The following is a 288,358-nucleotide window of genomic DNA, read 5'->3' as shown; positions in this document are numbered from 1 at the left end:
TTGTTACAGAATCACTGCTTTTAAGCGTGCTTAAGCAGTTGCATAGGCGCCTATGTTTTGCTTGTGCCTAGAGCTGGCCTATTTATTAGGTGCCTCCAAACTAGGTGTCGCTCTGTGTGATTCACTAAACAGCACCCAAGTGTGCTTGAATCGTGGTGGATGGTGCCTAAATCAGTGCCTAAATTTTAGGCGCTTCGTATAGAATTTTCCCCTCAATCTCTTTGTTGTGATGTTGACCATTAGGCACTATCTGGTAAATTCTATATAGCCCTCCTAAAGTTAGGCACCTACATCAGTGCATTTACCGATGTAAGCATCTAACGTAATTGAATAATAGGCTTAATCGACACCAATAATTGACACTTAACACCTCCAATTGGCTTTAATTAGACTTAACTGAAAGTTAGGTGCCTAACTCGGAAAACAAGATTCTATAAAAAGTAGGCACCTAATCCAAAGTACTTACCTAAACGTGGGCATAATTAGGGGGCATGGGTGTGTTTTTGAGTTGGGCTTCTCTTTGTGAATTAAGCACCATTAGGTGCTTGATTTAGGTGCAGGTATTTAGGCGAAGAAAACCCTGGCATAAATATGGTGCACCTAAATTTAGGATGCCTAGCAACACCTAAACATGCTTAGGTGACACTAAGCATGATTCTATAAAGTGTGCCTAACTTTTATGGAATCACACTTAGCACTGCACTAGTTGGTGCCTAAATTTTAGATGCACTTTATAAAACTGGGCCCACCCAATGGCGGTACCACACTTTTCTCTCTCCCTTTCTTCCACTGGAGGCCTGGTGTCTGCCCCCTGTCTCTGATCACCCTTTCCAGGATACCTCAGAGGTAGCTGCAGTGATTCATTTTTGTAGGCTTTCCTCTGCCATGACCCTTGGTGAGATTGCTTCCTATTTCCTTACAGGCAGGGCGCTGCAAAGAGAAGCCTACTACCGGACTGGTACCGACAGTGAAAAGTACCAAGAGCGGATAGAAAGAGACAAGGGGAATTGCAAGTGATCAATGCCTGCATGAGACGATGGTGCGAAGAGGAAGGCTTTGACCTCGTGCGCAACTGGATGGCATTCTGGGGAAAAAGCAAGTACAGGAAGGAGCAAGAGTATTGGCAGGCAACATGAAGAGGGCCATCGAGAAGGCTTTAAACTAAAAGACAGGGGAAAGCCGACAGTCGACCACCAGTCGATGGCCCAGGTGACAGGATGCCCCGAAGAAGGAACTACAGACAACTACTCAGACACGGGAGGGGACAACCACAAAGCAAATAAAGGAGACAACGCAGGAGCAGAAAAGGATACCATGAAAGAAACAGTAGAGACTGCTAAGCTTAGAAAGTCCAAGAAGGTAACACAAAGGGAACTCAAATGTATGTATACGAATGCTAGAAGTCTGAGAAACAAAATGGGAGAATTAGAGACAATAGCAAGACACGATGAACTGGAAATCATTTGCATAAATGGGAAGTTCTCAGACTGGGAGAAAGTGACTAGTTGTGTGCCCCAGGACTCGGTACTTGGGCCCATCTTATTTAATATTTTCATCAATGACCTAGAAGAAGGAACATCCAGTGAGATCATCAAGTTTGCAGATGACACAAAGCTATGCCGGGCAATCAGATCGCAGAAGGATAGCGAGGAACTCCAGAGTGACTTGTGTCAGTTAGAGAAATGGGCGGAGAAATGGCAGATGAAGTTTAATGTGGAAAAGTGCAAAGTAATGCATTTAGGCAGAAAGAACAAGGAACACGAGTATAGAATGTCAGGTGCAACTCTGGGTAAGAACGAACAAAAAAAGGACCTGAGTGTACTGATAGATAGGACCCTGAAACCATTGGCACAATGTGTGGCAGCGGTAAAGAAAGCAAATAGAATGTTAGGCATGATAAAGAAAGGAATCACGAGTAGATCGGAGAAAGTTATAATGCCACTTTAAAGGGCAATGATCAGACCACACTTAGAATACTGTGTCCAACATTGGTCTCCCAACCTAAAGAAGGATATAAAACTGCTGGAGAGGGTGCAGAGATGAGCAACAAAGCTAATAAAAGGTATGGAGAACTTGGAATATGAGGAACGACTTAAGAGACTGGGATTGTTCTCCCTTGAGAAAAGGAGACTGCAAGGGGATATGATCAAGACTTTCAAAATACTGAAAGGAATCGACAAAATAGAACAGGGGAAAAAACTATTTACAATGTCCAATGTGACATGGACAAGAGGACATGGACTGAAACTAAGGGGAAACAAGTCCAGGACAAATATCAGGAAGTTCTGCTTCACGCAACGAGTGGTGGACACCTGGAATGCTCTCCCAGAGGAGGTTATTGCGGAATCCACCGTTCTAGGATTTAAAAGCAAACTAGATGCACATCTCCTTACGAGAGGCATAGAGGGATATGGGTGACTAAAATTACGCCAGGTGTACACCTGGCTGGATCTCCGTGTGTGCGGATCGCCGGACTTGATGGACCGAACGTCTGATCCGGAGATGGCAGTTCTTATGTTCTTATGTTATGAATGCTGCAGCTGTCTCTGAGGTATACTAGGGAGAGTGCTCAGAGATGGGGAGGGGTCGGGGGATGCAGGTCCACAGGCAGGGGATTGGGAAGAGAGGAAGAGATTATGGAACCCTGCAGGGTTGAGATTGTGACTCCACCTGCTCTGAAATTGAAGAACTGGTATGGAGTCCTGGAAATGGAGGAGATGATAGCATCCCAGGGAGAGGAAGATCCAAAGTATGAAATCCCAAAAATTACTGAATCCATGACCATTAGGAGGAGTAAGGTAGTGATGACTGGTGATTCCCTTCTGAGAGGTACAGAGGCATCCATCTGCAGACCAGACATGATGTCTCAGGAGGTATGCTATCAGCCTAGTGCCAAAATCAAAGATGTTATAGAGAGCTTGTCAAGACTCATCAAGCCTAATGACTTTTATCCGATGCTGATCACACATGTTGGCACTAATGATACTGCTAGGTACCCCTCTGAAATTATCAAAAATGACTTTGTAGCCCTGGGAGAGAAGGTGAAGCAGTTTGGTAAACAGGTGATATTCTCATCAATACTATTTGTCAAGGGTAAAGGCCAGGGCAGAGAAACTCGTATCCTGGAGATGAATGCGTTGCTGCATGGATGGTGTTGTCAAGAGCGTTTTCACTTCCTGGACTATGGAATGATTTTCCAACTGCTGCTGAGCAGGGATGGTGTGCATCTATCAAAGAAGGGAAGAAGTGTCTTCAGCAGTACCCTGGCTAGCCTAATGTACGATGGCCTACTTGCCAAGCAGGCAGCGAAACTTGACTACCCACTATCCAATCTACTGATCACGAAACCAGACTACAAAACTTTCAGAAAAGAAATAAAAACACTGCTATCCAAGAAATCCATCAAGATAAACTAACTCCGCAGGAAGCATCTCAATCCCCCGAAGTAACCCGCTCAACTATGTAACTCTTCTGGAAATGTCCAGATAACCTCTTATGTAATCCGCCTTGAACCGCAAGGTAATGGCGGAATAAAAATCACTAATGTAATGTTGGATGCGGGGAGTGCGGGGGAGAGAAGCTGAGGGGAAGAGTAACCCCCACCCTCCCTATTTTATATATCTATGAGGAGAGTGTGGGGAAGGGCCCATCCAAATTACTAGGTCTGGCTACAGCACAGATTTTCAGGATCTAAAAGAAAGATTACTGTATATAGTAACAATCGGCTTGTATTACTTCTCTTCTTTTAATATTTTTGTTAGGAGTGAAGGTGCAGAGAAAGTATACTGGCTTTTCATGCAAATATACTCCTTTCCTGGTACACTAGGAAACTCTCACCGTGATTCTGGCCCTCAGGAGTAATTCTCTTTCCTTGCAGTAAGATTATGGTTTTAAAAAGATGACTTTTAAACCTCTTACTGAATGTTTTAATGGATTAAATTCATCATGTCACCAGCTGCTGTGCAGCTAATAGAGCCATAAAACACTGTATTAAAGGATTACCCAAGCAAAATTTCTTCTTGCACTAATGTGAATTTTAATACTTTTAACATTTAGTTGAGGTGGGAATGTCCAAGAACAGCTTGTTCAATAGGTTGTTCTATAAAATTGAGCTCCTTAGCTCATCAGAAATGCCAGGACCCCATTAACGTTAAAATTTCCTGGCTAAGACGATTCACGGTCTACTATTTGCAGTAAAGAAGACATCTGCCTCTCCATTAGAATACTATTTAAAAGAAAAGAAGCAGAACCGGTGAGAGTTCCATAAATTTCTGGGGGAGCTGGGCTGAAAAGGCAAGAGTTATAACTCCAAATTGACTGCAGGTCAAATAAGAGCTTCATGCAAGGGTAAGATAGATACCTGAGTTATATTAGCAAGTAGACCAAAGCTATCAAAATAAATGTTCCCCTACAATATATCATAACACAGAACCCAACTCTTTATATGGCTGATTTAGAGTTACCACTATACAGTATATAAAAGAACTCGGATCTAATTCACAGCGTACTACAATCACCCTAACAAATATTGGCTTCATTTACTATGGCATAATCGGACAGTGCTGGGGATATCTAGGGATAGAGATTTGGGGTGGACACGGAAGTTATGCAGGCACTGGAGATATTTAATGCTGATGACTGCATACCTAATTGGGTAGCTAGGACTGCATTGAATACCAGATGGCACCCACATAATCTCTGCATCCGCCACAGACCTGGATAGTCAGTGCTGTTACCTGAACATAGCCTGCATTGAAATCAGAATCTAATTCAACCCTCAGCTTTCATTGTGCGTGTTTTTTTTTAAACCACTTACCACTGCAGGCTGAATACCACCCGGAACATTTACCTAGCTGCAGGGGTGTTGGAATGGATGAGGCCACAGGGGCCATGGCCTCCCCCAAAATTGGAAGTCAGAGGAATCAGTCATGGGCGGTTCTACTGCCCCCCACCTCCTCCCAGTCACTGTCATTTTAAGTCTTTGGGCAGCTCCCGTGCAGCATCAACAAGCGCCACTGCAGAATGAACGCTTCCGGGGCAGGACTGCTCTTTCATGGTGTGCGGTGCGCTGCCCGAAAACTTAAAATTACAGCGACCGGGAGGAGGTAGGTGGGTGGGTGAGTTGGGAGGGAGAGGTTGTGTTGCAGGATCCTGCTGGGCAGAGCTTTTGGGCTCCCCCTCCAAACAAAAAAGCATTCTGCTGCCTATGCCCAGTTGCTTCACTTTGTTTCTAACTCTAAATGATAGGAAATAATCCATTTTAAATTAGAAAACAATGCACCTAATTTAAGACTGACTAAGGGATGTTTGCCCTACTTGACTAGATGACGGAATTTTTATTCAAACCAAAACCAATAAAAAATATATAAAATATATAATGACAAAAATGGTTCTTGGTTAAAAAGGGTGCGGGCCTGACACGGTCCGTGTTTTGAAAAACACTTCTTCCTCAGGCGTCCGTGATCCTCAGGTTATTAGCATACAGGAACCATATGGATACAGCAATAAAGCAAAAAAAAAAAAAAAACTTCTGAAAAAGGCGGCAAAAATCTCCTGATTGATTTCAATAAAAATTCCATCAGCTTGTACATTTTCTGCAGTTCTTTTTTTTTTTTGTTTGTTTTGTTCTGCCTGCTGTTTTTTCACTGCAGATTTGTTGGTTTCTTTTTGTTTTGTCTTGTGCACTACTTGACTATTCATACAAAAATTGTACATATCTAAATCACTTCTTCTTAGTGTTCAAGGACGATCGGAGGTCAGATACTCTAATGAAAGCATTTGATTTACTGCCTCACCTCAACTTCTTCATAAGAACATAAGAACTGCCACTGCTGGGTCAGACCAGTGGTCCATTGCGCCCAGCAGTCTGCTCCCGCGGCGGTCCCCAGGTCAAAGACCAGAGTCCTAACTGAGATCAACCCTACCTGCATACGTTCCGGTTCAGCAGGAACTTGTGCAACCTTGTCTTGAATCACTGGAGGGTGTTTTCCCCTATAACAACCTCCGGAAGAGTGTTCCAGTTTTCTAATAACTGTTGAATATATATTCATATCCACTTGCATAAACCATGTATTAATAATTTGGTCTCAGGTCAAAAGCGCGCCGGGACAAAGGCGCGCGCAGACAACTGAGTGCAATGCGGAGCTGCGCGCCGAAGAAAATGACTGTTTTAAAGGGCTCCGATGGGAAACCCCCCCACTTTACTTTATACAGATCGTGCTGCGTTGTGGGGGGTTTGGGGGGGTTGTAACCCCCCAAATTTTACTGAAAACTTCACTTTTTCCCTAAAAAACAGGGAAACAGTTAAGTTTCCAGTATAATGAGGGGGGTTGTGTTCCCTCTAAGCTGAGCAGGAGTCCTCCACCCACAGTCTCACCAATAGAGGGTGCTGTTTTACTGTCACATTTTTCAATTGTGAGGGACAGGCAAGTTCTGCAGGACTCCAGGGAACATACCTGTCCTTAGCGACTGAAAATATTCCACCCCCTAGTGGTAGCAATGCAGCTGGAGGACACCTGCTCAGCTTAGAGGGACAACCCCCCACAACACCGCCGCGATCTGTATTAAGTAAAGTGGGGGGGTTCCCCAACAAAAACCCCCGTCGGAGCCCCTAAAAACATTCTTTTTCTTCAGCGCTTCCGTCTTGCGCTCAGTTGTTGGCACGCGCCTTTGTCTTCGGCGGTTTTGTCTATGAACCAATAATTTAATTGTACTATAAAATTATTCAGCTTCTACTATGACTCAATCTTATTTAAACCTTAAAGAGAGCTAAACACTTATCTTAATCGCATTGGGGAAAATGTGGAGCTGCCGACACAAATTCATGTTTTGCCTTCACAGGGCTGTTTTCAAGGTGATTCCTCCTGAAAAAAATAACAATTTAACATGTTCGAAAAACTACTTCCAACTCACATATTCATCCATGCAATCTTCTTTATCGATCCCTCAAAAAGTATTCGTCCTTATTCAAACATATCTAAGGGCTCCTTTTACAAAGGCGCGTTAGGGCCTTAATGCGCAGCATAGCGCACGCTAAAATGCCACGCACGCTAGCCGCTACCGTCTCCTCTTGAGCAGGCGGTAGTTTTTCGGCTAGCGCGTGCTATAGCGTGCGCTAATCCGGTGCGTGCGCTAAAAACGCTAGCGCACCTTCGTAAAAGGAACGCTAAGTTTCAAGTTTATTAATTACTTGATATGCTGTCTATCACAAAATATCTAAATGGTTTACACTAAGGCCCTCTTCTATTAAACTGCGCTAGCAGTTTTTAGTGCAGTGAGCTGCACTGAATGGCCCGCACTGCTCCCAATGCTCATAGAGTTCCTATGAGCATCGGGAGCAGCGCAGGCCATTCAGCACGGCTCTCTACGCTATAAACTGTTAGTGCAGTTTAATAGAAGAGGGGGGGTAAGCTTGATAGTAAAATAAAACTAAAAATAGTTCAGGATAAAAAATGAAATGGGGGTTTATGAATTAATAAAGACTGACACAACACTGACAATGAATCGCATGGATTAAATTAAATGGCTTATTTTAGAAACTGTAGAAAGAAGGTGGTTGGGAGGTGATAGGCAAAAAAAGTTAAATTGTAGAGAACAATATTGGATTTTAAAATTAAATATTGTTGAACCCTATGGTCTAAATAAAGAAATCAAATGAATGATGCTTGTCTAAGCCGTACAAAATGATTGGGGCACATAACTGTGATGCCGGGAGATGAGAAAAGACCTGCATCCAAGGCACTGACATCCTTTCTTAGTTTTGGGTATAAAGATTTATACCAGGTATAAACCCAGATATACAAGCTGATTAGAGAATGACACAGGGACAAATTTTTCTCCGTCCCCGCAGGAACTCGTATTCCCGTCCCGGTGAGTTCTTTTCCTGTCCCTGCCCATTTCCTGCAAACTCCGTCGTCATCTGCACAAGCCTCAAACACTTTAAGATCATAAGTAGCAACATTCTAGAGCTCAGACTGTGATGTCATAATGCCTCATTCCACCAATGCCTAAGCTCCGTCCTCATCTGCACAAGGCTCAAACACTTTAAAATCATAAGTAACAACATTCTAGAGCTCAGACTGTGATGTCATAATGCCTCATTCCACCAATGCCTAAGCTCCGTCCTCCTCTGCACAAGGCTCAAACACTTTAAAATCATAAGTAACAACATTCTAGAGCTCAGACTGTGATGTCATAATGCCTCATTCCACCAATGCCTAAGCTCCGTCCTCATCTGCACAAGCCTCAAACACTTTAAAATCATAAGTGTTCAAGGCTTGTGCAGTTAAGGCAGAGCTTACAGGAATGGGGCAGGGACAGCAACAAAACTCACGGGGATGGGGAAACTGAGTTCCTGCGAGGACGTGGACAAATTCGTTCCCATGTCGTTCTCTAGTGCAGAACCACACGATTCTATAACACTGTGCACATTTTAAGAGAATGCCCTGACCTACCCATGTCCTTCTCATCGTTACGTCCCCTTTGCAGGTCAGTAGGGAAACACATAGGCACTATTCTCTAAATGAGCGTGCAAGTGTGTCTTTTCCACGTTTTGGTGCCTTACATCCACTATAATGCTTTTACACGCCGAAAACTCAGCCCAGAAGTAGCAGCTAGTATTAGGCATGCATAGAATTCCCACCATCTATGGCAGAATGAACCAGCCCAAGTAAAGGTACAAATTGACTAACTGTTATCTAAATAAAAAAATGATAGAACTTGGATAAATTTGAATGCTCACACTATTTATTCCTTATTTATTTGCAATATTTGTTATACTATCTTTCAATGTTATGAGGCAGTGTACAGTACAGCATATGAAACAGAATATATAAAATAATATTTATCAGACACAGACTTTAAAACCAATAATAAACAAACCTTCCAGGGAGACACAAGAAATAGGGTAATGCATGGCACAACAACATTTAATCAGAAGACTTTAATATAAAAGTTACCTAAGTCATCTTTCACAGTCAACCTCATCTATCTCTTCCTGCTTAAATAAAAAAATTGTTTGAATAACCAGATCTTAAGGCCTGCTTTAAATTTCTTACATGAGCCTTCCTGTCTCGTTCCGTTGGAAGTAAATATACGAGGGTATTACACAGCTAACCCCCCCTTTTTACAAAGCTGCACAGCAATGATACCGAAGCCCATTAGTTTCCAATGGGCTAAGTTGCGATTACTGTGGGATGCTGTGATAATTGGTTTAATAAAAGTGGACCTAAATGCTTTATGCAGAAGCGGCTCTAGGCAACCTATTGCCTGAGGCGAGGGATGAGATGGCACCCCCCTCCCGATTCTTCTGATACAGTATATTTATGAGTTAAATATAAACATGGACTACATCCCCCAACCAACTAGTACAGATCATAAGTAGGACATTTCTCCATGGAAGTCGATACAAAATTTTTTTTATTCTCATGTCATCTGAGCAATAGCAGCCTAGATCCTTCTATCACCAAGCATGTAATACAAAACTTAGAAGAAATCCTAACAGCATACATTTAGCAAACATGTCATACAACAGTAGCACTAATGCTATGATTCAACAAAAACAATCCAGACACAGAATAAATGCTAGAGTAACTGAGTAAATTCATGTAAACTGTTCTGAGCTCTCCTGGGAGAATGGATAGAAAATTGAATAAATAAATAATAATTCTAAATATTACTCCTGGAGAAATTCCACTCAAAATGAAAATATCTGTGTAAACGTTTTGGAAATTCTGTGCACAATATATGGAAATACTGCATTCTTTTCTTTACTTGTAATTTTTTTGTCTAACATCTATCCTCTCCCCCTTCCTTCCATCATGACTCCTCAAAGCCAACATGCCTCCCTCCCTTCCACTCCCTGTCCAACGTCTCTCCTTTCATCCCTCTTTTTCTTCTACCCATGGAATCTACCATCTCTCCTTCCCTCCCTTCTGCCAACCACATCTCCAACATTTCTTCCTCCATCCTGTCCCCAAACCATCTCTCCTTTCTCTCTTCCCTCCTTCCTGTCCTCCCAGGGTCAACATGTCTCCCTCCTTCCTTCCAATCCCCCAGACCAGCATCTCTCCTTCCTTCCCTCCCCTCCTTCCTGTCCAAATATATCTCTATTCTTCCCTTCTTTCTATCCCCTCCAAGTCAAACATCTCTTCCTCCTTTTCATTCCCCCAACAACTCCATTTCTTTTCTGTCCTCCCCGCCCAACATCTCTCCCTTCTGCACTGATTGAGGTCATCATCTCTTCCTCCCTCCCTCCCTTCCATTCCCCCAGTCCAACAACTCTCCTTCCTTCCCCACCTCCCTTCAGTCCAATATCTCTCTTTCCTTTCACTCCACAAGTAGAATATTACTTTGTCCATGAATCCTCCTGCTATCCTCCAATTGTCCCTCCTGTTGAATGACATCACTTTCTCTCAACACTCTCAACACATTCTTCCTCTGCCCATGATCTGGCATCATTCCTTTCCCCTCCCTTCTCCATGGTCTATTTTCACTTGTCCTGCTGTCTAAAGAATGCTAGCAGCAATTCACATGTGCTGCTAGCCACCATCCCCAGCATCCAAGGGCGTAGCCAGGATCTGAACCAGGGAGGTGGGTGCAAATAGTCTTAGACTGAGAGAAATACACTGGAAAATTCTTGGCAGCTACTACTGCTGCTTTGTTCCACTGATTTGAGGCATGGTTTTTACAAGCTTTGTGCATGACTTGGTAGCACCTGAATGGCTTAATGATGAAGGATCCCAAGACACCTCACACTGATGCACAAGCAGGAGGAAAAGTAACGCAGTACAAGAACAGTGCTCCTTTTGAGATGATTTGAATATGCAAGCCAAAAAGCATAAGTCTTCAGCCACTCATGTCTAAATTTTCTTTTCGACTGGATAACATCTTCTGAAAAATTGTAATTTTCATCAGATGTCCAACAACGTTTTAATATTTCCATCTTTAGACTCATGGTCATTAGTGACCATGCCCTACCTATATTCCCAAATCATGGTTGCAACATCTCTCGCTGGAGTCATTACTATGTGATGACATCGTAGGACGCATGGCTTGATCTAGAGCAGTAGAAGAAGCACTTGTCTTCATGTCATATTCACTCTTGCCTTCATCAATGCTTTTTTCATTGCTGAATTAAAAAATAACAAAATTAATTATCCATTTGAGCTCAGTGAACTCACTTCATTCATTTCAATTAGGCCTAAATAAAATCTAATATGTTTCAAAGCTATCTAAAAATGATGCTACAGACAGTCACAAGTTTTAAAAACTTATCTCCCCAAAATTTTCTTATATCTATCATTTCACTTACAACACCAAAAACCAAGAAATTACTCTAAACTGCTGCAAGTCACGTCACAAAGTTAGTTTTAGACCGACTGACTGAATGAAATTGAATAACAACAGCAGAGAGCACTAAATTTATATACATTTCCGAGTGTAGAAACATCCATGTCCCCCTCATCCTACCACCTCTGGGTCATTTAATTCCTCCCCCCACTTTCCTTCTCCAACATCCATCTCTATCTTCTCTCCTTCCCTCCACCCTGTGGGCACACCATCCATGTCCCCTCTTCTCCCTCCCAATTGTGGTCCAGCATTTGTCCCCTCCCCCTCCCCTCCTCCTTCTGAGGGTCTTCCCTCTCTCACTCTCCGACTACCCCTCTGTGGCATCTCCCTACCATTCTGCTCCTGATCTGACAACCCCCTCCCCCCCATTCAGGTCTGGCCTCCAATTGACCCCCTCCCCATGTGGAGCCAGTATGTCTTACTCGCAGGCCTTCCCAAAGCAGCAGCGGTGGCTGGGCAACAGAGGAAATGCTTTAAATAGACTGCCTGCTGCCAACCCTGCCAGGGCCTTTCCTCTGCTTTGTTGGAAGTGACACAGCCGAGGAAAGGCCCTGATGGGAGCTAGCTGCAAGCATTTAGCATTGCATTCATTTTTGGTTGGTTAGGAGGGGGTGCAACTGCACCCCGCTGGCTATGCCCATGCCAGCATCTTCTCTACTGGGGCCACAATTTTGGAGACAGGAAGTTATACCAAAGAGAGTGAGCCATAGTAGAAAGAAGAAAGATTTCTATGCTGTTCATCTGCAGTTCATCTAAATCTCAAGGGGACATTTTAGAGGCATGGTGTGGGTGGGCCTAGGGCAGGCTTATGACATGGACATCCTCCTGCCATATTGATCTTAAAGGAATATGTCCAGGGCACAGTTTGGATGTCTGGGGCTACGGAGACAAGTACTCTGGAAGTGTACACCAAATGATTTGCAACAAAGTCACCTCCAAAAACAAACCACTGTGATGGTAAATAAACTGCTTAATGCCAAGCCTCAGAGAACTTGTATTCACGCAGCGAACTGCTGAATACACATTCAGGTCAGAGTCTCAATCACTGGCTAATGGCATGTACTTCATCGTACATATTTTTTGCCTGCATATCCCTATACAGTTACACTAACAGCAAATGTAATTCCCAAACCTGCTCCGGGGTAACCCCAGTCAGTCATGCTTTCTAGATATCCACAATGAATATGCATGAGATAGATTTGCATACCAAGGAGGCAGTATATATAAATCATAGATAATCATAATTTGGAAATTACTCCAGGTATGGCACTTTTAGTCAGAGAAAGGGATCATCCTAGTTCAACTAAATAAGCTGTATTATGGAGAAGCATAAGTATCCTATCTATGCTATTTGAACGTGCTTAATAGGTGCCAACATTGTATTATATCTCTCTTATTTGAATTTCAGTGCTGTTATAAGTATATTTTTGAAACTGTTTCATGGTAGTCCTATTAAATTTCAATTTGCTGATTATGAATTTACTTCACTCATTGTACTGTATTTGTGTATGTTTGGTCTTTTTTATTACTGTCATGCTGTTAAAATTGGAACCATCTTTCAATATTTATAGTATATATAAAGAGAATCTCACTCTTTACACCAAAACAGTTCACTCCAACTTAGATAATATAGTAGCGCTAGATCAGGGGTGCCCACACTTTATGGGCTTGCGAGCTACTTTTATAATGACTAAGTCAAAATGATCTACCAACAATAAAATTTAAAAAAAAACACAAAGCACACTGAAAGGCAGAGAAAATGTTAATTATTTATATTCCGGGTTTTTTTCAAAGAGGTCATGGCAGATGACTCTATGCAATGTCACCTCAGTAACAAAATACAAAAATAGACAAATATACCCCCTCCCTTTTTACTAAACCACGATAGTAGGTTTTAGCACAGGGAGTTATGCTGAATGCCTCACACTGCTCTCAATGCTCATAGGCTCCCTGCGCTAAAAAACGTTATTGCGGTTTAGTAAAAGGGAGCCATAGTGCAAAATATAGACAGCAGATATAAATTCTCAAAACAGACACATTTTGATCACTAAATTGAAAATAAAATCATTTTTCCTTTGTTGTTTGGTGATTTCATGAGTCTCTGGTTGCACTTTCTTCTTCTGACTGTGCATCCAATCTTTCTTCCTTTCTTTCAGCCTCCTGTATGTTTCCTCTCCTCCAGACCTCATTCTCTCCTCCAACTTTTTCTTTCTGTCTCTCTGTTCCCCCTTCTTTCTGTCTCCCTGTTCCCCCTTCTTTCTGTCTCCCTGTCTGCCCCCTTTCTTTCTTTATCCGTGCCCTCCCCCAAGCTACTCGGTTTGCTGCCACCACCATCGTGGAACAGCCCCCAAGCCACCGCCGTCCCAAGCTTTCCCTGCAGAAGCGTCGCGCTGACCAGCATTCCGCTCCCTGATGTCAATTCTGACGTAGGAGAGGAAGTTCCGGGCCAACAAGGCATTTCTCCCCATTCCATCCAGCCTGAGCCCCATCTCTCCTTGATCCAGCATTTCCCTTCTGTGTCTGTCAGAATTACCATTCCACCTATTTTCCAGCATCACCCTTCTTTGTGTCCATCTCACCTATATCCCTATCTCACCACTTTTTCAGAATCTTCATTTGTCTCTGTCTTTGTCTTTACCCCATGTTCACCATTTGCCCTTTCAATGTCTTTATCTCCCCCCCCCACACACACTTTTCCAGCATTACTTCTATGTCTCTATTTCACCTCCTCTTCATGTCCCCTCTGTATCTCTATCCTTATTCAGTAGGTCCTGCTTACCCTTTCTCTTCTTTGTGTCACTATCTCCATTTTCAGCTTTCCCCCCTTTTCCTTTGTTAATGCACCCTGTAGCCAGAATCTTTCCACCCTCCCTCCACTCCGGCCCAGTCCAGTATGAAATATTTCCTTTTGTTTCCCTCCCCTCTCTCTTTCTCTCTCTCTTCTGTTCCCTCACCCACGAGTCCTGCATCTGGCCCTCTCCCTTCTACCTGCACCCGGCAACACCCCCTGCTCCGCAGCTCTCTTCAGCAACTCGTCAGCAGCGGTGATCAAGACAGGCTGCCGACATCGAGGCCTTTCCTCTACGAGTCCCGCCTTTGTGGAAAAAGGAAGTTGAAACAAGCGGGACTCGCAGAGGGTAGGCCCCGACGTCAGAAGCTTGTGTCGATCGCTGCTGCTGAGTTGCCAAAGAGAGCCGTGAAGCAGAGGGTGTGGCTGGAAGCAGGTAGAAGGGAGAGGGAGACAGGAAGGCTGCTCAAAGAGGTAGACGTTCCGGAGCACAACACCGACCCGGGTCAGGATGATTTCTTTTTCAGGCTGCTGCTGCCGCCGCCACGTCCCCCCCCCCCCGAAATGACAAAAAAACAGCCTAAAGTGGATGCCCGGCGTCGGCATCTTTGACGTCGGGGAGAGGAAGACTGATAGGCCCAGTAGATCGGGATGGCAACACGAGTCTATCACGGAGCCCGGAATGGGCTCTGCAATCGACTCACGTTGCCTTCCTGAGCTACCAGTCGATCGCGATCAACATATTGGGCACCCCTGCGCTAGATAATATATGAGAAGGGGAACGGACTTTGAATAAGCTAAATCTATTATTTATTATATTTATATAAAATAATTGAAATAAGTAAATAGTTGGGAAATAGTACTTGGAATCATGAAGAATCCCACCACCTGTATCTATTGATAAGGGTGGATATCTGAATTCCTAAGATGTATTGTTGTAAAGAAACTGGACTAAGAAAGAATTTATAAAACATTGATATATTATCTAGCGCTACTATACTATCTAAGTTGGAGTTAAAATTGGAAGTCATACCATATATACTCAAATATAAACCGAGATTTTTGGGCCCAAAAATGGGCCCAAAAAATGGGGATCTCAATTTATATTTGAGCCACCATCCAACCGCTGGTGCGGCTGTCCTCCATTCAACTCCCGATAACAACCAGGGCTGTAATCTTCAATAGAACGATCAATTCCCCCCGCTCTTCCTGCTGAAGACATGCCCCCCCCTGTGATGAATCTCATAGCCGCTATCCTCTGTGCACACAGACCCCTGCTGCTACCGCCACCCTTTTCCATGCACGCCCCACTCCACGACATCATGCTTACCATTAGCACTGGAAACCTGCAGCTGTCATCAATGCTGTATACTGATCCAGTGTGGAGCTTTGAGCTCAAAGCTTGCCAGCTCCCGCCCCTCCAAAATTCTCAGAGAAGGCGGGAGCATGCAGGCCTTGAGCTTGCGCAGATGCTGAAGGTCCCACACTGGATCAGAATACAGCATTGACAGCGGCAGCAGGTTTCCAGTGCTAATGGTAAGCGTGGTGTTGGGGAGTGGGGCATGCATGGAGGAGAGTGGCAGTGGGGGTTGGGTTGCAAGGAGGATAGCAGCTTCAAGTTTCATCACAGGGGGTATCACGTCAGAGGAAAAGTGTTGGAGCAGCCACATCAGGGGCCCTCTGAAAGTGAAAACTGGTTTTGAAAAGCACCGCAAAGGTGAAGGTGAGGGAGGGAAATGGCTTGACAAGGGGAAGAGGTTGAGTAGTGCTTCAGGCTTATTGTGTGGAGAAATTGAGGGGAGGGAGGGGGACAGATACTGGATGGAAGACAGGGGGAGTGAGATGTTGAATGGAAATGGAGAAAAGGGGGAGTAGACATAATGGAATTGGGGAGTACAGAGAGAGGGGAGCAGTTGCTGGAAGGAAGTAGAGAGGGGGAGTAGATGCTGGATGGAAGTAGGAAGGAAAGAGAGGGGGAGAAGGGGAAAAGATGCTGGATGGAAGTGGGGAGGAAAGAGAGGGTAGCAGACGATGGAAGGAAGTGGAGAAGAGAGAGAGAGAGAGCACATACTGGATGGAAGGAGGGGATAAAGATAAAATAATACATGCTGGATTGTGGGAAGAGGCTAGAGTTAGTGAGATACTGGAAAGGATGAGGAAAATAGGTGGCAAGCTGTAGGTAGACACAATAAAAAGAGGGAAATTGAGGACTAGATAGTAAGAGAGAATTTAATCTAGACAGAGACAGAAAATAAATTGAGAAGGAAGACCAGGGAAGAAAAGGAAAAGGGGGAGGAGATAGAAATGTTAGACCATGGGGGGAGGGGGAGGAGACCAGATCTGAGGGGAAAAAAGAAGGAGAGAGATGCTAAAAACCACCTGGGGAGGGAGGTAGAAATGGAAGGGAAGAAAATAGAGATGCCAGACCATTGGGGGGAGCAGAGGGAAGAAGATGGATGCCAGACCAATGGGAGGGGGGCGGGGGGGGGATGGGAGGGAGAGGCAGACAGACAGTTTCTGGAAGAGGAATAGAAAGAGAGCAAATGCCATATGGAAGAGGCAGAGAGAGGGCAGACAGTGGATGAAAGGAAGATAATGACCAGAAAATGAGGAAAGCAGAAACCAGACAACAAAGGTAGAAAAAAAAAATTCTATTTCTATTTCTATTTTTATATTTTTGCTTCAAGATAAAGTAGTATTGTAGCTGTGTTGATAAAGGTTTATAAATTGAAAATGGAAATAAGGTGATCCTTTTTATTTGACTAATTTTAATACATGAAAAGGGACATCAGATCTTGTTGCCTATTCTCTTAATTAGGAACATAAGAGTTGCCATACTGGGACAGACTGAAGGGCTATCAAGCCCAGTATCCTGTTTCCAGCAGTGGCCAATCCAAGTCACAATTATCTGGAAATATCCCCCCCAAATAAAACAGATTTTAGGCTGCTTATCCTAGAAAAAAGCAATGGATATTCTCAAGTTTTTGTAGACTTGTTCACCAGGATCACCTAAATTTCTAATCCCGGTTTATACTCGAGTCATCCTTTTTTCCTTCTTTTTTGTGGGGGGGAAGTCACCTCAGTTTATATTCGGATCAGTTTATATTCAAGCATATACAGTATGTTGAATTGTACTTGCTGTACACCACCTTTGGTTAATCTGTTCATAAAGGCGGTCAATAAATCCATATAAATCCATAAACTAGCACCCCATATAAAGCCAGTATCTCCATTAACCAGAATTATATTTATAAAAGGCACCAAATATGTGGCTCAAGATGAACACTCTCTAAAAATACAGGGAATATGGGGAAAGGCCCACTGAGTGCAAGTTTCACAGTGCTTAGTAATTTTAGAAGCTGTGCAACAGTACAGGGCAAGAGAGAGCTCTGTAATTCTCTTAGGATAGATAAACAAAACAAGTTTATCTGCTGTAATTTATTTAAATGGAGCACACAGGTGATCACTTTAAATGCACATAGCCTAAGCCACCATTCTCTGCCCCAGCTAAATTGCTTTCTAGCCCATACTCCGTGCTCAGTGCGTTTTACAGTTCCAGGAGCCCGTCATTCCTTACCAGAATGAGAAAGGCTAAAGAGATAATATTTCAATAACATACTGGCCTGATCATAAAATAACTCAATGGAAATGTGTAAGTGCCTCAGGCAGCACAGCAGGATAGTCAGCAGTCAGATCATTTGTATCCTTTTTGGGTTTTTTTAATGGTTATAGTATGTTTTATCAGATATACCCTCAAGTCTTGGTTATGCTTTTATTTAAAGGGAAGAATCGCAACATAAGGACCTACAAAACTTATTATGATATATTACTCTAACATGAAAAATGCAAGTACCCCTCTAGCATATTGATAAGGCCAGACCTTTGACATTAATTGACCTTTCACTCCTTTAGGAGGGCTCTGGCCTAAGCATCCTAGTTGCTAGGCAACAAGGTCACTGTTTCCAATTTTTAAATGTCTGACCTAGATAGAAAAAAAAAAAAATTAGATCTTATGAAGGAAAGAAGATGTTTGGCAGGGAGAAAATAATCCAATATTTTTTTAACCTTTCATGCTGACAGCTTGGAATGATACTTTTTTATTGAGAAAAAATATCCAAAAGGATCCAAAAGACAGAGACATAACTTCTACCGATCAGTCCAATGGTGCTGTGAAGCGCACTGGATGTTGTCTTTTTATCAGTGGAAGCATCATGAAACGTTTACGGTGAATGAAATGCGCCAATTAATTCTGTCAGGATTTTATCAGATGTGAGCTGAACTGTTTTTTTTAAATTTATAAGCTTGAGCACAATAACTTCTCTGGGTCAACTGAAGCATAAGAACATAACAATTGCTGCTGCTGGGTCAGACCAGTGGTCAATTGTGCCCAGCAATCCGCTCCTAGGGCAGACCTTAGGTCAAAGACCAGTGCCCTAATTGAGTCTAGCCTCACCTGCGTACGTTGCGTTCTGGTTTAGCAGAAACTTGTCTAACTTTGTCTTGAATCTCTGGAGGGTGTTTTCCTCTATAACAGCTTCTGGAAGAAAGTTCCAGTTTTCTACCACTCTCTGGGTGAAGAACTTCCTTACGTTTGAACGGAATCTATTCCCTTTTAACTTTAGAGAGTGCCCTCTCGTTCTGTCTACCTTTGAGAGGGTGAACAACCTGTCTTTATCTACTAAGTCTATTCCCTTCATTATCTTGAATGTTTCGATCATGTCCCCTCTCAGTCTCCTCTTTTCAAGGGAGAAGAGGCCTATTTTCTCTAATCTCTCACTGTATGGCAATTCCTCCAGCCCCTTAACCATTTTAGTCGCTCTTCTCTGGACCCTTTCGAGTAGTACAATGTCCTTCTTCATGTACGGCGACCAGTGCTGGATGCAGTATTCCAGGTGGGGGCGTACCATGGCCCGGTACAGCGGCATGATAACCATCTCCGATCTGTTTGTGATCCCCTTCTTAATCATTTCTAACATTCTGTTTGCCCTTTTCGCCGCCGCTGCGCATTGCACAGGCGGCTTCATTGACTTGTCTACCAATACTCCCAAGTCTCTTTCCTGGGGGGGGGGGGGTCTCTCCGAGTACTGCGCCGGACATCATAGAAACATAGAAATTGACCGCAGAAAAAGGCCATAGCCCATCGAGTCTGCCCATACCAATGACCCACTCCCTGATTCTTACTCCTCTATAGATCCCACATGAATATCCCATTTTCTCTTAAAATCTGACACGCTGTTGGCCTCAATCACCTGCTGAGGCAGCTTGTTCCAATGATCGACCACCCTTTCGGTGAAGAAGTACTTCCTAGCATCACCTTGAAATTTCCCTCCCCTGATTTTCAGCGAGTGTCCTCTGGTTACCGTGGGCCCTGTAAGACTGAAGATATCATCTTTCACCTCTATACGCCCCGTGATATATTTAAAGGTCTCAATCATGTCCCCCCTCTCTCTTCGCTCCTCCAGTGAGTACATCCGCAGTTTTTTTAACCTTTCTTCATACGTGAGATCCCTGAGCCCCAAGACCATCCTGGTAGCCATTCGCTGAACCGACTCAACTCTCAACACATCTTTCCGATAGTGTGGTCTCCAGAATTGAACACAATACTCGAAATGAGGTCTCACCATGGATCTGTACAGTGGCATTATAACTTCAGGTTTTCTGTTGACAAAACCCCTATGGATGCAGCCCATCATTTGTCTTGCCTTGGATGAAGCCTTCTCCACATGATTGGCAGCCTTCATATCATTGCTAATGATCACTCCTAAATCACGTTCCACCGTGGTCCTGGACAAGGTTTCACCATTTAGTGTGTAAGTTATGTGTGGATTTTTTTTGCCTAGGTGCATTACTTTACATTTTTTAGCATTGAAGCCTAACTGCCAAGTTGATGACCACTGTTCTAGCTGCCGTAGGTCCTGCGTCATAAAGTCAGGCACACTGCTTTTGTCTACTATGTTGCATAGTTTGGCGTCCCTGAAGAAAATAATTAGCAATTTTTTTTTTTCTGTTTTGGAATTCTATTTATGTAAAATGACAAGAGGAAATGGGTGGGTACCTTTAAAAACTGGTACCCATGAGAAGAAGCAGAATAACTTGTCATTATCCACAACAATGTCTCTGCACTTCTACAGAATTCCATTCATTGATGTTGGAATTACTCATTTTCCTTTTTGTATTTTGAACTCAAGAACACTTGTAGACCTCTCTTATTTGGAAGTCTAAACATGGGCAATTCCATTAAACTGCAGCATTTCTAGGTATACAGTATATGAAGCCTGATTTTTCTATAAGCAACACATAAAGACTCCAAAAAAACGACTGCCAGAGGAACTTCAAAAGACACAAACGTAAAGGCAATAAATAAGTCAATAGGTTCTGAGAGTGGTGTTCTGAAGATTAGAAAATTGTGTGGACACAAGGCAATAAATAAAATATTTTATATATATATAAAATTTTTTGTGAAACGGGATATCCTCAGTGTGAGAGGTCAGCGAAGGAGGAGAACCTCCAGCGCTTTGAACAGCAAGGCAAAGGCTAAACAAACCCCTACCAGCACACCATCATCGGATACCTCACGTGTGCTTTAACAGAAATAGTGAAGAACAGTGTAAGAAATAATTATAATAATCACACAAGTAAAATCAAGAATCTAGGTCAGGAAAAAAAATGCTTAGGTCTGTGCTTTGCCATTTTCAGGGTACAGACCATAGAAGTCTGCCCGGTACAAGCTTTGTTCTTCATCTACTGATACTGAAATTGTGATCAAAGCTCCTAGTCCAGCCCATCCAGATCTGTCCTGCCATGATCAGGGCACAGACCATAGAAGTCTGTCCAGCATTGGCTTTATTTCCTAATTACTGGAGTTGCCATCTAAGCTAAGATTGTTTGTTTGTTTGGTTCCATTCTCTCCATACAGGATTCCTTTGTGTTTGTCCCATGCATTTTTTAATTCTGTCATTGTTTTCATCTCCACCACCTCCTTCCTGCTAGAGGGCATTCCAGGTATCTACCATCCTCTCTATGAAAAAGTATTTCTTGGCATTATTCCTGAGTTGGCCCCCCTGCAACCTCAATTCATGTCAATTATTTCTACTGCCTTCTGCCTCCATGCTAGTATGGGATTTCATGTCATAAGGGGTAGTTCTATAAGAGGCATTTCTTTTTTTTTTGGCAAGCATACTGACTGAATGAACCGAAAAACTGGTTTAGGCTCAACTCTCCAATCACTGAAAAATCTAGAATACAATATTCCTGACAATGTGGCTTTAGGCCAAGTCACAGCTCTATCAGTACTGTTCTTTTAAGTGAGGGCCAGAGTATACTTAACAGTGGTCAGGCTGCACTTTCCATATCTTTAGATCTCTCAGCTGCATTTGATCTGGGATCACTCTTTGCTCCTTGACAAGCTTACCAGGGGACTAACCAATTATATCCTTCAATGGTTTTCATCTATTTTGTCTAGAAACTGTTTTAATTTTAAATTATTTCAAGGGTCATTCCTGAAGAGTTTATTACTCGTTCATGTTTTTTTATCCTGCAAACTTACTCGAAGGCAGGACCAAAACTCCACATTGATGCTTTACTTTTTTAAGGCAGTCCTTTTTAAAATAATCAGCCAAAATGTTTAGGTCTTTAAATCAGTTATGGATGTTGTTTAAAAATACTATCTTAGAAGCCCAGATCAGATGTATTCCATGTATTAACAAAGGTGGAAAGAAGAATAAATGGCAGTAATTAGAAAAAGCATCCAAATGAAGAAAATAAGAAGCAACAATAAGCACTGGCAAGTTAGATGTAAAGCATTGATAAAGAAGGCTAAGACAAAATATGAAGAGAAACTTGTTACAGAGGCAAAAACTCACAGTATCAATGTTATCAGGTACATCAGAAGCAGAAACCCTGTGAGGGAATCTGTGGGACCATAGGGTCATCAAGGAGAAAAAGGAACACTGAGGGAGGACAAGGCCATAATGGAGAGACTAAATGAATTCTTTGCTTTGGTCTTTACAGAAGAAGATGTAAGAGATCTTCCTGTAGTAGAAATGGTTTTCAAGGGTGACAATGCGGAGGAACTGAAAAAAAAATCCCAGAGAACCTAGAAGACGTACTGAGCCACACTGACAAGTTAAAGAGTGATAAATCTCTTAGTCCAGATGGTACACTCCCCACGGTACTGAAAGAACTCAAACATGAAATTGCTGATCTGCTGTTAGTGATCTGTAACCTGCCATTAAAATTGTCTATAGTAACAGAAGATTGGAGGGTGGCCAATGTAATGCCAATTTTTAAAAAGCGTTCCAGGGATAATCTGGGAAATTACAGACTGGTAAGCCTGACTTCAGTTCTGGGCAAGATAGTGGCAACTATTATAAAGAATAAAATTATGGAACATGTAGACAAATATGGTTTAATGGGTCAGAGTCAGCATGGGTTCAACCAACAAAAGTGTTGAGTCACCAATTTGCTTTATTTTTTTGAAGGTGTGAATAAACACGTGGATAAAGGTGAACCAGTTGATGTAGTGTATCTAGACTTGCAGAAAGCTTTTGACAAAGTTCCTCATGAGAGACTCCTGAGAAAATTAAAAGTCATGCGATAGGAGGCAATGTTCTGTTGTGGACTAGGAATTGGTTATTGGACAGAAAACCGAGGGTAGGGTTAAATGGCCATTTTTCTCAATGGAGGAGGGTGAATAATGAAGTACCACAGGGATCTTTACTGGGACTAATGTTATTTAACATATTTATAAATGATCTGAAAACTGGAATGACAAGTTAGGTGATTACATACGTAGATGACACTGAACCATTCAAAGATGTTAAAACACATGTGGACTGTGAAAAATTGCAAGAAGACCATAGGAAATTGGAAAACTGGGCATCCAAATGGCAGATGAAATTTGAGGTGGACACATGCAAATTGATGCATGTGAAGAATGCATGGGAAGAATAATCCAATCTACAGTTACCAGGTGCTAAGGTGTAACTTAGGAGTCAGCATCCCCAAAAAAGATCTAGAAAATGCTGAAACCTTCCACTCAATGGGTGGCCACAGCCAAAAAAGCAAACGGGATGCTAAGAATTATTAGGAAAGGGATGGTAAATAAGACCAAGAATATTATAATGTCTCTGTATTGCTCCATATTATGACCTCACCTTGAGTACTGAGTTCAGTTCTGGTTGCCATATCTAAAAAAAAGATATAGAAGAATTAGAAAAGGTTCAAAGAAGAGTGACCAAAATAATAAAAGAGGTGGAACTCCTCCCATATGAGGAAAGACTAAAGAGGTTAGGGCTCTTCAGCTGGGAAATGAGACAGCTGAGAGGAGATATGATTGAGATCTACAAAATCCTGAGTAGTGTAAAAAATCAATTCTCTTTTACCCATTCTACTCTATCAAAAATGACAAAGACTAGGGGATGCTCAATGAAGTTACATGGAAATACATTTAAAACCAATAGGAGGAAATATTTTTTCACTCATAGAATAGTTAAGCTCTGGAACTCATTGCCAAAGAATGTGGTAAAAGTGGTTAGCATATCTGGATTTAAAAAAGGTTTGGACAAGTTTCTGGAGGAAAACTCCTTAATCTGCCATTGAGACAGACACGGGGGAAGCCACTGCTTGCCTTGAATATGTGGCATGGAATACTGCTACTAGTTAGGCTTTTTGGATTTGCCTCTGTGAAAACAGGATACTGGGCTGGTTGGACCATTGGTCTGATCCAATAGGGCTGTTCTTATGTTCTAAAATATTTGAACTGTCCTTGTCTTACATGGCAGCACTTATGTGGAACTCTGTTCCTGATGTAATCAGAAATATTGATTCTTATAGTTTTACAAAAATCTGAAGACTTTGTACATTAAAAGTATTTAATCTTATATTTATTTTTATAATTATAATTTTTTATGTTTTTTTTCGCCTTTTCTTGTGTTGTCACTGACTGTGTAAACTAGTTTGAGACCTTGTATTGGGCTAGAAGTGGTATATAAGAACAACGAAAAGAATAGAATAGATGCTCATTTGTCATCTCCTCTAGCACCATTCTGTCCTCTCTATGTCCTTATACTTTAGACTTACTATATGGATGATATCCTGCTGCTTTCCTACCCTAATCTTTTTTCTCCAGACTGACTTGATATTCAGAGATCCCTTGATGTAGTTGCCTTTTGACTTAGGGATCATTACCTTTCCTGAATCTAGCTAAGATGATGGCATCATGGATCACTGGAGACTTTCTCACCCTTCCTACCCTCCTTCTATTCTTGGTTTCCTGATTAATCTGGTAGATTTGTTTAAATATCTTAGGGCCACTTTTGCAAAGCCACGGTAGCAGGATGGGGTCATACTGGACTTAGTGCTCACAAAAGGGGAAAGTGTTTCTGATGTTACAGTGGGTGATCGTCTGGCTCCAGTGATTACTGCATGGTATGGTTTAATATTGAGATGGTATAGAAAGAGCTCATTCAAAAGTAAAGGTTCTAGACTTTAAAAAAAATGAACATTGTTCAGATGGTGGATTACATCAAAGAATTGTCTGGATGAGAACATCTGGAAGGTGTAGAAATATAGTGGGCAAAACTGAAAGGAGTTATTGTAAGGGAGCAGACCTTTTTGTGAGACAAGTCAGTAAAAGAAAGAGGAAAAGAAGGCTGAGAAGTAGTAGCCGAGAAGGTAAGGAATAAGAGGTTAGCTTTCATAAACTACAAAAGATTACAGAAAAAGGAAGGCAGGAAAAATATCTGGAAAAGTTGAGAGGCTGGTTGAGTAGTCAGGAAAACAAAGATACAAATGGAAGAAAAAATAGCTGATACGGTAAAACAGGGAGACAAAACATTTTTTAGATATATCAGTGATAGAAAGAAATGCAAAAGTGGCATTGTGAGACTCAAAAGTGTAGGAAGAGAAATATGTAGAAGCTGATAAAGAAAAGGCTGAATTGCTTAACAAATATTTCTGTTCTATGTTCATGGCTGAAGCACCGGGAGCGGGACCACAGAAGACAAACATGAATAGGGATGGAGTAGTGGTAGACCCTGATAGATTTTCAGAGGATTGTGTTCGTGAGGAGCTAGTTAAATTAAAGGTAGACAAAATGATAGGGCTGGATGGTGTACATCCAAGGGTGCTGAAGGAATTTAGGGAAGTTCTGGTGATTTTGCTGACTGACCTTTTCAATGCTTCTCTAGAGTTGGGAGTGGTACTGGAGGCCTGGAGAAGGGTGGATGTGGTCGCTCTACAGAAAAGTGGAAATAAGGAAGAAGTAGGGAATTACAGGCCAGTAAATCTGACTTCTGTGGTAAGCATATTAATGGAAATACTTTTAAAACAGAGAATGGTAAAGTTTTTGGAATCTAGTGGATTACAGGACTGAAGGCAACGTGGATTCACTAGAGGTAGGTCTTGTCAGACAAATCTGATCAGTTTCTTTGACTGGGTGACCAAAGAATTGGAAAGAGTGCACTAGATGTGGTGTATTTAGATTTTAGCAAAGCCTTTGACAGTGTTCCACACAGATGTCTAATAAATAAACTGAGTGCTCTTGGGATGGGTCCCAAAGTGACAAGCTGGGTCAGAAACTGGTTGAGTGGTTGGTGGAGATCGCTCTGAAGAAAGGGATGTTACCAGTGGTGTGCCTCAAAGTTCTGTTCTTAGGCCTCTTCTTAGGCCTGGGATAGGAATATGGAATCTCATGGAGAGAGAAAGAGATAATGGTTACTGCGGATGGGCAGACTAGATGGGCCATTTGGCCTTTATCTGCCATCATGTTTCTATGTTTCTATGATATTGCTTAAGGGCTGTCAGGTAAGATTTGCCTCTTTACAGATGATACCAAAATCTGCAATAGAGTAGACAACCTGAATAATGTGAATAACATGAAGAAAGACCTGGCGAAGCTTGAACAATGGTCTAAAATTTGGCAGCTAAAATTTAATGCTAAGAAGTGCAAGGTTAAGTATTTGGGCTGCCTAAACCCAAAGGAACGGTACAGTTCAGGGGGTGAAGAACTTATGTGTACAACAGAAGAGCAGAACTTGGCTGTGAATGTATGTGATGATCTAAGGTAGCCAAACAGGTTGAAAAGGTGACGGTGAAAGCTAGAAGGATGCTAGGATGCATAGAAAGAGGTATAGCCAGTAGGAAAAAGGAGGTATTGATGCCCCTGAATAAGACTCTGGTGAGACCTCATCTAGAATATTGTCTGGAGACCGCACCTTCAAAAAGATAAAAAAAGGATGGAGTCGGTCCAGAGGAAGGCTACTAAAATAGTGTGTGGTCTTTATCATAGGGCGTATGGGGACAGACTTAAAGATCCCAATATGTAGACTTTGGAGGAAAGGCGCGAAAGGGAATCTTTTTAAAAAGATTATTCTACAATTAACTACTTCAAGTCCATAATACTGTAGCGATGTTTAAATATCTATGCACCGTAAATGTGCATGAGTCAAGTTTCTTTCATTTGAATGGAAGCTCTGGAATGAGAGGGCATATGATGAAGTTATGAGGTGATAGGCTCAGGAGTAATCTAAGGAAATACTTTTTTTTACTGAAAAGGTGGTAGATGCATGGAACAGTCTCCCAGAACACAGTTCTTCAACTGCCGGTCCGCGGACCAGGGCCGGGCCGGAAAAAAATGTTGCCGGTCTGCGAAGGATTCGGGTCCCCGCTGCAGCAAAAAGTGCCGGCGTCAGCTGATGTGCAACTTCCTGTTGCTGTCGCTATGCCGGCACTCCTGCCTTCCACCTCCTACTCCTGCCGCATATGTCTCCGCACCCCCAGACAAGCAGGGGCAGCTCTGTGTGCTTTTAACTTCGGCACACAGCTGCCCCTAAGCAGTATTTTAGCCGCGGTTTCATGAGGCAGCCTCGAGGCCTTTGGTAGGCCGGCCCACATGGCATCATCGAAGCGGGCCAGCCTACCAAAGGCCTCGAGGCTGCCTTATGAAACCGCGGCTAAAATACAGCTTAGGGGCAGCTGTGTGCCGAAGTTAAAAGCACACAGAGCTGCCGCTAGCCTACATAGAGGAAACATTTGCTGGAGAGGGAAGGAGGGAAGGGAGTAGGGGTGCTCTTGGACAAGGGAGGGGAAAGGGCTACTGCTGACAGGGGAGAAGGGAAAGGGAAGGGACGAGAATTACTGTTGGATAAGGGGAGGAGGAAAGGGAGAAGGGGTACTCCTGGACAAAGGAGGGGAAAGGGCTACTGCTGACAGGGGAGAAGGGAAAGGGAAGGGACGAGAATTACTGTTGGATAAGGGGAGGAGGAAAGGGAGAAGGGGTACTCCTGGAGAAGGGAGGGGAAGGGGCTACTGCTGACAGGGGAGAAGGGAAAGGGAAGGAACGAGAGTTACTGTTGGATAAGAGGAGGAGGAAAGGGAGAAGGGGTACTCCTAGACAAGGGAGGGGAAGGGGCTACTGCTGACAGGGGAGGAGGAACATTGGAAGGAAACAGCTGGCAGGGAGATTAGAGGAGGGGAAGGAGTCAGGATGGAATGGAGAGATCAGATGAGGGAAAGGGGAGAGACAGAGGAATGACAAAGTAGAAAGAGATTGATGCTGGGAAGGGGGATCAGATGAAAAATAAGGAAAGAGGGACAAAGATGCTGGATCTGGTGTAGGAGAGAGGGGCATAGAAAGAACGCAGATACCATATGGAAGGGGGATGGGTAGAGGGCAGACAGTGGATGGAAGAGGCAGATGCTGGATTGAAGAGACAGAGGGCAGACGCTGGATGGAAGAGAGTGAAAAGAAGATGAAAGCAGAAACCAGAGACGACAAAAGGTAGAAAAAAATAATTTTATTTCTATCTTGTGATTAGAATATATCAGATTTAAAATATGTATCCTGCTAGAGCTGATGTTAAACATAACTGGGGAGTGCCCAGGCAGTGCGTCTTTAGCTTCCAGCTGGCTTAGGGCTCTCTCTGACCAGGAGGCAGTTGCCCTAGTTCCACTCCCCTAACACCATTCCTGCCATGTGTGAATGTGGTATTCTGTTAGCATGATATTTGTGTAGCATTCTGTAATAATTTGGCTTATTCAGTTTTCTTGATAGTAGAGGGGATATATGTGAAGGGGAGGGGAGACGGGGGGGTTTGTTGATCCTTGCCCTGTATTATTTATATTTATAAATTGACAATTGTACAGAATATTGTTTCTTTTTATACTTTAATAAAATATGTTCAATATAAAATCATAACTATTTGAGGCTTGTGCGGATGGGATCAGATGGTTAACGGGACCGAGCTCGCGGGGATGGGACGGCAATGGGGTTTTTAAAAATTTCAGTCTTATTAGTTTGCCGGTCCACAAAATAATTATTTTATTTCCGCCGGTCAATAGGTGTAAAAAGGTTGAAGAACACAGTCCCAGAAGAGGTGGTGGAGACAGTGTGTCTGAATTCAAGAAAGCATGGGATAGGCACGTGGAATCTCTTAGAGAGAGGAAGAGATAATGGTTACTGCAGATGGGCAGTCTGGATGGGCCATTTGGCCATTATCTGTCATCATGTTTCTCTGTTTCTCTCCTGTCTTGTTTCATTCTTTCACTACATCTGTCATTGATATACTGATCTTTCCTTTTTAGCTCTTCCCACCCTTTTTTCTTTTCTGCCTCTCCATCCACTCAAATTTCACCCTCCTTTTTACTTTTCAGCTACCTGCCAACTTTCCATTTTCTTTCCTCATGCTCTAGCTCTCCCATTTCCCATCTCACTTCTTTCCTAGCCTCCTGTTTCCTTCTGTCTACTCCCCATTACCGCATTTCTACCATTGTACTTGCTTCTTTCACTGTTTTCGCACTCATCTTCTTGTCATCCCCTTTTGACCTTTTCCATATGGCTCCACCATTTCCAGAACCCCCTTCCTCTATTCACTCTCATCAGGCTATATCTTCCTTGTCCCTTTCTCACCATCCCCTAGCATCTTCTTATTCCATTTCTCTTCCCTCCTGCACTCCCATTGATCCATCTCTCCTCTCTTTCCCCTCCATAATCCATGCTCTTCCCTCCCCCTTGATGATGAACAATAGGATGGAGAGGGAAAAAGAGATGCTACATCTCTCTCTTCTTTCCACCCGAGACCTAACATTGCTCCCTCCCTTCCTTCCTTATATCCTCAGGTCCAACTTCTCTTCCTTTCTCTTCCCAACTGCCCTCCCATCCCATATCTCCCTTCCTGGACCACCATCTTCCCCGTTCTCTTCCCAACCACTTTACCCTCTCATCGTATATCTTTTCCTTCCTCCTCCAGGTCCACCATCTCTCCCATTCTCTTCCCCAGTATCTCTTTCTCCCTCTGTTCTCACCACCCCTAGTCCAACTTCTTTCCTTTTCTCTTCTTTCTCTCCAGACCATTGCCCATCATCTTTCTAAATCTCCTCTTTTTCCGGGCTCCTCAAACTCTTCCCCTTCAACTCCCCCCACCTCCAGTCTGGCACTTCTTTAAATCTCTTCCCTGTTCTACTTTTTTTTAAAAAGTCAGCTGGTCCAGAGGGTTTCCTTGGGTTGGAATGCCTTTCCCCTTCTGTCAGCACCGGCCCAATATTGCTCTCATCTTCCCTGTCACACTGAAAAAGGACCATAGCAGCAATTCTGAAGTGCTGTCTGCAGCCTCCTCCATGCTTTCCTTCTGCCGTGGTCCATCTGTAAGGAAACAGGAAGTTGCAGAAGGAAAGCATGGAGGAGGCTCCAGGCAGCGCTTCAGAATCACAGCTGTGGTCAGTTTGTCAGCGGGACAGGGAAGGCGATGTCAGACCGGCGCTAAAAGAAGGAGGAAGGCATGTCAACCCATAAGGGGTCTTCCCAGAGCTGTGGGGCCCGGGGCAGTTGCCCTGTTTGCCTTCCCCCCATGCCAGCCTTGTGGGGAATTAAAGGAGGTCATGCTTATATCTTTCCAGTGATCATCTGGACAGTTTGGCTAACTTTTTGGCATTTATTCGTTGTGATATAAGCCAGATCTAACCCTAAACATCCAAATTGTTCCCTGGACATATTCTAAAATGTTCAATTATGGCAGAAAAACGTCCAAGTCATAAGCCTGCCCTAGTCATGCCCACATCATGCCTCTAACACCCACCTCTCCTTGAGATTTAGACAAAGTGTGGATGAACAGCTTAGAAATCTATCTAGAAAATAGGTTTTGAAAATAGTGAATTGGAAGGGTTTGGCAAGAAAAACATCCATCTGCCCCTTTTGCCACTTTTTGGATGTTTTGCTACTTTTTGGATGTTTTGAAAATGAGCCTTATGGTAGTCATAGGGCACCTTCACAACCACCCAGCTGTAATAAAGCAAAGGTCAATGTAACACTGGAATTTGTGGCTCATCCCTAAATCTTTGTTTCTCAACCCAGTCCTTGGGGTACCCAAACAGGTTCTTCAGGATATCTACAATGAATATGCATGAGATAAATTTGCATACCGTGGAGGCAACATATGCAAATCTGTCTAATCCATATTCATTGTGGATATCCTGAAAACCCAACTGACTGGGTGGGCCCTGCGGACTGGATCGAGATGCACTGCCCTAATCTACTATTATAGATCTCATCTGGATCTCAAAGAAGATATGGTTCAATTTCTAGTTAACAAACTCCAAAACAGGGCACTTATTGTTTACTGCTGTATGAATATGGCAACATCTGCGCCAAATGGACTTTAGTGTTTTTATATCAGTAAATCACTCAGTAAGCAATAAGGCACAACATGGCATGGATAACTGTAATGAGTGCGTATCTCAGTGGCAGTGTGAGACATGAGGCAACAATGGGGGACTAATGGTGTTGTGCTTAATTGCTTGTTGTTAGGGACGTCCAGACCCGGGGCAATGCAGCTGTTGATTGATTGTTTGTTTAACTTTTATTTTAATTATCTGCTCAATTTATTTATTTTCCAATGTTTTCTCAGAATGTGGCATGCAGTGAAAGTGTCTCATTGAAAATGGAAGAAATAATCCCATGATCATTTTATTGTACACTTGGCGAAAGGCTAGCTCTCTGCCTTCTGTTGTGGCTTTCAGGTACACATTCGTGTGCAGTCTATCTTTCTGGACAGAAACGAACCAAAAGCTTTCCTCTGTAATACTGAGTGCTGGAGTGCATTACAAACCCTTGGTTCTCCTCCCAGACAGCACTTTTGGGCTCTTCCGAGGTGTCTGTGGTTCTGTCTGGTAGGCCTCAGCCACAGGTGGGGGGTCATAGAGACTGGTGGTGGAAACAGAGACTGTGTCTGAATTCAAGAGGGCCTGGGATAGGCCCGTGGGATCTATCAGAGAGAGAAAGAGATAATGGTTACTGCGGATGGGCAGCTCTATAACCTCACAATGCAGGTGTAAAGAGCCTTAGCCTATAGGAAGAAGAGATGCAAATGTTAAGAACCTTAACCAATAGGGAGAGGAGGAGATAGTGGATGCTCTGGATGGGCCATTTGGCCTTTATCTGCCGTCATGTTTCTATATATAGTATGAAGAAGAAATCTCAGTAGTTCCCAAACTTGTCCTGGGGCTCCTTGGTTTTATATACTCCTGAAAGTGTGATTGGTCTCGACTGGTCTCCATCTACAGTATTATGGACTTGAACTCATTAGTTAATTGTAGAATAATCTTTTTAAAAGCTCACCTGTTAGCAAAACCAGATATAACAATGATTTCCAAACCTGTCTTGGGGGTTCCCAGCCAGTCAGGTTTTTAGGATATCCAGCATCAATATTTATGAGAGATTTGCATACCCGGTCTCCACTACATGAAAATTTCTCTCATGAATATTCATTGTGAATATCCTGAAATCATGACTGGCTGGGAGCCCCCAAGATAGGTTTGGAAATCAATGTTATATCTGGTTTTGCTAACAGGTGAGCTTTTTAAAAAGATTATTCTACAATTAACTACTTCAAGCCTATAATACTGTAGCTGGAGACCAGTCGAGACCAATCACAGTTTCAGGAGATATAAAACCAAGGAAGGGAAGACACCAGCTGGTCATACTATAGATACAAGAGCAGTGGAAGATCAAAGCAGAGGCAGGTGATATGGACACACAAACCCTTTAATATGCAGCAGAGTCCTCATCAAGGAATTGCTGCAGTGAAAATAATAAAACCTGAAAAAAAAAATAAATGCCATTCTGATTGAATTACATTACTGGGGTAAACAGGTTTGGCTCAAGCATACTGGGGTGATGCCTCCCTGACAGGGTGAAAAGGCAAGAGGCAGGAGGAAAGAAAGGTAGATGCAATATTATTCACAATCAAATTGTACCAAGTATAATAAATGCTCCAAACTCTATCAAGGGCAAATCTGCCCTTAATGAGCACTCGGGAAGGTGACATTGTTCCAAGTGTAAAGGCAGGGTTTGCAGCGAGCCACAAATCACACTTCATTTATCAGGCCCACAGATGACAGGATATCATCTAATCCCTGGAGAGCCATATTCATTAAAAAGAAATCTTAAGTAATTACAACAATTAATTGACTTGAAACAGTTTCGGGTGGAGAAGGTTTACATAATTCATTTGGCAGACAAAACAATTCTATTAAAGTCAGGGCAACCTATAATTTAGGTGAAGAATCTGGCTATTTTTGAATAAAAGGAGCCACATCATAACTCCTCATAGTTTTGTAGCTCTGACAACAAAAATACTCCGGATAGGTGATTATATGTTAAGAAATGAGAATACAAGAAAATGATGACTTGATTTCAGCTTTCCTGTTTTTTTGCTTGAGAGAGAGAGAGAATGAAGAAAACAAATTATCCTGACAAGGATGAAAAAGAGAATAAGAACAGTAATCCGAAAATGATCTCAATCCATTTAATTTGACAACTAGCATAAATTATGTCTGTCTTTTGTGGTCATATTAATTGCAGTGGTGAAATTCCACTGCAGAAATGGACTAGGCATTTTGAAAAATTCTGAGATCGATATATATTCAGTAGGTTTGGTCAGCTTGAAAATGCGTGTTTTATGTTTTCCCATTTCATTTCAGGACATTTCTTTATTTTATTCATTTTCATTTGGCCATTTTGTCAGTTGCTGATAACAGTGCACAAACATTGGAAAATGTGTAGACTGTGGGCCTGATTCAATAAATGGCGCCCAGCTCCTAGGCGCCGCTCGGAGCAGTTGTCAATCAACAACACCAGCTCCAGAGTATCCTGACACGTGATCCACCTCGATTGCTTCGGTCTATTGACCATTTTGATCTGCAAATTCCATCTGTGGTTAATGTCATCCAGGGATAGTATCTTCCATTGCATTGGTCCCAGGGAATGGAACACCCTCCCTGAGTATATTCGTCAACAGCAGAATATACAGAATTTCAAGAAATTACTCAAAAGATGTTCTGTCAGATGAAATAAAGCAGTGGTCTCAAACTCGCGGCCCGCCAGGTACTATTTTGAGGCCCTCAGTATGTTTATCATAATCACAAAAGTAAAATAAAACAGTTTCATGATCATATGTCTCTTTAGCTATAAATTACAATTTATAGGCTTAGCCAAAAGGAAAGATTTATAAACTATAAAGAGTTTTACCTCATGCAAAACTGTCATTTCTTTAATAAAATTATATCATAAATGTCTTACTCAGGTCTCATCAAAGGCAGAGAACCATTCTTTAGTGTTCTTATTCTTAATTGTGTGGATCTTCAGACCACAGCCGGGCACAACGCTACCGGTTGTATCACTCTTCTTCGGTCCAATCTTTATTAATTAACCAGTTTTAAACTTTCTTTCTACTTATTTTTATATCTATTATTTTTATATCAACCGAACAGCACTTAGCCTTTATAGTGTGTCCGTCCTTCACCTCTCTCGACATGCATGTTTCAAAGTGAAACCTTTGTTCAGGGTCGAGGGAAACTAAAATAAAAATAAACAATTCACTGTGCCTTCTTTTCTCATATGCACTCGACATGACTTAACAACAGACTAAGCCTCAACTCTACAATAATATACATTACATAATGTGAAGAAACAGAGAAAGAAGCTTACCAAATTGAGGGAGCCTGTTCAAACTTTTAGCATGGCCGCGGGTTGCAATTAGGGCTATTAAGTACAGCTGGCCCTATGCACACAACAGAACGTATGACATCATCATCTCAGTGCGAGGCACAACCCACATTAGACAAAACCACTAATAGGAACATTCTCATAAGACTGATAACCACTCTATTTCCTCATTTAATCCTACTGGGGCTAGAGATTTAAGTTTGAATATCCATTTTTATTCTTTTGTTCCTATTGTCTAATGTGGGCTATGCCTCGCACTGAGATGATGATGTCATACGCTCTGTTGTGTGCGTAGGGCCAGCTGTACTTAATGGCCCTAATTGCAACCTGTGGCCATGCTAAAAGTTTGAACAGGCTCCCTCAATTTAGTAAGCTTCTTTCTCTGTTTCTTCACATTATGTAATGCATATTATTGTAGAGTTGACGCTTAGTCTGTTAAGTTCTAGGCGGTTCACAACAAGCTGAGCTAGTACATGCAATACAGATGAGATATAACAAATTAGAATGATGGAAAACTTAAAAAAACCCAAAATGCATTTACACTATAATGCAGATAAAATACATCAAAGAGTAAAAGAGAATGCAATTAAAATACCAGCTTAACAGGTGATAAAGATAATGCATATAATACAAATAAAATATCAGCAAAATCTAAACTGGTTAACAGTTTAAAAAGAATATGGTTAAAAAACTAGCCTAACTAGCAAAATTGATACATATAATACCAGTAAAAGTACATCGGAAAAATCTAAAAAGACTTGTTAAGAAATAACAATGCATTAAGATACCAACCTGCCAAACAGTTTTCTAAAATCAAAATAAAACCCTACTCTTCAAAAAGCACATAAAACCTATTTAACATGACCAGTTCCTTCCCTAACTCCACCTACCACACACTCCACCCATATCTAATCTAAAATGTTTCTAATTACCCAACATGTTGCTCCTTAAGTTCTCGACAATTCTTAGGTAATGTTACAATTCTTGTAATCTCCTGACAACTCTTGTATAATCCGCCTTGAACCGCAAAGTAATGGCGGAATAGAAATCACTAATGTAATGTAAAATAGGAAGAGATCTCAAGCATAATTTTTCCAAGCCACGGATTCAGTTTAGTGGCTTGAAATGAGAGAGTTCTCTCATAAGAACATAAGAACATAAGCGTTGCCTCTGCCGGGTCAGACCAGGGGTCCATCGTGCCCGGCAGTCCGCTCCTGCGGCGGCCCCCCAGGTCCATGACCTGAAAGTGTTCCCTACCTAACCTAAAATATCCATACCCTATTCGCTCAATGTCCTGTAAGGTAAACCTCTATCTGTACCCTGTTATCCCCTTCGCTTCCAGGAAGTCATCCAGTCCCTTTTTGAACCCCAGAATTGTACTCTGTCTTATTACCTCTCCGGGAAGCGCGTTCCAGGTGTCCACCACCCTCTGAGTGAAGAAGAATTTCCTTGCATTCGTTATGAATCTGTCTCCTCTCAGTTTTTCTGAATGACTTCTTGTTTTTGTTGTCCCCGCTAGTCTAAAGAATCTGTCCCTCTCCACCTTCTCTATGCCTTTCATGATTTTATAAGTCTCTATCATGTCCCCTCTCAGTCTCCGCTTCTCCAGGGTAAAGAGCCCCAGCCTGTCTAACCGTTCGGCATATGAAAGGTTCTCCATGCCCTTTATCATCCTCGTTGCCCTCCTCTGGACCCTCTCGAGTATTGCCATGTCCTTCTTGAGGTATGGCGACCAGTATTGGACGCAGTATTCCAGATGTGGGCGCACCATTGCTCGATACAGTGGCAGGATAACTTCTTTTGTTCTGGTAGTGATACCTTTTTTGATAATGCCCAACATTCTGTTCGCTTTTTTTGAGGCCGCTGCACATTGTGCCGCCGGCTTCATTGTGTTATCCACCAATACCCCCAGATCTTTTTCTCAAAGAACTTCTTATAACGACAGGATTTTATGGAAGGATATGTAAACAAGTGTACCCCACGTGTGATCTTATTAGCACGACTCGAGGAAAAATGAGGCACAAGATAACCTGGTGACAATCCAGAAATTGATTTGGAACAAATACAAGAAAATTTAAACAAAATTCTAGACTCTATCGGTAACCAATGGAGTTTCAAATAGAAAATGAGGCGTACAGCAGTATTCTGAATCTCTCGCAATTTGTTAAGAATTTTCTTGTAAGCACCTAAATATATAATATTACAGTAATCAAGAATGCTTAAGATAGAAGACTGTACCAATAAACGAAAAGAGAAAGTATGCAGGCACATTCTCTTTCTAAAACTGCTTAATATGCATTTGTTTGGCCTATATACAATTGCCTTCTATACTTAGCCATGGCAATACCTAGAAACATAAGAATAGCCATACTGGGTCATAACAATGGCCCATCTAGCCCAGTATCCTGTTTTCAGCAGTGGCCAATCCAGGTCACAAGTACCTGGCAGAAACCCAAATAGCAGCTTTCCATAATACTGATCACAGGGCAATCAGTGGCTCCCCCCCCACCCCCCCGCCTCCCCCTCTATCCGTCTCAATAGCACTCAATTAACCATTAAAGTCTCTTACCAGCAGATTTGGTATATAGTGCCTTAAGATCTGAATTCAAATCAGTGCTTACAGCCAATTTGCATGCACAACTTGATCACTGATAATTGGCAATTAATCCTTGTAAGTGATGCTAATTGGTACTAATTAAAAGTTATACGCACAACTTGGAATGCACTATTCGATAAAAAGTAGTGCGTTAATTTGAAAAGGGAGCATAGTCAGGGGAAGAGCATGGACTGATCATGGGCATCCGTGAATAATTTAGGCGCCATTTAGGCTCAGTACGATTCTATAAAAGGCATATGCATCTCGTAGAATCACACTAAGTACTGCTCTAGTCGGCACCAATTATTTTGAGCATTATACAAGCAGTCCCCGAGTTAAGAATGAGTTATGTTTTTAAAGCTGTTCTTAAGTCAGATTTGGGTGGCGAGATAATCGCACGCGAGACACCGGCGCGCCGACAATCCAGCACTGACAATTCAGCGCAAGACAGAAGCGCGTCGCCAAAAGCCGCCGAAAAACTTATTTTTAAGAGCTCTGACGGGTATGTGTGTGGGGGAAGCCCCCCCCCCACTTTAATGCATAGTGTTCGTGCTGCCGTTGGGGGTGGGGGGGTGGGGGGGTGCAACCCCCCACATTATAGACAAAATGGAACTTTTCCTCAAAAAAATCGGAAACTGTTCTGTTTTCTCTATAATGTGGGGGGTTGTACCCCCCCACCCCCCCCAATGGCAGCGTGAACACTATGCATCTTATTTTCATCTTATTTTCTTTTTTATGTTTTGTTTTATTTCTATATGGTAGTACCCTTATTTTAGTGTAAATCATTTTGGTTTGATGATAGGGCAATATTTAAATTATTTAAAACAGACTATATAGAGATTTTCTCCCTATTTATATCCCTTTCCTGCTTACTTTAGTCCAGGGATCTCAAAGTCCCTCCTTGAGGGCCGCAATCCAGTTGGGTTTTCAGGATTTCCCCAATGAATATGCATTGAAAGTAGTGCATGCACATAGATCTCATGCATATTCATTGGGGAAATCCTGAAAACCTGACTGGATTGCGGCCCTCAAGGAGGGACTTTGAGACCCCTGCTTTAGTCCAATCATTTCAGCTGCAGTCCTCTACTGCGGATCATGCATAAGGGCTCCTTCCAAAACCTTCCAATAATAGACTATAAATTCATCCAATAGATATCACCATTGGATGATGACTAAAACAATCTCTTTCTCTCTCGGGAAGGGGTATAAATGCTGCTTCTGTGGCATCCTTACATCTGGCTAATCTGGACAATGGGAGAATCGAATCCAGGTCCTTTGCCTGGACACCACACTGAACCTGGTCTCTTAAAAGCATTAAGTCCTAATAAATTTGCAGTGTTGTCAAGTATAGATTACTGTAAAAAGCTATTTGTAGGTTTGCTTGCAAAATGTCGATTGTACTTGTAAACATGTGCAAAATGCTTCAGTTCAATTGTTAAAAAAAAAATCTTCTTATTCATGATCTTGTTTCTCCAGCTTTGGCCTCTCTCCATTGGTTCCCAATTAGGAAGCAATGTATTTTTAAAGCTTTAGTTTTGGCTTTTAAAAGTTTTTCATGATATAATAATGATAATAATAATAATAACAACTTTATTCTTATATACTGCCACACCATATTAGTTCTAGGCGGTTTACATCAAGAGGACTGTTACAAAACAGCGATCATTACATATCATATGATACAGATGTGATATTCGAGTGACAAATCATTTCGGTCAATTAACATTTCACAATATCTATCCGGTAACAAATTTATCAAATAAATAAGTTTTCAATAACCTTATAAAAGAATAGTATGACTGGGTTTGTGGCAACAGATATGATTCCGGGATATACAGTATATTGGAGAAACTTCTAGTCATCTACCTAGTCAAACTACCTAGTCATCCTTTGCAATCAGATATGAAGAGATGTTTTTGCTTTCCTTCTGGGCAATCTCTTCATTCAGAAACTGCTCACAAGTGAGCTCTCACTTTATGACTTAATTGTGGAATCAGATTTCTTCCACTATTAGGTCACTGAATGGGTTTCTAACATAAGGCTGTGAACGCTTATCTTTTTAAAATTCTTGTTATAGAATTGCTTTTTTATGATTTTACTTTGTTTTAAACGTTGAAATATATTGTGAATGTATCTTCTGTAATTCGTTCTGGGCTTTTTGAGATGATGGGTTAAACAACGAAGAAAACAAATAAATAAATTGCTTTGGCACGAGAAAATCAGGTCAGGTGCATTTCCATCAAGCTGAATTCCATGGCATGGAATTTTTCTAGATCATTTGGAAAATGAAGTGTAATTATGGTAGTGTCCGAGCAGGCACGATAGTGATAATGAACAAGAATAACAATAATAGTTCTGAAGATGAAGCTGCATGTTGAGTGGCCATTAACAAAATATGGAAATGGCATTCTTTTCTTAAAAGTGAGTGCAGTGAAGTAGAAAGATGCAAATAATCTAAGGTTGCAGCCTTTTCATTTGTCTCCATTTTTGAAAGGCATGCTTACATGACAGCTGCACAGTCAAATTCATTATTTTATCCTGGTGGGAAGCTCTGTGTGAGCAGGCAAAACAGGTTTTGCTGACCAGAAGGTACTGTACATACAGTGCTGAGAAAGTTTGCGCCCCTCAAGACTAACCATGAGAATTACAAGTTCTTACCACAGTGCCATTGTATAATTGAAATCAGTGTAATTAATTAAATAATTCTGTATTCCTTGAGGCACGGTACAGTATAAAGTAGGAACAATAAGACAAATTCAGAATTGGTGTATGATTCTTTAGCACAATTAAAACAATCAGGTGCTTCAATAATTAGGTAACAAGTAAGCCGCCCTACAGACGTGGAGTCTTTTCTAAAATACAAGCGGCGTGCAAATATACCTCATATTTGCCAGTACATTCAACAGAAGCAGGCATTTTCCATTTTTAAAACATACTAGATAAAATGTACAGCACAAATCCAGGTAATTTCCTTGTGTAAGTGGCACCACTTTCACACATAGTAAATGAAGTGAGGGCAGATAAAGACCCGAATGGTCCACCCAGTCTGCCCAACCATACTCTCTCTTTAAATTTACCTATTTCTAGGCCAGAACCCAAAGCTCTGTCTGGTATTGTGCTTAGGTTTCATCTACTGAAGTCTCCGTTAAAGCTCACTCTAGCCCATCTAAACCATCCCAGCTGTTGAAGCCCTCCCTAGCCCATCTTCAACCAAATGGCCATATTAAGACACAGACCATGCAAGCCTGCCCATTACTGGCCTTAGTTCTTCAATATATACCATTATTTTCTGATTCGAAATCCTCTGTGTTCATTCCACTCTTTTTTGAACTCTGTCACCGTTTTCCTCTCCTTCACCTCTCTTGGGAGTGCATTCGAGGCATCCACCATCCTCTTCATAAAGAAGAATTTCCTTACATTGCTCATGCCTTAAGATCACCCCTCAACCTCAAATTATATCCTTTGGTTTTACCATTTTCCTTTTTCTGGAAAACATTTTGTTCTACGTTAATACCTTTCAAGTATTTGAACGTCTGAATATATCTCCCCTGTCTCTCCTTTCCTTTAGGGCAGTGGTTGGCAAACCACGGCACTTTAGCCACTTAAGTGCAGCTCACGGCTCAACCTTCTTCCCTTTCCCATAAAGAGGATGCCGAAGCGCCAGGCCGACCAACCTTCGACACCTGACATCAATTCTGACGTTGGAGAGGAAGTTCTGGGCCAGACAATCGCTGCCTGGCAGGCCTGGAACTTCCTCTCTGATGTTGGACTTGACGTCGGGTGTCGAAGGTTGGTTGGCCCAGCGCTTTAGCATCCTCTTTATGGGGAAGGGAAGCAGGAAGAGCTGAGAACTTGGTAACGGCCTGTTCCCTGATGGCAGCGGCAGCAGTGGCAGCCTAGTCCCCTGCAACGGTGGCGGCCTGTTCCCCAATGGCGGTAGCTTGGGGGAGGGCAGGGAGAAAGAAAGAAGGGGGGCAGGAAGACAGAAAGAAAGAAGGGAGAGGAGACAGAAAGACAGGGAGACAGACAGAAAGGGGGCATGGAGAGAGAAAGAAAGAAGGGGGCAGGGTGAAAGAAAGAAAAAGTTGGGAGAGGGAATGAGGTCTAGAGAAGAGGAAGCATACAGAAGGCTGAAAGAAGGGAAGAAATATTGGATGCACAGTCAGAAGAATAAAGTGCAACCAGAGACTGATGAAATAACCAGACAACAAAGGTAGGAAAAATGATTTTATTTTCAATTTAGTGATCAAAATGTGTTCATTTTGAGAATTTATATCTGCTGTCTATATTTTCCACTATGGCCCCCTTTTACTAAACTTCAATAGCAGTTTTTAGCGCAGGGAGCCTATGAGCAGTGAAGCTCCCTGAGTTGAAACCCGCTATCGCAGTTTAGTAAAAAGGGAGGGGGTATATTTGTCTATTTTTGTATAGTTGTTACTGAGGTGACATTGCATAAAGTCATCTGCCTTGACCTCTTTGAAAACCTGCAGAATATAAATGATTATTAACATTTTCTCTGCATACAGTGTGCTTTGTGTTTTTTAAAATTTTATTGTTGGTAGACCGTTTTGACTTGGCCACAAAGGTAAGGTGGGGGGGGGGGAAGGAGGGAGGGGAGCTGATGAAAGACATCTAGTAATCACTCTTTGCAAAATTTTGTCAATGGCTCCCAAATCTTCAGAAACTTTTTATAATATCCCTGATGTATGGCCATATTATGTTGCATCTTAAAAACATGACAGAGAGACTCCCATCAAAAGGAATAGTTCAGTCTATCCCAGTTTTTCCAATTCCTTAGAATAAGCTCTATGGCAACCCCTGTCATAATAAATAGAAGTTTATTATTATGGGATGATATTTGGCTTTTAGCTCTCATCATAGTGCCAAATAGCAGTGTCATATGTTAGTGCCACTGGATTTTACATTACTTTGTTTACCTGATCCCAAATGGATCTCCAATTTTTTTTTTCTTGGGGTTTTTTCCTCTACAGGGGTGTGTATCCTATGGTTGGGTGTATCCTATAGAATGAAAAATACAGTACGTCTCCAGGTATACTTTACTAGAGTTACCAGATGTCCAGGATGGACAGACTTTCCAAAACCTGGCAGTTTGTCTGGGTTTTGGAAAGCTCTGGTCACGTCTGGGGGGCCTCTGAGCATGTGCGAATGATGTCACAAGCATCTGCGCATGCTTGGAGGCCCTCAAACATGACCTGGAGGTCAGGGATTAAAAGAAGAGGCTTAGGGGTGGGGCTCAGAGCAGAACGGGGCAGGGCTGGTGGCAGAATGGGACATGGCCATGTGTCTGGGCTTTTTGGACACAAAATCTGGTAACCTTATACTTCACACAAAACAACAAAGGTGACCAATTGGTCAGCGCTGCTGGTTCTCTGAGCAGCAGTCAGCAGTATACACCAGTTCAAAAAGGAGTGGTGTTATCATAGGATGATTGGAAAGATTTTGTGGATTTTGTACGCTTTAACCATCATAATTTATTCACAAGACTCCTGAGGGAGGCCCTTGTGGGCCGAAACACGATCGTGTCGAGTCCATCACAATAAAAGAGCTTGAGAACCAATTGGTCACCTTTGTTGGTTTTTTTGCTGTTAACGTGGCTGATTTTGAGAAAGGAGGCCTCAGGTTAAGAAACAGAGCTGTCAGCAAACGCAAGAACTTTATGTGATGGTGGGCAGATGGCGCTGCTGCCGATGGTGGTGTGTGTGTGTGTATGTATGTGTGGAGGGGAGATACTGCTAGCAGCGCAACACCGGAAGAGGGGAGAGAATGTGTCTGTCTGAAAGGTGGCAGAATAGGTGTGCATGTGCCTGAAGAGTGAGAGTGCACATATGTGTATATCTCAACAAGAGGGTGGGCGGGCGGGAATACAATATTGAACAAACAATAAAAATACTAGGTATAACTCTCAATAAACATCTGACTCTGGAGAAACATGTAGATCTACTGTTTAAGAAATGTATCTCGGTCTTATGGAAGCTCTGCACCATCAAAACATTTTTTGATGAACCTTCTTTCCGTCTGCTGGTGCAGATATCTATCTTGAGTATTTTGGATTACTGTAATATTATTTATTTGGGGGCTTACAAAAAAATACTCAAAAAACTGAGACTGATTCAGAACATTGCGGTTCGCCTCATTTTTGGATTACAAAAACTTTTTACCAAAAACTTCATTGGTTGCCAGTAGAGTCCAGAGTTTTGTTCAAGTTTTCTTGTATTTGTTACAAAGCAGTTTTTGGGATGCTACCAGATTATCTTGCTTCTCAGCTTCCTTTGAACAACTCCAATAGGAGTACACGTAGAATAAATGTATTTAATTATCCTGCTTTAAAATCATTTCAATATAAGAAGTTTTTTGATAGAATTCTAACATTTCAGCCTGCTAGACTGAATACATGGCTTGGAAAAATCTATATTAGAGGCTACTTCTTACTTTGATTTTAGAAAATCCCTAAAGACACGTCTGTTCAACATGCTTACATCTTAATTGTGGTCATTGTTTAACTTTCCATGCTTTTACCTGATGTATTCTTTTATTGATTATTATTATGTATTTTATATTCATTGATTGTATGTATTATTCCCTTGTTGTGAACCGCTTTGAACTTTTGGTATAGTGGTATACAAAAAAATAAATTATTATTATTATTATTTGTGTGCATGTCTGAAAAATGAGATAATGTATTTATAGGGTTACTATATTTGTGAAGATACAAAAAGGACACATGACCCTGCTCACATCCCTGTCCACACACTAGCCATAGCCTTGCCCACACTCCACCCATTTCCTTGGTCCCCTTCTCACCCTTTTAGTGCTTCTCTCTCTCACTCCAGTCCTCCAACCCTCCTCCCACACAGGGTGATTCTCTCTCCTCTTCCAACCCCCTTTCCTGTGTGTGCTTTCGTTCTCTCTCCTTCCAACCTCCTCTTCTGCTTTTTTCTGTCTCTCCCCTCCCATCCAGCACTACCCTACTCCACGCTCTTTTCTCATGCACTATCTCCTTTCCTTAATGCTTCTCCAGCCACCCCTCCCTCCATGCTATTTCTTCAGTCTTCCCTCCCTTCCTCCATGCTGTTTCTCCATCCCCCTCCCTCCTCCGATGCTGCTTCCCCTCATGATCTCTCTATCTTCTGACTCCCGCTCCTACCTCCTCTCCGGCTGGCTGATGTAATTTAATCTTCGGGCAGCTGGTGGCAGTAGCAATGAGGTGAGCCTGCTACCATGGATCTGCCCTGTAATCCGCTTCTCTGCAGAGATTTTCTGTTCCCACTTAGGTGGGGCTTGCAGAGAGGCGGCTGCCCGAGGATTAAATTACAGTGACCAGCTGGGGAGGAGATAGGTGGGGAAGTCACGCATGCCGGCTAAATCTGGTCAGACGCCCCCATTTTTCAAAAACTGTCCAGATACTCAAACAGTCGTTGAAAAAGAGGACATATCTGAGTTTTCCCAATCAGCTGGTAACCCTATGTATCTATGTGTCGGAACAAGCAGAGTGCACACGTGGGTATATGCATCTGAAGAGTAAGAGTGCATGTGTGTGTGCATGTATGAAGAATGAGAGCACATATAGGTGTGTGTCTGAAGAGTAAAAATACGTATATGCATTTACACATGTGTGTAAGTCTGAAAAATGAGAACATGCATGCATGTCTGAAGAATATGAATGCATGCATGTGTGTGTGCATACTTGTTTCTGAAAAGCAAGAGTACATGTATGTGTGAATTTTTCTGTTTTTCTGATACAGATAATCTCATACAAATAGAGTTTCATGTTAACAATTTGGGCTGGAATGGAGAAGTCCATTGGTAAAATCCACCTGTGAGTATACTAAATGAAGAAGGAAAAGTTCTACCCAAGGAACTTACCTGGACAAATTCCTTTGAAAACTGTCCTAATGTTGCCTTTGCTTTGTCTACGTCTTTTCAGATGTACCAAAGAAAACTAAGTATCATTTTCTTTTAGAAACAGAGAAACATAGAAAAATGAAGGCAGATAAAGACGATATGGCCTATCTAGTCTGCCTAACCATGCCGTCTCTATCCCTTCCTCTCCCTTAGAGATACAATGTACTTGTCCAAAGCTTTCTTGAATTCAGATATACTTTTTGTCTCCACCATCTCCACCAACAGGCCATTCCAAGCATTCACCACCCTTTCTGAGAAAAAGTACTTTCTGCGGTTACTTCTGAATTCATCCCCTTTCACCTTCATCCTATGACCCTTCATTCCAGAGTTTCAATTGAAAGAGACTTGCGGCATGTGCATTTATACCATGTAGGTATTTAAATGTCTCTATCATATCTCCCCCTCCTTCCTTTCCTTCAAAGTATACATATTGAGATCTTTAAGTCTGTTCCTATACATTGTATGACAAGATCACTGATCATTTTAGTTGCCATCCTCTGGACCAACTCTATCCTGTTTATATCTTTGAAGGTGCAATCTCCATAATTGTACACAATATTCCAAATGGGGACTCACCAGAGTCTTATACAGGGGCATCATTATCTCCTTTTTCCTACTGACCATTCCTCTCCCTATGCACCCATGCATCCTTCTAGCTTTTTTCATCACCTTTTCAACCTGTTTGGCCACCTTAAGATCATCCCATACTATCACACCCAAGTCTCACAAAAGCTCTTCACTCCCTAAAGTGTACCATTCCCTCTGGGTTTTGCAGCTCAAATGCATGACCTTATCTTTCTTAGCATTAAATATTGGTTGCAAAATTCTGGACTATTTTTCAAGCTTCACTAGGTCCTTCCTAATATTCTCCACACCATCAGGGGTGTCTACCCTATTGCAGGTTTTGGTATCATCTGCAAAAAGGTAAATCTCACTAGACAACCCTTCAGCAATATCGTGTACAAAAAAGTTAAAATGAACAGGCCTAAAAACCAAACACTGAGGCACACCATTGGTAACATCCCTTTCCTCAGAGTGATCTCCATTGACTACTACCCTCTATCAGCTTCCACTTAACCAGTTCCTGACCTACTGCATCACTTTGGGGCCCATATTGAGGACATTCAGCTTATTTATTAGACGCCTATGTGGAACATTGTCCAAAGGTTGTGCTAAAATCTAAATACAACACATCTAGCACACTCCCTCTGTCAAATTCTCTGGTCAACCAGTCAAAAAATTGATCAGATTGATCACATGTTGCCTTGGGTCCTGTAGTTCCAGAAACGTTGTTATTATCTGCTTTAAAAGAGTTTCCATTAATTTACATACCACAGAAGTCAGACTTACCAGCCTGCAGTTCCCTACCTCTTCCTTACTCCCACTTTTTTGGAGAGAGACCACATCTGCCCTTCTCCAATCCTCTGGTACCACTCCTGACTCTGGAGAAGCATTGAAAAGGTCAGCCGGCTGAGCCACCAGAACCTCCCTACGTTCCTTTTAGTTTGCTTCTTCCATTTTCACTCCATGTTCCACTCTGTTCCATGTTTTCACTCTGTATTAAACTAGTATTCTATGCCATTTACAGAATACTAATTTAGCACAGATCTCATGCCTAACTTTGGATCTGTACTGTCCAAGCAGCACTTTAAGCGCACTTTGGCCTCAGATGTTGGCTCTCTCACGAATGCTCAATAGCAACCTTGGTGACTGAAGTGCATCGCCGACTTGAGTGGTGCTGTGGCAGCACAGGTGAGACTCGCAGAGGAGACCTCTTCTGCTTGCGGGGCTTGGCGTCCTCACTATCAAAGGTATGCCTCAGTGTTGTAGTTGTGGTGGTGGGGGAGGGGGGAGGAGAGAATAGCTGGATCCCTCAGTTCACCTTAGGGGGCCCCTCAAAATGTACTTCTAGCTACACCCCTAGAACAAAAATGCATTTACCATTGGATTAGTAAACTGTATGAATATAGCAGCAGATGACTTATTGCTCCGTAGCCTGCATCTATTGTTGTTGAGTTCTGCTCCTACAAGTAAAATCATACTCTGCAGGAGAAAAGGCATTGGCTGTGAACATGATATAGAAAAGGATAATGGTGGCTGTTTCACCAGCTAACCCCCCCCCCCCAGCAGTTGTATGCAAACCCGGTGTAGAGCTTGCTATTTGCATTTGGTTTTATTCCCTGTACTTGCACAGCTAAAGTGATTGTGAATAATACAATAGCATTATGTACAGTACATAAGGTGATTTGACTCTTCTTATCTCATTTCCCAGCTGAGCAGTGTATTGCCAGATAAATCAAATCAGGCTAAACGGCTTCATCTAATAGAAGGAAGGAAGACATATAATGTATGCGCTCAGGTTAGTGCCCTCATTGATTCTCATTTGATATAAGACGTGCTATTTCAGCTCACTATGAGTATTTTCAATATTCTCCTTTCCTTTCATTAAAAGAGGAAGATGGAATGAGTGTTAGATAACGAGGAGTGAAATAGAGAAACCAGTATCTTCAAGCCCCCCCCACAAAAAAAAAAAAGAGAAGAAACCTTAAGTTTTTATGAGCGTTGTGAATATTCCTAGCTCTTGGCTCTCTGCTTTTATCTTGTATGCACAAAGGGAGGCAGAAAATGGAGTTACAATCTCTTCATCTGCATTTTCCGCATAACATTTTAGTGATGTTTGCTAATGTATCATTCATTAACCATCAGCCACTATAAAAAACATAATCTATCTCGCAAAGTGGACATTATTATCGCATTAAATCATTTCACAATATACCTGAACGGCTCCACATGATGGGCCTGGCCTGACTGTACTCAGATGGCCCCAGGGCAGCTCTTCAGCTGTAATGAGATACGAGGTCTGTCTGTGATGAATATGATATTACTCGTGTCAGTGGCTGCGGACGGCACCCGGAATATTTTTCTTTCTACAGGTTTTTTTTTTTTTTCTTTTTTTCCCCCCCTCTTTCATGGCAAAGGAACTCAGGCAAAGCACTATTAACCCAGTAAATGAAGCTCTAAAGATCACAGAGTGTGTCCATTAGTAGACAAGAATGTGACTAATCCAATTTTTCTTGAAGGGAGCGATTCCCGGTGCTTTAGCAACATCTGGGTCTGGCAGGCCCTGCATTACAGATGAGTCTGTATATTTCTCCTTCTCTTTTTTTCCCCTATGATGGCAATTATTATACCACTTATTTCTCAGCTCTCCTTTCCCTTCTCTCCTTCTCCCCATGACCTCTTTGAAGGTGATTAAAATAATGTCCCCGGCTAGCAGAAGAAATGGAAGGTGAGAACGGGGATTGCACAACAAGCTTTAACCATCTAATATTTATCAGAAGACCGGCTTCAAAATATTGATGGATGTATGCAGGCAGTAATATGGATGACATGCATGGAAAATATATAAAGACGTTTGATGGATAGATTTATAACCAGTAATTTCAGGAGTCTGGCTTCCTAAATCTTTGATAAGGAATTCCACGCCTGCTTTTGAAAATTATGATTTTTTTTTTTTTTTAAAAAGGTAGTTACTGTTGTTCAGTTTTATCTTTTACCTACCTGATGTTATAGGGCTTAATGCCAACATGTATTTCAGCTTTAGGTGAATATTGAGTGTCAGAAAACATGCAGAAAACACAATTAGCCTGGTCTTGAAGGTTATAAAAAAACCACAACTGAGCTATCTACTCTTGTGTTAACGATGCTTCACTAGGACATGAATTGATGCAGTATTTCTGCAGATGAATCAGATTAATATTCCATTATGCCAATTTATTTGAACCCGAAAATATACATATGAGCCGAACCTGTAAAACATCTATGGTCATATTAGAATTTATGATAAAGCAACACTTTTTCCCTTAACCTTTTCTCCTTCCCCAGCTCTTTTAATCATCTCCTCACTCAGCTCACCTCTTGTTTCCTGGCTCTCGTCACCTTACTTCTTTTCTCTCTCTGCCTTCTTCTTCCTTTACTCTCTTTCTGTCCCTACTGCTATGTCTCACATCTCAGCCTCCACTATATGCAAATTTATCTCATGCATATTCATTATAGATATTCTGAAAACCTGACTGGCTGTGGTGTCCCCAGGATATCTTTGGAAAGTCCGGCCCTAGATTAAGTTGGTTGTCTTGAACTTTCAAGAGTCTCATTTTTACAATGAATCATCGGCATCTGATCCTAGCAGAACCGCACCATCCCAGCCGATCACTCATTTTTATAATGCTTCTCCACCATCTCTTGGAGGAGCATCTAAGCAGCCAAATTTTCAGGATTTCCATAACAAATATGCATATTTTGGAGACTCCTTCCCCCCAAATTCTATAAGGTGTGCCCTAAAATAAGTGCCTATATCAGCATGCCTAGCTGATGTAGGGCTAGATTCACAAAGCAAACGGATCGTGTACCGATCGTTTTGTGAACCCTTTATGATCAAATTTCCCTACGGCCCCATTCACTAACCTCTCCAGCGATCCGCTTTGAATACGTGCATGCAAATGGGACAGCGACGCGATTCATCAACCAAAAATGTAAAACCGACTGGGCTGGCCGATCAACCCAAGAAGCGACTGCTGAAGACCAGTCGAAAACGTCTTTCCGACTCTCCAGCTCCATAGAAGCCCTGCTCTGCCCCGTGTCTCCTGCCTGCTTGCCCCGAATGCCGCTCTATTCTGCTCTGTGTCTCCTGCCTGCTTGCCCCGAATGCTGCCCTGTTCTGCCCTGTGTCTCCTGCCTGCTTGCCCCGAATGCCGCCCTGTTCTGCCCTGTGCCTCCTGCCTGCTTGCCCCGATCTTCCAGCACCGCTCTCTGCCCGAGCTGTAGGAAGAGGTTTGCAGCACCAGGGAATAAAAACATGCAGCTCCTTTCCCTGCTCTGCTCTCTGCCCGATCTTCCAGCCCTGCTTTCTGTCCCAAGCTCCTACTCTCTGCCGCCTTCCCTGCAGTGCGAGCTCATGGGTTTAAAGCGGGACTGCACGCCGCAGTGTAGCCTCGCTTTAAACCCGCGGGCTTGCACTGCAGGGAAAGCGGCAGAGAGCAGCAGAGTCTGGGCGGCAAGAGCAGGGCTTGGAAGGGGAGAGCAGGAGGGCACGTGCAGTAAAGTTGAAAAAAAAAGTCGCGGCTGGACGGGTGTAGATGCATGCGCAGACCATCTACAGATGGTCTGCGCATGCGTTTGGATCGCAGCCCTGCGATCCGTGCCGGCAAATGGGGATGTTCCTCTGATCGCCCCCATCTGCATATTGAAGTTTTCTGAATTCATCAGACCTGCCTGGATCAGGCCCGATCGGGCAGGTTCGTGAATCTAGCCCGTAGACACCTAACTTATTTGGTTAATCAGCTTAATCAGCACTGATAATTTTTACTTAACACTTCACAATTGCCATTAATTGGACTTCCTTGAAAGTTAGGCATCTAAGTCAAAAAACGCGATTCTATAAAAAGTAGATGCTTAGTCCAAAGCGCGTACCTAAAAGTAGGCGTGGTTAGGGGGCATGTTTTTGAGCTAGGCACCAGTTTTATAGAATCATGCTTAGCGCCGCACTAGTCAGCACTGATGTTTTTAGGTGACCTATAGATGTTTTTAGGTGACCTATAGATGTTTTTAGGTGACCTATAGAAAATCGGGGCCCTTGTATGCAAATCTATCCCATGAATATTCATTGAAGTAATCCTAAAAGCTCAAGTGGCTAGGTGTGTCTATAAGAGAGTGTTGAGAACCACTGCACTAGGGCCCTAGAATCAGTTTGTAAGCACCAGATCTAGTATTGCCCCTTTCCATGTGGATTCTGTTACCAGTTGCCAGAACAGTTCTCCCTACAGGGAATTTAAGATCTCCCTACTAGAGAATGACATGAGGACCGTTTACTGCGGTAAACCATGGTCACCACGGTAAAACCACAGGAATGGAGACATTTGCAACTGGTTTACTGCAGGAATGGGGACATGACCTTTCACCGCCCCACGGGAATGGGGACAAGACCTTTTACCGCCCCGTGGGAGTGGTGAAAAGTCTTGCTCCTGTGGTAAAAAAAAATTGTGCCTATGTCAGACTGGGTATCTCCTCCCCAGCTCCTCTTGCGCCTATTTTACCTTCAGGAGCCAGCCATGCCACAATGAAGACAGAAGGAGCCCAAAACCAAAGCCTGAGATCAATGTTATTTGAAGAATATAATTACCAGAAAACAAAAGGTAGAAAAAAATAAATTTATTTTGTATTTTGTGATTAGAATATTTCAGATTTGAAATATGTATCCTGCCAGAGTTGATATTAGACATAACTGGGAACCGCAAAGCCCAGGCTGTGCTTCTTTAGCTTCCAGCTGGCTTATAGCTCTCTCTCTCTGAGCAGGGGGCAGTTGCCATAGTTGCACTCCCCTAACACTATTTTTGCCCTGTGTGACTAAAGTATTGTGTTAGCTTGATTTCTCTATGTAGCATTCTGTAGTAATTTGGTTTGTTCAGTTTTTAAGACAGTGGAAGGAATATTTGTGAAAGGGAGGGGAGACAGGGGTTTTGTTGATCCTTGCTCTGTATTATTTGTGTTTATAAAGTGACAATTATACAGAATATTGCCTCTTTATATATTTTAATAAAATAAGTTCAGTATAAAATCATAACTATTCGAGGCTTGTGGCGATGGGATCAGTTTGCAGGGTTGGGACAGGGACTAAGCTCGTGGGGATGGGGCAGGGACGGGGACTAAGCTCGCAGGGACAGGGACCGAGCTTGCGGGGACGGTGCAGGGACGGGATGAGCTCACGGGGTTGGGAATGGTGATAAATTTTTTCCCCGTGTTATTCTCTACTCCCTACTTCTAGATGACACCACAGCCAGGATTCTCCTTTCCAAAAATGGTTGCACATTCAACAATTTCACTACGGCTAGATCAACTTCCATTTCCCAGTGGGTGATTGCTAATAACAGATGCGGATTAACTTATCTCAGTGATATATTATTTGCTGTTTGGTATTAACTTTTTTTTTTTTTTTTTAATGCTTTTGCATTTTAAAGGGACCTGTTCTATGTCTTTAACTTCCATGCTCATGGTCTTCCCTGAAGCAGGTAAGGGGCTACCTTCAGACGCTCCAGAGTGAAATAAAATCAGAACCTTGGAATCAGGATCCTTGAGCAGGAGACTTAAGCTTATGGGAACAAGCAAATTTGCATTTTATATGACTGAAGGCTGTTTTAGTATCATTATTATTACTATTATTACTTATGTATACTTTCTAAGATGTTTATTCTTGATTTTATTTGGAGTATTTGGGCCAAATGACTGTGCTGTAACACTCAGTGAACTATATTTTGCATGTGGATAAATTTATAGAGGAAATATCAGTTTATACACATTAGACACATCTTTCTTTATTTCACAATTCTAATAATGTTAACACTAGTAATAATATCCAATACTGTGTTACATGTCAACTGATATATGGCTTACAAAAGGACAAATCTATTTCACAGCAAACACAATAATCATGCTTACCATATAACCCCAGATTCTAACTATTCTAATTTGTATGTTTAAATTTGGGTGCATGTCCAAGATGCACATGCAAATTAATTGATTAACGAGCACTTAACTGGCAATAATTCTAGAGAGGGACACTGGGACAATGATTCCCATTCCCTTCCCTCAACCAAAGATTTTTTTCCTATTCCCACCCCGTCTCTTCATCTGCATTTTTCGTCCCTGTCTCCTCATCGTCCCCGCGAACATACTTTAATTTCCTGCATCTCCCCACTCAAAGCAGAAAGATGATTTCATGCAATTTTATGGACCTAAGGCATTGCAAATAAACATTTTGGCCCAGATTCTGTAAACATCACTGTTATTGGCGGCTGCTTTAAAATTGACTGCCAATCGCGTATCAGTCACATAATGGTGCCATTTACAGAATCGCAGCTATGTGAAAGGTAAGCGTCTAAAATGTAGGCCAGAATTTTAAAGGCCTACGTTTCCAGCACATCCATTTCACAAGAATAGTGCTTATAGAGGTGCCTTACAACACATAGTGCTACTTCCGCCATTAACCACACCTACAGTGGCGTTAGGTATCATAAAGCGCCTCCGTAGGTGGGATAATGGTGGCTTTTTTTGGAGGCAACCTTAGGCACCATCATTTTTAAAAAATTGAGTTTAAATTGGTTTTTAATTGGTGCAGCCAATTAGTGCGGCGATTAAACCAATTAAACCTAATTAAGCGGCGGTAGGACGCCCACTCTTGCCTAACTTTGGGCACCATTTTTAGAATCAGGCCCTTTAAGCCTTTAAATGGGGGATGGTTCTGACTTTTGATTGAAATAACATCAATAAAAGTACTTCAACACTGGAGAAATAAAAATAGAAATGCATTTCCTTTTCTGTGAACCCAAAGCAAAGACATCTGTTGTACACATTTTCCAAAGCAAATGTATTTAAGTAAATAAATTAAAAATAAAATGCTTTTTTTTTTAACCTTTGTTGTCTGGAGATTAATTGTTCCATCAAGTTGGTTCCAGTTTCTCTTTTTTTTTTTCTGTTTTCATAATAATAATAAACTTTGTTCTTATATACCGCCCTACCACAAAGTTCTAGGCGGTTTACAATAAAGAAGACTGAACAATCAGTGAAGAATACATACAATTCATAGGAAAATACAAAAGAAGCTATATCAATTAACAAATTTGTCAAACAAGTAAGTTTTCATTAATTTTCTGAAAGAATAATAGGACTGTGGTCAACCAGGAATTCATTTTACTTGCCTGAAATGCAAGTGTCTTATCAAAAAACCTTATGAAATAATGAGATTTTATTGTCAGATAAGCAAACAGATGATTACATTGAGTTTGCTTAGTCGGTCTATACTACTGGTCTCTAACTCAAACCCTTTGCAGGGCCACATTTTGGATCTGTCGATACTTGGAGGGCCTCAGAAAAAAGGGTTTTATGATTAAAGAAGTGATATTTTTGCATAAGGTAAAACTCTTTATAGTTTATAAATCTTTCCTTTTGGCTAAGCCTTAATAATAATATTGTCATTTATAGCTAAAGAGACATATGATCAAGAAACTGTTTTATTTTACTTTTGTGATTATGATAAAAATACCAAGGTCCTCAAAATAACCTGGCTGGCTGCATGTGGCCCTGGGCCGCGAGTTTGAGATCACTGTCCTTTTCTTCTCTTTCCTGTTTTGTTCCATTTCCTAACTACAACTGCCTCTGACATATTAACCTTTACATTTAGCTATTTCTTCCCTTTTTTCTTTTCTATCTAACTGGGGGGATGCACTAAAGTCAGCAATCGTCCCAAAACTTGTTTTCACAGCTTTAGCTACGATCGCTATTACTGACCCGATGCACAAAATGGCCCACCATTTGTTTTCCCCTCTCGATCGCCCATTTTCTGATCCGGTCATGCAAATTAGCTAAAACCCCATGCAAAATAGCCAAGCGATTGATGCACTAACAATCGCTTGACTATTTTCTATGGGGTTTTAGCGATCGTAAAAAACAATTTTCAATGGCACAGATATTTTGTGCATGTTACATACGTAAAATATCTGTCCCGTTAAAAAAAATTGAAAAACAAGTCCCCCACTACCGCCCCTCCCTAACAATCCCCGTCAAATGCGGGCCCCCTCGAGCCACTGTCTCCCCGAATGCAAAAAAATGGCAGGAGAGATGGCCACTCCCTCCTGCCACTTATGATTTTTGACTGGTCTGCCTCGTTTCTTGTCTCTTTCTGACTGAACATATCCCATTTGAAATTTTGTCATTCCTAGTCTGTTCTGTCATGATTTAAAACAAACAACCAAACAAACTTTATTGAAATTAGAAATCTGTCTGTGTTATAAATAAAGAATTACAAAAAAAAAAAAAGAAAAAGAAATGTGTCTCATCTTTTTCCTGGAACATTATCCATAGATGTTCTTTCTGTATATCAGTGCTGCATATGCCTGGTAGCACTATAGAAATGATAAATAATGGTAGTAGTAGTAATCCAGATTTTAGTGTCAGAGAAGACAGTTCATATTGTAACTACAGGGGTAGGGAACTCCGGTCCTCGAGAGCCATATTCCAGTCGGGTTTTCAGGATTTCCTCAATGAATATGCATGAGATCTATTTGCATGCACTGCTTTCAATGCATATTCATTGGGGAAATCCTGAAAACCCGACTGGAATACGGCTCTCGAGGACCGGAGTTCCCTACCCCTGTTGCAATATTATAGCTGGCTTTGTTGTGGATTCAGATTGTTCCAACTGCTTTATTGACTTGATTGTTATATAAATATTGTCTGTATTATATGCAGTGTTCGCTGTAACATCTTCCCCCTCTTCTACTAAACCGCGCTAGTGATTTTAGTGCAGAGAACCGCACTGAATGGCCTGCGCTGCTCCCGACGCTCATTGAGTTCCTATGAGCATCGGGATCAGCGCGGGCCATTCAGCGCAGCTCTCTGCACTAAAACCGCTAGTGCGGTTTAATAGAAGAAGCCCCTTGTGAGTAGCTGTTGGAACTCTCCCTATGTCCATAATACACAAGGCTTTTACATCTGTTCTGGCTTACCCTAATGTTTTGGATATGCTGTTGCTTTTAATTTACTAAAGTTACAGTAATAATGTATGCTACCAGATTAATGGGGAAAAAAGTGTTAAAGCCTAATTCAGTACAAATAGGCACAAACCAGAAAAGCTGGACAATGAGTAATTTGTCATTCAAATTTAAAGCATATCTTATATTAAATTCTAATAAAATATATATTTAATTTATATTGTGAAAAGTGTTCAGTGTTTAAATGTTTCCTGCAAACTCAAGCTGCTAGGAGAACAAGATCGGGACCATCATATCACTTTTCTTCCCAGTGCCTAGAATTTATTCTCTCAGTTGTTACTACATAGTAGCTGTTAATAGTACAAAAATCAAATAGTGTTTAAAACCACTTATCTTTTCATTGTGTCAGCATAACATATCTCAACCCAAACGGCCTGGCCAGCAAGAACTATTTTTTTTTCTTCCTTTTTTCATTGCTGTGACATGGTGCTCCGTGAATTTTAAAACATGACTAAAGTCATGGACCCAAATACTGAGAATGGTCAACTTTCATTTCATAGGACCAAAAGCAGTCACATTTTGAACTTCTGTACCATTGATTTTTACCTAAAATGATATATTTTAGACTGATGTATTACAATCTTTTAACACAATTCATTAAAACCTTATTTTATTTTATTTTTTAATTTAATTTAATTTTTTTTTGGGGGGGGGGGTTCTAGTAACTTCTGTCATGTTTACCCAATGATGTTCAAATATGGTTGCAAAATAAGTGTGTGTGAATATTCAGTTCAACATAACTGTTAAATATAATATTCTGTTCATTTATTTATTTTAAATGTTGTGTCAGTTAGCTATTATATATTCATTCCACTTGTATACATGAATGTTTTTTAATCATTAGCTCACAAGTTTCAAGTCTATTAAAATTTTATGTGCACGCAATGTCAAATATTTCAAAGCGTATTACAAATTAAAAATAGGGGATAAACCATATGGCAGTTTATTACAACACTAGTCTTATAGCCCGTTACATTAACAGGTGCTAGAATATATGTGTGTGTGTCTGTCTTTATTTATTTTTCTCTCTCTCTCTCTCTCCTTAGCCGCTTTCTGTATTTCTGCCTTTCTTTTTGTCTTTTTTTTTTCTTGGCTGTCTACCACCATCCCTTCCTGCTCCCCCTGTCCATTCTCCCTTCCTTTTACCTCCCCTGTGTCCACCACCACCCCTTCACTGCTCCCCTTATCCAGCAGCAGCCCTTCTCCCTTTGTTTTACCTCCCCCTGTCCTCCCCCTGTCCAGCAGTACGCCTCCCTTCCTTTTTCTGCCCCCCCCCCCGTCCATCAGCACCTCTTCCCCTGTCCATCAGCACCCCTTACCTCCTTTAGCATCTGCCCTCACCAGCGCCTCTCTGCGAAGCCTCGGCAGAAGGGGGAAGGGGCGTGGTGCAGGGGCGGGGTCTCTGCAACCCGGTAGAGCATTTAGCAGCGGCAGGAGGCCCCTGTTCCAGCAGGCAGTCCCCACAGGTAGCTCCTCATTCATTGCCTCTCCCTGTCCCTCCCATATCCTCTCTGTTAGGATCAGGCTCCTCTGGCTATGGGTTTGCCGATTTTAAAGCGATCCTGCACCCTATAAGGGGGGGGGGGCAATTGCATTTCGGGCTGAGCTGCACCCGTGCCTTCTTTGAGCTGTTCATATCGCTGTCTGTGCCTTTGCTTTTATTTTCGGGGTACTGGGCAGTTTCACCCTGAGCGCAGCGGCGGCCACCGCGGCCGGCAATCAGGGGCAGTGAGTATGCGGCTCAGGAGACCGGTAAGGCGTTAGCATCTGCCCTCCGCTGACAGCCGCCTCCACCAACATCCGCCTCAAGCCACTGCGGCCTACAGGCACCGACAGCCTCTGCGGCCTGCACCACTCCCTCCTCGCCATCGCGCGCCGTTCCTCCCCCCCCCGGGGAAGCTTCAAGCGTATCCACCGCTGCTCAGGCAGCCTCTGCGGGCCGGCTGCCCGTCTGTGGCACATATCTGCAGGAGGAGGAGGAGGCTGGGGCTCGCAGGATGGCGGAGAGGCCGGGGTTGCATGGAGCAGCAACGGCAGTAGCTCGGCCGTGCAGCCAGCGCTAGGCAGAGCCTGGGTTGGGCATGGACCTTGTGCCGCCCGGGCCGGCTCCTCACTTCGCTCGTGGAGGCGATCGGAGGCTGGCTGCGGTCCCTGGCCCGCTTTCAAAGTCCAGTTTTTAGTTCAAAGCCGACGCTGCAGCTCCTCTCCCGATCCCCGCCTGGTGCGGTTCAAGAGAGGAGCCGCGGCGGCAGCTTGAGCTAAAAAATGAACTTTATCAGGTAATTGCAAGTATTGAAGCCCACTGAGAGAGAGAGATGGTGGTAAGCGCACATGCGCACTCTTGTGGCCACATCCCGACAGATCAGGACTCAGGGAACACGGAATAAGAGTACGCATGCGCGCTTAGCATTTTATTATTATAGATAATTCATACATACAAAATTCAGTACAGATACAAGAGGAAAGGGGGATGAACTACAATCGTTAAAGCAGAAGGAGAACATTTATGGGTAACGTCGTGGAGGGGGGCAAAAAAAAAAGTGAAAAATAAAGAGTGAAAGAAAAAAAGAGGCAAAAAAAAAAAAAAAATTAAGCCCAATAGATGAGGACTGATTAAAACTGGATGTTAAGATATAAAATATAAGATTTTAAATGTAAGCTGGTTGTCTTGTCTATGCCTCATATGCATCCTTATACAGAAAACTTTTTTAAAGCCTTTGAATTTTTCTAACGAGGTTTCCCCAATGCAAATAATTTGGTAAATTATTCCAGAGCTGAGGAGTTATAACTGAAAAAACAGTAGATCTCCTAGTGCCTATAATTTTTAGGGAGGGGATAGTCAAAAGATGCTATTCTGTTGACCTGAGTGTCCTAAATGGAGTATATGGTATAAGAAGAAGGTCATATTATGTCATTAAGGCCCTAGCACGGCTTTGTTAAAGGAGCCCTAAGGTTTAAGCGGTAGTACTGTGTGCTTCCTTGAAAACAAGGAACAGAAGCAGAGGATGCGCAAGGACTATTTTCCATTCCTGTTGTAAAGTTTTAGACCGATGTTTCACAAACCTCTCCTGGGGGCAGTGGCGTACCAAGGGGGGGGGGGGGGGGGGGGGGGGGAGGTCCGCCCCGGGTACCAAGCCCTGAGGGGGTGCTCCCGGTCCGGTCCAGTTACCCCCCCCCTGCGCCGGGTGTCGCGTCTGGAAACAGCCTGCAGCAAGATCGCGATGCCAGAGATCTTTGCCTGCTTCGACTGTTTCCTCCGCCACGGTCCTGCCCCTCCTCTGATGTCAGAGGAGGGGCGGGACCGCGGCGGAGGAAACAGCCGAAGCAGGCAAAGATCTCTGGCATCGCGCGATCTTGTTGCAGGCTGTTTCCCCAGGGCAGTAGCGTACCAAGGGGGGCGAGGGGGAGGTCCATCCCGGGTGCCGCCTTAGGGGGGGGGTGCACAGCTGGCCCGGTCCCTATCGCGCTCTTACCCTCCCAGCGAAAGCAGCATCGGCGCCATTATCGAAAAAGGTAATGGCGCCAGGCCTTGGAGCACCAAGGCAGACCGCTTCTCCCCTCTCCCAGCCGAAACCCCGCTGACCATCCTATCTCTCTCCCCCCCAAGTGAACCTTTCTGACCCTCCCAGCGAAAGCAGCAAACCTCCCTCCAGTAGCGTCGGCTTTATCCTCCCTCTGCCGCATCACTGATGACGTCATCAGTAACGCGGCAGAGGGAGGAGAAAGCCGCGAAGGAGGTTTGCTGCTCTCGCTGGGAAGGTCGGAAAGGTTCACGGGGGGGGGGGGGGAGATAGGAGGGTCAGCGGGGGTTCGGCTGGGAGGGGGGAGAAGCGGACTGCCTCGGTGCTCCATTACCTTCTTCGGGCAGCAGCAGCGTTTACAATTCGCTGCTGTTGCCGGCTTCAGGCCTTGTTCTCTGCCGGGTCCTGCCTACTTCCAGTTTTCATGAAGACAGGACCCGACAGAGAGGAAGGCCTGAAGCGGGCAACATCAGTGAATTGTGAATGCTGCTGCTGCCCGATGAAGTTCAGGACATCAGGACATCGGGGAAGGAGCAGGGAGAAATCGGCTGCTGGCTTGGGGGTGAGGGTAGGGAAAGAATCGTGGAAGTGGAGAAATCGGCACGATGGCTTTGTGCAGGCTAGGGGGAGAGAGAAAGAAAGGAAAAAATAAAGAGGGGGGGCCAGGGGGAGAGAGAAAGAAAGAGGGGGACCAAGGGGAGAGAAAGAAAGGCAGAAATAAAGAGGGGGACCAAGGGGAGAGAAAGAAAGGCAGAAATAAAGAGGGGGTCAAGGGGGAGAGAAAGAAAGGCAGAAAGAAAGAGGAGGGCCAGGGGGAGAGAGAAAGAAAGGCAGAAAGAAAGAGGGGGACCAAGGGGAGAGAAAGAAAGGCAGAAATAAAGAGGGGGGTCAAGGGGGAGAGAAAGAAAGGCAGAAAGAAAGAGGGGGGCCAGGAGGAGAGAGAAAGAAAGGCAGAAATAAAGAGGGGAGCCAGGGGGAGAGAGAAAGAAGAAGGATCAGAAGAAGGACCAGAGACTCATGAAATCACCAGACAAAAAAGTAGGAAAAATGATTTTATTTTCAACTTAGTGATCAAAATGTGTCCGTTTTGAAAATTTATATCTGCTGTCTATATTTTGCACTATGGCCCCCTTTTACTAAACCGCAATAGAGTTTTTTAGCGCAGGGAGCCTATGAGCGTCGAGAGCAGCGTGGGGCATTCAGCGCAGCTCCCTACGCTAAAAACCGCTATTGCAGTTTAGTAAAAAGGGAGGGGGAATATTTGTCTATTTTTGTATAGTTGTTACTGAGGTGACATTGCATAAAGTCATCTGCCTTGACCTCTTTGAAAACTCGCAGAATATAAATGATAATTAACATTTTCTCTGCGTACAGCGTGCTTTGTGTTTTTAAAATTTTATTGTTGGTAGATCATTTTGACTTGGCCACAAAGGTAAGGGGGAGGGAGGGAGGGGAACTGCTGAAAGACATCTAATAATCCTTGCAGGCTTGACTGCAGGGAATTATTTTTGTAAAATCATGTTTTGTTATGTGACTGGCATTATCTAGACTTTAATTTCTATGAATGAATAGAATGAAAATGATATAAAATTACTTGCTTGTTTTTATGTGCGTGCGCTGAAGGAAAGTGGAGAGAGAGTGGGCTGAGGATGCTGAAGGGAAATGGGGAAGAGAGTGGGGAGAAGACGCTGATTTATAAATTGACAATTGTACAGAATATTGTTTCTTTTTATACTTTAATATAAACAATTCAAGGCTTGTGTGGATGGAATCAGGTGGTTTGCGGGGATGGGGACCGAGCTTACGGGGATTAGTCCAATAAAATTGTATTTTTTTATATCTCATTATTTGTTTTATTTTTATTTGTTAATTTATAAAGTGGTGATTGTTATGTATCAGTTTTTTCAAATTTATATCTACTGTCTTTATATTTTGCACTGTATTAGAGGACATGTGTTACTGTTTTTTGTGGTGTTGCATTGTATCCAGGGTCTGGTTTCTTGGCGGATCAGTTTAACTTTTGTCTACATATTTCTATTTTTAGTTTGTGATTATTCCATTTTGGGCGAGGGTGTATCTCTGTTCTGTGTGTATGAAAAAGACATAGTTTTCAGTTGGCATTGACTACAGGACCAATTGACTGTGCGGGATCTGGCTTGTTTAGTTTTACAATGTATGTGTTGGTGTTCTAGTGCTCACTGCAGTGTTTAAGATGCAGCCTTTTCCTAGGTACACTCTTGTGGTGCGATATGTAGATTGGTACTAAAAATCATATTTTTCATATAGATGGGGGTGTGTCAAAAAATGATGGGCCCTGGGTGCCACATACCCTAAGTACGCCACTGCCTGCAACTACTCCATATGTACTTCTAATGTCATGACAATTTAGACATAATTTATGTTTTGTTATGTTTGGAATAATGGTTACATATATGAGGTTCAATAAAAGAAAATTTTCACTGCCTGTTTCTATTCTGACCATTTATTCCATTTCATGGTTATTGCAAAAAAAAAAAAAAAAAATTTTTTTTACATGGGGGGGGGGGGGGGTGTCAAAAAATGATGGGCCCCGGGTGCCACATACCCTAGGTACGCCACTGCCTGGGGGACCCCCCCAAACTAATATGTTTTTCAGGATATCTGCAATAAATATTCATGAAATATATTTGCATCCTTTGCCTTCATTGCATGCAAATTTCTCTCATGCATGTTCATTTATTGACAATTCCTTCTCTCAAGATCATCAGTACAAGACGACAACTTATTTTTTCCGTTACGGCCCCTCAAGTCTGGAACTCTCTTCCTATCTATTTGAGAGAAGAACGCAACCTCGATAAATTTAAGACTAATTTAAAAACTTTTCTTTTTAAAGACGCTTTTGATTAATAGTTATCCCTCTTGGATTTATTTATTGAGTTGATTATGATTATGGAATTTTACATCCCCTACCTTGTGTTTTTTCCCTGACTATTCTATTTTTTTTATATTTTGTAGTTCAATTCCCTTTTTCCCTTTTTTTTCTTGTCTGTTAAATTTGTTAATAGCCCTGTTTGATCTTAAGTTTATGTTAAATATTGTATTACTCCTTAATACTGTAATTTTATTGTTTATTATTTATGTCCATCGCTTTGAATTGTGATTAAGCGATTAATCAAAAACACTAATAAACTTGAAACTTGAAACTTCATGGTGCAAATCCTGAAAACCTGCTTGGAAACACTGCCTTAGACGTATTTGATCTCTTGTACACCCTCACATTCCCCCTGGCACGGATCTTCTGTGCTTGCCCCATGCTTTCTGCAGTCTCAAGCCATGTTTGCATCTACCACCTGCGTTGGGAATTTCTTGAGAAATCTATTGGGTCATCAAAATAGCTCATGGTTTATTTTTATTATTGCTATTTTTAAAAGAGGTAGGTCAGCAGCTGACACATTCTGAAGCAGATTTGTAGAAATATGTTGAGCAAATTCATGTGGTAGCTCTGTTAGTCACTTTTAAAGGTAATGCATAGAAATAAAACAAAATATATAAAAAAAATTAGATGATACCTTCTTTATTGGACTAACGATACGTTTTAAAAAATTAGCTTTTGAGGGTTACCTTCAAAAGCTAATAAAATAAAATATATTAAGGTAGTCCAGAAATATGTCCACATATTCAGTATAAAACAATTTCCTATTTCAATTTACAAGGATTGGCATATTTCCTTGAATCTTTCTTTTGGGCAGGGGAAGGCTTTTACTAAGATCCATTGGCATCTCAGAAAAATTCCATAAGCTTGGGTGAACTACTTTCAAGCTGAAATGTGTCTGATTTGACTCTGATTGAAATGGTTTCCCTTATCCCTTATCAAACGATTGCTCTTGGTTTTGGTATTACACAGTCAGCGAAGGAAGCACTAGTAAGCAGCATGGAAACATTTAAAACTCAAATTGTCAATTGTTTGAAAAAAAAAAAAAAAAAAGCTTTTTAATGATGCCTATTAGACTCTCTCTCTATTCTTTATATTTTTAATCAAAAGGGGAAACATACATAAGAAGGAAGCATCTTCCATGATCAGTTAAAAGGGAAATGAAACCAAAATCAACACTCTTGGTTTTTGTTTTTAACATTTTGTTCAATAATTTCAACCATAACCTTGGTAATGCATAGGCCATTAGCACTTTTTGCCTAGCACTACAACTATAATTGATACCAAAAGTGCAAAAATAATTAGTAGGACCTATTGTTCATTTGAACAGCTCTGAATTTCAGCAGAACCTGTCAATATGATCATTGATAAAGGAAAAACATCTAACATTGATGTGGAACACCAGGAAACATCTGTACATTTTGCAGATGTTTCTGACTGATACTAAGATCTCAGCTTCATTTTGCTGTCTTTCTGGTTTTGAAAGAAACAGATAGGTACAGTAATTTTTGATTTTCTCTTATTCAGATTTGCATAGATCCTTGGTAAATTCCAGCCCATGTTCTTTTTTTTTAAATTTAATTTTCTATACCATTCTCCCAGGGGAGCTCAGAATGGTTTACATGAATTTATTCAGGTATTCAAGCATTTTTCCCTGTGAAGAGGACCTTGCCAATGTACTGTAATTTATAAGATCTCCCTATAACTGCTTGTCAGATATTCCCTATTCCTCTTAAAAAATAAATGAACGCTGATGATGCATGATAGGGACAATTGCAAACAGAAATGAAAGAAATGTTTATAATTCTGACCTCGATGACATACACTGGCGTACTCCTTTTCTGTTTTAATATTATTTCACAGTTTGTGCTATTAAATCAAAAGGTTATCTATCATACATCCAGCCCTATTAATGCAAAAGAACAAGGGGTATTCAAAAGACATTTATTCATTATTAATATAGATATAATAAAGGATCATTTATGAGGCTCCAGATGAAATTTTCATCATCAGAAGCTTAAAGGGGGAAATTTATTTTAGCCCCAGGAGAAAGAAGAGAAGAGTTGGTAATGTGAAAGGCAAAAGGGAACACAGAAACTATACAAAGGCACTCTTTCCCAAAGAAGGCCAGCACTTTATCATAGCAGATATAAAGAAGACAGGAGCATTTTCTTCAGGAAGTCGCATGCCGTTATAGTTTGTCCTTTACTAGGACAATGCTCAGAAGCTGAACCTAGTGTGGCTGTCGTGTCTGAGACTTGGGTGTGCTGCCTTGTGGAGTCCTGCGGAACAAGGAATGTATCACTGTCTGACGAGCGTCTCCAGCCGGGGAAGAAATACAAGAGAAGCCCAAACTCCTGAATGAAATCCTCAGTCAACACCAGAAACATTCTGGAGGGGTACTGAGTAATGAAGATGAAATGTGCAGTTTTTAAGAATGATGATGTGCTGTTTTGGGTTTTAAAAAAATATTTATTATTACTACTTTTTTTTTTTATATAAATCTTTATTCATTTTTAAAACTCACAATAAGTGTAACATAAGATACAATTATTTTATACTTTAACATCACTTAATATATCATCAAATTCTAACTTGCATTAAATATCCCCATCCCTATAATATCTCATCAAATTCTAACTTGCATTAAATACATCCCTTATATCCAACAATTATTCATAAGCATAAGAAATCATAAAATATTCCCAACCCTCACTCTGGATGTGTATGAACAAAAGGGAAAGAAATAATATTTATTCTATATAGTAATTTGTTAATGGCTCCCAAACATCCCTAAATTTCTTAAAATGCCTCTGCTGTATGGGTATTGCTTGCTCCATTTAAAAAATTCGGCATAATGAATTCCACCAAAAATTGTAATTTAGACGATCCCAATTTTTCCAGTTTTTCATGATTTGTTATATGGCAACTCCTGTCATGATGAGCAATAATTTATTATTATTTGAAGAGATTTGCTTTCATGGAAGTACCGAATAACACAGTGTCATATGATAATGCCACCGGATTTTCCATTAGATTATTCACTTGGCCCCAAATGGATTTTCAAAAACTAAGTATCAATGGACAATAGAATAATAAATGATCTAATGTCCCAGCTTCGAGATGACAGTGCCAGCATTTATCAGACTTAGAGCTTTCTAATTTCTGTAAACGAACTGGGGTCCAAACTGCTCTATGTAACAAAAAAAGCCAAGTTTGTCTCATAGATGCCGATGCCGTACATCTCATCCTCCAAGCCCAAATTCGTGGCCATTGAGACGCAGTAATTTGATGCTTTATCTCAATTCTCCAAATTTCACGCAAACTAGTCTTTGGTTTCTTATTTATAAATCCAGATATTAATTTATAAGAAGTTGCCTCCACTGGTTCAGACCAGAGGTCCATTGCGCCCAGCGGTCCGCACCCGTGGCGGCCCATCAGCCCCATGACCTGTGAAGTGGTTTCTGACTATTCCTATAACCTACCTCTACTGCTATCTGTACCCCTCAATCCATTTATCCTTTAGGAACCTATCTGAGCGGCCTGGTGTCCCAGGAAGTCGACCTGAAAACATAAGAACGGCAAACTATACTGATTACTAAGGGAACCCCACCTGAATGGCCTGCTTTAGTTGCAACCATCTATAATTTGGTGATTTATTAAGACTAAATTTGTGTTGCAATTGTGAAAAATCAAGCAGCTTACCACCAGAAATAACATCATCCAAAGTCTGTATACCTGCCTTCATCCAGTGTTTCCAGATGACCTTAAACCCAATTTGAATCTTGGAGTTCAGCCAGAGAATCTGACACGTGGATTTATGGATTGGAATAGGTGTTAAATTATCGATAAATTTTAAAGTTTGTCACGTGTTTAATAAAATTCTATTGTCCTTATACAGCCTAGACATCTTGATATTTAGAACGTGACCTAATCGCAGTGGAGACATGAGTTGCCATTCCAATCACAACCAGTCTGGGAGATTTTCCATGAGCTCAGGGAGGATCCAGTACATATCCTGACACATAATATAGGCTTGATGGTACCTATAAAAGTTGGGAAAATTTACCCCACCCTCCGCAATTGGCTTTTATAGAGAAACCAAGGCAATTCTTGCTTCTTTCCCCAGCCAAACAAATTTTGTCAGAATACTATTTAATTTCTTATAAAAGGACCCCTGAAAAAACAACGGTAACAGTCCCATTTGGTAACAAACCACAGACAAAATCATCATCTTAACTGTTAGGACTCTCCCCCACCAAGAGAGACCAAGGGTTCCACCAAGGATTCCAATGCTTACACATTTCTGTGACCTTCAGCAATAAAGATTTTTCATTTATTTTCATAGTTTCTTCCAGGGTACTTTTTATCCAAATACCTAAATACTTTATACCCTCTTCCTTCCTAAGAAAAGGGAATGTATCAAATAATCCTTTTGTACAATATACTTTTAGTGGAAGAACCTCTGATTTGCTCCAGTTTATTTTGTAACTAGAGAATGTTCCAAATCTATCAATCAGATCCAGTAAATGCGGAATGATGGTTTCAGGATTCCTCAAATGAAGCAATATGTCATCTGCATAAGCAGAGACCTTATATTCCCGACCTGTATAAGGAATACCCTGTATCTCCCTTGCCTGCTGAATAGCCAATAACAAGGGTTCCAATACAATGTCAAAAAGCAAAGGAGATAATGGACACCCTTGTCTAACTCCCCTTTTAAGACAAAAACGTTCAGAAAAATTATTATCTATGCATAATCTTGCATAAGGGGAATTATACAAGGCTTGAATCATTTGTATAAATCCAGAACCAATACCAAACCAATCTATTGCTTGATATGTAAAGGTCCATTCCATACGATCAAAGGCCTTCTCTGCATCCATAGTTTTTGTTAGATTTAACATGTGAAAAGCCAGTCTGGTGTTGTTTGATGAATGTCTCTGAGCAACGAACCCATTTAGTGCATTCCAATAATATAAGGGAGAACCTTGGCCAAGCGCAAAGCCAATAACTTAGCCAAAAGTTTTCCATCTACATTAATCAAAGAAATAAGCCTGTAATTTGAAACCAATAATAATTTGTATCCACATAGAATATACTGTATTTTTTAAATGTTAACCTTTCTACTTCCCAAATGACTTTTTAAAATTCAGCAGGTTCAGAAAGGGTACAGGCATGAATGCCACTGGCTTACATAAACTGCTGGGTGTGCACATTGATAAACTGTGCCATATGAGTTCTGTCCATTGCTGGCAATACTAAATTTGCTATAACAAGCAAAATATTTGTGACCTTAGATCCACCATGAAATAACATTTTAAATCCCCCAAAAGTGTTTCTGCATATAAATGTTATACTTTTAAAACAGAGTCCGATAAAATATGTTTTCTAGCATCTAGAGAACTACCAGTTGACAAAGACAGGCTTTAAACAATGGCCCTGGTGAATTTCTCCACAGAACAGGAGCTGCTGGGAAACGAAAACAGGAATTATATCTCCGCTCCTCTAGAATTGTAGGATATGCAGAATACAATAAATAAGCAGCATGGGATTTTGTCAGATCTTGACAACTTAGATTTTTAAGAATGCTTTTAATGATGTATAGGCTTTTAAAACCTTTAAAAAATATGATTTGATTGCATGAAGAGCTATATCATATTGTAAATACAGACATCCATCCAAGTTGTGATATGATATGTTGTTTTTGCAGGTTGAATTTCTTTTTATTGTAAATTGCTTTAAAACTTAGAAGGGCATTTTCAAAAAAATGTCTTAAGAAAAAAAATCTATCCTACTCATAATGTCCCCCCCCCCCCCCCCCCGAAAAATGTCCATCTCACAGCTCTAATCAAATAGGAAAAATGTCTAGATTGATTATGGCTGTGAGATGGATGTTTATGGAAAGAGAATGGAATCAAACATACCCCCTCTTTTATGAACTTGTAATGCGGGTTTTAGCATCGGCAGCAACTGCTCCAATGCTTATATAATTCCTATGAACATCGGAGCAGTTACCGCCGCTGCTGGCGCTAAAACCCACACTACACGTTCGTAAAAAACAGGGGATACTTAGCAGGTCTTAGATGACAACTCCAATAATTGGTAAGCAAAGCCAGTGCTGGGCAGACTTCTACAGTCTGTGCCCTGATCATTGCTGGACAGATATGAATTGACTAGAGAGGAGCTTTTGATGACAGCTTCAGTAGCAGGGGAATAAAACCAGTGTCAGGCAGAATTCTATAGTCTGTGCCCTGAAAATGGCAAAGACAAATCATGATCAAGTACCATTGTAGTATTGTGTCATACCTTATTCCAGAGGAAGTGGTAAGAGCAGATAGCGTAGCTGGTTTTAAGTAAGGTTTGGACGAGTTCCTGGAGGAAAAGCCAATAGTCTATTATTGAGAAAGACATGGGGGAAGCCACTGCTTGCCCTTTATTGGTAGCATGGAATATTGTTACACCTTGGGTTTTGGCCAGATACTAGTGACCTGGATTGACCACCGTGAGAACGGGCTACTGGGCTTGATGGACCATTGGTCTGATCCAGTAAGGCTATTCTTATGTTCTTATGAGTTTATCTTGTTGAGTAGACTGGATGGATCATACAACACTTCATCTGAAACCATCTACTAAGTTACTATGGTTATCAGCATCCAATTACAGTATTAATGGTTAGCAGCTTGTTAGCCAATGAAACTGAATACACATCTCGGCAGTATGCTCAAATTTGGGCATCAAATACAATATAGAATCCAAGGTTAAGTGCTTATTGTCCCCTTAAGCTATAAGCCAGGGGTAGGGAACTCCGGTCCTCGAGAGCCGTATTCTAGTCAGGTTTTCAGGATTTCCTCAATGAATATGCATGAGATCTATTTGCATGCACTGCTTTCAATGCATATTCATTGGGGAAATCCTGAAAACCCGACCGGAATACGGCTCTCGAGGACCGGAGTTCCCTACCCTTGCTATAAGCCATTATTAAGATGGACGTGGGGAAATCCACTGCTTATTCCGATGATAAACAGCACATAATCAGGGCTGTTGTCAATATGACGTTTAAATCTGAGTTTAGACCAGACATGGCAACTCTGGTCCGCAAGGGCCGGAATCCAATCGGGTTTTCAGGATTTCCCCAATGAATATGCATGAGATCTATTTGCATGCACTTTTTTCAATACATATTCATTGGGGAAATCCTGAAAACCCGATTGTATTCCATCCCTCGAGGACCGGAGTTGCCTTTGTCTGGTTTAGACGTTTTCAGAAGTGTGCTCAAAATTCAGGTAGAGAAAATGGTCATTTTCAAAACAGCAAAACATCTTTTTTTTTTTTTTTTTTTTTCCAAAAAATGACCATTTCTAGATGTGTTTGCCCTTAGTGTGCCTATCTTTTTAGATCATTTTGGAAAAAACCCCACCCACAAAAAAACAACACACAACCAAATGAAAAATGCATAGAACAAGCGCAGGGATTTCAAAGTCCCTCCTTGAGGGCCGCAATCCAGTCGGGTTTTCAGGATTTGCCCAATGAACATGCACTGAAAGCAGTGCATGCACAAAGATCTCATGCATATTCATTGGGGAAATCCTGAAAACCCGACTGGATTGCGGCCCTCAAGGAGGGACTTTGAGACCCCTGAGCTATTGGGATGTAGGAGGGGCCACCATTTCTAGTTGACTGTCCACACAGGCATCCCATTAGAGCAGTGGGGCACCATAGGGGACATTGCAGTAAACTTCACATAAAAGGTCCCAGGTACACATCTCACCATAACCTCCTTACATGTACGGTAAGCCCTCTAAAACAGTGGTTCTCAACCCTGTCCTGGAGGACCACCAGGCCAATCGGGTTTTCAGGCTAGCCCTAATGAATATGCATGAGAAAGATTTGCATATAATGGAAGTGGCAGGCATGCAAATCTGCTTCATGCATATTCATTAGGGCTCTCCTGAAAACCCGATTGGCCTGGTGGTCCTCCAGGACAGGGTTGGGAACCACTGCTCTAAAACCCACCCAAAACTTACTGTACCCAACTGTACACCACACCAATACTGCAAGGAGGATTCTTGTAACCACTTTAGCATTGCCGTGGTATCTTTGATGTAAGATTTAGCTTGCATAACTTGATCTTTCAAATAAAAATCAATGAAATCAGACAGTGGCTCCAAAAGGGAACCAATACCTGATACTATTGGGCGACCAGGCGGAGATGTTAAACTCTTGTGTATTTTTGGAACAAAATATATAACAGGTATAATAGGATGATCCTGACGTAAAAAACGAAATTCTCTGTCTGTGATGAGACCACTCTCTAGTGCTTGTAATAAAACATGTTGGATAAGTTCAGAAATTTCCACAGTTGGATCAATGGGTAAACGCACATAAAATTGCATGTCATTTAATAGCCGCATGGCTTCGGTGACATATGCTACAGTGTCCATGACCACAATACTCCCAACTTTGTCGGCAGAGCGTATCACAATACTGGTATCCTTTGAAAGCTCATGGATAGCGTGCATAAACTGGATAGGTACATTACGTCTAATACGCCCTGGATTAGCTTCCAATCTTTCAATGTCTTGGTCTATCAGGATTTGAAAGACCTGCAAATGTGGGTCCAAATTACCAGGAGGATTCCAAGTGGAAGGTCTATGAGGCCCCGACGGGGCTTGCATGGCCTCACCATGATTTTGAAAAAATAAGGTCAAATTGCATTTCCTCACCAGTTTATATAAACTGATCTGGGTATCTAAAGGGTTGTAATTTGCAAAAGGCACAAAAGACAACCCCTTAGATAAAATAGCTAACTCCGTGGGAGACAAAGGTCTGTGTGAAAGATGAAATATGTTGGTACTCACTGTCAGGGTTTCGGTGGACGTCTCCCTCTGGTGGTCCGACCTCCTGCCCCTCTGTGAGAGGCACGCCCTTGAAAATTTACTGTAGTAAATCTTGTAGCAATGGGGCACGAAGCCGTGGAGTTGCTAGAGTCACCCGAGCTTTGATCATCCCCCGAGCCGCTAGATGTGCATAGGTAGCTTTTTTCGATTGACGTAGATGCTTGTTCCGGTCCATCCATGGGTATACAAAACCTCTGATGTAATCACCTTCATCTCTCTTAAACTTGCCAATCTTCGTTTTTCTTTTTTTTTATAATTCTTTATTGATTTTTAAACAAGAACAATGTTATATAAATAAAAGAACAGTATATTATTGCATTCAGTCATAACACTAATATCTATATAGATAACAGAACTATCATTCAATAATTACATTATTTTGCATATAGTAATAACATAAGAACCAAGTATATAATATAAAATGAAACCAAGTTACCTAAAATATCATTATCAATATTTCCTCCCAACCCCCCAACCCCCCACTCTCCCTGGATGTGTAAAGATAAATAAACCAAGAAAAAGTAAGACAAAATGCAGTATTATATTTGTACAAATGTAGTCAATGGGCACCAAATTTTGTTGAATATTCCACTAAGTCCCCTACACTCTGCATTAATTCGTTCATATTTGTATATAGTACACACATTCACCCACCAGAAAGTATAATTTATTCTATTATGATTCTTCCAATTACTTGTAATCAATTGAATGGCTATACATGTAAGAATTAAAAATAGACGACTTTTATACTTATCTAAGTGGGTTTAACATGTAAAATTGTTCCACAAATTATAGCCTCATATGTTAATGGAATATTTGAATCTAAAACTAGATTAATTTGTCCCCATATGGATTTCCAAAATATTAATATAAATGGACAAAAATACAACAGATGATCCAAAGTCCCTATGTCAATATGACAATGCCAGCATCTATTAGACTTAGAACTATCTATTTTATGTAATCTAACTGGGGTCCAGAAAATTCTATGTAACAAAAATAACCATGTTTGTCTCATAGATGCTGACGCTGTACATCTTAATCTCCAATTCCAAATTCGTGGCCAACGAGACACAGAAATATACTGTTTGATCTCGAAGCTCCAAATGTCTCTAAGACTATTTTTTGGCTTTTTATTTATTAATCCAGAAATCAATTTGTACCACTGAGCAGCCTGATGTCCTATTAAATCAGTTCGGTAGCAAAGGATTTGCAGGCTAAAATAAGTTTTAAAATTTTTCCATTCAGGGAACCCATGCTGAATAGCCTGCTTCAACTGCAACCACCTATATTGCTGAGATTTTAAAAGTCCAAATGACTGTTGCAGTTGTGAAAAACTAAGCAGATTTCCATTCGAGAAAACATCATCTAATGTCCGAATATTTGCCTGCATCCAATTCTTCCAAGCGATCCCAGCACCGCCTATTTAAATCTTGGAGTTTAGCCATAAGGACTGTAAAGTAGACTTTATCATGGGAACATCTGTTAACTTATCAATAAATTTAATTGTTTTCCAAGTGTCCAATAAAATCACATTATCCTTAGCGTACCAAGGTAATTTAATACTTAATATATGAGACAGTCTCATCGAGATATCTTCGTTTTTCTAATATCGGACAGAAACAATCTCTTATGTTTTGATAGCTATCAGCCCCGGCATTTACGTGAAAATCTGCCAGTGGGACAGTTTTTAAGATTGCGACGTCTATGCAGCACAGTAGAGGAGTACAGATTGCGCTCAAAGGAGATGTGGCAACAGTTTGCAGAGAGGGGGGACCCACCTAGAGTCATCAAGAAAGCTTACAAGCGGGCATTGTTTGCCTAACGAGTTCATCTTTTGGCCAGTTCTGCTGCCTCTGTTGAGCCTCGGATAGTACGCACGCTGCCTTATTCTTATAAATCTTTTGCAATCAAAAAAATAATTAAGTCCCACTGGCACATTTTGCAGACACATGAAGGGTTTGATCAATTTCCTGTTTGTGTATTCCAGGGGAAAGGACCTGCGAGATTGGATAACTTCTCAGTTTTTGAGTATGGTCCCTAGTTCCTCAGTGCCCCCCAGCGGCCACTTCAAGTGTGGCCATTGCAGTATATATCTGTATGCCATGGAAACACAGCAAGTTGTTCACCCTCGCTTGTCTAAGACACATACTTTGAAACAACACACAGATTGTGAGACTCAAGGGGTCGTGTATATGATCTCCTGTCCATGCAATTTATTATATATTGGACACACAATCAGGAGTGTTCGAGTCAGGATCACAGAACACCTCAGTAAGATCTGCAGGGGAGACACTGGGGCTGCACTGGTTCAACATTGGCAGACCAAATCTCATAGGTTGGTAGATCTTAAATTTGTGGTCTTGGAAGTTCCAAGTTTAAAGAGAGGTGGGAACAAGCATGCTTGGCTATGGAAGAGAGAACAGTCATGGATATTTCACTGGCAGACAGTGACCCCTACTGGTTTAAATCGGGAGGTGGAGTGGTGGGTGTTTCTACACTGAAGATTGACACCCAGGCATAGTATTAAAACCGGGGGATCAGCTGCTTCTGATGTCAACAGGAAATGCAATCGGTTTAGAAGTGAAGATTCAGGTATCCAGCCAGCAGCGTCGTGGGTTTGTGAGAGTATATGGGGTTTGAATTCTTACAGTGGTTTGTCTCTGTCTTCTTTCGTTAGGAAGTTGTTGAACTTGATGTTCCATCCAGCATGGGTAAGATGACCATACGTTCCGTTTTGAACGGGACAGTCCCGTTTTCAGACCTCCTGTCCCGTTGTCCTCACAGACAGCTTCGGGGCGCTGAAATGTCCCATTTTCAGGGACAGCGTCCCAAAGCTGTGCTCGGAGATAACAGGACAGGCGATCACTTCCTGTCCCTCCCTGACGCAAAAAAAAAAAAAAAAGAAAAGCCTCCTCATCTTTCCCCGTGTCTGTTGCTCTTACCACCCAGCCGCTACAGCTGCTAAACCCGACAGGAAGTCTTCTTTCCGACGTCAATTCTGACGTCAGAGAGAACGTTCTGGGACAGCCAATCACTGCCTGGCTGGCTCAGAACGTCCTCTCCGACGTCAGAATTGATGTCGGAAAGAAGACTTCCTGTCGGGTTTAGAGCGGCAGGGCAGTAAGAGCAGCAGACAGGGGGAAAGATGGGGAGGCTTTTTTTTTTTTTTTTCGGCAGGGAGGGAAGGAGATAGGTAGGCAGGCAAGCAGGCTGGCTTTGGTCATGGAGGGAGGGAAGGAGAGAGGTAGACAGGTAGGCAGCCTGGCTTTGGCCAGGGAGGGAGGGAGAGGTAGACAGGCAGGCAGGCTGGCTTGGGGGGTGGGGGTGGGACAAAGTGTGGAAGGCAGTGAGAGGGACATAGGAAGGAGGCACTGGGGGCACTAAAGACATGGGAAGGAGGCACTGGGGGCACTAAAGACAGGAAGGGGCACTAAGTACACAGGACAGAGGTACTGGGGGCACTAATGACACAGGATGGAGGCACTGGGGGCACTTAGGACACAGGACAGAGGTACTGGGGGCACCAAGGACATGAGAAGGAGGCTCTGGGGGCACTAAGGACATGGGAAGGAAGGAGGGAAGGAATAGAAAGGGACAATTGTTGGGCCTGAGTGCAGAAAGAAAGAAACAAAAGAAAGGATACACAGACAGAAGGAAACGCAACCAGAGACTCATGAAATCACAAAACAACAAAGGTAGGAAAAATGATTTTATTTTTAATTTAGTGATCAAAACGTGTCAGTTTTGAGAATTTATATCTGCTGTCTATATTTTGCACTATATTTGTCTATTTTTCTTTAGTTACTGAGGTGACATTGCATATTTGAAAGTCATTTGCCTTGACATCTTTGAAAACCCCCCAAAATATAAATGATAATTAACATTTTCTCTGCGTATAGTGTGCTTTGTAGTTTTTTTAAAATTTTATGGTTACCATTATGAATTAATAAGATATGTGTACATGAAAAATGAATGGAAGAAATTGGGGGTGGGATTGGGGCGGGGCTAGGGTGGGATTCGGGGCGGGATTGACAATTAATAGATGTCCCCTTTTGATGAAAAAAATAAATGGTCACGTTAAGCATGGGGGTTCTCTGAAGAAGCCTGTCGGCGAAACGCGTTAGAACCCACCTGTACCTGCTGTAGCAAGTTGGCTTCCTAAACTCTCACAGCTAAGTTTTGCCTATTTTGAGGATCATAGTTTTCACTTAAGTATTGGACACTTCCAAATGGACATTTAATAGAAAAAAGAAAAATAGTATAAAAAGACACTCACCAAAATTTAAATACCTTTCTACCGCTTGAGGATGGTGCTATGATAGATTCTTTGAAAGCCCTTACAAGGGTTGCTGTCCTGGTTTGGTCACTTGCTTACCATGCAATGGTTCTGAGCACCTTCGTGGTTTAAAGGCATTTTCATTTTGGTTTTCGTTCCCTTTTTTGTTTTTGTTAGTTCATAGTCTTTTGGGAACTTTTTCTGTTTGAATTTCACCCAGTTGTTATATTGGGGATCCAGATATTTTAAGCATGGACATATTATACAATATATGACCCCCATAGAGGTGTATTTCGTGTTCAATCTTAAATAAAACCTATGTTGTTGATCACCTCTAATTTGTATGACGTCGGTTAATAACACATGTTGGCAATACACGCACTAGCTGCATGGGGGTTGACTAAGAGCAGGCCCAGCAGCTATGGGGCCATTCTTATAGTTTAACATTTTCCCCAAATTTTGTGATCTTTTAAATGCAAATTTGGGATCTTGTTTCATAGCCTCGTGTACTCCCACTATGGGCCAGTGTTTTTTAATAACTTTCTTCATTATCAAACCCTGAGCTGAATAAAGTAGGACACATGCTAAACCTTATCATTTTTTCGAAGGGGCTAAGATAATAACCAGTTACGTTGACAACATCTGGCCCGTTTCCACGCTTTTTTGATTGCTTTTTTGGAGTAACAACGTTCAGAAAATTTGTCATACAAAATCCCAGCTTGTTTATGAAATTCCTCATCACTGGAGCACAAACGGCACAAATGCCAAGAAAATCTTGGCATAAATAGGAGCTGCCTAAGATTTTGATGTCTACCAGCGGATAAGTCTAATATAGGCCCCGCTAGGTGTGATTCTATAAATAGTACTTAACTGATGAATGACAAGCACTATGCCATTTAGGTGCCATTTAAAGAAACAGGGCCTTAGTGCCCAAATTTTTGGTGCCTAAATTTAGGTGACATTTTGAATTTACCCCACTAGGGATAATTAAGCATAAGGCTAAAACAAAATCCTGGACCTTATCACTCTCTTATCACATTCCTCCCTCTATCCCAGTGTATTGCAAACCGTGTGCCGTGACACACTGCTGTGCCTCCTGAGATTTCAGGTGTGCCGCGGCACACTGGGGAGGAGGAGAGGCACTGGCTGACTGCCTAGAGGATGTGCCTCGCGCAGCAAGAGGCACATCCTGCAGGCAATCAGCGGGCGCCAGCGCCTCTCCTCTCTGGTTCCCTTCCCTGCTGGCCACCCCCCCACTGATGTCTCAGGGCCCATCTGGAGAGCCTTCGTGTCCACAAGGACATCAACGTGATGATGTCATGCATGCGTGTGACATCATCACGGAGACGTCCGCACACTTCTGGGTGCCTTGAGCCAGAGCCACTTACTTTAGCGTGCTGTGGCTCGAGAAAGATTTCGGGACACTGCTCTATCCCATGCCTTACCCTTTATTATAAGGTACTGGATCTTACTACTTGCCACTGGTATAAATAGATAGCAGCCCAACTGCTTTGCTTTCACCTACTGCTTAGTCTTAGGGTTGACCAACACAAGATTTTACTCCTTAGGGTGACCTGTGACAGCTGGATATTCCCAGTTTGAACCTTCTTCCTAGTAGCAAATAAGAGTGAAATCTGTCAGCATAGAAGAATTAATTTACATTGCCCATCATAGGTTAAGCCTGTTTGGAGGACAAAACTGAATATCATTCCATCTTAGTAGAATAATCTTTTAAGCTTCTGTATACATCCATTCCATCTTTGATGACATACTATATAAATATTTATTTTTGTTCTAGATGTCATTTTGGATCATGTCACCTTGAAAAGGAATGTAGAGATTTCCTTTCCTTGACTTTTATTCCACTTTAAATACAGAAATTCTGCCTCATACATTTTAAACATGAACTTTTCTGCCTTTCCTTAGGTCTATTCCTCCTTCCTTTGGTATTATCTCTGGGTCGCTTTTCTGGGTTTCTATCCTACTTTATAACTTTAGCAATGAAACTCAGTTGAATAATTGCAGCAGTGTATCACACCAACACTTTTAAACTCTATGGATATTTATTTTTTAAAATTTATATACCATTTTATTCCAATATATATATTTACTCTGTCAAGTACTGTTCAAATGACTAGATGCTTTTAAAAAAAAAAGTACAAAATAAATGCAATAGGGGTACCTAAAAATGGTGCCTGTTCTAAGCATATTTGATAAAACATAAGAATTGTCATACTGGGACAGAGTGAAGGTCCATCAACCCAGTATTCTGTTTCCATCAGTGGCCAACCCAGGTCCCAAGTACCTAAGTAGATCCCAAGTAGTAAAACAGATTTTATGCTACTTATCCTAGGAATAAGCAGTGGATTTCCCTAAGCCATCTCATTAATGGCCTATGGACTTCTCTTTTTTTAAAAAATATATTTAAATGTTTATTAAAATTTTTGCAAAATATACAAAGTAGAAGAAATACGAGCCAAACAATATCTCACAGCATTGACCAAAACAATAAGAACCAGAACAATCAAGAGCAAAATTCTGACAGAACAATAACAAAGTTTCAACCCCTTATACTGCCCCCATCAACACAGTCTGCTAAAAACGCAGCCTCTCCCATCCCCCCATATGGTGTAGTCTCTCCCCTGAACCCCACCCATCTAAAATGTAATAACCAGGTAAGGTGTGAAAAGAACAGCAATCCCATCTCCCTATTCCCCCCCTCCCCCTTCAAGGAACAGGAAACACACAGCAGCCTTCTCTTTCATAATAGCTCCAGTTTAGTACAAAATACAGTCCAGGTATCCAAGGACTGCATATAATATCCTTTCCGCTTAGCCACTATGGAATTCTCTTTTAGAAAATTATTCAAACCTTTTTTTAAACCCCGCTAAGCTAACTGATTTTACCACATTCTCCAACAACGAATTCCAGAGTTTTAATACATGTTGTGTAAAGAAATATTTTTTTTCCGGTTACTTTTAAATCTACTACTTAGTAGCTTCATCACATGTCCCCTGATCCTAGTATTTTTGGAAAGAATGAACAAGCGATTCACATCTACTCTTTCCACTTTACTCATTATTTTATAGACCTCTATCATATCATCCCTGAGCCATGAAGCAGCCACAATAGTGTGAAAATGCCAATACACATTACACATCACAGTAGGCACGAATATGTGTGTGTACTCTGTGAGCACACGTGTATTTAATGAAGTTTCTGCATATGTAGTAACTCTACCCCAGAAGTACCATCACAATTTACTTTGACTTTTTATCCTGCAGACTGTTGGTGCAGGCATTGGTATTATGTATATTGGACTACTGTAATATTGTTTATGTGGGCGCACCAAAGAAAGTTGTGAGAAAATTAAGAATAGTGCAGAATATGGCTGTTCGCTCGATATTTGGACTGAAGAAAAGCGATCATATCAGTCCTTATTACTGATCATTGCACTGGTTGCCAGTGGAGGCACGAGTAATGTTTAAATTTTCATGCCTCCGTTTTAAGTCAGTTTGGGGATTGGCACCTACCTACCTGCTATCTCATTTCGTGCTATATAACCCCGTGAGGATAACCAGGAATTGTAACCTATTTGCTTACCCGAAGATGTTAGGCTGTAAACCTACGTCCTATTTAGACAGGATGCTTGCATTTCAAGCAAGCAAACAATAGTCCTGGTTGAGTAACTATGTCAGCGGAGCCATGGCGCTTTCAGAAAATAAATTAAGACAGTATTATTTGATAAATTTAGCTCTTAATTCGTGTTTTTATCCTTAACACAATAATTTTACTGTATCAATTTACATTTTAATGTCTTTTTAAATAATAGGTTGTATTCTTATTCTTATTTTGTAATTCACTGATTGTCCAGTTTTTCTCTTTTGTGGAAACTGCCTAGAATTCTTTTGATTCTTTTGATTTTGCCCCAAGACTTCTTAACTGTGGTCTCGTATCAAGAAATCTTTTTCTCTTGGCTGCAGTGGCAGGAGCAAAATCTGGCACAAAGTGTATGCGAGAGTCCTGAAACTTTAAATTCTTATTTTCTTTAGCCAGCCGAACGATATCCAGTACTTGCTGATGTCTTAAGAGCTTGAATATAATTGGACGAGGTCCCCTTTGAGTGTCACTCCTCCTGACTGGTAATCTATGAGCTCTTTCAATTTCTATAGGATATTTCGTGTGTAGAGGGAGGATTTTAGGGAGGAGATTCTCCAGAAAGGAAGTAATATTATTTTTTTTCTGCCCCTTCCGGAATCCCTAATAGTCTTAAATTACTCCTCCTCTCCCTATTACTACAATCTTCCAGCGTTTGTGTAAGTAGATCAATTTTCTTCTGCACCAGCTTCAGTTTAAATAAATCTGTTTCAACTGCCAGCATTCTATCATTAAGATTTACAATCTTATTCTCAACTAACTCTATTTTCCTGTTGAGAATATTAATTTCTGCCTTAACCTCCTTAATATCTTTGGAGTTTTCCAAGACAATCTCTCTAATTGCCTTAAGCTCCCACAAGATTTCAACTGTATCTACAGTTTCCTTCTCAGCCAGTTTTTTCGAAGGGGTCGGAGGCTCAGGTTTGGCTCTCTTAGCGCTTTTATGTTATACCATGGAAAAGCCTATACACAGCACATATATACTGCAGCTACAGGCATTATTGTACTCATATATGCATTTAGTCGCACAGTTTTAAGAAAGTTCCTTTTCCATGTGTAAAAAAAACCCTTTCTAAAATGGCTTCTCATCTAGTCAGCTCATTTTCCGCTTATTGAAAGATTGCATACACCCCTGCAGTCTTTTTCATCCTTTCACTTTCATGTAACTAGGGATCCCCTGTGCTTATGATGAGATACTACAAAACAGAGGTATGAAGTCTAAACTATCATGCAAACTAAAACTGGAAACTTCAATTCACGATTCATTTCTGCGGCTGCTTCTGATTCAATTCTGTCTCTTGTTTTTGTTTTTTTTTACCCCCAGGTAAAAACAAACAGGTCCATTTTCAAACAGCGTGATTGTCAGCGTGCTTGTTTAAACTAGAGAATGACATGGGGACAAATTTGTTCCCGTCCCTGCAGGAACTCAATTTCTCCGTCCCATCCCCGCATGTTTTGTCGCTGTCCCTGCCCCGTTCCTGTAAGCTCTGCCTTAACCGCACAAACCACGGACACTTATGATTTTAAAGTGTTTGAGGCTTGTGCAGATGGGGACGAAGCTTGCAGGGATAGGAAAAGAACTTGCTCGGATGGGAAAATGAGTTCCCACAGGGACGGGAAAAATTTGTCCCCATGCCATTCTCTAGTTTAAACCAAGAGTGGGCAACTTGCAGCCTGCCACTGAATTTTATGTGACCCATGCAACCATGGGAAGCATATACAGTAAATATCATTAACCAGAGTTTGGTGATTTTAAATACTGTAGTTCACAATTATTTTCAGAATAGCTACTCTGACAGTCTGTTTCCATCATTTATAACTAAATTTTACCTTATTTAATCATCACAAAAGGTGAATAGAGCATTACACATTGCTGCTACCCTCCAGGGTCAGTATTGACATTCATGTGGCCCTCTGGGTATAAAAGTTGTCTCCTTTGGTTTAAATGCTAACTGTGGGGTTTTTTTTTACATTTCACTGTAGAAAGTCTTTGAGATGTGTAATTAATTACTAAATATGTTATATATTATTTATTTTTCTTGCATGATGCAGTAATTCTTTTCTTTTTTTTCTAGTGAGGTAGGTTCTTTAAGCTTTTTCTCTGTTTTTTCCCCTCCCCCCTTCTGAATATTCTGCTCTTGGATCCATCTTCTTTTTGAGGTGTATAGTACTTATTGGATTTCCTTATTTGCTTTTGGTATTTCTTCTTATTCTGTTTGTAATGCCTTTAAGGGCTCCTTTTACGAAGCCGCGGTAGCAGCTTTATCGCACGCACCTTTTTAGCGCGCGCTAACCCCCACGAGCCGAAAAACTACCACCTGCTTGAGGAGGCGGTAACGGCTAGCATGGCTGGCAAATTAGCGCACGCTATTATGCGTGTTAAACCGCTAACGCGGCTTCGTAAAAGGAGACCTAAGTGTTTCCATACTAGGGTTGTACTTGATTTTGTATTCTAAATTATAAAATTATAAAAGAACCCCCCCCCCACTGACTGCAGTATTTAAATCTCTTCTATATATGAGGGGCCTCTGATAGTTCTCAGCCCAACCAAGAAGAAAGAATAATGTGGAGACATGAAACTTACAAGTTATTTCACATTTCCCTTGACACGTTTCATTTTAGTGAGGCAAATGTATTTAGTAAATGGGCACAAGTATAGGGAAGCCAAGCCATTGTAACATCACTGATGTGGTTGGCTCTCAGGCATTGGTGGAATGAGGCATTATGACATCACAATACGAGGGACCACTGAAAAGTTCTCAGCCCAACCAAGAAGAGAATGATGTGGAGCCATTAAACTTAAAAGTTATTCCACACTTTTCTTGACACTTTTCATTTCATTTCATATATTTTAAAATTGTGCATGCTAATTTGAGCGTGGGCCTAATTTGTGCGCACAATTTAATTGAGTAACAAAACTATTAGTGCCAATAATCGGGCACTAACAATTGGCAAGAATTTGGATTTACGAGTGTATCATGCTATGTGCTATTCCAGTATATCGCAAACTGTGTGCCGCGACACACTAGTGTGCCCCGAGATGCTGGCAAGAGGCACATCCTGTAGTCAGTCAGCCGGAGCCTAAGCCTCTCCTCCTCGCTGGTGCCTCTGTTCTTTCTCCTCATCTCTCCTTCTGCAGCACCCTCCACTGGCGGTAATAGGAGGCTCAGGGTTGCGGCTGGAGGACATACATGCATTTGTGGATGTCAATGTGATGACATCATGCAGCATATGACATCATCACATCAACATCCACGCATTTCCAGGTGCCCTATAGCCGTGGCCCTGAGATTAGTGTGCCAACAGCTTAAAAAGTTTGTGCTATTCTGTAAAGATGAGTGTGTAAATTACGTGTGCCATTGAAAAAGGGGGCATGGGCATGGCCAAGGGACAGGTGACAGTTCACTAAAAATATGTGAAGTACAGAATGACAAAGGGACAAATTTTTCCATGTCCCCGCGAGAATCCATTTTCCCATTCTGTTCTGGTGAGTTCCTTTTCTATTCCTGCCCCATTCCTGCAAGCTCTGCCTTCATCTGCATAAGCCTCAAACACTTTAAAATCATAAATGTTTGAAGCTTGTGTGGTTAAGGCAGAGCTTACAAGAATGGGGCAGGCACAGGGACAGCGACACAACTCGCAGGGACGGGATGGGGAAATTGAGTTCCTGCAGGACGGGGACAAATTTGTCTCTGTGTCATTCTTTAATGTGAAGTATTCTAGAATTTGGAGGATCCGCGCCTAACTTACATGAAGGAATTTATGCCAGGTTTCACTTGCTATAAATCCTCACCCAACTCATACATAGTGCTGTTTATAGTATCGTGTTCAGCATACATTTTTCTGTGCTCAAATTTGGGCTTCATTTTACTGAATATACTCCTTATTTGGAAAGTGCTGAAGCAGTCTATAAGCATGGAGGAGCGATAGGACGTCTAAGTCTGAGTTTGGATGTTTTGGGAAAGATATTAAAAACCCAGTACAGAAAACATCCATTTTTGAAACAGCAAGATGTCTATCTTTTCTTTTTTTTTTTTTCTCCTGAAAATGACCTATCTAGACATTTTGTCCCTTAGTTCGTCTATCTTTTTTGGCACCAAATGCTTTAAGAGAGTTAACTAATCTTGAGAAATTTAAATCTTTTCTTAAGACATTCCTTTTTAAAGATGCCTTTCAAGTATAAATGTCCTTTTAAGGATTTTAAAATTTATTTTATTTCTTACGAGTCTGCTTGTATTGGACTTATTTGTTTTTAAACCCTTCCTTATGTTTATACCTTTATATCTTACTTTTCTTTAACCATTGTAGTTCTACCCTTTTTTTCCACTCGTACCCGTTTGTCTAGTCTAGTATGTTATTGTTTTGTCGAGTATGTTTTTTTGTTAAAGTTATGTTAATTTGTATTATTTGTTTTTATCCTATTTTAAAATGTATAACCACCTTGAAATAAATTGATAAGGTGTTATATCAAATGTTTAATAAACTTGAAACTTGTCATTTTCAAATACAAAAACGTCCAAATGAAAACCACACAAAAACAAGACATTGGGACGTACAAGCAGCCAGCATTCTTAACAAACTGGCCACACAGGCAACTGAGCAGAGCAGAGGGGCATCCTAGGGAGGTATTGCAGTGAACGTCACATTAAAATATCCAAGGTACATATGTCACTATAACCTGTTTAAATTATATGGTGAGCCCTCTAAAACACACCCAAGACTTACTGTACCCACCTGTATACCACAGATTGGAATTTATTTTACTCAATCTCCAGTCTCTTAAATTTATTTCTACATTTTAATTTTATTCTCTTTATTATTATTATTTGAATTTCACCTTTCCCTCACAGTTCTTGGAATTTTGTTATATCTTTTCTATTTTAATAATTGTTTACTCAGGTACTTTAACTAGATTGTGAGCCTTTGAGACAGATAGGGAAGTTCTAAGTACCTGTATTTTATTGTAAACCGTTAGATCTGTAATATACTTAAGTGGTAAATCAAATGTTAATAAAACATAAACATAAACAATAGTCCTTATGCCTACAGGTATTATCATTATGTAGGTACAGTAGGTTTTGGGAAAGTTTTAGAGGGCTCACCATACAATATAAGCAGGTTATGGTAAAATGTATACCTGGGACTTTTTAATGTGACGTTCACTGCAGTATCCCCTAGAGCAGGGGTCTCAAAGTCCCTCCTTGAGGGCCGCAATCCAGTCAGGTTTTCAGGATTTCCCCAATGAATATGCATGAGATCTATGTGCATGCACTGCTTTCAATGCATATTCATTGGGAAAATCTGAAAACTCGACTGGATTGCGGCCCTCAAGGAGGGACTTTGAGATCCCTGCCCTCTGCTCTGCTGAAATTTTTTGGTGGCCATCTGAAGCTGGGGAGTAAGAGGGGGGAGGAGGTAATGTCTTAATCCCTCGATTGATCATCTGGTCAGTTTGGGCACCTTTTTGGCCCTTATTCATTTCTAATACAGGTCTACAGGTATAGCCCCAAACATTGAAATGGTGCCCAACAAGACATCCAAATTAGAGAATGACACAGGGATAAATTTGTCCTCATCCCCGCAGGAACTCAATTTCCCCGTCCCGTCCCCGCGAGTTTTGTCACTGTCCCTGTCCTTACCCCATTCCTGTAAGCTCTGCCTTAACTGCACAAGCCTCGAACACTTATGATTTTAAAGTGTTTGAGGCTTTGCAGATGAGGACAGAGCTCGCAGGAATGGGACAGGGACAGAAAAAGAACTCATGGTGACGGGACGGGAAAATGAGTTCCCATGGGGACAGGGAAAAATTTGTCCCCGTGTCATTCTCTAATCCAGATCCTAAGTCTGCACAAAAACACACCTCTAACACGCTCACGACCAGAAAGACATCTAGAAAGTCCGTTTCGAAAATGGCCGCTTGGACATTTTGAATAGAAAGACATCCAAGTACCTGTTTATGCTGTCTCTTGAACGTCTATCTTTTTTGTGAAAATGAGCCCCATATTTGACAACACTCTCCAGGTATTGCCTCTGAATATGGAAGAATAGTAGTACACTTATCTGTAGAGTTGTTGTCACTAGAAGACTACGTGGTTTTGAATATCCAGCTCAAGGGGTGGCAAAGAAGTTCTACAATGTTCATAAGTATATCATAGGAATTAGAATTGGGGTAACAATAGAAAACATTCCTTCACAGAGGGGGTTGTGAATCTGTGCAATAGTCTTCCAGTGAAGATGGTTTTGGAAAAAACACTGCAACAGAATTCCTGAAAGTGTAGGTAAATACACTTACAAAAAGGTGGAAGGAGCTGTATGTCTCTGTTGGAGTTCTGTAAAATTTGCGATTTAACTTGTTTTCTTTGAGGCTTGCTAGGAAAACACAGATCAGCTGGAGAACATTTGTAAATATGAAACAGGGCATTGCTCAGTAATCAAAGCTTAATTTGTCTGGGGTTTCATGGTAAATGCTACTATATAAAACATCCATCTTCAAAATGGTGGGCCTTCCCCTCCCCAGTGCATCCCAGGATGTGCCATGGAAGGGCCTAAGGCTCTGATTGGTCCAGATTGCTTAATGCCCTTCCTATGGGATGGGCCTTAAGCAAACTGGGCCAATGAGAGACTTAGGCCCTTCCCCAGGGAGGGGAAGGCCCATCATTTTGAAGAGGTGGGCCTGCTAGCCAGAAGCAGGAGGCATCCCTCTGGCTGGCCTTCGTAAGGTGCAGGGTCATCGGAGGCATGGGGGGGTGGGTTGTCGGGATATGACGGCGGCAGTGGGAAAGCATGGTCCTCTTTCCTGCTGCTGGGAGGTTGCTTGGCAGTGGAAGGGAGTGGGCATCCCTTCCGCTGCTGTGAGAGTATGTCAGGGGGTTTGCTTGAAAGCAGCGGTAGGAGGGAGTGGGCATCCCTCTCATTGCCCCGGGGGGTGGGGGGTTTACTTGACATCGGCTGCAAGAGGGAGTGGGGATCTCTCCTACTAATCTTCAATTTGGGGGTCTTTTTTAATTAATTAATTAATTTTTATTCTGCACATGTGCCGATTGCTATCACCAGCGGTCGGCACATGCAAATTTAGTGACCCTCTGTGACTCTCCGCCAACCTCATTTGCATGCGCGGTTTAAGAATGGCTCGCTTTTTGAAATTGTTATAGTAGCGGCCCGTAGGATTTTACTGCTAACATTTGCAAATCTTCCCCTCATTTCTTTTCTGCTAATCAGCGTGCTGCTCTTTTGGACCTGCTGAACTATAGAGCCCTTTCTGAGCTGTTTGAGGTGTAATGCTAGCACCCATGGCTCTGCCAGCCTGTTAGATCATGAATGGCTGTTTATGTTTGTTAAAGATTTACTTGTCATCTACTCTGGTATGGTTTTGTCCGTAAAGTGCCTCTGGCTTCTGCTTGAAGGGATGTTAAATACACATTTGCTTAATTGTGGGTCTCCTCATTTCTGGACACAGTTAAGTTCTGTTGTGTGATTTTATTTATTTATTTATTCAATTTTCTATACCGTTCTCCCAGGGGAGCTCAGAAAGGTTTACATGCATTTATTCAGGTACTCAAGCAGTTTTCCCTGTCTGTCCCAGTGGGCTCCCAATCAATCTAATGTACCTGGGGCAATGGGGGGATTAAGTGACTTGCCCAGTGTCACAAGGAACAATGTGGGTTTGAACCCTCAACCTCAGGGTGCTGAAGCTGTAGCTTTAACTACTGCGCCACACTGGTGGGTAAGGTTTCTCTATCTGTGAGACTCGCAATGTTAATAAAATATTTTAAACCTTAGTGTGAAAACAAATATGAAAGGATGCAAATGACATTATTAATTCCTAACAAAAGATTTCAGCTGCAATCTTTCTCACTACTATTTGCAATCCAGTGATGCCTTGTAAAGACCCCATTTTAGTATGTAAAACCTGATCTAATGCTTACCATTGCCTTTGTGATCACAGTAATATAGTGAAATGTTGGTAGAAAAGACCATCTAGTCTAGCCCAGTAATTCTGTTCCACAGGGGTCCCTCTTCATTACAACCCTTGTCATACATTATGCTCTTGTAGAATACTGTACTGTAGTTCTTATACAGAATTAGTGGAAGCCAAGTCCCTCTATAACAAGTCTTCTTTGTAACAAATGTGTGTGTGTGTTTTGTTTTTAGCCCTTTTGTTACAAAGAGGAATCCCTATGGGAACTCCCTCCCTCCCTCCCTCCCCCCCATCTTTTTCCAGAAATACCTTTGGCAAGCTGACAGGCTGTCGGTGCGTGCTTGTCTTTTCCGAATGGGAATTTTTGTATTCGATTATCCTAACCAGTTTCTAATAAAAGAAGAGGGTTTTTAAATTAGAAGTTAATTTGGATAATTTGTCGTCGCCTACTGGTTACCCCCCTCTCTCTTTTGTCCCTCCCAGCAATATGTTAATATATCACATGAAGTAATTGCTAGTCCCAGCTGTAGATTATTCCACCATTGAGGAGACAGTCATCTAATTAAAGCGATCACCTCAGCAACATCTGCAGTCACTTCTGTATGCTGATTAGGACACCTATGAGCACGCAATGACAACCTTCAAGCGGCAGGAGGGCATCAGAAAGACAGAAAGCAGCTGGAAAGATTCAAAACAATGCTGGAGATCACTGAGTTGAAGCAGGGCATGACCGGAACTGAGGCTGCACCGAGGAGCAAAACATAATGTACTGCTACAGGGGGGCCAGTGTCATCCCCATCCCAGACTTCTTAGTGATTTATAGCAGCCACCAGAAGGCTTTAAATGAGGTAGGAAGGGAGAAGCAAGAGGGACAGAATCAATATATTAGGCAGATGAGTATTAATGCAGCCAAAAATATAACGATCTGATGGAAAATTCTTTAACTGTTTAAAGAATGCACGCAACCACTTGCGCATGCAAACGTGCAGAAAACTGGTACCCATGTAAGCAGCGCAGCAGCAAATTGAGTGCTATTCTTTAATCAAAACAGTAGTATAAAGAAAAAAAAAAAAAAAAAAGGAAATAAGGTGATACCTTTTTTTTTTGGACTAACTCAATGAATTTTATGATGAGCTTTGGAAGGTAACCAGATCAGAAAAAAGCAAGTGCAAGTGACAAATGTCAGTATATAAATAAGGAAAACATGAAAGCGTTTCAGGGATAGGAAGAGGGAGGGGTGGAGGATGGGTGGGCAGGAGACAGAAAGGGGGCAGAGCAGTTTTAAATGTCTTTATAGTGGGAAAGAAAGCCTAGGTCTCTGTTAAGCCCTGTCTGGTAGGTGCCAAAATATCTTATTGTTTTGATTTGAAAGATTGTACATTCTTGGATTGTTTTAAAGTTCCCTTTTAGTATTCTGACCATAAAATCATTAGTGTAGTGATCAGTTTTTCTAAAGTGTTTCTGACAGAGGTGACATCCTGGTTGGTATTGCAATTCTTGATATGATATCTGTGTAGTTTGATTCAGGTCTTTAACATTTGCCTTGTTTTACCAATGTAACATGCCTCTTTGCACTTTTTGCACTGAATGATGTATACCACATTAGAAGATGAACATGTGAAGGATCCCTTTATGCAGAATGTTTTTCGTATATGAGTGACCGTGGGATCCTTTGAGTTTGCAAGGGTAAGAATGACCATACAAATGCTCCAAGATGACAGAACCAAATTCTTTATTGGTGAGCACAAGTCAAGCTGTGGACCAATAAAGAATTTGGTTCTGTCGTCTTGGAGCATTTGCGTAGTTATTCCCACCCTTTTGTCTTGCTTTGGATTTTTTTTTGTGAGTGTGTATTGGTCCTTCCTCTGCTTCCTGCTTCTCTATTTGCCAAACATTTTGAAAATGAATTCTTTTGAAATTTTGCTATTATCTTCTATTTATCATTTGTAAATCATTCCTTGTTTATTTAATTGCTTTAAACCGAGTCGAGCCTTCTCAGAATGATGACTCGGTATACAAAGTTAAGCTTTAGTTTAGTTTAGTAAAGCCGTATGTGAGTGGCATAGCATGTAAATTCAAGGGGGCATTCACATTGGTAGTATTGCCACTTACTTAATGTTGTACAGGTATTTAAATGCTTGCTGTTGCCAATGGTAGCCATCGTTTCATGATCATGTGATCGCTGCTTCAGGGCTTTGCAAGTGCTTTGTATGAGGGATGCAGTGGGAAGGGGAAGGCCCACTATTTTGAAGAGGAGGGCCTGCCGGTAGGAGGGAGTCGGCATTCTTTCTGTCGATCTTCTGAATAAGGTATGGGAGTAGGGTTGGGGGGCATGGGGGGTCTGGGTGGCCGCTGAGGCAGGGAGGAGTGGGTAATCCTCCTGCTGATCTTCACCGGGGGGGGGGGGGGGTCTGGGTGAGATGGCGAGATATGATATAGGCCTATAAAATACTGAGTGGAGTGGAAAGGGTAATATAAAACACTTGTTTACTCTTTCCGAAAATATTAAGACTAGGGGGCATGCGATGAAGCTACTAAGTCAGGGGTGTCAAACTCAATCATATAAGAGGCTGAAATCTCAAAAATAGGCTAAGTCATGGGCCGAATTTTTTATTAAGACATTTAGGGGTCCTTTTATTAAGGTACGCTAACTGATTTAGCACGTGCTAAATGCGCACCTTAATAAAAGTACCCCTAAGTGACTAAGGCTTAGTCTTAGTAGAAGTACAGGGTTACAACGTCTCCAACCCCAAGCCGTCCCTACTTTTTATTTTTTGCAATCCCAAATCTTTATTTCCACAAAACATAAATGCACAGTGTCCAACAAGTATTTTAAAAAAGAATTAACATGCTACAATAGGTTCAATTCTAGTATAACAATGCCTGCATTTTGGATTTCTGAAAGCTTAAACTATAGGAGACTAATCACAATAGAAAGATAAACATTTAATACAAAGTGTAGTCAGTCATTTCAGCTTGTAACATCCATGTTACACTCCTGGCATAACACGCAGAGCAATGGATCTTTAATACTGGCTTGACTTAAATGGCATCAATATCTATATCCTCATCTTTGTTTGCTGCAAAAATGCGTCCCTACAATAGCCAACATCCACATCATCTGTAGGTTCAAGTGGCCTGCAAAGGATCGCTGGTCGGCTGTAGCGATGCTAGCAGGCCACCGTAGCCTCAGTTGCACGTTCCCTCTGGCGTGGTCCCGCTGATGAACGGGACTGCGCCAGAGGGAACATGCAGCTGAGGCTACGGTGGCCTGCTAGGATCGCTACAGCCGACCAGCGATCCTCTGCAGGCCTCTTGAACCTACAGATGATGCGGCGTTTGTACTGGCAGGCCAGCATTAAGGGAAATTTGAAATTGTCTGGCAGGACAAATTTCAGCACACTGCGGGCCAAATTTGACTCACAGGCTAGAGTTTGACATGCCTGCACTAAGTAGCAGATTTAAAACAAACTGGAGAAAACTCTGGAATTTGTTACCAAAGAATATGGTGAAATCGGTTAGCTTAGCAGGGTTTTAAAAAAGTTTGGATAATCTCCTAAAAGAGAAGTCCATAGGCCATTATTGAGATGGCTTGGGGAAATCTACTGCTTATTCCTTGGATAAGCAGCATAAAATTTGTTTTGCTACTTGGGATCTAGCTAGATACTTGGGACCTGGATTGGCCACTGTGGAAACAGGATACTGGGCTTGATGGACATTCAGTCTGTCCCAGTATGGCAAGTCTTATGCTTTACTAGGAAACAACCTCTTAATTGCACTTATTAGTGAATTAGTACAAGAAAAAAGAATGACCTCTGGCTCTTGGTGATAAGTAGCAAGTGAGTCACTCAGAGATTCTCAGCTCCCCTTCTACATATTTATCATACTTATTAAAAACAGAGGTGCCAAGTTACTCAGTTCCAGGGTGGAGATGTTTGTTTATTTATTTATTTAATTTATTTTCTATCCCGTTATCCCCAATGAGCTCAAAATGGGTTGCAGGTTAACATACATAATATACAGTCAAAATGGGTTACAATCTGTCATGCTTACGATGCAATGTGTTTGCCCTAGTAGGATATGTACAGAGAATCTAGTTCTTTATGGCCAGTGTGGGATTTGTAGTGCCTGATTCTGTCCATTCCAAGCCCTGTTATGCACAAGGATGGGGTGATCAGAAATCCAGGTTTGTCTCAAAATTTCCAGCCTGGAGCTGGGTAACTTACATCGCTATAATAAATGACCTATTTATCTGGCACCGGAGCATCTCCTAAAGAAAAGGTTAAAGATAAATTGGTAAAGGACACACAAATTTGTAATCAAGCTACGTACCTGATTTACTGAGACTTTTCTCATATGGAGAAAAGGACAGTAAAATCAGACCTTCAGTATCTAAAGACAGCAAAGTTCACCTATCCTTTTTGCAGGCCATCTCAGCCATAAGGTGGGACACTCGGGCAGGAAGACTATCAGTTTCTGTTCATGGATGCTTTCCTTTTGGATGCTGATACCCAGTGGCGTACCAAGAGTGGGGCGGGGAGTGCGGACCACCCCGGGTGCCAACCCAAGGGGGGTGCACAGCCGGCTGGGTATGGAACCCCCCGCGCTGCTCTAAATGGCACCTCAGCACGACTGCCTTACTTATTACGGAGCAGAAGCGGCAGCCGTGCTGAAGTGCAGGAAGGTCCCACGATGACTGCGTCTACCGCCTCTGCTCCGGAAGAGGTAAGTGACGTCGGAGGGGGTGGACCGGCAGCCGCAGTCATTGCGGGACCTTGCAACTCCCTGTGTCTGCCTGCCCACCCCCCTCTGATGTCACTTACCTCTTCTGGAGCAGAGGCACCAGAAGCAGTCATCGAGGGACCTTGCTGATTTGGATGGAGAGAGAAAGGAGCATAGCAGGGTGGTGGAAGGAGAAAAAGGGGGTCATGGTGGTATGGAAGGGTGGTGAAAGCTGAGAAGGGAGGGTCAGGGTGGTATGGAAGGGTGATGGAGGGAGAGAAATGGGGCAGATGCTGATGGAAGTGGGGGGAAGGGAGAGAAGAGAATGAAATGCCAGACCATGGGGGTGTGGGAGAGGGAAGGGAAGAAGAGGAGAGAGATGCCAGACCATTGGAGGAGGGAAGATAAGAAGATGGATGCCAGACCAATGGGGGTGAAGGGAGAGATGGAAGGGGAGGCATAAAGTTTCTGGAAGGGAAATAGGAGAGAAGATGTCATATAAAAGAGGCAGAGAGAGGATAGACAGTGGATGAAAGGAAGAGAGTGACAAGAAGATGAGGAAAGCAGAAACCAGAGAAGACAAGGTAGAAAAAAAATTATATTTATTAATTTTTTTGCTTTAGGGGAGATGCATCGCTGTTTCTGTGGTGTTGCATTGTATGCAGAGTCCAGATTCTTGGTGCTTCAGTTTAACCATTGTCTACATATTTCTATTTTATCCCCCCTTTTACAAAACTGTAGAGCTTTTTTTTTTTTAGCGTTGGCCATGGTAGTAACAGCTCTGATGCTCAGAATTCTATGAGCGTCTGAGCTGTTACCACCGTGGCTAAAAACCACACTACAGTTTTGTAAGAGGGGGAGGGGTTAGTTTGTGATTACATATTCCATACTAGGCAAAGGTGTTTGCTGTGTTCAGTGTGTTCGAAAATACATGGTTTTCTCTTTGGATTGACTGTATAGGATTGATCTGTACTAGTTTGGCTTGTTTAGTTTTACAATGGGTGTATTGATGTTGTTCTGCTCACTGCAGTATGTAAGATGCTGCCTTTTCCTAGGTACTCATGTGTGACGTGTGGATTGTTACTAAAAATCATGTTTTTCATACAGATGGGGGGAGGGGGTGTCAAAAAATTATGGGCCCCGGGTGTCACATATGCTAGGTACGCCACTGCTGATACCGAAAAGCTTGTACATTCTTGCATTTTCCATTATCCTTCCTTTCCTTCATCATTACTGTTAATTTATACAGAGACAGCACACTTAATAATAGCTAATTAACACTTATGACTATTAAAATTAAAGGCCTTTAAAGAAATTATTACTGATTAGGAAAACTGACTGGTTTTGTTCATCAATTAAAAAGAAAGTAGGGAAGAGAGAGGGAGATTGTGGGGGTGGGGGGAGGGGGGATTCCTGGCTTAGGAGATGGAGGGGTGATTTTTGTCCCTGCTTCACATAGTAATAAAAATGATAGTGTATAGCCATTCTTCTTTTTTTTTTTTTTTTTTTTACAGATAATTGTACACCATGGACTCATTAAAAAAAAAAAGTCCATAAGAACAACTGATGTAGATAGGCCGCTGTCTAGGCCTACCTCGGTAATGAGACCTCGAACGCTATATACTGGTTTCAATAAGTATATATTTATTTATCCAATCAATAACAGCTTACAGGAATAAATCATTTAGTATATAGCGCAACAGAAGGTGACCTCTAGGCCCAGAGGTCCTCTGATGTCTGTTCTTCCCTCTCCCTTCTAAAGGCCTGGTTTTTATACATTTCTTAGTGGCCAATATCACATGATACATCCTTATTGGTTATTTACTTATGCATTACTGCCTAACTACATTCATTTATTGGTTATTCTCATCTATGTCATGTTATATGTCTACTCTGTTTTCCGTAAAGCCTACCTTTTCCCCGAAATGCCTGTTTCCCCACCATATTAGTATTTCCGAGCACAAGCCCCCCTCCCAACTTTAAACATCTCTGATACTTTCTATTAGATGATATTTCTTATGAATTCTTTCTTCTGAGAATTCTGTCTTCTGAGCATGGTCTGTTTATCTCTTTATGATATCTGGCTGGGTGGGCCTTGGTGTAAAACCACAGCTAGCCCACAGCCTCAGGACCTGTTGCTTTTTCTCTAGTTTTAGTAGCTAATTGAACTCATAAAACAGCGTATTTCTCCATCTTTGCATGCTCTTCAGTTAATGGTGAAATATCTTTCCATAGTTAATCTACTGTTTCTATCATCTGCAGAGATAGATAAGGTAGATGTCAGTTGCAGGGGGTGAGGGCAGTTTTTTCTGTAAAGAGAAAAGTGATCTTTATCTTAATCCCATCCCCCTTCACCTGGCTAATGTCAGGACTTACAGGGATGTATCCATGCTTTATTCTCTCTCACAACATAACGGGGAAATGAACGGCCACAGTGACCAGTGGTAGATGTAAGCAGATAAGATCAGTTGTTCAGAAATTCTTTCATCATTTACGGATGATTCGTTCAACTCGCCAAACTGCTAGACCCCTCTGCACTTAACATCCTCATTCACTCGTTAGTAATTTCTTGTATCGACTACTGTAATGCTTTATACAAAGGCATCACCAAAAAAGAAATTAGGCGCCTGCAAATTAACCTGAATTCTTCCATTCAAATTATAAACAGTAAGAGGAAATTTGATCATGTTACCCCCCCCCCCCCCCGGTATTGATTAACGCCCACTGGCTTCCAGTCAAATACCGTATTACGTATAAAATTATGTTACTGACCTACAAAGTTAGAGCCTCAGGTCAGCTGGACTTCATTAATAGACTTTTAATTCCATACTCGTCACAACGCTGCCTCCATTCTATTAATCTAAATCTGCTTTTGGTCCCATCTTTAAAACACATCAACACTATGCGAATTAACATTTTCTCAGTGACTGCCCGTACGTTATGGAATGCAGCTCCTAATTACCTAAGAGAAAGTACATCACTTACCATCTTCAAATCAAACTTGAAAACATTTCTATTCAAAGACGCCTTTGATTTATGATTTAAGGATGTTATTCCTATTTTTTACTGGCATCAATGCCGACCTTTTGTCTCCCTGCCCCTTCGTTCTTCCCTTCCCTTCTTTATTATCCAAAATACTGTAGTTCTTCTTCTCTTTTGTTCCTGTTTAGTGCATGACTTGCATTTATCTGTATTGTGTTTATTTGTCTTTTAAAATTTTTTTAATGTACGCCCTATTGTTTTAATTATGTTAACTGCCTTGAAACCTGATTTGGCCGGATATCAAATTTTTAATAAACTTAAAAACTTGTATGACCTAAATGCATTGCTGACAGTGGCAGCTATACTGCAGGTGGCAGAGAATGGTCAGAGAGGGTCCCGCAGGAGATACCCCTAGATCAGTGGTCCCCAACCCTGTTCTGGAGGACCACCAGGCCAATCGGGTTTTCAGAATTGCCCTAAATGAATATGCATGGAGCAGATTTGTATGCCTGTCACTTCTATTATATGCAAATCTCTCTCGTGTATATTCATTAGGGCTAGTCTGAAAACCCGATTGGTCTAGTGGTCTTTCAGGACAGGGTTGGGGACCACTGCCCAAGATGAAAGTGTTCAGGTCCCACACCTGCTTCCTGGTCCTCACAGAGCAGGAATGCATAGACGGATAACCACTTTGATGGGACTGCCATAAAGGATCTGTGTGAGCAGCTCAAACCCCCTCCTGCAGACCCACACCCATAGGAGCAATCCCTTACCCATCTACCTCAAGGCCACTACTTCCCTTGCATTTCTGGGCATTGGGAGCATCCAGTCAGTCCTAGCAGTTAACACAGGCCTCAACCTGCCTGCCATTTTCAACTGCTTCACCTGGTTCCTCTAAGCCTTCTTCACCCACGCCTTGGATTCTATTGCCTTCACCGGCTTCTCCCAGGCCCTACAGAACACAGTCAGTGGCATTGCGAGGATAAGAGGCACCTGGGGTAGAGGTATCCCTCCCCCACCCTTGTCTCCTTCTCCAAACCCTCCCTGCCATGCATGCGCCCCCATTCCCTTCCCCTATACCTCTAGTTGGTCACTGCCCACAAGTAACTTCAACGTGCTTCTTGTGATCCTCGGCGGCTCTCCCGCTGATGTCACTTCCTGTGCATGGCAACTGGAAGTGATATCAGGAGGAGACCTGATGTGGTCACGAGGAACATGTTGATGTTGCTTGCGGTGGACGGCAGTGAACAACTAGAGGTACAAGGGAAGGGATGAGGGAGCACGCATGTAGCGAGGGGAGGAGTGGAAAGATCCCCTGTCCCGTTGTCCCCAAGCACAGCTTCGGGATGCTGAAATATCCCATTTTCAGTGACGGTGTCCTGAAGCTGTGTGTGGGGACAATGGGACAGGCGATCGCAGGAGAATGGGCTCTCTCCCTGCTTCCCCGCCCACCACCGCAACAACAGCTGGAAAGGCATGTCCATGCACCAGCCCAGAAGCCTTCTACTCGACGTTAATTCTGACGTCGGAGAGGAAGTTCCGGGCCAGCGAATCGCAGCGGCAATGGACCGTGGGGAGGGGAGCAGAAGAATCAGCGGTAGGCTTTGGAGGAAGGGAGGGAGGCTTTGGAGGGAAGGAGGCAGGCTTCGGAGGGAGGGAGGCAGACAGACAGGCAAGCTGTTGGTTGCTGAGCTTTCTCATATTCGGCATGGCAGGGAGGGAGGGAAGCTGGCTGGCTGGATGGCTTCAAGGGAGGGGGTGTTACAAAGGCTGGAAGGCAGTGAGGGGGATATAGGAAGGAGGGAGGAAGGAAGGAGAGAAAGAGGCAGATAAGGGGGGGGGGGGGGAGTTGTAAGCAGAAGAAAGACTAGAGAGAGAAAGACCTGGACCAAAGGGGAAAGACAGGAGGCAGATACAAGACTATGGGAGGTGCAGACAGAGGGGTAGAGATCCTGAGGAAGAGCAGAGAGAGGCAAGATCATAACAGAGGAGGGACAAAGGAGAACTGACACTGGATCTGGGGACACTAAGGACATGGGAAGGGGCACTTAGGACATAGGAAGGAGGCACTGGGGACACTAAGGACATGGGAAGGGGCACTAAGGACATAGGAAGGAGGCACGGGGGCACTAAGGACATAGAGGGAATAGAAAGGGACAATTGTTGGGGGCCGCCGCGTGAGCGGACTGCTAGGCACAAAGGAATGCTGGTCTGACCTATCAGCGGCAATTCTTATGTTTTTATGTTCTGAGTAAAGAAAGAAAGAAATGAAAGAAAGGATGCACAGTCAGAAGGAAACGCAACCAGAGACTCATGAATTCACCAGACAACAAAGATAGTAAAAATGATTTTATTTTCAATTTAGTGATCAAAATGTGTCAGTTTTGAGAATTTTATCTGCTGTCTATATTTTCCACTATATTTGTCTATTTTTCTATAGTTACTGAGGTGACATTGCATATTTTAAAGTCATCTACCTTGACATCTTTGAAAACCCCCAAATATAAATGATAATTAACATTTTCTCTGTGTATAGTGTGCTTTGTGTTTTTTTTTTAATTTTATGGTTACTATTATGAATTAATAAGATATTATGTGTATATTATGTGTACATGAAAAATGAATGGACTAAATTGGGGATGGGATTGGGGGCGGGGCTAGGGCGGGACTGACAATTAATAGATGTACCGTTTTGATGAAAAAAATAAATGGTCACGTTACTCATGACCCCATCATACACCCCCCAAAATAGGGCAGGGGAGGAGTACAATTGCTGATAGAGGAGCACCAGAGACAACATCGAGCGCACTTAAAAAATATGATCACATAACAACTGCCTTCTTAGACTCTCACTGGCTACCCATACAAGCACGAATCCAATTCAAATTCTACTGCCTGATATTCAAAGCATTACACGGCTCTTCCCCCTCCTATCTAAATAACCGCTTAAACCAAATCTCCACCTCAAGACACAGAAGAACCTCGAACCCTTTCGCCTTCCCCCCACTCAAAGGCACACAACGCAAGAAAATGTTTGACAACCTTCTAGCAACACAAGCAGCAAAAATCAACCATTCCATCTCCAATCTTATGACAATATCAAACAACTTCAAAACATTCAGAAAAGAAATCAAAACCCTGCTTTTCAAAAAATTCATCCAAATATCTTAACCCCTCCTCTTTTACCTCCAGAAGATTCACCTACCTTCAGATAACCTTCCCCCAAATTACCCACCTTAACACCTTCCAATTAAACAAATACCATAAATAGATTGTAACCTACCCTCTCTAACTGCATTCCATATGTATTTTTCATACAGTTCTTCACAGTCAGTTTAATTTCCATCCTATAAATTCACATAGAATTTTTCTTTTTTCAACCATCTTTATTTTCTCTTCTTTATTAATTTCCAGGTACTTTAGTTAGATTGTGAGCCTTCGGGACAGTAAGGGAATTTTTTAAGTACCTTCTTACTTCTCATTTATAATCTTAATGTATATTTTCTTCAAACCGCTTAGAACCTAACGGATGTAGCGGTATATAAGAAATAAATTACATTACATTACATTACATTACTTTTGGTCAAATGAAGAACAGATTCTAGTTTCTGGACTATTCCTGAAAAGGTGACACAAATCTTCATGAAATGCTGCATAACATGGCCCATAGAAGAAGACCCCAGAGTAGCAATAGCAGCCTCTACCGGACCCTGAGGACGAGGAGCCCCCACCACCACAGGGCTGACCAGGGTGCATTTCAGCAGGGGGCGAGGGTCTGAGCCAGACAATGCTTAATATAGACAAATGTCATGTAGTGAACAGTTTTATTTATGTATGACACCTTCTCACAACCCCCCTCCCTCACCGGCACACATCCAACACACCCACCCTTCCCTACACACATATACTCTTCCTCTCCCCCTGTCTCCCTGTCTCCCAGGCATACACCTGCCCTCCCCCAACACACATCTGGGGTACCCACATCTGGGATCCCCTGTTTACTTCTCCCTCCCCCTCCCCTTACCCTTGTCTTTGTCTCAACCCCTCCCTCTCCTGCAACCCCTCTGGGATCTTTCTGAACTCCCCTGTGCCCACTGTCTGAGTCCTTATCTTCTCTTTTGATGCTTTCACTGTGCTGCCCTGCTGAAATCAGGCCATTCCATGGCCCCAGTTGCATAGTAAGGGGAGGGGGGGGGGTCAATACCACACATGCGCACCCATTCCCTTCCCCTGTACCTCTTTAACGTTCTAGGTGTGAGCAGTGATCCCCAACCTGCTCCTCATGCCAACATCGGCTCTTCCTCTGATGTCACTTCCTGGACCCGCACCTAGGAAGTGATGTCAAAGGAAGGGCTGACGTGGGTGCGAGCAGCAGGTTGGGAATTGCTGCTCATGAGTCCTCACATGTTTTGGATGTGTGCAATTTGAGTGCCTGGAAAGCCTCATCGGTCGCTGGTGTAGTAGGCTGAAATTGTCCCCTGACGCATCTCAGCGAAACGGATATTTCCCTATCGGGCAGGAGTGGCTGCGGGGCCGAGCGGGCTGGCACCGTTTGGGTGCTTGGAAGACAGCTTGGACACCTTCTGCAGCTAAGTGATTTTGTTTATCCTGCTTGCCATTGACTGTGCTCGAGACTTTGATGTGTGTTATATGCTGTGTTCACACCTTTGAATGCTTTGAATTTTTGGCGTGCTGAAGTTTTTTGGTGGTTCCTACAAGGGCTACTACCGTGTCTCTCACTGCTGTTTTGATTGATACAATTTGGACCTTACTTGCTTATGGTCTTTAAGTGGAGTTTTTTTGCCAGATGAAGTCGAACTGAGGCTTTTTCTCCACAATTTTTTTTTTTTTTTTCTGGTTGGTGTTTGAGCGAGTGGGTCTGTGTATGAGTGCTGTGAGTGTACCTTGTGGTGTCTCGGTGGGTTCCCCAGGTGTTTCCAATAGGACATACATTTGAGTTTAAGTGGATTATATATGTCCTTTACCTAGATTTGTTTGGGTTGCTGCTCATGCCCAGAATGTTAAAGAGGTGCGGGGGAAGGGGCACACTTGTGCAGCAGGAGGGGGCAGGGAAGGAGGTAGGGAGTGGAGAAGAGGGGGGCACCACCCCCCCGGGCGCATCGCACACTCGCATTGCCACCACATGGCCTTGCTGATGGCTGGCAGGGCACTAGCCCCAGAATCAGCTTGCCTTGCCCGCCCGGTCCCATTTGGCTGGGGGATGGCCCTTAGCAGTTAATGTGGTGCTGGAGGTGGAGATGGGCATTTAGTAGGGGGCTAGGTGGCCTCCACAGCTGCAGTAAGGTCCTACACATTTGTGCATTCTCTCAGCGGCTGGCACCAGATTTGTTTACAGGACTCGTGCAACCCCCTCCCTCGTTTGCTCAGTTGCCTGGAAGAGCTGCTGCTGCAGCTCATTTTGTTGCCTCTAGACTTCTACCCCTAATAAATGAGCTCCAGCTTCTGCTGGTTATAGTCAGCCAGGAACAGACTGTGTCCCAGGAGCTTATTTGCCAGGCGGATAAACCTGTGTCACTGGCATCCTCTCTGGCCAGCTGGCCTAAGAACATAAGAACATAAGAATTTCCGCTGCTGGGTCAGACCAGTGGTCTATCGTGCCCAGCAGTCTGCTCCCGCGGCGGCCCTTAGACCAAAGACCAGTGAACTGAGACTAGCCTTACCTGCGTACTTCTGGTTCAGTACGAGCTTATCTAACTTTGTCTTGAATCCCTGGAGGGTGTTATCCCCTATAACAGCCTCTGGAAGAGCGTTCCAGTTTTCCTAAGGTGACCATACGGCCCGTTTTCAATGGGACAGTCCCGTTTTCGGACTGACCATCCTGTTGTCCCAACCCACCGCTTTGGGACACCGAAATGTCCCGTTTTCAGGGACAGCGTCCCGAAGCTGTGTGCAGGGATACCAGGACGGCCGATTGCTTTTCCTCCCTGCCGCGCCTATTCAAACTCTGGGCCGCCGCTGCTTCTTGCCTTCTTCCCGACGTCAATTTTGACATCAGAAAGGACGTTCCGGCCCAGCCTATCGCTGCCTGGTTGGCCCGAACTTCCTCTCCGACGTCAAAATTGACGTTGTGAAGAAGGCAAGAGGCAGCGGGGCAGCCCAGGATTTGAATCGGCGCGGCAGGGAGGTAGACTGGCAGGCAGCAGCAGTACACGGACAGACGGGCGGGGATTATGAATCCGCGGGGGGGGGGTATTGAATCGCAGGGGGGGTTGAATCCGCGCGGGGAGGTTGAATCAGGCACTGGAGGGAGGGAGGGAAGGAGGTAGGTAGGCAGGCTGGCTTCGGGGGAGGGACAAAGGCAAGGGAAGACATAGGAAGGAGGCACTGGGGGCACTATGGACACAGGAAGGAGGCACTGGGGGCACTAAGGACACAGGACAGAGGCACTGGGGGCACTATGGACACAGGAAGGAGGCACTGGGGGCACTAAGGACACAGGAAGGAGGCACTGGGGGCACTATGGACACAGGAAGGAGGCACTGGGGGCACTAAGGACACAGGACAGAGGCACTGGGGGCACTATGGACATGGGAAGGAGGCACTGGGGGCACTAAAGACACAGGACAGAGGCACTGGGGGCACTATGAACACGGGAAGAAGGTATTGATGGCACTAGGGACACAGGACAGGGGCAGTGGGGGCACTATGGACAAGGGAAGGAGTCACTGGGGGCTAAGGACACAGGACAGAGACACTTGGGGCACTAGGGACACAGGACAGATGCACTGGGGTCACTAAGGACACAGGACAGAGGCACTGGGAGCACTAAGGACACAGGACAGAGACACTGGGGGCACTAAGGACACAGGACAGAGGCACTGGGGGCACTATGGACATGGGAAGGAGGCACTGGGGGCACTAAGGACATAGGAAGGAGTGAGGGAATAGAAAGGGACAATTGTTGTGCCTGAGTGCAGAAAGAAAGAAATGAAAGAAAGGATACAAAGTCAGAAGGAAACACAACCAGAGACTCATGAAATCACCAGACAGCAAAGATAGGAAAAACGATTTTATTTTCAATTTAGTGATCAAAACGTGTCAGTTGTAAGAATTTATATCTGCTGTCTATATGTTGCACTATATTTGTCTATTTTTCTATAGTTACTGAGGTGACTTTGCATATTTTAAAGTCATTTGCCTTGACATCTTTGAAAATTAACCTTTTCTCTGCGTATAGTGTGCTTTGTATTTTTTTATTTTTTAAATTTTAAGGCTACCATTATGAATTCATGTGAAGATATTATGTGTACATGAAAAATGAATGAAAGAAATTGGGGCGGGATTGTGGGTGGGGTTAGGGGAGGGTTGGGGAGGGGCTAGGGCGGGATTAGGGTGGGGCTAGGGTGGGATTGGGGGTGGTACTGACAATTAATAGATGTCCCCTTTTGATGAAAAAAATAAATGGTCACGTTAAGTTTTCCACCATTCTCTGGGTGAAGAAGAACTTCCTTATGTTTGTGCGGAATCTATTCCCTTTTAACATTAGAGAGTGCTCTCTCGTTCTCTCCACCTTGGAGATGGTGAACAATCTCTCTTTCTCTACTAAGTCTATTCCCTTCATTATCTTGAATGTTTGGATCATGTCCCCTCTCAGCCTCCTCTTTTCAAGGGAGAAGAGGCCCAGTTTCTCTTATCTCTCACTGTTCGACACTGGCCTCATATGGCTCCCTGCCTTGATCCAAAAACTTGGGGGGGGTAGGGTTACCAGATTTTACTCTAGTAAAATCCGAACCCCCTAGACCCGCCCACCTAATTCCACCCATCCCCTCCCCGTTACGTCCCAGTCCTGCCCCCAATCCAAACCTAGCGCCCCCCTCCCCCGCATGTTTGAATGCCCTTCTGCCCAACACAATTTCAAAAAGGAGGACATATCCGGGGGGAATCTGAATGTCTGGTAACCCTAGGGGGAGGAGACAAGAGGCTGTGCTGCTTTAGCCGGTTGTCCAACCCCCATGACACCCCGCTGCCTCCTCCTCCTTTGCAGGTGCTCCATAGAGCTTGACCACTACTTTCCAGTTCTGGCTCTGAGCCATCTTCATCTACATGGGGAAAGGGGAGGAGATGTGTTTCTTGGCCGTCTCTCTATACTTCTGCTCCTCCAGGTGCCCTTCCAGTACTCAGCTGAGAAACAGTACCAGTGTCTTGCAGCCCAAGATTTCTGCCCTTACATGTATGCCTGTCAATCCAAGAGTAGGAACAGTATTGCAAAAATGACTCAACACTGCCAGTGTTTTGGCACCAAAAGAGCAGCTTACTCAGGAGTCCAATTCTATGTACTCAGAGTATAAAGATACTTTTAAAGTCCTTGTAGAGAATTGCAGTATATAAGACACTATATTGTATTGTATAAAATAAGAAGACTTGAACTGCATCCAAAAAGAACATCTCTGTAAACACATGTTCTCTTGCAAAGAACAGGAGAAACAGTATTACAGAGATATGCTTTTTGGATGCAGTTCAAGTCTTCTTATTTATAGCTTTTGGATTATAAAAGTGTCTTTATAGTCTGAGTACAGCCCCTAAAGACTGAGTACACATAGATTTGGACTCCTAAGGGAGGTACCAAAACATTGACCTTGTTGAACCATTTTTTGCAATACTGTATTTGAATAAAGTTCCCAATGCAAACAGTGACATAGCAGGGGTACGCGGCACCCGGGTTGATGGCGCCTCTCTCATACCCTCCCTGTTGCATGTGTGTGCCCCTTCTACGTACCTTTTTATCTTCAGCGCGAGCAGCCATAAAACTTGCTGCTTGCATCGGCGCCCAGAAGTGACGTCAGAGAGAGAACCGAAGCTATGGTGTGTATATCCCCCATCTATGAAGAAAAGAAAAAACAGGGGAAAAAACAAAACCACAAAGCAAAATACAAGAAAAACAGGAGTGGAATTGTCCAAATCAGAATGATGTGCACTTAAAAAGTGTCCTCCAGCTCATCTGATGGTACAAAAAATCTTTATTCCTCCAATGATGCAATGATACATTCAATAATTCAATAACTCAATGACTCGACTCGACATGTACATATCCTATCTCCGATGATACAGATGCATGCACCTGCCGCAAGCGTGCCGTCACTAGATAGGACATGCTATTTTTGTGTTTTGGTTGTGCCCCTCTTTGGACCACAGTACATTCTGAATATCATCATTATTGACTTCTAAGACTCCTGAGGCAGGCCTGTGGGCCGAAACATGTACATGTCGAGTCGAGTCATTGAGTTATTGAATTATTGACCAATACTGCTTTATTATTTGACATATCTTATAACTATCTACTGAATAAGGGAGGACACACACCGTAGGATCAAATGAAGCAATTTCAAGGGGTGGAAGAATTTCAACAAGATTTACAGCAACATGAATCACAAATGGAGATATATATGAAGGAACAACGTGGATTTAAAATTAAGAAATTTCACAGGGACGAGAATGATTATACAAAAGGATATGTCTATAGTTGGATGAATAAAAAGGCTAAAATCCGTTAAAAGCAGACAGATGAGCAAGAAAGTGGCGCTTAACATGTCCACGAGTGAATCCTCGAGTGAGGAGGGTTCAGGAGCGGTTAAACAGAAATCAATACAAGCGGATGTTTTAGCGATGTTGCCTTCATCTTTTTTACGGCTAGAACCAACAGACAAGGAAGAACAAGCAGTGTCATGCAAGCCCAAAGAAACCAGGGCAATCAAACCCAAGAAAATGAACACACGCAAATGAACATGGGTGTGTTTTAACTTGTCCTCTCGGTTGTTATCTTATGAGGAGGAACAGGTTTTACTTAAAGGGCTGTCATTTGTCCCTACCAATAGATATGATAGGTTTGATACCCATGTAGCTTTGCATCAGTTCTTCTGTACCCTGCGATTGAGATCATTTTTTCAGAACAAGGAACATCAGCAGGTTGACAATAATGATGTACACACATTATATACAAAATCTAAATGGATCCCTCTGGGACCCCCAGATGTGTCTGTGGCTGCATTTGAATGGTTGGTCATGTCTGATTTACATATTGTGGAGCAACAGTTATCACGTAGTAAGTATAATTTGTCTAAGCAACATCTACAGATCTTATATTCATTGAGAAATGACCAGTCCGTTATTATACATAGAGCGGACAAGAGGGGAGGCATTGTCCTTCAAGATTATACACAATATAAACAGAAGGCTGAGAATCAGTTAGCTAATGAAGATTTCTATTTAAAGTTACAGAGGGATCCGACACAAGAATTAATAACAGTGGACAGTGGCATACCTAGCATATGTGACACCTGGGGCCCATCATTTTTTGGCACCCCCCTCAATCTGTACGAAAAACATGATTTTTAGTAACAAGCCACACATCACATATGAGTACCTAGGAAAAGGCAGCATCTTACTGTCAGCATAGCTATCGCTAGCAATCAGCATTTTCAGTTGTCATAACTTATGTCAGCAAAGGCCTATGGGAAATTATATCAATCTGACTCTGGCATGTGAATGCAGATAGACCCTGAGGGCAGGGAGACTGTTTTAAGTAGCCCTGATTGATATGTTTTAAGTAGCCCTGATTGAATCATGATTAGCTAAAAGGTGTTAATGTGTTAATGTCTGATTAAGAGAGTGCTTAGGACAATGGGTCCAGGTGCACAGATAACTAAAGTTAATCAGAAACTATTGTCAGAGGCATACTGGAAATTACATTTGACCATAGCCTATTCTTCGGCTGTCTAGCACAAGTTTACTAAGGAGGGGAAGATTTAACTTCTATTGAAACTCAATAGTTTTCTATATTCAGAATAAGATTCCAAGCTATAAAAGCCTCCTCTCTGCAACACACAAAAATCTTCTCTCTTCTCTTGGGTCTTGGCTCTCTTCTTCTTTCTTTCTTTCTTTCTCTCTCTCTCTGGCCGATCTCTGGAACCCGAAACTTAGACTATCACCCCATCCCCCTTTCTCTCTCTCTCTCTCTCTGGCTCTCCCTAGAACTTCAGACTCTCTGTCTCTTTGCCTCTGAACTATGTAAGGGAGGGAAACTGCTTTGCTCTATACTTAATTGTAATGCTTAATTGTTGTAATGCCTATGAATACTACTTTCCTGTAAGCCTATTTCTATAATATATTCTTTATGCAACCACCTCTGGCTGTGTTTCTTATTTGATTCTACTCCTGGTGAATCATCTGTGAGGGAACTGAACCTGGGACCTGGCGTTTGTAAGGGCATCTCTCAAGTGACCCCACCAACCATATATTGTGGGGGCCACTAACAAACCTTACACTTACATACTGCAGTGAGCAGTACAACATCAATACACCCATTGTAAAACTAAACAAGCCAGACTAGTACAGATCAATCCTACACCATCAATCCTAACAGAAAACCATGTCTTTCAATCACACAGAACACAGAAAACACCTTCGCCTAATATGGAATATGTCATCACAAACTAACCCCTCCCCCTTTTACAAAACTGTAGTGTGGATTTTAGCCACGGTGTAACAGCTCTGATGCTCAAAGAATTCTGAGCATCAGAGCTGCTACCACCACGTCTGGCGCTAAAAAACGCTCCACAGTTTTGTAAAAGGGGGATAAAATAGAAATACATAGACAAAGGTTAAATTGAACCAGCAAGAAGCTGGACTCTGCATACAATGCAACACCACAGAAACAGTGACACATGTCTCCCAAAGCAATAAATAAATAGAAAATTTTTGTTCTACCTTTGTCTTCTCTGGTTTCTGCTGTCCTCATCTTCTCATTCAATTCCTTCCACCCACTGTCTCCCTTCTCTCTGCATCTTCCATTTGCTCTGTTACTGTGCCTCTCCTTTTCTCCCCCCTTTCAAATTGGTCTGGCACCCATCTTCTTCCCTCTGCTCCCCCCATAATCTGGCATCTCTGTCTTCTTCCCTGCCAGCGTCTTCGCCCCACTCTCTCTTCCCCATGTCCTTTCAGCGTTCTCCCCACTCTGTCTTCCCCATGTGCTTTCAGCGTCCTTCTCCCCTCCATCTTCCCCATGTGCTTTCAGCATCCTTCTCCCCCCTCTGTCTTCCCCATGTGCTTTCAGCGTCCTTCTCCCCCCCTCTGTCTTCCTCATGTGCTTTCAGCATCCTTCTCCCCCCTCTGTCTTCCCCATGTGCTTTCAGCGTCCTTCTCCCCCGTCTTTCCCATGTGCTTTCAGCATCCTTCTTCCACCCCTCTGTCTTCCTCATGTGCTTTCAGTGTCCTTCTTCCCCCTCTGTTTTACCCATTTCCATTCAGCATCTTTTCCTCTCCACCCCACCTTTCCTCCTTTTCTCCCTCCCTGCCCCTTACATTCGTGGCGCTTTCTTCTTCCCCCCCCCCTGGACAACAGGCCCGGTCCGACAAACGTCTCTGCCCTGCGGCCAGCGACGTCTAAACTGCCTTCGTACAGCAGCCGGCTGCATCAGAGATGACCTTTACGGCAGCCACACACAACACCAGCTGCTGTATGAAGGTAATTTAGACTTGCGGCCACGAGGTAAGGGGCAGGGAAGGAGAAAGAGAGCTGTTTCAAATTCACCGCTGAATTTTCCGGACCTGGCCGGCTGTGCACCCCCCCTAAGCCTGAACCCGGGGCGGACCTCCCCCCCCCCTTGGCACGCCACTGACAGTGGAGGGTATATTGACATCCTCAAGGGATAATAATTTGATTAGTGTAAAGGGATATAGGTATCTTAGTAAGTAGCACCCTGTAGCTCCTCTAATTTACTTTATTCCTAAGATACATAAATTTTATATAACCCTCCAGGCCGACCCATTGTGGCTGGTATAGGTTCCATTATGGAGCCCCTTTCTAAATATATTGATGGTTTTCTCAAGAAGTATGTATCTGAAGCTGAATCATATGTCCAGGATTCCTCTCATTTTCTACAGTTAATTGAGGACATGGGTGAGATAGGAGAAAATACAGTGATGGTGACAGCTGATGTGGCTGCATTATTATCTATATATATAAAATCGGAGGTATGTATGTGTGTATGTATGTATGTGCTGCGATCACGCAAAAACGGCTTGACCGATTTGAACGAAACTTGGTATGCAGATCCCTCACTACCTGGGGTGATATGATCTGGGGGTATGATCTCACTGGATGTTCCTTCCTCCAGGTCATTGATATAAATATTAAAAAGGATCGGCCCAAGTACCGAGCCCTGGGGTACACCACTAGTCACTTTCTCCCAGTCGGAGAACTTCCCATTTATGCCCACTCTCTGCTTTCGATTTTCCAGCCATTTGCCTATCCATCTTTGTATATCTCCCTCTATGCCATGGCTTTGTAGTTTCCTGAGAAGTCTTTCGTGTGGAACTTTGTTGAACGCTTTCTGGAAGTCAAAGTATATTATGTCCACTGGCTTCCCACTATCAATTTGCTCGTTCACGGTCTCAAAAAATTGGAGTAAATTCGTCAAATATGATTTCCCTTTCCTGAATCCATGTTGACTGGGTTTCATCAAGTCGTGTGCGTCCAAGTGCCGGACTATGCTATCCTTGATCAGTGCTTCAACCATCTTGCCGGGGACAGACGTAAGACTCACAGGCCTATAGTTGCCCGGTTCCCCTCTCGATCCTTTTTTGAAAATTGGCGTGACGTTCGCTATCCTCCAGTCGTTCGGTATCTGTCCAGTTCTGATTGTCAGGTTTGCAAGTTCTCACAGTAATTCAAAAACGGCTTGACCGATTTGAACGAAACTTGGTATGCAGATCCCTCACTACCTGGGGTGATATGTTCTGGGGGTCTCGCGGCCCACCTGCACACGTGGGCGGAGCTACAAACAGAAAATCAGATTTCACCCATTCATGTCAATGGAAAAAATGTAAAAAGCTGCCTTTCTCACAGTAATTCCAACTACCTGGGGTGATATGTTCTGGGGGTCTCGCAGCCCACCTGCACACGTGGGCGGAGCTACAAACAGAACATCAGATTTCACCCATTCATGTCAATGGAAAAAATGTAAAAAGCTGCCATTCTCTCAGTAATTCAAAAACAGCTTGACCGATTTGAACGCAACTTGGTATGCAGATCCCTCACTACCTGGGGTGATATGTTCTGGGGGTCTCGCTGCCCACCTGCACACGTGGGCGGAGCTACAAACAGAAAATCAGATTTCATCCATTCATGTCAATGGAAAGGATGTAAAAAGCTGCCATTCTCACCGTAATTCCAACTATAAAACACTTCCTATGACACTATAACCACTAGGGACATCGTTTCTATTCTACCATGGACACCATACATATAGAGTTTGTATGTTCTAAATGTGTTTGTAACTGTTTCTTTCATGCACCCCAGTTCATAATGTTATTACATTACATGAGTACTCACATATGCTGAACTAGGAACACAGGTTCCATTCTGAACCGGGAAACAACTGCATGGAGTTTCTTTTCAACCTGAGTTTCCACATATTGAATTGTTTAAATCAATACTGGAACTTTTGGATGCCACTTATTCCAACAGATCTTCCTTTTCAGTTTAAGAGATTGCAAATTCCACTGAGACTTGCATTCTCTATCACAATCAACAAATCACAGGGACAGACTATTACATACTGTGGAAGATCCCCCTGTTTTTCCCATGGACAACTCTATGTTGCTTGCTCAAGGGTGGGTTCACCCAAGAATTTATATGTTCTTGCTCCTGGAGGTGAAACTAAAAATGTTGTTTATAATCAAGTTTTGTGTTAGTTGTATTGTATTCATTTTGTCAAATATTTCACATTATAATTTGAATATTGTACTTTTTATAAAGCTGTTAAAAAATAATTTCATTCACCACTATAAAGTATCTTTATTTGATTCCATTTACAGTGTTATTGCTATAATTAAATACCCGTGCAACGCCGGGGCATCAGCTAGTATACAAATATCCTCTAGCAAGCAGCCATTGAAGTGGCTAGCCACTATCTGGACGTTAGGTATATCTAAGGAGAAAGTAACATTTGTTAAACAGCTATTGGACATCATAATTCAATGTAACTACTTTTGAACAGCAATTCTGTGCTCAAATAAAGGGAGTAGCTATGGGGTCAGCAGCTTCTCCATCAATAGCATGTCTGTATATGACCCAATTTGAAAGAAAGTATGTATACCGGTCTACTTTGTACGAAGGAGTTTCATTATAGAGAAGATACATTGATGACGTGATATTTTTTTGGACGGGATCCCGGAATAATTTACATCTATTTATGGAAGAGTTGAACGGGTTTGACAATAATATTAAATTTTCATTTAATAGTAGTGAAGAATGTATATCTTTTTTAGATCTTAAAGTAATTAAACATCAAGGAGCAATAAAAACTACCCTGTTTAGTAAGCAGTCGGACAGAAACTCTCTGATACAATTTCAAAGTTTCCATCCGAAACCCTTTCGTCAAGGTATACCGGTGGGGCAGTTTCTCCGGTTGCGGAGAATCTGTTCAGAGGACCAGGAATTTCATAGACAAGCTGAAAAAATGTATCAGAGGTTTAAACAGCGAGGATATCCTCATAAAGTAGTTAAGAATGCATGGAAAAGGGCTAGTAATTGTCATCGGGAGTGGTTACTGCAGCCAAATAGGGGAAGAAACGGTAACCCTACGGTGTGTGTCCTCCCTTATTCAGTAGATAGTTATAAGATCTGTCAAATAATAAAGAAGCATTGGTCAGTATTACAGGTCATTCCTGATTTAGTAGACCACTCCCAGGTTTGCTTATCATCGTGGCCGTAATGTAGGGGAGATATTACGGCATAGGAAGAATCCGAGGGAGACCAGAGGGGGAGGTAATGCCGGAAGTGGTCATAGGCCATGTGGCCGATATGTATATTGCAAATATGTTAAACGAGGTCAGGAATTGGAGATTCCAAATGATGATGAAAATGAGAAAAAGTTTAAATTATTCACGAATACTGATTGTTTGTCAGCAGCAGTAGTATATTGTATCATATGCCTTTGTGGCAAACTATATATTGGTCACACTAAAAGAAGTATTAAAATCAGGATCGCCGAACATTTAAGCAATATTCGATATGGCCGTATATCGGCCCCTTTGGTCTCCCATTGGATTGAGATGGGTCATGTAAGTGAAGACTTGTGATATACTGTGCTGCTATATCTGCCAGTATATAGGGGGGATGTCACTCAGAGGTTGATGGAGAAAGAACATTTTATTTATAATTGGCATACATTGAGCCCTAGTGGGCTTAATAGTGAAATCGATTGGTTTTAGATGTAAGAGTACCGTTTCTCCCCCGTACATGGCTGCAAGTATGCTGATTATTAATGAGTCAGAAGGAGGTGTTTGGGCATGTGTTACCGGGCTCCTTATTTAAGGTGTGGTAGGAAGTCAGCGTCTTGATGTCAGATAGTAGCCTGTTCTGTTGGAACAGTTTGGATGGGTTCATTCATGGAGGCTGATTCGAGGTATTTTATGTTTGATAATAATGGATTGATTAATGTACTGAAGTATCTTATATGGAGTATTAGTGTTCATGTATTTTAGTAAGATGTTTAGGTTATAATGTTTGTTTGATTTGATAGATAATCCCTTCCTGAGGAAGCATACGGCGAAACTCGAGTAGAAGGGAGAACTTGTGTTCTTTGGCTTCCAGAAATTATTTATAGCATGCACGAGCACTTTATAACACTGAACTGCCTATCACGTGACCATCAGATGTAAATTAACCACCATAAAAAGATAAGTTAATCTTATAGATAACGAATTTTAGATTGTTAAATGGTGGTACAGACATAAATAGCGCCATGATGGTCTGACGGCAGCCGGTGTTGTGTGTTTTTACACTTGTACACTAATGGTTGTGGGTCTGAGCACTATTTAAATTAATTTAATTAATTTAATTTGTTAATATTGTGATATGAATATAATCATTTAGTTTATTATCACAATTGCATATTATATTGATCCCTATATTTATGTATGTACAACTTGATGACACATGAGTATCATCTCTCTGCTATTGCCAACCTGTAAATCTCATGACCTTGTCAAGATTTGATTATTAAAAACTAATTAACATCTCCCTTATGTCACATGTCCTTCTTTCTAACATGTTGCTGGGAAGCAGATGTTTACACATCTCCTAAAGGCAGCTTTGTAGGTTGGGGCACAGGATGCATGCTGATCAGAGAGCAAACTCTAGTCTATGCACTCTGTTTCCAAATCTGGAGGGTTTGTCTCTCACAGATTGCTAATGCAAGACCACAGACCTTTACATTGTCCATTTCTCCCTCTGTGGGGTGTGACCAGGGAGTGTGACTGCTAGGTATGTGGTTTGAGGGGGGTCTGGACCAGCTTTCTTGAAGCAAGCAGTGGGGGGTTCAGTCAAGGATTGTCATAAGAACATAAGAATAGCCTTACTGTGTCAGACCTACGGTCCATCAAGCCCAGTAGCCCGTTCTCACGGGGGCCAATCCAGGTCCCTAGTACCTGGCCAAAACCCTAGGAGCAGCAACATTCCATGCTACAAATCCAGGGCAAGCAGTGGCTTCTCCCATGTCTTTCTCAATAACAGACTATGGATTTATCCTCCAAGAAAGTGTCCAAACCTTTCTTAAAACCAGCTACGCTATCTGCTCTTTCCACAACCTCTAGCAATGCGTTCCAGAGCTTAACTATTCTCTGACTGAAAAAATATCCAGAGGTTGATAGGTGAGCAACAGCTGGGAATGTGGCTCCCCATCTGGGTCTGGCAGGCCAACATGCTATCTCATCTATGTGACCAGCGAGACCCATGTTTGGACCATGGTTGCAGAACTCAATTGATCTGGGGGAACAGCAGGCAAGCTATATGGCACAGTTACTGTTACACTCCATGCAGATCCATCACCCTCACCTTTCCCTCAATATCTACTGCCTGCATGGGCTGTGGCTTCGGGCCTGAGTGTGCCCCCCCAGGGGCCTGATAGCTACAGAGTGCACTGCTCATATAGGTGGGCGCTCTACCTGACACACTTGCCAGGATGCTGTGTCAGTGATCTATTCTGTAGTTTTAGGTCAAGGTCAGTGACACAACATCAGTGAATATTGTGGTTCTGCAACATTCACCCACACACCCTTCCTCCATTCCTTGGGGGAACACTGAATGGATTGGTGAATGGAGTATAAGCCTTCCGGAGCAGGAGCCAGAGCCCATCCATCAGCCTTACCCTTTCGGGATGTGCAGACATTTGATTCACAGTGGGGACACACGTTAGTAGGCACCGACTGATACGCTTCTTTCCAAGACATCTCAACTTGCCTACGAGTTTTGGATCTTTTGCATGTCATTGTGGCCTATAAAGGAACCATCTGGACCCTTGAGGAAGGAGTGTTTATCAAAACATGGACCTTGCCGCGTCCTTGTTCCCTTGTCATAAAGGTGGACCACATTGAGAAAAACTTCTATGAACTGAGACCAGAAATTGAGCTGATCTAAAGCTAAGTAAATTTATTTTAGCCACTATTTATGAACTATTTAGGTAATTAAACATTAAAATATAAAAAATTATAAAGAATACAAGCACACAAAAAAAGTTTAAGAAAATTAAGAAAATATAAGGATCCGATGACGAGAGGAGGTGTAAAGCCACCTACTATGAAGATTTATTGAATGGGGAGGTGGCCTCGCTGTGGATCATGTGAGAGATTTTGCAATTGAAAAAGGTTTAAGTATATAAGATTTGTAATTCCTTATATATTGAGGCTGTGAATTATTATTGCCTTTTTCTTTAAAAAGTTATATGAGTTGGATTTATTTTTATTTTTTTTAATATTCTTTATTCATTTTCAAAATTACATTAAGTGTAAAATATATTCATTCACAGTAACAATAAATATATCACTTATAAACAATCATTGGTACATTATATAAATTTTTATCCCTTCCCCTTTCCCATCCTTCCCATCCATATCTTCCATTATTATATAATATATGTAATAATAAAAATACCCCCTCCCTATATTCTGAACTGATAATTAAAAGGGAAATAATTTTACTTAATCCTTACAATATTTTGTTAATGGTTTCCACACATCCTGAAACTTCTTAAAGTATCCCCTTTGTAAAACAATAAATCTTTCCATTTTATAGATATGGCATAAAGAATTCCACCAAAAGTTATAATTTAATCTCCTCCAATCCTTCCAATTATATGTAATTTGCAGTCATTATTAGTAGTAATTTATTGTTGCTAGCAGAAATCTGACTTTTTGCTCTCATTTCCATACCAAATATCACAGTATCATAAGATAATGCCACTGGGTTATCTAATAAGTTATTAATTTGGTCCCAAATTGATTTCCAAAAATTCATTATATATGGGCAATGAAACAATAAATGATCTAAAGTTCCTACTTCTAGATGACAATGCCAGCATCTATTAGACAAAGAACTATCTAATTTTTGCAACCTAACAGGGGTCCATAACGCTCTATGTAACAGAAAAAAACAAGTTTGTCTCATAGATGAAGACACTGTACATTTCATCCTCCAAGACCAAATTTGTGGCCATTGAGATGCAGTAATTTCATGCTTAATCTCAATGCTCCAAATATCTCTTAAACCAGTTTTTAATTTCTTTTTAGTAAATCCACTTAATATTTTATACCACTGGGCGGCCTGGTGACCCAAGAAGTCTGTCTGAAAACAAAGAAACTCCATACTATAATGATTATTAAGGTTTTTCCAATCAGGGAACCCCGCCTGAATGGCATGCTTCAGTTGCAACCATCTAAAATTTTCTGATTTATTAAGTCCAAACTTATGCTGCAACTGTGAAAATTCAAGCATAGTACCATTAGAAATAACATCATCCAATATACGTATTCCTGCTATCATCCAATGCTTCCAGACTAGCCTTTCTCCGCCAATTTGAATCTTGGAGTTTACCCATATAGATTGACTTGTAGATTTGTAAATTGGAATAGTTGTTAAATTGCTTACATACCATAAAGTTTTCCATGTATCGGCTAGTATTCTGTTGTCCTTACTGTAGCTAGGCATTTTGATACTGAGCACATGGCACAGACGCAATGGAGACATGAGTTGCCATTCTATCCATAACCAGTCTGGGAGTTTTCCTATGAGTTCTGGGAGGATCCAATACATACCATGGCGCAAAATATAGGCTTGATGATACCTATAAAAATTTGGAAAATTTACCCCTCCCTCTGAAATTGATCTTTGTAAGGATACCAAAGCCACTCTGGAGTTTTACCCAGCCAAATAAATTTTAACAGAATGTTATTTAATTTTTTATAAAAGGACCCTTGAAAATATACCGGTAACATACCCATCTGGTAACAAACCACAGGCAAGATCATCATCTTAATAGTTTGGACTCTCCCCCACCAAGAAAGGTGTAAAGGATTTCATTGCTCACACATTTCCGTAACCTTCTGCAACAACGATTTTTCATTTATTTTCATTGTTTCATCCAATGTATTTTTAATCCATATGCCTAAATATTTTATTCCATCTTCCAAAGAAAAGGAAATGAATCAAACAAACCTTTTGTACAGTGTACATTGAGTGGAAGAATTTCTGATTTAGACCAATTTATCTTATAGCCCGAAAATTTCCCAAAATTCTCAATCATTTTAAGTAAACATGGAATGGTTGTCTCAGGATTCCTTAAATAGAGCAAAATATCATCCACATAAGCCGAGATCTTATATTCTCGATCCTTATGAGGAATACCCTGAATCTCCTCCGCTTGCTGAATAGCTAATAACAAGGTTTCCAAAACAATATCAAAAAGCAAAGGAGATAAGGGACAACCTTGTCTAACTCCCCGTTGCAACCTAAATCCTTCTGAAAAATTATTATTAATATACAATTTAGCAACAGGGGAACTATACAATGCTTGAACCATTTGTATAAATCCTGGGCCAATACCAAACCATGCCAACGTTTGGTACATAAAGGTCCATTCAACACGATCAAAGGCCTTCTCTGCATCAAGAGATACAGAAAAAACCGGATCATTTAAGGCTTTTGACAAATTCAGCATATGACATGCAAGCCTAGTGTTGTTAGAAGAATGCCTTTGAGCAACGAATCCTGTTTGGTGCAATCCAATAATAAAAGGGAGAGCTTTAGCCAAACGTATAGCCAAAATTTTAGCTAACAGTTTTCCATCAACATTAATTAAAGAAATAGGCCTGTAGTTTGAAACCATTGTAGGATCTTTATTTGGCTTAGGCAAAACTATGGTTAACGATTCTGCCATGGTACCTGTAATACAACCTTTATTTAGTTGAGACTGAAATAAATTTAGCAAATATGGCAACAGGGTAATTTGGAATGATTTATAAAACTCAACTGTAAAACCATCACCACCTGGAGTGGATCCAGCTCTAAGGGACTTCAATGCTATCTGCAATTCATTTATCGAAATTGGTTTTTCTAACTTTTCTTTTATATGATCAGGAACCTTCGGTCCTTCAATTAAATTTAAAAATTCGACTCCTTCCTTTTCTTTATCTAAATAAGGCTCAGAAGAATATAGATCTTTATAAAACTTCAAAAATTGTTTTAAAATAGAATCAATTTGAGAATAAGAATTCCCTTTATCATCTTTAATTGCAATTATCTTAGTTTTCCTTTTTTTTTGCTTTCAAATAATTTGCCAATAATCTTCCCGCCTTATTTGAATTTCCATAATACAATGCTTGTTGAGAAAATAGATCTTTTCTAATCATTTTGGAAGAGATCTCATTATACTTTCCTTTCATTTTTAAGAGGTCTTGTAATGTTGAATATTCCCATTTATCTACTAATTTTGATTCTAATATCTTTATTTTTTGTTCCAAATTAGAAAATTGTTTTTTAATTTGTTTTTTAATATAAGCCAAAAATGAAATAATTTGACCTCTCATGGTTGCCTTAAAAGCATCCCATAACGTTTCCATAGAGACATCTTCCGTATTATTAATATGAAAATACTCATTCATTTTCCCTTGCATTTCCTCTATGAAATTTGGTTCCACCAGCAATGTATTATCAAATCTCCATACAGGTCTACTATCCTCTTGGTCACGTATTTTAATTTTAATCCACACTCCCCCATGATCAGACAAAATAATTGGATCTATGGAGGCTTGTGTTACTTGTTGAACTAATGAATCTGAGACAAATATATAATCTATTCTTGAAAAAGATTTATGCACATGGGAACAAAAGGAAAATTCCTGATCATTAAAATGAAAAATTCTCCATATATCTTTCAGATCACAATTTTGTACCAAATTATCTAAGCCTAATGATTTCATAACTCTACTAGGTTTTTTAATCCATAATAGGATCAATAACAGCATTGAAATCCCCAGCCACTACTAAATTCGAAGCAGCCAGTGGTAACAACAATTGTTGTAAAGATTTAAAAAATTCAATTTGGTTCAAATTAGGTGCATATACATTGAAAAGTGCCATGGAAGTATTTCCCAGAGCCATATCTACATGCAACCACCTCCCTAAAGGATCAGCAGCAATTAATTTAAAATTTGCATTACATCTTTTATTTACCAGTATTGCAACGTCTGCTTTTTTCTTAGCAGCTGGAGCATAAAAAACATGTTTAATCCAACTTCCCTTTAGCTTTGAGATTCTAAGGCTGACAAATGAGTCTCTTGAATGAAACAGATATCTATATTTTGATCTTTCAAAAATAAAAATGCTTTCTTCTTTTTAATTGGATGGTTTAAACCATTAACATTTAGTGAAAGTATTTTAAGTTCCATTTATATATGCATCACTTTCATATACGTTTTCTAACAAATATTCCGAACTATTATAATATTCCTTTGTATCAAGCATTTCCCTTAATTTATTATGCATCAAATCCCTCTCCCCCTTATTGTTTTATATAATATAATCATAATACCCCACAAACCCCTCCCAAATCCCACCCTTATCCCACCCTTACTTATTTTGCGATAACTTGAAGTCATAGGAACAGCCCAACAAACCCTCTCACCTCCCCCATAAGTATTATATAGTACTATTTCCTCTAAAAAATGCATATTAAACCATTCATACTTTTAATACATCCCAAACATATATCATATTCTTCTGCCTAACTCCATTCCATTAATATTTAATTTTGTTAAATATTTAGAACCATTGACAAAACATATTAAGAAATTTACCACATCTTTATCTGTAATAAAACCATTTAAAACTAAAAACCATAATAATAAACATAGGATTACATTATAAGAAACAATCTTATGTTTTCTGTTTTTGTTTGTTGAGTCTAATTTATTAATAAATACTTGGCATTCTTTACATTAACTTTGCAGTATTGGGGGGTGTTTTGGTTGTTTGACGTTTACTGCAGCTCCGTTGAATTCTTTTCTTTGTGCCAGTAGGCAGAACACAGACACATATATGTCCACTGTGTTGGCCCCAATATCAACAGGTGAATGAACTCTGGCATCCATGAATTCTGGCAACAGGTGAATGAACTCTGGCAACATGTGGTGACAGCACTTAGTACAGCAAACTTTAAAAGAGTGATACTCCCAGGGCATAATTATTGAACATACTCCCAAGGCAAAATAAAGTGCCTGATGTGGCTGAATTTCACCAATATGGCTGCATAAGGGGCAAACTAGCTGTTGAAATCACACTAAAAACACTAAAGCAGCAAACACAAATGTGCCTGGGTCTCTCAAACTGTACCATGCCTTCTCATTGTTTGGGGTTCTGGGGGTTGCGAGCACACTGAAGGGAAGGTCACTGCACACTGAGGACAGGGAGGGGTGCTGTGTGGGGGGGACAGTTATTTTTTATTTATTTTTTTATTTATTCAATTTTTCTATACCGTTCTCCCAGGGGAGTTCAGAACGGTTTACATGAATTTATTCAGGTACTCAAGCATTTTATGTTTAGCCTGAGATGCTTCTTGACTTCACATAGATGATTGCTTGTTGAGACCTACTGTACACAGCTCCTCACATGGCCTGGGACAAATAGTAACAAGCAGCTTGCAGGGAGGTCGGGGGGAGGGGGGAATGGCAAATACGGTTCAGGTGGATGGTGAGCTGTGGTAAACCTGGGGCCCAACGGTGGCATGGTGGCCTTTGTTTGGAGCATTTACACTGTTGGTGGTGGGTGGGGCTGACCATTGGTGACAGACAGGTGTAGTTTATGGTGGCTTACAGTACATTAGTGAGTTGGCCCCAACATTGCTCTAAATGGGTGTGGGTCAGGAATAGGTAGTGAAGGGGGCTTACATCTCTGGAGCCCCTCTTGTTAGCAGGGCAAAGATGGGACTGGTGGGGAGAACTTGCGAGCTCCTTATGGCTTCTTGTATGGATTGTGCTTTGCACAGTGGTGCTTTCTTCTTTGTTAGGACATGAAGAGTTAGATGTTTTGAAGTCAAACCCTGCCTGTGTATGGTGTTTGCACATGGGTGTTGCTAAGGTCCTGGGAGGCATAGTTTCACACCCACCCGTATAAATTGCTGCAGATAGCTCTCTAGGCCCTCATGGACACACTGAGGGAGCGAGGTGATGGTGATGTTTGAATAAGTGCCTCCTGTAGTGGAGGCACAGGAGTACCAGGGCCTCAATCTCCCAGAGGTAGTAATTAGGCTCCCTCCTAAGGGACATTCTCCATTCCTATGTTGTCCCTTCTCTCTCATGCCTCTATTTACCTCTCTCCTTCTTCCTCTCAATCTCTCTATTCCACCTTGGGACCATGTCGGGAGGGCATCTGTGTGTGAGCAGATGCAATGTGGTGATGCCACACGTATGCACACATGCATGTGATATCACTGTGCCACATCTGCGCATGCCCAGAAGCCCTGCCAATGTCGCTCTGAGCACGAGAAGAGATTAAGAATGGGACAGGGACAGAACGGGGCATGGCTTGGGTGGAATGGGGCGGGGCTGGTTAGAACTGGGCAGACCTGGGGGTGGGGCCATGGCTCTGGATTTCACAATTGTAAAAATCTGGTAGCCCTACTCTCTCTCTCTCTTTCCTTGCTATCTATCTCTATGATTGCTATCCCTAACTACCTCTCCTCGACTCCTCTATCTCATCACTCCCACAAGGAAATGTTTCTCTGCTTATAATATTATTTATACCCATTCAGCACACTGTGGGGAATGTCATTTCACTACTGCGGTGACATGTTGACATAATCGCTGACATCTCTATGCACGGTAATATTGCAGATGTTTTCCGTGGCATATTTTCAACATACGGTGACTTTTATCAGTGAACTGTGATACCACCTTGATGCAAATTTCTTAGATGTTTATCTCACCGATTTTTCAAAACATGCTATATGCTTTTGGTGGTTTTTTGTTTTTTTTTTAAAGTATAGCTGCTGACTTTTGGGTGTTTTCTTGGAGACGATTATTCCCATTCTTGGACGTCATATTGAAAATGCCCATCCATATATTAAGAACATAAGAAGGTGCCTCCGCTGGGACAGACCAGAGGTCCATCCTGCCTAGCGGTCCGCCCACGCGGCGGCCCATCAGGCCTATCGCCTGAACAGTGGTCCCAGACTAATTTTGTAACTTACCTCTAATCCTATCCTTATAACCCATCTCTACTCCTATCTGTACCCCTCAAACCCTTTGTCCTCTAGGTACCTATCCAAACCTTCTTTGAAGCCCTGTAGCGTGCTCCTGCTTATCACTTCTTCTGGTAGTGCGTTCCATGTATCCACCACCCTCTGTGTGAAAAAGAACTTCCTGGCGTTTGTTCTAAACCTATCCCCTTTCAATTTCTCCGAGTGCCCCCTTGTACTTGTAGTTCCCAATAATTTGAAAAATCTGTCCCTATCTACTTTTTCTACACCCTTCATGATTTTGAAGGTTTCTATCATGTCCCCTCTAAGTCTCCGCTTTTGCAGGGAGAAAAGCCCCAGCCTTTTCAGTCTGTCAGTATATGAGAGGTCCTCCATACCCTTTATTAGCTTAGTTGCTCTTCTCTGGACTCTCTCAAGTACCGCCATGTCCTTCTTGAGGTACGGCGACCAGTACTGGACACAGTACTCCAGGTGCGGGTGCATCATTGCACGATACAGTGGCAGGATGACTTCCTTCATCCTGGTCGTGATACCTTTCTTAATGATACCCAACATTTTGTTTGCTTTCTTTGAGGCTGTATTATTCCAGATGACTTGTGCATAGGTAGAAATTATAATGTAATTCACTGGGGACATTTCTGAAACCAATGAGTGATTTAAAAAAAGAATATAAAAGCATTTGTCATAAAATCTTATCATAAAAATGTATTTGTTTCTTACAACAACGAAACATGACAGGTGTATATAAGAAAACTATTGCTGAGAATCACATCATTGCTGGAAGTGAACTCTTTGAGCAGATAATTTGCAGGATAAGGTTCCCTGCTGATTTCTGAAGCCCAGCACTGAGCTTAAAGTTCTCTCTTCAAGATAGTACACATGAGACATAAAGAATGCACTTTAAAATGCTCTCATGGACACACTGTAACTCCATCTAAGTCTAACTAAAAAAAAGTCTTCAGACTTCAGCTCATTCAGAACACCGCAGCCAAGTTGATCTTCACAAAAAGCAAATTTGATCATGTTTCCTACTTATGTCCAAACCTCACTGGCTTACAGTAATTTCCAGGGTTCATTTTAAATGCGCCTGCCTAGCTTTTAAGATCCTACACAGCATCCACCCTCCCCTAATTCCACTATCTTGGAACTCCTTGAGTCCTGATACCACCAGGTCCACCCAAAAACTTAAACTATCCTTCCCCTCGCTATAAGGCATCCTCTATGCGGGAAAATTGGGGAACTCTCTTCTCTTCAGAATCACGGGGCTTTTGAATAATCTTACTGCCCCTTATGGAATCTGGGTTCCTTCCAACTATTCCGAAAGCACCTGAAAACTAGGCTATTCACAAAAATGTAATGCTCTCTTCCCCCCTATACTCTTCCTCCAATCCCATTATGCTGCTCCTTCCTATATTAAGTTCTTGTAAATTGTGCCGAGCTCTATAATCATGGAGAGGATGCGGTATATAAACTTAAGGTTTAGTTTAGTAATGCATATTAAGATTTTATGATGTGCCTGGATCTAATGCCTGCTGAGAGATGTTCTTATAGTTGTTTCAGTCTTATAGGGTTTATTGTCTCACCAGTAGATATCTTCCTTCCCTTCTGGAACAATCAAAGCCAAGCTCTTCTCGACATACCACCAGTGCAGAATCCATTCAGCATTAAGGGGAAATTCTGCAGTTTACTGTGCATTAGTGGCCAGTTTTCGTTGCGTTCTTCACATCGGATCTTCCAGATTGGGAAATCAACTCCACAATGCCAACATCTTATTAACAACCGGACCCTTGAGAAAGGCTTTGTTAGCCGAAACACGGCCCATATCGGGTCCGTTAGTCTCTAATACGTTTGTGTGGATATATTCTTTTATCATTGGTTGAAGATATTTTAAAGAAATAAAGGAAAGTCAAAAACACTGTGTTTTGTCCACAGTTTACCTTTATAGTGTTTTTGCTTGAACTATTTGCACTTCCAAAAGCAGATGAATGTTTTCCAGTCACATACAGTGTAACTCAGGCATACCTAATCAAATTATGTACAGTACAACTCACTTGTGGCAGAAGTTTGAATCCATTTCAAAACTGATTCACAGGTTAAATGAAGGGAGAAGATCATTTGACGATACAGTACATTTATTAAGTAAATGGAGCACAGCTTTAACAGACCTTCCACAGAAACCTTCCACTCTAAAACTAGATTGTAAGAAATTGTACAAGGACTTCAAAAGTCAGATTCTTAGCACCTAAGTGGCTGCATTCCATCTCATTTTCCTGAACAATAAGATGAAGATAAGGGGCCCTTTTACTGAAGTGTAGTAAAATTTTCCATTTATGCCCTGATTCTGTATACTGCCACCAAAGCTGCATGCGCAAATCTCTGCAACTTGGGGGCCTGTTACAAAGGTGCGGTAGCGGTTTAACGCGTGGAATACCACGCATTAAACCGCCTGCTGCGCTAGTACCTAACGCCTCCATTGACGAGGCGTTAGGATTTTAGGCTGCCGCGGGTGGTTAGCGCGTGATGAAATGTCCGACGCGCTAACCCCCGTAGCGCGCCTTGATAAAAGGAGCCCTTAATTGTTTAACAAATGATTATTAAGCCTGACTTCAGTGCTAGGGAAAATAGTGGAAACAATTATAAAAAGTAAAAATGTGGAACACATAGACCAACATTATTTCATGAGACAGAGTCAGCATAGGTTCAGCCAAGGGAGATCTTGCCTCACCAGTTTGCTTGCAGATTGTGAAAAAAAATTGCAGGCAAACCTGAGGAAGTAGGAAGACAGATGAAATTTAATGTGGACAAATGCAAAATGATGCACCTTGGGGAAAAATAACCCAAATCATGATTACCAGACGCTAAGGTCTACCTTGGGGGTCAGCGCCCAAGAAAAAAATTTGGGTGTCATTATGGACAATACGATGACACCTTCTGTGGCGGCAGCCAAAAAAGCAAACAGGATGCTAGGAATTATTTTAAAAGGAATAGTTAACATGACTATTCATTTTATAATGCCTCTGTATCACTCCATGATGCGATCTCACCTTGAGCATTGTGTTGAGTTCTGGTCGCCTTATCTCAAGAAAGATATAGCGGAACTAGAAAAGGTTGAAAGAAGAGCAACCAAGATGATAAAGGGGATGGGACTCTTCTTGTATGAGGAAAGATTAAAAAGGTTAGGGCTCTTCAGCTTAGAAAAGAGAAGGCTGAGGGGAGATATGATTGAAGTCTACAAAATCCGGAGTGGAGTAGAACGGGTACAAATGGATCAATTTTTCACTCCGTCAAAAATGACAAAGACTAGGGGACACTCAATGAAATTGCAGGGGAATACTTTTAAAACCAATAGGAGGAAATGTTTTTTTCACTCAGAGAATAGTTAAGCTCTGGAATGCATTGCCAGAGGTTGTGGTAAGAGGAGATAGCATAACTGGTTTTAAGAAGGGCTTGGACAATTTCCTGGAGGAAGTTCTTAGTCAGTTATTGAGAAAGACAGGGGGAAGCCACTGCTTGCTTTGGATCGGTAGCATGGAATATTGCTACTCCTTGGATTTTAGCCAGGTACTAGGGATCTGGATTGGTTATCGTGATACATTGGTCTGATCCAATAAGGCTATTCTTATGTTCTTATTAATTGGCATAATTGGACTAATTAGAATTTGCATGCTGTAACAAAGTGCCCAGCTCTATATGCTTAATGGGGCTGGACTCTGTTCACTTTTGCCTCCACTCCGACGTGCTTCCTAAAGGTAGGAAGTCCTGCTGGACCCTTCTCCATACAGGGAACAAAAAACAATCCAAAAGAATCAGTTCCTGGTACTCATTCAAACGATTTATTGAGCACTGGCATGTGAGTCTACTTGCATCCAGTTCAGACTCCACACTATCCAATAAGTCCACCAAAACACAAATATGTGGCTGCTACAAAAAGGTATATCACAGCTCACACCTTCATTCAGGTAGTTCAACAATCCTGACAAAAACTCAAAAGTTAATATTGTCCAAGTCAGCAAACGAAAGTCCAAAATATGCCGTTGTCTTTATCATTCACCAGGACAACAAGCTTCCTGATAGCACTCCTTACTGTGCTGAATACAAGCCTATAGATTAGACCGGCTTGATCCCCAATCAGCTCAAATAAGCTGATGGGGGAGGGGAGCAAGTGAATTCACTATTAAACTCTCTGAAAACAGAATGCCAAAACTGGCCCCACTAACCCAACCTAGTTGTTAATGAATTCTCCCCACTTGCTTAACTTCCCTCAGTTACATTCTTCAGCAGAAAAAAATATATAAACTTCATGCTTTCCTGCCTCTTTAAAGTTGAAACACAAAAACGTTTTTTTTTTTTCTTTTCCTTGCTTCAGCATAGCACAGCAGCACCAGACATAAACAATCCCAAACGAACTTGTTTTCAGGAAAAAACAGTCAGAGCAATACTGCTACATTGGTAATCACTCGGCCCAGCTACTTAGCTTAAATCCATGCTGGTATCCTCAGTCAGTTCATCTGGTTGGGAACATTCCATCGGCTCTGGAACTGCTTGCTGGTTGAGCCCCAGGTCAGTATCTGCTTCAAGCATTTCAATATCCTGAGAATGAAGCACTGCCTCAGGTGAGCCCTCTCCTGTAGCTGGCTCAGGGAAGACTAACTTTCTCCTTCTGAGAGCAGCCTCTAAATTGCAGAGCCGCCCACGCCCTGTTCTCACAGGAGGAGGAGTTAGTTGCTCTGCCTGCTTAGGCTTGACAGGTTTCCTGCTTATCACCTTCAGCTGGGGAACAGTAGAGGAAGAGGCATGACTCAGAGGCTGTTCTAAGCTGTTCCTCTCTACACCCTCCACCCCCTGCCGATTGTTTGCTTCAGGGTTAAAGGAGAAGTTCAGCATTTCCCTTCTACTGGGATTAACCTTATCTCCCTGGTTAGCCCTTTGACCCAATGGACTAGCTTTTGCACTAGTAAAGCTTGGCACGAGCCCAGCTCTAGGGCTAGGTTCGTGACAATGCACAACTTTCTAAGCATATTCTATGAAGTGGTGCATGTAAATTCTAGTGCACAAATCTCAAAAGGCCAGAGGAGGAGCAAGAACATTTCTAAAATTTAGGCACACTGTTATCGAATATACCTGATCAACGCACAACGTAGGTGCATGTATTTAAGGTTGGTTTTCATTGACCTAAATGGGTGCACCTTAATATTAGTCACATGTATGGGCACTAAGCCTGATTCTATAAACTGTGTAAAACTTTGGAGGCATTTTATATAATTGCGCTAAGCACCATCCTTTTTAGTGCAGATTTTTTAAGTGTTATAGAATATGGCTCTTAGGGTGCAATTCTACAACGGCATGCTTTCGTTTAGGCACCCAAAGTCTTGGCAGTGGGAACTTGCTCGATAATGGAACCTAAATTCTGTTACAGAATATTAATATAACCCAGTATGAGCACACCTAGCATCTAGGTGCCCACATGTATGCCATCTATAGAGCTGGTGTAAGTGGGAACACCTAAGTGTGGCAGTGATGCTCTTACCTTACAATATTCTGTAAGTTACATGCATGAGTTGGAGCCCCCATCCAAGCACAGCCCATATTGTGTTTTGCATAAACTCTTTTACACTGGTCTTTGACCTAAGGGCCCGCCACATGAGCGGACTGCTGGGCATGATGGACCACTGGTCTGACCCAACAGCGGCAGTTCTTATGTTCTTATACTGTACTAAATGGTAGATTTAAAACAAATCAGAGAAAACTATTTCTTAATTCAATGTGTAATGTGTTCTCAGAGAATGTGATGAAAGCAGTTAGCTTAGCAGGGTTTAAAAAAAAAGGTTTGTATAATTTCCTAAAACAAAAGTCCATAAGCCATTATTAAGATGGACTTGGGAAAATCCACTGCTTATTCCTAGAATAAGTAGCATAAAATTTGTTTTACTCTTTGGGATCTTGTGAGGTACTTATGACCTGGGTTGGCCACTGTTAGAAACAGGATACTGGACTTGATGGACTCTCAGTCTATCCCAGTATGGTACCTCTTGTGTCATAATTGTGGCATATACTGACTCTCAGAAAATTGCCTGATGAGCAGGAATAATGAAGCTTTAAATTGTAAATTAAAATTTGAGGCTAATCTTCACTACAATTTCAAAGTTGTATAACAGCATCTAGCAAACTGATTGATAGTTTCTATCTTGTTGAAATACTATGCTTACTAAATAATGAGGCACCATCTTTTGCTGTTGAATATATCAATAATGCTGTCATAGTCCAATGAATCACACAGTTCTCTCTCAAATAAAGTGGTAAATTATGGAGGCAGCTCGTAAGCATTGAGGCACTTGATGCTGGTTTTATCCTTTTTACAGTAGAAAAGAATCATTCCACAGTGTAGATTGTTAGAATGATAAGTACTCTTAAAAGGGCATTGACTAGACTTATAGAATGCTAGTTAAGTTTTTATTTGTAACTAGTTTTTCAGCCCGTTACATTAACGGTTGCTAGAATAGATGTATGTGTCTGTCTTTCTTTCTTTCTCTCTCTCTCCTCTTAGCCTGTTTCTGTATTTCTGTCTTTCTTTCTTTCTTTATTTTTCCTCGGCTGTCCAGGTGCTAGAATATATGTGTGTGTGTCTGTCTTTATTTCTTTCTCTCTCTCTCTCTGCTTAGCCGTTTTCTTTCTTTCTGTCTTTCTTTTTCCTTGGCTGTCCATCACCACCCCTTGCCTGCTGCCCCTGTCCATTCTCCCTTCCTTTTACCTCCCCTGTGTCCACCACCTCCCCTTCACAGCTCTCCTTATGCAGCAGCAGCCCTTCTCCCTTTGTTTTACCTCCCCCTGTCCAGCAGCACCTTCCTTCTCCCCCTGTCCAACATTAGGCCTCCGTTCCTTTTTCTTCACCCCCCCTGTCCATCAGCACCTCTTTACTTCTCCCCCTGTCCAGCAGTAGGCGTCCCTTCCATTTTATCCCCCCTCCTCCTTCTTATCCCTATGATACACTTACCTTGCCCTGCCCCTGATCAGAGGTTCCCGACAGCCACCCAGTTGCACCCATTGGAAAAGTTCCCTCTGCGGCATCCCGCACCCCTCCTGATGCGACTCCCGCTGTCTTTCTTCCTGTCTGTCTCTGTCCCTCTTTGTCTGTTTGTCTTTCTGTGTATCTCCCTGCCCCTGTGTCTTTCTTCTTGGTGTCTTTCTTCTTTTCTTTCTGTCTCCCTTCCTCCCTCTGTCTGTCTGTACGAAGCAGCATTCCCTCCCCCTCCATTTCCCTCCCCCCACACCAGTTCCCTGTGCACCTGCCCCTGTGTCTTTCTTCTTGTCTTTCTGTCTCCCTTCCTCCCTCTGTCTGTCTAAAGCAGCATTCCCTCCCCTTTCCATTTCCCTCCCCCCACACCAGTTCCCTCTGCAGTAGCATTAGCGTTTCCTCTACTCCCTTTCCCTTCCCACAGTCGCGACTACAAACGCGGTCCCGAGTCCTTTGCCGCCCCCCCTTCCCTTCCCTTCCCGCAGGCCCGACTACACATGGCGATTTAAGCAGCGTGTGCAGCAGTCTTCACACGCTGCTTCGGGTCCTTCTACTGCCCTGATTTACTGTGGCACGTCCGGAGCAAATCAGGGCAGTAGAAGGGCCCGAAGCAGCATGTGAAGACTGCTGCACACGCTGCTTAAATTGGCAGTCGGGCCCGCGGTAAGGAAAGAGGGGGGGGGGGCGGCAAATGACTCGGGTCCCGGGCAGCGGAAAGTTGCTGGGCTCCTCGGTGGGGGCGCTGAGCGGCCGCGATCCCTCTCCTTGTTGTGAAGGGGCAGCGTGGTGCGGTCTGCTCTGAGGGGAGGGGGGAAGTCTGCTCCAGTTTCGCTGCGCCTGTGGTGACGTACGCATTCGCACTCACGCCAGCAGTTCCTGACAGAGCGGTGGCGATGGGTGCGTGAGAGAAGCCTGCTGCCGAAGAGGAGGAGCGGCAGGGTCTGAAGAGGCTGAGCTGCGGCTCCCCGACCTGAGATTTCTGCCGTTGGCTCCTTCGGTCCAGGCTGTCTCTTTCGCCATGTTCCGGTAGGGCCGTATTGTGATGTGGAGAGCAGGGAAGGGCGCGCATGTGCACTTGTCTTGCTACATCCCGACAGAAAAGGGATCAGGGAACACGCGAGGCAAGTGCGCATGCGCAGCTAGCATTTTATTATTTAAGATTAGTTTCTATTAGAGAATGACACGGGGATAAATTTGTCCCTGCAGGAACTCAACTTCCCCGTCCCGTCCCCGCGAGTTTTGTCGCTGTCTCTGCCCCATTCCTGTAAGCTCTGCCTTAACCGCACAAGCCTCGAACACTTATGATTTTAAAGTTTTTGAGGCTTGTGCAGATATGAATGGAGCTTGCAGGAATGAGGCAGGGACAGGAAAAGAATTAGCGGGGACAGGACTGGAAAATGACTTCCCGCGGGGACCGGGAAAAATTTGTCACTGTGTCATTCTCTAGTCTCTATTATACACTTTGAATTGAAAAAAAGCATACCCAAATGTTTGGGTTTTTTTTTTGTCAAATCTTCCACAGAACTCAGCTGATTCTTATAAAATTTAGTGCATCGTGTCCTGAATGAAGTTTTTAAAAAAATGTTTTATTAACATTTGATATACCGCTTAAGCCAGGGGTCTCCAAAGTCCAAATCCAGTCGGGTTTTCAGGATTTCCCCAATGAATATGCATGAGATCTATGTGCATGCACTGCTTTCAATGCATATTCATTGGGGAAATCCTGAAAACCTGACTGGATTCGGCCCTCAAGGAGGGACTTTGGGGAGACCCCTGGCTTAAGCATATTACAGATCTAAGCGGTATACAATAAAATACAGGTACAGTTGTTAAACGTTGTAAATATTTCCCACTGTACCACAACACTGCCTTGTCAAAATGAATTGTTCCTATGGGATACACACAGAAGCAGACAATAGTTTGTAAACAGTCTCTGTTTCACAATGGTTTTCACTGCAGAAGACCGAATTCTGATAAAGAACTTGGTACTGCTAAAAGGTTACAGCAGTCGACAATTGTTGAAAGAGTTCCCATAGAAGGGTTGGAACAAAAACAGCCTTGATGTGCTGCTATGCAAGATCCGAGCAACAAGCATTGTGGAGCGTAAGCCAGACAGCAGACGACTGCGCTCGATTTGCACCCAAGAGCACATTGGCGATGTTCGTTATCTTGTACTGAGCCAGCAGGACGCACTGCCAACACACCGAACAACTTGCCAAGTATCAAGAGAAATAGGAATAAGCCAGGCAACTGTGGTTAGAATAATTCATGATGATCTGAAATTAAAGTGTTTTTTAAACGTGTCATGCCCAAGAGTTAACTTTACACAACAAAGACACACGCCTGAAATGGTGCAAGCAGCTTTTCACCAAGTACCCAGAGCACAGTGGTAGCTTCATCTGGTTTACAGATGAAAAGATATTTAATACAATGGGAACAATTCTGGATCCATGCCCTACACACGGAAGAACCAGAGGGCTTAAATTTACGTTTAGAGCGAAGTCAGTTTTGTTAGGCATGTGTTTAATCCAGCACTTTTTAGTCCTGTTATACAATATCAGGTTTTTCAAAAGGACTGTTTTTGTTCCACCCCCTCAGAAATGACATCATTAAACATATCTTCAAAAGGTGCCTTGTTGGTGTGTGTTTGCCATCTTTCAAGTTTTCATTTGGGTGTTTGTTCAATTTTTCATTTGGGTGTGTGTTTGCCATCTTTCAATTTTTCATTTGGGTGTGTGTTCAATTTTTCATTTGGGTGTGTGTTGGCCATCTTTCAATTTTTCATTTGGGCTTCAGTGTTTTATAGAGCGAAGTCAGTTTTGTTAGGCATGTGTTTAATCCAGCACTTTTTAGTCCTGTTATACAATATCAGGTTTTTCAAAAGGACTGTTTTTGTTCCACCCCCTCAGAAATGATATCATTAAACATATCTTCAAAAGGTGCCTTGTTGGTGTGTGTTTGCCAACTTTCAAGTTTTCATTTGAGTGTTTGTTCAATTTTTCATTTGGGTGTGTGTTTGCCATCTTTCAATTTTTCATTTGTGTGTGTGTTGGCCATCTTTCAATTTTTCATTTGGGCTTCAGTGTTTTATAGAGCGAAGTCAGTTTTGTTAGGCATGTGTTTAATCCAGCATTTTTTAGTCCTGGTTTACAATATCAGGTTTTTCAAAAGGACTGTTTTTGTTTCACCCCCTCAGAAATGACATCATTAAACATATCTTAAAAAAAACAAAACAAAAAAAAATTATTGTGCTTCTATGATGGATTTTTGTCTTCACACCCTGATGCAGCTGGAAATGTGAAACGCTGGCCACCGTCAGTGTGACTGAATTCCCCCCAACAGATAAACACTAAAAGCACTAAAGTGTCTATTAAGTGGCCTCTATTATCGACCTCCGGGACAGACTGAGGTAACAGACAAAGAAATGATGGAAGAAATTAATCGTGGATGTAAATCAGGCAATGTAACGATCATGGGAGACTTCAACTTTCCGGGGATAAACTGGAATTTGGGAATGTCAAACTGCGGCAGGGAGATAAAATTCCTGGAAATGATAGGAGATGGCTTCATGGAACAAATGGTAGGAGAACCGACAAGAGGAAATGCAGTCCTGGACTTGGTCATAAATGTTTTTTTGGGAAGAGCAACTGATGTAAAAGTTAAGGCCCCGCTAGGGACAAGTGATCATAATATAATCTATTTTTCCATTAGCATCGGAAAGGGGAAACCAATCAAGAATAAAGCCACGACCTTTAACTTCAAAAAAGGAAACTATGACAGCATGAGATCCATGGTTAGAAAACGGCTCAAGAAGAACAAAGCGGAAAACCAAACAGTTGATCAAGCATGGTCTCTTCTGAAAAACACCATCACAGAAGCACAGAATCTTCACATACCGAAGATATCTAAAGGAAGGCGAAAGAAGAACAAAGGAGAACCAGCGTGGTTATCAAAAGAGGTGAAAGATGCAGTGAGGGAGAAGAGGAATTCGTTTAAAAAATGGAAACGAGAAAAAACATCAGAGGCCTGGAACTGTCACAAAATCGACCAGAAAAAGTGTCATAAAGTGGTAAGAGACGCCAAAAAAAATCTATGAAGAAAAGATAGCACAGGAAACCAAAAACTTCAAGCCCTTTTTTAGATATATAAAAGGTAAGAAACCAGCAAGAGAGGCAGTGGGCCCTCTCGACGACCAAGGAAAGAAAGGGTCAATTAAGGAGGATAAACAGGTTGCCGATAGGTTAAATTCATTCTTTGCCTCTGTCTTCACTAAAGAGGACATTTCAACAGTGCCAGACACAGGAAAGATATTCACCGGAGGCATAGAAGAAAGCCTCACAACAGTAAATGTGACTTTGGACATGATATACTCTCAGATTGACAAACTGAAAAGCGACAAATCCCCTGGACCGGATGGAATTCACCTGAGAGTATTAAAGGAACTTAAGGTCAAAATTGGTGTATTGCTACAATCTGTAGCTAATATGTCAATTAGAACCGGCCAAATACCAGAAGACTGGAGGATAGCAAATGTTATCCCAATTTTCAAAAAAGGTTCAAGAGGTGATCCGGGAAACTATCGACCTGTGAGCCTCACTTCGGTTCCTGGGAAGATAATTGAAACACTAATTAAAGACATTGTACAACATTTGGAGAATCACAACCTAATAAGGGCTAGTCAACATGGCTTTAGGAAGGGGAAGTCATGTTTGACAAATTTACTACAATTCTTTGAGAAAGTGAACAAACAAGTGGATAATGGAAATTCAGAGGACATAGTTTACTTGGACTTCCAGAAAGCGTTTGACAAGGTTCCACATGCAAGGCTTATGAAGAAACTACTAAGCCATGGAATAGGAGGTGAAGTGCACAGATGGATCGACAAGTGGTTGGAGAACAGTATGCAGAGGGTTAACATAAATGGGAAATTCTCGGAATGGGAGAGGGTAACTAGCGGCGTGCCCCAGGGCTCGGTTCTTGGGCCTATCTTGTTCAATATTTTTATAAACTATCTAGAAGATGAAACAACTTGCAATATAATAAAGTTTGCAGACGATACAAAACTATGTTGTGCGGTTGACTCTCAAAGGAACTGCGAGGAACTCCAGGAGGATTTGAACAAGCTAGAAGCGTGGGCAACAAAGTGGCAGATGAATTTTAACATAAACAAATGCAAGGTGATACATCTAGGGAAAAAAAACAAAGAACACGAGTATAAGATGTTGGGGCGACATTAGCAAATTGCGAACAAGAAAGGGATTTGGGGGTACTGATTGACAGAACCCTAAAGCCTTCGGCTCAATGTGCGGCAGTGGCGAAAAAAGCTAATAGGATGTTGGGTATGATTAAGAAGGGGATCACGAGTAGATCGGAAGATGTAATAATGACACTTTATAGAGCAATGGTCAGACCGCAATTGGAATACTGTGTACAACACTGGTCTCCATACCTCAAGAAAGATATAATTCTGCTGGAGAGGGTACAGAGACGAGCCACGAAACTTGTCAAGGGATTGGAGAATTTGAGCTACAAAGAACGCCTTAGGAAATTGGGACTATTTACCCTCGAGCAGAGAAGACTGAGATGGGATTTAATAGAGACTTTTAAAATAATAAAAGGATTTGATATAATAGACCAAGAAGCAGCATTACTAACTTTTTCAGATGTGACACGGACAAGAGGTCATAGACTGAAACTGAGTGGCAGCAGGTTCAGGACGGATATCAGGAAGTACTTTTCCACACAGCGCGTGGTGGGAATTTGGAATGCTCTCCCGGAGGATGTTGTGACAGAGATTACTGTTCTGGGATTCAAGCGCAAGTTGGATGCACACCTTCTTGCAAATCATATTGAGGGCTATGGTATATCTGGGTCTCCATTCGGCAGTACCTAAAGGGGCCGTCGCGTGTGCGGATCACCGGACTGGATGGACCTCGGTCTGATCCGGTGAAGGCTTTTCTTATGTTCTTATGTCTAAAGTTTATTTAAGAAACGTATTGAGAATAGTGTTTAGTAGCAGGGAATCATTCATACCACATTAACAGAAACTCTTAGCATCACACCATCAATATAACAAAGTATAAAACAATGGAGAAAAATAAACCTCAATTGTGCATGAATGAAAACTATTTATTTAAATGTACACGGAGTTTTTTCATAAATCAGTGATGATGTGAGTTGGCTCGGGTACTTGTGTAGTCCCAGCCTCTCACAATTGAGGTTTATTTTTCTCCGTTGTTTTATACTTTGTTATATTGATGGTGTGATGCTAAGAGTTTCTGTTAATGTGGTATGAATGATTCCCTGCTACTAAACACTATTCTCAATACGTTTCATATACATTCTTATATATACGATTGAATTCCCTGATACATTTAGTTGTATAAAGTTTATTTAAACCATTTAAAGCTTGTTTTGCATTGCATGAAACTACCCTTGTGATTGTAGTGAAGGAGGCTTTTTTAATGCCAGTGATCACCCTGCTAGTCACCTACCCATACCAAACAGAGAGGTGGTGGGTTTCTGAGCCTTTTTCAGGAGGAAGAAACATCCCACTTTTCAAAATCATATTTCTTCATGAGTTCATCTGAAGGGGATTGACTTAGTAGAGAAAGAGAAATTGTTCACCCTCTCCAAGGTGAAGAGAACGAGAAGGCACTCACTAAAGTTAAAAGGGAATAGATTCCGTACAAACGTAAGGAAGTTCTTCTTCACTCAGAGAGTGGTAGAAATCTGGAACGCTCTTCCAGAGGCTATTATAGAAGAAAGCACCCTTCAGGGATTCAAGAACAGGTTGGATAAGTTCCTGCTGGAACAGAAAATACGCAAGTAAGGCTAGACTCAAATAGGGCACTGGTCTTTGACCTAAGGGCCGCCGAGTGAGCGGACTGCTGGGCACGATGGACCACTGGTCTGACCCAGCAGCGGCAAATCTTATGTTCTTATGTTAACTTAAGAACTTTGTCAAAGTCATTTGATGTGTTTAACATAATCTGAGCAAAAGTTTATTTTAGACAGTTTGACATTTTAATGCAATTTGAAACAGATACAGTGGCTGTCTGTAGATCTATAATGGCAAAAATCATTACATCCCCCCCCAAAAAAATTAAAATTCCCAGATGTAATTGCCAGGTTTCTTTATCGCTGTTTGACATAAAAGAAATTGGCATTCTAGTTTTGTCTGTCCATCAGAGTTTGGAAATTCAACAAGTATTTCAAGAATAATATCATTAAAGCATCATTCTTTTTTCAAAGAGCCAGGTTTTGAGCTCCACCTTTTGTCTGCTGATCATTCAAGTTCAAGGCATTATCTATCAGAATGCAGTTGTTTCCATAATTCCAAAAATTGAACATGTCTGTGTAGACTTGTCATGAAAACCAAGCAAGTTCAGAATTTCAAAAAATGTATTAACAGAGAGACATGCTAGATGCTCTGCATTAAACCAGATTGAGGCAATGATAATTGCTGTGCACATCAACAGCCCGCCAAAACATGTGTTTCAAAATCACACAAACACCTCCTTGGTTTCCAGACATCACAGATGCTCCATCAAAGCTCAAGCCAACACATAACTCAAAATATAATTCAAGAACTTTTATGATTTTATCTGAAATCCCATTTGCTGTAATGCCTGCAATGTCAACAAATCCAACTGCTCTTTCCTTTATTACCCCCTTGTGTAGGTACCTGATACATAGTGCAACAAGCTCGCATTTGGAGAAATCTTTGCATTCATCAACTAGAAATGCATAGTACTGTATATGTTGTTAGATTCATGTATTTCAGCACTGGCATAGTGAGGGGGGGGGCGGGATGTGTGTTCTTGGTGGAGACACTACCATCCATCTTCCTTTTTTCCCCTGCCCCCTGCTCCTTCCCCCCCCTGCTGCACACGTATGCCTCGTCCCTCATACCTCTTTAATTTTCCTGGTGTGAGCAGTATCACAAACTTGCTGCCCGCATTGTAGTCAGCAATCTCTGGCATCACTTCTGGGACCAGCGCCTAGGAAGTGACATCAGAGGGAGAGCCAACATCAGGGCCGCCATCAGAAATTTCTGGGTCCCTTACTGAGCAATCCTATTGGGCCCCCCACACACCCCTTCCCCCCGACCCCCCTTTCTTCCATGGGCCGAATACAAGCATACTTTTCTCTGTCGCCGCACTCTTTGACCAAAAGATTTGTAAGCCCGCAACCACGTCAAGGTAGACTCTTTCAGCAGGGCCCTAACCTAACCTAAACTAAACTAATCTATACCTATCTATTCTAAACTAACATATGTCTAATACTGAACTAATAACAAACTAACAAACATCTGCATAATAAATAACTAATAAATAAATAGTGCCAGTAGCTATAATTCACTTTTGAATGTAAAATCTCAGTTAAGGATTTCTTTTGACCTTTGTAGGCCAGAAGTAGATCACAATTGCACAATATTTTTTGTAACAAGTATTAAATGTGTTTTTATAAATACTGTAAGCTTAATAAATATATCAGAAAAAACTACACATCTGAGCGCATATCTGAACATACACATCTGTATGATCTCATCCTCCTCAGCTTGCCTATAGCTGCATCATGCATGTTAAAAATGTACGATATGTTGATATGTGCACCTTCCTTCCTTCCCATCCATCCTCCTCAGCCTGTCCTTACACATCCACAGCTGCATGTTAATGATGATGTATATGTTATGATGATAAATAAGTGCATATGAGCACATCATTAACATGCAGCTATGGATGAATATAAAAAAGAAACAATATTCTGTACAATTGTCAATTTATAAATCAGCGTCTTCTCCCCACTCTCTCTTCCCCATTTCCCTTCAGCGTCCTCAGCCCACTCTCTCTCCACTTTCCTTCAGCGCACGCACATAAAAACAAGCAAGTAATTTATAACATTTTCATTCTATTCATTCATAGAAATTAAAGTCTAAATAATGCCAGTCACATAACAAAACATGATTTTACAAAAATAATTCCCTGCACAGTCAAGCCTGCAAGGATTACTAGATATCTTTCAGCAGCTCCCCTCCCTCCCTCCCCCTTACCTTTGTGGCCAAGTCAAAATGATCTACCAACAATAAAATTTTAAAAACACAAAGCACGCTGTACGCAGAGAAAATGTTAATTATCATTTATATTCCGCGGGTTTTCAAAGAGGTCAAGGCAGATGACTTTATGCACTGTAACCTCAGTAACAACTATACAAAAATAGACAAATATTCCCCCTCCCTTTTTACTAAAACGCGATAGCGGTTTTTAGCGCAGGGAGCTGCGCTGAATGCCCCACGCTGCTCTCAACGCTCATAGGCTCCCTGCGCTAAAAAATGCTATTGCGGTTTAGTAAAAGGGGGCCATAGTGCAAAATATAGACAGCATATATAAATTCTCAAAGCAGACACATTTTGATCACTAAATTGAAAATAAAATCATTTTTCCTACCTTTGGTAATTTCATCAGTCTCTGGTTGCACTTTATTCTTCTGACTGTGCATCCAATATTTCTTCCCTTCTTTCAGCCTCCTGTATGCTTCCTCTCCTCCAGACCTCATTCCCTCCCCAAACTTTTTCTTTGTTTCACCCTGCCCCCTTTCTTTCTTTCTGGCTTCCTGTCCCCCCCTTTCTTTCTTTCACCCTGCCCTCCCCTATGCTACCACCATTGGGAAAATGCTGCCACCGCCACTGGAGAATAGGCTGCCACTGCCACCATCGGGAACAGGCCGGTGCCGAGTTCGCCCTGCTTCTCTTCCCCGCGGGGCCGACCAACTCTCGCCACCCGACGTCAATTCTAACGTCGGAGAGGACGTTCTAGGCCAGGCAGGCAGCGATTGGCTGGCCCAGAACGTCCTCTCCGACGTCAGAATTGATGCGAGTGGCGAGAGTTGGTTGGCCCCACAGGGAAAAGCAGGGAGAACTTGGCGCCGGCCTGTTCCCGATGGCGGCGGTGGCACTCAAGTGGCTAAAGAGTCGCAGTTTGCCGGCCTAGGGAGAACACTGGAGGGTGGCCAGCTGTGCACCCCCTTGGGACGTAAACCCGGGGCGGGGCGGACCGCCTCCCCCCCACCCTCCCCCACCTTGGTATGCCACTTTCTGTACCTCACTCCCTCCCTATGACCAAAAATTCTCCTTTCTTCTATTCCCCGTGTACACAACCATCTCTTTCCCTCCCTTTCTCTCTCCCAAGTCCATGCCTTCTGTGTCCAAAAACCCATTCCCTCCCCCACCTCAGCATCTCTTTCCCTTCCTTTCTCTCTTCCAAGTCCATGCCTTCTGTGTCCAAAAACCCATCCCTACCCCACCTCAGCATCTCTTTCCCTCCCTTCCTCTCTCCCAAGTCCATGCCTTCTGTGTCCAAAAACCCATTCCCTCCCCCACCTCAGCATCTCTTTCCCTCCCTTCCTCTCTTCCAAGTCCATGCCTTCTGTGTCCAAAAACCCATTCCCTCCCCCACTTCAGCATCTATTTCCCTCCCTTCTTCTCTCCCAAGTCCATGCCTTCTGTGTCCAAAAACCCATTCCCTACCCCACCTCAGCATCTCTTTCCCTCCCTTCCTCTCTCCCATTCATGCCTTCTGTGTCCAAAAACCCATTCCCTCCCCCCACCTCAGCATCTCTTTCCCTCCCTTCCTCTCTCCCAAGTCCATGCCTTCTGTGTCCAAAAACCCATTCCCTCCCCCACCTCAGCATCTCTTTCCCTCCCTTCCTCTCTCCCAAGTTCATGCCTTGTGTCCAAAACGCACTCCCTCCCCCCTTTTGTGTTCCTTGTTTGCCTCCCAGCCTATCTTTGCAACTTTCTCAGCAAAATGGAGCTCGAGCCGAGAGGCTTGTCTCCTGTTTCCTGCCTACCCTGCCGTGCACAAATAGCCGACCGGAAGTATTCTCCAACGTCAGCGCTGACGTCGGAGGGCAGGCTTTGCTTAAGCCTTCCCTCCGACGTCAGCGCTGACATTGGGGAACACTTCTGATCGGCTATATGTGAGCAGCAGAGCAGGCAGGAACAGAACACGAGCCTCGCGGCTCGAGATGTATTTAACTCCGGGGTCCCCCGTCCAGTTCTCTCCTGTGCACCTGGGGCGGACCGCCCCCCCCCCCCCTAGGTACGCCACTGGGACCGGCACCGGTCCGCGGACCGGCGGTTGAAGAACTGTGGCCTAGGACCCTGGGGGATCCCGGGACCCTTGTCAGCTCCGGGCCCCTGAATGCAGGACTGGTAGTACTGCCCTGATGGCAGCCCTGGCCAACATGACACGGGCAACAAGTTCCTAATGCTGCTCATGCTGGGAAAATTAAAGAGGTACGGGGAAAGGGAAGGGGGAGGCTACGCATATGGCAGGGAGGTCGGGAAGGAGCAGGAGAGTGGAGAAGAGGGTGGGGGAGGGGCATCACTGCCCCAGGTGCCACTCACCCTCGCTGTGGCACTGTATTTCAGACTTTGATTTTGTGTAACAGTAGTAATGTGGCAGATTCTAACAGCTCATTCTGAATATCTAAGCTCGTCAGACTTGCATTCTTAGGGAATTTCTCCAGATAACTTTGTATTTCATTGTTGGGTTTGCTGAGGAGTTTAAACAGTTCTAAAAAGGTTTCCTTTATTTAAAGCAGGAGTGTCCAACCTGCGGCCCCGTGAAGTATTTTGTACGGCCCCGGTCAAAGGCGATGCAATGTTTTCCTCTGCTGTCCCCGGGTGTTTACCGTCTTGCCAGCTCCCTCATCTGTCTTGATGCAGCATTTGTATGGCCCCAGAAACATTGTTTTTTTTCGGCCAAAAGGTTGGACACCCGTGATTTAAAGCATCCTCGGTCTCTCTGTGTCTGTGTAGTGGAATTTCTTGCTTTGCACAGAACTTCACAATATCAAGCACTACTTTTGATATGATCCTTTCCTACAAGAGAAGAGTTTGTGGCATTTTGGTTTAGCTGATTTAAAATGGTTCCATGACCTCTCTGTAGTTGACTTTGCAGTCTTCAGATCTTCCCAGCAGCAGACAGAATGACATGCCTAATTCATGTCTTGAGCAACTCTGCTTCGCCTGTATCCAATCTTTAAAGCCAGTTCTGCTGAAGGCAGCTTCCGTGCTGACATCAGAAAAACATCACTATTTCCAACAACGATCTGGCTAAAAAGTTTCAATTAATTTTTGTTACCTTCGGCCTCAGCCCCACCACTCTACCACTAATAAATATTAATAGCGTGGAGAATTATGCGGGCTATCATCATAACTTTCAAAACTTTCAATTATTTTTATAAATCAGGAATTAAACATACATTATAACTGATCTCAGCCACTTATCTTAACACCTGGTCTGACCCGGGAGGAATTGACCCGACATGTTTCACACAAGCATGTTTCACACTGCTTTATCAAGGGTCCTCCTACAATAAAAGAACACAAAGGAATCAATTTCTATCCCCTGAACTCCCTATAATTTACCTTAAAAAGCTTCAACCGACAATAAAATTACTCCTACCATGGCCGATAATGTCATCCGACTTACAGCCTCTTCGCACATCAGCACACTTTGCAGAACAATGCATCTTGGCTTACACTACAATCTAACCAATGAAATTCATACCAGTGAAAGGAATGACTTTGGGACTTGTCACCAATTGTACAAACTGGAAGAGCCTATAACTGTGGTAGTTTAGGTGATTCATCGATGTGAGATAAATCTGATGGTAAATCAGTTGGTTCCATGCCAGATCTACTGATCTGTGGGCATAAAGTGGATCTTGTTGAGGGAACAGTTGGGGATTTATTTCCACCTGCTTTCTCACTATTGTGACCCGCCTTGCTAAGTCAAGAAGTGTCAGGTCCTACTTCACCAGTTTGTAATTAAACCAGTGGCTGAATTCACTTCAGACCCAGACCTTTATTGAGAGAGAGGGTCAACTGAAACAAAAATGATCTTGTCTGAAAGAGCTTAATCCAGTACAGAGGAAAATTAATCTAATTAAGTACGGAATTGGTTAGGATGTTACAATCTGTTTAAAGGTCCAAAACTGAAGACACCAAGCGGGAAATTCTATGAGGCACCTATAGATAGGAACCTAAATAAATAGGCACCTAAAGTTAGGTGCCTAATTTACTGCCCCCCCCCCCCCTTTTATAAAACTGTGAGAGTTGTTTTTTTAGCATCAGCTGATGAGGTAAGTGCTTCGACACTCATAGGAGTCACTGCCCAGGAAATGGATATAGGTGTTATTGTTGAGGATACGTTGAAACCCTCAGCTCAATGTGCAGCGGCTGCTAAGAAAACAAATAGAATATTAGGAATTATCAGGAAAGAAATGGAAAACAAAGACAAAAATGTTATAATACTCATGTATCACTCTATGGTACAGCTGCACCTCGAATACTGTGCGCAGTTCTGGCCGCTGTATCTCAAAAAAGATATAGCGGAATTAACAAAGATACAGAGAAGGGCAACAAAAAAGATAATAGGGATGGGACGACTTCCCTTTGAGGCGAGGCTAAAGCGGCTAGGGCTCTTCAGCTTGAAGTAGAAACGGCTCAGGGGTGCTTTGATAGAGGTCTATAAAATACTGAGTGGAGTGGAAAGGGTAGATGTGAATCGCTTGTTCACTCTTTCCAAAATAGAACTAGGGGACATGCAATGAAGCTACTAAGTAGTAGGTTTAAAACAAATCAGAGAAAATATTTCTGCACACAACGTGTAATTAAACTCTGGAATTCATTGTTGAAGAATGTGGTAAAATCAGTTAGCTTAGTAGGGTTTAAAAAAGGCTTGAACAATTTCCTAAAAGTGAAGTCTATAGGCCATTATTGAGATGGCTTGGGGAAATCTACTGCTTATTCCAAGGATAAGCAGCATAGAATCTGTTTTGCTACTTCGGGTCTAGCTAGCTACTTGGAACCTAGGTTTTCCACTATTGGAAACAGGATACTGGGCTTGATGGACCTTCGGTCTGTCCCAGCACAGCAATTCTTATGTTCTTATATTCATTTACCATGTTGGCTCGTGCTAAAAATCTCTAGCGCAGCTTCATAAAAGAAGCCCTTAATCGGTAAACTGGCTTCAATTATGAGCTTTACCAAGCTTATAATTGAAAAAATAAAAAAATATAAATTAATTGAGTGATAGATGCCTATCTTAGGCGCAATTCTACAAAAGATAGATCTAGATGTAGTGCTTGTGCTATGTATAAATCTATGTGCCCCCCCCCCCCCCAATTTAGTGACTATAATTCAACACAATAAAGAATAAATAACCAAAAAATGATGTGTGTTTTGAATAAGAACAGTGTGCTCAGTGCTCCTACTCACCGGTCAATTTGGAATCACCCAATGAACCGCTTTCAGCGATTAATTAATTTTTATATTTTAACTTTTTTTAATCATTTTAAATTCACCTACCTTCCCCATTGTTTTTATCCTTAAATGTCTCTATTATATTAAAATGTATTTCTATACCTCATCTTACCCATTGTTTTCAAGTTTGTATCGTTATGTCATGTATACTTCGGATACTTTAACGTATGTTAAATTACTATAAATTTATCTAATTTTGTAATTACTGATGTACATCGCCTAGAACTTTGAATAGGCGATTAATCAAATTTTATAATAAACTTGAACTTGAAATCTTACACTTTTGTTCCCTTAAATACTTTTTCAAATAATTAAATCTTATAAGTTATAAAAAATTACATGAAAAAAGTTTGGTTATTTATCTTAAGGATGACTTTGTTCATACCAAAGGAAACCGTTCTTCAAACTGTTGCTTCTATTTTTTTTTTTAAGAAGGTTACACCCGCATGTATGGTGATATTAGATGTTGAAAATTCCGAAGGAACCAGGTGAGCACTACAAGTATGAATAATTCAAGCTCCAAAAACCTGAAAAGCCTCCAAAAATCCACTAAATCCCAACAAATTGTTCAAAAACTTTTTTTCAGTGTCATCAAAATCTTCAAAGTATTCAATATATGGGCAATCCTATGTTTGAAATCCAAATCGATCGGCAATGTGGGCCACCCCCATCGACGGAAAGTAAGACAAGCAAGCAACACGGGTAAGAAAGGCAACGGGAACTGTAATTGTGCAAGCGGTGCTGCTTGCCCAAAGCTTCCCTCTGATGCAGCTTCCTGTTTCCGCCTGGGCACTGTGGCGACGCCGACGCCTGTGGATAGGTTAGGCTCCGGCCACTGCACACTATAGCTCACCTCTGACGTGCTTCCATAAAGTTGGAAGTCCTGCTGGTCTCAATGTTCATTCATAAAGCATGAAACAAAAATCCAAAAAGAGTCAGTTTATAGTTCATGCCAACAATCACTTTATTGTGGGCTTATACTGGGAGCCAACTTCCATTCAGTCTGGACTCCAAGTCATCAATATAAGTTCCCAAAACAAAACAAAGCTGATGAAAAATAATTAAGTCTCAGCTCTCACCTTTATCCAGGTAAGTAACATAAAACCACTTTGCAAAATAAATTGCCATCAGATGCCGAGAGATAACTCTCCAAAACAATGTTGCTATCTTTAAAGTCAGACAGTTAGCTAAGACTGCTACTAGCACTGCCTGAAGTGCTGTGTCCAAGCCTGAGAGGTAAGTAGGCTTGGCCCCAGCCAGCTCCAAAGGAGTTGGTGGGGGAGGGGAGTAAGCGAATCCACAAAAATATTTCTGTTATAACAGAATGCCCAAATGGCCCCACAAACCCATCCAGTTGTACAGTGAATTCTCCCCAAACTTACTTCCTCATTCTTCAGCATTCAAAACACAAAATAAACTTAACAGTGCAGATTTCTTCAATGAAAAAAAACGTGTTTTTTTTTCTTTCAGGCTTCCTTAAAGGGAGAAGTTCAGCACTGCTCTCCTTCTTCCCTCAACTGCAAACAGCTGCTGAGAAGCAGTCTAAACAATTTGCTCACCTGAGCAGGAAGACAAAAAAAGTCCCACAAACATGTAACCTATTATTCTTCCATAGGCATACCTTCAGGAATATCAGCAGATTCCTGGCAATCCATAGGTTCAAGCTCTGCTGGCTGGTTAGTCCCAGGGTCAGGGTCAAAATCTAGCATCTCAACATCAGTAGAGCAGTGAGGATCAGGAGCATTGTCCTGGACACCTCCTTCCTGAGCTGGCTCAGGGCAGACTGTCTTCCTTCCCCTCAGAGCAGCTTCTATTACGTTTAGCCGGGCACGCCCAGTTCTCTGAGGGGGAGGGCCAGCCTGCAGCTTTTGCCTAACTCTCTTAGGAGCAGCAATCAACTTCTGCAGCTGAGAGTTAGTAGGTGAAGTGGGAGTGATCTCAGGCTGTTCTAGGCTGTTACGCTCAGCATCCTCCACTCCCTGGAGCTCAGCTAACTGAGATTTAAAGGGAAATGAACCACCTTCCCTATTCTTTCCCTCTGGCTTGTTACATTGATCAGCCCTTCTCAGGGCTGGGATAGGTTTAGACAAACCCCAGCCTGGCACAAACCGAGCTTTAAGGCTAGGGGTGTGACAGCACGTGGTGAGGTGGGGTGGGGCAGGGGGCCCAGTGTACTTGTGTGCCTAGGGGCCCTTGACAAATTAATCCTGCCCTGGAGACAGCTCAAACAGGTAAGTATGCAGCAATTATTTCTTCTGTCTCCTTCTGTTGCAGGATTTTGTTGGGTACCAGCAAGCTCTTCTTGATGATGATGAAGGTGATGATGTGAAACAACTCAAAAAGGCAAAACCCTATCCTAAAGAGCTTTTACGAATGGAAAATATTGTACTTAAAACTGGATATTAATAAATCAACAGATTATGTTTCCCTATACTTTATCCCTCTTCTTACTTCATCAAGTCACCCAGTCACTTTCTATTTTACCAAATTTAAATTACTTTTAAACCCAACTCCACTTTAAATCAAGCAGTAATATGCAATAAATACAATAAGGTTACCCAACTTAACCAATACCAATTAAATTATTTTCTTTCTTATCAAACCTTAAAACAACACTTCAAACCACAAGACAACTCTCTCTACACAACTGTCTTTTCACCAAAACAACCCCAAACTGTCTCAGAGGCAGTTTTAGAATCCTTCCAGAAATAAAACTATGCTGTGTAAGAATTCTAAAGGTGACATGTACAACATAAGTACCAAAAATAAAATATACCTTGTTTAAGAGTAGAATCAAAACAATATTCAATCCACAGAGATAACCAATCTCAAATGTCTGCACTCGGACCTCAGAGCAAATCATGAGGAAAAACCTCAACGCAGACTATCATTGCTCGTTTTTATCTCAATTTTTTATCACAGTTTTGTCAAGTGCTATATGTTGATATTTATAATTGAAATGAAATAGTACTTAACTTTTAGTCACAGTGTTGTCAAGTACTATATATCTATGTTTATAGTTGAAGTTTCTGGTGTGCCGGTTAGGATCGGTGGGGGGGAGGGAGGAATCACGGCGTGTTAGTGGTGTGCTGGGTAAGGTCGGTGGCAGGGGGGGAGTTGCGGCATGTTACCTGGCCGGTCCTTAGACGCGCGCATGCGCACTCTTACCACCACAGACTCAGGGAACACGGAGTAAAAGTGTGCATGCGCGCTTAGCATTTTATTATTATAGATTAAAATCAAACCTAATCATATCAAGTTGAATAAAATTGGTGGCAATATGGACCCTTGGGGTACCCCTGACTTCATCAGTCTTTTAGAGGAGGACTCATTTTTCCAATATACTGTACATGATAGATTTGAAAAATATGATATAAACTGACCTCTTTAAGTCTTTGCAACAATTTGAAATGAGAAACAGTATCAAAAGCTGCTGATAAGTCAAGTTGTGCCCACAAGGCGTCCAGCCCTACAGTCATGAGAGGCTCCTGAGAAAATTAAAGTCATGGGATAGAAAACAGAGGGTAGGGTTAAATGGCCATTTTTCTCAATGGAGGAGAGTAAACAGTGGAGTGCCACAGGTGATCTGTACTGGGACCGGTGCTATTTGACTTATTTATAAATGATTTGGAAATTGGAACAAGTGAGGTGATTTAATTTGCAGATGACACTAAACTGTTCAAAGTTGTTAAAACACATGTGGACTGTGAAAAACTGCAGAAAGATCTTAGGAAATTGGAAGACTGGGCGTCCAATTGCCAGATGAAATTTAATATGGACAAATGCAAAGTGATGCACATTGAGAAGAATAACCCAAATCACAGTTACAAGATGCTAGGGTCCACCTTGGGGTTAGCGCCCAAGAAAAAGATCTGGGTGTATTATAGACAATACGATGAAACCTTCTGCCCAATGTGCGGTGGCAGCCAAAAAAGCAAACAAGATGCTAGGAATTATTAAAAAAGGGATAGTTAACAAGACTAAGAATGTTATAATGCCTCTGTATCATTCTATGGTGCGACCGCACCTGGAGTATTATGTTCAATTCTGGTCTCTTTATCTCAAGAAAGATATACCGACACTAGAACAGGTAAACTCAATGAAGTTACAGGGAAATACTTTTAAACCCAATAGGAGAAAATATTTTTTTCACTCGGAGAATAGTTAAGCTCTGGAACGCATTGAAGGAGGTTGTGGTAGGAGCGGATAGCGTATCTGTTTTTAAGAAAGGTTTGGACAATTTCCTGGAGGAAAAGTCCATAGTCTGTTGTTGAGAAAGACATGGGGGAAGCCACTGCTTGCCCTGGATCAGTAGCATGGAATGTTGATACTCTTTGGGTTTTTGCCAGGTACTAGTGACCTGGATTGGTCACCATGACGATGGGCTACTGGGCTACATGGACCATTGGTCTGACCCAGTAAGGCTATTCTTATGTTCTTATGATTCTGCTTTACATAGAATCTCATTAGTCACTTCCAACAATGATTCAGTGTTTTGATTGCTTCTATAACCTGATTGCTGAGGATGAAGAATCTTATTGCCCTCCCAAAATACCATTAGCTGTATTAAAATAGCCTTTTCAACTGTCTTTGTTAATAGTGAAATTGGCCTGAAGTTGGCATAATCAGTGCCAACCTGCTTACCCTTCATGGGGACTGAAGTAACAATGGCCTTCTTTAAACAATCTGGCACAACACCAATAGTCGGAGACAAGTTCACAATAAAGGGATCTCATTACCTCTCTTCCATGAGAGAGAATACAAAAAGGAACAATGTCCAATTGTATAGCAAATGACTTTATGGAGTGAACAATATGTAGAGAGATCTATGGACTAATTAAACTACTCAGGCTTCATTAAAATCACACCAGCTTTATTGTTGTTGGTCTAAACTTGAAAATAATAATTGGAATTAAAATCCTAACGTTTAAGATGCGTATGAGAAACTTCTTTGCATGCATTTTCCCTTTGGCAAGAGGAGGTGAGCCCCTCCCCCCCATCTTTGTTATTCTGAAGTGATGTTTTTAGGGGTTCATAGACAACCCCGCGAAAGACAAAGGCGCGCGCCGACAACTGAGCGCAAGATGGAGGCGCGCGCCTAAGAAAATTACAGTTTTTAGGGGCTCCGACAGGGGTTTTTGTTGGGGAGCACCCCCAGTTTACTTAATAGAGATCGCGCCGGCGTTGTTGGGGGTTTGGGGGATTGTAACCCTCCACATTTTACTGTAAACTTAACTTTTTCCCTAAAAACAGGGAAAAAGTAAAGTTTTCAGTAAAATGTGGGGGGTTACAACCCCCCACACCCCCCACAACGCCCCCACAACGCAGCGCAATCTCTATTAAGTAAAGTGGGGGGTTTCCCCCCACACCCCACCGTCAGAGCCGTAAAATCAGTAATTTTCTGTGGCGTGCGCCTCCGCGCTGCGCTCAATTGTCTGCGTGTGCCTTTGTCCCGGCACGCTTTTGACCTGACACCGTTTTTAGGGGATGATGATGTACTCCTGAATGTAAAGGAAGTGCAAGTAAGTGATGTGAAATTTCCAATTTTGCCACATATGAGAATCATGGGGGTATTGTTGGGTGCAAGACTTACTATGCAGGACCATATATTGCAGGTGATTAAGTGGGCTTTTAGTCAGCTACGAGTACTGTTAAGATTAAAATCTATGATGGCTGTGTCCGATTTTCGGACAGTGGTGCAGAGTCTGGTGATTCCAAAACTTGATTTCCATAATGCTTTGCTTTTAGGTATCGTAAAATACAGAGTGAAAGCTCTGCAGGTTGTGCAAATTACCGCAGCACGATTGATTTCTGGGGTACATAGATACAAGCATATTTCGCCAGTGTTAAAACAACTACACTGGTTACTGATGGAGTTTAGGATTGAATATAAAGTTTTGACAATTGTGCATGAAACAATCTACGACACAGCACCTTGGTATTTTAACACATGCACTGAGGAAGTACCTGGCAACACGTTCTTTAAGATATGAAACAATGATGCGATTGAGTCAGTTGGGGAGACTCGTTATAAAAGGACACAGACAACAGCAATTTCGGTTGCAGGTCCACGATTGTGGAACCAGTTGCCAGGTCATTTGAGATTATGTAGGGAGTTAAAATCTTTTAAAATTGAAAACTTACGCATTTGTACGAGCTTTTTTCTAGAGCGAAATGTTGTGAAATATTCTTTTTTGATTGAAATGTCTTTGTGATATTTTATATTTGAAATTTTAGAAGAGGGAATGATGTAGTAGGGTTACTTGTTGCAGATTGGTTTGTTGGGAAGATTATGTGAAATATTTTGTGTTTGCTTTATTGTAATCCACCTAGGTTGTAGGGGGAAAAGAAAATTTTAAAATAAATAAATAAAATTCCTACAGTTATGGGCAGGGCTTAGCATTGCAAACCTGGCTTTCCAAGTCTTTTCCTCAGAGTCTTAAAAAAAGAAGGATATCTATTCCGAAAAAAAGAACCTAATCCCGTATATCTGACTACAGGACTGGAGGTTAGCTATCGTATGCACCATCGACATTCCCCATATCACCACCATGGACAAGGTGAAGGACGTTCAGCCCCTTTGCTAGATTAACTGGAGCAACCTCCAACAAAGAGAGCAAAGCAACGGCTATAATTAATGCTATTTCCTTAAATTTCCCTCTTTTTGGAAAATAAAGACAAGAACAGGTTAAAGCAATTTGTACCAATTATTGACTACACGTTCCACAACTGATTGCATAAAATTTCCCAAAATGTGCCTGTGAGCTGCTATCATTGAAGCTGTGCCCTGAGGAGGTGCACATATGGGTTTAAGTGTCTAAACAGCTTTATTAATTAAATTGCCAAGATTTACCTCTCCCATGTTAGCATTTACAGTTTACAAAACAGCCCCGTAATTAGAAAGCGATGCAATGGATGTTACTTGTTTACTTTGCTGGCGCTACAAAACAGAGCCACTCTTTTTCTGCCTTAAACCTCCTCCCCTCTTTTCTCTCCAGGCTACCTTATTTCAAGTCCGATTAATAGGCAACCACTACTGGTGCGTTAAATTGCCTTTTTTTTTTTTTTTTCCTGTGCCAGGGAGAAACGAGATCAGCTCATGAAAGATTATTGTATCTACTAAGGTGCACAAAAGCACTATTTTATGTTTATATTTATAAATATTTATATACCGCTCTTCGTTAAAACATCAGTTCGGTTTACAGCAGTTTAAAAAAGAAAAGAACGCCAATATTTAAAGAACAGATAATAATAAGAAAAAAAGTAATAGTCTATTAGTTGCAGCATAGTCTTACCCACATATTAAGAAATGTAAGATTTTAAATATCATATAAAAACCTAAAATCACTAAAATTAAGAAAATGTCAATTCTAAAAGGTAAGAGGGACATAATAAAGTGGCTTGCAGATTAATCTGCGGGCTTATAACGCTGGATGAGCCAGCGAAGATTGTTTTGGGAGGAAAGGGTTAATTAAATAGTAGTAGGTAGGTAGGAAGATGGGTAGTGGGTTTTGTTAGGCAAGTTAGGTAAGGGGAGGGGTGGAAGTAAGAAGGTAGGGATAGGTGTAGGTGAGAGCGAGCGAGGATTGGCTGGGAAAAGGGGCTTGAGGATTGGAGGAGTTTTCTGAGATTTGGTGGGCAGTGGAGAAGTAAGGGTTTGGAGGGAGTGGAAAGGTTAGGGTTGGAGGGTTAAATTGTAATTGTTTGGTGCTCTTAATTTCGTTTGGTTGCAGAATAGCATTGCGGGGTTGTGGTGGGGCTAGGCGGGATGTGCTGTCAGACGGCCGCGTTACCTCGTTGCTGACTTTGTTTTACTTCGGGCTGTGTTCAGCAGGGCAGCCGCTCCGCCGTTGTAGGCAGCGGCATCGGCGGGCACCTGGCTCCGGCTGAGCAACGTCAGCTGTTCGCATTGTAGGCCGCAGCCGTGAGTGTAGCTTGTCCGGTACGGCGGCAATTCGGAGTGCCTTGTGCGCGTCGGCGGTGAGTGCAGGGGAAGCAGCAGTCAGCTGTTTCTGATTTCCTTTGTGGGTTGTCTGGATCCAGAGACGTCAGTAGTCCTGCTTTTACTGCTGTGTGGTCTGCCGGATTCAGCTCCAACTTTATAGGGCAAGTACTTGTGTTGAACTGTGGTGGCGGGGAGTGGTGTTGGGGTGTGTGTGGGAAAGTTGGTGCACCTGGTTGGGGGAGGGGCTATGTATTTGTGGTGGGGGGTGCTTGCTAGGTGGGGGAGGGGGGTCTTCAGGTATTTGGAGGTTTGGTGGAATTTTGTGTTTGTCATGGCACTTGCCAAAAAATCCAGTGGTTCCAGGGGAAGGAGGGGTGGTGGAGCTCGGAGGGGACGTGCTGCGGCAGTTTCCAGGCCTGTTGGGGTGATGGCTGCATCTGGCATTTCACGACATAGTGTGGGTGCTTTGAGCCGTCGTGGTGCTGCATCGCATCCGAGAGCGGGCCCAGAGTCTTCAGCAGGTGGGACACACAGGCGTGCTGCGGCTGTGAATGTTGTGGACCCTTTACCTGGACCTTCTGGCACTGCTCCTTCAGCTGCTTTGGGTGAGTCTATGGGAGTTTTATAAGACTTGTTAGCTGGGGTTGGGGGATCTTCGGGTGGGGGGGTGGAGTCTTCTGGGTCTGGGCAGGCAGGTTTAGGTAGTTGGAAGTCCGTTAGCAAGCGTTTGCGTGACCGCAAGTTTTTTAAAAATTTGAGACATGTGGTCAAGCGTTTGGATAGAGAAAAGAAACAGAGGCGAGGTGCTCTGGGAGATCCGATGGCAGCTTGGCAGTCATCGGACTCTTATGATTCTTCGGAGCCTTCTTCTGTTTCTTCTTCTGAGGATGAAGGTGCGCCTGGTTTGGAGGGGCAGTCTTGGCCAGTTGGTCAGGCCCCTATGGTGGAGTCAGTGCCGAGTATCTCTGGTGCTGCCGTGGTGGGTGTGACTCGTAATGGTCATACTATGTGTGAGATTGCTCTGCTTGATTGTGGTATTTCTAAAAAATTACGGCAAAAAATTTTGAGGGGGAAATTTGTGGACATGTTCAGTTTGTTAGAAAAGGAGCATGATAAAAGTGATAAGAAAAAAGATGATGGTAAGGCTGAAGGCTCTCGTAAGAAGCCTCGTGTACCATGTACTATCATGAACTGGTTATTGGGTTTTAATATTTATGCGGTGGTAGTTGGTGCGGCTCGGCCAATGCTTATGCGGGTTTGTTCTGGTATGCCGATATGATATTACGGGCATATCGGACTTACGGGGGATGGTCGTGGTTAAACTACGATGAGCACTTGCGGCTGACAAATCTTGGGTGTGGGGTTATCGGGATGTAGATTTATGGTTGGGGGAGATGACGCAATCCAGGTCTTGGTCCTTTCGTCCCAGCAGTTCCTTTGGGTCTGGGTTTTATGGGGAAGCCTCTGCAAGTGGAGTCTCTGCTCCCGCAGTGCAGCAATTTTCTTCGGGGTTCATGGGCCGTTGGGGAGGGGCTGGGCCATCAGCGGGTTGAGGGGGACCCAGTACCTTTTGTTTCCAGTTCAATGCTGGGCGGTGTGAGAGGGCCTTCTGTAAATACCATCACCTTTGCAGTCAATGTGCCAGTTTCCTTCCAGCCTTTAGGTGTACCAGTATTGGTGGGGGAGGACGGGGTGCAGGAGTGCATCCCTTAGGATATTTGCTGGGTAGCGTACATGGCTAAAGCCCCTTCACCTATTAATTTGGAAGTTTTGGATGTCTGGCTGCAACTTTATCCAGTAGAGGATGCTGCGCAGTTGTGGGAGGGTTTTCATTTGGGTTTTGTTATTCCTTTTGCTGGCCCCCCTTTTCATATTGGTGTCATAATGCGTCTTCGGTACAGTTGCATGTGGAGGTGGTACGGGATAAGTTGAAGAAGGAGTTGGGTTTTGGACGGATTGCTGGTCCTTTTTTGGTCCCTTCATTCCCGGATTTCGTGGTATCACCTTTGGGGGTAATACTGAAGAAGGAGTTGGGGAAGTATAGGCTGATTCATAATTTGTCTTTTCCCCCGGGGCACAGTGTGAATTCATTTATTGATCCTTTGTTCTGTTCAGTATACTTCTTTTGATGTGGCAGTGTCTATGCTGCGCAGTTTGGGTCCGGGGGCCTTATTCGCAAAGGCGGATATAGAGTCTGTCTTTCTTTTACTTATTGTCCATCCTGATTCCTTTCATTTGTTGGGTTTTCAGTTCCAAAATGGTTATTATTTTGATAAGTGCATGCCGATGGGGTGTTCTGTGTCCTGTTCTTATTTTGAAGCCTTTTCCTCTTTCTGCATTGGGTCACAGAGTAGGTGTCAGGTTGTGAATGTATTGTTCAATATTTGGATGACTTTTTGTTTGGGGGTCTGGTAGGTTCTTCTCAGTGTGCTGAGATGGTGGCAGCGTTTGAGGCGGTGACTAAGCGTTTGGATGTGCCATTGGCATCAGAAAAATCAGAGGGGCCTGCTACTTCCTTAGTTTTTCTGGGTGTGGAACTTGATTCTATTCGGATGGAATCTCGGATGCCTTTGGCTAAGGTGCAGGCTTTGTGTCTGGCTATTGGGGAGGCTTTGGGGAAGTCTAAGTTGACTTTGCACAAGGTTCAATCATTGGTGGGTCACTTTAATTTTGCATCTAGAGTGATTCCAATGGGTCGTGTTTTTTCTCGCTGTTTGGCTATTCTTTCTAGGGGTCTTCTTAAAAAGCATTTTCGGGTACACCTGATAGTGGGTGTTAAGGCTGATCTTCGGCTCTGGTATCATTTTTTGCAGAGCTTTAATGGTGTTTGTGTGTGGCAGCAGGAAGCGGTCTCCTCAGTAGATTTACGCCTGTTTGATGTGGCTGCAGGTTTTGGTTTCAGTGTCTATTGTGGGGGAGCTTGGTGTGCTCAACCTTGGCCGGTCTGGTGGCACGAGCTGGAGTGGGGTGCTAACATAGCTTTTCTGGAATTATTTCCTGTTTGGGTAGCAACTATGATTTGGAGTGACCGTTTGCAGCACAGGAAGGTGGTGCTGTTTTTGGATGATATAGCGGTGGTGCAGGCTGTTAATGCACAATCAGCTCATTGTCCATTGCTGGTGGAGTTACTGCGTCTGATTGTGCTCCGTTGTTTGCAATTAAATATTACTCTGACTGCTCAGCATGTTCCAGGCTTGCTTAATGAGATTGCCGGTGCCTTATCTCGTTTTCAATGGGCCCATTTTCGGGCTTTAGCCCCCATGGCAGACCTGGAACCTACTGTGATGCCGGTGGAGCTGTGGAGCAGAGTGCTGGATTCTTAACGGAGCTGCTGCGGAATAGTCTAGCTGTGAATACTTGGAAATCCAATCGCTCTGGCTGGCGTCATGTTCTGCACTTTTTGGTGGATCCAGTTTTTAGTGGCAGTCTGCCTTTTTCAGTGCCTAGGATGGTGCAGTTTTTGGTTTTTGCCCGGCAGCAGGGGTGGTCGGTAGGTGTAGTACGCTCTTCCTTAGCGAGCGTAGCTTTTCTGTCCCAATTATTGGGTTATGCTAATCCTTGTGCTGCGTTTTTGGTATGGAAATTATTTCAAGGCTTTCAGTGTTCCAGTAGTGCTCGGGGTTTAAGGCCTTTGCATTTGCCTCTTTCTCTGGCAGTGTTATTGCAGTTTGGGGTTGCTTTGCCTACTGTTTGTTCCGATGCCTTTGAAGTGTGTCTGTTTAAGGTGGCATTTAGTCTAGCCTTTTTTGCAGCCCTGAGGATTAGTGAGCTCATTGCCCTGGCCTCTTCTGCTGCTGGGGAGACTGGGTTCTTGGCCTCGGGTGTGGTTTTGCAAGGGCGCTGTTTGCGTTTGCACATTCGTAGATCTAAAACTGACCAAATGGGTGCTGGAGTGTGGGTGGTGTTACGGGCACTGGAGGTTGGGTTGGTATGTCCAGTCCCTTGTGCACGGGAGTATGCAGCGGTGCGACCTGTTGGGGGCTTCTTTTGGCTCCTTCATGCCAATGGTGCGCCGTTAACGCGTTATCGATTTGGAGCTGTTTTCAAATTGTTTATACTAGTGGTTGGTTGTGATCCGATGCATTTTGGAAAAGATTCTTTTAGAATTGTGGCGGCGTCTTATGCCGTAGGGTGTGGAGCTTCTGCGTCTCTGTTATGCCGGATTGAGCGCTGGCGTTCGGCTTGTTATCAACGCTATGTGCGCGCTATGCCAGACAGTGCTGGTGTTTAATTTTGTTTTGCTTCAGTTTCTCCTACAGATGCCTTGCTGCCTGATAATTGCATCTGGTTCTGTGGCCATTCATATTTCTTTTGGGCACAGAGCCGAGCAAAGGAGTCTTGTTGGGGACCGAACCTTGGACTGGTGCATTTGGGAGTCCGCATCAGATGGCTGGGCTTGAGAGGCATGCTGTGAGAGCAGTTTCTTCCAACTTTACTTCAAGCTCAATGTTTTTCTTCACCTCAAGTGATTGTTTTCCATGTTGGGGGTAATGATTTGTGTTATACTAAAGGAGTGGACCTTATTCGGAGAATGAAGCAATATTTGTTGTCTGCCTCGTTTTATTTTCCAGGCACTCATTTTGTATGGTCTTGCATCATTTTTTGGTTGGTCTGGCAAGATGCTCGTAAGGTTGAAGGTATAGAGCATCTACACAAACTGGATAATTCTGAAGTTTCCAGGTTTATGGGTATGATGGGAGGTTTAGTGCTATGCCATGATTTGCTCACTGTTGACTGCCCTGGGTTGTATAGGACAGATGGGGTACATTTGTCTGCTATTGGGCTTGATATTTTTTTGAGTTCAGTGCAGGATTTGTTGGAGGCCTGTTATGCAAGCCCCTGGGGCCGCAGCTTTTATGAGGGAGGGGGGGGGGGGTGCGGTGACTAGCTAAGCTGTCTCCGCACATGGCGGATAAAATTCTATGTTGGGGAAACAGTTTTGGATCAGTGTGGCTATATAACAGATTTGGTGACTACATTTTGTAACTGCTCATGTGCGATACCACCATGGGTGGCGGCTGGACTCTGCGGCACCGCGAGTCTTGCTTATGGGAATTGGGGAGAATTTTGGAAGAGGAGCTAGTTCGACACGGAGTAGCTCCAGAATTTTGAGAATAAGCTACACTGTTTTTGAAAATGTTGATAAGTTGATTTATTAAGGTTTGTTCTTAATGAAAATAAAGCTGTGGCCCATTTTTTGCCACTAAATCTGAGTTAGTGTATTTTATTGTGCACAATCTGAGTGTGATGCGAATTGCAGTGTTATAATTTTTTAAAAGTCTAAAAACCCACCTAAATCAGTACTTGGACGATCAAACAGACAGGTCGTCCAAGTACTGATAATCGAACAGGGTCCAAGTACTGATAATCGAACAACTTAGGCATTTTCACTGCTTCTGTGCGCCCAGAGCAAAAAGGGGCATTTTTGGAGGAATGAGTAGGACAGGAGATGGGTGGGATTTGGGCTGACCTAGACTTAGTCGTCCCTCAGCCATAATCGAAAGTTTGACAGGTTGCCTGGACAGAACTTATATGTTTTGACTTAGACCAAGTCAAAACAGGTATAAGTTCCAGATCGGACCACTGAAGGGATACCCAATCCTTCCTGCCTGAACCTGCTGCAATCCTCTGTAACATTCCCCAGCAGGAAGGATGCCCAACCCTCCAGCTGTGATCCCTTGAAACCCCCCCATCACCCACAAGCATCGGCGGCAGAAGGGATGCCCAGTTCCTCCTGCCAACACCCCCACCCCCAAAGATTGCCCTCCCGGACCCCCCATGGCCACCCCCACCCAGACCCCCCAAAACCACATAGGAGGGCCTAGGGGGATCTGGCCAATCAGAATCTTAGGCCAATCCCAGTGCATCCCAGAATGCACTGGAAGATGGGCCTAAGTTGGCCCAGATGCCTAAGGCCCCTTCTACATGAAGGACCTTAAGCGCCTGGGCTAATCAGGGCCTTAGGCCCCTCTCCAGGGCATTCCCAAGATGCACTGGGAAGGGGCAGGTCCGCCATTCCAGTGAAGCCGGGTCTGCGAGATGCAGACAGGAGCCATCTGGCCAGCCATCTAAAACAGGTTAGAGGGGAGTCTGGGTAGGGTTAGGAGGGGCCGGGTGGGGGTGTCTGGATAGGAGTTGCCTTGGGGATCTGCTTGGGCAACCTTTGGGAGGTACGGGGTGTCATCAGAAGGGACTGGGCAAACCAACTGCTGTGATGCTTGCTGGGGGGGTGTTGGCAGGAGGGACTGGGCATCCCTTCTGCCACAATGCTTGCGGGATGAGGGGAAGGTTTGGGGGATCATGGCAGGAGGGATTGGGCATCCCTCCTGCCGCCAGTGCTTGCGGGAGGGTTCAGAAGTGTTAGCAGGAGAGATTGGCCATCTCTCCTGCTGGCGATGATTTGGGAGGGGGGGGTCAGGAGTGTCGGCAGGAGAGATTGAGCATCTTTCCTGCTACGATTGTTGCGAAGGAGTCATGGCAAGTGTCGGCCAGAAGGGACTGAGCGTCCCTCATACCACGATCATTGTGTGTGTGGGGGGGGGGGGAGGGGTCATTTCCATGATTCTCTAACTGGCACTTATGACAGACACCGGTTAGAGAATCATGCTTTTAGGCAAAGTACAGGTCCCTCCCACGCTTAAAAGGTCTTGTTTTGGGAGTTTGGGACTTGGGCAAATTTTTTTTTCGAGAATGGGGCTTAAAGGTAGACATAGTGACGGTCTGGGCGATTAAACTCCTGAGTGTACAGGTAGGCCATTCTAAAAAACAAACAAATACATTTTTGATGTTTTTTTTCGAGAATGGACATTTCCCTGCTGCCTACTTTGGGCACCTAGGACCTTAAGCCAAAAGGGGATGTTTTTATTATGCTCCTCCACATCTTTAAGGAGACTCTAAATTTTGAATATGTAAGCTCGCAGCGTGACTTATTTGAAAGGGAGTTCCATAGATTTGGAGCAGATGCAAAAAAGGCAGAATTATGAGTAGTCTTTAGTCTAACTAGATGAATTGGTGGTAATGCTAATCTGTTTGAAGTTGATGAATTCAAAGCACGAATAGGTTTATATGGAACAAGCAATTTTGCAAGATAATCAGGTTGCCCACTGTGTAGTACTTTAAATACCAAAGTTAATGCTTTGTGCATTAACCTATATTAACAGGGAGCCAATAATATTCCTTAAACAATGAAGTGACATGGGCATATCTCCGAGCATTTGTAATAACTCTGATAGCAGTGTTTTGAACTGTCTGCAATTTCTTAATAGAAAGCTAAGATAGGCCAGGATTCACTAACCTGCCCGATCGGGGCCTGATCCGGGCAGGTCTGACTAATTCAGGAAACTCTAACATGCAGATGAGGGAGATCGGAGGAACGCCCCCATCTAGAGGCACGGATCGCGCTATAGCAATCCCCGTGCATGCGCAGACCATCTATAGGGAACCTGATTGCTGGACCTCAGGGCTGGTGATCGAGGAACTTTTGGGAGCCTGTGGTTTTAACCCGCTTAAGCCTGCGGGTTAAAACCACGGGCTTGCAGTGCGGGGATAGGTGGAAGAGTTTGGGGCAGGCAGGCACATTCGGAGGGGGGATCTACATATTTTCCTTCCCCTGGCCTTCCCCATGCCCGGCAGAAGGATATAGACGAGCGGGGGATGCAGCCTGGGCCCCAGCCAGCCCGTACAATTACAGGGATAGCCTGGATTGCCTGGAGACGGGTGCGAATGGGTATGTCCATGGCTCCCGGAAGCCGCAGTCGTGTTTGGGGCAGACAGGCAGGCATGTTTAGGGCTGCAGGAGACATTCGGGGCAGCAGGAGATGGGGGCTGACGGCAGAGAGCAGGGCTGCAGAAAGCAGGGCAGTCGCAAAGGTCTTCAGCGACTGGTCCTCAGCAGTCGCTTTTTTTTTTTTATCGGCCAGCCCAGGTGGTGTTGCAGGGTTTTCTTTAGTGAATCGCGTCCCTGCCTATTTTGCATGCCGTTGCCCTCATTTGCATGCGCAGATCGGAGGATGGTCGGAAGACAGGTAAGTGAATTGGGCTGGGGTTGCTAAAGGGTCGCAAACCGATCGGCACACGATCGGTTTGCTTTGTGAATCTAGCCCATAGTCCAATATATATGATGTTACAATAATCTAATTTCAAGGTGGCTAGTGCATAAACAGGAGTTTCACAGCAAGGAGTAGCTATATAACAACATATTGAATGGATTTTGCGTAAAGGATAAAAACAAGATCTAACTACTGAAACCAATTGTGGGTGAAATGTCATTGCTGACAGACAGGAATTAGTGAACTTGAGAGTTCACTCTGAATTCTGAGTAGATTGAGCGCTAAAGCAGCTCAAAAATCACAACTTATCAGGCAGACACGGTCTTATTTTATATTTGTTTTAGTGCATGTCATTTGTCCTTGGTTCAGCCTTAATGGCACATTGTATAATTCCTCTGAATACTCAAAAGAAAAAAAAATCAATTTATCTGTTGTTGTATACATACACCCCCCCCACACACACACAACCCTCTCCCCCACCCACCCACCCACATTCACAAACAGAAAAGAATAAAGTGAAAAGGGAAAATCGTCATCGTCATGGCTTTACGGCTCTTTGATTATAATCGAGATCAAGTTTCAGAATTGTTCCAAGATAAAATTTATAAAATTTGGAACCAATATTCTACTACTACTACTACTATTTATCATTTCTATAGCACTGAAAGGCATTTGCAGCACTGTACACTTAACATTCAATAGATGGTCCCTGTTCAGTCAGAAGAGCTTACAATCTAATTTGGACAAAGCACATTTATTCAAAGCAATTCAATTGGCCAGAAGGATCTCCTGCCTGTCTAGATCACTTGTGTGGGTTATCCACTGATATTCAGTGGCACTTAAATGATCAATACTGCTGAATGCCAGCATTAACCACTTAAGCTGTAGACAGGGGCAGAATTGTCACTTATGTGGTAAGCCTCACTTCGGTTATTGGTAAAATAATGGAAACGTTGCTGAAGGAAGGATAGTGAAATTCTTAGAATCTAATGGATTACAAGACCTGAGGCAACATGGATTTGCTAAAGGTAAATCGTGCCAAACGAATCTGATTGAATTCTTTGACTGGGTGACCAGAGAATTGGATCAAAGATGTACGCTAGATGTAATTTACTTAGATTTTAGCAAAGCCTTTGACACGGTTCCTTATAGGAGGCTCTTACACTATATGGGCTGAAGTTAGGGCCCAAAGTCGTGAACTGGATTAGAAGCTGGTTGACAGACGGACGGACAGACACTAGAGAGTAGTGCTGCCGATTCAGGAAAAAAAAATTTGATTCGATTCAGCCTATTGAATCGATTTTTCGATTCGATTCGATTTTCCTGCCCAAGTGGATTTTTTTTCCAAATATCCTGGTGGGTTTATTTTATAGCCTCTTCGCCCATTTTATAGCCTCTTCACCCACATTGCCCTATCCTGGCGCTGTGGTGTAAACAAAATAAACAAACAAAAAACACTTTTCCTCTCTCTCTTAAATCTTAGCTCACATTCGTGGTCTAACACCACAAAACAGAAAATAAAATTATTTTTTCTACCTTTTGCAAAACCGGAAGTTACATCAGAAGCAAGGATTCCGGTGGCAAAGGGGAAGCCCGAACGAGTGTCTGGTGCAGATCGGGGCAGCAAGGCTCTCTCCTTCCCACAAGCAAGGCTCTCTCTTCTCATCCCTGGCCAGGCAAAAGCGGCGGTAGCAACGGGGCCAACGAATCGGTAAGTCTGATTTTCTTTAATAGTAAACCGATTCAAATCGATTCACCAAAAGTGAATCGGAGAATCGATTTGAATCGCGAATCGGGCAGCACTACTAGAGGGTGGTGGTTAATGGAATTTGCTTGAAGGAGGGAAAGGTGACTAGTGGAGTGCCTCAGGGATTGGTGCTGGGACCAGTTCTGTTTAATATGTTTGTGAGTGACATTGCTGAAGGGTTGGAAGGTAAGGTTAGCCTTTTTGCAGATAATACCAAGATTTGTAACAGAGTGGACACCTGGAGGGAGTGGAAAACATGAAAAAGGATCTGCAAAAGTTAGAAGAATTGTCTAACGTCTGGTAACTAAAATTCAGTGTGAAGAAGTGCAGAGTGATGCATTTGGGAGGTAGAAATCCAAGGGAACCGGATGTGCTGGGAGGTGAGAGACTGATAAGCACTGATTGAGAGAGGGACCTTGGGGTGACTGTGTCTGAGAATCTAAAGACATCTAAACTGTGTGATAAGGCGGTGGCTGTAGCCAGAATGATGCTAGGCTGTATAGAAAGAGGAATAACCAGCAGACGAAGGGAGGTGTTGATGCCCCTGTATAGGTCATTGGTGAGGTCACACTTGGAGTACTGTGTTCAGTTTTGGAGGTCATATCTGGTGAAGGATATAAAAAGACTTGAAGCGGTCCAGAGGAAGGTGACAAAAATGGTAAGGGGTTTGAACCAAAAGAAGTATGAGAAGAGACTGGAAGATCTAAATATGTATACTCTGGAGGAGAGGAAGGACAGGAGGAATATGATACAGACGTTTAAATACTTGAAAGGTATTAATATAGAACAAACTCTTTTCCAGAGAAGAGAAAATGGTAAAACTAGAGGGTGTAATTTTAGGTTGTAGGGAGGAAGACTCAGGAGCAATGTTAGGAAATTCTTTTTCACGGAGAGGGTGGTAGATGCCTGGAATGCCCTCCCGAGGGAAGTGGTGGAGAGGAAAACGGTGATGAAGTTCAAAAAAGCATGGGATAAACATAGAGGATCTTTAATTAGAAAACAAAGAATGTAAATTAAAAAGCTAATGCACAATCTGTGTCCCATAGGTGATGATTTGGTGTAGGATGGGCTTGGGAGGGCATCAATGGGAGCTCCACTAACTCTATGAGGATGTTACTGGCCAGACTTTATGGAAGATATCCTGCAAACAAGATTGTTGGATAGGCTAGAGTGAGCTTGGACGGCAACTTCAGCATTTGGAACCAAGGACAATACCAGGTGGACTTTACAGTCTATGACCCAGAAATATCAAAGAAGAGACAAATCAATTTAATCATGTATTTTTAATGGGTATAACTAATGGGAAGACTGGATGGACCGTTCAGGTCTTTATTTGTCATCATTTACCATGTTACTTCAGCCTAAATGGTCTTTTAAATTTGTCACCTTGTCCTTTGCACTGAATTCCCCGTTTTCTGAAATACATACACACTCTTCCTCAAGAGCATAACTCTAGAACTAAGCATGTCAAGTTTTTCACCATTCTGTCTTTCATCACTCAAATCTGTTTGGTAAATTCTGCATAGAAGGCTTACAATTTTGAAAAGATCTTTGGGGTAGATTCACTAACCACCAAGTCTGTCTCCGATCTTTTCCCGATTGCATGCAGGCCAACAAATTCACAAAAGGCCTGCATGCAAATGGAGATGATCATTGACATGGCCAGGATCGCTAGAAAGTGATACTGGAGCATGCGCAGACCCTGACAGTAGTGACAGGAGAAGCAACCTCCTGTCATTGCTGTCAGGGCTTCTGCCGGCTTTTAAAATTTTTAATCGGGCAGATAGTTTGTATGTATTGCACACGCAAAATAGCTGCTCGGTTTAAAAAAAATAAAAAAAGCCCCCACCGAAATGCCTCCTCCCTCCCCAAACCCCTAAAAAATGGTTCCCCTGTGCTGATGCCCCAGAAAAGGCAGGAGGGATGCCAACTCCCTCCTGCCACGAAACGAATGCAACCGGGTAGCCCACCACACTGGCCCAACTGGGCCACTGCGCCACCCCCCCCCGACTGGGCTGACCCACCCCTGAGTCACCCTCCCCCCCCGACAGGCATGCGACTCATCGAGATCATACATACAAAGCACAAATTCAATGACAATTGTGCACACAACTGCTGTTAAAGAATACTAGTATAAGTCTACATTTATGCATCTAACTTTAGTTGCAAGCACTTATACTAGCTCAGAGACTGTCATACATGCTCAAATCTAACTGGAGAGCAATTAGAAACATCCTATAACTATTGTATGTAACTACCTGACACTATCTATTCCTCTCCCCAGATCTGTGCCCTCTTGGAGTTACGCTGTCTGGAATTTGAGCACACAAATGATGGAATACAAAAAGGCAGTTACACATGTAAATGCCAATTAGTGTCAATTAACACCAATTAGACAATAATTGGTTGTTAAGACCAATTAGTAGCTAATTCATTTATCAAGTTATACACTCAACTGATCTTATCATATAAGTTGCATGCACAAATTTGTGTGCTAGTTGGAAATTTGGGCTTGCAGCTTTCTAGAATTAGAGGATTATTGTACTGAAGGCAAAGGAGTTCCAAGCAATAGGGATGAAATGGAGGACAGTAGGATGAAATGCTAACAGAAAACCTCTACTGTTACACTTCTCCCTCCGTATTCGCTGTGATAGGGGATTAACAGAACTGCAAATACAGAAAAACCGCGAATAACTTTTTCCTGTTATTCGCTGTTTTCTATTAAAAACCATCGTGAATGTGGTGAAACCGCGAATAACATGGTGGGACCTGGCCTGTTCCTCAAGGAGAGACAAACCATGGTGAAGAAAGTGCCGGGAATCAGCGATTTTTCTCTGTAAACGCTTGGAATCAGCGATTTCTCTAGGCAAGCTGACATCATTGGGGATAGGGTGTGTGTGTGGGGGGGGGGGGGGGAGGAGGAGCCAGCAAGCTAAAAACTGTGAATAATCAAAACCGTGAATATGGAGGGAGAAGTGTATTACCGCTCAATATCACCACCTGCTGGAGAGATTTTTTTTAACTCTTTTTCTCTGACAATTCGAAAAATACTGTTCTCTTTCAGAGCCCTATCTTACTCTTTTTCTCCGACTTCATATTTTTGTCTCTGGTTCCACCGAGCCTAAAAGATTTTTAAAATTTATTTTTTCTCTGACCCTGAGATAGAAATAGAGCTGCGTCACTCTCTCTCTCTGATCCCTATGTTCTTTGGTTGATTTCTTTACTCATTTATTATGATTCTTTTAAAATGTGTATTGCTATTGCATTTTGTTGTTAGTTATTTGCTGATTTTGTATGTTTACATTGTTCCCTGCCTAGATTTGTAGATAGGTGGGCTACAAATAAATTTTTTTAAAAAATTATACCTTCTTGATTAGAGTGACTTTCTGAACCACCTTCTTTTTTATGAATGCATGAAGGGAAATGGTGGTGGATTATTATTTGTTTCAATGTCTTACTGAGCCTCTGATATCAGCCATGAAATTTGTGAGATGTGAGGCAAGGAGAGACTTCTTTGGCTACTTGTCAAGAGATTTAAATAAGATTGAAGTGACTCATGTTTTTTCCATCCCTCTCCCCCCCCCCCCCCAAGCAGCTCTGCTTTGTCTGTCCCAATAGATCATAATGATGCTGAAAAGAAATGGACATGAGGATTTCACTCATTCCAGCTTTGCAGTCATTTGGCTTGTTTAAAAGTAAACAAATAAAAAATGACCACATCCATCAAATTTTATCATTTATTAAAAGAAAAAAAAGTACATTCCTAATTCATCCACATGGAGTACCTCCTTTGAACTATAAATAACAAATGGTAGGTTTGTAAACTTATTCTATTTATATTCAGTTATATTCATGACAGATGAGCTCAAAATCAGCAGTTTAATAATGCAATGGGATAATAATAATAAAAAAATAATAATAAATCTAGAAAACAAAGGAGTTGGTTGGTTAACCTAGAGCAGGGGTAGGCCGGAGCCAGGTCAGGTTTTCAGGATATCCACAATAAATATGCATGAGATAGATTTGCATCTCAAGGAGGCAGTGCATGCAAATCCATCTCATACATATTCATTGTGGATATCCTGAAAACCTGACCTGGCTCCAGCTCTCGAGGACCGGAATTGCCTACCCCTGATCTAGATCAATCACAAAGTGAAACTGTATGAGCTAATGATTACGGTCTTACTGTTATTCTACTCACCAAACCAGTCCCCTCTTATGATACAGCTCACAAAAGTTTTGAATAACATAAACTCTAAGAAACTGAGAACAGGGCACTAGGGTTTAAATACTTTGTTCTGCTTAAACAAAGAATAACCAAAAATACTCCTTTCCTGTCTTGGCATAGTTTTGCAAGCTGGTTTTGTGCATTTATGTTTGAACAGAATTGCCAATGAATCTTTCTTACACACAAGCATTCGCATGCACACGCGCACGCGCACACACACACACACACACACACACACAACAGAGAGAGAGAGAGAGAGAGAAAAAAGAGCCTCATGCACCTCACTCCTGTCAGAATTCAACAGCTTAAACAGCGCAAATATTCTGCAGTCACTCATGAAAAGAAATTTTTAATAATAAATATCTAATAATTAATGGGCTGGTAGCTGCGGTTGTCTTCAGGGCATAATATCTAATTTCCTTGCAATGTTTCATATTCTTACTTTTCACGCTGCAACAGTCTATCATTAAAACCAAATGCAGGTTTCTATCACTTTTATTTATTTTTCAAATCAACTTATAAATCAGTGCCAGGCCTTGTTACAGATGAGTTCCAATAAATTATCAGCTGTGGACAAATTCTGAATGTTAAACATTCTCTCTCTCTCTCGTTTCCACTGTGTTTTATGCCAGCCTTTTGGGCCTGGAGGCTGCAAGAGTGGAACGATTACCTCTGAAGAAGAGAGGTTCCCATATTTAATAATGTTATTTAAATAATGTACAAAGGCAATTTTGTTTTTCTTGACAAGTGAAGTAATAACCAAGGAACAGTTGTTTAGCTTTACCAACTTTATTTCAACTAGCTAATCTTTTCAGCCTTTCTACATCTTAAGCCATTGTTACTGTTAGCAAATAGCAGCCTCTCTTGAGGCCATTTATGAACCTTCTAAGTGTTTATTAAGGTGTATTATTCTATTGAAATCCAATGTGCAGTATCCAAGGAGCGTAACTGGGCATCAGCTAATGGCTAACATTATAGTGAGCTATAGAGCATAACTACCACAAGACTGCAGAAGTTATTGTTACTGACATCTAGTAGGTGATTATTTTAGCTGATGTGGAGGGCCATTTTCGATATGACGTCCAAATCTGAGTTTGGATGTTTTGCGGAAGATGCACAGAAATCCAGAATCAAACATACTCATTTTCAAAGCTGAAAAACGTTTATCTTGTTTATTTGAAAATGGCCATTTTTCAGATGTGCATCTCTTTTTGAACCATTTTCCAGAAAAGCACAAAAAACAAATTTATTAAAAAAAAGTTTCAAGTTTATTAAAATTTGATATACCACATATATTTTCTAAGTGGTGGGCACAATTAAAAAGACTAAAACTATAAAATTATTCCAGATGTAGGAGGGGCCAGCATTTGTAGTAGAATGGCCACATAAACATCTCAGCTGAGCAGTGGGGCAACTGAATTCAACTTCACATAAAAGGTCCCAGGTACACATCTCACCATAACCCCCTTATATTGTGTGATGAGCCATTGAAAACCCACCCAAGAACCTACTATATCATCATATGGGTGCCACCTGCAGGTATAAGGGCTATTGTTGTGGTGTACAGTTGGGTCCAGGTTTTGGTGGGCTCACACTCCACCACAAGTGTAGTACTTAGAATGGAATAATGGCCTGGGTCCCCTTCTCTGCAGTTCACTGCAATGACCACCAGGCTACTCCAAGAGCCTCCTTTCTGCCCTACAAGTACTCCCCAGAGCATCTGAAACTGTCATATAGGCAGGTATTACTGTTTCATTTACATCTTTGGGGGTTGGGAGGGGGGTCAATGACCACTAGGGGAGTAAAGGAAAGTCATACTTATGTCCCTCCAGTGGTCATCTGGTCAGTTTGGGTCTTTATTTGGCAATTATTTGTTATTAAAACAGGTCTAGCCCCAGACATCCAAACTGCCCTGGACATATTCTTAAATGTTTGGTTATGGCAGCAAAAACATCTAACACAGTCACACAAAAGGAGAACTACCTCCACAAGACGAAAATTACACAGCAGAAACAGTGGTGGTGAACAGATGAAACTGCTATACTTTATTGTTCAAAATGACTCGACATGCAGCAGGAGTCTCAGTAATATCACAATTGAAGTCCTTTGCAATTTGCTGATAAATGCCAAGTCTGTTTATCAGACTCTGGCATTTAATATTGCATCACCATTTAGGATTGATTTTGATTGTTTTTATCAATCATTTATGTAGAAATATGACGGCAGATAAAGGCCAAATGACCCATCTAGTCTGCCCATCCATAGTAACCATTATCTCTTTCTCTCTCTGAGAGATCTCATGTGCCTATCCCAGTCTGTTTCCACCACCTCTTCTGGGAGACTGTTCCATGCATCAATCACCCTTTCCGTAAAAAAAGTATTTCCTCAGATAACTCTGGAGCATATCACCTCTTAACTTCATCCTATGCCCTCTCATTGCAGAGTTTCCTTTCAAATGAAAGAAATTTGACCCATGCACATTTATATTATGTAGGTATTTAAACGACTCTATCATATCTCCCCTCTCCCACCTTTCCTCCAAAGTATACAGATTGAGATCTTTAAGTCTGTCCCCATATGCCTTATCACAAAGACCACACACCATTTTAGTAGCCTTCCTCTGGACCGACTCCATCCTTTTTATATATTTTTGAAGGTGCGGCCTCCAGAATTGTACACAATATTCTAAATGCGGTCTCACCAGAGTCTTATTCAGAGGCATCAATACTTCCTTTTTGTATCTGCCTTACTTGAACTATCTGATAAAGAAATTGCAACACCTGCTACATTGATTGTGACCTTGGCTATTACGTTGGATAAAAATTGGCTTTTGAGATTCTTCAAAAATAAAGAGAAAAAGTTTCTTGATTTTAAGATACAGATGTTCCCAGATTTGGCAAGAGATACACAAAGACGTAGAAAGGAGTTTCTATTACTAAAACCTGGAGTTTTGGCTCTTGGGGGAACTTTCTATCTTTGCCATCCCTGCAAATGCATAGTACAATTCTCAGAAATATGTTTTCTTTGAGCCAAACCAGCTGACGGCCCTTCTCTCCTTGTCCCACCTGGAGAAGGGAAAGAAATGAGGGCTTTAAGATATTAGACACCTGAACATCAGTTAACCACGTACCAATTACCTTCAGTTAATATTTCTTTGTTAGTTCCGTTCATTTTACATCATGGATCATAGGGTAGACTTGAGAGATTATACAATATTTGGTTCCTATGTAAATTTATGAGATTCTTTTGTTTCTTTTGTTGTAATCACTTTTTGTTGTAATCACTTTTTAAAGCCTGGTGGTCTAGCGAGTTTTCAGGGCAGGAGCGATCTTCCCATGCTCCTGCCCCGTGAAGATCGCTCCTGCCCTGAAAATCTACTAGACTACCAGGTAAGGCTTAAGGGTGTGTGTGTGTGGGGGGGGGGGGGGGGGACTTACAGGGCTAAAATAGCAGGGAGGAAGCGGGGATTAGGGGCAGAACTGTCCCGAATATTATTTGCGTTTTTTTAATATTCGAGACTGGCTCTGCCCCTAACCCCCAAGGATATGGAGGGAGAAGTGTAGAAGAAAAATTTGTTACTTTCACTTTTACTGAATGAATAATTTCACCAATTTTTCTACTTTACCTAGTTACATCTGCCCATCAATACAGCATGAACCAATCGGAAAAAATTCAAGAAACTGCACCTGAAGTTAAGATACCAAGACAACATTCTAAGTGCTCAAATTCTATAATGACCAGCATGATAGAATATTATCATAAGTCCTGTATGAGCCTAATTGGAGGTACACATCCCTTTCCATATGCATGGGTTCAGAACTCGCGATTTTGGTTATTTGAAGTTTTCGCCTAGGTGACTCACCCCCACCTCCCGGATCTCTTCACTGTACTTACTTTTTAAAGCCTGATGGTCTAGTGGTGAAGCAGTGCAGTAGCGATCTTCCTATGCTCCTGCCCTATGCAGAACTGGGAACAAAAATGGCTGCCGTGAGTTCTCATAGTCTCGCAGGAACTCACGGCAGCCATTTTTGTTCCTGCCCCATTTCACCGCTAGACCACCAGGCTTTAAAAAATAAGTACAGTGGAGAGGTCCAGGAGAGGTGGGTGAGAGTTTGCCTTAAAGTTATTTGTGGTTTCTATATATTCGTGGGCTGGCTCTGCCCCTAACCCCTACGAATAGGGAGGGAGAAATGTTCAAGTACTTTCACCATGTCAAAAGTTAGTGTAAAAGCTGGCACCTAAATGAAAGCAGTTAGATGCTTAAATGCTCATATTCCATAATTTGCACACATAACTGCTAGGCATGCCTCTCCGGCATGATATAACTTGTGTGTGCAATCTTGGGCACTAACCCCCCAATTTTAAATATGGCGCCTACAAAATTGGTGGAGTCCAGTACAGCATTTAGTGCAATTCTATAAAAGGATCCTGCTATATTTATTTATTTATTCAATTTTATGTACTGTTCTCCCAGGGGAGCTCAGAATGGTTTACATGGATTTATTCAGGTATTCAAGCATTTTTCCCTGCCTGTCCTGTTGGGCTCACAAGCTAACCTGAGGCCATGGTTACAGGGAACAGTGCAGGTTTGAACCTACAGCCTCAGGGTGCTGAAGCTGTAGCTTTGACCACTGTGCCACACTCTCCCCTCTCCTTATGCTTAGTGGCCAGATGTGACATAATGTTTAGGTGCACCCATTTATATAATGGAAAATCAGACCTAAATACCTGTGCCTAAGTTGTACATGGATTGGGTATATTCTATAAGTGTACCTTACTTTTAGGATTACCCATGATCCATCCATGCTCTGCACCTAGCCATGCCCCCTTTTGAGATTCTCATACTTGAAGTGACACATAAAACTTTACATAATGCATCTACAAAGTTATGTGCATAACTTCCAATTAGTGTCAGTTATTAGGTGTTAATTGCCAATTGCTTGTTAAACAATTAAATTGCATGTGCAAATTAGCTATGCATGCACTGATTTGCGTGCACCAACTTAGGACGCTATGGGCTCATTTTCAAAAAAGAAAAACATCCAAAAAGTGGCAGAAATGGGCAGAGGGACTGTTTTTCTCTCCAAACCCATCCAATTCGCTATTTTTGAAACCTATTTTCTAGAAGGATTTCTATACTGTTCATCTACAGTTCATTTAAATCTGAAGGAGGTGCGCTATAGGCATGGTGTAAATGGGACTAGGGTGGGCTTATAACCTGGATGTTTTCTGCCATAATCGATCATTTTAGACTATACCCAGGGCACAATTTGAATGTTTGAATCTAGACCTATTTTAACAATGAATAAGTGCCAAATACGGACCAAACTAAGCAGATGACCACTGCAGAGATGTAAGCATGACCCCCACACTCTCACAATGATCACTTACCCCCTCACTCCTCAAAGATGTAAATGAAGCAGTACGTGCCTACTTGTATGCCAGCTTCAGATGTTCCTGGCCAGTGGCATAGCAAGGGTGAGAGGCACCTGGGGCAGTGGTGCCCCCCCTTCCCACCCTGCTACATTTGTACATCCCTTCCTTTCCCCCATACCTCTTTAACTTTCCTGGCGCAAGCAGAATCACCAACTTGCTAACCGGATCCCTAACAATGCTCATAGCAGCCACCGAAAAACCTATGCTAATGCATTACAAGAAGCTCATTAGTATTCTAATGAGCTTTCTTTGTGATGTACCAGCAGGAATGCACCCCACCGCTTCCATGGCACCGAAAAATTGGTGCCAACATTTTTTTGGCAGCATCTGGAGCTGAGCTTTCCTATTGGTGCACTAATGGGAATGTTCCCCCAGAACCGAATTGGTGCTGCACATCCAGCATCTGCTCCTCTCCCCTTCCATCCAGTGATGTCGATAGGCAGGTGGATTTTTAGGGGTACACTCAATAACTAAATTAGGCAAAGTCTTCTTTACCAAAAACAAGCACAACAGTCAAAACTGAAGACTAACATCAAGAGGAGTTCTTGCTCTTGTCGCAATACCGCTCTCAGAGACCTGTAATGGTTAAACACAGCTGTGTTTTAAAACCACTTTAACAGGTAATTGGTATCATTCATTGAGCCGGTATATATATATTGTATATTTTTTGTGCACACTACTGCAAACAACTATAAAGCTCTTATAAAGTGCAAAGTGTAATAAATATTTAAAACGTATATCAAAAATGTGTATCAAAATTACTTAGAAATTGCACTTATCTTATAAAAGCTGGTTTGTAGTTAACAACATGGGCGTTTAGCCATTTGTTAACTACAAACCAGCTTTTATAAGATAAGTGCAATTTCTAAGTAATTTTGATACACATTTTTGATATACGTTTTAAATATTTATTACACTTTGCACTTTATAAGAGCTTTATAGTTGTTTGCAGTAGTGTGCACAAAAAATATACAATATATATATACTGGCTCAATGAATGATACCAATTACCTGTTAAAGTGGTTTTAAAACACAGCTGTGTTTAACCATTACAGGTCTCTGAGAGCGGTATTGCGACAAGAGCAAGAACTCCTCTTGATGTTAGTCTTCAGTTTTGACTGTTGTGCTTGGATTTTTAGGGGTGCCATGGCAGTCATGGTTCTCCCCGTTCCGATGCCTAGGCCTATGCTAATAATGCACTGATGGTTGAACACACAGACCTTGGGGAGGAAAGTTATACTTTTTAAGAAACTGTTTCATGAATGTGAATAAAGCTTATAGGCCCAAATGAATTTGGGGATATAAATTGAGAAGAGCTGAATCAGAATAGGAAAAGTAGAAGCCTGTGTAAATGCTACTTTACGTTATGGAAATTGCGAACAATTAGATCTTATTTTGAATTTACAGCTTTTAGATTACTGGTTCAATCGTTACTACTGAGTCTTCTTGATTACTGTAATATTATCTATCTGACAGTCACCAAGAAAGAATTAACAAGACTTACAATAATACAGAATACAGTGGTCAGGATGATTTATGGCCTGAAGAAATTTGATCATGTTACACCCTTTTATTGCGAATTGCATTGGCTGCCAATGGAGGCCCGGGTATTGTCTAAACTAGGCTGTTTATGGTACAGCTCCTTCTTACTTGGTCAATAGATTTTCTTTAGCATCATACAGACATAGTAGAAGAACTAATCCTTTGTTTAGTTTTCCATCTGTCCAGGATTGCAGGAGTAAGAAATTTCTAATCATACTTTGGCATCTCAGGCAGCTCTTTATGACAACAAACTCCAAATATTGTTGCTTACTACTCATTCCTATGGCTATTTTAGAAAATAATTGAAGACCTATCTTTTTTCTAAATATTTGACTGTTTAATGAATCATCTTATTTCATGTAACATGTTTACTTTTATAACTTTTTGTAAACCGCGTTGAACTTCTGGCTACGCAGTCAATAAGCACAATGTTATGTTACTCCCTGTGAAATCAAAAAGGGGTGAAAATGGTAGGGAGGCATAATAACCTTAAGCTGAGTGGAGTTTGATGAAAATGAGTTTTGCACTACACAGAGTTATATCTGTGCATTTTATTTATTTTTTTATATCTTCCATTTGTGCATCGCACATACCTATACAAGTTCTAGGCGACATTACAGAGGAAGGGGCTAGAAGAGGGTAGGGAGGACTATGGAGGGCAGGAAGGAATGGAGAGAAGAGAAGTATATAGAATATTTCATAGATAAGAGCACCATCTATGTAAATGATATCTAAATGAATTAAAGTAATATAAATATTATACTCATTTGGGAGATAGTTCTCTAGAGGGGAAATCCTAGCTACTATAGAGCTCTTATGAGAATTAGTATTCTGAACACTAGCACAGGTGTACCACTAGAGGTGCTCCTGAAGAAGAGAAGATCAGCAGCCTTTGGGAGCTGGAAGCTAAGGCTGAAGAAAAAGGACCTGCAGCCCTTGGGAGCTAAGCTCAAAGCACACAGCTTTTGGGAGCAGCTCAGGGCAGAAGAAATACTATCAGTGTCTACAGGCCATGAAGAGCAAAGGTAGTCCTCTAGAGGTATCCCTGTTACTGGTGGTTGCAAAGCCCCTGAACTCCAGCAGGGAACTACCCCAGAAGCTTCTCTTGAAGAGGGACAAAGCTACTGGGGTGTGGTTGGCACTAGTAGCCCATAGGAAGAACGAGGCTACCAGTATGTGGTCAGCACTAGTAGCCCTATGAAGGAACCAGGCTCCTGGGGTGCGATTGGCACCAGTAGCCCAATGAGGGAGGCGGCTCCCTAGAAACAGCGGAGGAAGAGCGCTCTTGGGAGGTCATCAGAGTTCAAGACCAGGAGACTACAGCAGGAACAGGCTTCCTAGCCTGGAAGAACAACAGCTACCTAATCCTAAAAGTTTCAACAGATGGGTGAGAGTGGATTGTAGAGGAGGGATTTAAGTACACAACTATGCCTACCTATTGACTAAACTGAGAAATTTGGGGAAAGAGGTATAAAGATTCAAAAAATTAAAATAGAACTGAAAGAGGTTTAAAAGGTTCAAAAGACTATGAGCTAATGGTTTTGGATATCTGAAACACAGACTAATATTGTTGGGTTAACTGCATGAGTATCAGTTCAAGTGTGGAATATTGAAATTGTTGAAAACCATTCATATTTCGTTTTATGACTAGACCTATGCACATAGTTCATATAAACCTGTTTATTAGCCAACCTTGTTCACAGAAACTTTTTTTGATTTTTCTTAGGGGGAGAAGAGGGTGGGTGAACCTACCTCTAACGCTTCTTTTCCCCAGATGGAGGCACTGAGCACTAAGCAAGTGAGGGACAAATGGAGACCGTTTTCGAGGGACTCCATCCAGGTTGGGCCCTGGACCCAGAGGCACCCTGCGGAAGTGTTATATAAAATTCTGGAAGCACCGCTGGGATCCTAAAGTTTTGGGGAAAATTTTTTGGGAAAATATGAACAAAAGTGGCATGTTGTGTGAGAAAATGGAGTCTAAGGAGATGTTAACACTGAGAAACTGGTGTAAGGGAGAGGATCCATGCCAGGTATTTTTACTTACTGAATTTCCTGCAAACACGGATTCATTTACTATTGAGCAGGGTCTGGAGGAATTTGACATGTTGGGTTATGTAAAAGTCCAGGTGAAACTGTTTGATAATGTACTTGACAATCAACAGACATATCCCCTGGACTTTTTCATTTAAAGTTTTCAGTCCAAGCCCAAGAGATGGACAAAGTCCGACTTGAGCAAATTCTTAAAGGTGCTCTTTACTCTAACATTGTTGTACTTAAGACTGGTTTAGCAGATCAGAGAAATAATCCCCCCATATATGCCAGTTTAATGTGGAGAATCAGGGACGATGAGGACATTTGCTTATTTCTGATTTGAGGAAGGGGTTACCCTTTGAAAGCTAATCATAAACTAAATTATTTTTTTCTTTTATTTCCATTGCAAATGCAAGCAGTGTCTCACTTCCGGCTCACCACACAATTGTTTCCCATGTACTCACCTTAATAGGACTCCCAGGGACCCCTGAAGAAGACTTTTTGTCGAAACGCAGACCATGTTGGGTCCTGTATCCCTAGCGGACTAGGTCCTTTAAGGCTCTTATGTGGATGATTTACTTTTATGTAGATGGAATTATTTTATGTGGATGATTTTAGTGTACCTTTGGAACTTTGATACTTTCAAATAAAGTCCATTTAGGAACATCGTCACTCTACAGAGTTTTTTTGGTTTTCTTTTATTTCTACATATTACCCATTGTAGTAGTAAGGAAGGATTGGTCAGTGAGACTATGGGCCTGTTTTACAAAGCCACGCTAGCGGCTGCAGCGCGGTAACGGCCCCGAAGCCCATAGAGATTTAAAGGGCTTCAGGGCTGTTGCTGCGTGGCTTCGTAAAACAGGCCCTATGTGTTGATCATTGTATAGTGAATGCTAGAACCACCCCTGACCAATATATTACCCCGTGAATAGAGGATGCTCTGGATTCTTTAACTGGGAGTCTGTGGCTCTCTGTTCTGGATTTATGTACCTGGTAGTACCAGATCCCCATGAGTGAGACAGATAAGTAAAAACTGTATTCGTATGTCCATTGGGGTTCTAGCAATTCAAGACTGCCCCGGGTAGTGTTCAGAGCCCCTGCAACTTTCCACAGTGGATGACATGAATCTATTAGAGGTTCTGTTGTATTTAGATGACTTGCTAGTGTTTGGGAAAACATTGGAAGAACATGAAGAGAGATTATTGAAGGTAATTGATCCCTTGGCACAATGTGCATTAAAACTGTCATTGTATAAATGTAAATTCCGTCAAGCAGGGGTGAAATATGTGGGACACATTGTATTATAGAGGAGTGGCCACAGCTGCTCTCACTACTTGGTGAAGGCCAACAAATTTGAAGAGGAAGGGCAAACTGGCAGGATAGACAAGCAGATTTAGTTTGGGGGGAGAGATCAGGACACGTCTTTGCTTGGGAAGGATGTGGTTGGACGCTTGATCAGGGTGGGTTAAAACAGGGCTTGCTGGTTGGATGAAGTAAAAGGGGGGGAGGTGTTACGTTGAAAGCTGACTTTCTCCCTTCCCTATCACTGATAGTATATCAGCCCAATAAAGCAGAGTCAATGTACTACACTTAATTAAATTTCCAAATTGACTATACAGAATTCTATGTATCAATATGCTGTTTGTAACCTGCCTAGAACTCTAATTAAAGAGAATTCAGTAGGATATAAGATTGCACATAATACATTTATCCAAATAATATGGCTTACAACTTCATTAGTGATTTAACCTGTCTGCATACCGTACAGATGCATACAAAATACGGACTCATCCATAGAAATAACAGAGGTACCATAAACAAGAAATAAGAAAACTATTTTTTATTACATAAGAGTTTTATGTGAGGCACTATACTCCAATGTTTTTTTTTTTCTTTCTGATCATTTGGTAGTTCAAAATTCTGGTTGCCATGCTTATCATGATTAAAACTGGAATCCTTGTAGATTATTTGAATCCCCCCCTCAAAAAATATAAAAGATGCTGAAAATAATACAGTACATGAGCTTTCGAGACCATAGAGTCCCTCTTAACAGATGGATGGCTCATGATTCACAAAACAGTCTGATGTTACTCTTTTGTCTTTCTCCTTTTAAAAACCTCACCCTCCACTTAAGCTGCCTTAAAAAAATTTTAGAAAAAATTTAGAGAGAAGCGTACACCGATGTCCTGGAACCTAAGAAAGATGTAGTTAGATAGGAGGCAGGCTGATAATAACCAGGAAAAGATTTTAACTTTCTTTTAAAATATATAAACAAAGTTTTTTTCATTCTCTTTTGACTTTTTTAAAAATAAACCTCTTTATTTAGTCCTTCCACAGAGAGAGCCATATACAAAAACTTAAAAGTTTTAAAGCAGTAGTACTAGGTAGATTCTTCAATATGTCTATTTCATGGTTCTACTCTTGAGTCTCTCTAGATTGCCTTTGTTTTCTTAAGATTTTTACTTTCACAGTATTCTGCAATACAAGGTATGTTAATTTTTACTTAAATGGCCTTACCCATTTTAATGGGAGAACAGAAGACATACGACTGATACAATTATCATACTGAAAATTGAAGTGGGGGTGTGATTCCCTTGAGACAGCCAGTTTGGCGAAACATGAATTCATGTTTTCTGCCACAGCTTTCCCTGAGATTTCTGCATAAGATAAGATGCATTATTTTTGCACTACTGAATGATATTTAAAATGAAAAATATTATAGTCTACTGCTTTTCAGGAGAAAGCTTTGAAAGGCTATAATACTCTGATGATCTTATATACAGATATATCTGTATCTATCTATAGAATGTTTTAAATGCTTTACTTTATTAGTATGAAATGAAATGTAGGTATAGATATTGAAAATAGGCTTTGGGGCCCTTTAACTAAAGCTGTGGCAGAAGTGGCCTTAGTGTGCCCTTACTGTGGGTCTCTGTTACATGCCAAGATCACTTTTGCCGCGGCAAGAAATAGGTCAATTTTCCAATTTTCTTAATGGCCATGTGGTAATTTCACCAGTAGTGCACGACCATTAAAATAATTTACCACCTGGGCCCCTACCAACACCTATTTTGTAGGCAGTAAGGGCCCCCGACTAATCAGTTACCATGGGGCAATGCCTCATATGCCGATTGGCATTGTCATGCCCCATTGGCATGGCATTGTCTCCACCCCCTAACATGGTCCTTCCCAGAAAATTAAAAATATTTTTAATGTGCACGCAAACTGGCCATTTTACCATGGGACACTAGCATATGTACCACAGTAAGCTTTATTAATGTATGGGAAGCGCATGCTCTTACCAGAGTTTAGTAAAAGAACCCCTTTGTTTTTATCCCATTTTGAGTTTATAATCTTGCCAGTCTGATCATTTTTACTATGGCAATATGCTCTGTCTTGTATTATGCACATCAATTTCACCTCTGTAAATAAAGACCAGAGTAAAGTGAGGTGTCTTAATAATCATTATCTTATTGTCCTTAAGTTGTTTTACTGCTAACTGTTTTATCTAAAAATAATTCCCAATCCTGCTGCTTTAACTGACATTTTCAAGACAAACTTTTGCATACTTTTTATAAACTCACTCTTGATCAGACATTTGTTTAAAAGACAATGTAAAATATATACTGGCCTTTCAGGCTTTAAATACTATTTTTGGTCAGAATGGATGATCAGTTTTCATTAGTCATGTGCAGAATATTAATCTTAGATAACATTTTCCCCCAAACCATCATTATTTATAAAACAAAATTTTAAGAATCACCCAAAAACTTTCAGCTATCATAAGTTGCCATCTTCAGTTGCCTTGCTAATGCTGCCTCCTTTACACAGTTTATAATGCAAAGGACACTGCAACATTAACATCTGGCCATCACAAGCAGTGTGCATCCAGCTCCTTTGGTTTAGAAATGTTTCCTTCTATCAGTGAATTTAACAGCAATAGACAGGCATCACAAATTCTTGTCTATACACTTTGTGGTAATGTCCTTATGCTTCTTTGTATCACACTGTTCCAGAGACGAGTTATGGAAGGAAGGCTCATTTTATTCCTGTTCTTGCTGTAGACATTCAAAAAGATTCCAAAAACAACTAACAAACCTGACCATATGTATCTAAGGGGTGAAAAAGAGAGAATTATGTTCATATCAAGAAGTTATTTGTAAAAAAAAAAAAAAAAAAAAGCAATACTAGTAAAATATTAACTTCTATGAACAGTCATTGCAGAAATTGCCAAATAAGATAAATGTTTCATATCAGAAAAGGTAATACACCTTCACAATGAAGTTAATTCAAACAAAAAATACACAACAAAATATGGAAAACACAATAGGTGTGAATTTTTTTTTTTTTGCGGGGGGGGGGGGGGGGGGGGGGGGGAGAGCGAACAGACAAAATGCCCACAGGCTTGAATGTTGTTCTTCTTAGGCAATGAATACCGAGAAAATGGGTTTATATTCCAAAATGGTTAGAAAACTGTATACCTGAATATTAGCATTTGATACTGCTAAGATTACTACCTTGGTGATTCATGCTCTCAGAAAGGGAGTCACTGTGATTAGGAACACCTCCTTTCTAGTTATTAAGGCAAAGACAGGATCTTTCTTATAATGTACACTGCCTTAATCAGGACCGTAGTAAGCTATATGCGGACAGTGCAGCCACACAGGGTGCAAGGGAGATAGGAGCTCAAACATTCAGTCCTATTCATTGCTTTTCCCACTTGGCTGTGACTCAGTGGGAAGGACAGATTGTGAGCCCGCTGGGACAGACAGGGAGAAATGCTCGAGCACCTAAATAAAACTCATGTAAACCATTCTGAGCTCCCCTGGGAGAACGGTATAGAAAATGGAATAAATGAAAGAATGAATAAATAATTAACCCCCTTTCACAAAACCGTAGTGCACTTTTTAGCACCGGCTGCATAGAACTGGAGCTGTTACCGCTGCGGCCAGTGCTAAAAACCGTGCCATGGTTTAGTAAAAGGGAGGGGGGGAGGGGGAAGTAAATAAGATAGGTGTTCAAGGAGGCATGCCGCATGGGGAACGTTTCCGGTTCGGGACAGTCCTGGCCTTAATGTTCTTTGAAATGGCAGTATAGTAAATTTTACTAAATAAATAAAAGAGCTGTATACCAAGATTTTGTAGGCAGGTAAAGTAAAAGCTATAGGTTCTTTGTTCAAACTGTTGTGAAATACCCTCTTTTTCCCCAGAATGCTATTTACAACACAGGGAAAGTGTAATTGCTTTCCTATAATGATGATTACACCTGATCACAGTTACACCACTCCCCCGATCCAGCAGGGGAGAATACTTTAAATATATATTTTTTATTTCTCTTGATACTTATTTTTTATCTCTATTTTTTATTTATTTTACTTATTTATTTTTAATTCTATCTTTAAATTTATTTATTCATTACTTGGTGGAATATTTATTTCTATCTCTGTCTTTATATTTTATCTTTATTTTTCATAAATTGTCTCTTCAGGTTCTTTAGTTAGATTGTGAGCCTTTGGGACAGTTAGGGAATTTCCAAGTACCTATCTTATTTATTTTTATTTATTGTAACTTTTAATGCATTCATTTTTGTAAACCGCTTAGAAACCTCATGGTTATTAGCGGTATATAAGAATTAAATTAAATTAAATTCTGTCAACAGCAGAATGAGTCACACATTGGGGAGGTGGGGGGGAGGGGAAACTTACAAAACAAACTAAAAAAAACAACCCTTGAAAAGTTAAGTTATCAGGAGCAGTTTACTTACTGGAATGTGAATGGTTTTGCAAAGAAGAAGAAGGAAAGTATGATGGTAACTGCTTTTCTTCCTGTTGTTACTGTAGGGAGATATAAATTAACCTTACAGTCAATTATGTCCATATTGCATAATACTGATCAGGAGAGTTTATTAATTATTATTAAATTGCATTATATGTAAACAGCTAAAAATCAGCTATGGTGAAATATATATCTACAGAAGCACAACCTTAGAACTCTGCACCCTGTATAAAGCAAAATTGTACTCTGTTTTAAGTTTAGGATGAGTACTGCATTCCTTTACCAGGAAAAAGGCACTATTAAATCTAGCTTATAGTCAATGTGTGTGCTTACAGAATGGTATATACGCCGCACTTAGCAAACCCAAAGCAGTTTTACTTCATGTGTATAATTCTATATAAAGTGGAACCTTGGTTTACGAGCATAATTCGTTCCAGAAGCATGCTGTAAACCAAAGTGCTTGTATATCAAAGCAACTTTCCCCATAGCAGATAGTAGAAATACAGACAATTTGTTCTACATCCCAAAAAGACCCCCCCAGAGGCCACTGGTGCATTTCCACTTCACCCCACCACATTCCAAAAAGACTCCCCTCACCCCCTGGCACGCTTCCACCCCCACCCCTGGGAACCGGCTTCGCCTACCCCACCCCCTGAGAACCAGCATTGCCCCCCCCCCCCGCCCAAACCCTTACCGCGATTGAGCACCGGTACACAGCACCAACCCACAGGATGTGCCAGTGCCGAAGGAGCCTGCCAGTCTCTGCTGGGCCTTGAGCATCTATGCATGCTCAAGGCCTTCTGGCTCCCGCTCTTTCTGAGATTCTCGAGAAACTCATTAGAATCTCAGAGAGAGCAAGAACCAGATTCTGAATTAGTTTTTTTCCAGTTCCGTTCCAATTTTCTACACTCCTGTCTTAACTCTCGATAAGTTGAAAACCAGGGCGCCTTCCGTGCATAACCCACTGATTTGGTTGCTAAAGGGGAGAGAACTTGAAAGGTACTTTCTTTTTTTTTTTAAATTCTTTATTCATTTTTAAAAACTTACAATAAAAGTGTATCAGTGTATAAAAACATTTTAAACTCAGATAGAACACTTAATAATCTGTAAAAATCCAGTTCAGAATTTATTTCCCCCCTCTAATCAATAACAGTCTTTAAACACAGAAAACATATATTAATCCCCATCCCCACATTCCTTACACTTTCTGATAATCCCTTCCAGTCTTTTCATAGATTTTCTGACAGATTATCAGAAGATATGCAAGGTAGTACTTTTAGTAGATTGGACCAGAAAAACTCTGAGCTGATCATTTTCCTAATAGTTATAATTTTTTTTCTATGATACATAAGTATTAATAGGGGACATACAATTTGGGAGACAACACATAATGGTTAACCACAAAATTAAACTACACAAAGCACTATATACAAGATATAATATTACTAGCCGTCCTTAAGTAAGTTTGGGGTAGCTGCTGGTATCTGTTCTTTTCTTCCAACTTTGTGGTCACTGAGTCCAATTAGGTATTTCAATAGAAATGCCACAGGAGGTAGAAATGGTGGGGACACTGAATTATGTAAGCCTACAGAAATAACACAGCAACTGCATTAGAAAGAGTGGCAGAAGATCATTGGTAGTATTGGGGATGGGGCAGAAGGGACATGCTGTCTCTCAAAAAGTGTGTTTCTTGGTTTGGCTCCCTGGCTTTCTTCTTACTTACCGTATTTTCACGTAGATAACGCGCACCCATGTAAAACACGCACATGGGTATAGCGCGCGAAAAACACAAATTTATGTACAGAAATTTTTATATACCGCGCACACCCGTATACCGCGCATGCTGCCCGACTCTCCTCTGGCCACCCCGACTCTCCTTTCGCCCGCCCCGACTCTCCTCTCCCCCTTGAAGTCCTGTCCCCACCCTGAAAGCCTGATGCCCCCCCCGACGTCCGATTCACCCTCTCCCCGCAGGACCGCTCGCACCCCCACCCCGAAGGACCGCTCGCACGCACCCGCACCCCCACCCCGAAGGACCGCTCGCACGCACTCCCACCCGCATCCCCACCCTGAAGGACCGCTCGCACCCCCACAGCCTCCCGACCCCCCCCCCAATCATGTACAAGCTCTTACCTGTGTCCTGCTGCTTCCTCTTGGCGGTCCCGACTCCCCGACACGATCGGGGCAAAAGGGAGCCCAAGCCCTCTTGCCCCACCGACTCCCCAACTCCCCGACAATATCGGGCCAGGAGGGAGCCCAAGTCCTCCTGGCCCTGGCGACCCCCCCCCCCCCGCTAGTTGTTCGGGCCAGGAGGGAGCCCAAACCCTCCTGGTCACGGCGACCCCCTACCCCCACCCCGCACTACATTACGGGCAGGAGGAATCCCAGGCCCTCCTGCCCTCGACGCAAACCCCCCTCCTCCCAACGACCCCCCCCCCCAAGAACCTCCGACCGCCCCCCCAGCCGACCCGCGACCCCCCTGGCCGATCCCCACCCCCCCTTCCCCGTACCTTTCTGTAGTTGGCCGGACAGACGGGAGCCAAACCCGCCTGTCCGGCAGGCAGCCAACGACGGAATGAGGCCGGATTGGCCCATCCGTCCCAAAGCTCCGCCTACTGGTGGGGCCTAAGGCGCCTGGGCCAATCAGAATAGGCCCGGGAGCCTTAGGTCCCTCCTGGGGGCGGGGCCTTGGGCACATGGTCGGGTTGGGGGTAAGGGGTCGCCGTGGCCAGGAGGGTTTGGGCTCCCTCCTGGCCCGAACAACTAGCGGGGGGAGGGGGGGGTCGCCAGGGCCAGAAGGACTTGGGATCCCTCCTGGCCCGATATTGTCGGGGAGTTGGGGAGTCAGCGGGGCAAGAGGGCTTGGGCTCTCTTTTGCCCCGATCGTGTCGGGGGTGCCGCGGTTGGCTGGGGCAAGAGGGCTTGAGCTCCCTCTTGCCCCGATCGTGTCGGGGAGTCGGGGGGGGGCAAGAGGGCTTGAGTTCCCTCTTGCCCCTATCATGTCGGGGGTGCCGCAGTTGGCTGGGGCAAGAGGGCTTGAGCTCCCTCTTGCCCCGATCGTGTCGGGTGTCGGGACCGCCAAGAGGAAGCAGCAGGACACCGGTAGGAGCTTCTACATGATGGGGTGGGGGGGTTGGGAGGCTGTGGGGGTGCGAGCGGTCCATCCAAAACATTGCAATAAAGATTATTACAGGTTCCAAAAAGTTTGATCATGTCACACCTCTATTACAAAATGCTCATTGGCTGCCTATATCTTACAGGATTAATTATAAATTAGCTCTTCTAGTTCATAACACATTAAAAACCAATACTCCTGCTTTTATAGATAGGCTCCTGATTCCTTACAGTTCATCCAGAGTTCTCAGATCAGCCTCCCAATCTACTCTTAACGTTCCTTCACTGAAAATTATTGGAACCCGCCGTGCTTCAATTTTCTCTGTTACTGCCCCAATGTTATGGAATTCTCTCCCTTTGTATTTAAGACTAGAAAAAGATTTGCAAACTTTTAAAAAGAACTTAAAATGTCTTCTTTTTAAAGAAGCATTCAACTGATATTTCACTTTCTTAATTTTATCAGTTAATTCCTGAGCAATGATATCAGTTAACTTCTTTTCCCTTAAATATAAACTTTTATACTTCTATAATGACATTTTTAGGCCTTTCTATAATCCCTACCTCCCTAATGTGTTTTCCTTTTATGTTCTCTTTAAACAAAAATTGTATTTCGTCCCTATTTTCCCACTGTTTCCAGTTTTCTTTTGTCCAAAGATGTTACCCTAGTTTGTGTAGTATAACATTATGTATAAGTTAGTTTTGTTTTTTAAACTCTGTTTTTAATTTTGTAAAACGCTTTGAAATTGGAAAAGCGTTAAATCAAACAATTTAATAAACTTGAAACTTGAAACTTCAGGGTGGGGGTGCGGGTGGGAGTGCGTGCGAGCGGTCCTTCGGGGTGGGAATATGGGTATAGGTGCATGCGAGCGGTCCTGCGGGGGGGGGGGTGAATCGGACATCAGGGGGGGAAACTATGTAAAAAAAATTTTGTACAACGCGCTCACGCATATAACGCGCAAGGGTATGCGCGGTATGTAAAAACCACGTATAACGCGCGTGTTATATGCGAGAAAATACGGTAATCGCTGAATCCTTGCTGCCTGCCCTCTTTATTCTTGGTAAAACTCTGCAACCATCTTTCAGGTCTCAACTAGACTCCTTGAACTCCTTGTTCTTGGCTATCAGAGCAATATCCTGCAGACAGCCCAGAACACAGTGACTTAGTAAAAGTGTGTGCTCTTATGCTCTGGGCTGCTAGAACATGTTCTCCCACTCAGCATGTAATCTTTGAGGTTTCAAACTATGATCCTTGCTGTATTTCCAAAGCTCAGAGAGCTAGATACAATGAAGTCTCTGACTGTCTAATGACCGTCCCTAAACCAACCGATCGCATTTGCTGACCCGATGCAAACGGCTCACCTGCTTGGTGTTTCGTGCGATTGTATATTCTCTGATTTTGGCATGCAAATGTGGTCATCAATATTAAAATCAGCCATCCAATCGATGGCCTAACATTGCATGCCAGAATCAGATCGGTACTACCGACCTAAAAAAATTACAGGTCTAGTAAATGGATTTACCAACAGGTCTGCCTGTTTTTTTTCCCCTATATGCACAGATGCCTATTTAAAAAGTGCTGTGCCCCCCCCCCACCAGATGATGGCCTCCTGATGATCCCCCTAGAACCAAAAATAAGGCAGGAGTGATGCCCACCACATCCTGCCGCCGTGATCCCCTTGTCCCAGTTGATCTCCCCCCAACCCTTCAATAAAAAATCAGGAGGGATGCCCAATCCTTCATGCTGCCGTGAACCCCCCCAGCCAAACTGAACCCCTCCGCCAGGATCCCCCAACTGACCCCCTCCCTTTCCCAACTGACCCCCTCCCTTTCCCCACTTTACCAAACATCATCAGGAGGGATGCCCACTGCCCCCCATGCCTCAGATCTGGATGACAGCAGGAGCAATGCCCAGTACCTTCTACTTGCAGGCCCGCCACTCCAAAATGGCAGGCCTTCCCCTTCCAGGTGCATCCTGAGATGTACGGGGAAGGGCCTAAGGCCCTGATTGGCTCAGATGCCAAAGGCTTCTTCCTCTTTGACTGAGACATTCAGTGCCTTATGCTCCTTCCTGTCTATCTCGGATACAAAGGGAGGAGCCTAAGGCCTTGACCAACTCAAATGCTTAAGGCCCCTCCTTAGGAGTCTGAGCCAATCAGAGTCTTAAGCCCTTCCCCGTGCTTCCCAAGATGCACCAGGAAGGAGAAGGTCCACCATTTTGGAGTGGCAGGTCTGCAAGCAGGAGGGACTGGATATCCCTCCTGCTGTCATTCAGATATGAGGCACAAGGGAGGTTCAGGGGTTAGTTCAGGGAGGGGCATCTGGTTGCAGGATGGAATAGGCATTCCTCCTGCCAATGTTTGGTAAAGTAGGGAAGGGGTCAGTCCTATTTTGAGCTTCACTAACTCACTTTAGACCTATGGTATTTAACTTCCTACCCTGGAGTCACCCTTTAACTGGAGCCCTGTTAAGGAGCCTGAAATAAAGTCAGATGGGGTTTTTGACTTTTAATATGGAATGAAGATCTCTCCTGCATACTCCCTCTTAAGAACATACGAATAGCCTTACTGGAACAGGCCAATGGTCCATCTAGCCCAGTATCCCATCTTCATAATGACCAATCCAGTTCACAAGTACCTGGCAAAAAATATCAAATAGTAACAACATTCCATGCTACCAATCCAGGGCAAGCAGTGGCTTCCCCCACATGTCTGTCTCAATAATAGACTATGAAGTTTTCCTCCAGGAACTTTTCCAAACCTTTCTTAAAACCAGCTATGCTCTCTGCTCTTACCACAACTTCTGGCAATGCATTCCAGAGCTTAACTATTCTCTGAGTGAAAAAATATTTCCTTCTATTGGTTTTAAAAGTATTTCCCTGTAACTTCATCAAGTGTTCCCTAGTTTTTGTAATGTATGATGGAGTAAAAAAATTGATCCACTTGCACCCATTCTACACCACTCAAGATTTTGTTGACTTCAATCATATCTCCCCTCAGCCATCTCTTTTCCAAGCTGAAAAGTCCTAACCTCTTTAGTCATTCCTCATACGAGAGGAGTTCCATCCTCTTTACCATTACAGTTGCTCTTCTTAAAATCTATTCTAGTTCCGTTATATCTTTTTTGAGATAAGGCAGCCAGAATTGAACGCAACACTCAAGGTGAGGTCATATCTTGGAGCAATACAGAGGCATTACAACAGTCTTAGTCTTATTTAACATCTGTTTTCTAATAATTCCTAGCATCTTGTTTGCTTTTTTGGCCATCCACACATTAGGCGGAAGGTTTCAGTGTATTGTCTACAATGACACCCAGATCTTTTTTTTTTCTTTTTTTTTTGGGGGGGGGGCACTGACCCTCAAGGTGGACCCTAGCATCTGTATGATTTGGGTTATTCTGGTAACTTCACAACATCTTTTACAAAGGCAGTGATTAGTGTATATACACAGTATTTTGCTGAAGGACCTTGTGGTCAATTTATTCTGCATAAAAGATAAACATAATAATAAATATTCAAAAACTTAAAAGGAGGCATTATTTGGGAATATATAAATTTCAGTCAGAAGCAGCTTCCTGGTAACCCCACAGTGATTTAGGAAATTCCAGAGCATGGCCTAGGGCTATGGATAACACTATATAACTCAGTGAACAAATGGATATGGGAAAGGTGATGGTGTGGATTTTATTAAAGCCTTTGACATGGTGCCGCATAGGCGGCTGATAAATAAACCAAGTGCTCTCGGTATGGGCCCTAAAGTGACAGACTGGATTAAAAACTGGTTAAGTAGGAGACAGAGGGTAATTGTAAATGGAGCTTGCTTTGAGGAAAAGGATGTTGTTGGTGGAGTGCCGCAGGGATCTGTCCTTGGACTGCTTTTTTGTTTACATCTTTGTGAGTGATAATACAGGACTGCCTGATAAAGCTCGTCTTCTTGCAGATGATACCAAACTCTGCAAAACAGTAGACACCTTGGAGGGTGTAGATAACATGAGGCGGGATCTAATGAAGCTTGAAGAATGGTCCAGTAATTGGCAACTGTATATTGTGAGACAATATTTTTCTATTTGAAAATTCTAACTTAATTGTTTGTGGTTATTATCTGCCGTGTTCACACTTTTTTATTTTTAAATCTTGACCAGAAATATGCAAAGGAAGGAAAAGCCAGTCTGATGGATGTGTGTGATGCAGGTATTTGGGGCCTCCACAAACTTTGCATGTATTCTGGTCCCATGCAGAAGGCTCACCTTCTTACCATATGCTGATGCTTTATGAGCTAAAACAGGACATTTTGCTTTTCTTAACAATTTATAAATGACTGTTACTTGATTTATAATATATTAAAATAACTTCATGTTTTCAGGGGATTATACAGATAACCTAAATGATTTCATAGCTAAACAAAATAATTTTACAAAGTAAAGTAAAAATGCATGTCTGGAGAAAAATACTTATTTACAACATTAAAGTCAATTAAAACTTGGATATACTGCCTCAAATAACCACAATTAGTTTCTATTCTCTTTCAGTTATTTAATTAAAATGCATAAACAATCACTTCCTGAATTAAATTACTTTGTTCAATTAATGTTAATGTTATTTTCCAATTTTGTGACTAAAACTATTGTTTGCATTAAAGTTTACCTCTTCTCCATCCCCACAAGCACTCTAGTAATGGGTGGTTTTTGAAGGTACAATAAACAAACATTTTTACATTGCCACAGGCAAAGTAGGGAAGTAAAAGGCAAAGAAGAAAACATTAGTTTCTTTGGAGGGCTGAAATACAAAATTTTGAAGGTCACGTAGGTTCTAGTATAAAACCACCGTGTGATTTTCATGGTGTCTTGACTACCGACCAATTAGGATGGTACTAATTCAGTGATCCATGAGAAAGCAAGCAACAGGAAAACAACCACAGAAAGACCTGTTCTAGCTCCACTTAAGCTTCAAGTTTTACTATCCTGCCTATTGGATAGTCTAAAATGGGAAAAGGGGAAGGGGAAGGGGATCGATTGAAAAATTATATACAGACAGGGAGCAAAACTACAATATATGTTAGGATAGTGGGTGAGGTAAGCCTTTGCATTTTCAGCAACTCATATTAGAGCAATGTCTCGCAAACTATTTCCAGCCACAGCACACTAAACAGGTGGTCGTGGCTTAAGGGCACCCGGAAGTGCGTGGACATCATTGTGATGATGTTACACGTACACATGACGTCATCACATCGACGTCTGTGCATGTGCGAAGGTCCTGTAGATGGAGGCCTTGAACTGGCGGGGGGTGTCAACAGGAGAGGTGCAGAGAGTAGAGGTGCAGGAACATCCCGTAGGCAGTCAGCCGGTGTCGGCGTCTCGTGGCACACTTCTAATCTCGATGGAGCACACAGTTTGCAATTTACTGTATTAGAGAGTTCAGTGATATAATGACAGAGAAGAGGAATTACAAATAAGCGTCTTTGTAGGAGGGTCTTGAGATCAATTTTGAACCTTTCTACAGAAGTGTGTTGCCACAGAGATATTGGGAGTTCCAGAATTTAGGACCATGAACCCAGAAAATGGAGTCTCTGATATGTTCATGAACTGTTTCTCGATAAGAATGAGCTACCAATTGATACTGGTGTGTGGACCTAAGAGCTCTTTCAGATGTGTATGGAATAAGACGACGCAATAAGGCGTATTCGCCTGTTGTATTTGAAAACTAGTAGTAGTATCTTGTATGTGATATGCAGTGTTGTGAGAGAAAGCTAGTGGGCATCTTTTAAGAGCAGGGTAATAAGATTGTATTTCCTGGTACTGTGGACTAGTTATATTGCGGTGTTTTGAATAACCAGTGATCTTCATAGATCTTTGTTTCCGAGACCTGTATAAAGAGAGTTACAATAATCTAATTGTTGCATAACCAGAGATTGAATCAGGGTATTGAGAGCTGATCAGCTGTTAGTGATCTATAATCTGTCACTAAAATCATCCATAGTGCCTGAGGATTGGAGGGTGGCCAATGTTACCTTGATTTTTAAAAAAGGTTCAAGAGTAGAGCTAGGAAATTACAGAGTAGTAAGCCTGACTTCAGTGCAGGGCAAAATAGTGGAAACAATGATAAAAAATAAAATTGTGGAACATGTGGGTCCCTTGGTCGGTAATAAGGTTGTATGTTTCATTTATGTTATAATAAATAGTGCCTGCATCTTGTACATAACCTGCAGTATTTGTTTGGAACATGTAGACAAACATGATTTAATGGGACAAAGTCAGCATGGGTTCAGCCAAGGGAGGTCTTGCCTCACCAATTTTCTTGACTTCTTTGAAGGTGTGAAAAAGAGATTAGGTTCTTACCTAGATAATATCATTTTCAGTAGTATGCTGAACCATAGTGCTCACGAGCATACTGCAGAAGATGTCAATCACAGCTTTTTAACTGCTCCTCCGTCTCTCTTGCTCCTTTCGGTTCGTACCAAAGCAGGTGAAAGTCCTATAGAAGGCGGCAGGAGAAGGTACGGGGATTTCTCCAAAACCAGGTGTCTGATATGCTCAGCTGAAGTTAAAACAATCAATGAAGAAACAGTAATGTAGTCAAAATATTAACAAGCTTCTGAGAAGAACAATGAATGCAAGAAAATATAAACAGCCTGAACACTTATGGAGCTCAACTATTCTTCCCTTGTAATCCAATATAAGTCTCTTCTTACTCCAATAGCCTGACCATGAAGCTCGAGTCAGAAAGCAGACACATCAGATAAATTGCTGGGTGCGAGTTCAGCATACCATCTCTATCTACTGGAAGAGATATTATTCAAGGTAAGAATCTAATAGCTTTTTTCCAGTGCAATAAGGGTGGTATGCTGAACCATGGGGCCATACTAAGCAAACTCTAGGGTGAAATAAATGAGCCTGATCGAAGTACTCAGGACCCAAAAGCAGCATCCACTTGTGCTACGTCTATTCTGTAGTACTGTATTTGGTGAAGATATGAAGGGATAATTAGGTTGCTGATCTACAAATCTCCTCGGGTGAAATTGTCCAAGCTTTTGCCCAAGAGGTCACTTCTCTTGTCGAATGTGACTTCAAGACAGGCAGTTGTTTGCCACAACTGATGTATGCACAGAACATCACTCTATGAATCCATCTAGAGATGGTGACCTTGGAAGCGGAACCACCTCATCTGACTAGTTAACACAAAAAGATGATCTGAGAGACGAAACTCATTTGTCACTTTCAGGTAATGCAAGAGAACACTGGATGTCCAAAGCCTTTAAGGCATTGGACCCTGTGGGAGAAAATGTTGGCACTCTGACCTCCTGGTAAGAAGGAGGGAACAATACATAGAGCCACTCCTGCTTCCGTGATCCTGAAGAAAGGTTCTCTTCAGAACATGGCCTGCAATTCTGAGGCTTTCCTGGCAGAAGTAAGCAACCAAGACGACTGCTTTGACCGATAGATCAATGAGGGGAGCTTCCTGAAAAGGCTCATATGGAGTCTTGCTAAGTCCTTCTAAGACTATATTAAGATTCCATGATGGAAACGAATCTCGAATCAGCGACCTCAGTCTTAGGGCACCTTTCAAGAACCAGACTAAGTCCAGATGGGCCACTAGCAAAACTCTCTTCTCTTGACCCTGGAAGGAGAGCCCTGCTACTTGAACTTTAAGGGATGCCACTGCCAATCCTTTGTCAAAGCCCTCCTTGAAGGAACACTAGTACCGAAGAGATTGGGGCTTTGCCTGGGTCCAACTTTTCTCTGCTGCACCAGCAGTGAAATGTCTCCCATGCTTTAATATATGTTGAAACTGTCATTGGCTTTTTGGCTCTAAGGAGAGTAGCAATAACTACTTCTGAATATCCTTTTTTGGACAAGCGCTTCGCATCCAAGAGCCATGTCATAAGACTAAAGCGTCCCAGATCTAGTGCAAACAGCCCTGTGAGAGCAAGTCTGGGTGCATCTGGAATTTGATACTTTTCTCCTTCCGTAGGCATATAAGATACAAGTATCATGGGTGCCTAGGTCAATTTGGTGCTACCAGAACTACCACTCCCAGGTGTTTTTCTATTCGTCAGGTCACCTGGCCTATCATGGGTCAGGGAGAGAATACGTACAGTAGCCCAGTCTTTGGCCATGGCTGAACTAGGACATCTAGCCCTGCACTTCTGGGTTCGCATCTTCAACTGAAGAACCAAGTCGCCTTTTTGTTCTTTACAGTTGTCATGAGGTCAAACGTCAGATGACCCCCATTGTCTCACAAAGGCCTGGAATACTTTCAGGGACAATGACCACTTTCCTGGGTCTAATGTCTATCTGCTGAGATAATCCACTTGAATATTGTCCACCAGGGCCACGTGCATGCAGAGATCACCTGCAGGTGAGCTTCTGCCCAACAGAACACTGTTTTTGCCTTCTGCTGGAGTGGGGTGCTCCTGGTGCCTCCATGCCTGTTGACACAGGTCACCGCAGTGGCATTGTCAGAGATGACTTGGACTGCTTTGCCCTCCAGCATAGACTGTAGTCACTGCAGCGCAAGACAGATGGCTCACAGTTCCAGTTTGTTGATAGACCATTTCCACTGAGATGGAGTCCACTGTCCTTGAACTGGGTGATTGTTGCAATGAGCTTCCAGCCGAACAAGCTGGCATTCGTCGTTAGGATGACCCAGGAATCGATTCGGAGTGGGTTCTGCTTCACTAGAGACTTTGGGCGGAGCCACCAGCTCATACTGCTTCGGGCTGCTGCTGTTCAAGGGAGTAGAACTTGTAGGGAGTATCTCTGGGATGACTAGTGAGATGACAACTTGTCCTGGATGGCACCATCTCTTTTGTGAAATGTTGAATGGAAACGTGCTTGAGTATCCAGGAAACGATACAAAGATCAACATACAAAATGGATCACCCAATTATTACATATAATGTAATTTTAAAACAGAGGAGAAAAGACCTCAAAAAAACCCTGGAATATGATCAAACAGACCATAGCCAATTGGGGTTGGTTTTCATCACTGGTCAAAAAACCCCTGTGTAATTTTTAATTTTTCATGTGATTTTAAATTTATTCTTATCAAATATGTGTTGTATTTTTATGATTTTTTTATGTTTGAATCGCCAAAAATTTTTTTATCAAAATCTCTCTTGTTAATAATTGAGCATAAGGAACCAGCAGCTCTAAGTAAATTTCAATGTTTGAAAAAACACATTGCTTTTGAATATCAAGCACTTATCTTAGTAACCCGATGGAGGTCCCATCTGTTTCGCTCCAACGGACTTCTTCGGGGGTAACAATAGAGCTTGTGTGGTGCTGGTACATAATAATTTTTCAAATTGCTCACATATTGCCAGTGATCTTTAAGTATTGAGATCTCAGCCGGCTTCTATGGTTACTTCCCTCTATGTAAGACAGAGGGGAGCACAGTCACAGACCGTAGCTTAGTAAGTAGAATGCAGACTTAGTTCCGGACCCGTAAGTAAATACATGGTTCAAATATATAGCGTGTCTGTTAAAACTACGATAGGTGGGGGTTCCAGGTGTGTTTTCTTAGGACATACTAACGAAGAAGTTTTTAGTTACTAAGCAGTAACAGTATTATTGAAATAAAGATGGTTTTATTTGTTTCATTGTAGTATTGAAGCTAAACAACATGCTGTTCTGAAGAAGCTCTTATTAATTTCACAAGAGCGAAACAGAGATCCTACTCTGTGAACTGGGTGTGGGAAGTTCGTCGGCTCTTGAACTTGAGCTAAGTACCACACGTTTACAGCATAATTATTAGAGTAATAACTAGATAAACACAAATTTATTACAATTCAAACAACAGTATTAATTTTATACAACAAACAAAAAGGCTCATAGAGAAAATAAGACAATATTCGATGATAGCCCTGACACAGGTTCAACGGTTCATAGACAAGTCGGCGAAAGACAAAGGCGCACGCCGACAACTGAGCGCAAGACGGAGGCGCGCGCTGAAGAAAATTACAGTTTTTAGGGGCTCCGACGGGGGGTTTTGTTGGTGAGCCCCCCCAGTTTACTTAATAGAGATCACGCCGGCGTTGTGGGGGGCTTGGGGGGTTGTAACCCTCCACATTTTACTGTAAACAACTTTTTCCCTAAAAACAGGGAAAAAGTGAAGTTTTCAGTAAAATGTGGGGGGTTACAACCCCCCACAACGCGGCGCGATCTCTATTAAGTAAAGTGGGGTGTTCCCCCCCACACACCCCCGTCGGAGCCGTAAAAACAGTAATTTTGTGTGGCGCGCGCCTCCGCGCTGCGCTCAATTGTCTGCGCGCGCCTTTGTCCCGGCGCGCTTTTGACCTGACACCGGTTCAACAACCATGATTTGTTCTGGTTGCTGACCTTGGGCACTTGAGAAATTAAGTCTTCGTCTCTATTTGTGAGCCGGTTCTACTCCTTAGTTCCATTGTTGGCTCAGTTCAGGAGTTTGAGTACGGTTACTAATTTTGATTGAAACACTTTAAAACACACCTTCTCTCAACCGTAGCTCACAACCGACTGCCTAAAACAAACAAGTTGAAACTTGTCACAGTGTTACTAAGGTTCAATGCACCGCTTCCTGTATTGAAGATCCCTGCCTTTCTGTTGGATAGTACTCAGTAACAGCATTCATCATATTTTTTGATCACACTTTAGCAACACCCTCCAGCCCCTGACCCTATCTCTACCCACCTTTAAGAGACAGGAGCAGCAGCCACTTTTATCTGCTTCAGCATCGCTATCTTGAAAAGTGGCAGTGCCCAACACTGCTTGGTGCATCCTTGACACACCAACCGAGGCCAGTTTACCAAATAAGAGAATTTTTCCCTGGATGGGGGATGTCCCAGTAAGAGAAATTTTTGTTTATCTGACACACTGACTCCGTTCAGTGTGATGCTACCATTTTTCAAGATGGCAGCATGAAGGCAGGAGCACATGGGTATCCTTCCTGTCTCTTAGAGGTAAACTGGGGTGGGAGATGTGGCTAGACACCAGAGATTTTTTTTTTAATATCAGGGATGGCTGTGTTGGGGAAGGAGGGAGCTGCTAAACTACCATGAATTAATGAGGCTGATGCAGAAAAGTATGTCAGAGCAGGGGGTGGTTGATTAAAGGACAATGGGTCATCTCATGGAGGCTCGACTATGGCGGTATAGAAAAATAAAGTTATTATTATTATTCTGTCCTGAAGCAGATAGCAAACTCAGATCTGGTGGTAGTTTTCTTGTGTTGTGCTCCCTTAAAAATGTCTCTGCACTTACCATTTATTTTACTATGCTGTGTGCCAATGTCTACTCAGTGAGCAATTTATTTCCAGTGCTGAACCAGTTTCTGCATGTGTGACCAGTAACCTGCAAATATCCCTGCTATTAACCTCATGCTGCTGCCCATGATAGTTATCTGCATGAGCTCTCTCTATATGTCTGGTTATCAGATATCTAACAGGAAAACTTTCATTTGTAAGATTACCAAGCTCTTTCATCCAGGTGTAACATTATATGTTTGGAAATGACTGGCTAAGTAATAATATTATGCGTGCTTCATCTTATTCTATCTTTAGAAAATTAGTAAAAATGCAGTTTGATCAATTTCTAACCTAATGATTCACTGTTTTAATTTTTAATCTTGTATGTATTTCTGATGATTTGTATTGTATTTTTCCACTTGTTGTCCAGTACTTCTCACTGTAAACCGCCTCGAACTAGCATGGCTTTGGCGGTATACAAGAATAAATTATTATTATTATTATTATTATATTGCTGGAGCTCCCTTCATTTACAAAAGAGAGATACTATGCAGTGAAATGGAAATGATAGTGAATATGGTAGGTGCTAGCTGGACTAATAGCTCCTAATAGTTCCTAGGAAAATATTTGTATAATAAAGAAAACTGCTCTAAAGAAATGGCATGGGAGCAGCTCTGTAATTTTCTATAGTTTCAAAAATGTAGACTGCATTCTCCTCCTCCCCCCAGCATCAAGGTTGTATTAGCAGTCTTGACACCAACAAACTGTTTTCTCTGTAAAAGAAATTTAATTATAATGTGCTTAAGTGGCTTGGTTTGTACCTACCTGTTACAGCGACAAGTGCACCAAAAAGCTTAATCAAAGCCAGCACAAAGGAGATTCCAAAATATCCAGTGAGGGAAAAAAAGAATGCATAACCATAAGTTTGAACTGGATGCTGCAGAAAACAAACAAGCAGAATGACCATCATGAGGAAAAGAAAACAGACCTTGACATGCAGCAAAGATAGAATAAATCAACATATTAAAGTAAATTGCCTGCAACAAGCTGCTTAACTGTACACTAAGACATCTCATACAACTTCTTCATGTATAGAGATGAAAAGACAGATAGACCCACCCTAAATGTTAGGTGTTCTCTCTAGTATGCTAATAACTTAATAAAGGAATGAGCTGCTGCTGCTGCTGCTGAACGAGCGACTCATTTCCAAGGAGGTATTTCAGGACACCAACGTGCTCTGGTGCCATAGAACACCTCTTTGAGAATGAGTCACTCATGCATCAGCATTTATCGCTTGTTCTGCTTCCATGTCTATATCAGGGGTCTCAAAGTCCCTCCTCGAGGGCCGCAATCCAGTCGGGTTTTCAGGATTTCCCCAATGAATATGCATGAGATCTATGTGCATGGGGATCCAAGATGGCCGCAGCAACCGGTAATGGGAGAGATGCCTAGAGATTTTCTCCTAATTCATACAATGCCGAAAAGAAGGGGAAAAGGATCCGGTGGAGCCTCCCGATATCCCGGGATCCCTTCTGGTGGCATGATCGATGAAATCTTAAGACGTCTCACTGGAGGATTGGAGCAGTCCTGCTGTCGACGTCGGCAAGTGACGCCGAAGTGGATGACTTGGGGCTTGATACCACGCTGAGCCCAGACAACAGAGATCCACCCCCACCGCCACAGCAAGCAAGCTCTCCGCAGGAAGTTAGCATGCCCGAAGAGACAGGGCTCACACTGCGAGAGGCTAATTCAGCTGAGAGCTTGTTAATGGAGTCAGCGGGGGAAGTAGCTTCCCTGGAGCTACCTGTGGCTGGAAAATCTATGGAGGAGTGAGTGCAAGGGACTTTGGAAGTGAAGCCAGTACCTGGTAAGCCTGTTATGTCACTGCAGGACTTTTCTCTACTAACAAAACCACCAGAAGTAACGTTGGAGACTATTTGGGACTTAGTAGTGAACTTGGGTAAAACCTTGTCCCCACAAGTTAAAGAGATTGAAGGAAATTTAAAATTACAGAAAGAAGAAATTGTACAATTGAAGCAAGAAACTGAAATAGGTAAAAGTGAGATTGAAAAATTGAATATGGAATTGAAAATAATAAATAATTTTCAGGAAATGCAAATTAAAGATAGTAATAATATTCGGCGAAAACTAGAATCTCTCGAAAATTACAATCGAGCTAATAATCTGCGGATTTTAAACTTTCCTAAAAATCCCAGTACAACACCTCAAGATATGTTGAAGAGATATTTTCTTGAACTCTTGAATGTTCCAGAACAGTCATTACCTCCTTTTGTTAAAGTATATTACCTTCCAGATAAGAAACGACAGAACATTTAGATCAAGACCAAAATGATCAAGATAAGCCTCTCGATGTTTCCGAATTGTTAGAAACGCCAGAGGAAATATTAGTGAAACCAGCAACTTTATTAGTAACAGTGGCTTTTGCTCCTGATAAGGAATGGATAATGAGGTTATTTTTTAAAAATAAATCAAAAACATTTTTGGGACAAAAAATATTGATGTTTCCAGATGTCTCTAAAGATACTCAGAGAAGAAGGAGAGAATTTTTGCTAATGAGACTAGCAGTTACTTCTATGGGTGGAGTTTTCTTTTTGCGCTATCCGTGCAAGTACATAATCAGATACAAATCCTTTAAATATGTTTTCTTTAATCCATCTCAGTTGTCTGGTTTCTTATCTCTAAAACGCCTTGATAAAGTATAAGATATAACAACTTCATTTAATGTAGAATTATTCTCCTACCATTATAGGCTGTTCTTTTTCCTTTATTAACTAATTTGTTTGTATTATGTTTAGTCACTTAATGAATCTTGGAACCTCATAATTGAGGACTTGAGAATGACAGGAAATTTTCTGATCTTTTGGAAGTATATTCTTTATTTTATATTTTTTCAATTTCTGTCAATCTTTCTGTTCAAGATGATTATGTTTGGAAATGTATTTGAAAATTAAATAAAGACTTAATAATGAGATCTATGTGCATGCACTGCTTTCAATGAATATTCATTGGGGAAATCCTGAAAGCCCAACTGGATTGCAGCCCTCAAGGAGGGACTTTGAGATCCCTGGTCTATATGTATGAATAAGTATTAAGTAGTGTATAATGAACTAGAGTTTGTAGTCCTTGCACAATGGGCCTTTTCTGAGCACCTCTAGAAAAATATTCTGGCCCTGATTCTATAAATGACGCCGTTGTCGGAGGCTGCCTTAAAAACAGCCGCTGATGATATGTCAATCATGCGACAGCGCCGTTTACAAAATCATGGCTTTGGAAAAGGTAGGCACCGGAAATGTAAGCCAGGCTTTTCAAGGCCTACCTTTCCAGCACCTACTTTTTAAGTAAATTGCGCCTACAGAGGTGCTTTAAAACGCCTAATGCCACTTCCGTCATTAGCCACGCCTGACATCATATAACCCTGAAGTCTAGTGGCACTCCTCCCAACTCCCCCTTCTGCCTGACTTGAATTTAAAAATAAAGTCCCTGGTGGCCTCCTAACTGTAAAAAAATAAAATAAAATGGCTCCCTGGAGCTCAGTGGCTCACTGACCACTTTTGCAAGCCCCCTGAATCCCTGTACCTGAAGAGGTAGGAGCAATGCCCACTCGCTCCTGCTTCTAGTACTGTCATCCACATAATGCCAGTGCCCTGCTCTGAGCAGTGCACCCTCGATTGCAGTGGGTATGGCTACTCTGCATACACGGGAAAAATGTCTTGCTCAACCTTGGAGATTTAACATGACTGCACATTTAAAGCAGCAGAGCTTCTTAACTGGTGAAAGATAGTGCAAATTTGTGAGACTTTGGTTCTATTTAGGTCACCACTATTAAAATAATCATCTCTAAGAAAAGTCAGACCTAGAGAATGACATGGGGAAAAAATTTGTCCCCCGTCCCCGCGACTACTATCCCCACAGCATCCATACAAGCCTCAGTACTGCAATATTTAGCTTATTCTTTCCTTATAAATCAAAGTGCTGGCTGATGAACTAGAGAAAGATATGTTCAGCTGGCAGGGCTTTGTTTATAAATTTTTATAAACACAATATACTATTTTATCCTAAAGCGAAAAAAAAAAAAAAAAAAAAAAAAAAAGAAGAAAATATCAATTTTTTTTCTACTTTTGTTGTCTGGTTTCTGCTTTCCTCATCTTCTCATTAAATTCCTTCCATCCTCTGTCTGTCTTCTCTCTGCGCCTTCCATTTGTTCTGTTACTGTGCCTCTCCCTTCACCTTCCCCAATTGGTCTGGCACCCATCTTCTTCCCTCCGCTCCCCCATAGGCTGACATCTCTGTCTTCTTCCCTTCCAGCGTCTTCTCCCCACTCTCTGTTCCCCATTTCCCTTCAGCGTCCTTCCAGCGTCTTCTCCCCACTCTCTGTTCCCCATTTCCCTTCAGCGTCTTCTCCTCACCCTCTGTTCCCCATTTCCCTTCAGCATCTTCTCCTCACCCTCTGTTCCCCATTTCCCTTCAGCATCTTCTCTCTGCGCCTTCCATTTGCTCTGTTACTGTGCCTCTCCCTTCACCCCCCCAATTGGTCTGGCACCCATCTTCTTCCCTCTGCTCCCCCCATAGGCTGACATCTCCTTCCCTTCCAGCGTCTTCTCCCCACTCTCTGTTCCCCATTTCCCTTCAGCGTCTTATCCCCATTCTCTCTTGTCCATTTCTCTTCAGCATCTTCTCCCCACTCTCTCTTGCCCATTTCTCTTCAGCATCTTCTCTCCACCCCATTTCCCATCAGCATCTTCTCTCCACTCTCCACCCCATTTCCCTTCAGCATTTTCTCTCCACCCCATTTCCCTTCAGCGTCTTCTCTCCACCCTCCACCACATTTCCCTTCAGCATTTTCTCTCCACCCCATTTCCCTTCAGCATCTTCTCCCCACTTCTCGTCTCCATTTCCTTTCAGCATCTTCTCCCCACTTCTCATCTCCAATTCCTTTCAGCATGCCTGGTCCAGCAGCCTCCCTCCCTGCCAATCACCCTGAATCTTAGCAGCATCCATTAAAATAAAAACATCTTGGGTGCAATCCAAGATGACGTTAGTACCTGACACGCTCTAAAAGCCCCTTCCTCTCCCATAGACAGGGTGTAGCAGCTCACTGCTGAACACTCCCTCCCTTCCCCTTACCGCGGCGACCCTCCAGCTCCTCGTCTACCAGCTGCCCAAGCTGGCCCCCATCAAGTCATGCATGGCTGCTGAATCCTCTTCCCCCAACAACGAAAAACACTGAACACTCCCTTCTTTCTCCTTACCTTACCGCGGCGACCCTCCGCTCCTCCTCTTCTCCAGCTGCCCGAGCTGGCCTCCATCAGGTCGTGTGCGGCCGCAGAAACCTCTTCCCCGACACAACCGGAAACAGGAAGTTGCATCAGAGGAGAAGTTTAAGCAGCCATACCTGACCAGACGAAAGTTTGCTCGGGCAGTTGGGAGGCGGCAAAAACCCAGAAAATCGCCAAGATAAGGTGAGGGGAAGAGAGGAAGATGCATGTCCAATCGGTGACCACACAAGTTCGCTCTTATAACTGCAGAGACAAGGTCATTCACCGCTCCACGGGGCAGTGAATGGCCTTGTCCCCATACTCGTGGCAGCGACGACTTTTTCTTACACCGTTTCGGCGGGTAACAGCCACCGTGCCAATCTCTAGTCAGACCTTCTTAAGGAAGCTTAACTAGCAAATAAGTTGCAGGGAAAAGCAGGAATAACAGCAGACAACACGGAAGAACAGTGTAGGTATGGGATTGAGGGTAAGAAAGGCTGATGGAAAACATTTTAGAATGTAAAAGGGAGAACAGAGCTGAAGTAAAAGCAAGACTGTGTGTCTGTAGCTCTCTAACTACTGCTCCTGAATTCCTCTGCAGGCCATTGTGCAATTATAAACAAACCACTGCCAGTTACCCCAACAACATCAAAAACTATAGTACCACACTTGACTAGCTACACAAGACAACCGGAACAACCACCCCATCACAATCACTCACCCCCACTTTCCCGAGCAAAGCTCAGACTTCCAGGTATTATAATAGTAAGAGGCATGGTCTTATAGGCTGAATTACTAATCTTTACTAGGTATGCTTTATAAATGAATTATGTGCTGCTTTCGTATTGTGTGGTCCAGCAAGTCTTCTATTCTCTACAAATGTAACATTTGCAGTACCTAGTAGCATTGCTGGTGTAATAAAATATCATCTTGGTGACTACTTGATAATTGTATAATCCAGTCATGAGCAACACGTCATCTGTTAGTATCCTGACAATATAAGCCAGGGGGAGGGAGGTGGGGTTTGAACAACATTTTTTTCCCTAGAAATTGACTTTAGCTTGGTGAAGTCCACTACCTTAGCACAGACGTGTAGCCCAAATACAAAAGAAGGAAACAAAAAGAGAAAAACAACCCCTCCAAAAAAATCCAACAAAGAGGGTGATGATCACATGAGCTTAACATCAGGATCTCTGGTGATCCACATGATTTAACAAGAAAAAAGTATGCCATGATGTTTTGGAGCTTCCTACTAGTTAACTCCCTATCAACAGGTAGATGCATAAACTACAGTATCAATATGTGAATTAGGACTAATTTGCTTTTTTTTATTTTTTTTTACCTTTGAGCAAAAGGCAACCGCAGAGGATATTCCACTGGTGAAAAGCAATCCAAATAAAATGTACACAAAACCTATTGAATAGGAATATAAAACCTGAAATAGATGAATTAAGAATATATTACACAGAGATTAAGCACAATAACTGAACAAATAACAGAGAAGCTGAAAAAAGCTAAGTCAGAACAACACACTGAAGTATTCTGTTCTCACAGGATCTGCTTTGCTTTCTATGGTCCTTTTTATCAGTCTCATCTCCAAAACTACTGCAGATTTAAGTTGTTCCTGCTCTTCATAAAGAGCTGAAGATGCTGCTTATACTCACTGTAACTAAATCAAATTTAGGGATTACAAGGGCAATTTTCAAAGCCATTTATCCATGCATATTCCAGTTTATCCAGATAAACAGGCCATCTTCAATCGCCCTTCCTCATATTGGCGAATATGCATGGTTCTCTTCAATGTGTGCATTTTTAGCCAGATTATAAGGGGGTTTACCAAGAGGCATGCTTAGGTTAGGGCCCAATGTAATAAGCTGCATAAACCTTTTAGCAAAATGATATTCCTGCACTCATATTTTACTCCCAATACAATATTACATCTAGTGCTCAAAACTGTACACACGCTTAAATTGTGCATATCATTTAATTGCTTAACAAGCCAATTAGTATCAATAATTGGGTGCAATTACTGGCACTAATTGGCAATAATTACAATTTACATATGCCTTTATAATTACTATTCTCTAAAAATGTGTGCACCCAACTTTGTTTATAGAACAGAAGTTAGCGTGCTTTTTCTGGTACCCTTATGGTAGCCTTGTCGTATATGTGTACGCGTGCGCACCAGAGGCCTAGTCAGAGGGTAGTAGGGGAAGAAAGAGTGGCACCTCAGAATACTGTTCAGACTACTGCCCCACCCCCTAAAACACACACAATATATCCTCCTAGGCTATATAAGAATAAACCAGGGCTTTGGAATGCCTGACATACTCTTCAGTATTGTTGCAAATTTTGTTGTTACCGTTTATACTCTAATATAAACAGATTTCTGGGCCCAAAAAAATGGCCCAAATATGCGGGTCTCAGTATATATTCAGGTCAGCGCTGACCAGCAGTCCTCCTGAACCTGTTGCAGGCATCTGCCAGGCCTGCCATGAAACCTGGTGGTAGAGCGGTGGACAGGGACAGGAGGAATTCCCTCCGTCTCTTGTCCCGGCTAACTCTACTAACTTTTATCTCCCTCCCCCTTCCCGGGGTACCTTTTAAATCCCTGGCGGTCCAGTGGTAGGCTGGGACAGCAGGAAGTCCTCATGTCCCTGTCCCAGACATTTCTAAGAATGTTTACTTCCCCCATGTACCTTTAGAATCCCTGGTGGTCCAGCAGTGAACAGCAGCAGACACGACATTCCTTCATTCCTACCCGTGCAGAATGCGACCACAAGAACTCACTGCATCCAATCAGCTAGCAGCTCTGCAAGGGCAGGAGTGGAAGGTTGCTCCTGCCTGTGCAGAGCTGCTAACTGATTGGCTGCCGTAAACTTGTGGCAGCCAATCAGCTAGCAGCTTTGCATGGGCAGGAGTGACATTCCTTCGCTCCTGCAGAGCCACTAACTGATTGGCTGCCGTGAGTTCTCACGGTCATAGAAACATAGAAGATGACGGCAGAAAAGGGCTACAGCCCATCAAGTCTGCCCACTCTGCTTACCTACCCCCTGTCTATGCCCTAATGACCCAATTTCCTTATCTTGACCCTCGTAGGGATCCCACATGGGTATCCCATTTATTCTTAAAGTCTGGCACGCTGTCTGCCTCGATCACCTGCACTGGAAGCTTGTTCCAATGATCAACCACTCTCTCTGTGAAGAAATACTTTCTGGTGTCGCCATGAAATTTTCCGCCCCTGAGTTTGAGCGGGTGCCCTCTTGTGGCCGAGGGTCCCTTGAGAAAGAAAATATCATCTTCCACTTCGACACGTCCCGTGAGGTACTTAAATGTTTCGATCATGTCTCCCCTCTCCCTACGTTCCTCGAGAGTGTAGAGCTGCAATTTGTTCAGTCTCTCTTCGTACGAGAGACCCTTGAGCCCCAAGATCATCCTGGTGGCTGTCCGCTGAACCGATTCAATTCTGCACACATCTTTACTGTAATGTGGCCTCCAGAATTGCACACAGTACTCCAGATGAGGTCTCACCATGGCCCTGTACAACGGCATTATGACTTCAGGCTTTCGGCTGATGAAACTTCTATTGATACAACCCAATATCTGCCTTGCCTTAGATGAAGCCTTCTCCACTTGATTGGCAGTTTTCATGTCTGCACTGATGATTACTCCTAAATCTCGTTCTGCTGAAGTCCTAGTTAAAGTTTCTCCGTTCAAGAAGTACGTCCTGCATGGATTTCTGCTTCCGAGGTGCATGACCTTACATTTCTTAGCATTGAAGCCCAGCTGCCAGGTTGAGAACCAACTTTTCAATGTAAGCAGGTCCTGCGCCATATAATTCTGTAAACTGCATTCACTTACTATATTACATAGTTTGGTGTCATTGGCGAATAGTGTTATTTTACCTTGAAGCCCTTGAGTCAGATCCCCTATGAATATATTGAAAAGGAGTGGACCCAGGACCGAGCCCTGCGGCATTCCACTGGTCACCTCCGATGTTTTAGAGAGGGTACCATTAACCACCACCCTCTGAAGTCTGCCACTCAGCCAATCATTGACCCATGCAGTTAGTGTCTCTCCTAACCCCATCGATTCCATCTTGCTTAGCAGCCTGCGGTGTGGGACACTGTCAAAAGCTTTACTGAAGTCCAGGTACACGACTCTCCCAAGTCCAACTTTCTTATTACCCAGTCACAGAAGCTGATGAGATTGGATTGGCAGGACCTACCCTTGGTGAATCCATGCTGACTGGGATCCCGAAGATTTCCTTCATTCAAGATCGTGTCCAATTTGCTTTTAATTAGTGTTTCCATGAGTTTGCACACTATTGATGTGAGACTCACCGGTCTATAATTCGCAGCCTCTGCCCTGCAACCCTTTTTATGCAGAGGAACGACATTAGCTAATTTCCAGTCCAGGGGAACTTTCCCCTTACTTAGGGAGAGATTGAATAGCTCAGCCAACGGTTTCGCCAAGACATCGCTCAATTCTCTGAGCACTCTTGGGTGCAAATTGTCTGGTCCCATGGCTTTGTTCACCTTGAGTCTTGCCAGTTCACTGTAAACTTCATCTGGTGTGAACTCAAAATTCTGAAACGGGTCTTCTGTGCTTTGTGTTGCCTTCAACTGCGAACCGTGTCCCGGTGCCTCACAGGTGAAGACTGAGCAGAAGTATTCATTCAGTAGTTCGGCTTTATCGGAATCTGCTTCCACGTAACTTCCGTCCGGTCTTCTAAGGCGTACTATCCCGCCTGAATTCCTTTTTCTGTCACTAATATACCTGAAGAAGGATTTGTCCCCCTTTTTAATGTTTTTTGCCAGAATTTCTTCCACTCGAAGTTTTGCCTCCCTAACTGCCATTTTGACCGCTGTAGACCTGGTCCTATATTCTACTTTTGCCTCTCTTTTCTCCGTGCGCTTGTAGGAGAGAAACGCTTTTTTCTTCTCCTTAATGAGGTGCGAGATCTCCGCGGTGAACCATTGGGGTTTATTGTTTCTTTGTCGTTTATTTACTGATTTTATGAAGCGGCTAGTTGCTTCATGTATGGTTGATTTCAGTGTTAACCACTTAGCTTGGTCCTGCAGCGTCTGATGGACGAAATCTCCCATGCGTGCAAAGTCTGTGCCCCGGAAATTGAGTACTTTTGTTTTCGTGTTTGATCTAGGGAAGCCTTTCTTAAGGTTGAACCATACTATGTTGTGGTCGCTGGAGGCTAGCGTATCTCCTACTGAGACCTCTGAGACGCTTTCCCCGTTGGTGAGTACCAGGTCGAGGATCGCCTGGGCCCTAGTGGGCTCCGTTACCATTTGTTTGAGACGTGCTCCCTTTATGGAGGTTAAGAGCCTCCTGCTACCGCTGGTTGTCGCTGAAAATGAGTTCCAGTCTGCATCAGACATATTGAAGTCCCCTAGCAGTACAGCTTCTCCTTGTAGAGTGATATTCTCTATGTCTTCAATTAATTCTGCGTCCATGTCTTCCAGTTGTCTTGGGGGTCTGCATACCACACCTAGATACAGGCATTTTTCTTTGCCTCTTGCCAGGTTTACCCAGAGGGACTCCCCGGTGTACTTGACATCTGTGATCCTGGTGGTTTTAATGTCCTCTTTAATGTATAGAGCTACCCCCCTCCTAACCTGCCCTCTCTGTCCTGACAAAGTAGATTGTAGCCCGGTATAGCCATATCCCACCCATGTGAATCCGTGAACCAAGTTTCAGATATTGCCACCACATCTAGGTCGGAATTCCTTATTTCAGCCTCCAATTCTAGAATTTTGTTACCTAAACTGTGTGCATTGACATACATGGCCCTCCATATCTTGTGTTTGCTAAGTCCCTGTGAGGCGTATCCTACCCGAGTCGGTGTGACTCCTAAAGAACTGTTTGCAATGTGGGTACTTACCTTGGACATGGAAGCGGAGTTTCGACTCACCTCATCAGGATAATTCCTTTCTGCACTAATATGTGAATGGGTACCCTCCCCCGACTTACCTAGTTTAAAGCCCTGTGAAGCAGGCGGGCTAGTCGGTGTCCAAAGACGTTCTTACCCCTACTGGTCAGATGGAGTCCGTCTGGTCCCTGAAGTCCTTGTAGCGCTTCCCCATGGTTTAGGAATCCGAAGTTCATATCCCGGCACCATCCCTGTAGCCACTCGTTCGTCCTCTGGATATGTTCATCTCTGGCTCTTCCCTTGCCTCTAACTGGGAGGATCGATGAGAAAACCACCTGCGCTCCTGTCCGCTTCAGCCTCTCACCCAGTGCTCCAAAGTCTCTGGTGATGGTCTCCGGTGTGTTCCTGGCAGTGTCGTTGGTTCCTATGTGGACAAGAAGCATAGGAAAGTGGTCTCGGGGCGTGAGTAGTCTATCCAGATTGGCGGTGATATCTTGTATCCTGGCTCCAGGCAGACGGCAGACCTCCCTAGATTGCATATCCGGTCTGCAAATTGGTCCCTCGGTGCCCCTCAGCATGAAATCCCCGATGACTATTACTCTGCGCTTCTTTGGGGAGAGCCGGTCAGTTGTCCCTGGAGATGGAGCTGTGTGTTGGGCCTGCTCCTGTTCCTCATTGGCAGTTCCTTCCTGAAGAATCTGGAATCTGTTCCGCAGGGTGAGTTGAGGGGTTGATGTATAGCTGCCCTGTTTGTAAGAAGAAGGAGAAGATGAAGAGATTGAAAAGGGGGGGGGGGGGGTCTCCTATGTTTGCCCGTGGAGGAGGTCACCAGCTGCCAGGAGTCAGTGCCGCTAGCCATTTCCTGTATCCCAATTGTTGGCAACCAATCAACCAGCGGCTCTGCATGGGCAGGAGCAAAGGAAGGTTGCTTTTGCCGCAGTTCACCGCTGGACCACCAGGGATTTTAAAGGTGTGAGGAGGAGGAGAAGGCGGGAGGAAGGTAAAAATTCTTAGAATTGGCTGTGATAGGAGGTGGGAGGGATCCTTGTTGTCCCAGTCCACCACTGGACCACTAGGACTTACGGCAGGCCCGGTAGAGGCCTGCAAAACATCGGGAGAGAGGGACGGAACCTGGCAGGGAGAGAGGGAGGGGGGGTTGGATGCAGAGCATTGCAGAGCAGGGAGGGTGGGAGGGGGAAGAGGGTGCAGAGCCTGGCAGGAAAGTGCAAGTCAAGGCACTGCACTTGAATATTAACCCCCCTGGTTTATATTCAACCTTTTTTCCTTTGGGGGGGGGAAGGTTAACTTGGTTTATATTTGGGTTGGTTTATATTTGAGTATATACGGTATGTAGCCTTCGAGAATAATATTAAAAAATAATAGAGGCCACCACTCTCCCAAGCATCTACCTATCCTCCCTTCTTGAAGCCATTATTCTTTTTATTCTCCTCCTGTTCTGTGATCACAGCACTCTCCTGAGAGAGACCCCATCTTATATTTTCTCTTCAGCAGGCATCTGTACCCCTAACTATGAGGCTTCCTCCTTTCTAGCTAAGTCAAACCACAAGCTGCTGCTATACCCAACACCACCTCCTTATTCTGCTGCATGGGGAAACAAAAACACTGGAGCTCCAGCAATATTTGCAACACTGGGCCTTTGATGAGGATATCAACAAACACATTCACAGCTACAGGACAACACATTATTAACCTTCTTCATTTAAATAAATAATTGTCAATGATAGACAGGCCAGATTTATGGGGCCTATGGCCTGATTTTAGTTCCCGGATCTTAGTTTACCTACATCTACTCTGTGAACCAAAATAAACCACACCAAAATGTGTTTTGTTCCACCCTCCCAGAACTCAGCCAATTCTTATGAAATTTAGTATGTCGTGTCCTGAATGAAGTTGATGTAAAATGTTGTAAAATATTTCACACCGAACCACATTACCTTGGGAAAATGAACTGTGAACTATATAAAAACACAACAAAATGTTTTATGGCATATCTTGTAGCAAAATGTAAAATCAAAAAATGATGTTTCAATTAAGCAGATATTCGAAGTGCGCTCCCTTTGCATGAAGGCATACCCTGAGCCTTGGCCGCCACTGATCTATGGACTTGTCAACGCTCTGCTTCACCTCAGCCCAAACAGAGATGTTTCAGTTTTGTTGAAGGCACGTACAGGTGATCATTCTGTGTGTTAATCGGTGGAGCTACTGTAAATATCTTTTCATCTGTAAACCAGATGAAGCTGACGCTGTGCTCTGCGTACTTGGTTAAAAGCTGCTTGCACTGTTTCAGGCATGTGTCTTTGATGTGTAAAGTTAACTCTTGGACACAACGCTTTTTAAGACACTTTAATTTCAAATCATCATGAATTATCCTAACCAGAGTTGTCTGGCTTATTCCTGGCTTCTTTTGATATTTAGCGAGTTGTTCGGTGTGTTTGCGGCACATTCTCCTGGCTCAGCACAAGATCGTGTATAACATCAATGTGCTCTTGAGTGTGAATCGAGCACAGTCATCCGCTGCCTGGTTTACGATCCACAGTGCCCATTGCTCAGATCTTGCGTAGAAGCACATCAAGGCTGTTTTTGTTTCAACTTTCTGTGGGAACTCTTTAAACAATCCTTGACTGCTGTAACCTTTTAGCAGTACCAAGTTCTTTATCAGAAATCAGTCTTCTGCAGTGAAAACCATTTTGATACAGAGGCTGTTTACAAACTTGTCCGCTTCTGCGCATATTCTTTTCACAAGGTAGTGTTGTGGAAGGAAATATTTACCACATTTTACATCAACTTCATTCAGGACATGATACACTAAATTTCATAAGAATTGGCTGAGTTCTGTGGAAGATACAACAGAAAACATTTTGGTGTGTTTTTTTCGTCTCACAGCATACTATATGACACTACCCCCCCCCCCCCAAAGGTATTAATATTTTAGCAAGTATTGATAGTCTTATAATAGCATCATCTCTACCCAAGATTGTCGTCTACCTTTTCAACTAATTTTTATCTTGTTCAAGGAAAATGAGTTCTATATCCATATATTAGAAAATGCAAAAGAAGTGAGAAATATTTACCATTTCTGAATTAGAACCATTATACAACTTCATAGCTTTTTCCTGTACATTTCCTATAACTGCATCAGCACAAAGAGCCATAGATATAAGGATGATGCCTTTATGAAAACATAGAAAACATATCTTAATGATTTCAATAACACATATAAGGAAAAACTTAAAATGATGGAATTCAGTATGCCATATATATATAAAATGGAGCGCACAATAGCAACACAGAAAGGTTACTTTGGTAAATTTCAGAAGATTTGGTGACAATTAGCAGATTTTTGTAATGATTAATAACATTTTCCCATAATAAGATATTTGTTAAGTGGGGATAGGGGTGGGTATTATTTTATTTATCTCATAATATGTATGAATTAATTAATACATTTTGATGTATTAGGTTAGATTTTCTGAAATAGGTAGGGAGGGATTGGGGGTTTTCTATTTTATTTACATTTGTCATATATATTAAATGTATTACATAATATTTAAATCATTATAAAATATGAATATAAGTATGATATATTGTACTTAAAGTGTTCATGAAGAAAATCAAGTGTGTATTTATAAGATTATATGAATTTTTCTGATACACTTGTTGTAATATGCAAAACTGAATAAAGAAATTAAAAAAAAAAATAAAAAATTCATAAATATAGAATATATAAGAAACAAGCTTGTTAGGCTAAATTTCAATATGTACCATGCAACAAGTGACACTACAAGTGGTTCCCTCAAAGACTGACTGACTGACTGACTGACTGACTGAGAAGATAAAGCTTATCGTAGCCCCAATAAAATCAAAGCAGATAAATAAGACCTCATTCTATAAACTTGCTTGAACATTTACTACTATTACTTATCATTTCTATAGCGCTACTATAACATCATATTCACAGAAGTGAAGCTCTAAAAAGTGTTTTGATATGGAGTAGCAATCAACTACATTTGTGGTGAATCACGTGGTGTTTCTTTCTAGAACTCAAAACTGAACAGCAAGCTGAAAAGTCTAACTACTGTCCTACAGAATTTTAACTTCCAAGATAGCATAGCCTTTATTACAAACAAAGAAGAAAAAAAACATTAAAAAAAATTTCCTTGCTGTTTTAAACATTCCAGACAGATGTACGAGGCTTTCTCAGCAACTATTAAAATTTGATAGGGTGGTGAAGTTTAAATGTTTATTTAACTAGTTGCTTAAAGTTTTTGCCATAAATTAACCAGGCCAACTGTAGTATTATACTGTAAGTTTGTTCTTGAGGCAATAGAACATTAAAGGGCCAATTCTATAAGAAGCGCCCAAAAGTTAGGTGCCTAATTAGGCACTGTTCAGCGCGATTCAAGTAAAACTGGGTGCTGTTTAATGAATCACACTGTGCGGCACCCATTTTGGAGGTGTCCAATAAATAGGCCAGCTCTAGACACAACTAAAAGTTAGGCGCCTGTGTGAGCGCTTAAGCACGCTTAAGAGCAGCGATTCTGCAACAAGGCGCCTAACAGGTAGCCCCACCCACACCTAACATGAATAGCACCTATTTTTTTGAAGGCCGCCTACATTTTTAGAGGCGCCTTATTGCAGAATCGCTCTTTCTTGATAGGCACCTAAGTTTCAATTATTGCTGATCAAAAAGCTCAATTGAACTTGTTAATCAAGGTAGATAGGCGCCTATCTGGTTGGGCACCTCCAAAATAGGTTATAGAATTTGGTCTTAAGTGACATAAGATCACAAAAACATCAGTGAGATCTGAACCCTGGCTTCCCTGGTTCTCAGCTCACTGCTCGAAACATTAATAAAGTGTTCTTTCACTTGTGGACGTGATTTCCCATCTATGTTTAAATCACACTGCCTTTCAAAAGTCAGGAATGCAGATATCAAGTGGAATAGGAGCACAATGCAAGGAATACAAAATAGCAGTCACACCCCTAAATTGAGTTACACAGGCTTATTTTAGCATTTGGTGGTGATAAAAACTATTACAGTCAAACCTCGGTTTGCGAGTAACGCAGTTTGCGAGTGTTTTGCAAGACAAGCAAAACATTTTCACAAATCATGACTTGCAAACCGAGCATTGACTCGATTTGTGAGTCCCCCTGCCCGCGAACTGGCATCGCCCCCCCCTGCCCGCAAATGCCACACCCCCAAACTGAAGCCTTACCCCCATCTGGCACCGGCACGTAGCACCAACCCACAGAAGGTGCCGGTGCCCGAGAATCTCAGAGAGAGGAGGGAGCCAGAAGGCCTTGAGCATGCACAGATACTCAAGGCCCAGTCCGGCAAGCAGCACGATCTTCGGGCACCGGCACCTTCTATGGGTTCGTGCTGTGTGCTGGTGCCAGATGGGGGTAAGTCTTCAGTTTGGGTGGGCGTTCGCGAGGGGGGGCGATGCCGGTTTGCGGGGGAGGGGGGGATGTGAAAGCGCACCAATGGCCTCAGAGATGGGGGGGGGTCTTTTGAAGATGGGGTGGAGTGGAGCAGCACCGGTGGCCAGGGGAGGAAGTGGAACCAATCAAGCGAGTTTCCCTTACTTCCTATGGGGAAACTCGCTTTGATATACGAGTAATTTGGTTTATGAGCATGCTTCTGGAACAAATTATGCTCGTAAACCAAGGTTTCACTGTATTAGTTTATTCTGGCTCCTTCAGTCTTATTTTATGTTACATTAACTGCAGGTGTAAAAAGGAGCCCTTTTTTTAAACTTTGCTCTCACCCTCTGTCTCGTCATTAGGCTTCCCACCAATACACAGAACTTGTCTTATATTAATGACAGAACTAAAGCATTCCGGAAATTCTTAAATACTTTACCTGTCACATTGAAATTTGGTACAACTTTACTGTCAGCCAATGTAAACCATATCAGGCCAAGACTCATAAAAATTGCCGCCGACACATCTGTAATATCGTATTTCTTTCCTAAATAAGACAAGGCAGGTTCTGTAAAAATCTTCTCAAGCAGCTATCAATAAACATAAATTAGTTTGCTTCTAACCTGATTTAATATGTAAAATATAACTAAACAGTGCTCTCTTATAGCCTGTTAACAAAACTAACACTCTGAGTTTATTTTCAAGCATAAAACTAAACTCAATTCTGCTTTATAGCACTCAATTTTTCATACCCATTCTTTCCTACTGGTCAATTTAGTTAGCTTCTCTCTTCTTTCATTATTCCAAAAGTATTTTAGCTTTTATCCCTCCTACATAAGAACATAAGAGTTACCATTACTGGGACAGACCTCTCATTCAATAACTTGGTGCCTACTATTAAGGTAAATGTTGAAAAACAACACTTTGATAAGAACATAAGAATTGCCACTGCTGGATTAGTAAAACAGAAATGCGTAAATGACACTTTCTCAGTAAACCAGTTGAAGCAGCAAAAGCTGCAACAGAGATTTTCTGTTGCAAACCTTATCATGCCAACAATGGATCATCTCATCTGAAATTTTGCTGTTCAGTGAATACAGCCTATCGGAACAGTGGAGTTGCCTGTATTTGTTGAACTGGTTACTGGTCTCTAGCCAAACTGAATAGTGATGAGTTCGGTCACTTTGCAGCAGAGATGAAGCTGAAGCTGGTTGCAATTTCTTGATGAACAGACGTATTTCTATTATAACAGACTATTGGTTGTCCAATGGAAAATTTACATTGGGCTGACTGTCCACCGTATGTCCGCTGTATGTAACACCACTGTATTTAACTTACAGTAATTGTAACTTCACTATAAATGTAACTTCACTGTAAATGTAACTTGGCTGTAAAAAATAACTTCGCTATAAATATAGCATTGCTGTAAATGTACAGTCTCTTATCTGTTAACCGCATATAACTTCCATTGTATTGCGGTATACAAGAATAAAGTTATTATTATTAGTAGTAGTAATATTCAGTGAATTTGCAGCTGTTCCCCCTTAATTGAGGACTAACTATACAAACCAGTGAATTTGATTTCCGAGTTTAATTTCGTACCTTTGAATTAATGGAAAAGTGTCTCCTTATGCAAATTTTTTTTTTCTTATACATGATGTAAATTTCTCTTGTTACATATTTTTCGTTATCTAAAGATGTATTATTACTTGTTTTGACTAATATTTTGTCAAAAAGGTAAAATAAAAATAAAAAAAAGAAATGCCGCTGATGGGTTAGACCAGTGGTCCATGGTGCCCAGCAGTGTGCTCATGCAGCAGCCGTTAAGCCATTTGAGTCTAGCCTTACCTGCGTACGTTCTGCTTCAGCAGGAACTTATCTAACCTTTTCTTGAATCCTTGGAGGGTGCTTTCCCCTATATGGAAGAGCGTTCCAGATTTCTACCACTCTCTGGGTGAAAAAGAACTTCCTTACGTTTGTACGGAATCTATCCCCTTTTAACTTTAGAGAGTGCCCTCTCGTTCTCTCCACCTTGGAGAGGTTGAACAATCTCTCTTTCTCTACTAAGTCTATTCCCTTCAATATCTTGAATGTTTCCGATCATGTCCCCTCTGTCTCCTCTTTTCAAGGGAGAAGAGGCCCAGTTTCTCTAGCCTCACATTATATGGCAACTCCTCCAGTCCCTTACCATTTTTGTTGCTCTTCTCTGGACCTTTCGAGTAGTACTATGTCCTTTTTCATGTACGGCGACCAGTGTTGGACGCAATATTCCAGGTGGTGGCGCATCATGGCCCGGTACAGCGACATGATAACCTTCTCCGATCTGCTTGTGATCCCCTTCTTAATCATTCCTAGCATTTTGTTTGCCCTTTTTGCCACCACCGCACATTGTGCGGACGGCTTCATTGACTTGTCTACAAGTACTCCCAAGTCTCTTTCCTGGGGTCTCTCTCTGAGTACAGCACTGGACATCCTATATTCGTGCATATGATTTTTGTTACCGACATGCATCACCTTGCACTTATCCATGTTGAACCTCATTTGCCATTTGACAGCCCATTCCTCGAGTATGTTTATGTCTCGATGTAGGTCTTCGCATAACAAAGTTAGATGATTACTTATTATTAAATAAATATAAGTGAAAAGTGCTCAGATATAAGGCCTCTTTTACAAAGCTGATTACAACGGGCTTCAGAGCATTTACCAGGCGGTTTTGTAAAAGAGGCCCATAGTGCTGCCACTTGCAAACTGATATTGCTTAGATGACTTCACACTTGTCACATAACTAATGCAGCAAAAGGAGCCAAATTCAATTGTTCAATGTGCAAAACAAACAAACAAAAAAATTCTCGAACTTATCTTTAGAACAGAGGTGTCAAAGTTCCCCCTTGAGGGCTGCAATCCAGTTGGGTTTTCAGGATTTCCCCAATGAATATGCATGAGATCTATTTGCATGTACTGCTTTCATTGTATACTAATAGATCTCATGCATATTCATTGAGGAAATCCTGAAAATCCGACTGGATTGCGGCCCTCGAGGAGGGACTTTGACACCCCTGCTTTAGAAGAAATGGTTCTCTATAGGCAAGAAAATTGCCTAAGTTTGATGAAAAAACTTGCTGAGTGACTTTAGTGATCCAGTGTCCCATAAAGTGAAAATATGTAAAAAGGTTCACACTCTTCTTAATCTGTACGCAAAGCTAATGCCCTCTGAAATTTAGCCTTTACTATCCAGTTGCTTTTAGATCTTTAGCTGCCCTCTCTACAAGTGACCATGGTTAGCTTATACAGCGTCTTCACCTGGGGTACCTTTTACTGCACATGCAAATTATGGATCTTGTTCTTCCATATTATTTCTTTTTTCTTGAACTCCTACCCTTAGGTGAGTGTATAGTGCTTGTTCAGTTTCATCTAATATTATTCTGGTTATGCTGTTACCTTGATTGTAATGATTTGAAATGTATAAATACTTTTTTTTTTTAATTCTTTGTGTTCGATAATCAAAGTGATTTAACCAGCTAGAAAAAAAAACAACTGCTGGCCAGTAAAGTCACCTCTTCGTGGTTAACCATTAACAGCAGCACTTGCTAGTTAGTAATCAAACTGAAAACTGGCTATTTTGGGGGCATTCCACGTTGGTTAAGTCTTGATATTCAGCATTTAAATCAGACCATAAAAGTCAGACCTATCTTCATGCAATAACCATAGCCAGTTAAATGCTGAATACTGCACTCAACTAGTTATGTGATAGTCAGCTCTAGAAACTCAGAAATTCAATGCCAGTGCTCCAATATGGCCTGGCACTGAATTTCTTGGTTTAATGTTAGCGGTGATCAGCCAAACACTAGTTTAAAAACTGTGATCGATTCCTACGTACCCCAGACAATTAAGAAGACAGGAGGAAAAGACAGGAAGAATTTTCATCACATGGCTTAAATGGTGATGTTCATCATCAAAAGCTTAACCCTTTGCAATAGATTGATTTTAGGTCCTTTGCAAAAAAATAGTGCACAATATACCTAATAATTTAAGGGGCTTCATGTCAGTTTGGGGTATACCTACTGTGAGCCTGCCGGTGCCGGGTTTTGCAAAATGGCCACCGGTCAGGGCTCAGTAAAGACCGATCTTGATGTGCCCTCAAAAGAGGTTGAAGGTCTTGCTGGTTCTTATGAGTGAAACAGAAAAAATGTCAGGAATAATAAAGCTTTTTAACAAAACTGAGTCCAACTTTATTTCCCCAAATAGCAAATTGCCACAATTTGGGCTACGAATTCAAAAACAAACATAAACAGAAAACTTGGGCTTACAAAAATTACAGCCCACACCTTGCTTGCAGGTAAGTCCAAAATGGTTCAATTGTAGCCTTGCCCTGTCAGTCCCACAGTCAAAAAGGGCAAAATACGGCTACTGGAACACCCAGCCTTTACACTGGTCATCCACAATGGTTTATAAACACTGTTAGAATGTGCTGCCTAGGCCTGGTCTTTAACAGGCCTTCCCCAGCCAACTTAACAAACAGCTGGTGGGGGAGGGGAGTAGCAGAATCCACTTATTTAAAACTTGCCACAAATTGGCCCCACAATCCCACCCTGAGGATCTTACGTGGATTCTCCCCACTACTATCCTTTTCACCCGGTCAGCCCCAAAGTCCCATCCAAACAGAGAAAAAGGCAAAAGTAAAAATGTTCAACAAAACACTTTCTTCACTGTCTCAGGCAATAAGGCACACCTGCAGCTGTGCACCTAGCACTGCTCACTCTGCCTGCACTCCCCTGGTGCTTCCAGACAGCCCCAAAAGAAAAACCAGATTCAAAAGCAAACAAAACAGGAAAGAAATCCAACTTAGCTTTGATCCATGTAGCTTTCATCTGGTTCCAGGTAAGTATCCATGAGTTCTATGGTGTCCTGGCTGGCTGGCTGGTTGACCTCAGGGACAGTGGTTATATCTGCCATCTCAATGTCCTGATTCTGTGATGGTTCAGGAGCCCAGTCCCTCGAGCCTCCTTCCTGGGCTGACCCAGGGCAGACTGAATTGTTTCTCCTCAGTTCGGCCTCTAAAGCCCTGAGCTGGACACACCCTAACCTGTTGCTTCTGCTGAGCTTTCTGCTTAGCCTTAATTGGGCCCAGCAGTTGTGCCTTAGCTGAGCTGTGAGCCTGCCTCTTAGGCTGTTCTTTTTTGTAAGGCACCTCCTGCTGCTCCAGGCTGTTCTCACCCTCATCTTCCCCTCCCCAGGATTCTGTAACCTGGTGGTTCAATGGGAACTCAGACCCTATCTGTTTGTCTGAGCTTAGCCTGTCACTCTGATTAGCCCTTTTCAGGGTAAGGCTTGGATTTGGAGGAGATTGACCTGGTACAACCCTAGTCTTAAGGCTGGGGTTGTGACACTACTCACTTAGCAATTCTAAATAACTGAACAGCTCAATACTACCAAAACACAGAAAGAAGTTCAATCACTACTGTGTTTCCCCGAAAATAAGACAGTGTCATTAATTTTGGGTCCAAAAAACACACTAGGGCTTATTTACGGGGTAGATCTTATTTTTTTTTCATGTACAATGATCAGCTCTCCCTTCCTCTCCTTCACCCCAATTCTTTCTCTTTCCTTTCTCTCCCCCACTGTGCATCTTTCCTCCCCCTCTCACCCATCCCCTTGTGCCTTCCCTCTGCAGCATCTTTCTATCTCTCCCTCCCATCCCCCTGTGCAGCAGAACCCTTGAACAGCCTCTTTCTATCCCTCCCTCCCATCCTTTAGGCAGCAGAACCCTTGCACAACTTCTATCCCTCCCATGCAGAACCCTTGAGAAAGGATCTTTCTATTCCTCCCTCCTATCCCCCTGCGTAGCTGAACCCACGCTGACCCTCCCATCTTTCCATCTCTCCCTCCCAGCTGAACGCTGCCGACCCTCCCAACGCAGAGACCGACATACCTCCCCCCTAATAGCAGTATCGGCAGTACTCTAAAAAGGCTGCTTTGCGGCCTTCTCCCGCTGGGGCCTTCCCCTGTGCCGTGTTGCTGATGACATCATCAGTGATGTGGCAGATGGAAAAATAGTCTTGTAACCCTATCAAGGCAGATGAGTATCAACAAATAGGTCCTCTGAAATTCACTTTTATTACTGTCTGTTATGTTTTCTTGAACTATTATGTTAAGACCAAAATAAAATTTGTTTGCACCATACATGTGTAGTATACCCAAACTTGGCTGTGCAGATTTACTCAAGAGTGGTTTACTAGTTACCCAGTTATTTGAACATCTAATTCTAATCATCCAATTATCCATGCTAAGGAGAGTAGGGGTTCACTTACTATTTCAACAGACAGGGATTCCAAATTAGGCTTACTGTTCCTACTTTGTGCATTATGTTTCAAGAAACAAATAAGATTTTTAATTTATACTATAGTGCAGAAGAAAAGGCTAATTTCAGCTAAAAATGGTATCAAAATAAGAATACGCATTTCTTAAAATACTTGGAGCTGACAGATTTTTCTCACCACTGAATCACATAATTTCTGTGTAACCTACCACCTGAATCATGGATCGTTCCATTCACAAAAAATAAATAAATAAAATAGAGTCAATAGTCAAAGGAAAGGTTAAACTGGTTAAACTGCCAGGGGGAGAAACTAGATAGTGCCACTGAATATCAGCACTAACCACCTAAGCCAAAACTGGCTATTCAATGAATAGTTGAGGGGGGGGGGGCACAGAATCGACATTTAACCAGTTAACGGCCGATATTTAACCCTCAACTGGTTAAGTGAGCTGGCCAAATAGAACCACAAATAGCATTTCTATCTTCGGCTGGTTTAAATTAATTGGTTAAGACTGAATATCTGCATTTTAACTAATTAAGTGCCAGCCTGACCACACATATCCATATATTCAAAGTCAGTGCCCAGATAGGGTCCAGCATTGAACAACTGAGCCTAAAACCAGTGGAGGCAAAAAAAAAAAAAAAAAAGGAATATTTACCCCTAAAATGTCCAGTGAACCTCAATCTCATACTGTAAAAGTAGTTAAGAAGGAGGAGCTTTTGTTAATTTATATTTATTTCTGATAAAAAATGAAGTAAATCCAAAAGAAAAAAATGAGGACATCTGTGATTGCTCTAACTGCTGACAAAAAACAATATTCAAACATTGCATCTCTTTTGTAAATTTTTAAGACACATTTACATTTTGTACAACCTACTTTAAAAAATGTGTAGCATATTTCATGTTCCATGCGGAATTTGCTATAACTAATAAAAACAAATGCATAGGGTTACCAGATTTTACTTCAGGCCCCTAGAATTGCCCCCAGGCCCACCCTTCCCCATCCCATTGTGCCGGGTTTTGAAAAGCTGTCCGGACCCCTGCCATGTCCTTGAAAATGATGGCATGTCTGGGGAAATCTAGACATCTGGTAACCCTAATCATGCATCTACAGAACCTGACCTAGAACTGTCACTTTCTCATTCCAAACTAATACCTGGATTCACCTTTAAAAATATGAACTCTTCTATTGAACATATTATAATTAAATGCACATTAACTTTTACATTCTGGTTGTTCTGCTAATTTAAGATTACATTTTCCAGTGTATCAACTATAGATAATGGTGGATTTCAATAAAAAAAAAAAATGTATACCTTGTATAAGGACTCCTCCTATCATTACAGGAATCAGTTTACAGCATTTGAATATGACTTGGGTGGGATAATTCAGATATCCTAGGGAAGTGTTTGACAAACCCATGGTTCCCACGGTTAGAAAGGCTATTAACATGTAGGTTTTTGCTGGTATTCTGGAAAATACAAATATGATCACATACCTATGATATCTTGTGCTAAATTTCAGACTTAATATCTATATAACATAAATCACACAATACATGATTTAAAAAAAAAAAAAATCAGTTATGTACTCAACACCTCCAAACCATTTTGGCCTTTTAAAGCCAAAAAGCACTTTATTATTATATATCTCAAATACAACTTCCAGTTGAATTATTAATTTTAAAAAACTACCACCAGTATGTCCCATAGGCCCTCATGTGTTCATGGACCAGGAGCATTTGTCCGCTAAAATGCCAAAGGGCCATAGAACACTGAGGGAGTGGGGGTCTTTGGGGTAAGGGTACTTATTTTAGGGGTGTCACTGACTTGGGGGATCAGGGGTAGGGAGACCTGATTAGAGGCTCGACCTACATGTTTGAAGATGGGATATAATTTTTTTTTTTTTTTTTTTAACTCTTGTCACTTTAAGATGACTCCCTGAGAACAGACTGGTACAAAATTACTGCAGGTTAGTGACTCTTGTAGTAAACAAAGCCATGACAAAATGCCAGATTTTACTGTAGCTTACAAACGTCCCTCCCTCCCCAATGTTTTAAATTAGCTGTTCCCAAAATGTGGTTCGCAAAATGTGGAGATGCAAAATTCTCAGTTAGGGACACTCTTCAGCAAAGTAAAAAAAGTATACCTAAGCGGCACCATGTGGCTACCTAGCAAGCCTTCCTCCTCCAAGAGCCAGCAAGGGATGGAATAAAAGGAATAGGGTAGTAACCTGGGGGGAGAGAGAGGTTTAGACTTGGGGATGATTCTGGAGGTAGGGAGAGAGTAGGGGGAGGAGGTAGTCTAGTGAGAGAAGTAACAAGCTATAAAAGGAGTGATGAGCTAGGGGAAGGAAGAATGGCTGAGCCTGAAAGGTATATGATCCAACTACTCAGCTCGCGTACCCACTACCACACACTACACATACAGCTGACAAGTAGCTTACCCCCCTCTTTTATGAAGCCGCGTTAGCATTTTTTTATCGCCAGCTGCAGCAGTAAAAAAGTTCCGACGCAACAAAGGAATTCTGTGAGCACTGGCGCACACTAACATGGTTTCATAAAAGGGGAGGGGGGTTAGTTTGAGAAATTGTGGAGTAACAAAGTACAAGCCCTCCGTCTCAGGCATTAGATAATTATTACCTTAAACCGCATAGGATTTACAAATATATGAATTTTTTAAATGAACTGCTTATTATGTTTGAGTAATTTGCTTTCATTACCATTTGGAATCACATGAATTTTTAGTTCCTAAAAAGCACAGATACTTACCATACCAGGTGTTATCCAGGGACAGCGGGTAGATATTCTCACATGTGGGTGACGTCATCCACGGAGCCCCGATGCAGACAGCCTCGCAAGCAGACTTGCTTGTAAATCTTTTAGAAAGTTTGCGACTGCCGCACCGCACATGTGCGAGTTCCTTCCCGCCTGAAGTAGGGCACACATCTCCTCAGTTCAAATAGCTAGCTAAGAAGCCAACCAGGGGAGGTGGGTGGGCTGTGAGAATATCTGCCTGCTGTCCCTGGATAACACCTGTTATGGTAAGTAACTGTGCTTTATCCTAGGACAAGCAGGCAGCATATTCTCACATGTGGTAACCTCCAAGCTAACCTGAATGGGATGGTGGGAGTGTTGGCAATTTAGGAGAATAAATTTTGTAAAACTGCCTGGCTGAAATGGCCATCCCATCTGGAAAAAGAATCCAGACAATAATGAGAGGTGAAAGTATGAACCGAGGACCAAGTGGCAGCTTTGCAGATTTTCTCAATAGGAGTAGATCTAAGGAAAGCTACTAATGCCACCATGGCTCTGACTTTGTGGGCTGTGACTCGACCCTGTAGATGCAGTCCAGCCTGAGCATGGCAGAAAGAGATGCAAGCAGCCAACCAATTGGAGATGGTGCGTTTGGAAACTGGATGTCCCAACTTGTTTGGATCAAAGGAGACAAAAAGTTGAGGAACAGATCTGTTTGGATTAGTGAGTTGCAAGTAGAAAGCCAAAGCACACTTACAGTCCAGAGTATGAAGAGCTGTTTCTCCAGGATGAGAATGAGGCTTTGGAAAAAACACTGGAAGTACAATGGATTGGTTGAGATGAAATTCTGAAACCACTTTAGGTAAGAATTTAGGATGAGTACGAAGGACCACCTTGTCATGATGGAAGACTGTGAAAGGTGGGTCCGCTACTAAAGCTTGTAGTTCACTGACTCTACGAGCAGACGTGAGAGCAATGAGAAAAACTATTTTCCAAGTGAGATATTTCAGATGAGCCGAAGCCATTGGTTCAAAAGGAGGCTTCATCAATTGAGCAAGGACAACTTTGACCCAAAAGTAGCAACAGATTTACCATCCAACTACAGACCCATAGTCTCAATACCATTATATGTCAAAATAATGGAAGGCCTCGTAGCTAAACACCTCACCAACTACCTAGAAAACCACAACTTACTCCACCCTACACAGTCTTGTTTCAGAACCAACTACAGCGCAGAGACACTACTAGGGTCCCTCCTGGACACAGCAAGACAACATCTCAGTACAGGCAAAAAAATGCTGGTTATACAACTAGATCTCACCGCAGCATTTGACCTGGTAGACCATGACATTCCACTACAAATACTAGAAACAATAGAATCACAGGAAAGGTGCACACTTGGTTCCAAGGATTTCTACAATCCAGGACCTACAGAGTAAAGACAAACAAAGTAAAATCAGAACCATGGTCCAACCCCTGCGGCATACCCCAAGGGTTGCCTTTATCCCCAACACTCTTCAATCCTTCGGCACCTGCCTAGACAAATTAGGCTTAACTTCTTATAGCTATGCAGACGACATCACCATCTTCCTTCCTTTTGACCAACCAACACACTCTATGACAGACAAACTACATAAACATTAGAAACAGTGGCTACATGGATAAAAGAACACAAACTAAAACTGAACCCAGCCAAAACAAAATTTATACTTCTCGATAAAAACAAAACCCCAACCATAACAAACTTAGTAATAAACTCAATCGCATACCCCATTCAACCCACATGAAAACTTCTGGGAGTCATGATAGACAGAAGCTGTACCATGCAACCACAAATCAACAAAACAATACAGAAATCATTTGCGGTCATGTGAAACTTAAGGCAAATCCTTTTTTTAAAATTGATTTTCAAACGTTTATAGTGCAATACAAATAATTTAAATATAAACACTAGAGAAAACGCACTTTAAGTACACAAACAATTCAGAATACAATAATTTCCTCCCCCCTCATCTAATACAAAAAGAAGTACATATTGATTTCAAAAATATAGATAATTAAATATAACACAATAATTGCAGTCACAAGAAAACCACACTATCCCTCCCAACCCCTCTCCCTCCACCTTGAATGTGCATATTTAAGGGGAAAAAATGATTTTCAATCTTTACAGTACCTTGTTAATGGCTCCCAAATATCCCTAAATTTCTTAAAATGCCCCTGCTGTATGGCTATAACTCTCTCCATTTTAAATATATGACACAATGAATTCCAACAAAAGCTATAGTTTAGCTTATCACAATTTTTCCAATTATTCGTAATCTGTTGTATGGCAACCCCTGTCATAATAAGTAGAAGCTTATTATTATTAGAGGAAATTTGGCTCTTAGCCCTCATTGACATGCCAAACAAAACTGTATCATAAGATAATGCCACTGGATTATCTAATCAATTATTTATTTGAACCCATATTGATTTCCAAAAAGCAAGAATCAATGGACAATAGAATAACAAATGATCTAATGTCCCAGCTTCAAGATGACCGTGCCAACATCTATTAGTCTTAGAGCTATCTAATTTCTGTAAATGAACCAGGGTCCAGAATGCTCTATGTAACAGAAAAAAACAAGTTTGTCTCTTAGATGCAGACACTGTACATCTCATCCTCCAAGCCCAAATACGTGGCCATTGAGATGCAGTAATCTGATGCTTGATCACAATGCTCCAGATATCCCGAAGGCCAGTTTTTGGTTTCTTATTCAAAAATCCAGATATTAATTTATACCACTGAGCGGCCTGGTGTCCCAGGAAGTTCACCTGAAAACATAAGAGCGGCATACTATACTGATTACTAAGATTTTTCAATTCAGGGAACCCTACCTGAATAGCCTACCTTCAACTGCAACCATCTATAATTTTGTGATTTATTAAGACCAAATTTGTGTTGCAATTGTGAAAAATCAAGCAGCTTACCATCAGAAATAACATCATCCAAATTACATATACTAGCCTTCATCCAATACTTCCAGATGACCTTAAATCCACCAATTTGAATCTTGGAGTTCAGCCATTGGGTCTGATGAGTTGATTTATGAACCAAAATAGGTGCTAAATTATTCACACATTTTAAGGTTTTCCATGTATCTACTTTTCTCCTTATATAATTCTAGGCATCTTAATACTTAACACATGACTCAACCTCAATGGTGACATGAGTTGCCATTCCAACCTTAAACAATCTGTGAGATGTTCCATGAGCTCTGGGAGGATCCAATACATATACCCTGACGCATAATATAGGATTGATGGTACCTATAAAAGTTAGGAAAATTTACCCCACCCTCCATAATTGGCTTCTGTAGAGATACTAGAGCAATCCTTAGAATTTTACCTAGCCAAATAAATTTTGTAAGAATACTACTTAATTTTTTATAAAAGGACCCCGGAAAAAAAAACTAGCAACATACCCATTTGGTAACAAATCACAGGCAAAATCATCATTTTAATAGTCTGAACTCTTCCCCACCAAGACAGATGTAATGGATTCCAATGCTCACACATTTCTGTTACCTTCTGCAATAAAGATTTTTCATTTACTTTTATTGTCTCTTCCAGTGTATTTTTTATCCAAATACCTAGATATTTTATACCTTCTTCCTTCCAAAGAAAGGGGAATGAATCAAATAAACCTTTTGTACAATGTACATTAAGTGGAAGAACCTCTGATTTACTCCAATTTATTTTATATCCTGGAATTTTCACAAATTTCTCTATCAAATTCAGTAAATGTGGAATGGTTGTTTCAGGATTCCTCAAATTAAGCAAAATGTAATCCGCATAAGTAGATACCTTGTATTCCCGACCTGTGTAAGGAATACCCTGGATCTCCTCTGCCTGTTGAATAGCTAATAACAAGGGTTCCAGTACGATGTCAAAAAGCAAAGGAGATAACACCCTTCTGCAAACAGAAATGCTCTGAGAAATTATTATTAATATACAATCTAGCAGCAGGGGAGCTATATACAAAGTTTGAATCATTAGTATAAAACCTGAACCAATACCAAACCAATCCATTGCTTGATACATGAAGGTCCATTCCACACGATCAAAGGCCTTCTCTGCATCCAAGGATACAGAGAAGGCCGGATCTTCCATATCTTTTGTTAAATTCAACATGTGAAAAGCCAGTCTGGTGTTGTTTGAAGAATGTCTCTGAGCAACTAACCCCGTTTGGTGCATACCAATAATACAAGGGTTCCTGCACCACGGAGAGGCACTGCAAGGACTGCTGGGACCAGATGGGTTACACCTGACCAAGAGGGGGAAGAATGTCCTTGGACACCGTCTAGCCCGCCTAATACACAGGGCTTTAAACTAGGTAAGTTGGGGGAGGGTATGGGCACAAACAACCCACCTGACGAGCTAAGCTACCAATACTCTTTTGAGACTGAACTAAGTAAACACTACATTTCTGGGATACATTACAATTCTGGGTCTAGGGGGAGTACACACTGTAATTCTGGGACCAGCGAGAGTGCGCACGTTGCAAATTGCACTAAAGGAGCTCAAGAAGCCCAAACGGGAATACCCCCACAGGGTACACACATTACCGAGTCTGGGATAGGATCACACTGTAGTCATGGGGAGTCCGGGATAGGTACACGCTGTAGCTCTGGGTCTAGGGAGTGTAAGAGACACGCGAAAAATACTAATGGTGTCCTAGTTGATAAAGAGAGATTGTCCCCACTGAGATACAACAAACAAACAACATGGAGGGCTATGTACGTCAACGCCCACAGTCTGGGAAACAAGATCCTAGACTTGGAAACAGAAAAGCACAGTTACTTACCGTAACAGGTGTTATCCAGGGACAGCAGGCAGATATTCTTAACGTATGGGTGACGTCACCGATGGAGCCCCGGTACGGACCTTTTTAACTAGAAAGTTCTAGTTGGCCGCACCGCACATGCGCGAGTGCCTTCCCGCCCGACGGAGGAGTGCGTGGTCCCCAGTTAAGATAAGCCAGCTAAGAAGCCAACCCAGGGAGGAGGGTGGGACGTAAAAATATCTGCCTGCTGTCCCTGGATAACACCTGTTACGGTAAGTAACTGTGCTTTATCCCAGGACAAGCAGGCAGCATATTCTTAACGTATGGGTGACCTCCAAGCTAACAGAGAGGGAGGAGGGATGGTTGGCCATTAGGAAAATAAATTTTGTAACACAGATTGGCCGAAGAGTCCATCCCGTCTGGAGAAGGCATACAGACAGTAGTGAGTAGTGAACGTGTGAACCGAGGACCAAGTGGCAGCCTTGCAGATTTCCTCGATAGGTGTGGAGCAGAGGAAAGCCACAGAAGCAGCCATAGCTCTGACCCTGTGGGCCGTGACAGCACCTTCCAGTGAGAGACCGGTCCGAGCATAACAGAACGCAATGCAGGCAGCAAGCCAGTTGGAAAGCGTCCGTTTAGAGACAGGACGACCTAGACGGTTAGGATCGAAGGTCAGAAAGAGCTGAGGATACGAGCGGTGAGCCCTGGTATGATCAAGGTAGTATGCAAGGGCACGCTTACAATCCAGCGAGTGTAACGCCTGTTCCCCATGATGGGAATGGGGCTTAGGGAAGAAAACAGGCAATACAATGGACTGGTTGAGGTGGAAGTCCGAGACCACCTTAGGCAGAAATTTAGGATGGGTACGCAGAACCACCTTGTCATGGTGAAAAACAGTGAAAGGTGGGTCGGCAACCATTGCATGCAGCTCACTAACCCTCCTGGCAGAGGTGATGGCAATGAGGAAAAGCACCTTCCACGTAAGAAATTTGAGTGAAGTTGTGGCAAGAGGCTCAAATGGAGGTTTCATGAGGGCTGATAGAACCACATTCAGGTCCCAGACGACTGGAGGAGGCTTCAGAGGTGGTTTGACATTGAAGAGGCCTCTCATGAACCGGGAAACCAGGGGATGAGCCGTAAGAGGTTTTCCGAGGATAGGCTCATGAAACGCAGTGATGGCACTGAGGTGGACTCTGATTGAGGTCGACTTGAGGCCAGCGTCGGAGAGAGAGAGCAAATAGTCCAGAACCGTTTCCACCGCCAATGAGGTGGGATTGTGATGATGAAGGAGACACCAAGAGGAGAACCAGGTCCACTTCTGATGGTAACATTGGAGGGTGGCCGGTTTCCTGGAAGCATCCAAAATACGACGGACAGGCTGAGACAGATTCTCTGGAGAGGTCAGCCCGAGAGAAACCAAGCTGTCAGGTGGAGCGAGGACAGATTGGGATGTAGTAGAGACTGATGCTGCTGTGTAAGTAGAGTAGGAAACACAGGAAGAGGAATGGGCTCCCTGGAGTTGAGCTGAAGCAGGAGGGAGAACCAGTGTTGGCGAGGCCACCGAGGGGCGATGAGGATCATGGTGGCTCTGTCCCTGCGGAGTTTGAAGAGCGTCCGCAACATCAGAGGTAGGGGAGGAAAGGCATAGAGGAACAGATCCGTCCAGTCGAGCAGGAATGCATCCGGGGCCAGACGATGAGGAGAGAAGAGTCAGGAACAGAACTGGGGCAGCTGATGGTTGTGAGGAGCTGCAAAGAGGTCCACCTGAGGAGTGCCCCAGAGAGCAAAGATGGAGTGGAGTGTGGGAGGATCCAGGGTCCACTCGTGAGGTTGAAGGATGCGGCTGAGATTGTCGGCCAGGGAGTTCTGTTCGCCCTGGATATAGACAGCCTTGAGGAAGAGACTGTGGGCCGTGGCCCAGGTCCAGATGCGGATGACCTCCTGACAGAGGAGGGGAGATCCGGTGCCGCCTTGCTTGTTTATGTAGTACATGGTGACTTGGTTGTCTGTGCACAGGAGAAGAACCTGAGGGTAGAGAAGGTGCTGGAAGGCCTTGAGAGCATAGAACATGGCCTTGAGTTCGAGGAAGTTGATGTGATGTTGACGCTCCTGAGGGGTCCAGAGTCCCTGGGTGCGAAGATCTCCCAGGTGAGCTCCCCATGCATAGGGGGAGGCATCTGTGGTTATGATCATGGAGTGAGAGGGTAGATGAAAGAGTAGACCCCTGGAAAGATTGGAGGAGTTCAACCACCATTGAAGAGATTGCCGAAGAGACGATGTCACAGAGATGGGATGAGAAAGAGGATCGGTGGTCTGTGACCATTGGTTGGCTAGAGTCCACTGAGGTGTCCTGAGGTGGAGTCGCGCCAGAGGAAGTACATGGACCGTCGAGGCCATGTGGCCCAGGAGGATCATCATCTGCCGAGCTGGAATGCAGTGATGAAGGAGCACCTGACGGCAGAGGTGGAGCAGAGTTCGATGGCGGTCGGAGGGGAGAAATGCCCTCATTAGAGTGGTGTCGAGAACTGCTCCAATGAACTGAAGTCGCTGTGTGGGAAGCAGATGCGACTTGGGGTAGTTGATCTCGAAACCCAAGAGATAGAGGAACGAGATGGTGTGATGAGTGGCTTGAAGTACAAGCGGAGACGTAGGTGCTTTCACTAGCCAATCGTCCAAGTAGGGGAACACCTGAAGGTCGTGAGACCTGAGGAAGGCCGCCACCACAATAAGGCACTTGGTGAACACTCTGGGCGATGATGCGAGGCCAAAGGGTAGCACTTTGTACTGATAGTGATGGTGCTGTATCTGGAACCGTAGGTAGCGACGTGAAGTCGGATGGATTGGAATATGAGTGTAGGCCTCCTTGAGGTCTAGGGAGCATAGCCAGTCGTGGTGGGAGAGAAGAGGGTAAAGCGTGGCTAGGGAGAGCATTCTGAACTTCTCTTTGACTAGACACTTGTTGAGGTCCCTGAGATCGAGGATGGGACGAAGGTCTCCTGTTTTTTTGGGGACTAGGAAGTAGCGGGAGTAGAATCCCTGACCCCTTTGGTCCGGAGGTACCTCTTCGATGGCATTGAAGAGAAGGAGGGATTGGACCTCCCTCAGGAGGAGGGGGGTTTGGGAGGAGTGAGAAGCAGACTCTACGGGAGGATGGTCTGGTGGAAGAGTCTGGAAGTTGAGAGAGTAGCCGTGGCGAATGATGTTGAGGACCCACTGGTCCGAAGTGATGACCTCCCAACGGCTGAGGAAAAGCTGAAGATATCCTCCAATAGGTTGAGGGAGAGTCAGCGATGGTGGGAGAATGGCTATGCTCTGGAGAAAAGAGTCAAAAGGGTTGAGATGGCTTAGATGAAGGAGGAGGTTTGGCAGGTTGAGTCTGTGGGCGAGCCTGAGTCTGTTGTTGGTGGCGAGGACGGCGAGACTGTTGTTGAGGCGGATTGAGAGGTCTGGCCGAGAACCTACGCTGGTAAGAAGACTTTTGTCTGTAGGAACGAGCAGGTGGAGTCTTCTTTTTAGGTTTGATCAGAGTGTCTCACCTGGTCTCATGTGCTGAGAGTTTCTGGGTTGTTGAGTCCAGGGACTCTCCGAAGAGTTCATCGCCCAGACAAGGTGCGTTAGCCAGGCGGTCCTGGTGGTTAATGTCTAGGTCAGAGACTCTCAGCCATGCCAAACGGCGCATGGCCACCGCCATGGCAGAGGCGCGAGAGGTCAGCTCAAATGAGTCGTAGATGGAGCGAACCATAAATTTCCTGAGTTGGAGGAGGCTGGAAATTTGTTGCTGGAACAGAGGGACCTTACGTTCAGGAAGATATTTCTGTAAGGAGGAGAGCTGTTGCACCAGATGCTTCATGTAGAAGGAGAAGTGGAAGGTGTAGTTGTTGGCTCTATTGGCTAGCATGGAATTTTGGAAAAGGCGCTTACCAAATTTATCCATGGTTTTTCCCTCTCTGCCAGGAGGGGTGGAGGCATATACACTGGAACCCTGAGATTTTTTCAAAGTAGATTCCACCAGGAGGGACTCGTGGGGCAATTGAGGTTTGTCAAACCCTGGGATTGGGATAACCCGGTACAAGCTATCCAATTTACGAGGGGCTCCGGGAACAGTGAGGGGAGTCTCCCAGTTCTTATAGAAAGTTTCCCGTAAGATGTCGTGGACGGGCAACTTTAGAAATTCCTTGGGAGGCTGCTCAAAGTCTAGGGCATCGAGGAAAGCCTGAGACTTCTTAGAGTCCGGCTCTAAGGGGATGGAAAGAGCTGCTGACATTTCCCTAAGGAATTTAGAGAAAGAGGATTGCTCTGGTTTGGAGGCGGTGTCGGTCATGGAGGGTTCTTCGTCGGTTGACGAAGCGTCCTCTTCGGTACCGTGAGGGGAGTCTTCCCACAAGTCTGGGTCCCTAACGTCGGGGTGCGTACGTTTGGACATCGGCGTGGAGGGCTCGGCATGGCGGGTCTTTGAGAGAGATTTGCCTGAGCGCACCGAGGCGGTACCGGGTGAGGAAGACCGATGTCGTTCCTGGGACCGGACAGGGTCGGCAGTAGCACGGGTATGCACCGTAGGTGTTTCGGCCAAGAGCACCGGCATGGAGGTATTAGTCGGTACCGAGGGGGTCGACACCGATGGGACAGTGCGAGGCTCGGACCGGTCCTGTACCGGAAGGTGCGGTGCCAGCAACGCCGGTAACAGTTGTTGGAGTTGTTGTTGCAGCTGCTCCTGTAACTGTGTTTGGAGTATGGCTGCGATGCAGTCATCCAGGGGAGGCACCGGTACCGCTTTTTTCTTCTTCGGTACCATAGGTGCCGCTCTACGCTCCGGCGATGAGGAGGCCGATGATGAGGTACTCACCGAGATCGGAGCGGAGCGTTTGCGGGGCCGGTGCGGCGCCGGAATGGCCGGTGTCGCAACCGTGGCAGGAGGGCGCTCGAGGGAAGTGGAAGGCTTCTTAGCCGGCTTACCTGGGCCCAACGACCCCGAGGAAGGGTCTGGTGGTGTCGACGTCGTCGGTGCCGACTTTTGGGGTGCCGTCGACGTCGCGGCAGGTTCCATGGCAGATCCGGTATCAAACAAAATATTTTGCTGGATCTGCCTATTTTTCAAAGTGCGTTTTTTAAGCGTAGCACAGCGGGTGCAGGTGTCAGCCCGATGCTCTGGACCCAGGCACTGGAGGCACCAATTGTGCGGGTCTGTGAGAGAGATCGGGCGTGCACACCGCTGGCACTTCTTAAAACCCGGTTGAGGGGGCATGAAGGGAAACACGGCCTCTGCAAAATCAAAGCCGGAGGCCTGTATGGTGACAACAGGCCCCGCCGGGGCCGGCTCGAAAAAATAAAGAAAACTCGACGAGTTTTTTTTTTTTTTTTTAAAGGAAAAATAAAGTAATCCAAAGGGAAAAAAGGAAGAAATTCGGAAAAAATACGCGAGCGGGAAGGCAAACTAATGATTTCAACGGCCGTTGAAAAACATGCGACTTCTTCGCTCCGCGGAAACGAAGAAACTGGGGACCACACACTCCTCCGTCGGGCAGGAAGGCACTCGCGTATGCGTGGTGCCGCCAACTAGAACTTTCTAGTTAAAAAGGTCCGTACAGGGGCTCCGTCGGTGACGTCACCCATACGTTAAGAATATGCTGCCTGCTTGTCCTGGGATAATGAGGAATGCATACCTGGATGTGATGGCGATATCTGAGACCTGGCTCACAGACTCCCACGGGTGGGACATGGTCATACCAGGTTACAACTTGCTTCGCCGGGACAGGGAGGGCAAAATGGGAGGTGGGGTAGCATTATATACTAAAGATGACATTAAGGTCACCAGAATCACAGATGTACAGTACACTGGGGAATCCCTTTGGGTAAATTTGGCCAGAGGGAAGGACAAATGCCTGTATCTTGGCGTGGTATACAGACCCCCAAGACATCAAGAAGACCTAGATATGGAATTAATCGGAGATATAGAGAATATCACCTTGCGGGGGGACACAGTATTGGTAGGTGACTTCAACATGCCCGATGTGGATTGGGCCACGCTTTCCTCTGCTTCCGGCAGCAGCAGGAAGCTATTAAACTCTTTGAATGGAGCAAGACTCAGGCAACTGGTAGTTGAGCCAACAAGGGATCAGGCAATTTTGGACCTGGTGCTTACCAATGGAGAAAGTATCACAGAGGTCTCGGTGGGTGAAACTTTGGCCTCCAGTGACCACAATATGATATGGTTCAATCTCAGGAAAGGTTTCACGAAATCTACCACACTGACCAAAGTTCTCAAATTCAAGGACACAAACTTCCAAGACATGGGAGACTTCGTTCACCAGGCGCTACAAAGCTAAGCAGACACCGACAGCGTGGAAGAAATGTGGTCAACTTTGAAAACCACCATACAGGAAGCAACAAACCGCTATGTTAAATCAGTAAGCAAATGGAGTAGGAACAACAAGCCACAGTGGTTCTCTAAGGAGATCTCGGACCTCATCAAAGAGAAGAAAAAAGCATTCATCTCTTACAAACAATAAGGGTCACAGGACTCCAGAGTAGAATATCTGGCCAAGTCAAGAGCCATCAAAGCGGCAGTTAGGGAGGCCAAATTCCGCATGGAGGAGTCTCTAGCAAAGAACATCCAGAAGGGAGATAAATCTTTCTTCAGTTATATCAGTGACAGAAAAAAGAACTCGGGCGGGATAGTACGTCTCAGAAAACCAGACGGAGACTATGTAGAGACGGACTCGGAAAAAGCCCAACTGTTAAATGAATACTTCTGTTCAGTCTTCACCCGCGAGGAGCCGGGAATCGGCCCTCAGCCACAGACAAGGATTAAATCAGTAGACCCGTTTAATAATTTCAAATTTACACCCAGCAGCGTTTACTGCGAGCTGTCAAAAATCAAGGTCAACAAGGCAATGGGGCCTGACAACCTACACCCTAGGGTACTCAGGGAGTTGGGTGATGTCTTGGCGGAACCGCTATCCGCGCTCTTCAATCTCTCCCTTAGTACAGGTAACGTCCCGATGGACTGGAAGACGGCTAACATCATTCCACTACACAAGAAAGGCTCCAGGATGGAGATGGCAAACTACAGACCAGTGAGTCTCACTTCAATAGTGAGCAAACTAATGGAAACCCTAATCAAACGCCAATTGGATAGGATCATGGACGAGGAGAATCTACAGGATCCCCGCCAACATGGATTTACTAAGGGGAGATCCTGCCAATCCAATCTGATCAGCTTCTTTGACTGGGTGACGAGGAAGCTGAATGTTGGTGAGTCCCTGGACATCGTCTACCTGGATTTCAGCAAAGCATTTGATAGCGTGCCATACCGCAGGTTGCTGAGCAAGATGAGTTCTTTAGGTTTGGGCGACACATTGACCAAATGGGTTGGGAACTGGCTTGGAGGTAGGCTTCAGAGGGTAGTAGTGAATGGCACCCCCTCCGAAATGTCAGAGGTGATAAGTGGAGTGCCACAAGGCTCCGTCCTGGGCCCGATCTTGTTCAACATCTATATAAGAGACTTGACAGAAGGGCTCCGAGGTAGAATAACATTATTCGCCGATGATGCCAAACTAAGCAATGTAGTGAGCAAAAGCACAACAGACAAAAATGCAATGGCAGACGATATGATGCATGACCTACTTCTACTGGAGCACTGGTCTAGGTCCTGGCAACTCAGTTTCAATGCCAAAAAATGCAAAGTCATGCATCTGGGAAGCCAAAATCCATGCAAGATTTGCACCCTAAATGGCGAAATCCTGACAAGAACTGAAGCAGAAAGAGACTTAGGGGTGATTGTCAGGGAAGACATGAAGTCTGCAAATCAAGTGGAGCAAGCTTCATCCAAAGCAAGGCAAATCATAGGTTGCATACGCAGGAGTTTTGTCAGCCGTAAACCTGAAGTCATTATGCCACTGTATAAATCCATGGTGAGACCGCACCTGGAATACTGTGTGCAATTCTGGAGACCGCATTACCGCAAGGATGTGCTGAGACTGGAATCGGTCCAGAGACTGGCCACTAGGATGGTCTCGGGACTCAAGGAGCTCCCGTACGAGGAGCGGTTAGGGAAATTGCAGCTCTACTCACTCGAGGAACGTAGAGAGAGGGGAGATATGATCGAGACATTCAAGTATCTCACGGGCCGCATCGAGGTGGAAGAAGACATCTTCTTTTTCAAGGGTCCCGCGGCAATAAGGGGGCATTCGTGGAAAATCAGGGGCGGGAAAATGCACAGTGACACTAGGAAGTTCTTCTTCTCTGAAAGGGTGGTTGATCACTGGAATAGTCTTCCACTTCAGGTTATTGAGGCCAGCAGTGTGCCAGATTTTAAGGCCAGATGGGATAGACATGTGGGATCTATCCACAAAGATAGATAGGGAGGATCATTGGAATGGGCAGACTTGATGGGCCGTGGCCCTTATCTGCCGTCTATTTCTATGTTTCTATGAGCCTTTGCCAAGCGTAAAGCCAATAACTTAGCCAGAAGTTTTCCATCTACATTAATTAAAGAAATAGGCCTGTAATTTGAAACCAACATGGGATCTTTATTTGGCTTTGGCAAAACTATAGTTAAGGATTCAGCCATAGTACCTGTAATACAACCTTTAGTCAGTTGAGCCTGATATAAATTTAACAGATATGGTAATAGGGTGCTTTGAAATGATTTATAAAACTACAGTAAATCCATCAACACCCTAAGCAGATCCAACTCTAAGAGATTTCAACACTGTTTGTAATTCTTTTATTGATATAGGCTCCTGAAGACTTCCTTTTATATGTTCAGGAATTTTTGGCCCCGTAATTAATTTTAAAAATTTTACACCTTCTAGCTCCTTGTTTGAATAAGACTCGGAAGAATATAAAGCTTTATAAAAGTTCAAGAATTGTTTTAAAATAGATCCAATTTGAGAATGGGTATCACCCTTCTCATCTTTAACTGCCAGAATTTTTGTCTTTCTTTGCTTTGAGATAATTTGCCAATAATCTTCCCACTTTATTTGAGTTTCCATAATACAAGGCTTGCTGTGAAAACAAATCTTTCCTGACCAACTGCGACAAAATCTCATTGTATTTACCTTTAGCTTTTAAAAGGGACTGCAAGGCAATTTGTTCCCATTTCTTAGCCAATTTAGTTTTATAGACGAGTCATCAACCGGTTAACAATAATATAATACATAAACTTGACAAGGAATAGTAGACTAAAATAGTTAATTTCCAAAATGTTTAGCAAACAAAAAAGTTTTCAGAACTTTCCAGAATAAAGCAAAATAATCTAAACTTCTTAATGTAAGCGGTAAAGCATTCCAGAATTCAGTTAATTTAAAAGCAAAAGAATGACTAAATCTCTTAAAGGGTACGTATGTGTGATGTATTTATTATAAGATGGATCTTGTATTGTATTTGGCAAAATTGGAGTAATAAAAATTTATAATGCAAAAAAAATAAAATAAATAATAATAATAATATGAAAGAGTCTTTGATAAGATTTTGAAGGATAGGTCCATTAACAATTACTACCTAAATAGACTTGAATACCTCCTCTTCTGCTGGGAGTGAATAACATGGAATGGGCTTTCCTATCGAGATCTGTCAGATACTTATAAATAATCCATCCTGGCACAGTTGAAGACAAGATGCTAGGCTTCACTGGCCACTGGCCTGACCCAGCATGATGTTTCTCATCCTATGTTGTGCCTATAAGAAAACGGTTAGTACAAAAAATAGTTTCCTGTCAGGCTGACATATAATTCAAGTTGAAGAGGCAGTAAAGTTCCAAGCACAGAAGTTCCACACCTGAAGTTCAATATATTAATGTGTCATTTAAAAAAAAAATAAAAATGCAGTGCTAAAATAATCAAAGCATACAGGTTTCATGGTTTGAATAAGAAGACTATTTGGTGTTATGTGAAATATGAGGTAGCTGATTTACTAGGATGTTTCCCTCTTCAACTTCTAAGAAGAAAGCTTAGTAAACCGGGACCTTTATACACTGCAGTGCTGACATGTAGATTAGGATGGTACAAAAAATATAATTAACACATTTCATTTGGCCATCAGGTTAATTTTGCTCCTTTATATTAAAATGAAAAACACAAAATTTTACTTAAAATGAAGTTTAGGGTTTGCCCCACTTTACTGGGTTTTTTAAAAACTACCGCTAAGCTTAACAGTATATTGTAATTCTTGTGCACTGAACAAATAATCAATGGTCTATGACATAAGAGCTGCCTTTGATGCAGAAGGAAACTTCTTTTGGAGGCTGGCTTCTAGCGGAACAAATTGCTTCTGTTCTTCATCTTTTGTCAAAGTATTGTATTTTTCAAAGAGGCTTATACCTCGTTCTGTTGCATCATTAACAACAGTCAGTTTGGATGCCCAATTCCAAAGCTCCTTGAAAATTGGATTGTCATTCCACTCTGTGGGATGTTTCTTCAGGAATATTTTCATTTTTGTTGATCCTCCTTCAATCAAGAAATCAAAAAAATGACTGTTCTCTGTGTTATAAGACTTTCAGAGGTCACAGGTTCCATTTCATCTGTATGCATTAGATGTCGTGGAATGTCTGGCAATGGTGGACATTGTAAGTCATAACTTTGTTTCTGGTGTGATTCTGCATCAAAAAAGGCAAATGCTGCTAGGTGCTCAGACAGAAACCATAAATGTCTGGAAATAGCAGTGAGCACCTTGTTTGTAACAGTTTTATTGGATATGTGTTGAGAGTAGACAGCAGTTCAACGTCATTGTATGGATCCCTAATTTCCATTGGCGCTATCAAATGTACACAAAACTGACAAACAATGCCAAGTCAGTTACATTGCTGGGTCGTGCTGTCATCTGAATAGGAACATCCAATCCATGTGGTAGTCTAGCAGTTGACAGCTGACAGAATGACTTCCCAAGGAGCCAGTTTTCGGATGCAGATTGCAAACTAGACAATGCCATACAAACTAATTATGTGTAATCACCTACACATACAACACACAAGCAAACAGTGTAAGCTGGGGTGACCTCTAAATATTGTCTAATCAAGCTGAAATTTGACACACGAGTAAGACGTACCAGGTGGCAAAATATAAGCCTTATGGAGAAAAGATTTGACAAGATTGATTTTTTTACTTATTACTGTGGACCACCATAATGTATATAGCCACACGTCCCACCCTTTCATCTCTCTCTTACTTCCACCAATCCTGTCAATTTCTTTCAGCTTCCCTCCTACCCTAGCCACAGCACTCTCTCAAATCCACTCTTTCCTCAGCAGTATCCCTTCCTGAATTCTCAAACTTCTCTCACTTATTCCCTAGCATTCTCAACTCCCTCTCCATAAGAACATAAGAATTGCCGCTGCTGGGTCAGACCAGTGGTCCTTCGTGCGCAGCAGTCCGCTCACGCGGTGACCCTTAGGTCAAAGACCAGTGCCCTAACTGCGTACGTTCCGGTTCAGCAGGAACATGTCTAACTTTGTCTTGAATCCCTGGAGGGTGTTTTCCCCTATAACAGCCTCCGGAAGAGCGTTCCAGTTTTCTATCACTCTCTGGGTGAAGAAGAACTTCCTTACGTTTGTACAGAATCTATCCCCTTTTAACTTTAGAGCGTGTCCTCTCGTTCTCTCCACCTTGGAGAGTTTGAACTACCTGTCTTTATCTACTAAGTTCATTATCTTGAACGTTTCAATCATGTCCCCTCTCAGTATCCTCTTTTCAAGGGAGAAGAGGCCCAGTTTCTCTAACCTCTCACTGTATGGCAACTCCTCCAGCCCCTTAACCATTTTGGTCACTCTTCTCTGGACCCTTTCGAGTAACATTGTGTCCTTCTTCATGTACAGCGACCAGTGCTGGACGCAGAGCTCCAGGTGAGGGCATACCATGGCCCGGTACAGTGGCATGATGCCCTCTCCGATCTGTTCGTGATCCCCTTCTTAATCATTCCCAGCATTCTGTTCGCCCTTTTCGCCACTGCCGCACATTGCGCGGACAGCTTTGTCGACTTGTCGACCAGTACTCCCAAGTCTCTTTCCTGGGGGGTTTCTCCAAGTACCGCACAAGACATCCTGTATTTGTGTACAAGATTTTTGTTACCGACATGCATCACCTTACACTTATCCACGTTAAACCTCATTTGCCATGTTGCGGCCCATTTCTCGAGAGTGTTTATGTCACGTTGCAGGTCTTCGCAATCCTCCCACGTCTTCACTACTCTAAATAACTTTGTATCTTCTGCAAATTTAATCACCAATTTCCAGGTCGTATATAAATATGTTGAAGAGCACGGGTCCGAGCACCTATCCCTGCGGTACTCTACTCGTGACGCTTTTCCAGTCCGAGTATTGTCCATTTACCCCCACTCTCTGTTTCCTATCCGCCAGCCAGTTTTTAATCCACATGAGTATTTCACCTTCAATTCCATGGCTGGCAAATTTTTGTAGTCGTTAATGTAGAACCTTGTCGAAAGCCTTCTGAAAATCCAGATATACAATGTCGACCGGGTCACTCTTGTCTATCTGCCTGTTTACTCCCTCGAAGAAGTGCATCAAGTTCGTAAAGCAAGATCTTCCTATGTGAAGCCGTGCTGGCTGGTCCTCATCAGATCGTGTCCGTCAAGGTGATCAAGGATGCGGTCCTTTATCAGCGCCTCTACCATCTTTCCCGGTACCAGGGTCAGACTCACCGGTCTGTAGTTTCCCAGATCTCCCCTCAAATCTTTTTTGAAGATTGGCTTAACATTCGCCACCTTCCAGTCTTCAGGATTTGATCGACAGATTTGCTATTAGTTGAAGCAGTTCAGTTATAGTCCCTTTCAGTTCCTTGATGACCCTCGAATGGATGCCATCTGGTCCGGGGGATTTATCGCTCTTAAGCCTATCGATTTGGCTGCATACCTCTTCTAGACTGACCGTCAACCCTGTCAGTTTCCCATTTTCGTTTCCAGCATATAGCTTGATGGGTTCCGGTATGCTGTGTATATCCTCTTCGGCAAATACAGATGTAAAAAATGTGTTCAATTTGTCAGTAATTGCTTTGTCCTCCTTTAGCACTCCCTTTATTCCATGGTCATCCAACGGTCCCACCGCTTCCTTCACAGATCGTTTCCCCTTAATATATCGAAAGAACGGCTTGAAGTTTTTCGCCTCCTTGGCTATTTTTTCCTCGTAGTCTCTTTTGGCCCCTTTTACCGCCTTATGGCACCTGCGTGGAGGTTGTTTGTGCTTATTCCAGTTTTCGTCCATTCTTGACCTTTTCCATTACTTAAACAAAGTTTTCTTGTCTCTGATCGTTTCCTTCACCTCTACAGAGAGCCATGCCGGTTCCTTGTTCTTTTTCCTCTTGGATCCCTTATCGATCTGCAGTATATATAGATTTTGCACCTCGGTGACTGTGTCCTTAAAAAGGGACCAAGCTTGCTCTAGCGTTTTTACATTGCTTATGCTCTTCTTAGTCTTCTTCTCCACCATGAGTCTCATCCCTTCAAAATTCCTTTTTCAGAAGTTCAGTGGCCGTGGCCATTGTTCTGGACCGATGTTTCGCCCCTGTGTCCAGGTTGAAGTGGATCATATTGTGATCGCTGTTTCCCAGCATCCCTTCTACTTGTACACCTTGCGCCGGTCCTCATAATCTATTTAGAATTAAGTCCAGAATCACATTTCCTCTCGTATTTTCCTTGACAAGTTGTTCCAGGAAGCAATCATCTACAGCATCCAGGAACTTGGTCTCCCTACCACAGCCGGAGGTGCCTAGGTCCCAGTCAATCCCCGGACAAATTGAAGTCACCCATGATAACTGCGTTGCCTCCCTTGCAGTTGCATTTAATCTCATCCGTCATTTCTCTATCAATTTCTTCGGACTGTCCTGGGGGTCGGTAGTAGATGCCGATCTTCGTTTCCGTTCCATTTATTCCCGGAATTTTAACCCTTAGAGACTAACTTATTTTTCGTTTCCAGCGTGTTCTCTCCGGTAGATTCAATTGTCTCTTTGATGTATAGGGCAATTCCCCCACCTTTCTGATCCACTCTGTTTCTGTGGTATAGCTTGTATCCCGATAGCACAGTGACCCAGACATTTTCCTCGTTCCATCATGTTTCCGTGATGCCGATGATGTTAAGGTTATCTTTTTGTGCCATAGCTTCAAATTCCCCCATCTTATTCCATAGGCTCCTTGCGTTCGTGTACATACACTTGAGTTTGCGACCTGTTACTTTCTTGCATTTCTTTCCCTATTGTATCCCTTTCGATCCATCAGGATTTCTGTCTTGCCTATGATCCGGTGAGTCTTCCCCGCTTTCTTCCTGCACGGTATCCTCTGGGTATACCGGTTCCTGAACCATCGACTCTTGGTCGACTGTCGGCTTCCCCTCCTTCCTAGTTTAAAAACTTCTCAATTTCTCTCTTGATATTGCTTGCAAGTAGCCTCACTCCGTCTCCGCTGAAGTGGAATCCATCCTTCCTGAATAGCTTCTCTTCCCCCAGAACGATGTCCAGTTGCGCACAAAGTGGAATCCTTCTTCCTCACACCAGCACCTCCTCCACGCGTTGACTACTTGCAGCTCCATCTGCCTCTTCTCATCGGCCCTGGGTACCGGCAGGATCTCCAAGAATGCTAACTTCGACGTTCTGGTCTTCAGCGTCCTTCCTAGCATCCGGAACTGGTCCTTCAGTACTTCCCTGCTGTAGTTCCTGTTGCTCACGTTGTTAGCCCCCACATGGATCACCACCGCTGTATTTTCCTCTTCCATGCTGTCTATAATCCTGTCGATGTGGCTCGCTATATCTTCTATCTTGGCTCCAGGTAGGCAGGTCACCAGCCGATCCTGTCTTCCTCCCGCTATGTGGCTGTCAACTTGTCTGATGATGGAGTCTTCCACAACGATCGCTGTCCTCTCTATCTTCTCTTGTCTCTCCAGCCGCAGGTCCATGTCCCCGGTGTATGTCCATCTCTCCAGCCGTAGGTTCGTGTCCTCTGTATACTTCCATCTTCCCTCAACCTGGCGTTGACTTGTACCGGACTCATCTTCCTGTGGGTTCCCTCCATTGTTTCCAGGTGTCGCTGCTGTGTCACCCATTTCTTCCTTGTGCTTGTCCTCCAGGTGGTCCTTCTTCACTGTGGGTGTATCTTGGCAGTTCCACTGTTGCTGGTGATTTTCCACGGCCTCCCTGTATGCCTCCTCGATGAACTTCTCTAACTCCCAGACTTCTTCCTCAATGGTTTCCTCTGTCTTGGAGTTTTCTGCCTCTGTGTCCTCCTCCACTGCTCGAAGTGCTTCTAGTTCCTGTATTCTGCCTTCCAGGAGCCTAACTTGTTTCTTCAGATCCTCCAGTTTCCTGCATCGAGAGAGGGGAGGTAGTCATACATATGGCAAACGGTGCAGAAAACTGGGTAGCTCAACATCTTGCTTCTGTCTGCTGCTTCCATCGCCATCCGCTTGCTGGTCTGCTGTCTGAAGTGTCTTCTCCCTGGTTCCTTATGTAGTGTCCTTGGTGTTACTGTGAGGTCCATCGCCTGATTTTAAGCCTGCTCTTCTTGCTTGCCTGTTGCTGTGGTTGCCCTTTGCTCTTCTTGCTTGCCTGTTGCTTGTGTGTCCTCTGTGTCTGCTGTGGTTATCCTCTGCTCTTCTTTGCAATGACTTGTCCCTCCTTAAGGCTCTTCGCAAAGGCGCTCTCGCTAAGGCGAGCGCCTTTAACGCTCGTCTTCGACGCACACCGAACGGCTGAATGCCACTGGTCCCTCCCCTTTTTAAGGGGGAGCTCCGGATCAGTGCTGCTTGGCTGAAGTCCGAGGGGTGGGCGGAGCTACCTCTCGCCGCTGCCCCTCACTCTTGCCTGCCCTTTCCCTTCTCCCTTCTGCCTCCACTCCTTCTCAGCTGTTTCTCTCCTCTACCTGCCTCAAGACTTACTACTGGCTGCCCTACTCTCTCTGGCACTGCCACCCCTTCCCTATTTAGTCCCCAATTGCCTTTTCAAAATGCCAGGCACCTTTTATAGCCACATTGCCATTTCCACTTACCATGGGGTCTTTGCTAAAGACTGCCATTGACAAAATAGAGGCCATCTTCTTTTTGACACAATGTGACTGAATTTGAGCTGTAACATATAGAACTCCAGGGCTGGCCTCAAGGTGTAAGGTCTCATAAGAGCAGCAAGGAGTTCCTAAGGCATTTAATCAAATTAATTGAGGACTGTGCAATGACAATAAGACATCTTCTGATTTGGCAGCAACAGCAGTCATAATTGAGAGCACAAAAATCCAGACACCATGAGGAAATTTCTAATCACCAAAGTGACATGATGTCTAGAGATATGTCAAAGCCTTAGTCTCCATCACAGTACAGTTCATATGTATTAAAGAATATAGATATCTGCACTCAAATTCTTAGAAAGATGTGCTCCTGTCATACACATGAGTGGATAAAACCATAGAAGGTAGATGAATCTATTTTGTGCTCAATAGCAAATGTCAAACACACAAACAAAATATCCAATACTATATTTCCTCAATTCTAAGATGTGCCCCCATTTTGCAAAAGTGAAAAATAGGATAAATGAATAAATAAATACCATAAAAGCAAAAGGAAAAACACAAACTATTATTTTCAAATACTGGTATGACAAACACATTCTTTTTTTTTAACTTATGGTAACAGTACAGTACTGTGGTAAATAAACTTACCAGTTAACATACAACTTTTGAAAAACAAAACCAGTATTCAATTACAGTTTCATATATGATACTATATAACCTTCTAATCGCTATTATGATATACCAGCCGATTCCTTACAAATTTGAGTCATCACTCCCGGAGCTTGATGGCTCACTACTCTTGGAATCACAGTCACAATCAGTGTCTTCCCATATCAGATCATAATCTGTATCATCAAGCACATTTGTTATACAACACTTCTTAAATAATTGTTGCACTGTATTTTCTGGAACTTTTTTCCATGCAGCTCACATCCGCTCTGTGATTTTTTTATGGTGCTCTTGATTTTCCTGGAAGGCATCCAAGGAAGGTCATCAGAAAATAACCAGGTCTCATAGTCTTCTCTTAAAGTCTTTCAAATGGCTTGTTCACTGAAACATCAAGTGGCTGAAGATGGCTTGTCATACCACTCTGAATAACTGCCAAATAAATCACAATTGTTTTGTTCCAGGCTGTTCTTTATTATTTCAGACAGGTGTCCTTTAAATGCCTCAAAAACAAGCATGTTATGTAGCTTGTGAAGAGCCCCTGGCTGCCTGTTCCAGACAGCATTCACCCAATCTTCCATCATTCCAGCCCCCATCCAAGCATTTATTTTTGTACATGCACAATTATAGTACATCTGATGGAAAAGTTTCATTTCTTGGAATGGATATCCTGTTAAGAATCAATTAAGTAGGAACCTTTTAGATACATAACAGTGATATGCTGTTTTTCATAACCTGTAGTTTATTTTGACTTCTTTAGAACCTCTTGAATTAACGGTATAATTGTGTGGCATATCAAAAGGCACAGGGGTTTCATCAGCATTACCTATTTGACTGAATTTGTATCTTTCTTTAGTTTGTAACTGAATAATGTAACTGAAAGCTCGTGAGTTTTCTTCAAAATCTTCAAGAAGGTTTTGGCATAAAATTGATCACAACCTCTTGAAGCTTTAAAATTGTTTATTCCAAGTGAAATTTGCAGCTTTCATTGCTTTAAGAGGAATCATTTGGCTCATGCATCTGTTGCGAACTGTAAAACTACTTCATCAATTTTGGGATGTTGTCCTTTTTTTGGACCTATAAGGCACTTTGTTGTAGCTTTACATGCAAAAATTACATTTTGATGTTTTTGCCATCGGAGAATATTCGATTCAGTAAATATTACATTTTTTTCTCTGAAACCCTGTTCCCATTCTGTTCAGCATATAAAATTATCTTTCTTTTTATTCCTGCATCATAATGCATTCTTCTTGCAAACATTTAAGGATCTTTGCGGGTTTTAGCCAAATGTTTGCACTTCAAGACTCAAAGGACAGCATTACCAAACCCAATGGAACAAGCTTGCTTTCCATCTGTTACTACTGGTATTCTAAAAATGCTCAGCTTCTTTGATCATTGGCGATGCTTATCAGCAGTCACTGCTACTCCAGGAAAACTGACCTACAGAAGTTCAGGGAAGCAGAATCCCTGCCAGGGGCATAGACAGGATTAAATTTGGGGGGCCCAAGGGTGGGCAATGCTTTCTCTTTACTCCCCCCACCTCGTTAATACCAGGTAATTTTACTGCTGCTGAAGAGTGTTTCTCTACTTGGCCCTGGAGTACCCCCTTGCCAGTCAGGTTTTCAGGAGATCCACATTGAATTTGCATAAACTTGATTAGCATACACTGCCTCCATTATATGCAAATCTCTTTCATGCACATTCATTGTGGATATCTTGAAAACCTGACTGGCAAGGGGGTACTCCAAGACCAAGTTAAGAAACACTGCCTCAGGGTTTATGATTTTTGAATGGTCCCAATGATGCCAGCAAAGAAGTCAGCGGCCTCTTTCCCAGCTGTCCACACTCCAATGTTCCCTCTAAGGATTGATGAGGTGTGTGCAAAAAAAAATATGCATGAGTGACAAGTTACATACTCCACAAATTTATGAGCAGGTGCGCATGCACACTCCTATCTGCGTGTTCTGTGAGGTGTAGGTCCGTGGCCGCAGGAGTGCGCATGCGCAAGTCCCCAGCCTTACTGGTATGTTCATGCTGTTCTTCGGTCTGCCCTGCTCCTTGCCTTGCCTTAGTGTATTTTTAAGCTGAAAGACGTGGCAGCGGCTCCTCTCATGATCCCCACCTGCGTCGGAAGTCCGATGCAGTCAGGAATATTGAGAGAAGACATCCCTCCATCTTTCAACTTAAAATACACTAAGGTGAGCAGGGCAGACCGAAGCTTCAAAAAAATATTTCAGGCGGCAGTGCGGAGCGGCGGATGGAAAAAACAAGGCTCCAAGGAGGACGCACAGGCACAGCGTTGCCCGAGGAGAACGACAAGCGTCGGACTCGCGCTGCTTCCGTCCCCTTTTGCGGTGCCGCCGCCAGCGCTTCCTCTCACCTTCGCCCGCGCTCGATTCCAGTCGCGCCCACTGCGTATTTTAGTGAGCGACACGAGAAAAATTATGAGCGACGCCAATGAAAATAGCGAGCGATCGCTCATGCGCTCAGCTTAGAGGGAACATTGACTAGCACTCCTCACACATGCTTAGTTCATGTGAAAATTGTACATTTGCAAGGAGTACTGGTGTCGGCAGACTGGAAAAGAGGATGCCAACTTCTTTGCTGAGGCAGCACTGGGACTTAACCACGCAAAGATCACTTACCCTAGGGAAAGCATGGCAAGACCAGAGAGGTATGGTAGATTAAAAAAAAACCCAGAGTGGACATGACAAGGGCTCTCAGTCACACTGGCGATTGCTCAAGAAATGCACATGGCAGATACTGATGGTGATGCAGCACAAGTCCAGATGCAGAGAGTGTATCTCAGTTCCATTCCCCATCAGCCTTTCAACAGGTATAGTGCCTGTATAGGTTGTGGAGGGCACCTGAGCCCTAATCGAGGGTGGGAGTGGGGTAGAGGCCAAAGACCTCAAGGTCCCCAGTTGCTATGTGCAGAGAATAAGGAATAAGGCCGCCAGAAATGAAATTTTAGACCTCGATTCTAAGACACCATCGAATGTAAGCCATACCTACTCTCCATTGATATTAAAACTAGCAAAAAATGCATCCTAGAATTGAGGAAATACAGTATATTATTGTGAGATGGATAAAAGAGAAAGTTTGTGAAAAAAAAAAAATTATACAGGTAATGAAGAAACTAACATACATACCTTCTCTTTCTATCTTGAATGAGCTGAAGTTCTATTAGACCAAACAATGAGTAAAACCCAAATTGCACTAAAGTGAGGTACCAGCCAAAGGGCTTGAATCCCTCCACAGAAAATATTAGTTCCTAGCAAAGAAAGATTAGAAATGTTAAATTATATTATTATCTCAATTAACAATGCATTTTTAAATCATATTACTTTTGTTAGTGAGCATCAGCCTTTGAAGTACACTTCCCCCTCAATATTCGTGGGTTTGGCACTTGCGACTTCGATTATTCACATTTTCCCCCCTCCCGGACTTACTTTAAAAACTCTACAACTTACTTAAGAGTCAACTTTGACCCACTCCTGCCTCCCGGACCCCTCAACAACCTACTTAGGGCCAACACTGACACACCCCTCCCCGGCTCTCTCCCGCCTCCCGGACCCTTCCACAACTTACTTTTGAAAGCCTGGTGGTCTAGTGGTAAAGCAGGGCATGTGTGATCTTTATACGCTCCTGCTCTGTGCAGACCCACAAACAAAAATGGTCTTACCACCAAAACAGCCTTACCCCCAAGTACATAACGGACCTTTTCTCTTTTTCTAATAACAAACTCAAGAGAAACACACACTCAAAATTAATCTCCCCTCCAGTTAGAGGCTGCAAAATGAAAAAACACCACGAACACCTTCTCTCTCACCAAGCAGCCCTATGGGGCAAAGACCTAGACCAACTGCTTTCGCCCAATACTTACGGGGAATTTAGGAAACGCCTAAAAACATACCTGTTCCAGAAATACCTAAACAATTGACCCGCTCTCCCCTCCCTATTCCACCAGAACTTACAGCACTGTTATATATATATTCTGTTATCTTCATCTTATCGTAATTTTACGTTGCTATTTATTCCCAACAGGTCCTGTCGGACATTATCTACTAAAATGTACATCCTATATTTTTGCTCTGCAAATTGTATTTCTATACTATTGCGTCTTAAGGTCTCTGCTCTCTATATTTCCTCTGAATACCTGCTTATTGTATTTTGCTGAATGTCCAGCTCTCTTGATTGTAAACCACCTAGAAGTCGCAAGATTGTGGTGGTATAGAAGAATAAAGTTATTATTATTATTATATTATTATTATTAAGAACAAATCGTAGAAAATCTCTCTTCATTCAACATGTAATTAAGTTTTAAAATTTGTTGTCCAAAAATGTGGCAGAAGGGTTTAAAAAAGGTTTTAGACAAGTTCCTAAAAAAAAAAAATAAAAAGTCCATAAACCATTATTAAGGTGGACTTGGGAAAATTGCTTATTACTGGCTTAAGTAGCCACATACCTGTGACTAGCATTGGTCACAGTTATAAACAGGATACTGAGCTTGATGGGCTTTTGATCTGTCTCAGTATGGCAATTCTTTTGTTGTTAAGACTGTGGAAGAAGGAAGAGAGAGATCCACTCACCCCAAAACAAAAACCACGAAAATACAAAACCAAATACACAGGCACATAGGAAATTTTGCTAGCCACAGATAAAACCACTGGACTGTACAATTACAAACCTAACTAGGAGCAGCCTTGTGATGTCAGTAAGGAGTCTTAAAACTGTAATATGAATGTCAAGTGCCTATAAGTAGTACAGGCAAGACCCCAGGTTAAGAACGAGTTTCGTTTTTTAAACCGCTCTTAAGCTGAATTTGTATGCAACTCAGATCCTGTACACAGTCTATAAAAACATTAAAGAAACAATGTTCAAAATAAAGTACTGTAATTTAAATAGAAAGAAAAGATAGGCTTACACTTATTTTAGTTCTTCATCCATCCCACTGTTCCCTTTCTACCACCCCATCCAACATTTCTCCCTTACCCATGCATCTGTGCCTCATACCTCTCCCACCACCATGTCCAGTATTTCTCTCTCCCTATGCGCAACAATTCACCACTTTCTTCATTTCCCCATGTGCACCATCTCTTTCCCTCTCACTCAGACACCCATGTCCAACAATTCTCTCTTTCTATTCTCTCCCCACCTCGGCATCTCTTTCCCTCACTCCCTCCATTATTACATCCTATGTCCCAAATTCATGCTCCATCCTTTCTTCCATCCTTTGTCCAAAGTTTGTGCCCCTCCCTTCCTTCTGTGTCCCAACGCGCCCCCTCCTCCCCCCTCCATATCCTAACGTCCCCTGGACATCCTTCCATCCATGTCTCCCTCACTCCTGCAGGTGTTTACCTCCTCTGTCCGGCTCCCTCCTCCCAGCCACATGTCTTCACAAAGCCGTGGCCGCAGTTCCTACACATGGCCCACGGTTGACCCAGAAGCCTTCTCTCTGACATCAGAGGGAAGGCTTCCGGGTCAGCTGCAGACTGTATACAGAAGCCGCTGCTCACAGCTTCGTGAAAAGAAGTATGGCTGGGAGGAGGGAGCCGGCCAGCGGAGGTAAACACCCTTGGGAGGGAGGAACTAATTTGGGATGCAGAACGGAGGGGAGGATGATAAGGGGCGCGTTCGGATATGGAAGGGAGGAGGGTTGCATTTGGACAGGAAAGGAGGAAGAGGGGGGTATGTTGGCACAGGAAGGAAGAGGCAGGACCCCGGTTCCTAAGTACGAGTCCAACATAAGTCAGATGTTCTTAACTCAGGGACTGCCTGTAATAGGTTCCAAACCTTTTACACCAACAAAAAATACCACCCCAACAAAAAAATATTGAACTTTGTATGCATATTTCCCAATAGTCTTTTCAGAAATATATAAAGAAACAAATGAAGAGGTGAATTCCAAAACCTGTTAAATACCATTTTTTTTTTTTTTCAAAAAAGAGTTCATATTGGAGAAAGATTGTCTTTTTAGATAGCCTTAGTAAAATACTAAATGATGGCAGATAAAGACCTGAACAGTCCATCCAATCTGTCCAACAGTCATATTCATTATCAATTCACAATTAAACCAGCAATGAATGTGATATAAATTATATGATTATGGTCTTTCTTTGCCATTTCTAGGACACAAACTGTAGAAGTCCATCCAACTCTGTTCCATCTACTAGACTTTCCAAATCCATCTTTTCATTTGCGGAACACAGACTGTAAAAGTCTGCCTGGCACTGTCTTCACATTCCAGGTACTGCAATTGCTGTTGAAGTCTTCTCCAGCCCATCCTAAACTGGGATTGACATATATGGAATAGAGACCATACAAGTCTGCCCAGCACTTAGTTCTTCACAGCTGGAGTCACCATCTAAGTGCCACATCAACACACAGGTAGTCACTTAGGTTTTGCTTTTTTAATACAATTCATTTTTGAATTAGACATCCTCTGTGTTCATCCCACACCTTCTTGAATTTTGTCTCTACCCTCCCCCCCTTGGGAGGGTATTCCACCCTCTCCATGAAAAAGAATTTCCCATTACTCTTAAGCCTACACCCAACGGGATGGGTTTATAATTGAGAAATAGTTGGTATACTTATTAAATATTATATACTGCTTCAAGATTATAGTAAAAGATTATATAATGATACATTATATATATAGTAATGTATGAAGGAATATCAAGTGTGTACGTAATGAAATTGTATAAATTTAAGTGATACACTTGTTGTTATGTGAAAAATGAATAAAAAAACTTAAAAACGAAAAAAAAGATACTCTTAAGCCTACCATTCCACAACCTCAACTCATGTCCTCTAGTTTTACTGTTTTTAGTGAAATTTGCACTAAAAGGCATTCATTGATAAGCATATGATATTACTTGAAAAAACAAATTCATGTGTTGCAAGTTTTTGTTTTTAAGAATTCTAGCCATTTATCCAGAGAACAGTTTTTCATATTTAACAGGTTTTAGAAAATTACCCCTTCAAATAGAAGATACAAATAGTCTTTACCTGTAAATATCCATATATAAGATAAAAAATAAATACTCCAGCAACACAAATAAAAAACTGAGCAGGCTTATTGAACCGACTGAGGTTGATGCCGAGCACCCAGATATCTTCTTTTGGTTTGATGTGGAGCGACATTGTATCTCTGGAAGGGATACTAATGGAAATATTTTTCCATGGGTTGTTTAGATCCATGATTCTCAGCTTATGACGGGCAATGTCTGTAGAATCTTCTAGAACATGTCTCACTGCTAAGATGCTGAAAGAAATATCAATATTCAAGATTGTTAAAACACTACTAAAGCAGTCCGAGTTTAGTAATTTAAGTTTCACAAAGATCAAACTTCTATGAATAAAATGGAATTGAAATAAAAATATATGACAAACTAAGACAAACTCCAACACACACACACACAAAGGGGCCCTTAGAGCTTGTCTTTCATCACTCACACTTATCTCTGACACCCAGTACCCAAAAGAAAGCATTCATATTATACCACACTGTGCATAGTCATTTAGGGACCGATTCTATAAATGATGTCTAAATCAGCTGGTGCCTAGAAAGATGGCACCGGCTGTATGTCAACACATTAAGGCACCATTTAAAGCAGGGGTGTCCAACCTTTTGGCTTTCCTGGGCCGCTTGGCCAAAAAAAATGTTTCTGGAGCTCAAGTGCTGCAGCAAAACAGCAAGACGGTAAACACCCAGGGGCAGCAGAGGAAAACACTGCACGCCCTTGACCGGGGCCGCACAAAATACTTCATTGGGCCGCAGGTTAGACACCCCTGATTTAAAGAATTATGGCTAGCAACGCATATGGTGCCCAAAATGTAGGCAAGGGAGTGCGGCGCAGTGGTTAAAGCTACAGCCTCAGCACCCTGAGTTTGTGGGTTCAAACTCATGCTACTCGTGACCCTGGGCAAGTCACTTAAACCCCCCATTGCCTCAGGTACATTAGATAGATTGTGAGCCTGCCGGGACAGATAGGGAAAAATGCTTTGAATACCTGAATAAATTCATGTAAACCGTACTGAGCTCTCCTGGGAAAATGGTATAGAAAATTGAATAAATAAAATAAATACATTTCATGTGCCTAAGGTTTTGGAGAATCATTTAGAGGCACCTAAGTTATGTACTTCCTACAGAAACACTCACTTAGGTATTAGGCGCCACTAAGCGCCACGCAGTAGGCGCCTATCTTTTAAAGAATTACATAGGCACCCATTGTACAATTAAATTTTTTTCCCCCCAATTATTGAGGTTATTAAGGGTATTTTGCCAATTAAGACAGGAACCTAAGAGGTGCTTAACTTTAGGTGCCGTTTATAGAATCAGCTCCTCCCTTTATTTCTTTACTCTTATTCCCACAAGCACAATAATAGACAAGAGGTTATACAAAATAGAAAGGAACAGTAATATTCACGAAGATAGTACATAGACAGAGGAGAGAGAGGATCTGTATTCCTTGCAAAGCAACATCCTTCTTAGGCCAGAGAATAAAGTTCTCCTGAGAGGTGTTGCATTCCCTGACACAGAATTCCTCTGTTGGGTGAATACAAGACCCTCCACTTGCTAACACTTGCACTAAAGTCAGCGACCATCACTACACCAGTTTTGACTGCTTTAGCGCCGATCGCTTTTGATGACCCGATGCACAAAATGGTTCACCGTGTTTTTCTCCTTGAGCGCCCATTTTCTGATCCAGCCATGCAAATTAGCTAATATTAAAACTCCATGCAAACTATCCAAATGATTGATGCATTAACATTGCTTGGCGATGCACAAAAAAAAAAAAAAGCGATTAGCCAAGACCAGCTGCTTACCTATCTTACTGGCACTTTTCTTAGGGGTACAGATGCTGTGCATGTGTTACATATGCACAATATCTGCCCCATTAAAAAAAAGACGAGCCCCACCCCCCACTGAACGGCACTGGGAACTGCCTCCCCCACCAATCTGTGTCCATTAAAGAAAAAATTAAGTTTCCTGCCTTAAACACCTGAGTGAAAGGAGACTGCTTCGGGGCTTCCCCTGCCGGCTCGATCAGTGTGAGAGTTTCTCGCACAGCGATCCACTGGAGATGGGGATTACAGCGAACCTGTGTGTAAATAGCTCTTTTGGAATGGGCCAAAAATTGGATCGCTGCAGACCCACACGTTATTACCAATCCTGTTTAGTGCCATCTAGCTCTTGGAGTTCTATTTTTATAGGTTTCTCAGTATGCATATTGATTAGCTCCGACTCCTGCATGTGCATAGCCAAATTCTGGATTGTGTCAGTTTTCATGTTACTAAAAGGACTTTTTTTTATTTGGAAGTCACTAATTTATGAATGGGGAGTTAGATCACATCTCCATGGCTACCCATGTCTCCTTATGGCACAAGAGGACTCTTTTACTAGTTCCATTACCCCATCATGTGAGGTGCCTTCCATTAGACTAGAGAAACGGTGAACAGAAAGAGCTCACACACACACAAAAAAGAATGCAGAGAAAGGGGCCTAGGTAGTTATTTATTGCAGTCTAAGGTTGAGAGAAACAGAGAATCAAAGGAGAAAAAAGTTATTAATCAGAAGAGAAATGAAATGCCTGTATTTTTGTTAGCATTTTTCTGCATCTCTTCCTTTCCCCGTAGATTAGTTCAAAAGGCCAATTTAATGACCTATTCTGCTTTTCTGTTTCTTCTGTGTGCATAGATAGCAAAGGCAAAAAGTATGGTTTAGAGATGTAAAAAATTAAAGCAGCCAAGCTATAATATTAATATTACATCTCCATTCTCCAAAAGCATGCATACTATGAGGCCATTTTACTACAGCTTAGCGCACACATAGGACTGAATTCTATATACTGCGCCTAAAAAGTAGGTGTTGAACCAAAAGGACAGTGGAACCTTGGTTTACGAGCATAATTCGTTCCAGAAGCATGCTCGTAAACCAAAATCCTCATATATCAAAGCGAGTTTCCTCATAGGAAGTAAGGGAAACTTGCTTGATTCATTCACCCCCCCCCCCTGAGGCCACCGGTGTTGCTCCACCTTACCCCCCACCCCCCGAGGCTGCTCCACCTCCCAGAGAAACAGCATCACACCCTGCTCACGAACGCCCCCCCCCCCCCCCCCGGCTAACCGGCATCCCCCACCCACCCAAACACAATCCCTTGTGATCTGGCACTGGCACCAGCCCTAACGCACAGGACGTACCGGTGCCCGAAGATCCTGCCTCTTGCCTGGGCTGGGCCTTGAGCATCTGCGCATGCTCAAGGCCTTCTGGCTCTCGCTCTCTCTAAGAATCTCGGCGAGAGTGGGTGCCAAAAGGCCTTGAGCATGCGCAGATGGTCAAGACCCAGCCCAGACAAGAGGCAGGATCTTCAGGCACCAGCACGTCCTGTGCGTTGGTGCTGGTGCCAGATCAGGGTAAGGGATTGTGTTTGGGTGTGCGGGCGGGGAATGCCGGTTTGTTAGGGGGCTCGCAAATCGAGTCAATGCTCGGTTTGTGAGGCTAGATTTGCGAGAATGTTTTGCTCGTCTTGCAAAACACTCGCAAACCGCGTTACTCGCAAATCGAGGTTTGACTGTATTCTATAAACCACACTTAAAGTTAGGTGCCATTTATAGAATAGCACTTACGCCCAGGATCCAGCAGCACACTTTTAACTGCCATCATTTACTATGTTATTATATCTATTTGCAGCAACTAAATATGTTGCAAAGGCCTTGCTTATATTTATTTAGGCACAGAGGTCCTAACTCTGTAGTTACTGTGTAATTTAAAGGATAATCCTTATACACTCATGTCCTACACATTTCTAATCTAATCTAATCTAATCCTTAGGTTTGTATACCGCATCATCTCAACGTTCGTAGAGCTCGATGCGGTTTACAGTAGGAGAAATAGGAAGGAACTACAACAGAGGGTTAGAGGTAAAAGTGTGAAGAAAATTTAGAGGACTTGGGATGCCAAGATATAAGAGTTTCCTTGATTCCTAAGTTGGAGGGAGACTTACATTTTTTGAGAAAAGCCAGGTTTTCAGATGTTTTCAGAAAACTTGGAGAGAGCTCAAGTTCCGAAGGTAAGGTTGTTCCAGAGCTCAGTGATTTTGAAGTGGAGGGAGGTCCCTAGCTTTCCTGTGTGGGAAATGCCTTTTAGCGAGGGGAAGGATAGTTTTAATTTGTGGGAGGATCTGGTGGTATTAGGGTTTGAGGAATTCCAAGAAAGAGGGATAAAGGGAGGGAGGATACCATATAGGATTTTGAAAGTTAAACAGGCACATTTATAGTGGACCCTGGCGATTATCGGAAGCCAGTGGAGCTTGGCTAGGAGCAGGGAGACATGGTCAAATTTACTTTTAGCGAAGATGAGCTTGGCTGCGGCATTCTGAATCCGTTGGAGTCTGTGGAGGTTTTTCTTAGTTAGGCTTAAGTAGATAGAGTTGCAATAGTCCAATCTGGAGAGGATGATGGATTAGACAAGGAGGGTAAAATGTTTTTGATGGAAGCAGGATCTAACTTTCCTCAGCATGTGAAGGCTGAAAAAGCATTTTTTTACCAAGGATTGGAGGTGGTCATTGAAGGACAATGTGGAGTACACCCACTTTTATGATTATGACATGCCTAAATTTATGCACTTAACCCTTAATTAATTCTAATTAAGGCCAATAAATTTCTTATTAAATTGCCAATCAGCACTAATTAGCTTGTTATTGAATTGCACACAATTTGGGTATGCAACCAAATTTGCACAGAGTAACACCACTGACACATTCCATATTGGGTATGCCCGTGGCAAATGCTGAACAAGTTTGTAGGCAATTTGCTTAACACCCACCCCACCCCCTTTTACAAAACCGTAGAGAGATTTTTAGCGCAGCCGCAGCAGTAACAGCTCCGATGTCACTCTTTAAGGAGAGCAGAATCAGCATATGATTGGGCACAACCACTGACCTTCAAAAGCCTTGCATTGAAGAATGTGGTGTAGAAGGGTTCAGGTTGAGATAAGACACTAAGGAATGACATGAGATTGCTTCCCATGGTTATCAGCAGGGACAGGAACGGTAATGAATTTTGTCACCTTGTCTTGACTGCAGTCAGTCAAACCTCTCATCCTCAGATGTCTCCCCATATTGTAACATAAGATCTCATTGTGAACAACACACCCACAAATATGCTTTGCAAAAACTGAGCGCAGAAATCCTTGAGCTAGAAATTGTTGCATTAAAATTTTAGAATGAAATTTAAAATCATCTCAAGAGGAGCAAAGTCTTCTAATCCATAGGAATTGACCAACTGATATGCTAGTTTTGAGAGAATAAGGATGAAAGCTTTGACACTGTAAATAAGCATTTCTTTCAACATATTTACGGTACAGCATAGTACTCAAATGTCCATAGTGGTCCTGATAGTATTGCATAGTAAACTGGAGATGCGAGTCACAGGAATTAATTCATTACTCAAATTCACATAGCTGTAGCTTCGTGCTGTTCCAAATGAAAGAGATGTCATCCAAAAATCTTTCCCATAGTCATATTTCCTGCTGTGGTTTCCGATTCTGCTACTAGTACCGACACTGGTTTGTCATCTCATTTAAGAGATGAAATTAAGCAAAAGGCAGAAGGGCTGGAGGGTTTAAACAAGGGTTTAAACAATGCTTCTGTAACTACTTTACAGTCCACATTAGAATGGTTGAAGCAGGAATTAGATGACATGGATGCTAAAGAAGAGCTTCTTCTTGCGATTAGGTAAAAAGCATGGCTGTTCCCTATAGGCAATCAAGACCCTTATATGAATTTAGACTTAAGCATGGACATTCTTAAAGTGATGCTTGAAAGTTTGTGTGGAACTATATAATAACAATAAGCAGCGAGTAGACTAGCAGTGGGTAAAAAATGCTTGCCAAACAACATCTGTCCCTTGAATGTGAGCCTGCTCAGCGTTGCTTTAGAAGTCAAATCACCCGCCCATTATCAGATCTAAAGCATACAACAGGAGAAGATCGACATCATAGAGTGCATCTGCTACGTGGTCTACTCCAGCTAACACAAGCTGTGGCAGGCGCTCAGCCTCTGCCCCAAACTGCCTCCTGAGGACAATATCCACTCTGCAGTCCTGCAGATCTTTTAAAAACTATGAGGGGCTGCTGGAGTTCTTGGCCCAACTAAGAAGAGAATGATGTGGAGCCATGAAACTTATAAAGTTATTCCACACTTTTCTTGATGCTTTTCATGGTATAAATGAAAAAGTGTCAAGAAAAATGTGTGGAGTAACTTGTAAGTTTCATGGCTCCACATCATTCTCTTCTTGGTTGGACTGAGAACTTTTCAGCAGCCCCTCGTACGTCTCCCTCATTTGGCAGGGCAGTACCTTTGGTCACCTGGACTACTAGGGAATCCACCTTTGGCTAGCAGACATTTGCTAGAATTCTTGATCCATGGGATTCAGCTTAGTCATGGTTTTAGCTACCTTCAGGGCTCTGTGACTAGGATTCTCATGTCCAGGTGCAATGGAAAAGACATGGGTTGAGTCTGGACCCCGCTCAAAAGAGAACACTGAGAGGACGGGGTTTGCAGAGAGACTATTTTTAGTTCTGGAAGGAACTCAGTAATGATCTCAAGCAATGCAGAAAGAATTGGCGAACAGAAGCATCCTCTCCCTGGTCTATGGCCAATATCACCTCCTGGTCCTCCATATGAGAGGCTGCTTCTCCCACGAGGGAAGCCTCACTTTGGGACAGTAAAGAAATTAAATCTGACCCCTCGCCCCTGTCCAATGGACCATTAGAGTCCAGAACAGCTACTGCTCTCAGGGAGCAACTGCTCCAAGTATCCACAGCAGAGCCTGGGCCACTCACCAGCAGACTCAACAGGCAGAGTTCAGCCTTGTGCAATAAGCTTGCCAGAAGAGATTAATGAACTTCAGGGCAAAGGCCTGGGTGGGCAAATCTCCTTCTCTCTTAGTATGGAGCAATCGCCTTTTCTAGGGCTGTGAAGCATTTACACCCCTACAGCACGCAGGATCAGTGTCACGGGGACTCTAGGAGGTGCTTCTTTCCCCCTCCCCCCGAATGAGACAGTTTGCCTTTCCCCAGGTCTAGAAGACCGTGGAAGGGCTAAGCCCAAAGCTCCCACCCCTCCATCCCGTGCGGTACAAGGGAGCTCTTCAGCCACTTAACCAGCGCAAATAAGGCATGATATAGGGGTATTAGGGACAGAGGACTCCATTCCTATCAGTTTTGAATCAAAACGAGGTGCTTTGAAGAAGTTGGAGAACTTAGAGGGGAAAAACAAATTCAGGAAATCCAACGTCATTCCTCTGCATAAAAAGGGTTGCAAGGCTGAGGCTGCGAACTATAGACCGGTGAGTCTCACTTCAATAGCGTGTAAACTCATGGAAACACTAATTAAGCATAAATTAGATATGGTCTTGAATGAGGGGAATCTCCGGGACCCCAGTCAACATGGATTCACCAAGGGTAGGTCCTGCCAGTCCAATCTTATCAGCTTCTTTGACTGGGTAACAAGAAGGCTGGACTCAGGAGAGTCCTTAGACGTCGTATACCTTGACTTCAGCAAGGTTTTTGACAGCGTCCCACACCGCAGACTGCTGAACAAGATGGAATCGATGGGGTTAGGAGTAACACTAACTGCATGGGTTAAAGATTGGCTAAGTAGCAGACTTCAGAGGGTAACGGTACCCTCTCCAAAACATCGGAAGTGACCAGCGGAGTGCCGCAGGGCTCAGTCCTTGGTCCACTCCTCTTCAACATGTTCATTAGGGATTTGACTCAAGGGCTTCAAGGTAAGGTAACCTTATTCGCTGATGATGCCAAACTATGCAATATCATAAACGGCTACAATCTGCAGAATACTATGGAACAGGACCTCCGAACTTTAGAAAGTTGGTCCTCTGTCTGGCAGCTGGGCTTCAACGCCAAGAAATGTAAGATCATGCATCTCGGAAATGGAAATCCATGCAGAACTTACACCTTGAATGGAGAAACTTTGACCAAGACTACAGCAGAACAAGACTTGGGAGTGATCATCAGTGCAGACATGAAGACTGCTACTCAAGTGGAGAAGGCTTCATCTAAGGCACGGCAGATGATGGGTTTCGTCAACAGGAAGCCTGAGGTCATGATGCCATTATATAGAGCCATGGTGAGACCTCATCTGGAATACTGTGTGCAATTTTGGAGGCCACATTACCGTAAAGATGTGCTCAGAATTGAGTCGGTTCAGCGGATGGCCACCAGGATGGTCTTGGGGCTAAAGGGTCTCTCGTACGAAGAGAGACTGAACAAATTGCAGCTCTATACTCTCGAGGAGCGTAGGGAGAGGGGAGACATCATTGAGACATTTAAGTACATCAAGGGACGGGTCGAGGTGGAAGATGATATCTTTCTTCTCAAAGGACCCTCGAACACAAGAGGACATCCGCTCAAACTCAGGGGAGGGAAGTTTCGTGGAGACGTCAGGAAGTACTTCTTCACGGAACGAGTGATAGAGCATTGGAACAAGCTTCCAGTACAGGTGATCGAGGCCCGCAGTATCCCAGACTTCAAGAATAAATGGGATACCTATGTGGGATCACTGCGGGAGTCATACCAATAAATAGGGTCTCTAGGATATAGACTTAATAGAGCAGGCCAGTAGAGTTAAGGGGGCCAGTAGACTTAAAAGGGGGTCAATGGTATGGGCAGACTTGATGGGCTGTAGCCCTTATCTGCCGTCATCTTTCTATGTTTCTATGTTTCTACAGCAGCATTTTGAAACCAGAAACAGCTTCAAAATGCTTCAGGGCTGACCAAAAAGCACAGTTACTTACCGTAACAGGTGTTATCCAGGGACAGCAGGCATATATTCTCACATGTGGGTGACGTCATCTACGGAGCCCCGATGCGGAAGCATTTTCAAGCAAACTTGATTGAAGATTTAAGTTTGCTCTGCTGCTCCACGCATGCGTGCCGCCTTCCTGCTCCACTAGGGGGTGCATCCCCTCGTGGTCTCCAGTTCACTTAACTAGCCAAGAAGCCAACCTCGGGGAGGTGGGCGGGTTGTGAGAATATATGCCTGCTGTCCCTGGATAACACCTGTTACGGTAAGTAACTGTGCTTTATCCCAGGACAAGCAGGCATGATATTCTCACATGTGGGTGACCTCCAAGCTAACTGAAAAGGGATGGAGGGAAGTTGGCAATTTAAGCAAATAGATTTCGCAGTACCGATTGGCCGAACCGGCCATCGCTTCTGGACAGTGAGTCCAGACAGTAGTGGGAGGTGAAGGTATGAACCGAAGACCACGTGGCAGCCTTGCAGATTTCCTCAATAGGTGTGGACCTGAGGAACGCTACGGAGGTTGCCATCGCTCGGACTTTGTGTCCCGTTACTCGACCCTGTAGCGCGAGACCAGCCTGAGCGTAGCAAAAGGAGATGCAATCGGCCAACCAGTTGGACAAGGTGCGTTTGGAAACTGGGTGACCTAACCGGTTCGGGTCGAAGGACAAAAACAGTTGTGGGACTTTCCGGTGTGATTGAGTGCGTTGGAGGTAAAAGGCCAACGCTCTCTTGCAGTCAAGAGTGTGGAGCGCCACTTCTCCGGGGCGAGCGTGGGGCTTGGGGAAAAACACAGGTAGGACAATGGACTGATTGAGATGGAAATCAGACACTACTTTAGGTAAGAACTTTGAATGGGTGCGGAGTACCACCTTGTCGTGGTGGAATATCGTGAAGGGTGGGTCCGCTACCAGAGCTTGTAGCTCACTAACCCGCCGGGCGGACGTGAGCGCGAGTAGGAAAATTACCTTCCAAGTGAGGAATTTTGGATGGCATTTGTCTAGGGGCTCAAATGGAGGTTTCATTAGTTGAGCCAGAACCACGTTAAGGTCCCAAACCACCGGAGGAGGTTTGAGAGGAGGGTGGACGTTCAGAAGACCCTTCATGAAGCGAGAGACTAAGGGATGGAGCGAGAGGGCTTTTCCTTCCAGGGGCTGATGAAAGGCCGCGATCGCACTGAGGTGTACTCGAATGGAGTTGGTCTTTAGGCCGGAATGAGATAGTTGAAGTAAATAGTCAAGGACCAGAGGGACGGGGACCGACACCGGGTCCTGGCTGTGGGAGGAGCACCAGGTTGAGAATCTGGTCCACTTTTGGGAGTAGCAGGTTCTCGTCGAGGTCTTTCTAGAGGCCTCCAATATCTCCTTGACTGATTGAGACACGGGGAGAGCAGTCAGGGGGGAGAGAAACCAAGCATTCAGATGAAGAGATTGAAGATTGGGATGTAACAGTGAACCCTGACCCTGTGATAGTAGAGAGGGAAACAGAGGCAGAGGCAGTGGATCTCTGACACTGAGTTGAAGTAGAAGGGAAAACCACGGCTGGCGTGGCCAGCGAGGGGCAATCAGGATCAGGGTGGCTTGTACTGTTTTCAGGTGGACAAGCGTCCGCAGTATCAGAGGGAACGGCGGGAACGCGTACAGGAACCTTCCTTCCCAGTCGAGGAGGAAGGCGTCGGCCTCGAGCCGGTCCGGGGTGTGTATCCGGGAGCAGAAGAGAGGCAGCTTGTGGTTGTGAGGGGATGCGAACAGATTTATTTGAGGCGTCCCCCACCTTTCGAACACCCATCGTAGGGTTTGATAGTGTAGTGACCACTCGTGTGGCTGGAGGAGGCGGCTGAGTCTGTCCGCCAGACAGTTTTTTTCTCCTTGTATGTACACCGCTCGAAGGAAGGTGTTGTTGGAGATTGCCCATTTCCAGAGGCGCAGGGCTTCCCGACAAAGGGGCCAAGACCCTGTCCCCCCCTGTTTGTTTACGTAGTACATCGCTACCTGGTTGTCGGTTCGGATGAGAACCACTCGGTCGTGGAGCAGATGTTGGAAGGCTACAGCTGCGAGATAGATGGCCCGAAGCTCTAGCACGTTGATGTGGCAGCGACGATCTTGTGCTGACCACATCCCTTGGGTGCGTAGGCCGTCCAGATGGGCTCCCCAAGCGTACTCCGACGAGTCCGTGGTGAGTACCTTGCTGTGGGGTGGGGTGAGGAAGAGCAAACCTTTGGAAAGATTTGAAGAGTCGGCCCACCAGCGGAGCGATCGTTGCAATGAAGGAGTCACTGTCACGGGACGGTCGATCGGGTCCCGGTCTTGACGCCATTGAGATGCCAGGGTCCATTGAGGGATTCTCAGATGGAGGCGGGCGAAGGGTGTGACATGGACAGTGGAGGCCATGTGGCCCAGGAGAGTCATCATCTGTTGAGCTGATACCGAGGTCAGCAGGGAGATCCTTCGGCTCAGACTTACTAACGCCTCTAGGCGCGGAGGGGGGAGGAAGGAACGGAGGCGAACCGTGTCCAGCGTGGCCCCGATGAACTGTAGGGACTGCGAGGGGCGTAGTTGGGATTTTGGGAAGTTTATTTCGAACCCCAGACTTTGTAGGTAGGTAATAGTCTGTTGGGTCGCTGAGATAACCCCTTCCCTGGACGGGGCTTTGATTAGCCAGTCGTCCAGGTAGGGGAATACCTGGAGGCCCTGGGAGCGTAAGGTTGCTGCGACCACCACGAGGCACTTGGTGAAGACCCGAGGCGATGATGCAAGGCCGAAGGGGAGGACTCGGTATTGTAGGTGCCAGTCCCCTACCTGAAAACGCAAGAACTTGCGGTGAGCGGGGTGCACTGGGACATGTGTGTACGCCTCCTTGAGATCGAGGGAGCAGAGCCAGTCGCCCTCGTCGATCAGGGGGTAGAGTGTCGGTAGGGAGAGCATCCGAAATTTTTCCCGTACCAGAAATTTGTTGAGGCGTCTCAAATCTAGTATTGGGCGAAGGTCTCCCGTTTTTTTCGGTACCAGGAAGTAACGGGAGTAGAAGCCCTTCCCCCGTTGGTTGGGGGGAACCTCCTCCACTGCTCTCAGGCGAGGCAGGTCTCGAGCTTCGGAGAGGAGTAGGGGTAGCTGAGTCCGGTTGGGAGGGCAATTCCTTGGGGGGTTGTCCGGAGGAATGGCCCGAAAGTTGAGAGAGTACCCTGATGAGATCACGCCAAGGACCCATGCGTCCGATGTGGCTTGTTCCCAGCGAGGGTAAAAGGCTTTGAGTCGACCCCCGATGGGAAGGAGGTCTGTGGCTATGGCGGAGGGGGCCCGCCCCCTTCCGCGTGTCCCGTCAAAAGGACGGGGATGGTTTGGTGGTCACAGGCGGTTGGGATTTAGGCATGGCCCGGTGTTGGGCTTGCGGGCGCCTGGGTGGGGGCCGCGAGAAGACAGGGGTGGACTTTTGTGGGTAGCGGCGCGGAGGGGCCCTATACGGCCTGGACGTGGGCGGTTTGGGCTTTTGTCGGACAAGGGAGGCAAACGAGCGTTCGTGTTCGGAGAGGCGTTTTGTAGCCGCCTCGATAGTGTCATCGAACAGTTCTTTTCCCACGCAGGGGAGGTTTGCCAACCGGTCCTGTAAGTTGGGGTCCATGTCGACCAGGCGCAGCCACGCTAGTCGGCGCATGGCGATAGCAAAGGCTGCCTCTCTGGAGGAGAGTTCGAAGCCATCGTAGGCCGCGTGGAATAGATGAAGGCGCAAGTTGGAGAGGGACTCCAAAAGCAGGCCGAACGTTCCTTGCCGGGAGGCCGGTAGGTCAGTCTCAAAGGCTCTCAATAGTCCAATGAGGTGTTTGAGGTAGGATGTGAAGGTGAAAGTGTAGCTTTGCACCCTAGAGGCCATCATTGCGTTTTGATATAGTCTCCTGCCGAATTTGTCCAAGGTTCGGCCTTCTCGGCCTGGGGGGACTGCTGCTGAGACCCGGGATGGGTGAGCCTTTTTCAGGGAGGACTCTACTAGCAGCGATTGGTGGGAGAGCTGTGGTTGTTCGAATCCTGGGTAAGGTACTGTGCAGTACTTGGCCTCCATTTTGGAGGGTACGGCTGTGACCATGTAGGGGGTCTCCAGGTTCCTGAAGAAGGCCTGTTGGAGTACCGGGTTAGGTGGTAAGCGAAGGGACTCTCTGGGCAGTGATGGCATATCCAGCTCCGCCAGGTACTCCTTAGAGTATCTGGAGTCGGACTGGAGGTCTAAGTCCAAGGCGTGGCCCATGTCCTGGACAAAGTGAATGAAGGATGGGCGAGATGTTCCCGGGGCCCCGTGCGGGGTCGGTGAACGAGACCTTTGTTGGGTGGAGAAGGATGGGGAGGCTTCCCTCGAATATCGAGGTTCCTGCTCCGATCCATGCTCCGAGGTCGGGGAAGCACTGTGAGAGTGTTCCGGGGTTGTGGATCTTCGGTGTCTCGAGGAGTCCCTCGGAGACGATGCCGGGGTTCGGGGTACCGATCGATGTTGAATCGGTGACCTCGATCCGGACTCCCTCGGAGAATACCTGCGACCTTGGGTCGGGGTTCCGGTCCGAGGGGGAGTTCGGAGGATGCGCGGGTTGGAGAGTGATAACTCAGCCACCCTTAGTGGTCCTGTACGAGGTGTGGGAGAACGGCCTCGTAGAGTTGGTGAACCCCGGGCCTTCTTGGAGGTACGGCGGTTCGAGGTTTCTGTCGTTTTAGCCCGACGTTTTGTCCCTCGGCGGTCTGCGGAGGGAGAACGTCTCGAGCGCCTCGGCGAGGAGTCCGAGGAGGATGGGATGCGGCGAGGATTGCGCACTTTTCCTCGAGGTTGCTCGATGCGAGGCTCAGGCTGGTCTGGCACATTCGGGGTCGAGGTCGAGGCCAAATGAAACTGGGCCATTGCAGCGGACAGCTCCGACGTGATCATCGCTCGGAGTAGGTCCTGGAAGACGGGCACGGACAGCATCGAAGGCATGTCCACTGCCTCGGTGCACTCCACCGGGGGCGACCTCGTGTCAGAGTATTCCCGTGTGGTGGAGGCACGGCCCGAAGGCTTGGGGGGTTTAGCCGGGGCTGTAAGCATGGGGCTTGCGCCATGCGTCGACGTTGTCCCCGAGGCTGGCTTCTTCGATGTTACGGAACCTGAAGAGGGAAGAGGGGACTTACCCGGAGCCGAGGCTTTCTGTTGTCCCGAGGACTTCGGAGTCGAGTCTCGAGGCGATGCTGAGGTATCCGGGGCCGAGGTCAAGGCCGGGGCCGAGGCCGACCTCGAGGCCGAGGTGGAGGGTGGGTCCGGGGTAAAGAGATCCGCCATGCGGGCTTTTCTTCGACGGAGGGCCCGGTTCTGGAAAGTAGCACACTGGGGGCAGGAGTCGGTTGGATGAGCCGCCCCCAGGCAGAGAATGCACCGGCGATGCGGATCTGTGAGGGAAAGAAGCCGCTCGCACCGGGTGCACTTTTTAAAGCCGGTCAAAGGCCGGGACATTAAATCGAAAGTAGCCGCGGCTCGATTAGCCACGCGGCCACGGGGACCCAGAAGCCTCCGGGTCGTCAAAAACGAAGCAGGAATCGAGTTAAAGGTGTAAAGAATTCGTGCACAGCGACTTAATCGTGAAAAAACAAGAAAAAATCGCGGTGCTAGAAGGCAGTTGGGGCAGAGCCTGAAAAACACGACTTCTAGGCTCAGCGGAAAATTTTGAACTGGAGACCACGAGGGGATGCACCCCCTAGTGGAGCAGGAAGGCACGCATGCGTGGAGCAGCAGAGCAAACTTAAATCTTCAATCAAGTTTGCTTGAAAATGCTTCCGCATCGGGGCTCCGTAGATGACGTCACCCACATGTGAGAATATCATGCCTGCTTGTCCTGGGATAATATGATTTTAGAAGAGAGGCACCAAAGACCTAACTGCAGAAACAGTCAAAATACACTTCAGAAGACCCCTCCCCCCTATTTTCCCCATAAACTGTCAGCCTGTACTCACAAACCATGTGCTGGGGAAATGGTGCTGCAGCCTGCTTTAGTTTCTTGAAAGAGCAACTGGATCTGGAGGGGTTCTCTGCCTCAAGCTGCCAGTTAGCTGCCATGACGAGATCTTTAGGCTGTCAGTTGAACCTCAGTTGGACTGATTCTCAACCCCCCACCCTCTCCCGGGGCCACAATGCAAGACACAGAAAAAAAGGGGAGGCAGGCAGAGCAGCAGCCGGCACTGTGAGCGCCCAAAAGGACCGCTATTGATGCCTAATAGCACGTGTTCAAGCTCCTGACCAAGTCAAGGAAGCAAGTGCTGAGAGCCCGGAACACTGAGTTCCACAAATCTTCAGCAAGCTGGCTGTACAGGTCCCCCAGAGACACACCTGCCAGCTGCAGACTAGAATGTTTGCTCCTCTCCAAGCAGGTAAAGCACTCCTTTTAAACCAGAAAGGACACTGCAAAACAATAAAGAAATAACAAAGCAGATAAGAGAGACACCATCATGCTTGTCTGCAGAAAGAGGAAAGGAAGGGGACAGGAGAGACTGGGGAGGAGGAAGAGCTGAAAAATTGTGATTAACATCTTCTGCAGTAGGCTCACAAACACAAATGGATGGTGAATCTCCGGCGGTGCAGGACAGCCGCGATCTCTTCGGCATCCGGCCTACCCCCGCACCACTTGCTGAGTGACTGACATCAGTTCTCACGAATCCCGCGAGGGCTGACGTCGGCCATTCAGCGGGCGCTGTGGGGGCATGCCGGATGCCGAAGAGATCGCGGCTGCCCTGCACCGCTGGAGCTTCGTCGTCCGCCGTCCAGGGGGCTCCTGAAAAGGTACCGGGGAATGATTGACAAAGGCAGGGGAGGTACCAGAAGGTAAGCTGCGGCTAATACTATGGGGCCTTTTCTGCGGCCTATACATGGGTACGGACTATATTCGGATAATAGTAGGTGGGCAACAGGAGAGTAAATTAAAACACAAAGTGCTTAAGTTAATAGAGCAAGAAGGGAATCTACATTATTAAAAAAACACATAGATGGGGCGCTGGAAATTCTCAGCCCAACCAACTTCCTAAATTCTGAGCATTATTTTGCCACTGTAGCTGAAGAGAGTGTTATTTTATTTTGCAAAGTGCCAATTTGCAGAGAATCGTAATGCTACGTTTTGACTGTTTCAGATCATTGATTGAACCATGTCAACAAAAAGTGTGGAATTTTGAAGTGTGGAACTTCAAGCTATCATGAAGATCCTATTCCTGCAGAAGAAAACTCCAAAGGCAATCCATGAATGTATGATGCAAACATTGAGTGACAAAATGCCCATTGTACTCCACAGAGAAGAAGAAGAGTGCAAACTTTCAACATGGAGATTTTGAGACCGAAGATGAAGCAAGGTCTGGGAGGCCTGAAATGGTGTCAACTCCTGAAATTGTTGACAATGTCTTGATTTTAGCAGATTGGTGAATAATGGCTAAAACAACTGCAGAGACACTACAGCTAAACTAGTTACTGAATCAAAACATCAAGCCATGTAATGGCAGCACTCAGATTCTCTAAGGTCAAGGAAATTCAAGACCCAAAAGTCAGCAGGAAAGGTCATGGCCACAGTACAGCTCTTGCTCCATCTGACTATTTTCTGTCTCCAAACCTTAAAAAAAGATAGAAAGGGTGACAATTTTTGATTGATTCGGGTGGTGATTGCAGCAGTGGAACAGTATTTTGAATTGTTGTCTTCGTCGCAGTATACCAGTGACCAAACATCAAAGTTTTTTTTTGAAAGGGTTACAGAAACTTCAGACATGATTTGTCAAGTGTGTTGAACTTACGGGTGAATACATGGAATAACTTGTAAGTTTCATGATGCCACATCGTTCCCTTCTTGGTTGGGCTAAGAACTTTTCAGCAACCCCTCGTAGGTGCATGAATACTGCAGAAACTTCACATAGAGTAAAGGCATGGATACTACATCTGCTCAAGAATAGGTGTAAATACTCAAATAAGCACACTGCCTGAGTCGGTACATCAAGCTCCATCTCTGGCAGTGTTCATATCCAGGCTAAAAGCCCACTTTTTCAAGGCTGTTCAACTCTTAACTCCAACCCACCTGTAAGGTACTCATTTTTATTGTACCACTCCCTCTGTTTTTCCCTATTCCAATTGTCCTACTTATCTGTCTGATTAGATTGTAAGCTCTGTTGAACAGGGATTGGCTCTTCATGGTTAATGTAATGTGCAGAGCTACAGAAATAAGTAGTAGTAATAAATGCATAAATTTTATACAATAGGAGGGAGGAGTTTAACCAAGATGGCGACCTAAAGTTGCTGGGCTGAACACAAACACCATCGAGCCTCTTTTCACTTAACATTTTTATGGTGAAGCGCAAATTCAAGACCCGGGTTCACCTTTTGGAACCCGGGTCACAGCTAATGCCCGGTCCGATGGACGCGTTTGTCCAACGTGGATCCCAAGGAGAACCTGGCGGAAAGTCCTCAGCGCGAGGTGGGGGCATATCGGAGAGCCCCGACACTTTTTTTGAGGCGACTACTCTTTCGTCGGAAGAGAGTAATATGCCGGCGCAACCACTCCCCCAATGTGTGTTGCAGGACACGGGGAGCGAGGGGAGTTATGCAGCTCCTTCCAAGAGCTATGAAGAGGAGGAGGATGAAGATCTGGTGGTCTGGAGGGTTTCTGCTGCCTCTTTACCATCGCTGTTGCCCTGCAGAGTCCAGGAACTGCTAGGGGAACTGCAAGAGTTACCTTCGATGAGTAAACCAACAGGTACTGTTTGATTTAAAAATTAACTATTTACTAACTCCCCTGAAAAAGCCACCTGTGATTGATTTGAACTCTATTTGGGATGCAATTTCATCTTTACAAGTCTCCCTGAGAACTCAAATGCAAACCTTATCCACACATTGTGCCGGGATATTATCTGAGACTGTGACTTTACAACAAAGAGTAGGCAAATTGGAGAAAAAAATCAATTGACTAAGAAAAAAATTGGACATCTTAGGAGCACAAAATCAGCTCCTTATAAAAGATAATGGAAATATTAACTTTAAAATGGAAGTCCTGGAAAATTTATCAAGGAGGCAAAATTTGAGATTAATTAATTTTCCGAAATCAATGACTACCCCAGCATTGGATGTGTTTAAGAGATATCTATCAGAGGTTCTAAAAGTCCCACAAAACTCTTTTCCTCTTATTTCAAAAATGTATTATATTTCCTTGGTAAAGAGGATCATCAGGAATTACCAACAGATGTCCTAGATTTGATAAATATATTAGAGAAGTCAGAATCAGAACAGTTAACATTTGCTACACTTTTTGTTCAATTAGCTCTTAGATTCAGATAGAGTGGTTGTTAAAGTTGTTTTGTTTCTGAATCAAAAAATAAGAATGTATTCAGATGTCTCCAGGCTCACACAAAAAAAGAGAACATAATTTTTACTTTTGAGACCTCAGGTTTTAAAAATGGGTGTTACTTTTGTATTAAGATTCCCATGCAAGTGTTTGGTGAATTTCAAGGCAGCTAGATATATAATTTTTGATTCTACACAGTTGTCGAGAATTATTTTTGATAAAGATGTGACAACTGCAAATACCCCTATCAATAGCCAGGAATAATGCCACTTGGGCTCACTTCAGGTCGCCTAATTTTTGTTTCCTTTAAATAGGTGATGATGTAATTTAGTCTTCGATTTTAATGATACTCCTTCCTCAAGGATTGTGGACTAATTAACAGCTGGGGGACATATGTTTAATTTCCTTGTTATACTATTTATTGTATGATATTGTATATATATTAGAAACTTTATTTTCATTATGATTGTATTGTCATAAAAAAATTGAAGCTTAATAAAGATAAAATTATAAAAAAAATTTTTTTATACAATATACATGATTCAAGTCCAAATTTTGCCTCTAAGCATGCCTTAGAGCAGGGATCTCAAAGTCCCTCCTTGAGGGCCGCAATCCAGTTGGGTTTTTAGGATTTCCCCAATGAATATGCATTGAAAGCATATTCATTGGGGAAATCCTGAAAACCCGACTTGATTGCGGCCCTCAAGGAGAGACTTTGAGACCCCTGCCTTAGAGTCATATAAGTATGTGCTATTTTCCACTGCATGTACTTATAAACATGACATTTTATAAAAACATTTTACAGACTAAAATAGTTTACAGAATTACTCTTTAAATGCACGGTATGTGAATAATAAATTAAGCCTTCTTACCTCCTATTTCATCTCTCTGAGGTAATTTTTTAATACTATTCTGATGTTAGATTAAAAGAGCATCGAAATGGACTCAGGAAAGTGGCATAAGTCTCAGATTCCCATGGGGCACTGCGAATAATTACATCAAGCTGTATAGAGTTGGAAAAACATAATAAATAAATAAATATAAATATATATATAAATAAATAATCAGGCACAAGGTTTATTGTTCATTTTGTTTGTTTTACTTTTTTCTGATAAATTTACTACTTGCAAAAGGACAAGAAACCATGAAAAATAAAGTCCTCCATTTATTTGCAGAAAAGATACAGCATGGACAGCAGCTACTGGTATATGGACACCCCCACATTAATAACAGTGGGCTTCAACTATACTATGTAGAGACCATCACTAAAAGGCAAGGGTATGAATCAGTTTCTATTAGAGAATGACACGGGGAAAAAATCTGTCCCCCTCACCGCCCCGTCCCCGGCCCACCATCCTCTGCACCGCCCCATCACCGCCGTTCCCTTCACCGCCCCGTCACCGCCATCCCTTTCACCGCCCCGTCACTGCCACTGCCATCCCATTCACCGCCCCATCCCATCCCACTGCCATCCCATTTCCCCGCAGCATCCATATAAGCCTTAGTACTCTAATATTTAGCTTATTCCGTTCTTATAAATCAAAGTTCCTGCTGCTGAACTAGAGAAAGAGATGTTCAGCTGGTAGGGCTTTGTTTATAGATTTTTATCAACACAACTAATATACCACCATAATGTTTCCAACAGAGGACAAGTATGCAATAAATGCATTTTCAATGTTTCAATGCCAGTGTTTCAATGCCAGTGCTCAGCAGAACAACAGACAGCAATATAGATAGAAACATAGAAACATAGAAGATGACGGCAGAAAAGGGCTACAGTCCATCAAGTCTGCCCACTCTGCTTACCCACCCCCTGTCTATGCCCTAATGACCCAATTTCCTTATCTTGACCCTCGTAGGGATCCCACATGGGTATCCCATTTATTCTTATGGACTGGGTGATATACATTTCAAATGTAGTACTTTTTTAATATATAAAAATAGGCAAAATTAGTTGCTGTTTTATCATTATATTTTCTTGCCATTGGTGCCACACATGATTTTAAAATGATAAACCAGTTCTGCTAAAGAGGGGAGAATACCCACAACGAAACAGTAAAGTCAAAAGAGGTACGGGGTAGGGATGGGGTGTTCATGCATGCAGCAGGGGTGGGGTGGAGAAGAGGGCGGAGGAGGGACATCACCAATCCAGGCACCTCTCACCCTCACTACGCCACTGCTTGGAAGGAATCAGTCGGTAGGTGGGTGGGAGAGAGGGGTCAGAGAGAGAGAGAGAGGAATTGGTGTTTGCTCTGTTGGTTCAGCTAATCGCAGCAAGGGAATCCCCAATCACCTGAGCTGGCAGGATTTCCCAAAGCCATGGTTTTTGAGAATCCTGCTGGCTCAGCTGATCAGGGATTCCTCTACCATGATCTGCTGATTGCAGACTGTGGACTGTTGTAGGCAAAGATAGGTGCCAGAAATGTAGGCCAGGGGTTTCTGAACCTACCGTATATTTCTGGCGCTTTTCTTTGTGTGAATTGTGTCTATGTAGGCACTTGAGGTGCTATTCTCTAACTGGCACTATTGTGTGATTGACACACGATCTGCAGCTGCTTTTAAGGCAGCTGCCAACATGGGTGCTGGTTAGAGAATCCAGGGGTTAGTGTTTAATTAAACTCTGGAATTCATTGCCAGTGAATGTGGTGAAAGCAGTTAGCTTAGCAGGGTTTAAAATAGTGTGGATAATTTCCTTAAAAAAGTCCATAAGCCAATATTTAGATGGACTTTGGGAAATGCACTGATTATTACTAGGATAAACAGCATACAATCGGTTTTACTCTTTTGGGTTCTTACCAGGTTTTTAGGACCTGAGGTAGCCACTGTTGGAAACAGGATACTGGGCTTGATGGACCTGTTCCGTATGGCAACTCATGTTATTTTACCACTAACTATTTTAGCACAGGTCTCATTTTATGCAATGTGATCTAGTTTCCAATGACTGAGGTTAATAGTTAAATATCACTTAACAGTAGCCCATATCGATAACATTCCCCCTTAGAATTTAACACAATCAGCCTGGACTAGAACAAGCATGAAACGACTGTATATAAAGACATTTCAAATATAGGATGGACAACAATTTATGGAGGAGCTTTGTCTTTTAGCTTTTTGCTTGCAAATATTTTTTCAAACAATAAAGTAGGGGAGAATGTGTTTTAATATTGAAGATAATTGGGAAAATTCTTTTGTCACAAAATATTGATGCAGAAAAAAAATCTGTGCTTAGTACTATTCTGTAAACCATATCTGGCGTTAGACACAGTTTACAGAATATGCGTAATGCCAATCCACATTACTAAAATTTACATACGTAAAACAGTACTCACTCCTATACTGAAATCACCAAAGGCAGATCTCTCCTCAGCCTCAAACTATAGGCACATTGCAGGCACAACCATCCTGACAAAAATCATTGAGACTCACGTGTGCAAACAGCTCACAACCTACAAAGAACAACACTCATGCCAATTCAGATTCTGGCAACAACACAGCACAGAACTTCTCTTCACCTTGATCACAAAAAACAAACAACTACTCAGTACAGGAAGTCAAGCAATACTCCTTCAATTTGACATCTCAGTAGCCTTTGATTCAGTAGAACCCCACCTACTAATAACAAAACTGTCAGAAATTGGCATAACAAGCACAGTGCTAAGATGGTTCTCAGATTTCCTGAAAAACAGGGAATACATTGTCAAACTGAACGGAGAGATCTCCAACCCCTGGAAAGCCTTAAGTGGCGTGCCACAGAGCTACCCACTCTCCCCCCATCCCACTCATGAGCTCTCTCAGAAACCTCAAGTTTGAAGATGAGAGCATATTATCCAATGCAGATGACATCTTTCTCCTTATTCCCATAACCAACCATAACTCGGACATCACCAACAAAGTCTCACATAATATTGAAAGAATCCAAATCTGGGCGACTACTAACAAACTAAAATTAAACACAACTAGAACCAAGGTTCTATACTTCCATACACCCGAACAGACAGCACCAACATGCATTACTCTTCAATTGGGCAAGACCCTCCCTATAGAAGAATCCTCCAAAATCCTAGGTTGCATCCTGGACTCCACACTTACCTTGGAACCACAAATCTCTAGTCTCCGAAAGAAATCCTTCTATACCTTGAGACAACTAAGACTAATCAGATCATACTTTCACCAACACCACTTTGCCTTAGTTGTACAGCTGATGATACTTCCACAACTTGACTACTGCAATTCCATCTATATGAGAATCAACATCACTCTGATTCACAAAATGCAACTCACCCAAAACACTGCTGTCAAACTAATCTTCAACCTGAGAAAATATGACTCGATTACAGCCTTCATCAGGCAACTGAACTGGCTACCCATACCTTCAAAACTTCATGCATCATTCACCGTATACTTTATGAAAACTCTGCAGCTCCTCTCATCCAGCTCTTCTCCAAGGCAAGGTCTACTTCCCACAGAACCCTCAACAGAATACTTCTATATCTCCCTTCCACAAAAAATCTGCAATACAAATGTGTTTTCCACTCCATGCTCACCTTTCTAGGCATAAAAACTTGAAATGACCTTACTGAAATGACCAGGATGGAACCTAACCACACCAAATTCCGGAAGAAACCGAAAACTCATCTATTTGGCACCTAATCACTTGTATCCTCTTCTCCTCCTGTATCTTCATGCCCTCCACTGTCCTCCCTACCCTCTTCTAACCCCTTCCTCTGTAATGTCGCTAAGAGCTTGTACAGGTATGTGCGACGCACAAATGGAAAAAAATAAATAAATAAAATTTAGGCACAGCCAGTTGCACCAATGAAATCTTGTCATAAATGCCTGTGCCAAAAGTGTGCAGTATGCTTATTACCTGCCCATGCCCCTCATCTGGCCACACCCCCTTTGAGCTCCAAACACTAGAATTTACGTGCACTACTTTATAGAAAATGCTTAGAAAATTGTGCACGTAAATTCTAATTAGTGGTAACTAGCACTAACATATAAAGAGCCCTGAGGCTTAACACACCCATTACTTTTGTTAGGAATTTCTTCTTACTTGGTTTTCCAACTGACCAGAGAAGAACTCCAGTGTTGGAGGACAACAATGTCCAAGGCAGAAAGCAGGCGAAGTACAACGCTGACAGGGCAGGCAGTACATATTCCGGCATATGATTAACAGAAAGAAAATTATCTAGGTAAGAACTTAATCTTTCATTCTGTTACATCAATGTAGGAGTCTGTACCTTAGACAATATATCAAAAGCAGAGCCAGATGTCTGAGAAGGGACAGATGAACCTGCCCTTAAAACAGAGGACCCAAAAGTGGCGTACTCTTGAGCTGCCACATCCACTCTGTAGAATTTTGTAAAGGTATGAGGAGGTGGAGAGGAAAACTGTAATGGAATTCAAAAAAGTGTGGGTTGAACACAGAGGATCACTAATTAGAATATGAATAGGCTAACTTTCATGGTTTGAATCCCGCAAAGGATATAGTTGGATAGGCTGGAGTGAGCTTCAGTAGCAACTCCAGTATTTGGAAACTAAGGTCTGTACCGGGTAGACTTCTAAGGTCTATGGCCAAGAAATAACAAACAAAAAAGACATTTTAATTTAATCATGAAATTGTGAAACAGGACAGACATGATGGACCATTCAGGTCTTTATCTGCCATCATTTACTATGTTACTATGCATGAAGAATAGTCCAAGTAGCTGCTCTACTGATCTCTTTGGGAGGAACTGCTCAGGATTCCACTCAGGAAGAGGCCACACTTCTGGTTGAATGTGCCTTGAGAGAAATCAGTGACTGTTTGTCACAGGCAATGTATGCCGACAAAATTACCATGCAAATCCATCTGGCAATAGAAGCTTTGGAAGCTGGTCTGCCTCATCATGACTGATGGTTGGAGAGCCAAGAATCATTGGTCCTTTCCAGGTAGAGCAGCAAAACTCTTTGAACACCCTATTCTGCTTGGCCGAACCTGTAGGCTGAAAAGCGGGCAAACGAGTATCTTGATTGACATGAAAGGCTGATACCACCTTTGGAAGAAAGAAGACACCTTATGCAGTGTAACCCCAGCATCTATGAACCTGAGGAAAGGCTCTCTGCAAGAAAGTGCTTGCAATGCAGAGATCTGTCTCGCTGAAACTACTGCCACCAGAAATAGTCTTCACCATAAGATCCAGCAGAGACATTTCTTGCAGAGGATCATACGAAGGCCTAGAAAGGCTCTTCAAGATGACATTAAAATTCCATGACGGGAAAGGCTGTCATAACAGAGGATGCAATCTGAGCACTCCCTTCAAGAACCAGGTGACATCTGGATGAGATGCCAGTGACAGCTTTCCTCCTCGAGCCCGGAAACATGAGAGGTTAGCCACCTCGACTTTAAGAGATGACACCGCTAGACCTTTCTTTAGTCCAGCTTGAAGAAATGCCAGGACTGTAGGAATTGGCTCCTCAAAAGGCTCTACCTGTTCCCCAGCACACTAGATCTGTAAAGCCTTCCAAGTCTTAGTGTAAGCTACAAACGCTGAAGGCTTCTTTGCTTGAAGGAGAATCGAGACGACTGAAAAGGATTAGGTCCCAATTCCTGCCCCATACTTTCTGAGTCTCTGTTATTTGAAAGTCAGATGCATCTGGGGACATATTGTAGAGGCAAGAAATGATCTCCAAACATGTCCGCTTTATTATCAGCTTCACATCTCTTTTATATTATTCTACATGAATCAGTGTCGTCAGCATGTGATGTAAACACAAACCATATATGGACACAGGTCACATGAAACTTTAAAGACATCAGCATTTTTTTTATCTGGAGATTGAAGTCCAAAAGGTAAGAAAAACCTTGGCCAGCAAAACCTCTTAACTAAAACTGTTTGCAAATACGGCTTATAAAAACAATTGAATTCACTTCACAACATCTCTGTTCAAACATAAATGTCCTTGTACTCTCTTCAAAGAAGGAAAGACAAACAGGGCCTGGCTTTACAGCTTTAAACAACATATGCCTAAGGAAAATTACCAAGGTTCATGATACGTGTCCCTTCAACGACTACCTCTGAAAAACTCTTATGGGTTAGCTCCGGGTGCTCAAGAACCAAAGCACTCCAGATTCTTCATGGGAACTGGACCCCGATTAAGTATCTCTGGATGAACCAGCAGTTTGAGATATCTGTCCAATTGTAGCTGCATTAGATCCGCATACCAAGGCTGACAGGGCCAGTCTGGAGCTACTAGTATCACTAGATTTGGGCGATTCGTGATTCTGCATATGATCCAGACTATCATGGGCCATGGTGGAAACACGTAGAGGAGACTCTCTGTTGGACAGGGTTACACCAATGAGCTTCTTGGTTCGGTTCTTCAACCTTAGAAGCGATTTACCTTTGCATTCTTGGCCAAAGCCATTAAGTACAACTCTGATCTTCACCAGCGCTGCACAATGAGATTAAATGCTTTTGGGGACAAAGACCACGCTCCTGGGTCCAGAGTCTGCCAGCTGAGAAAGTTGTCTTGAATGTTCTTTACTCCTGCCATGTTGGCTGCAGAGAGGGCATTTCCGCCCACTTGAATAACATCTGGGCCTCCAGGCACAATGGGGCAATTCTGGTGCCCCTTTGTCTGTTCACATAGGCTACCAGAGTGGCACTGTCGGAAAATACTCTGACCGCCTTCCCTCCAGTGAACTCTCTAACTCCCTCAATGTGAGTGAAATGGCTCTGAATTCCAGATGACTTATGGACCACTTTCTCTGTGATGGGGTACAAAGACCCTGAAGTGGGCAAACTTGACAATGCCCCCCCTCCCACTAGCTGAACAGGCTGGCAGTCATTAAAGTCACCCATAAGGTGATCTGGAGCGGCATGTCCTTCAATAAGGAGTCCCCCTTGGAGCCACCAGTGTAATCTGCTCCTTGCTTCACCTGTCCAGGAGAGATAAAATTGGAGAGAGTCCCGCTGTGGAGAACACCTTGACAGAAGGGAATCCTGAAGCGAACGCATATGCACTATTTTCCGGGGACTACTTCCAGAGTAGCTGCCATCAAGCCCAGAACTTGAAGATATTGCCAGGCCGTGGGCTTCAGCACTACTGTGTGATCTGTTTCCTGAGTTTCCTGTTTGTGAGGTTCTGGAAGAAAGACTTGGCCAGTTGCTGTGTCAAAGAGGACTCCCAGATATTCTAAGCACTGAATAGGCTCCAGATAACTCTTCCTGAAATTGACTATCCAACCGAGATTCTGTAGGAGAACCTTCACTTGTCACACTGCCTGCTCACCCCTGGTCTTGAGGACACTCTGATCAGCCAATCATCCAGATATGGGTGTACTTGTATCCTAGTACAACTACACACACAACTCAGGAAAAGGGCACATAAAAACACTTTTTATTCAACTCAATCAATACCCTATATAGAACAAACCATAGACTCTAAGATACTGCAAGGCCACATCAGCACATACACACTTCATTCACTCAGTCACAAATGGAAAAACAAGAAAAAGAAGTGACTGAGTGAATGAAGTGTGTATGTGCTGATGTGGCCTTGCAGTGTCTTAGAGTCCCCAGTTTGTTCCATATAGGGTATTGATTGAGTTGAATAAAAAGTGTACTTGTATCCCTCATCCTGTGAAGGTGTGCTGCTACCACCATCACTTGGTTAATGTGGCCCCACATGGGGCCATAGCCAGCCCTGAAAGGCAGCGCCACAAACTTGAAATGCCTTTGAAGAACATGGAATCTCAGATATTTTCTGTGGTCCAGGAAAATGGGAATGTGAAGGTAGGCCTCCATCAAATCTAGGGAGGCTAGGAGTTTCACTGGAGCCACATGTGTTTTCCCTTCCCTTTTCCTGCTTAAGATTTTATTTTAATCCTTCCCCGTTGTTTATTTCCTTTTGTTTCTGGTCTTGTTTGTTATTGTCAGTCTGTCTTTTCTCTTTTTTTTTTTTTACCCCCTCCCATTTTTATCCTGTAAACCGCTTAGATTTTAAACTTTGGTTTTATATTGGTGGTATATCAAATAAATTGAACTTAACCGTTTCCATATGAAAATGTGGAACTCTCAATGCTGCAATTCTGGATTTCAAATCCAGGATCAATCTCAAGTCTTCTATGCCGTCTACTTAGGGTAGATTTCGAGGCTGAATCGCCCACCCACTGCCTAATCCATAACATCGGGTGGGCAGAAACGGCTTACACCAATACCTTGCTCGTGACTCTGACATGTAATCTACTCCTTCCATCACCAGCTGGGGACAGACATCCTCCTCCTCTGCAGGACTCCATCTTAACCTGATGTGATGGGCATGTGCCACCAAAGGAGGCTACCACTTTGATTCCCACAACTTTGCGATCCTGTGCATCCTTTAGCATCACTCCTCCCTCGCTAGGAAGGGAGGTATGCTTGGTTACTTGAGTAATCGCAGAATCCACCTCAGCTGAGAAAACAGTTGCCGGAATTTCAGAGCCTCAGGGTAGAGTCTGGCCATAGTCTTTTCCACTTTCAGGGAACCTTCTGGAGATTCCCATTGTTCAGTGACCAGCGAGGTGATGTCCAGATGTGCAGGGAAAAAGGAGGCTCTGAGCATTTGTGCCACTCATGACTAAACACTGTGAGGTGGATGGCTGTTGGGGGTCCAAATTCAACACACTGAGCACATCTGAAATAACATGTGGGATGGTAGCAGACTTGATCAGTCACTGCTCCGAGGGGTTGCCCCTTGGTTGAAAGCAACAGCAACCTCCCTACTCCCAGTCCTGGTTAGGGACCCCAAATCATCCAAGGGAGTAGCTGATCATTGGGACAGTAAAGGCATGGAGATTGACCTCTAATTCTCCCAATCCTGTTCCAATTGATCACAGATGCTTGGAGCTGGCTTGCTCTGCGGCAGAGACCCTCAGGGAGGGAACTCCTTTGGCCTGATGCTGATGTGCCCACAAGCAGCATAGCACTTCCCAAACCAATCAAATAAACTTTGCACAAGAAATTCACAAACCCTGGGGTAAATCCCTTAACAGGTAGCCCTAAGGACCCCGCAGGACCTCTGAATGGATTTTCTTGGCTTCCGCCGCTTCTACGCGCTTGTATTTCACACCTTCGCTGCTTGCAGTTTCAGAGTGGGATTTTTTCCCTGCTGTACGGGCCCTCTGGGGTTCCCCTGCCCTGGAGGAATCAAAGAAGGCTGAGCCTGAAGCTCCTGCCCCTTCCTCACATGGCCTGTGGCATGCAGAATTCGGACGCTCTTCTACCGTTAAAATTGCACAAAACTGGCGTGATACAGGGATAGACAGGTCTGAAGAGTCCATCCCAGGTGATCCTTAGTCAAAATGAGGGGTTTTGAGGCAGATGGAGGCTTTTGAAAAAAGCATTTTTTCTCATCTTGGATTTTAAACATCAAACCAAAAATGGCTCGTGGGAACTTCCCTGAAATGAAAGGGGTTTTGGAGATAGGTGAACCTAACCCTGGCACCAGAAATCTTTAAATTAAACTTTCTTAGGACTTCCCCCCCCCCCTAATTTTCCCCATAAGGAATAATGGGCTTACTCACTGTGGCTTGTTTGTGTCAGCTTTGCTGCAGCCTAGCCTGCCTGAAAGAAAGGCCTTTCTGCCTCAAATTCCTGCTGGCCACTGTCCTCCTCTGAAGATTTTTGGGCTGCCAGTTGGTCAGACACTAACTGACTGAGTACTCCACCCCAGGAAACTGCAAGATGCGACAAGGGTTATCATGCAGCCTAGAGGTTTGTTACACAGTCTGCATTCAAGCCTCTGATAAATCAGCTGGTGAGCGGGCTCCCAGGGGAATAGACCTCGAAGTTCAAACCTCAATAGATCATAAAGCAGGCTGACCCCACAGGCACACCTAGGGATTGCCCTGCGAGCAGCAGCCCACTCTTGCGAATCCGCATCCTCTCCCAGCTGGAGTAGACCCTGAGAATGGGGTCTTCCTGGCACCAAAGCCATGTGAAAAACACAGAAAATGCCCAAAAATAAGAAAATAAAACCAGAGCAGAACATACCTTTCTCAGTTCGCTTCAGAAGGAAAAACTGAGGAGGGCATTATATTCTACTGGTGAAGGAGAAAGAGCTGAAAGACATGACTGACATCCTTCTGCAACATTTTGAGACTATAGACGGATAACACCTAAGGTACAGGCTCCTGTATTGATGTAACAGTAAAGTATAAATTCAGTAAAGTACAAAAGAATATAAGAGTTGCCATATTGCATCAGGCTGAAGGTCCATCCAAGTTCAGTATCCTGTTTACAAAAGTGGCCAACGCAGTCACGAATATATGGCTAACATCCAAAAGAGTAAAACAAATTTTATGCTTATTCCAGAAATGAGCAGTTGAGCAGTGTATTTTCCAAAGTCCATCTTAATAATGGACTATGGACTTTTCTTTTAAGAAATTATCCAAACCTTCTTTAAACCCTAACCTAACTGCTTTTACCACATTTTCTAGCAATGAAGTCCAAAGTTTAATTAAACATTTTTTTTCCAAAGTCTTTATTCATTTTTCATCTTATAACAAGTGCACAATATTACATCATTTAAATTTATACACATCACTTGAATTTCTTTCTATTATTATCTTAAATACATAAATTTATTCCCTCCCCACCCACCCTACCCACAAATATTTTAATCATATATTTTGTATAAATATTACATTCTTATCTAATGATTAAACCTTAAATAGAACTTTATACCACCCCCCTCCCCCATATTCTAAATGTACTTTCATTGATTGAAGAAATATTTTCTATGGTTTGTTTTAAATTTACTACTTAGTAGTTTTATGCATGCCCCCTAGTACTTTTTAAAAAGTAAACAAGCGATTCACAGCTACTTCTTCATGCCACTCAGTATATTATAGACCTCTATATCTCCCCTGAGCTGTCGCTTCTCCAGGCTGAAAAGACCTAGCCGCTTTAGCCTTTCCTCGCAAAAGTTGTTCCATCCATTTTATCATTTTCGTCGCCCTTCGATGTAACTTTTCTAATTCTGTTATAACTTTTTTGAGATGCGGTGACCAGAACTACACGCACTATTCGAGGTGCAGTTGCAGCATGGTGCAATACAAAGGCATTATAAAACGTTCTCATTTTAGTTTTCCATTCCTTTCTTGAAAAGTCCTAACATTCTATTTGCTTTCTTAGCTACTTTTGCACACTGGGCAGAAAGTTTACGAGCATAATTTGTTCCAGAAGCATGCTCGTAAACCAAAGTACTCGTATATCAAAGCAAGTTTCCCCTTAGAAACTAAGGGAAACTCGCTTGATGCGTTCTGACCCCCCCTCCGAGACCAGCGGCGCTGCTCCACCTCCCCCCCCATGATCCAGCATCCCTAATGCACCCACCCAAATACATTGGCTTACCCCCATATGGCACTGGCACCAATGCACAGGACATGTCGGTGCTGGTGCCCGGATATCTCCGAGAATCTCGGAGAGAGTGAGACTAGAAGGTCTTGAGCATGCGCAGATGCTCAAGGCCCAGCAAAAGGAAGACGGCAGATCTTTGGGCACCGGCACCAGCATGTCCTGTGCGTTGGTGCCGGTGTCATATGGGGGTAAGCCAACGTTTTTTGGTGGGTGCATGGGGGATGCCAAATCGCTGCGGGGGGGGGGGGGGCAACGTGAGCTTGGGGGATGCCGGATTGCGGGGGGGGAGTGCTCGTAAATCAAGTCAAGCTCGGTTTCTGAGGCGCCGATTTTGCGAATGTTTTGCTCGTCTTGCAAAACACTCGCAAACCGGTGTGCTCGTAAACCGAGGTTTTACTGTATTGTCAACAATGACACTTAGATCTTTTTCCTGGGTGGAACCTTGCTTGTGAGAAAGAGGAACCTAAACTATAGCTAGGTAAATGCATCAAATTAAATGTCATCTACCATGTATGTTATTAGAACATACTGTATGTGTATATGCCAAAATGACATTGAAGTTCTACTCTGTGTACATCTTACAAACAACCATATACATAGGCAGAGTGTGTGACTGGGCAGCATAGATGGGACTCACACTTGGGGGAAATTCTACAAACGGCGTTCCGACTGTAGGCAGTGGTAGGAATCCTACCGCTATCTAAGACAGATATAAATGAAATAGGAATTACGGGAAGAGTAAGGAACTGGATACAGGGTTTCCTAACAAAGAGATCATATCGGGTGATTAGTGGTGGAACGTACTCCAACACCTGGAAAAACCCCTCGGGAGTACCACAAGGTTCACCACTATCACCCACCCTATTGAACATCTACATATCATCCTTAGGTCACTTCCTAGAAAAGTTAAACCTAAACTACTATATATATGCAGATGACATTTCCATTTTAATCCCAGTGAACAGCATAACAAACAAGATCTCAGAATACATTTCTCATATTATGACCGAAATAGAACAGTGGACAATAAATTTCAAACTGAAACTAAACACAGAAAAAAACAAAAGTCTTCCTTGCAAGCCCAACAGACAAAATTACCAAAACAACGTTACGTGTAAAAGATCGCGACTACCCAATTACCAAAACAATAAAAATATTGGGAATCACATTAGACACACATTTGACAATGGTTGAACACACGAACACAGTGATAAAAAAGTGTTTCCTGACATTATGGAAGTTAAAGACCATCAAAAAATACTTTGACCCATTATCATTTAGACCAGTGTTCTTCAACCTTTTTACACCTTCGATGATGCAATGTTGGCCAGCCTACCAATGGCCCCGAGGCTGCCTCATGAAACCGCGCTAAATACTGCATAGGGGCAGCTGTGTGCCGAAGATAAAAGCACACAGACCTGCCGCTGCTTTTCTGGGGGTGCGGAGACATACGCGGCAGGAGTTGGTGGTGGAAGGGAAGAGTGCCGGCATAGCGACGGCAACAAGAAGTTGCACGTCAGCTGACTCCGGCACCTTTTGCTGGGGCGGGGTCCCGAATCCTTTGCGGACTGGCAAGATTTTTTTGCGGACCGACACCGGTCCGCGGACCAGCGGTTGAAGAATTGTGATTTAGACTACTAGTGCAATCGCTAGTGCTTTCTACACTGGACTATTGCAATATCGTTTATATGGGTATACCCAAAAAAACAGTGAGAAAACTTAGAATTGTTCAAAACACAGCGGTCTGTTTGATATTTGGATTGAAAAAAAGTGACCATGTTAGCCCCTACTACAAACTGCTTCACTGGCTGCCAATGGAGGCGTGAATAATATTCAAGTTCTCTTGCATTTGTTTCAAGCTGGTTTGGGGACTAGCTCTACCTACCTGCTACCTCACTTTGTACTATACAGCCATACAAGACAAACCAGAAACAGCAATCTATTTGCATACCCAAGCATTAACGTCTGCAAATACAAAACCTTCCTGGATAGAACTTTTATGTACCAAGCAAGCAAACAAACAACACTGGTTAGCCAACTACATTAATGGAGCAAGACTGAACCATGATGCCTTTAGAAAAGCCATAAAAATTGCCTTATTCGACAGAAATATCACCTAAAAAGTATCTACACAAAACACTAAATCAATTTCTAATATTTCAAACATGTCCACTCCTGCATATAAGACAAAAATTTATTCTACATGCTGTATTTCTCTTATCTCTGCATATTGTAACTCGCTGACTGTCCAGCTCTCTTGTAATGTAATGTAATGTAATTTATTTCTTATATACCGCTAAACTCCGTTAGGATTCTAAGCGGTTTACAGAAAAATAGACAATAGGGTGCATTAAAATTATAAGTAAAATAGGTACTTAGAAATTCTTCAATGTAAACCGCTTAGAAGTCTCATGACTATGGTGGTATAGAAGAATAAAGTTATTATTATTTTATTATTATTATTAACCAGCCAATCAGGACACACATTTTCTTAAAAAAAAAAAAAAAGAGGTAGGCCACCTACACTGTAGGCATCTGTCACAGGTGTAGGGAGGCGCCTAGAGATGCTTAATCTCGCCCAAGGCTAGGCATGGGTATAGTTTTGCCCAGAAGTGGCCTTTGGCAAGCTTAAGTGGCCCTAGGCATCTCCCTAGGGCTGCAATAGGTGCCTGAAATGTAGGTAATTGAAATGCTGGTCTACATTACAAATAGAAGCGGCCACAGCAGGGAACCCCCAATCCCCCAGTAAGTCAGCCAGTAGGAGGGATGCCCACTCACTCTGCCACCACCCCAACCTCTTCAGCAGGAGGGATGCCCACTCCCTCCTGCCGGCATTTATCCCCCCCCCAAACACATGACCACACACCCCTCATAGCCCACCTCGATCCTCCCCCCGGGACCTTTTTCTTCAGAATGGCGGGCCTTCCCCTTCCCGGTGCATCCTGGGTCAGTCTGAATTTTCAGATTTTGCAGATTCTTGGGCAATACTCTTAAAATTCAAATTTACGAAATAAAGAGAGATAAACAAGCCAATTTTTGATAATCATTAACAAATCACAAAATGCTTAATTTATCAAAATGAGTATAATTACAGGAAAACATACAAATGAACTTATATGGTCTAATTCAATGAAACATAAAATCTAAGAGAGACATAGAAAATATAGGTATTTGTGTTTGAATATTCATTTTTTTTTTCCTGTTTGTAATATTTACTGTAAAAGTGCCAGCATCAGTCTCTTCTCTCTCTCTTTCCCAAGAGTCCAGATTCTTGAGCGATCTAGATTGCCATTTTAAAGGGTCCAGATTCTCAGGTGACCTGAATTTTTGGACTTGTATTGTATATGAACATACAGAGGCAGCCAAACCATTTGGCAAGTCTATGCAGTCATCCAAGGCAGTGTCCCGCAAACTTTCTCAAGCCGCGGCACACTAAACATAGTGGCTGCAGCTCGAGGCATCCGAAGTGTGTGGACATTGTCGTCATGATGTCATGTGTATGTATGCACGATGTCATTACATCAACGTCCACGTATGCACAAAGGCCCTCCAGACGGACCATGAGATGCCAGTGGGGGATGCCAGCAGGGAAGAGGGCCGGAGCAGAGAGGCATCTGCACCGGCTGATGCCTACAGGACATTCATCTCGCCGCACGTCCTGTAGACAGTCAGCCAGCGCCTCTCCTCTTCCCCAGTGTGTTGTGGCACAGCTGAAAATCTCAGGCAACACATAGTTTGAAAGATACAGTACTCTCCCAAATTTTGTGGGGGTTCCGTTCCAGGAACACCCGCAAATTTCAAAAAACCATAAATACGGTTTTTCAGCTGATCAAAGGCACGAGAGGGCAGCTGGGGTGCCGGTGGGTGCTTAAATTGAACTTACGAAGCCAGGCACATTTTCCAACCGCCTCTTCCTGGTACTAAAGTCATGGTTACATCAATCAGGAGCGGCTTTGATACACCAGATATCGTGTCAAAGCAGCTCCTGAATGATATAACCATGACTTTAGTACCAGGAAGAAGTGGTTGGAAGATACCGCAAATTACTGAGTCCGCGATTTGCGAACCACAAATTCGCAGAGGTTTACTGTACACTGATCTAAAGCAATGTTATCTGGGAGGCAGCTAAAAGTGGCTACAAAAGCAAACAAAAGACCCTCCACATCAAAGAACCATTATCGATACTTCTACCTGCAGAAATGACAGTTTTTAATTAGCATGTTTACCTGATAAATGACTTCTGTTATGATCTCCAGTTATGCGGTTTTTATAAATATGCGCTGGGATGGTCATGGTTGCTTAATTTAGAAAAGGAACTAAGAGCCCGAAGGCTTATTGAGGGTAAACAAAGCTAAATGTTCCCCTACAACATATAGCCCAAGCATTTGAAAGACCTTTATTACAGAGTAAAATCTCCTTTCTTTGTCTTTCAAACAGGTAAGCCGGGTGAAGTCTTTCAAGCACACAAACCGGGTGAAGTTCCGTCGCTAGGTAACACGAAACAATGAGCATAAGCATTATCATTTATTTCAAAAGCATTTGACCGGAGATACCAAGTCATAAGCGTTAGGCGGGTGGCACACGAATTCGGCTGCCCCCACGCTCGAGCACCCCTCTCCGCACGCTTCCGGAACCAAGAGGACCGGTCTCCCCTCCCCATAGTCTGCCGTCTCTCCCTCTCCAACCCGTTCCCCCCCCCCCCCCGCCCCCTCTAGAGCAGTCCACGATTCAGCACCTTCGCCTCCCACCCCCACCCTCCAACTGATACCTGAGATCGTCCATCGCCAATCACGCAGTTTTCCTTCCTTAAAGTGATCATCCACGTCTGACACAGCCTCTGACCTGACCTGCCGGAAATAGGAAGCTGCGCCAGAGACCGGAGCCTGCAGGGACGGAAGTAGTTTCTGCGGCGTTCGCGAGCGAAGTACACACTGGAGACGCCGCCTCGTCTAGTGCCGTCAGAAATTCTGCGCAGCCGCTCTTACTGTGGGGGCTCGCAATGACAAGAGCGCGGGACAGCAGCATCAGAGGTCGCCAGATCCACTGGCGCGTGTGTGGCGACACTCACGTGTCATCAGATCGGGGGAGGGGGTTGACCTATGTTGTCTGATTACGCTGGTCAACCAAAAAAAAAAAAAAGGGGGGGGGTTGGTACTGAGAACTTAAAAAGTGTTCTTAGTTAATTTAATGACGCTGTTTTCAGATCTGTAATTGAAATTCAGTTAGCACTCAGGTTTCTGAGATACAGATTACAGATTTTTATTTATTTATTTTTTTTACAGTTTGCCATATCTAGGGTTGCCAGATTTTCCTTTCGAAAAATCCAAACCCCCTAGCCCTGCTCCCAAGCCTGCCTAGTTATGGGAAGGAGTAAAACGTGGATCTGACGGACCTTGCGGATCTAAAAACACACATCCTTAAAAATCGGAGGTCCGTGCCACTTATAGTGAGTTTCTGGCTCTGACAGTCCTCTATGACAATTTAACGCTGACGGATCTGTCTCAGCATAGGGAGGGAAAAGTATTAGGATCCGTCAGCGCTAAAATGTCATAGAGGTCTGTCAGAGCCAGAGACTAGTGCTGGAGCGGCTCTAAAACGAATCCTTTAAACCGGTTTCCTGCAGCCCCAGTAAATTTAAAAATCTGAGGTCCGCGGCTCTGACAGACCTCAATGACATTTTAGCGCTGATGGATCCTAATACTTTTCCCTCCCTATGCTGAGATGGATCCATCAGCGCTAAATTGCCATAGAGGTAGAAACTACAAGTGGCACGGACCTCAGATTTTTAAGGACGTGCGGTTTTAGATCTGTAAGGTCCATCAGATCTGTGAGGTCCGCGTTTTACCCCTTCCCCCCTAGTTATGCCTGCCCTAACATTGCCCCCTGCTTCCTCGTCAGGCAGGGAGAAAGTCTGCGCATGCGCAGATGCTACGTGGTGACGTCATCGCGGGACTTCACAGCTTTTCAAAACCTAGATAAAGGGCAGGATTCACTAAACCTCCAAAGCGTGTGCGATCCGTTTCCGTTTGCATGCCGGCCAACTGATTCAGTAAAGGCCTGCATGCAAATGGGGACGATCGTTAGCACGCCTCCCTACCCACGGCCAAAGCGATCCCCGCTCATGTGCACACCCTTGAAAAGGATTAGGTCCCAATTCCTGCCCATACTTTCTGTGTCTCTGTCATTAGAAAGTCAGATGCATCTGGGGACATATCTTAAAGACCAGAAGTCATCTTCCAAAACATGTCCAAATTTTATTATGAGCTTCACATCTTTTATATCATTCATGAATCAGTGTTGTCAGCATGTGACGTAAACACAAACCATATATGGACACAGGTCACATGAAACTTTAAAGACATCAGCATTTTTCCTATCTGGAGACTGAAGTCCACAGAGGGTCAGAAAAAGCCTTGACCAGCAGAGCCCCTAATCTAAATCTGTTTGCAAATACGGCTTAACAAAACAATTGAATTCACTTCACAACATCTCTGTTCAAACATAAATGTCCTTGTAGTATTTTCAAAGAGGGAAAGACAAACAGAGTCTGGCTTTCTTACAGCTGGAAAACATGGCCTAAGGACATGATACGTGTCCCTTCAATCCCCTCTTATGTCATGAAAATGATGTCATAAATACACAGCATGAGCTGGAAGGGAGTGATACTCTAGATATGTCTCTCAAGGAGGGTTTTTTTAGCTGTAATACGAATAACACTGTACATGAGCAGTCAAAAATAAGAGTGCAGATAATAATAGAGATTATAACAATAAAAAGGTCTTTTACCCAACCCTGCATTCAACTAAAGTGCTGATCCCAAGAATTAGATAAATCAGAGTTACATTTGAGCTCAGCAAAGAGGTCTACTAATTTCTGAATGGCCATAGTAGGACCTATATTGTCAGAAAGAAAAGTATAACAGCTTAAAATACTGGGAAGAATTTTTCAGCTAGAATTATAGCTAGGGCCATATGATTTTGAAAACCATCTGAGAAGTGGAGCCTAATTGATCAGTAATACCTTGCAAGGCGTCCCTAGAATAGTTCACAAAGCGTTGCTGATTATAATAAATTTAATTAATCCGATCAACATTCTTATTAATAGTAATAAAGGGAATAAGGAACTCAAACCCAGCCTTAACCTGAGCTCGGGCCTTAAATTCATCTGGGACCCCTCTTGGGACCCCTATAGCATCTATGCATACATGCGATCAGATTTATATCGAGACAGAAAAGAGGAAAAACCATGTGAATAGGAAGGATGCCTTTCAGAAAAATATGCAGGAGCATGGTAACCTTAGCTAAAGTGCACTGACCTATCCACTGGCTGGGTAGCTTAACAGGGAGCTAAAAGTCTCCATAAAGCCAGTAAATATCAAATCTGATGCAGCAACAATGGGGCATACCTATGAGCCAAGACAGAACAATAACCTGGGGGTAAATTACCTACAAAACTACCCTGTGTCAGATTAGAAACATGACATGTGTAATTACCCTTATAGGTGGTAACGGCAATATCAAGCTTTTTCTCTGTCCAGGCAGCAAAAGGTATTTAGAACACCACAGTGCACAAAGGTGATAGGTAAAATTAGAGGAGGTAGATAGATCCCGTAAGAAAACTGATGGGTCAGATAGCTAGACCCACCCTTAAACCACATGTCCATAATGTACATACCTTCATCAGTAGGTCTAGGGTTGTCAATAGTAAGAGAAAGCTTAATAATTTGTGCAGGAACACTTTTCCTATAACAGTTTCCAACCTTATAAAAGGTCATACAAGTAAGCAATGATTTACCATTTTGGTCCACTTTTTTCAGAGTACTTTCTGATTTATAAACCCAGTCAGTATCAATATTCCACCCTACTGCTCCCCAGAATGCACACTTATCCCCCAACATGAGTCCAATGGCACAGCCTTGGGATATCAATTGATGAACAGTCCACAATGTCACAATACTCAAAGGAGAAGGTGGCAACTTGCACACTGCTGGAATTATACCATAAGTATACTGTCTGTCTTTCTGGATTCCAATTGAAGGACAGCCTTTGCGAGGGAGTAGTCCAGCTTAACGTGTGTTCGCAAAGAGGTGCCGGGAGTGCTGTTTACTTTAAGCCACTACTGTGATGACCACTTGTTATTACTTATATTGATCCAGCCTCATGAATAAACAATAGCATCCCCTTCAATATACACAGTCTGGATATTATTTGAAGAATGTAATCTTATGTTGGTGTACAAGAAGCCTCAGCCCCACCACTCCACCGCAAAAAGAGTTTTTATCTCGCGGGAAGCATAGTGTGGTGCTTCATCATTGGCTGTCTTTTCATACTATAGTGTTGTTACTAACATTAGTTTGCTTTAGCCTTTTTTTGCTTTCCTGCAGTGCCTCAGCTTTCTGCTATATTAGTAGATAATAATCAAAAGTGCAAATGGTACTTATCTCAGCTAACCAGGGGAGCCAGACCCGACATGTTTCGCACGTGAATCATGCTTTCTCAAGGGTCTCCCGAGGTCGCCGCCGTCATCCGACTCCAGAAATTTAGTGAGCAAAAGATCTGGCTCCCCTGGTTAGCTGAGATAAGTACCATTTGCACTTTTGATTATTATCTACTAATATAGCAGAAAGCTGAGGCACTGCAGGAAAGCAAAAAAAGGCTAAAGCAAACTAATGTTAGTAACAACACTATAGTATGAAAAGACAGCCAATGATGAAGCACCACACTATGCTTCCCGCGAGATAAAAATTCTTTTTGCGGTGGAGTGGTGGGGCTGAGGCGTCTTGTACACCAACATAAGATTACATTCTTCAAATAATATCCAGACTGTGTATATTGAAGGGGGTGCTGTTTACAGCAGGAGTGTCATTTACAGATGGGTATGGGCAGAAAGTGTCGTGGACCCAGAAAACATCATCCCTGTAGACCCAGTTAGAAATGATCCATACAGGGAGAAAAACTAGCAGCAGTGTTGCCAGTAAGAGAATGATAAAGTTGGTAGAATGCTGCAATGAGATCATCATGTTGTTCCACTGGAGGAGGTGAAATCTGCGCAGGGAAGACTTGCTTCTGGGGTTTTAGTTTAACCCTCTTCAAGCGACTTGCGTGGATCCAAACAGGAAACTCCTCAGTGAGTGCAGCGGGCCTGGTCACAGCGATCACAGTAGTGGGAAGGCCAAAGGGGAAATCCATCTGCTTCCGATCCTTGGAAAGCTTCTGGACAATCACCAGGCTGGAAAAAATGGGTAGGAATCTGTGGAGAGAAAGGAGAAGTGCAAGACACGTCTCTTTGAACAAGCCCTAATATTTCAATTAACTTTTGGACGTATTCCTCCTGTATCAAGGGAAAATCTACCCATGGGGCGGGGAAAGGTCATCCCGTGAGAATCTCAAAGGGAGAGCAGTCAGATGTCTGTGCATACAGAAAGAGATACTTGAAAAGAAATGCTTGAAAAGCATTCCAAATATCATTCAGCAGCTGTACTCCAATGTGATCCAAATAAGAAATAGAAAATGAAAAAGAGACCATGTTGCCTGTACTGAATGTGGCAACATGTAACAATACCAATTCATTTACTTAGCATAGCTATGGCAAAAGAGAGACAATACTCAGTTACTTAAGGTTCTTAATTGAACAATCCAAAAAGATATGTTTTTATCATGCTGCATATAACTTATTATGCACTTCAGAGAGACCATACTGATGTACTGAATGTATTCAGAAATGTATACTGAATGGATCATATGTAGGGAACACCACGAAATAAACGCTGTATAAAGTAAAACTTTTTCTTAAACATATAACCCCTAACTAAACTATATTCAGAATATAAAAGCTATAAGTAAAAGAACATTGCGCAGTTAGGCTAGTAAGAAGTGGAAAAAGAGCTCTAAAAAATGGCCAATGTTATGTATCCTGGGGTACCCACTAAACTAAAACAAGTAGACATGACACAGACAAAACATAAAGTTTTAAGCGTGGAGCTATTACTCCATCTGTCAAGTGTGCAGGGCTGAATTTAACTCTGCAAATAAACACATTGATATAAAAAAACCAAAACAAAAAAACAATAATATATATCATAACCATCTCATATTTGGAAAAAGGCATAAAGCTAATGTCTCTTTGGAGCGTCTCTATCTCTGCAGTGATAAAGAGGACCCTTGGAAAACATTAGAAATATCTGTGCCAAAACTGATCTGCAACATCCTAATTTCAGCTAAAACAATAGAAAGGAATTGTATTTTGCAATTTATTTTCAATTCACAACCGTGCCAGCTGTAATTATCGAACTATATATCTCTGTATCAAGGAGCAAAAGGTCAAGAATGAAAATATCACTAGCAAGAAGTTAAAATGTCGAGCGAGCACTACGATAACCAATACCATGATATTGGGCAATGAATAAGGGAGAGCTAGCAGCTGGTATCCAGGGTTTCCCCTCTTTGCACCAAAGTCCGTCCAAAAGGGCAGCTTTGGGCACCTGCCAAACACCAGGCATCAAGTTCAGAGGGGGGGGGGGGGGAACAAAGGAATGAAGCTGTGAAAAAAGAGAGGAAGAGAATCCTGTTCACCCGTGAGACCCAGGAGCCCATTTAAAAGAAGGGCTTGGACATCGTGAAGAGTGTGAAGGGTAGTGGGGTGACCAAGGGTCAGAGGAGTAACCATCTCTACCACCATAGCACATGCAGCCAGGGAACTTGAACAGGAGTGACTATAAAAAAAAAGGCAACAGAGCGTAACTTACCGCCATGTTCTTCCTTCATGGTGTTACAATAGTCCCAAACAAAGAGATAAAACATGTGGGCATAAGCAGGAAAACCCAGACTTGAGCTAGAAACCAAAGCACATCTTAAATGTCCAACATTTCATAAGTCCATCTGATAAGAGCAGTCATTTCAGAAACCAGGGTCTGTCTCAGAATCTGGTCATAGAAGGAACAAGCAGAGATCCATTGGCGGCAGTGACCAATCATAGCAAGAAAAGTAAGCATGTCTTTCTTGGTAGCTGGGCGGGGCAGACCCAGAACAGCAGCAATGCAGAAAGTGCAGATTTTCCTCTGACCATGAGACAGGACAAAACCCAGGTATTTCACTTCAGATTTACAGACAACCATTATAAAAGGTGCAAACTATCAGCCTGACAGGTCTCCTGAATTATGGAACACAAAAAGTTGTACAAAATAAGGATAGGACCATGAGGGGCAGTGCATGACTGTAGAATAGCCCGAAGGACAATGAAGTCAACATAGCCCTGGGGCATTCCACCAGGTATACTGTTGCTTAAAGGTGAAGGCAAAAAAGAGCTGAAAAGCCTCACCAACAGGGACAAAAATAAAACATTCTTTAGGACAATGACAGAAAAAAAAATCATTGGCTGCCGGTGGAATGGTGGAAGAAACATAAGTGCAATGAGAATTACCAAAACACTAACAGCCCTAAAATCAAGGACGAAACGGGGAATGCCATCAGCTTTGACAACAAGAGCGATGGGCGTATTGTAAGAAGAGATGGTGGTTTTGATAATGCCGGAGAAAAGATAAGTGA

General features: G+C 42.9%; 1 protein-coding gene across 3 annotated transcripts; it reads right to left on the bottom strand.

The window, feature by feature from the left end:
- Positions 1–173,836: 173,836 nt before the first annotated feature.
- SLC35B3 (solute carrier family 35 member B3) lies at positions 173,837–281,819 on the bottom strand. 3 transcript variants are annotated; one of them, XM_033934712.1, is made up of 12 exons: positions 281,584–281,819; positions 279,696–279,804; positions 265,305–265,435; positions 246,305–246,560; positions 242,446–242,567; positions 216,365–216,519; positions 209,171–209,278; positions 206,379–206,476; positions 198,742–198,834; positions 192,949–193,060; positions 177,784–177,853; positions 173,837–176,132 (listed from the first exon to the last, which is right to left on the bottom strand). In XM_033934712.1, the coding sequence occupies exons 4-12, from the start codon at positions 246,494–246,496 to the stop codon at positions 175,985–175,987; spliced, it is 1,098 nt and encodes a 365-aa protein (XP_033790603.1). In that variant the 5' UTR covers positions 246,497–246,560; positions 265,305–265,435; positions 279,696–279,804; positions 281,584–281,819; the 3' UTR covers positions 173,837–175,984. The 3 variants fall into 3 exon arrangements, with proteins under 3 accessions (XP_033790603.1, XP_033790601.1, XP_033790602.1); XM_033934710.1 differs by lacking the exon at positions 279,696–279,804; XM_033934711.1 differs by lacking the exons at positions 279,696–279,804; positions 281,584–281,819 and adding an exon at positions 281,042–281,441.
- Between the last annotated feature and the right edge of the window lie 6,539 nt (positions 281,820–288,358).

Source organism: Geotrypetes seraphini, chromosome 2 (genome assembly GCF_902459505.1).
Source record: "Geotrypetes seraphini chromosome 2, aGeoSer1.1, whole genome shotgun sequence".
NCBI lineage: Eukaryota > Metazoa > Chordata > Amphibia > Gymnophiona > Dermophiidae > Geotrypetes > Geotrypetes seraphini.
Note: the sequence above shows the minus strand (reverse complement) of the source record. Positions and strands in the feature narration are given on the sequence as shown.

Bases quoted from the DNA above. Each gene is read 5' to 3' on its own strand.
- SLC35B3 (XM_033934712.1), bottom strand. From the start codon at position 246,496: ATGGATCTAAACAACCCATGGAAAAATATTTCCATTAGTATCCCTTCC. The intron at 206,477-209,170 runs GTAAAGTATTTA...GTTTTCATAAAG, and splicing joins ACCAAATTTCAATGTGACAG to GCATCATCCTTATATCTATG. The intron at 193,061-198,741 runs GTAAAAAAAAAT...TGTTTTCTGCAG, and splicing joins CGGTTGCCTTTTGCTCAAAG to CATCCAGTTCAAACTTATGG.